Source organism: Sinohyriopsis cumingii, unplaced genomic scaffold (genome assembly GCF_028554795.1).
Source record: "Sinohyriopsis cumingii isolate HCF-2022 unplaced genomic scaffold, ASM2855479v2 utg000972l, whole genome shotgun sequence".
In the NCBI taxonomy this organism is placed as follows: domain Eukaryota; kingdom Metazoa; phylum Mollusca; class Bivalvia; order Unionida; family Unionidae; genus Sinohyriopsis; species Sinohyriopsis cumingii.
This window is the reverse complement of record NW_028315949.1, coordinates 299640-587997: the sequence shown is the minus strand read 5'-3', so window position 1 is coordinate 587997 and position 288358 is coordinate 299640. Positions and strand designations below refer to the sequence as shown.

The following is a 288358-nucleotide window of genomic DNA, read 5'->3' as shown; positions in this document are numbered from 1 at the left end:
TGAGGGGACATTTTCTGGTAACATAAACAAATTTCTGAAGTAAGAAGGTATCCCTCGAAGTGTTTGACGTCAAGAGATAAAAGACAAAATCAAATATCGATACTAATCTTTAAAAGGCACCACTTTGAAACAGGTTTAGAAGGATAAGGATCACTGCCCTGTATTTGTGAAGACATAACACTTGCTAGATGAAGATCAATGCTTTATACTAACCAACGATAAAGTGAACTAAAACACTTGGAAAGTGAACATGGGGTTTTGACGCATTACGAAGAACTTTGGAAATGTCATCATTGCAGCATACATGACAACCAATGCCTGTATAACAGTATACTCCATTTTGCAACTTCTAGGAGAACGTGTTCTATATTTTGACATCGCTAGTTACATCTAGCTTGATCGACATGGAGGATATCGCACATTAATAGAAATCGGCCGCTTAAGTACTCGAACCAACGAAATCTCAGTAGAGAATACTATGAGTTTTGCCAGTGGGAAACCTAATAATTATGGGTACCAGTAGGAAGACTAAACAGGCACACATCATACTAAATGTAGAGCGAAATTACTGACACTCGGTCAAGTGTTGAAGTTTCACGTGTTAAAACAGTGTTAAAGTCGGGTCACAAACAAGACTTTAGAGACAAAACGATGGATGGTCACACATGATACGTTTGTCAAATCATCAAATCGTTAGTCGAACATATGAAGAAAGGTCATCAAATCGACTACGACGAACGAGTACGACTTTCTGATTACAACTCATTATATTATGGTTACATCTACATTTCATATAAAGAAGGATCTAAGATATGAAAGAGCCCTTTCAATGTAAACGTTTATTGAGACAAATGAATCTTACATAGAAAGATGTATAGCTATTATCAAAAGATACATGAATTCGAACGTAATATAATGGCATGTGACCAGAGTGATACGGTTCCTTGTGAAATCTGAGATGCTGAAAGACCATGCCGCCTACCTATGGAAACCGATTCCGTTGGTAATCTACTTTATGGATAATATCATGCACACATGCAAACCACTTTGTCTCCCCCCATTTAAAGAGCATTACAAATCAAAGAATACTACACATTATTCCTTTTGACGTTGTCAGACTACTGACATCTTGAAAGTCATGTCCAAAGGTTCAAAGGGTATGGACAAAATATTTAGAAGGAAACAGTCCTAGATATTTACCCAGAGAAGAATTTACCCAAGTAGTTAATGTACAGTGCATGTTTTGGCTTGACACTTCACAACTAGTAGGATAAATTTACTGATCACCTTGAACATTCCAGACGGTATCCTTGCTGTACCTACCTTCTAGTTGGTCGGAAAATGATCCTTCATGTCGGATACTTTAGGAAAGGAAAGAATTCTCAGCTTACCTCCTGATCTGCGATAACACATTTATATAGAGTATATTAAGACTCAAGTGAAATGGTAATAACAGTTGCTTCCTCTATGAGATGGAAATTTGAGTTATTTGTATATGAATGACATACAAAGCGCATTGCTTTGAGGATCTTTAGCTGATCTGAGATTTATCAAATACCTGTTTCTTCTAAAGAGTTTGAACGTTGCGATATCTACCTACAATGTTGGAATTATGCTTAGAATTATATGGGACAACTTCTAGAGCAAGGTTAACATTTATCGCGTCAAGAAGAAATTGTTTTGACGACGTGTATTGTTTTGTGAGCTATTGACTGAATTTCTTCGATATCCTTTATCGCCAGATTCCCTTTGGCAAACGTGTCTACTTCACAAAAATGAAACGAAGTCCACTGAATGACTTGTTTAGTGGAGCAGATTTAGAACTATCTGTTGGAGCTACAATAGAGAATTTATCAAGATTCAAGTAAAACGCAAACTCAGACTCACTTATCGATTTTAAATTATTGCTATGTTTACAGTATTAGAGGACTGATTATTGGGAAAATAACAATGGCAAAACGCAAACACAAACGCCGGCAATATCAGGACATTTGCCATCCCTGCTACAGAACAATTCTTAGAAGGAAGTCAATGAGAGTATTCAAAACATAGTTGATTATCAATTAATGTTGCAAAAATTGGTTTCTCATGTCAACACGCGTCTTTTGAATTTACAGATTTCTCTCATGCATGTTTGTAGCTACATTTCTTGTATTTCTTTTACCTGAATATTCGTTGTGGTACATGTATTATCCGTACATGCAGCAAAGACAGGACCACCATATTTTATGTGCAAGAAAAGTTCGTTGTTGAGCACAAGTTGTTTAACTAGGTCTGAAAAATAAATCAGTAATACTTTCTTGAACCACTAACCCGGCAGTCAGTATATCTAACTTCCTTTGTCCTGACAGTTGAAAGGAGATAGTCAAAAAATAAAGAAACGACAGCTATCTGGCATTGTGACCATTACATATCTCCATATATCACTAGTCAATTTTTCAATAATGTAATTTACGCAGTTAAAAAGATACAAAATATCTATACACAATTATTCTTTATGGCATGCTTTTTCTTATTATTCTGATGACAACAAATAAAATGGAGGCAGCTTCCATTTTGTCGATAGGTGGAATTCTTTTACGTGTAAGTTTCATATGTGCTTTAATGCAAACAATAATAAATTCGTTCTTCATTATTTCCATTAATATATTTCTAAATATAAAGAAATATATATGTTTGTAACAATAAAAACTACAAAAGTCTAACTACACATGAAATATTTTATTGACAATTGAGCCTTGCAATTGCCCGTCATAAAAACTACGATTTCTGTCCCACCACACATGACAAACGTACAACGTGCATGTGTATCTATCAAGCTACTGATATTATGGTAAGATATTGATGATAATTTTTGTTTATTCTTTCTATTTGGATACAGTCGCAATTTCAATCCACACCTTACGTAAACAAGAGGCCTTTTAATTAAAAATCTACTCTAACATATCTGAGATTTGTACTGGATGAGAAAATTCTGCCCTCTCGACTAAATTTACCCTCTGCGAAACCGAGACAATTACTTCGACAAAAAATGCAATTGCATTAACCGCCTTGCAGTTATCGAATACTCCCGTTTATGACCATAAAGCCACAATCCTTGCTAGGAACTTACATTGAATTTGCCCGTGATTATGTAATCTATGTTAGGGTTTGGACCGAGACAAGGAACTCCCAGTCAAGGGGTTACGTTATTTGTCTCCCTACGAGGCTTGCCTCGTGGGGAGGCATATAAGTTAACCCCGCAACTATAATGTAACCCCGCAACTATAATTTCCTTGTCTCGGTCCAAATCACAGCGTAGATCATTTTCTCACCCAATATTTTCATTTAAAGTAAAATGAACGCTTCAATAGTGTAGTACAGTTCACGTGCAAATGTTTACATGTGGATCATTAATACAAATATGTTAATGAGGGATTGGTGTGACTGTTGCATCCGAAGTACACAGTTTATACGCGTGAGCAAAGAAAAAACCCATAAAACGTCGCATAATAATGAAGTATTTTCTTATTTAATATATTGATGTTCTATGAAATTGACAATAAATAATTAATATTTATTACAAGAAGCTGTTTCATTTTTATAAGCTCCAATTTTGAAAAGTTCTATTGTATATAATGAAACAATACTGTGTATTCAGCTCTACCCCAGTTAAACTTAGCACAAGCTGTAACGACGAGTACCATATTACATTTGCTTATTCATGGGTAATTAGGGATCTGTGACACTATCGTATATACGTCTCCTTTCTTTTCAGGAGGTGAAACTGTTTGTGACATACGTGTGTTGTCCTTAATATTGACTGTAACATTACCCCCGTGTATAAAAGACCCTCCAAATGCGGACCCTTGCAGATAACCATGTTCTAAACTTTCAAATTCACGGATTTTTTGAAAATGTATTTTTCTGTCTAGGAGGGGGGAGCCATGAGTGTCCGAGTGGTCTAAAGCGTTATTCATTACGGATTACTGCCATCTCACCTCTGTCTGTGTGGGTTCGAGTCTCGGATTCAGCCAATGTGGGTATGTGAGAAAGCTTGCCAGTAGCTTTTCGTATGTCGGTGGTTCTTTCAGTGGTTTTCCCGGGTTCTTCCTCCACTTTAATACTGGCCGCCATGCATAGCCTATGGTGTGCGTTCAACCCTACAACAACAACTGTCTAGGAAATATGGCAAGTGCTACAGCGAAATTTGCATATAGATTAATGTGTTGACGGATAAATGATTCCTTCTTCCTGGTAAGTGCATTATTTGTCATTAAATAGTGTAGGTATATGTTTTGTTCAACTCGGGCACAATGGATATGCTTAACAAAATTAGAATAAAGCATGTTTGACATTTATGGTTGTTACTAGTTTTCCGTAGTTGTTAAGAGAGTTGTTGTTGTTGTTGCTATTTGATTTTAGAAGAACTACGTCAGGCACAGTAGAAAACAGCAAAGGTTTTAAAAGTAGTTCTGAGTACGTGGACACCCTGACTGAGACGACGGGTCTAAGATGACTAGACAGAAATAAGAAAAGTAAGTTTAGCAGGACAGCCAGATGTCTCTGTCACATGGGTGTGAACTTGAAATTTCTGGCTTCCAGTACAGTGACAGACAAGGAGAACTTCGTACCACTTGAATCAAGATCGACACATATCATTACTCATTATAAATGATTTCATTGGCTTTTTAATTTGTTACAGCCTTAGCTGCGAATCGAGGCATTTGCGATTACCCCAGTTAAAGAATTTAGATGTTTTTCTGTACCTGATTTTTAATCGTTTGACAAAAATTTACATCAGGTATATTTAGATGACCTCACTCAATATCACTCATGTCTTCTTTAAAATCGCTATCGTGAACTTTGGCGAATACTACTCTAACGTGTTTTGCAGCATAGTCGCCTACCTTCTGCTTTCCTTGGACTGATATGGTGATTTCATTAGGTAGATTAAACCTGTTTGATTTGTCTAGTATACCATCTTCTCTCTCCATCACCAACACGTACGCGCGCTCACACGCACACAGAATACTCCCGTGTAGGATAAATTCCATCTGTGAAGATGGAAGATCCACAACAGATGAACCTTACGTGAGAGATTTACAAATAGTCATTGGAAAGTTCACTTTCAATAAGAATGCGGATTACTTCTCATGGGCCAAGGTATATGTTATACTTGTAAAAAGAACGGACAATAATACATGTTAGTTAAGTTAGTAGAATACGGACAGACGAATGGAACGAGTGAAGCCTTTAGGTCATGTAACCTATTTCAGTTATTCTGACCGAGGTTCATTTCTATTGAAATGGGTTTTCTTTGATATAATGAAAATATTGGAGAAACAGGAGGAAAATGTTTACAATCTTAAAGATGAACGACAAGGTGAAGAGCTCATTTCCTTAAAGTGGAGTCCGTTTAATGAAAATAATAGGCAAAGACTACCGAAATACGTTAAAAAATTGCACATTAATTTCAATCCACTGGTCAACAGAGAGTCGCAATGAGAAGGAGAACTCATTCGTGCAAATTAATTCAAAGCAAAATACACAGAATAAACGAGGGAATTAAATATGTGGGTGAAGAAATGGAAAAAGAAAAAATACAGTAAAAGAAATCAATAAAAGCTTTTATGGAGTGTTTTTGAAATTTCATTGTAATTTCATTTAAAGGTAATAGATACCAAAGAAACAAGAAAGTAATTGCATTAAATATCACTTAGGTGGGCTAAGATATTTCAACACACTCTATCCTTCCATCTCCGACACACACCGACATGTTAGGCTGCATGACTTGGATGTACTGTTAATGTGATCTATTTCAAATGTGAACAGAATCACTCAGCATTTTTAGAGACAACTAGAAAGTAGAAACACAACAAACCTTAAAAGTACATTCCTTAACTGGCAACATAAAACTCGGCCATATAACTTGCAACTCTGACAAAATAATTCTGATATTTTGGGCCTAATATTACTATAGTGTTACATTTTAAAACACAGGCTCATTCTGTGAAATCATGAATAACTCACTTTAGACATTACATATTGAAACTAATAACTTAGAAATCATTCCAATTTGATGCATGTCTTATGTAATTATTGAATTTCTATACCTTTCGTCCTCTGTCACTCTCTCCCTGTTTTCCAAATACCCACAGATAGACAGATATGAAAAAGATAAACACATATGCACTGTTTAATATCCTATTGAATGATTTAGATGTAAACCGTAATGGTATCTGTTCTGCTTGAAGATACATCTGTACCAAAATGTCTCTCTCATCATGCAATAATAATAATTATAATAATGACTCTTTCTCGATGTTTATAAAACCCACCCACACATGCATTCTTTTAGTTCTGCGATTTATAGAACACTAAACCGAAATTAACTTAGCACATTGCAAGTTTGCTAAAACACTGTGTTTAGATTAATTTCCAACTGTCACTAGTGGCAACAAAGAATCATTCAATGTATTTATCTCTCTATCTAAACATCTCGAGTAGTAGCTTTGTATCACATTTGATGATACTTCGACTTCAAAATACGCTAAACGAATTATAACATATCTAAGGTCCAGCACGTTCCTAGCTGCTGTTGTAAAATAGATTAGACTTGCTATGAACGGAACTATAACGAATATATTCACAAGAATGGGATTGTCGGTTTGTTTACTATATGATAGTAGATATGGTTAGGAACATAATAAAGTGAGGTAACATAGAAACGTTTTTGAAAAGCAAGATGTTTTTATATTCGATTTTTATGCGTATTGCATGTGGTAGTGGATAGTAGAGGGGGTTACCGTAGTTGTTTGTGTCTTTACCCCTTCTTTAAAATACTACCTCATCAGAACAGGACGGTAGATTAGAGTAAGTGATGGTAGGGACAATGTAAATGAAGGTATATAATTTTTTTTACTTAATAATAGGAATTACATTGTGGCAAGGGAGATAATAAAGATATTGTTGATAACGGATTTTTATAGTATTGTAAGTCGGCTAACTTTGTATTTAAATCGGTGTGGTCAGTAGGCTAGATGAGTGGGGTGGGTTTGGATATGCAAGGATTATGAGAATGATAGTTTTGTAAATAAAAAACAAGATATATGTTGGCTGGTGATATTATAAAAAGGGATATCTTCCAACAATGAAGTAATTATCATGGCAGACTTTAATATTGACCTCAACTCTAATGCAAACACTAAATGGAAACATATGATTCAACTGCACGACCTTACACAGGTAATATATGGTCCAACAAGAGTAACAGCCTGTACTTCTACTCTGATCAACCACATCTATACTACCCATCCAACCAATCTCTACGAGATAAACGTACCATGTTTCCCTATTAGTGATCACTATCCTATATGTGCAAATCGTAAGCAACAGAGCGCAAAGAAAAATAACTTACAATCCTACATGCAATACAGATGTTTCAAAACCTTTTCTGAAAATGAATTTCTCTCCGAACAATCACAAAACATTAACGCAATATATTTCCCTAACATAGACCCAGACTATGACTTGTCTAACTGGAATCACTGTTTTCTTACTATCCTAAATAAACATACCCCCATACGCATCAAGAGAATTAAACGATCAAAACAACCAGAATGGTATACTAATGAAATTGCAGAGGCACAACGCAAACGAAACTACTACCATAAACATAAAGACTTCACAAACTATCGTTTATGGCGAAACAAAGTCAAATCAATCATTGTAAAACACAAACGCTCCTTTTTCAAAGAAGCCATCACATCAAAGTCCGATAACAGATCCATCTGGAATCACTTACGAAATCTGACTTCAACGAAACCTGCGCCTCTAGCTCCATGTGAAATTACAGTCGATGGCACTAAATATACTAAAGAGCTCGATATTGCAAACCAGCTGAACCATTATTTTACTAATATCTCCCAAACGCTTGACAGGTCTAAGAATACAGAGCCTAATTTAGACAAACTTACTAAATTCGTGAATGAAAGGGTACCCGATCATGTTAGTTTCAACATTCCCTTAATAACAATAAATGACACTGTTGATATTATAAATAAACTTGACACGAACAAATCATCTGGTCTAGATGGAATTCACCCCAAAACTCTGAAAATGTCGGCTTCATCAATCTCAGAGTCGTTGAAAGAAATAATTAACTGTAGTATCACTTCCAATAAATTCCCGGAGTCATTGAAGTTAGCAAAAGTATTCGCAATTTATAAGGGAAATGAAAAGAATGACCCATCCAACTATCGACCCTTATCTGTTCTATCCGTACTTTCAAAAATTATGGAAAAACATGTCAGCAAGCATATGTTCAGATATCTTGACAAGTACCAACTCCTCCATAGATCACAATCAGGTTTTCGAAAGAATCATTCATGTCAGACTGCAATGACAAAACTTATAGACCAATGGCTACTAGCAGTAGAATCAGGTGAACTTACTGGTTCAATCTTCATTGATTTTAAAAAAGCATTCGATTTGGTTGACCATTCGGTGCTCATTAAAAAACTTTCAGCCTACAAGTTTTCTCCAAACTCAGTTGCCTGGTTCACGTCGTACCTTACAAACAGACACCAGGTTGTTTGCACGGGTAAACATATATCCGAACCAAGTCATATCTTAAGTGGTGTTCCTCAAGGATCTATATTAGGGCCTTTTCTTTTTCTACTATTTATCAACGACCTAGCCTTGTATCCAGTGCACGCTAACACAGATCTTTTCGCTGACGATTCGACATTGCATTTATCTGATAAATCTCTAGACTCCATTAAAAATAAACTTCAAACTGACCTCAACAATATGTCAGTTTGGTGTCATCAAAACAAAATGCATATTAACATCTCTAAAACGAAATGTATGACAATTGGAACAAGGCAGCGTCTATCCACTAACATGGATTTACTTCTAACTCAAAATGGCTTAGACGTATCTATTGTCAAGAATCAAAATCTTCTTGGTATCTACATTGATCAACACCTCAGCTGGAATGCGCATATCGATCACTTATGTGCAATGGTAGTCAAAAGAATAACTCTATTAAAATTGCTTTCAAAATTTCTACCTCCACAATCACTTGAAATCTATTTTTCGGGTTATATACTACCACTGATAGATTACGGCTGTACCATATTGGGAAACACATCAAATTATAATCTGTCCAGAATTGATAGACTCCAGAAAAGTGCAGCCCGAATAATACTGAAACTTCCTGTTATGACTCCCTCAAATGTTTTGTTTTCACATCTGAAATGGCTACCTATACAAAAACGTATTCTTTATTTTAAAGGAATCATGACATACAAGTCTTTAAACGGTCTTTCTCCAGATTATATCTCTAACATAATTGAACTAAGATCATCAAATACTGAGCGTAATCTCCGATCGACGACAAACAACGATCTCCAGATTCCTTGGTCGAAAACCAATCATTACAAAAACTCATTTTCTGTATCAGCACCTACTATATGGAATTCCTTAACACTGAAGATAAGTATTTCAACATCCCTTGCTTCTTTTAAATTATCATTAAAAAAATTCTTTCTAGACCAGCTGGAATGATATATTAAAAGCTCTGAATAGAAAACTTTAAAATCATATCCATAATTGATATATATTTGTATGTTTCCCAGTATAGTCACACATAGTCATTCATGTCAATTATGTTCAAATGAGTGTGCGACGATATATGGTTATGTGCATGAACTTCTATTTTTATTATTTTATTACAAAAACTGAGGACCACATGGCAGATGAGTCACTCATGACCAAATGTGTTATCCTCGTTAAAGATAGTTTATTATTATTATTATTATTATTATAGAGATTTCCACTTTTTAAAGGGTATCGTATGTGAGGAAGGGGGTTAAGAATTGTATGGATAGGAACAGATGTTTACTTTATATTATAAGAAGACTTGTAGGGAGTGTGGTAGGAGATGGGGGATGTTAGTTATTTTTATTTATACTGTTTTGTGTATGGGATGGTATCTTTGTTGTTATATAGGAGAGTACTTTAAGGTAGTTACTCTGTATACAGCGGTAGGGATTTTTACTTTATAACTGGAAGTATCGAGTATTAAGGAACTGCTTCTTTTACGTCTAAAGTGTGTGGGGTTAGTTTGATGGGATTTTTAACGAAGGGGTTGATATTTCAACTTATATAGGGATACTATGACAATAACAGGAGAAAGAGAAGGCATGCTTATTTAAAAGTAATATATCTGTTGTTATAAAATTTTGTTATATGCTTGTAATATTACATCCTACACTGTGTGAACGCGGTGTAAAAGTTTACTAAAATGTGCAACAGATGGAAATAGAGATATTTTACTTTGTTTATAAGAGGAATTATAAGAGATGGAAGTAGGTTGTTAGTTTCAGTTAGAAGAAATCTATATATGTTGTTGTATGTGGCGCAAGATTTACTCTATAGGGTTTTAGTGGAGATACTGATGAGAATATCAAACTAAACTAACATTTTTTCAAGAGGTTGACCTCGAAATCTATTCAACTTCCCACTGTGCTATGACGCTTGCAATTATTTTCTACATAAGGGTTTGTTGCAATATCTGTTACCACAAAACTGTTAGTGTATTATATCATATGCTATCAAATGATAATGAATATAAAATATGTTTGCAAATGATGAGGTTCCACAAGGTGCAATAAACCACTAAAACGTACCTCAATTTCAAAGTTCCCATTTTGCAAATCATAACATTTGGTTCAAGGTGATTTGATAATAAAATTTACAGTTCTTTTGTTCAATGTAACATTCTTGCAATGCTATAGTTACTATTAATGTTTTAAAAAGTCCCACCTAACTTTTAAGTCCTTAGGACTATGAAATATTTTACATCACATAATGATTGATAAGCTATATCATGACTAAATATCATGAAGGTTATTTCATCATATTTTGTATCTCCCCTACTTCAAATAGATTCCAGACTCTTAAATCTTTTTCGTCCATTCAAGAAACCAGTGCTATCATTTAATTCCATATACCTGTATCAATGAAACAAATTAGATCATTTTGAATAATTAGTTCTCAGTAATGAATGCGTGAAGTGTTGTGGAAGTGGTAGTCTGTGTATTCAGTTTTAAATATTTTCCAATTTTTTTTGTATTTTGCAAATTCATTATTCATGAAAAAAGGTTATAGAAAACGAATGCATATAAATAAATATTACCGATTTCATCTTGTTATGAATAGTTTTGAAAAGCTGACCGATCAGAATCAATCGGAACGCTTTCTATTCCATTGGGAAAGTGTCATTGTTGAGTTACTTAGTTCAGGCTGTTTGACAGGTCACATATAGTCAGTGTAAATAAGCACGAGTTGTTTGAGTACTAGCTGATATTGAAACAAGAATGAAGTTTGTCCTGCACAGATTGTACCTTTAAGCCGAATATGCTATTATCAGTATGGAAAAAAATAAGCCAAATAAATAAGTAAAATTCAGAGCAGGAAAGGTAACGATGGTTGGAAAAGGATGTAATTCAGGTACACATTTATCATATACAAGGCCTATAATAAAATTCGTCTGGAAAAGTAATTGAATTTTGCATTCATTCGTTTAGAAAACAATTCTTGGAAAAGTAATTTAATAGGCAAACATAGAACATTCTTTCCAAATATGGAAATAAAACAAATTCCATTCTGGATACCATTTTTTGTTGTTGGATAACTCAATGTTATTTGATGAAAATTACTGACAGAAACATCTATGAAAACGTTAAGAGTTGCATCAGATATTTAAATTCATACTCAACTTTTATGATAGTAATATCAAGATAAAGCAGAGTGAGTCACTAAAAAAATTAAGGCTTTTCATATGTGTACATCGATGTCTATATTTATGACTTTTACACCTATGTCATTAGTTAATAAATATGCATACATTCGTATCACATGCATACATTTTGTCTCGCCAACTACCGACTGACCCTTGTAAAGCTCATTCGCAGAATAGATTTATGCTAATCATGATTTCTTAAAGCGATGTTTACAATAAAGAATATCCAGATTTACATGTATTATTTATACTATATGATAAATGATCTCTGTATTCTATTTCAGTAAGTTTTGGTAAACATTCATTGAATGCACGTCGTTATGTAATTACGTTTTGAAATCAAGATAAAGCTTGTATACGGCCACAATTAAGGTTGTGCAATGTCTATGCTTTTGTGTTGATCAAGTACTGATTATGGCGTTTTAGGAAGATCGTGTCCTCAACAGATAAATGACATGCTAATGATCAATATTACATTCAAGTGAATCAGAGAAAACGTTGTCATATCCTATGAATACATTTCTGATAATGCAGACATCTCGACAGTTGGATGTTAGCATGCAATATGGTATTATTTTGATATAAAACTATGTATGAAATATTTACCAATCCAGAATACCCGTGATCATCTTAATTATGCTTTACCGCTCTACTCACTACGTCTGAAAACATAACCGAGTCATTAAGCGACACCTCGGTACACTGGATACATTACTTACGAGAGAGAATCGTTTAAACCGTGATGTTCCCTTTGGTGAATAGAATATTTTGTACTGGATCTCTTTTTATAGCAATGTTGACAGTCGAAATACGACTAGCTGACGTGTAAATAGTGAGGAGGTACAAAATTGCGGTGAACGTGATAGTGTTTCCAACTACATTGTTAGCGAACGTGGTAGAATCCACTTTGAAAGTAATGACACGCAGTAACGGTACGGAGATTTGTCCCACCACGTTGTACTCCACCACATCGGATTACACAAGGATGAGATTTAGTCATTGGTTCAGTTCTACCGGGGATACAAACGCCCTGTAAAAATCCATATTACTGTTAATGTTTGGGCTCAAATTCTGTGTTACCATTTGTGAATGTGCACCCAAGCTTTCAAACAAACTACCATTAAAAGTAATGCCCAACGTGTCGGTATCCTGAAATGTTATCAGCAGGCGACGAGCCACTATATGGTATTATTCTAAATGCTTTTTGTAGCTCTTTTCATGGCTTTGCCAAACGTTGTCTTGAACCTGTCAGCAATTGTGTCCACCAAATGTTGACCACTAAAATTATAGCCTGACGGAATTTTCACAGTGTAGATGGTGAATGATGGATTGATTTGCTGGTTTTGTGGGACCTGAAAACCCGATTTTGGTTCATTTCTTCTTGTAATTGGACGTTCAGAATTTCGACTTGGAAAGTTCATTGATTTTCAGTGATGTTATGTATTTGTGTAGGGTGAATGATTTCCAACAAAGGCACTTCCCAATGGACTTCGTGGTTTAATTGGATGGTCTGAGGTAATTTGTCCGTGTAACAACACAAAGTATTGTGGGGAAATACCTCCATGGAACTGTCACTGGGTAGCTTTAAGTAAAATTGATTGATGTTGTTCATAATTATAGTTTTGTTGCTGTACGAGAGGTCAGCCAAGGCAAAGCAGTGTCTCCGCCCAAAATGTTGCTGTTGTTGTTGTTTTTTGGGTGGTGACTGACATTGAGGACAAGAATCCCGTTGTTACCGTTCGAGGAGTATTTTATGGAAGGATTGGGAAGAAGGTAAGCGATAAATCCGCTCATTAAAATAGTCCATAATTGTTCGTTTCGTTGTTGCAAACTCAAACTGGCAATGGCTGCACCGATAACAGAATTCACCAAAACGATTTGACAGAAAAAGACGATTTGCGTTTTATGCACACGTTCTCCACTATACAACAAGGGTTGCTTTTGTAGATCTTGCAAATAAGAACTCTGTGAAGGAGCGGTCACTGCAGCAGTGGTAGCAGTAGCTGAGGCTCTGTGGAAGGGCATCATGATCACTTCTTTTTATAGTCGTTGAGTTGCGAAGCGTCGATCCATGAATCAAAACTGGGATGATATCCTTTTCAACGCACTTGACTTATTTGGCACGTAGTTTTCCCACTGTACGGGTTCTTCGTTCGAAAATGCTGTCGACGTCGTACACTTCTTCTTCTTTTTCGTTGACGCGTTTTAACTCGGGCAAGTAAAACATTACTTTTATCACTTTCCCGTTCATGTCTTCCAATTTATAGACCGTAGGATAACGGCCATGCACTTGTTCAGTGACACGCAACAATTCTATGGTCCAGTTGGGTAAGTAACCTTTGTCGAAAGTGCGTTTGGTTTCGCCAATGCGCACCCAAACTTCTACTGCCATCACTCCACTTTTGTTGGGGACAGCCACCGTCGGGGATGTACCAAACAGGCTCTCGAAAACGGTCACTTCATCGTCGGGAGTCACTATGTGGGGGCACATCCGATGCCTTGATGGTAAGAATGGTGGTACACCTGAACGAGGTGCTGTAAGATGTCGATGTACTTGAGAGTGTGGTGATGCGTAAAATATTTCCACATGCGCTCTTTCAAGGTGAGTTGAAGACGTTCCACGATGTTAGCTTTGGTTTCGGGATTCTCGGTGGTAAAAAAATGAATGTCACTGTTCTTTATTATTTTTTTTTGAAAGCTTGGTTCAGAATTCTTTGCCTTTATCGGTTTTCCATCGAAGAGGGTACCAACCATTATTTTCAACACCAGTTGGAGGGCTCGTACTAATTTACTGCTCGATTTGAAAGTCAATGGCACTACCCAGGCAAATTTGGAAAAGACGTCGATGACACAAAACTAATATTTGTAGCCACGATTGTATGCTGCCAAATAAGAGACATCGGCTAAATCAGCTTGCCATTGATGATCGATGCCCTCCACTCAGGTGCGACTTCTGGAAAATGTTCGGCGAATGGGTTTGTGTAATGTGTAGGTGGCTTGTTCTTGTAACCATCGTTACACTTGAGGTAAACGAAGACGTTTCAGATGGGTTTATGCAACACGATACAATTTCTGAGCTCCTCCGTAACCTGCAGAATAGGATGGATCGTAGTATATGCTGGATAACACCTTCTCCATTTTTTAATAATTCACCGCTTTTCGCTGAAGCTACTTTGGATGGGGCAAGATGGTGGTTTGGAAACCGCTTTACGTGCCGAATGTGATACGGGAGTAGAAGTTGAACGTAGTAGTGGTGGTGGAGGTGGTAATGGAATGGCTTTGTTCTTTTTTATTTTTTCACTTCTTGTTTCACTTCTTTCTTTGTCACTTCTGTCGAACGAGGAGTGGACATCATCTGTTTAACCCAAGCGTTCGGTTCTTCTCGTGGGTGTGTAGGGAAAGGGGTCATCAAGGACGCTGCAATCTTACTAGGAATAGTAACCGCTGACAGTGTCTGTAAGACTTTTCGTGCCTCCTCTTCCTCAGGCATTCGTGGGGCTGCGTCTGTCTTGACCAATAGGGGTGGTAGTGGTAGTGATGAACTTTTCATCAAGGTCTTAAAATATTTCAGAGTAGGCAGAGCTGTTTCGTCTAAAGCTTTCTGGTGAAAGAGTTATAGTTGTTGCAAGACTTGACCGTACATTTGTGATCTTTCTGTTACGGACTAATCGTTTCGATCCATCAACGACTGCAATTTGTGTTGTAACTGGGACATCTCGGTCAAATTCGGATTGGGAGGCAAATTTAGGGTTCGTTGTTCTTGCCAACGATGGTATTACATTCATCGTTTGTAAGGTATAAAGCCAGTTTTCGTCCTTTCGTTCAATTTCATAGGTCACGTCTGAGATTTTTGGACTCTAGAAGTCACTTTATCTTCTTGATTCCTTTTTATTTTCCTCCCAGGAGTCCTCCCAGCATTGTTCCCAATACTCGTTTGAGCAAGGGTCCTAACAACAGAGTCAAATTTCCTCCGTGTTGTAAAATACCCATTCTTCTTTTGACGAATGGGTATTTTCTTTTGAACTATTCGGCGAAGAACGTGACTATGTTTGGCCCTAGCATTTGTTCTGGTGTTTAAACAAAGGTATCGTGCCTTTTAGGACGTTCAATCAACATTCGAACACGATATCGGTAACATCTTTGGACCCCCCGAAAAGGATACTAAATAATGAGAAAAGTGTTGGAAGAAGAAGTAAAGAAGATAAAAGACAGGTGGGCTAAATAAATAAAGGACAAAGAAAACAGAAAGAAAAAAGAGGAGTTTAAAGAACTGAATGAAAACTGGACGAAGATGCAGGAGAAATTTAGATTAATGGAACATCCTGACTGAATTCCAGAGACAGAAAAGAAGAAGAAGAAGAAAGGAATGATTGAGAAAGTGAGGAAATGGTGGAATAACTGGAGAAAATAGAAGAACTCATAGGCACTTTTCAGGGCCACCCATATGCCTCGAAAAGATTTGCTTTCTTGCCTAAAACATTTTTAGTCGGTTGTATAGTTGTTTTTGTTTGTATATTGTCTGTCGTATGTGTTAAATCTGTCTCTGTCACGCCCAAACCTTCTAGGTTTTCCCCCCGTTCTTTGTTAGATATTGAGATCAGTACCTTGCTACACTGCTGCTAATCGTCAGTACCGTGGCGTCACCTTACATGTAATGTATTTTCCCATTATCACAAGACAGGACCAATATTTTTGACCCTATATAGACCCACCCATGTTCAAATTACTTATGTTAAACTCCCTAGACTGGCCCACAATGATAAATTTCCCATAGTCCCCAGAGTGCCGGGACTCTGTTTTTAATGGTAAGTCCTGTTGTCCCTAGAGTGCCACACTATACTACTTACACCACTGTAGATACAGTGGTGTCGCTATGTAAAGATACTGCTCGCGTCGCTGAGAATCTACTGCGGCCGTCCCAGTGTTTTCGCCAAAGTGGTGAACCAAGTGCTAGTTTTCTTTTCCCACCCTGATGCGACCTGGAAGGGCCTCTGGTTGCCGTTGGGAGCGTATGAGATCAAGGCCATCAATAAGGAGAGCATTGTCTCGGAGACTGACGGCATAAATGTGAGCATCCGGTATTTGGTATCTGTAAACTTACATATAGTATCTAATCTAATTTACAGTCACCTAAAACTTAAGGCCCCCATGCCATTGTTAATCATAAATTTCACCATTCTTGAAAAACAACTAAAGTTTAGCAGGATGACACTGATTTGTTAAAAAATTCTATCTGACATAATCATAATCCGATTGTATATAAACAATCAAGATGTAAAGTTTAAAAGACGTTTAAGTTATATTTTAGATTTAAGAAGTTAAACCCCTTAATTCAGTCAAATAAGCCCCTCGTAATTCCGTTTTTTTTTTCTTTCGGGAGTGCTCTAAGGTAGTGACGTGATACATGCGTCAAATTCTGTTCGTGACTAATTTAATAACAACAACATTCGCACATGGCTAATACACTTGTTTCGAGAAGAAATGAGCAGCGGCAAGCCGCGTTTTTAAAGCGGATCTCTCTCTCTGTCTCTCTCTCTCTCTCCCTCACTCTCTCTCTCTTTCTCAGTACATTTGTATAACTCTGACTGTAATTGCTATGTCAAAGTATTACAGGAGCGTATTAAACAAAAGTGATTATGGGTCATTCAAAGGTTAACTTAGTTTATTAACATTTTACAGGGCTAATGTATTCATATTAAAATTAATAATATAATTTCCAGGTGTCTTACTAAAATTCAAATTTATGACTCAAATACCCCAAAGTAAAGCTGACCGGTAACCTTTTGTAGATACGACACTCCTTGCCTAAGAACTGAACCTGTATTTCTTTCTTAATCTTTAGTTATTTATTTCTTCTAAATATTTTTATTTAATACAAAATTGTCATTTCCAAAATATTTAAAATGTTTAAAACTATTTGACTACCTACGAAAACAATAACAACACTTTGATGAAAAGAGAAGAATTAGTAAGCTATTTAACCAAAACAATTTTTCACTAATGTCTGTATATAAGAATAGGATATTCCCATGAGTTTTCTTGCGTATCATGTTGGCGACCAGGTTGAATAATTTTTTATTTTAATTCATGGCTATTCTCGTTCTTATTTTTAATTTCGTTTCTTCGTATTTCTTACATAAAACACTTACAGAACGGAAATAAAAATGAAAGAAAGATAGCAAAAGATGAAATATTAGATAATATAAATTAAAACACAGAGCCGAGCCGTTTTCAACAGCATCTCAGTTTGATATATTTAACTACGGTGACATTAATTAACGGTCCTGGCAATATTTACGTGAGACGATAATTGAATACGGCTCTGGCGTGTATTTGACGAATATGTTTAAAATATGAAGTTTAACATTATCGGTTGGGTGGGTTGATCTGCAATCACCCTTAAAATTCAATTAAATCAGTTAGCTCTACCTAGGTTATGTCAGTAAGATTCTGTCCTATATGCATATAATTAGTGAGTAAAATGTAGAGGATTTTTAAAAACGGACGATACCACCAAATAGATTAACAATGGGAACAGAAAAACAATTTGTTTTCTACTATCAAGCAGCATTTTCTTCTCTCTGATTATCACAATTTTTGTTTCAAAATCAGCAGTTAGGTTTGTCTTCAGTCCGATTTCGCCTTTCAAGGTATTCAAGTGCCCTAGCTGATCACCAGTATTCAACAGTCTTATTTTTATCTTTTCGTATGCGCTTGAAAAAATAGGCTTGCCTCTCTTCAATCCCCCTCGAATCAATTTGTCCGCCGCGTGCGAATGTAGTTGTTATTAAATTATCACTATCGGAATTCATGGAATGTATCTAGCCATTAATTTTGGAGCACCACCGAAAAAGAAGGGAATTCGAGAAAATTCGGGGACTTAATTAAGAAGATGCAATTCTTAATTCTAAACTGAACATCTGAACGTCGTTTAAATCTAACATCTTGATTATTCCAAAGAATGGTTATGTCAGATAAGTTATTTAACCAATCATTTCCTTCTTCCAAACATTAGTTTTATAGACAGAATTGTAAACTTTACATCAATAAATGTGATATTGGGGGCTTAAGAAAATTATATTCATTGAATTTCAGCGTTCATTTAGTGACTAATTACGCAAAGGCAAGTGAATGGCTTACACACTGTGTGAATACCGATGTCGTGACTAAACTATTCGCCTCTTAAAGATCAAGAAATTTAGCAAAGTGATCTAGCTGCTTGTGAAGGTGTTATTTCATAAAACTAAGCAGAATCGTCATTTATGTGGATTTACGAAATAATGCATATGTCAGTGGCATATCGAATTTCTTGAGCAATTTGCCATGAAAGTAAACGTTAACTGGACGTTGAGAGCATTTTCAGCACAAACTTCGTGTTAATATCAAGAAATAATAATTTAGACATTAACATTAAATACAGCGCATATAAATGAATGATAACTTGAAGGGAAATGTCTTGAGAGAAGATGTTCTAAATGCACCGTTTTATTTTACCTTATTATACGTTGTCTTTAGAGTTCATGAGGCTTAGTTTGAAGAACCTCTAGAGAGGTCAACTTTATTGCACCATCCATTCGTACATTGAAACTTTTGAAAGAATCTTTCTGACACGTACGACTCTAATATAAGAACATCTAAGTAATATGAGTCGGGATTGTACATGTTTATGAAAAAATCCAGAATAAAGGAAACATTTAGGGACGATGTCAAGACAAATCTTTTAGTTCATCATCTTTGCTCCGAAATGCAACTCATATTAGCATTTTAGGAGTCTGGCTACTATTGCATACGTATGTATGGAGTAATATTATAACCGTTTGGTTGGATTCAAACTGACACATCACTTGCATAGTATATATATATATATATATATATATATATATATATATATATATATATATATATATATATATATATATATATATATATATATAACGTTTATGTGTGCCGTGTTCCAAAGTATAAATCCCAATACTGATGCCTTGAACAGTACAGGCAACATTATTTTGTTTATTTACAACAGAAGTGCGAAGCTATGAAGAAACAATAAGTGCCTCGATAAATGCATGGTATGTAATTAGCTTTGTAGAAACTAAAGAAAATGGTATGCATAAACGTTATATTATAAGTGCTCGCTATTCCTGGTACACCAGTTTACCCAATATTTATCCGGTAGTAAGTACAACGGTACTTTTTCAATGCACCGGTACGTCACTAGCTTCCGTCAGTAACGATTGTACGGAAATTTTCGAGGACTCTTGTTATGACTTTAATTATATTGACAGCATATTTTCATTATTCATGTCAAAATAAATAAAAATGGTCATTTTTTACAAAAGGATTGTATCTATCACAAATTAACGGACACCAACATAATTTGCTTTATGATCTTTTAATCACATCTTTGGCACTTGTCATGTATGCCAACGCTGTAGCCAAATGAATTGTGAAACTTTAAAAAAAAAATAGGATGAAAGAACCGATCAGTAAAATCGCAAGCAAACACACATGTCTTGTTTTAGTTATTTACCAGCGTATGCGAATTTGTGTAGCAAAAAATATATATAATAATAATAATAAAGAATTAGTATAGCGCCTAATCCTTAGAAGCTCTAAGCGATTTACAACATTAGACAACACCTATAAGATAAAAACATATAATGATATGATTACAAAAACAAACACCATGCAATTAGAAAACATAAAAAACATGCTGAGAATATTTAAGGTAGGAAACATTATTAGGTCTTTAAATTTGTTCATGCAGTCGAAATAAGTGAGTTTTGAGAGCCCTCTTCAATGGAATCACTTTGTCTTTGTGTCTAAGTTCAGTGGACAATTCATTCCACGTTGCTGGGCCCTGGTATTCCAAAGAACGCTTTCCATATGACTTTGTTTTCATAGTGGGAATAATGAGTATACGATTGTCAGAAGAGGAGCGTAAGTATCTTGCTGGTGTGTACACATGGGTGAGGTCGGATAGGTATGTTGGACTAGAGTCCGACAGTGAAACGTAGCACAGAGGACAAATTTTGTCTTTGATTCTTGATCTAATGGATAGCCAGTGTAGGGTACAAAGCAGCGGGAAGGTGTTCTCTGATCGTTGTACTCTAAGTATGATCCGAGCATTTGTGTTTTGAACTTTTTGAAGTTTCTGGAGCAGATATTGAGATGAACAAGACATAATTGAGTTACAATAGTTTAGTCCTGAAAGAACTAATGAACACACAAGTATTTTAGTGACATCAGCTGAAAGATATTTGTGAATTGAGCTGATCAGTCTCAGCACAAAATATGCAGCCTTGCATTTGTTCATGATATGTTCGTGCAATGTGAGAGTAATGTCCAAAGTAAAACCTAGGTTTCGTACTGATTGTGTGAATTTAATGTTGGCGTTGCTGATATTTATTGCATGAGGTAAAGGATGTGAATGAGAAAGTCTTTGTGTTGTGATCAGAATGGCCTCAGTTTTATCATCATTCAACTGCAGCTTGTTACATGTCATCCATTATTTCACATCAGAAACGCACCTCTCTATACCTTGGATGGTAGCATCACCTTCAGTTGGGTGGCTAGATTTGTAGAATTGGGTGTCATCAGCGTACAATTGGTGAGACACTGAATGATGATCTATGACACTTGAGAGCGACTGAGTGTACATAATGAAGAGAACAGGTCCAAGAACAGAACCTTGTGGAACACCACAACATAGATCAACTGGGCTGGAGTGTATTCCATTTGCAGATACAATTTGTGTCCTGTTGTCCAAGTAGGACTTGAACCATAGTAAGGCTGTATCATGGATGCGAAATACATGCTGGATATGTGGAAATAATATATCATGGTCTATTATGTGAAATTCTGCAGACACATCAAGGAGGGTGAGGACTTTAATCTGCCCGTTATCCGACGCTGCGATAATATCATTATCTACGTTTAGAAGAGTAGTTTCAGTAATGTGGCAAGGGCGGTATGCAGATTGTACATTGCTAAAATGATTGTTTGAATTCAGATGAGATACAAGCTGGGATAGAACAACCTTTTCTAAGATTGTTTATATGAATGGGAGATTATAAACCGGGCGGTAGTTCTTTCAATCATTATGGTCTAGTGTTGGTTTCTTCAGCAGAGGCTTTACAATGGCAGTTTTGAAAAATGATGAGAATTGCCAGGTTGAGAGAGAGGTATTAATAATATCAGTTAATGAAGGCAATACTGGATCTGAGCACTCAAGCAGCAGTGATTTTTTATTTGGATCAAGTTCACATGACTTTGGTGCATTCGTCATCAGGATTGTACGTACGAAATGCTTAGAATCAGGTTCAAATGCTGATAATGGTTGCCACTAAAATTATGTATCCCAACTGTCTGGTGACGACGAGTCAATTGAAATTGTGGTGTGAAGCTTATATCTAATGGTATGTACTTTGTCATGGAAGAAATTTGCAAACATATCTGGCAGGTCGACTGGAGAGATGGTTGTTGGAAGAGGTGTAGATTTGTTACTTGACATTAGCTTATTAGTAATCTTGAAGAGCTCTTTGCAGCTGCAACTTTCCGTGATCTTAGAGGTGTAGTGGGCTGATTTCGCTGCATGGGCTATACTTGTGACATTCTTCTTAGCGGCTTCATATATTTGTTTATGAATAGTGAGTCTGGTGGAAAGCCAAAGCCTCTTAGCTTTACGGCGGTCTCATTTAGCAGTGCGAAGCTAGTCCCTAACACTGCTATACCATGGAGAACACTTTTGAATTGATACTCTGCACTTGGTAGCTGGGTCATATTTGTCGAGCAATGAACGCATGCAGTTATCGAGTTGTTCTGATGTAGGAGGTAAGCATGTTGATCGAGTTGATCTGATGTAGGAGGTAAGCATGTTGTTAGGTTTGCTTGGATGTCGTGCATTAGTTTGGTTCTATTTATCATACGGAGTTTTCCTTTAGTAACGATAAAGGCGGAGGGTTAGGGACAGATACTTCAAGATGGCATATAATGCAGAGGTTATCTGATGCAAGGTCATGGGATACCAGGGAGGACCGTACAATGTTCTCATCAGGTATATAAAGAATCCAGTCTAAAATGTGACCGTGTTTATGGGTGGGTTGGTTAACGGACTGTTTGAATTTGAAAACAATAATGGAATCTACGAGTTTTGATGTGTTTGGGTTTCCGGGACAATCAAAGTGAAAGTTGAAATCTCCAAGAATAAGCAGGTTGATACGTATCGAATTTCCATACTCCAGGAGATTCGGAAACCGCTCCAAAATGACAGAGTCAGCCAGCTTGTTTTTTTAACTAAGAGGAGGGCTGTATAGGCAGAAAAAATGGACTGACCTTTGCTCCAGTGTGAGTGTGGTTTGGACTAGGTCAAACGATGTGTGGTCGAAAATGAATGTTGTGATGTGGTTAAGACATTAGATCATGGAGTTCATTGTGATGCCAGCAATTCCACCTCCGCGAGAATTAAGGAGGAACGACTTGATGGAGTAACCAGTAGGTGTTAGATCCGCACACTTGGGCTCATCGCCTGATGTTTATAGCCATGTTTCTGTCTGGAAAAAGACGTCAATATTCTAGTCACTGATAAAATTAACTATTTCTGTGCGCTTTTCCGGTGGTCCTGCTGACTGGGCATTGAATAATGCAATACGCAGAGGTACCTTTCGGATAGTTGACACAAAGGTTGACAAATTAATAGCGATTTGAATTAATCTATCTAAATTCACGGTCAAAGTGTTTTTAACTTGTTGAGCCGAAATAAGGTAGATAACTGGAATTCTTCTTCCTGTTCTACGCCGGCCATCTTTAAAACAGCGTTTCTTTTTTCGCTTCTGTTTACATTTCGGTAATGATGAATGTAGTCCCAGTTCGTTTAGTCATGAGCACAATGAAGTGTGGAGAGCCAAGGAGTGATCGTTTAAAGCAATTAATGCGGGTCCATCTCATAGCATAAACGGGTTGACTGGCGAGTATCACGTGATGGTAGTTGGTTCAAAAACAGTAGAGTAAGACAGCTGAGAAAAAGTCTAATTGTTCTCATTTCCAAAATAAGAAGATGAAGAAACACATACTACTTGAACAGCCAATACATTATGAACACAATAATGTAGATGAAAATAGACAACAAGCACAAATATCATGAAAACGGCACTAAAAAACGAATATGTATGGGATATACGTATCGTAAGTACGCTGTATCAATGATGCGCCACGAAATGTATAGATTTTTCATTAACGAAACGAGGCTTGCCGAGTTTCCTTTTAATGAACATTTTATATAACGATTCGTATATCATTGATGCAGCGTACATACTATATTTATATTTTATTTATATCACATACAAATACAATATTTGCCGTTTGAACGGAGGTAAGATTGCCTACAAGGAATTGTGTACTGTCCTAGTGAATGAACTCCTGACATCCCCGCCGAGTGTGTCCGCTGCGAAATGCAGTTTTGTGCCTTTCGTGGCTATTCAGAATCACCTTTGCGTATTGATAATTGATTGTTATCTTTCTTGAGTTTCTATTTTTTATTGATATTGATTAAATCAAAATAAGATGGTTTTAATGAAGAAAGTAGAACACTACAAACATAAAACGCTCAGCCATTTACGTACCTGCGCATGGAAATAGGAGTGGCGTAGCAACTGTGCAAAATGACGAACCAACTACGATGGTCCTGTGAGAGAAAGAAAGAGAGACAGACAGACAGACAGAGGTGGGCGCCTTTGGACATGTTTTTATTTAATTAATAATGATCGATTTTTGATCAGTATAATAGGTTTGAAAACTACAATAAAGAAAAATCAATAATAAAGCATTAAATAAATTTTGTCGACAGGCTATTGCAAATTCGCATGTTTGATTATATAAGCACTGTAGATAAATATTAAGGAAAGTGTACACATAGCGTTACGGCGAACCATATTCAAGTTTCAATGTGTTCATCTATCTCAATTTCGTTTTCCCTCTCAATCCAGATCTCTGTGTGTTTTGTCCCTTGTGCATGAGATAGGAAGGTGTAACGGAAAACAGAAAGGATCCCGATGAAATTTGTGTACCATCTTAAATTCATTTAGCAAAAGTGAATTATTAATACATTTTATCGTTTCTTTCATACGTCAATAATGAATAATGGGTTAAAATTAATCACTGATCTATAATCAATAACACACAGTTGGAAGAATGTTTATATACGCGTATTATTGTGCCACGCGGATCACAATTTGATATACTGGCATATCAAATTGCTTCATACCAACACTTTAAAAGCCGTGTAGTTGTTAGTATATATATATATATATATATATATATATATATATATATATATATATATATATATGTTGTTGTCGTATGATGTAACGCCATTTCTCAGCACACGATAGGTTATGCATGGCGGGCAGTATTAATGGTGGAGGAAGAACCTGGAAAAACCCAGGAACCACCGACCCACGAGAAGCTACTGGCAAGCTTTCCCCCATACCCACATTGGCCGAATCCTAGACTCAAACCCACGCAGACAGAAGTGAGATGCCAGTGATCCGTAACGGAGAGCGCTTTAGACCACTCGGCCACTCGGGGCCCCGTATATATATATATATATATATATATATATATATATATATATATATATATATATATATATATATATATATATATACACTAATATGTAATACATTGACTCAGCCTTCGATCTTCAGGAGAGCATTTGTGTTGTCAGAACGATACGTAATGTGCAAAGTCCACTATATATTTCTTCCCTTTTTGAGCATGTTTAATGCTTACTGGCCCTCTCAGATACATATCTTGTCCGTGTTTTGGCATCCCATTCAAAGCATCAATTGTGTAGCTAAAAAATTGTAGGCTTCAGTATCAATTCTTCATATATTTGTCAACAGACCTTCTGATGTCAACAATGTCTTTCACCGTATCATCTATAGTGTAAGTTTAATCATTCCACTTCCTTAAGCATTTAGGAAGCAGCATATGCAACAATCAACAAACACATAGCACATTCATTAGATATAAGGTACTGATCATTGACTTATGGGGCGGGATGATTTTCTTTTCAGCTTTATTCTTTATCTGAAGATAATTATAATATCGTATCATTTTGCTATAAATCAGAGCAAGATATATTTTTGGTTATTGTCATACGGAATGAAACGAAATTGTATTTTGCTGGTACCATAGAATATTGAATTGTTAATCCCTTATATAATTGCGGAACGTATCGCGGCATGTTGAGAAATACCGCTGTATACCATTGCACAAAGTCATATGCGTGTGTGTCATTGTGTGTGTGTGCAAGTTAGGGAAACAATATTTGTTACAGAAAATATTGGTTATATATGAATGCAAATCTGATGAATTGATGAATTTGATGAATTGTAATATAGCTCACAAATTATTGTATATAAGTGATTTTAAGCATGTAAACGATGAGCTGATGTTCCGTTACAACGGCATCGCTATTCGTTAGTGTACAGTACAATGCCGCCAAAAGAAACCAATGGCAGTAAGGGGGCCAAGTGGGCCATCGCAAAGACTGCATCTTAGAAACGGTATGACTTCTTACACCCACTTTATTTAAACAGACTCTTACAGACACACAAAAAGCGCTCATACAATTTGTCTGCACAATGTATTTAAATTCTACCCCTTCTTCACTCAAGACTCGCCGTGGAAAGTTCAACAATGCTTAAAATATTTATTTCTCCTTGTAGTTACTTCTAGGTTATTTTCAATTAGTTTTCCTATTTTCATGTATTTAGGATCAAACAAAGACATAGTTATAAATTAAACTCAGTCTTTGTCTTTTTCAATACTAATTAGAAAATTGTTGTTAAATTCAATTTTTTTCGCAAACAGCAAATCTTTTCTTGTATTTAGGATCAAACAAAGACATAGTTATAAATTTGAAACGCTCAAATTGTTTCATATATGTGAAGTCTGTATTATTCACGAGATACTCGCTCTACTTTTTAATTTGTTTTAGTTCAAGAATTTCGGAAGATATTATGCTAAAATAAATTCATGTTTTGTCCTTTTCATTAAAAATAAAATAATTTACAAAATTTAAAATGTTTTATTTCATACAAGCTTTCTGATGTAATGTTGTTGTTGTATAATACATTAGCACTAATATATAGTCTGATGCATATAAATCGTGTATAAAGGTGTTAAATTCATGCAAATCTAATTTTATATAATGGAATAATTTTTTCGCATTCATTTAAAATCTGTACAAGTTTTCAAGGTTCTATACAGTTGGCCTTAAACATTCTACAAAGTATCTTTGAAACTACTTCAAAGTTAACATGTTATGCAGATTTCTCTAACTTTCATCTTTTTACAAATATAGTAACTATTTAGTCAAATTCTCACATAAAGAGATATAATACTTTTAGTATGGAAAAATAAACTCAAGCCAACCTAAAGAAACGTCACAACGTAGCTCGGAAGGGTCTGTCTAGCCGCAACTGTGAATATATATCACGTGAGTTTATGACATTTTGAGTTTAAAACAAAAATCAAAAAGGGAACCAAACTGTAAGAGTGCCTCCAGATGGAGGTGGCAAAAGATATGTGGGTAGGCTACTAGTGTCACACCATCCTCCAATGTTTGCATTCATAGATTTCTTCGTAGGGAAATTATTCTAAACTTTACATCCCAAAATAACTAAAAAGATATATACAATGATCACAATTAAATTTTTAAAAGATTTATTCGTCTAAATACTGAACGTACCATGGAAGTGGACTGTATACTTTTTATTTATCCCAAATAGGGGGAAAATGTGTTAAAAGAATGTGAAATCAAAGACTTAAAAATATCGGACCACAATGCGTTTACAGTAATCATAAAACATGAAGATAAGGAAAACGTTCATGGAAGATAAAGAATTCAGTTTTAAAAGTTAAATAATATCAAGTTTAGGTAAACAATTTACTAAATTTATAGACAAATGGCAACTTAACATAATAGACGAATGAGAACACTTACAAGTAACTATAAAGAAAAAAACCCCACAAAAATATCTTGCTGAGTGAAAATGGGTTCGAATCTAAAAGGAACAACAAACTAATAAAATTTATAAGTGAAGGGATCGATAGTGCAGAAATAACCTTGAAAGAAAAGATAGATTATATTACATTATAGGACGCAGATATACGGAGGGTCAGGTTAGGGGCACATACTTTTGGGGAATTATACGATAAAGCAAGAGGGATATATAGAAGGGAGGAACTAAGATGAGGACAGGACACCAATCTTTAAAAAATGTAAAAGTAGGGACTACGATTTATACAGAGAAAAATAAGCTATTCAAATCAGCACATTTATAAGGAATTTTACACCATCGAAAATATAAACAGGGAGAGAATATAGACATATATTAAAGAAACTCTTTTGCGAAATAGAACACAAGACCAACAAAATCCGATGCAAAGAATATATAAAGGGATCAGAAAATAATAGTACTATCAAGAAAGTTGCCAAAGGGAATTCGCCGGGATCCGATGGTTTAACCTCGAAATTATACCAAATCATTCAACAAGAATGAACTCCAATGCTAGAAACCCCAAATAGAAATTTACTTTTTTAAAGGGGAAACGACTAAGGTTATGACAGGACGGATTATAACTACTTTATTCAAACGGAAGGGCAAACATGACAAGCACTGGAGACTTATATCTCTCCTGAACGTAGGTGATAAAATTTTCAGTACGATTCCGGCACAGAGAGTATAAGAAGGAAGCTTTGGGAAAAAAGGAAAGGATATTCAGTACAACATCATAGCAATAAAGACTACATCTGAACACCTAACTTCAAGGAGAAAAAAGGAGCTACGCCATTACTTGATAAAATAACCCTACCCCCACCCCCACCCAAAAATTGATCTGTTAAAAAACAACTATATGGATGAAATACTAAAATATGCTGGTTTCTGAGAAATCCTCCGATGATGGACCAAAAGCATGTCATAAACAGAATAGAGATTATTTATGCACACAGAAAGAAGTGGGAGGGCCCAATATACAAATTTTAAAATGAAATGAAACGTATAATGTTACAGACAAAAGCAAATTTGACAGGGACACTATGTGCATAAAGTGCTTTGGATTTCACATTAAATTTAGGGTAGGCGTCTGCAGAAATAATAATTAATGAAATTTCTAGAACCACCTAGGAATTATAAATATGATACGGTTATTATTGTTCAATATAGGGAGCTGGGAGACATATGTGAATAAAAAGATAGTAAAATACACTCTATTATTAAAAAGGATTTGACACACAAAACATAAATTAAAGTACAGCTGAGGATTATACAAGTTATGTGACCAAAGGTATGGAAAATTAGGGCACAAATGAGATCAACCACGAAACAGAGTATCATGCAAAAATATCTTCATGATGCTTGATTAACGGGCAAAGTCGCCCAACATAGATACATTATAATAGTAATCCCAAACACCTTTTATACAAAAAGGGCTTATTTATGACACCAAAAGAAAACAGACATCATATACTGCAATGCACTGCAACCCAAAAAGACATGAATAAAATAAAGCAAACGATGCAGGAAATATGGATATATTATGGAAACCGACTATTATACACACATTAAATAAGCGATAAAACTATATACGCAGTGTTGACTAATTTCATAATTAAGATAATGATTAACAGTGTGCATGTCGCCCACAGGAAACGGACAATTAACAAATATAAGAAATGAAATAGAAAATAAGGTAGTACGCATAATTAACCATTCAGTATACTTTTGCTAAAGATGACCTAAACTTCAATAGAGAAAGTCCCACTTTAGGAAAAGGGAAGGAAATTACTAAACGCTCCGAAAAGGAAGACATATAAGACCACTGTAGGGGAATGAATACAGCGGGCTGGCCAATTAATGGTGCAGCAGCGCAACTGCGCACTGGAAATCCCATCCCTATATGTTCGAATCGACTCCATTCCAAATGTGCATGTATTATTTATGCATTATATAGAGCGATGTCACAACCCTTTGAGAAAATATTAGATTATATACTTATCTTTGGAGCGATACGCAGAATTTGCTCCGACGACGAAACATTCCAAAAAGGTCTAAAGAGTTTTCTAAGCATTTGACTTACCGAGGCTATGACACATAACTGATTGCGGAGGCAAACCAAAGGGTGAAACAAACAAACCGCAATGACCTAATAAAATATATAGAGAAGGAAAAGGCTAATAGGATACCATTTATCCTGACTTACATCCAGACAACCTCATAGTAGATAATACTCATCTGGAAACACTGGCCCATCGTGGAATCGTGTGACGCACTAAAGTTAATACTCCCGAACAAACCTGTAGTATCCTACCGGAGACCAAAAAACCTCAATGACATCCTGTCAGGGCGAAGCTAATGCCAATCACTAACCAAGACCACACTAGTCAATATGGCCCCTGTGGTGATTAAAGGTGCAAAACCTGCCAACATGTGATAGAAACCAGGACATTTTCTAGCACAGTGACTAGAGAAAAACAGAACATACATGGTCCAAACAAAACGTGCAAAACAGAGAATTTAATTTATCTCATCACATGTAAGATTTTTATCATCCAGTATGTCAGAGCAACTGAAAAAAACTACACAAAAGGATCAACCTTCATAGATCTAATTCGATGACAAGGAAGCCCTACAGAAGCCCAGTCGCAAAACGCTTCTCCTCCCGTGGCCACACTTTCAGATATATAACACTTACAGCAATTGCACACAACCCCAAATGGAGTTCCGAAACAAAGAAAGAAAAGGAATCTTACTGGATACGCCACCTTAAAACATTGAAACCAAGCGGTATAAATGAAGAAGATTAGCAAATTATCTTTCTGCAGCCAACATATTTTCTTTTCAATAAATTTGCTTATAAGTCACCCAATGGCCTATAATTACACATATAACAATGAAATATCCGGGATGTAACTTGCACCTAACTAAATTATCATAAAGTAACAGACTTCGTTATGGCTCAGCGATAGATGTTCGGTTCAACTGCATACATCAAGTTTTGTTACAAGTGTGTTAAATGTTACTTTATTTAAATTATAATTTGGACTGTCATGTTAAACTCTTGCATATAATGTCAACTGTGTTTTGCGTAGAGAACCGAATGCGTAAATCTTGTTCATAAGAAGGTCTCAGCAGCACAATCATTCATGAAATTGGAAAGATGCGAAAATAAAAAAAAACATTATGATATTTGGTATCAGTAAGTTTGTTGCATATAAAAACCGACGCATGTTAATCTCCATGATCTTAGTCTTGGATCAAGGCTGTATTTTCATAGAAGTTGTTGTGATCTGCATCTTTGTTAACGTAAATACCTAACATGAATGTAAGTCTTATAATTTTGCGACAGCTTGAAAAGCTCGATTATAATCATTTCAAAAGCCGCAGTTCCAGGAAATGCAAGAAAGAAATAAAAATGGTTAAACTTCGCATAAAGCCGGAAAGGCCAATTTAGTGATTGCTATAAACAATTATTTAGTTAATATCAATTACGTAAGTAGAGAACTGAAATAAATGAAGATGGCTGGATATAGCATAATTAATATCAAGTTAAATGAATAATGGGATAGAATTTTCCGCAATAAAGATATGTACCTTCCTACAGCTGTAAATAGTATTATCCCTGAGGAAGTAAATGCACAATATAGCATTTGTAGACAATGAATTCCAATGTTTGAGTTAAAATGTTGCAATCATCCGATATCATTGAATATATAAAATATTCTGTCATTTTCGTTCAATAAAAATGTTTTGATGCTTTTGTTGCTCATGATTTATGGTGAAATAATAATGAAAACAATAATTACGACTAGTAGAAAGAAAAAACTAGAAACAAGGGTTATGTTGACAATCAACTACACGCGTTACTAAAGGTGCTCCCAAAATGATTTAAGTCAACAAAGCCGGCCACGTTTATGATATAACAAATAAGCTTACTTTGAGATGTCGGATATTGACATTGCGTTTACTGGTATATTTCCCCATTCGCAAAAAAGAGATATAATGCGGTAATTAACTCTATGCACACTCATATCTGAGAGATATTTTTGATTTGTGATTTAGTGTTAGACTTAAGTAAGATCCAAGTTATGAAAGCAAGTAAAGAAACTATTTGTGACTTTTCCTTTAAATCATATATTGCCAAACTCTTTTCAACTTTCACAAAGAATAAAATTGTCATTATGGACTTCGATCAAATGTTTTATTCTCAAATATGAATCATGAGATCGTCATAATAGAATTAACAGCTTTGTATACCAATTTTAAAGGGTTATTTTATTTCACAAGCTACATGTTTCGTCACATCCTTTCAAGTCGCCGATATTGCCTAGAGCACTCATAGGGCTCACATATTTAATAAGTCGATCGTAATGCCCAGTTTTGAATTTTTATTATCCCCAAAACTTTGTTCAAAGGTATAAAATTTTTTTAAATATATTTCATTCTGCAAGATAAAGCAAAATAAAAGTGATCTCTTTTGTTTTAATGCTTCAGACTTAGAATAGCATTTTCTATGGACGCTGCTAATAAGTTTGAATTTATTTCCAAAACATTTACGAAATCATGATACCAAGAAAGGCTACAGGTAACGTCATGTACATGTCATTGTGATTATATCTATATGTCCTTTTGATTAGCTGGATCATTATAGTTTTAATTTGATCTTTATAGTGCGTATTGGTACGTATATGGACACAGACTTTATAACGATTTAATGAACCTAATGGATATTATAAAGAAAATACTTAATATATGTTTTGTTAGAGAAGAATGTACTTGTACACATTTACTAAGATTCAGGAAATTACATTACGTTCCTCACCGTCGTCATCTTCCATAATATATTCAAGAATGCTGTCATGTATGTAGACATATTTATCCTGAAAAGAAAATGTTTCCTTATAAGGTGCCTAAATAAAATATATGAATGTGTATCTTGTTGATTTATCATTAATTGGTTGAGACTGTTCACATGAAACATTCTGGCAGGTATATATTTAGAATGTTTATATGTTTATACATGAATATGGACTAGAAAAAAAAGGCATTGCTTGTCTAGAGCCAGAGCGTATGGTTATGTAGTATTCGGAAGCATTCTAAGACATTTTGAGTTTTACTCTTAAAAGCAAGTATTGTAAATCCTGGACACATACCCACCGTATAGACAACCGCACATATTTGCAAAGTTGAAATCTGGAAACTTTACATCTATTAGAGAAATGCTTATTTGTGTACTGTAATCAAATATGTTTCTCTATGAGATGCAACCCCATACACACCAGAGATTTTAGGAAGACCTCAGTCGATGAATAATAAATAAACGAGCTTTTACTTTTTTCTTCTTTGTTTTACTTTCATTGCAAACTTATCTCATCTATGTTGTTATGGGGGAATAAGGTAGTCTTACAAGGCACTAGAACAGTCAAACTTAGATACTTCGTCTTTGCTAATTAATTATTGCCTATTTACATTTACGGATGTGTTTATCGTCTGGTACCTCTGGTTGCACCATATTACAATTCTGGTTTATCATCTCGTACACCAAACTGAATATGTCCACTTCATCATAATCTCTCACTTGCTGCATCAATTGGTCTATAGTGATGAAGGTACCCGTGCGCCCAACGCCAGCACTGTATTATCAATGTTAGATTTACAAGTATTTGCTGATACAATCCATTTTAGTGTTTGAGTTGCAACTTTGGATCCAGTTTTTGTCAAGTAATTAGCTTTGTATCCGTTACTAACACTCCTTTCTGAATACTTGTATTGTAAACAGTGAGCACTAGAAAGAGTGCATTGAATATATATTTTGCTTACATTGTTTTATATGGTTTTCTTTTTCTTATGATGAATATTTGTTTTATCAGTAACATTTGCATTTACGTTTGAAGCACGTGCTTTTTGTTTTATTTACGCACTGTAATCTTATTACATCATACAACTCAAGATGGTTTTGCTCTCAAGCGTGATTGTTAAAAAATGTTTTACATTATTAATTTGTAGTTTCATTTTGTTTTACCATTGTCAATTACGACAACGATTATGAAACCTTTATTGACATTTTAAGTTGAAACTCAGTCCGTTTTCCTTGCTAAATCTATTTTAATGTACATATTCGTACCCCGGATAATAATTGCATTATCTTCTTCGAGTGAAGGGCCTTCAAACAATATTCCTACAATAATCTAAATAAAACTAGAATGATGATCATCAGTATTTACACTAAGATTTGTACCCAAGTCATGAAGTTCAAATTCAGAAAGGTAATGATCCCCCTGGATAGTTTAGTGAATTTTCGAAGCAATAATTGCCTCTAAAGATAAAACAACGAACATCATAGCAGTTACATAGATGTAGCTTTGATTTTCCTGGAAAATATAGTATGATTATATAATTTATTCCATATGCATTTAATTGTTGCATAAAGGGTTAAATATTGGATGGAATAACTGGCTACAATGCACAATGATGGGAGACTTCAAGTTAGGTTTCACATACGTTCTTACAGATGTAACAAAGTTCAAAAGAACTACTGGAGCCTTCGGACAACCCATGTCAGGCCAGTTCTAGAACGAAAAGTGGTAAACTTTCTTTGTCATCTGAGCCTATAATGAGCAATTTTATCCATTGATATAGTACAACAGAATATGAATATCAATGTGTTTTAGAATACTAAATATATAACGTAATGCATTGTATTATAAAAACTTATGTCATATAAGATAGAAATACCAATAAAGGGCAAATGAGAAAAAATGTGAAAACTTAGTGTAACTTAGGCTAGTTTTAAGTACACTTAAATTGTTGTGGTGTTGTCATTGGATAGTTCTTGAAAGCAAAGAACAAAACAAAAATTACCGTTTCGCACAGGTAAATACAAAATTGTGATTTCTGTCATACTACTACTGGTGCTACTACTACTATTGATTATAATAATTACTACTGCTGCTATTACTACTGCTACGAATTCTGATACTGCTAGTCCTTCTACTACCACGATTGATAATAAGGATACGAATATATAAATAATTTAATGACTTTGTCTTTCACGAAAAAATATTTTGATGAATGGTAACCTGTTATCATTAATCCTTTTTCAATATCAATGCAAAAAACGAATAAGAAGAAATCGAAAACATTACCTCCCTTTAGTAACAAGGCAAAAAGTACCACTGATGGCGGCCTTTCAACCTTTTTTTTATTACGGAAAAAATTGTATTAGCGTTAAGCACGATTCACATCACCTAACTATGAGACAGAATATATTGATCTTTAGGCATTGTGTTGCAGCTACTTTGATCGATGATATATATATATATATATATATATATATATATATATATATATATATATATATATATATATATATATATATATATATATATATATAATGTCTCGTCTATCATCTAAAGCTAGTTAACAAAAAAGAGTGAAAACCAGTTTTGTAAAATTCTGCAAATAATTTATTTCCCTAGAACAAGCATTACAAATTTAAAAAGAACTTACAGTATAGAGAAATGAATACAAGATGGTCCAAAAATTTATATCACCAGACCTAATAAATACAGCTCAATTAAATTCCAGTGGCATTCGAATTAATATGCAGCACTGAAGGCGCCGATGTTGCCCACAGACTTGAATGTACTAATGTAAAATTATCTTGAAGTGGGATGATGCATTATCAGTTGTCCTATTAATCACAATAACATAATCCAGAATGTCTTTTTTCCTAATTAACTATAATTCCTAAAGAATGTTTTTAAGACTATTATTTAAGAGCCCCTTTTCCAGTGAATAAATACTTTGAATAATCCAATAAATTAAAATCAAAATACTCAAAATAATACAAATGATTGCTTATCACGGCCTTACAAGAAGAATGACAAACAATATTGAAAAGCCTTCTTCTTGACTTAGGTCACAATTAACATTATTTTGGAAATATTACTGCTTCATGAAAATTTCCATTGTAGAACATTCTTTGTTCTGAAGTAGAAACATATGTTACCCAAATGATGAGAAGGGTGTGGAAAACATCAGTAAGTATATGCATCTCTATGGAGCCATTCCAATAACCATGACCTAGACTGTACAAAGTCTGCTTACTTCTAATGATTATATAGTCGCCGAGTGTAGATTCAGTTGCGACGTTTACTATCCGTTCTCCATGGTAAACTAGTTCGTTGACATCTGGCCAGTACTTGTCGCACTTCACCTGCATAATGACATACAATGCCGTACGGTGAATTGATATTTATTTTGCACGATAGCACCAAACTAAGTTACTTAAGAGAAAAATCATTTAAGAGAAAATGGAATTTTCGATAAATATAATTCTCTCAATTTTTGGTCGATGGTTGAGACATGTGCCGAAGTAGCAAATAACTAATAAAAGCTCGTCGAATCTGACAATGTATGACAGAGTGAACTCTCTTAAAGACATTCCATTTGATCAGGAATCCAATATTCAATATTTGGAATATGTATTCAGTATTTCATCAAAATAATGAAGAGATTTAAATCAATATATATTTTAGATAGACATACGAGCGGTCGCCTAAAGGATATATATATAGTGTCGCACAAATGTCAGACAACATTTTCTACTGTTTTTGTGAAAATAAAAGACATCTTACTAAGACCATTTCAGACACCCAACACGAGATAGAAAGTCTTCTTACTACCAACGATTTCAAACTGACAATATTTTTTAGAAAAACATCTTACGAAGAGCATTTCAAACAGCCAATACTAGATTGAAGAAGCATAGTACTAAAGGCATTTCAAACGCCAAAATGCTTGATAGAAAGACATCTTACTAAGAGCATTTCAAACAGCCAATACCAGACAGAAAGTCTTCTTACTACGGGCATTTCAAACAGAAAATACTACATCGAAAGACATCTTAATAAGACCATTTCAAACAGCCAATACTAGGTAGAATGACAACATTCTAACAGCATTTCAGATGGGAAACACTAAAACGAAATACATTTTACTTAGAGCAATTCGATCAGCCAATACGAGATAGAATCTCTTCATAATGCGAACAATGCAAACAGACAATAGACTATTGAAAGACATCTTACTAAAAGCATTTCAAACCGTGAATACTAAATCGAAAAACATCTTACTAAGAGCATTTCAAACATGTATTACTAGGTAGAACGTCTTTTTACTACGAGCATTTCAAACAGACGATACTAGTTCGAACGCCATGTTACCAAGAACATTTCAACCATCTAACACTAGATAGAAGAAGCATCTTACAAAACGCATGTCAGATGCCAGATGCTTAACATAAAGATATATTACTGCGAACATTTCAAACATACAATGCTAGCTAGATCGAAAGACATCTTACTAAGAGTATTTTCAACATCCAATACTAGATAGAAGACGCTTCAAACAAAAAGCATTTCAAACGGACAATGATTGATAGAATGACTTCTTACTAAGAGCATTTCACACAGCCAGTTATAGATATAATTACATCTTTGTAAGAACATATCAAATAGGGAATATTAAATAGAAAGCCATCTTACTAGAACAATTCAAACACCCAATACGAGATATAAAGTCTACTTACAACGAGCATTTCAAACGGACAATACTAGATAGAAAGGCATCTTACGGAGAGAATTTCAAACAGCTAACACTAGAATAGAAGACGCACCTTACTAAAAGCGTTTCAAATTCTAAATGCTTGATATAAAGAGACTTTACTAAGAGCATTTTAAACAGCCAATATTAGAGAGAATGACATCTTTCTAAGCACATATCAAACAGGTCTTACTAAATCGAAAGACATATTACTAAGAGCATTTCAAACAGCCAATACTAGATAGAAAGTCTTCTTCATACGAGCATAATAGAACGAAAGACATCTTACTAAGATCATTTCAAACGCACAATACTAGATCGAAAGACATCTTACTACGAGCACTTCAAACGCACAATACTAGATCGAAAGACATCTTACAAAGGTTATTGCAAACAGCGAATACTAGTCAGACGAAGCATCTTACTAAAATCATTACATAGGAAGACATCTTACTTTGATCATTTCGAACAGCCAATAATAGATAGAAGAAGCATCATACTAAGTGCATTTCCAACAGACAGAACTAGATAGAAGAAACATCTTACTAAATGCATTTCAAACAGCAATTGCTAGATAGAAATACAACTTACTACTATCATTTCAAACAGACAATACTATATCGAATGACATCTTAGTATGAGAATTTCAAATTGCGAATACTAAATAAACATAAATCTTACTAGGAGCACTTCAAGCAGCCAACACAAGATATAAATACATCTTATTAAGAGCATTTCAGACAGACAATATTAGACAGAAAGACACCTTACTATCAGTATTTGAAACATCCAGTACTTGATAGATAATCATCGTTCCAAGGGCATTTGAAACAGCCAATGCTAGTTTGATCTTGATAGAAGAAACATCTTCCTAAAATAATTGCAAGCAGCCAGTACTAGAAAGAAAGATATTTTACTAAGAGCATTTTAAACAACCAATACTAGAAAGATAATCACCTTGCTAAGAACATATCAAACAGTAAATTCTAGATAGATTAATGTCTTACTAAATGCATACCAAACAGCCATTACTATTTAGAACAAACATCTTACTAAAAGCATTTCGAACACCAAATGCTAGATTGAAATACGTCGTTCTAAGAACATTTCTAATAGCCAATAATAGATAGATAAAACCATTACCAGGAGAACCTCAAACACCCAATTCTAGATGTATAAATATCTTACCATATGCATTTCAAACATTCTGAACTAGATGGAATAAACATCCTACTAAATGCATCTTAAGCAACCAATATTAGATAGTAAGACATGCTAATAAGAGCATTTCAAACAGCCAATACTTTATTTAACGAGATCTTACAAAGAGCATTTCAAACAGAAAATAAAAGATATATATACATCGAAATAAGAGAATTTTCAACATCCAGTGCTAGATACAACGAGATCCTATTAAGAAGATTTCAATGAGGCACTACTATATAGAAAACCATATTGCTAAGAGCATTTCAAACAACCAATACTAGACAGAAAGACATATTACAAAGACAATTTCAAGCAGCCAATACTAGATAGAAAACATCTATTTAAGAGCATTTCAGTCAGTCAGTACCAGAGATATAGATATCTCACGAAGTGCATTTCAAAAGGCCAATGCTACATACACGAAACGTCTTCCTAAATGCATTTTAAACTTCCAATACTCGACAGAAATACATCTACTAAAAGCATTTCACACAGTAAATATAAGAAAGGACAACGTGTTACTAAGATCATTTCAAACAACAAGATAATAAAAACATAACTTACTAAGAATATTTCAAACAGCCTAGGCTAGAGAGATACATATCATACTATTTTTCCAGAAAGAATACATCAAACGCGAATGTTACATTCAATATGTAAAATTGCACGGGTTTGTACGATTTACCATTTATTAAGTACAATACATGTGGCTAAGTACAATACACATGGCTAATATACTGAATAAGTTGAATTGGTGTGCACCTGATCAGCGTGATATCATGACTATTACTGTTACTGTAATCTTTTTTTTTGGCTCTGTGCTATTTCTCATCTTTTGCCGGTAGACCTACCTGCACATAATTCTCCATTATTACCAACTGATGACAATGTCATAGTGAAACAGGAATAAGTGTTGGAAACTAATTTAAAAATTCAGAAAAAACAAAAGAAACTTTCGTTCAAGAAGAAGAGTAGAAAAGAATGCAGCAAGAGGAGAGGAGGTAATCTCTAACAAGTTAATATAAAGAAGAGAATGAAAACAAAACCATTTACGTTTCACAAGACGTTTTGACCGAGGTAAACACTTGAGAGAAATGTATGAATCTTCCCTAGCAAAATCTAAGAGAATAAGACCTTCATTGGCCAATATTTCTAAGCTCTCTCTGACTACATCGAAGTTCACATCATAGTCGACAGCAGCAACATCAATAAAACTTTGATGATGGCTAATGAATACTGTTTATAATATATAAATAGATTTAACACTGAAATGCTTCTTTTAAGTATTTAGCACGTACTACAGAAAAATTAATATTTGAATCAACATGAAACAATCACGCCCTGCCAAGGTTAAACTAGACACTGCCCGACAACGGTGGCCTGTGTCGCCTGATATAGTAAAATAAATGTTGGCAGGCGTTCACATTAGACTATATGAAAGATCTGATTAAATAGGGTCTAACTCTTCTAATAATAGAGCAAGAGATACAGTATCAAGCAAGAACAAATCCGCGCGCTTGCTCATGAAAATTAATTTGCATATAAATTATCCAGAAAGTGATTCTATAATATTTAGAACTACTGCTTAGATCTACACTTTCACATTACAAGAGCTCAAGTCTCAAGTCTCAGCAGGCTCAGGCGCTGTCTTCATTACAGGCTTATTGGACTCCATGTCAGAAGCAAATTAAATTTCAGTGTAAACCAAAGGATCAAGATAGTTTGTGACGGCCAATAGGTTGAAATCGCCGTTGGTGATTAAGGTTCGTACACTTGGAAAAATACCTTCCTTGAAAGTCATGGACAACGATAGAAGAACTACTTTTTCACATGAAACCTGCTTTTATACAAGAAGCAGGTGCGGAATACGCAAGTGCGTATCAGTGGATCAATATTTTGCAGTACCAAAAATAGCTTTTGTCTAGATTAACAACCCTATATATCAAATGGATTTAGTAAGTACAATTGTGGTGTCTAGTACTTATGCTAATAAAAGTAATATAGCTGAATGGAAACGGTCATGGAACATATTAGAATATCGGACAGACTGAGGCAACGAAAAGAATCAGGACTCCTCGTGGTGCAAGCAGACATAGCATACCTACAAACACTTCAAGACGTTCTGACCCCACGTTATTTATTGAATTCGTAACATTAAGTCTTTCATGGAAACTTTCGTGTTTCCAGATCAAAATTTTCTAGATTGAAAATACATTCACGTTTACAACACCATGCTCATCCTGATGTTATTACCACTATCACTCGATTTCTTGGATGAATGTACCATTGTAGCAAATATGAATGTGTAAGTACCAGTCTGGTGCAATGTATTCATCGTCGAAAAGAGATGCCTTCGATGATAAGATTCCAGTCTATGCATTCCCATTTGAACGGTTTGGTAAACTTGAAACACGAAGTGATAGACTATTTTGATTGGTGTAAGACTCCAGCAGACGAAGATATTTGAAAGAAGCGCACCTATCCTTAGGAGGCTTTGCATAGCAATACATCTAAGGATAATATTCAATACAACATTTTACGAAGTCATGCTGAATTGGATGTGGGGAATAATAGCTCTGCTTATCACAATCACAAGGCCATCGAGAAATACAAAGTTGAGTTTCATGTGACTTTCTTTAGCTATTACAAATATGAAGGTCGATTTGACATGCTCAGCGGGAAATGGTCCTTGTAACCAGTGCAGCATGTGTCTACTTAGGACAAAGGCACTAAGTACATTGTTTTCAGAGACAGCCGCTGACAGCTTTCATTGAATATTCCAGATTTTCTCCGCGCAACTGCTACATTCCTACTGTCAATTTAAATTATCAACCGCGTTTTCGATTAAAGACTACTTTTAAATGAACCTATTTCCTATGACGAAATAATTCCATTGAATGTTTGTTCGATGTGTCTTTGGCGTCTTAACCACAATAGCTTTTGCATTTTTTTCGAAGCATGTACAGTTTCTTTGCGAATAAAGTATTAACTGTACATGCAACGATGTGACTACCACAACAACAGTTGTGCACGGAAAGCACATTATGCTACAAGGGTTGCAAATAGTGATGAATAAGAGATATGGAGATGACATCCATCATGACTTATCTCCACTTCATTATTACAAAGACGTATGTATAGCTTGTTTGATATGGCCATAATGCTATTACAGAACTATGAGGATTTACTTGACTAGAAAAGTGATGTATTTTGAGGCCTGGAAAGCAGAGGTTGCACGTTGCGCCAAATACATGATGTGTGACTGATGCAATGAAAGAATAGCACGAACATAATTTATTTGACACGTCATATAATTTTGGCTTTTGTTTCATTCTGAAATATTAAATTACAAAATGCGAAATCAAGACTTGTGGCATTTAAGAATGACGGTGTTCAAAATGCAACTTGAAAGGTATGGTTCCATTCTCCGTTTTCAACATGAATGACGAAATATTAGACTGTCAGCCATGGGAAGGCACTGCAACTTCGCCATGCTTTTAATACCAGGCAAAACCGATGTTTCCAAACGTGTGATCAAACAAAATCCACTTTATTTGCATCATCATGTGGTTGGTGTACTGTCACATTCAGTGACACATTCAGTGACTGTTGGCTTAGACGTTTTGGAAGATCATCACATTTTATTCTATGAAATGTAAGGAGAAGGCGAAAAAGGAATAAACTTTGGTATATCTGATAAGGAGGTCAACTGACCATCACAATGCCAGTATTATTTACATAATTCAAAGATAATACAAGTGAAGCACATCTTATCATCAACATCAATGCACATTATCTTGTGCTTTTTTCTCAAGCAGCAGAGAGGGTGAACAGACCACATAATCCGAGCAAAAGGGTATTTAGACCAAAAAAAAAATCCGTGCTCATATAGGGTGAACAGACCACATAATCCGAGCAAAAGGGAATTTAGGTACAAAAAAATCCGTGCTTGTATATAGGTCATACCACGTCTACGTTTTGTTTGTCCCAAACAAGATTGTAGACAAACCCTCTCTGCTGCTATCTAAATATTTTATCAAGACCTACACGATACCTTGTTCTAGGATCGTGTAAATTTATTGTTATAAATCCATGCGGAATAACTTGCGCTCGTGAAAAGAAATTTCTGAATTTATTATAATCCATGTCACCACCACACCAAGTTTGATGAATATTTCGTAGCGTATGTGTATCTACGCCATTAAACACAACTAAAATATTACAGTCTCTGATCACTTTTGGTATTTGTGTTTATCGTTGAGTAACATAGATCACATCTGTATTTTTAATTCTGCCACGAGAAAATATTCTAGCTGGGTTTGCTTGCTTATCACATCATCATCCACAACTAAATTATTAATAAATCCGTCTAAAACATCAACGCTCAGTGCTTCATCAATATCGGTTATAAACTCTATTACATCATTATCTTTATCCAGTAATCTTGCGTTTTCATTGAAATCTTTAAGTACATCATAACACCTCTGATTATCAACGGATGGTGCTACCAAATATAATTTATCCCATTTCAACCATCTCATTATCAAATTAAGCAATAATTGCGTCTTACCCGATCCAGATGGTCCTATGATAATCATTCTGATGGAATTTGGTAACGCAGGGTGGTGTTTAACTGGCTCTCGCTGCCGAGTTGCTGAGAAATCAATTATATCCATATATTTTATAACATGAATTTATATTGTTTATGCTGTAGATCTAAAACTCCAACTACTGATTTAGCTACGGTTACAAAAAAAAATAAAAAAATAGCGTATGGTGGAAAATGTTCTGTATGTGGCAGAAAGAAATTTTCGTTTTTACCTAATAAGCGCGGTGGTGATAATGCTAAATTGATGTCAAAGTTTCCAGGTGCTCCATGGGCTAAATACCCAGGAGAAAAACATCTACCAGGATATAATTATTGCGGTCCTGGTACCAGACTTGATATCAGGCTTGATAATCAAGATCAACCAAAACCAGGTGAGTATCCTGTAAAGGCTATTGATCGAGCTTGTCACGCTCATGATGTAGCTTATAAAAGTGAAAATCTACAAGACAAGCATATTGCAGATGTGAAATTTATTCATGCATTAAATTCTATAAAAAATAAAAATGGCAAAGAAAAATTAGCTAATTCGTTAGTAAGATCCGCGATGAAAAGTAAATTAGCTCTAGGGGCTGGTAATATATAATGGAATCAATTTATTATAGTCCAAGAGGATATTGGAGAGGCAGAGCAGCAATTAGTAAACTTGCTGATGCAGCAGCGGTTAAACATTCTACTGCTGAAGCGTGGTTATCCAGGCAAGCGATATGGCAAATTCACCTACCACCACCGAAACGAATTCAGTACGCGTATTTCGATGTTAATGTTCCTAATGAAGTTCATCAAGCAGATATTTTATTTTTACCATATGATACTGTACGTAGAAAAACATACAAGTACGCGTTAACTGTTGTTGATGTTGCAAGTAGGTATAAAGAGGCAGAGCCGCTATCAACGAAAACATCATCTGAAGTATCTGATGCGTTTGAACGAATTTATCAACGAGGACCATTACGATGGCCACAATCATTACAGGTTGATCCTGGTAAGGAATCTCTTGGTCCAGTATCATCGTTGATGAAACGACATAATACCAAAATACTTCGAGGTCATACTGCAATTCACCGTGATCAGGCAATTGTTGAGCGATTTAATCGAACACTTGCTGAGCGGTTATTTGGATATCAATACGCGAAGGAATTTATTCAAGATAAAAGATCTCGCGAATGGGTTGCAAGATTACCAAGCGTGATAGCTGCGTTAAATAATGAGATTACGCGAACATGAAACCCATTAATGCAATTACAAAAAAATATACCAACACAACGAAAAAATATTGAAAAATAAAAAATACTGGGTGATGTTACAGTTAGATATTTATATGAACCTGGTGAACTTGAAGGTGGCAAAAAAAAGAGCGACTGATCCTATTTGGAGTGTTACCACCCACAAAATATCCACCGTGACAAGATCCTCAGGTAGACCTGCAATCTACAGATTAGATTCGGCTGTTCCTCAACGTGGATTTACACGTGAACAACTACAGATAATTCCTGAGGATACACAATTACCGCCGCGATCACTTAACTAGCTTCGCGACGTCGATTACACTCGAGACAGGTCAACATCACATTTGCTCGTGTATGACCGCGACTATTATCTTTTTTATCTACGGTAAATTGTCTTGGATCATTATTCGAATACCTCCACATCATTATACAATTGCAACTTGCACAATGATTATTCTGCTGCTGTTTTAACTCAATAATAAATTCAACTTCAAGATCAAAGTCGCGTTTATTTTTTTGTCAGATTGTTTGTATCCAATTAATTTTTTTCTTATTATATCATTATTTATTAACGATTTCAGGATTTATAATTCTCCTTAATTGAGATATTTTTCTAACCCTTGATACCGCTAAATAGACTAAATTTAACCACTGGATCCGATCGTCTACAATCCAAATTCGTGTATCAGAAATAGTTAATCCCTGATACGAGTGGATCGTCATACGTATCCCAACACCCATGGAGATTTGTCAGCGCGTAATGCATCTTCGACCACATTGATATCAACAGCGACAATATCATTTAATACGAGATTTTGTTTCTCAGCCTGCCCTGGAATAGTAACATTAATATTCTGTTTTCGTGTATCTGATGGTCTATAACATAACGGAACGGGCAATTCTGGGTGTTTTTCTTTGTGCAGCTGAAATAACTGCTGTTGTAAAGCGTCTCTGATTATTTTTCTGCTTGCTACTATCAAATCGTTGGGTCTCCATAAATTTAAAAAATCGTTCATTGAGGTCTCTGAGATCAAACCGCGTATTATTTCACACTGAATTTTGTTTGATTGTAATCTGATTAATTTTTTAAACTCCTTTAAATTTGCATCAAGAGCTCTATCATCATCATCTATTTCTTCGTAATAATCAACGAAATTGTGTATCCAATCATGTGGAGATGGCCCAACAAAAGGCGGCGGCTGACTATGATCGCCACACATTATTATAGCGGTATTTTTCGTCAACAACCAATCAAGAAACGTTTTTAATGTATTCAATGACACCGTACATATCTCGTCCCAAATAATTATTTTAGGTATATATTTTTTTCCCGTTGTTTCATCTCTCGTGCAAGTCTATGTGTGGGTGTCAGTACGATCATATCTGAATTTCTAAAAACATTAATTGCTCGAGTCGTCTTGCCGCATCCACCAGGTCCATTGAGATATATTGTCTTATATCTAGTTAATGGATGACTCACCGGCGGCGCTTTCGACATTTCTGATATTTTATTACCCTTACGATAAAAATTTCTCATCGGAACATCTGCTGATTCTTGTATAATTGTGCAATATTTCTTTTTTTTATTCTCCACGAACTCCATCGTTCATCACTACTTATAAATTCTATAACTGATTCTAAATATTTACTCGAAATATAAAACGAATCTGTTGCGACTCTGACTGCGGTCTCAGGAAATCTATTAATCATCGATAATAAATTTATAGAAACATAAGCCAACATAGAAGATCTTAGATGAGTATACTGTGGGGAGACATCATTTATGTAACTAACGATCGTACCCAATTTTGCTCCGTCCGATAAATAAACACTTTCTCGATTTACAAATATATTTCTCACTGTTGTATCAGCTATTATAAAATCGTATTCGGCATCATCTAGAATCAATCGTGTGTAATGTCTTTTATGATCATATACACCACCATGAGTAAATTTACCTATAATTCTTCTACCGAGATCTTTTGAGGTTTTTTCATTATTTTTAAGTTTCATCTCGAGAATTTTAGGAGCTTCTTTGATAATATCATCTTTGGAAAAACCCAGGACATTTTTCCTTAAATTCCTTAATAACTTCATCGAGACTGATAGAATCTGGTATGGTCAACCAAACTTCGGTCTGCGCGTGATATGATATAATTGCCTCACTAACCACCAACGATGTCAGTACCACATAATCTAGCATATATCGTAATAAAACTATAGGCGCCCAACGTTTTTCACAAAAATGTTTACCGAACCAAACATAACAAATCTTGTGAAGATTTTCGTTAAACTCGAATGATTCAACACAAGCGAATCCAGTCAGATCAAAATCAGGCAATGGTCCATTTATTGCCACTCGCGTCATCTCGTTTGTGCGGTGACCAAATCTTTTAAAGTACACAGAACAATCTCCGTATCCTAGAAAACTTCCAGGATAACATGCAACCATATCAACCGAAATAACATCATTGTAATTATACTTGGTATTCCACAATCCGCCGTATCCGTATTCGACGCAACTTGAACGTACGTCCTCGAGTAAATCAAATCGTGTTGGCTTCCATGAATTTTTTCTCTAGCGAAATGAGTCGCAACAGATGGAACGGTAAAACAATTAGTTAGTAATTTATCGGTGTTTTCCGTGGAGTGCTTGCACTCTAAAATCTTCTCCGCGAGATTTTTTATCTCGTCATGGAGAAATTCTGTTCGATATATTTCACCGTTTGGTCTAACAAACTGATCAAATCCACCTTCCTCATAACTTTTAAATAGCCATACCGATACAGGATCATTTTTACTTATTTCATCAATAAAATCAAACATGCTTCCCCCATATCTGAGGGGTAAAATCTAACAGTTCGATCACGTGGAAATACTGTTACTGCGCTGGTCCATGCATGTACATTATGATCAATAATATTTATTGGAGCTCCTTTCGATTTATATTTTGATTCGTACAGTACTTCTCCCTTTATCATTGATAATTTGATTGGAAATTTTAATATTTTTCCTAATTCAGCAACATCTTTTATTGTAGCAGCGGTATCCTTAACTGAATCAGCCCATGAGTTTATTTTTTCACGTCTTAAATCAGTTAATCCGTTTCCACGCATCGCGTTTGTAAAATGTTCTATTACTCGTTCGGCTACACAACTTAACCTTGAAAATTTCATGGGTGCCAGTTTATCAACGTTGTTTTTTTTTATTTATCACATAGATTCCATAAATAACTGATGTTACAGGGTACGCTCGCTCATAATACGGTTTATCAATACCAGTCAATAAACCCGGTCTGGAATTTTTACTTAATATGGCAATTTTATTATTACCAAGGACAGGATCATATTTGTCACAGATAATCCAACTATCTGTTTCTGTTAATACAAGAAATTTTACTCTGAAGAAATATTTTTGATTACCTCGTACTCAGCGATGTAGTTAATGATAGTTGCCGCTCGTTTGTCATTCATTGTAGCGTCCTTGACAGTATTGCGAACAATCTTAAACGTTGACCATACATGAGGTGCACCATCTGTGTAAAATTCTTTCTTGGCATCATGAATTTTCGAGATCAAACTTTTATTTTTCGGATCAACCAGATCTCGTACTGGTAAGTCAGGAGATAATCTGTCGAGATTAAATTTATATTTAGAAGGCCTAGTTTGGGATAATTCGTTCATATAATTAAAACAAATATTTAAATAAAGAATATTATATATACAATGTTTCAATGCAAATGGCTCATGATCGGTTCAGTAAATCGATGCATCAAATCCTGCAGAAAGGAATTTTGTTGGATGCACTTACAAGGTATACGGCGCGGAAGTCTGGGACCAATACCGTGTCTGCGATGTGGTGTTGAAGGGCGAGGAAACAAGGTTATGTGGAAAGTGCGGTGCAAAACGGTTCAGAAAACTTAAAAGATATTATGACAACAAAAAAGATAATAGTGAAAACGCCATAAAATCCGTGGAGGATTATCTACATAAGTTTTCAGACAAACAATGATTTAAACAAATAATATTATCATATAATGGAGCAAATTAAATTTGTTTCACATCCCACAGTAACAAACTACGAATCAAATATTAATGGTGTTATCAGAAATTGTCGATTAAAAAGACCAGTTGGTTATATTAATAATACTGGTTATCTAATGTTTACTGCAGGGAAGAACCCTTATCTCTGTCATCGTTTCATTTACGAGTGTCACAAAGGGTTGATCAAAGACGGTCTTGTAATCGATCATACTGACGGGGATCCTCAAAATAATAGTTTATCTAACCTTCGAGTTGTTACACAGAGCGAGAACTCTGCACGTGGTAATACTGGAAGATGTAAGACAGTTTCTAGTAGGGTGATCAAGGCTACAAGCACAGAAACTAGCGAAGAAATTATATTTCGATCGATAGGTGCTGCTGCGAAGTACTTTGATATTCATTCGTATTCGGTACAAAAAGTAGCAGGAAATATATATAAAACTGCTTTCTCAAAAAAATAGAAACAAAAAATCACCTTCCGATATCAATAATTATCATCTCTACCTCGAATTATATTTATTTAATTTATGTCGCAGTATCCCCATATACTACTTATTTTTTGACTCATACGAAAGGGAGATTACTTCTGTATTCGTAGATTTCTGATTTGTTTATGGTCATAATTAGTCAGTTTAACCATTTACGTCGTAATTAATTACTCGTAGAACTGTAGTAATGGTTTTTACATATATAAACGTATTTCCCATCATACAACATAGCGGAGTTATTTTTAGATCTGTTACGAGAAATTGAGGTAATTTACAATCTGCTTGACCGTTGGTATTGATCCGCAGGTAGTTGTATATAGGCAGAACATGCTGCATTTACAATCTGCTTAGAAACCGTTGTTATGGTACAAATCGATCTGTAGGTGGAATACCGCTTAGGACCGCTGTCATTGATATGTAGGTTTGTATTTACAGTCTGTTTAGGAACCGCTGTTTATATAGTTACAGGTTATTCAGAAACTGCTGTTATAATACATATATATTCAAAAACTGTTGTTTTAATGTAGAAATAGTTATTTATATGTATAAATTATTATTATTATTATTGAAAAACCGTTGTTTTAGTGCAAATATATGTACCGTAAGTATATAATAATTTCTAAAACATATACTGTTAATTGCTTCGATAGCTTAATCGGTATCGTACTCGACTGTGACGCTCGCGGTCCAGGATCAAATCCCCATGGCTGACAACTGGTCGGTGGTGCGCATAATTGCGATTTTATAATAATTGGGGGTACCGCAAAACCCCTCCGCTCAGCAGAACCCTCAACCACATATCAACTGGTGGTTGATACATGTTTTGTATCACCTACGGGCTGATTATTGGGGGGTTCTGCTGAACGTATGTGTTGTACTGTCCTTCATTCATTATATGTTTGTACTGTCCATCATTCATTATATGTTTGTGCCGTCCTTCATTCATTGTTTATATCCATTTCATTGTATATACCCATTTCATTGTACATACTCATTCATTGTATATACCCATTTCATTGTATATACTCATTCATTGTATATACCCATTTCATTGTATATATTCATTTCCTTAATTAAGTTATATGTTTTTACTGTCCTTAATTAAGTTCTATGTTTGTACTGTCCTGACCTCGCTAAAACACTCGATAGGGGCTCGTCATTCATTCATTACATGCATAATCTGAGCTTGCTAAAATACTCGATAGGGGCTCGTCATTCATTAAATGTTCTATGTGTCCTCTAAACTTAGTAGAATGCGATGGCAATCTGCGAGTTTAATGAGGATTGTCTTCACCAAACACACCCTCTTGGGCCTCTAGACCGTTGTTTGACAGGTTAGGGGCTCTCATAGGGGGAAGTGTTTCGTGTACCAATGCCGTCCTTGAAACATCCCGACGAACTCGCTAAACACTCGATAGGGGTTCTATAGGGAAATTCGTTTTATTTTAAATATTTATGTATTATATAATGAACCATGAAAATATCAAAGACATTATTTTTGCTATTAAAAAACTAGAAGAAAACGGAATTAATATATCTGATGAACTAAATCCTGAAAAAATGATATCTGATTTTGAAACATTAGAAGAACTTAAAAATGAAAATAAGTATGTTCTATCATCTCAGTATAAGTTCATAAAGCGAATTCAGGCAGTTATGTTTCAGTCACTGGCTATGGTGAACGATGATCAAGTAAATGAATTTATTCCTCTTTCTGTTGCAGTAGAAAAGGTCAGATCGGGATTATCCAACAAAAACGAAACGAAAAGAACAATCAGTACCCGCATAAGGTACTTAAGAAAAATTATGTCAGCAGGTAACGACCAAAGCAACCCTGTCTGAAATATTTTATTTCTGAAATATAAAATCTGATTGGCATAATTTTGAGTAATCACCCAAAATTATTTCAGAATAATAATAAAATACTTTTTTCTAGTATATTTTGGAAATCTGATTGATTGGCGTACCAATCACCCTATCAGAATTAATAAATTGATTGATTGGCGTACCAATCACCCTATCAGAATTAATAAATTGATTGATCGGTGTACCAATCACCCCCATCAGAATTAATTTACACGAATTTGAGTACTAATCACCCCATCAATAATATAAAAAAATATTTTAGAATAATAATGAAATATTTCAGAATAATAATAAAATATTTCAGAATGATAATAAAATATTTTTTGGAAAACTGATTGATTTATACGAATTTGAGTACCAGCCACCCCGCCAGAATTGATTTATACGAATTTGAGTACCAATCACCCCATCAGAATTAATACATTGATTGACTTGTATAAAAAAGTAAAATATTTCTGAATAAAAACATTTCAGAATAATAATAAGATATTTCTTTTGGAGTATTTTTTGCAAAGCTGAACAATTTGAGTTCCAAACTACAAATCAGAGACACAATCTGATCAATTTGCCCATCAGAGACACAAACTGATCGAATTCATAAAAATAAAATATTTCAGAATACAAATATTTTAAAATAATAATAAAACATTTCAGAATAATAATATTTCAGAATAATAATAAAATATTTCTTTTCTGAATAAATTGTTTCAGATTATAATGATTATTTACAAAACTGATTGATTTACACGATTTTAAGTACCAGTCACCCCATCAGAATCAATATTACACGATTTAAGTACCAAATCACCCTATCAGAATTGATTTACACGAATTTGAGTACCAATCACCCCATCAGACACACTTTGCATAATTTTAAGTACCAATAATAAAAAATATTATTTATTTATTCTGAAATATTATTGTTTTATTTAGAAATATTTTATTTATTCTGAAATATTTTTATGTATTTAGAAATATTATTTTTTATTTAGAAATATTTTATTTATTCTGAAATATTATTTATTTATTCTGAATATTATTATTTTATTTAGAAATATTTTATTTATTCTTAAATATTTTTATTTATTTAGAAATATTTTATTTATTCTGAAATATTTTTATTTATTTAGAAATATTTTATTTATTGTGAAATATTTTTATTTATTTTGAAATCTTTTTATTTATTCTTAAATATTATTTTTTATTTTGAAATATTTTATTTATTCTGAAATATTTTTGATTGAGAAATATTTTATTTTGAAATATTTTTATTTATTTAGAAATATTTTATTTATTCTGAAATATTATTTTTTATTTTGAAATATTTTATTTATTCTGAAATATTATTTTTTATTTAGAAATATTTTATTTATTCTGAAATGTTTTTATTTATTTTGAAATATTTTTTAAATTTAAAAATATTTTATTTATTCTGAAATATTTTATAAATTTAGAAATATTTTATTTATTCTGAAATATTATTTTTTTAAGTTGATAGAGTTTAATGTACAGGAATGTACATAATTTAGAATCTGATCTCTGTTACAAATGATCGCGACAATATGTTCTCTACGGAGCTCATCTAACTGTTCTTGTGTTAATAAGAAATCCTCACTTCCATATTCATCAATAACTAAATTAACGTTAAATTGCTCTGTGTTTGGAGGTTGTGAAAACACTGTTCTGATGGCGTTTTCAAGTACTTCTTTGTCATGTATAAAAACAATCACGTGCTGGTACATTATATAATATTTACTTGATTAATTAAGATTTCACATACAGATTTATTATAAACTCTTCTCCAATTATGTCAATTAAGCGATTAAGGTGGTCTGTGAGCTTAAAATTTATTCGTGTTAACATATTATTGTGACACCGCAGATACACAGGATTAGTTGGTTCTTGCACGATTAAACTTCCAGGAGAAACTTGTGATGTAAATGTATATAAAATATATCCTTGTTGAGCCTGATTTGATTTTCCGAGATCTATTTGATAGCTGCCATCGACTACGTCACAAACCAGATTGACCACGATCGTGCTGGTTATATTAACGATTCCTGGAGATACCTGCCGCCGCCATGTTTATCATTATTATGTCTGAGAATAGTTGGAGGTATGGCTAGTTTTCTCCATGCATCGAGTAATTTAGGATAAAACTCATTAATGATGTCATTGTCAGATTTTCTTAATCTATCTGGATTATAATCAGGAAACTTAAACGTTGCAATATCAGCTTCGGGTATTTTGTATTTGGTTGCAAAAAACCTTCTTTAATCACCCGATGATTCAAAAACCAGGTTTATGATTATATTATGAACATATTCAATAGTATCAGCAATATGATTTAAAATTTCTGCTCGTTTAATAATTTCTTCACGCGTAGATGTCAAATCGGACAAATAATCCCGAAAACTATCACGTAAATTAACCAATTGTTCTTCGTGATCTGAATTTATGATATTAATGACATTATTGATATTTATATCGAAAAATGAATTATACAGGTTATTACCGCCATCAGTGTTGTGTAAGAGCCAGTAGTACTCACCAGTTCGCTCAACACGAAATTGATCCCGTTTATCCCATACTCGTTTTTCTATGTTCCACCAGAAACTTGTATAATTCATTTTAATATTATGATGAAAACTTTTCTATGATGTAAAATCAGCTCGTTTTGGTTCAGGTGGTCCTTCATACACTGGGGGAACATCAGGCCAACCTAGTACGGATCTTATCGTGGATTGATAAATATTAACGGCATAATCAGGAGAATGTATTTCAATCGTCGAGGACAGCGTCGGCTCATGAACGTTAATTGATATTTTTGCTTCTTTTCCGGTTATTGATTTTATTCTACGTTGAAATTCCTCATTGATCTCTTCAATTTCATAACTACCAGTGGGTATGCCAACATCTATCCAGTCAGGAGTATCATCTGGTTTGTTCTTGTTAGCAAATACAAGCGAATTATTGCTGATGTACCATTAAATGATTTTGATCTGATATTTGGCCAGCTGTAATATACCCGTAATTGAGCCAGTGCTATTTCCTTTACTGGAATTGCAGTAGGAAAGATAATACTAAATTCAGGATTAGTTGAACTTACCGAGATGATCGTTATCTTTGGCAGAGTTGTATTAGTCACGATCTGCTGCAGTAATTCTGTCATTATTAGTACTTGTATCTTTAATACCGATACCTTCGTGATATATTTTAGTCATCATTGAAAACTCGAAATCAGATATAATTCCATCACTGAGACTCGCTGATAACAACGAAGATAATTTCGAGTATGCTACCGTCGTTGTGTGTAATTTTATTATGTAATCGGATAATTTTTCATTCGTGCAGGTACATATTTTTTGTGATGATATTAAGCACACCCGCAATCGTTGTTGCTGATGAAATACAAATAGTTACAGCTACTGGTGCCATCATTGTCACCGCTGATAATATAACACCTGTTCCAGCAACAACATCGGATACTGAATAAACAATCACATCAACGATAACTAATCGTCGTCGATATTTCTTTACTTTTACTGTTTACTGTTCGACTCGATCTTTTAATGCTGCCTGCCATTCACACGCTTGATTGTACCTGTATTGTGCACCATCCATAAATTTTTATGCAGTAAATAATTGAGGTGTTTCAGCTACAAATTCCAAACACCACCAGTAAGATGTTGCAGTTAATTTCTTATCAGCTGCTTCCAGAATAAAAATTTCTTCGCTTCCTCTATTTAATATAACAGATACAACCCCGGAAAACTTATCAGTTGAATGACACCATGGATACGTTGTAAATATTTCAAATTTTGCAGCACTAAACACAGAGAGCCTGTTCACGCCAGTGACTGTTGCGGTATATCTGATAGTTTTATTTTGCTGCGACCATGTTGCGAATCCAGATGACACAGTGTATACGATATTTGTAATATGCCCGGGAGTTATTCCGACTGGAATTTTAATCAAACTGGTTTTGTTAACGATATCAGGAATCCCCGCTACGATATCCTGCTGTGTTTGTTTGATCGTGTCTAGGTTAGTTTTGATATCAACGAGTTTCATGTTGATGACGGGAGGATTGGCGAAGAATTTATCCGTGGTATCATCGGTTTTTTGAAAGTTTTTTCGAAGTTTTGCAAATGCGCTTATGTGAACATCATACTCGGCCTGCAGCGTGGATAATTTACCATCTACGGTGTTGTAGTTGACGTCAACATACTTTTTTGTTGCTGCGTCTTCGTCGGATGTTGGATCTCTTAAAACTACTATTTTATTTCCGTTCATGCTGTTATCGCCGGTGTTTTTCACGCGATTAGCAAAATTTTTTGTAATTTCATCTCTTATGGTTGTAAACGATATACTTGAATCCCTGATTTTGCCGCTGTCAGTAAACACAGGAATATTATCCGCAACTGCACCGAGTACTCGTCGAATTATATCATTCCATCTGATGTTCCTCGTTCTTAGTTTACCATATCGATCCTGAAAAATAACAACCTCATATGGGTCAACTCCAGCCAGGTTCATGATATCAGCGAGTTCATCTTTAGTTGCGTACTTCGACAGATCAACGTCGGATTCATTTTTCTAACTGGTAGATGAAGATCTTCCGTAAATATCAAACATTATATTTTAAGATCTGTTTAAAACGAATCGGTTGCTTGCATAATCATGCACGACTTTATGTGGCGGTTTGGATGATTTTGATATAGCGTTAAGTACATTAATTACTTCACGACCACATATTGGCGGATCTGTCATTGTTTGTGTGGGTAGCGTTGAATACCAAACTTTGGAACCAGAGGTTCTTGCGTGAAGTGGTGCGACGTACTTGATAAATTCAACGGGTGGAGCTAACCCGTATGAATCAAAACAAACGATTCCACGTGGATCAACCGCGTATGATACCCAATAAGTACCGGGTCCTGAATTTGAGTCAAGATTAATAATATCTGTTTCGAGTTTGTTTGGTCAGTCCGGCAATTGATCTCGCTTAAAAACACCTCTAAAGGTTTCTATTTTTAATTTTTAGCAACATCAAGTAAATCAAAATTTGATGCTGGAACGTCTAACGTGGAAGCCTCAGACCTCTTCCCCAACGAGATCCCGGTAATCTTAGACCACGTCCCTTTTTTTGTATCCCTTTCCTGTTGCTTTCTTTCGAGCCATTCCAGCAGCTGTTCCAACAGCACCTAATGCGGCTGCTTTTGCTACGGCTGGAGCAGCAGCAGCTATTAACGCTGGAATAGCCACAAGAAGTGGAAATATACCTCCCTTATTAACCATTTCCTTGATGGCGCTCGGAGAAAGATGGAATTGAACTCCGGTTTTTGATTCTAGGGCTTTATTGAAATGTTTAATCTGATTATTTGTCAACGATAATTTGTTTGGACCACCACCAATCTGATCTCGTTTTAGTGATATTTTAGTTTCGCATTTGTTGGCGGTTTTTGATTGTAATTTTTTTTACCTGACCAGGAGTCAGAGCAACATTAACATGACCATACGACATTTTTATATAAATATATTTTTCTAAATCACATGATTAAATATTTTCCACTGGTGCATCAACGACCCTCATTCGACCATTACCACCTTCAAGTAACATGGCTTTATCGCTGAGTATGACCGCGATTGCTCTATAATCAATACCTCCTGTATTTAACGCTGCTTTAAGATGTATATCAACGACAGATTGTTTTGATAGATCAAGATGCTCGAATGAAAAATAATAAATCGGATACAAAGTTCTGAAATCATATTGTCATATTTGCAATCCAGTATCAACATTTTGATCACGTCCCATGAATGACATTAAACGATGATATACACGTCCTATACTATTTTGTTCATAATTTAGTTGTATATTCTCTGTTGGTTCTTGTTGTCCATTTATCCGTAAGGAAATATCTGTAATACCTAGTTTATCAAATATCATATGAGAGCGAGTTTGATCACCTAATCGATCATGGTTCTGAAAAGCAATAAAAATATGCCGTGGTGCAGAAACACCCTGTTGTGATGCTATATGCCATGTAAACTGACCTTTAACGTCAGTTTGTATACTATCCGTGCTTGTTGGTAACCATGACAACAAGGATTTACCACAAGTGTCCATGAAAGAAATCAACTTTTGTTCTTCTGCGATCGCTGGAGTCATTACCGGTATCCACAGTGAAAGTTTCGATAATACAACTTTACCAGCATCACCAATAGGTCTCCACAGAGCATCGTTATCATCACTCTTTCTTACAAGAACTAGCGTGTGTCGAACTCCAAAAATAACTTTTCTAACATTTCTACAAAATCCAAAAATATGCGATAGTGGAATTGTACATGAAAATCTTCTAATGTCTCCTAGCAACATTTTTCTACGCGCTGCAAATCCAAAGTTGAAATTTTCATTAGAACCATGAACCACCGGCCACACAGCAGCATCAGCGGTATCAGTATCGTTTCTCGGTCGTTTTATATCATACGGATTCCTTTCAGGGTGATCAGAATTATCTTTCACAAACATCATTGTGGGACCTGCTGATCATGTATAATCATCAGAATATCTTGCTAGACCAATTACTGTTGTAGCAACGTCGACGTCATTCTGAATTGATTCAATATTTTGTCCATCGATCACATATATGTGGCGCTATTAAATAATGCCATGATACCGTTGTTGACAAAACCAACTTTTACTGCATCTGCGTAATTAGTATTATCCGCTTTTACAATTGTACCTTCTACCTCAATAAACGCCTCAGCGGGTAAAAGTATCTACTTGTGTCATGAACTTGTAGTTCAATTCTTCCTCCACGTTGATCTGGTGTTCGCGCTTCATAAGAATAAAACTGATAATCACGCACAGACTCATCTTTAAGCACAGGTGCTTCCATGTCAAATGCTCTGTCTGATATACGCTTGAGCATTTATTATAATTATTTTCGTCTAACACGAAGATTACCGGGTTTGGAAACTCCGCTTCCTGATATCATGCTTGAAATATTACTCCCTGATTCACCGAGTTCTTGATCTGCTAACGCTACTAGTTTTTTATTTGCAGCCTGATTTATTATTTTACTGACACCTGCGGGCATAATTTCAGTACTTGGTAATTTTACCGGTTGTGATTTTGTCGCAATAATCGTGCTAGTCTTTCTTTGATTGCCGAGAAAGCCCTACCAGCAACATTAACAATTGCACCTGGAGCTTTTTCAGGAACAACATCAATAGCCTTCATCGATAATTGTTTTGCAACAGGCGCTACTTTGGGGGCTAACCGTCTAAACAGCCCTTGAATAACATCACCAAGCCCATCTCCGTAAATTGCTCTATAGGTTGGTAATCGCGAGTTTACCACTCTGACCGATACGGATTTACGATGATTATTGTGTACTATCATCTTATTTTATTTGTTATTTATTTAACAACTAGTCATCAATAAGTTCATCGATAAGTTCTCGGTAAACGCCGATATCCATGATACCACCTTAAAATAATCGCCGACAAATATCAGCTGCTTCATTAATTATTTCTGGTGAATTATTTGCAGCTCGTTTTCCTCCTATGAGAACTTCTAACCGTGATACGTCATTAATGATATTATCGGGACATAAACCAGAACCTTTTATAGGTTCATCTTGAGGTGTTTTAAATACTGGTGGTTGCATTACCGGAGAAAATGATTCAGTGATGACCGGGGGTGTGTCAGGTGAGTCACTTCGAAATTCATGTGGTGAATCTACCGGTGTAAATGTCATTACCAGTGCAGAAATTTTTTACCTTGTAAAGGTGGAGGAAGTTGATACTGGGAGAATTGTTCTTGTTCTAGCTGTTCCAGTCTCTCTCTATAAAGTCTTTTTACTTCTTCATCAAGATTTTTGTATTTTGGATCTCTAGCTTGCTTTTTGTTTCTATATATACGATATATCCATTTAATAAGATTATCATCACTTACTTTTTCATGACGGGGTTGTTAAATATCAGATTTATTAAATATATAAAATAATATTGTTTCGGGTAATTTTTCTGTTATAATATTTCTAATATCTTCGAAAAACCCTTTCCTAAATTTTGTGATCAATTCTACGTTTTCTTCTACTGGTTCGGGTTTAGATGCAAGTTTTTTCTCACGTCGGCGACTTCAGTACAAAGTTTTCCAATACCTTCAAGTATTTCTTCACCAACAGGAGGTTGAGCCGCAGCTATATCAGTTGGAAGATCTCGTAAAATCTTCTTTGTCTGTTTAGTTCTTTTTGCTATTTTTTCAGCTTGTTCTGCTGTTTGTTTTGATACCGGAAGAAAATCTTCTTTGATGACTGTTGTAACTTTCTCAGTAGCTGCAGTGACGGGTTTAAATAGTGTTTCAGTGTCTTCTTCGTACTGAACTTATGCTTCTTGTTGCTCTTGTACATTTTTTCTGAATGAATCTCTGACAGGAAGAAATTCTTTAATTGCTTCTAGTCTCTCTCGTGCTATTCTTGCAGTATGAGATTCCGGATGTACCATTATTTTGATATAACAATTTTTAAATTAATATAGCAGCAGAGAGGGTGCCTACCAATGTTGGTCGACAAAACATAAAAAAGAATAAATAAACACGTAGAATACTTTATTTTTCAGCTACCTTTTCGAACTAAGGTTTCATTGATGGGGTTGGTTTCAACAAAAATAGAAACCTCCCAGGAAGCTTTTATTTGTAAAAATCTGGACATTTCTGCGGATTAGATTTCCATGGAGGTTTTATTCTTTTGTCGGAATTCTTGGGTCTGTTCACCCTCTCTGCTGCCTCTCAGATATATCTCAGATATATCTCAAGTTATAGTGTTTGCCAAATGCATGCGAACACTTCAATTCAATCATGTTTAAGACGATGCCTCTGAATGGCCACATATCTATTTACTCACAGATTTAAAACCTTTCCACTCCCTGTTATTTGACAGTTAGCACAACTTTGCATCGCAGATGGTATCAAGAAGGAGATCATTTGTACACATCACCTTCCTCGCTTTCGCGTGTCTAAAAGTCCTCGAAAACATCATTGGCTTTTTCTTTCTGATAGTGTTCAACATAACTTGTGTATAATCGCATCACCCTTTTACATTGATTCGTAATATAAATGTCATCAGCGCAAAATAAATGTTAAGTTCGTTAGCATTTATTGGAACCTGGTATCAAAGAAGCGTGCAATATTTCAGCATTATGCATCAATCAGCGGATTTGTTCTTATTTTATATATCGTTTTAGTTAAATATATTAAAGAGTTTTCTCGTAACTTGCTGATCCACGAATTGATGCTGAATCATTGAAATGAATAAATCATCCTGATATGCTGTGTAAACGGATCTTTAGTATGTGTCTTTATACGTTCACTTTTATTTTCTAAATGCTGTGTTGAAGCTAAGAAGGCAAGCCTAAAAGACTTACGTTAAAGAGGGGATGAACAGAAAGTGCATAATCTAAGAAGAAGAAGAAGCAGATGTAAACAACAACAACTACAATAAACAAGACGAAGAAATCCAGAAAGAAAGCAACTCATTCAAGAAAGATAGGCACGCCACTATAATGTACATGAAAACCTCACGAACATTTATATATCCAACAAAGTCTCCTAAATCTGTGCCTTCTCCTCCCTTAATGATGGAAACAGGAAAACTTGAATTAAGACAAGTGTTAGTTTTTAATTTAATGAGCAAACTGACAACCTGTCTCTAATTATTTTTATACCTCTCTTTTGAAGTCTTCTTATGCTGATCTAGCTGTTGCTGTCCTAAACTAAAAAAATGGCATCTTCTAAGATAAAACTTCAGACAGAATAAGTGTTACGAGGTTTACTAATTTAAATTTTAAAACACTGGTCATATTTATTTCGTTGAAATCTTCAGTGGAACGTAAATCGACATAAAATAGTGGATAGCAGTTCCAGTTACAATATAATATGTAGAATATAATTCAATTCAGATTTCGTCCTGAACGAATATCTCACAAAGTGCACACCATCATCGTCGACAACGCTCCAACAGACCTTAGTATGCAGGAGAAAAGGTCGTTAGACTAATATCTTGTTCGGGAACACCTTGTAAAGTTTTTCAGCACTTACATAATCAAATGTTGCAATGCGAGAACAAGGTGGAATCTCACACCACGTATATAAATCATCGATACCGAGTGCAACTTTTGTAGGAACGTTTTGAACGGAACAGTTACCTTGTGAGAGCTATAGAAAAGGCCATTAGAACGATATATATACATTCTTCGACAATAGTGAATAAGAAAATGCCCATCACTGAAAAGAAAACGTACTTGTTTAGCGCGAATTCATAAGGAGGCTAATAGGCACTATGTTAAGAGTGGTTGCTTCTTTCTTCGGATCTATTTCTAGATCTATTTTAGGAGGATTGATGAGAACATGATAATGGCACCCTTTTCTGGATAAACATCACGCATCTACATCTACGGAAGGACAAATATTAACTTTAGAAAATATGAATGGAATCATATAGATTACTCAAACAGCGGATACCAGATTTACAATTAAAATTACCATCACAACGGTATAGACAGTTGTTGCCGCGTATTCAACTGTTTCACCAGAACGCTTTAGACGAAACAGCTAAACATACTATTATGACTTTAATTAATATCATGAAAACAATCAAAAGCAAAACATATGGAGACAGACACAACCAGAGGAATAGACGTAGGGAAAGCCACAAGAGCTATTTCAAACTCCGTCTGCTCAAACACTTACTTTGGCATCCTCCGTGCTGACAATTTCCCCTATTCCAAAACACATATAGTGAAAACCTGTCACAAAATGGTGATGTTGACAGCCTCTCGAGAAAACATAAAGAGTAAAGGGAAGAAAAAATTGAAAACTGAGCAAACGACTACTCCTACTGATATTGCTAAAGAAATATCAAACGGTGGTGACTTATTCAGCAACAGCATCAACAACATGTTTAAACTCTTAGTCAGCATTTACTACAATCCTGAAAATGCTGTTGGCTATGGAAGAATGTAAAACCTGTATCGTATAGCTATGGCCAAGCCTGAAAGTTTACGTCTGCAAGATATTCGACAAAGGTTACAAGAACAATGGACATACACGTTACGCAAAAGCCCTTTGATGAACATTTCCTGAAGACAAACTAATATGTTTAGATTTAATCATCAATGGCAAACATATTTAGCTGATATATCTCATTTAGTTTCGGATAATGGAGGGTACAGATATTTTGTCTAATGTTATCGATGTGTTTTCGAAATCAGTATAAGAAATTTCCTTTAACAAATCAAACCAGTTATGAATTGATGCAAGGTTTACAGCTTTTTGATGATCAACAGACAAAACTGAATTACTGAACCCATCGATGCATACTGTTTTAATGTAACACACCAATTTTAATCACCACAATCATAAAACGAAAGACAATGCCGCGGTGTGTTTTCGAAGAACTTTAAACGAAAGCATATAACAATATTTTACACATCAACATTCGCTCAAATGCACGTATAGTCCAAGCATAAAATCAGTAGTACCATGACAGCTTAACATTTGCTACTAAATCAATTTCAGCTCAAAATGTCAAAAACGTACGTAGCTAAGAACACGGAAAGCAGACTAACATCGACTTTAACAGGTCAAAGCTCGTTGGATAAAATATCCACCCTTTTTTTATTCCAAGCCTGCAGCTTTAAGTCATCGGCTATAAAAAGCATCAGTTTCCAACGTGCCATAAATACTACTGCACCTAATTTGCAGAGGATTATTTTTCTAACGAACTACAAAAGCAATCACTGTGTATATGGTATGAAGTACTAGCGTGTTCTTAACAATGAAATCGATTGGAAATTTAAGTTTGCTACCAGGACATAAAAGATAGGGCACTTTTCCAAAGTAATTGTTTTGATTATCTTCTTTCATTCCTTCAAAGAAATGTATAGCTGAAAGAGGAAAGTTAACTTTCGCAACGCAAGTCCAATCATTCATATCACTGCAGCAGCCGCCATCTTCTGTCATCTTCCTTGAAACATCATCCTTTGAAATCATATAAGTCCTAAGAGACAAAAACATCAAATTATGATTAATCAATTTATTTAACAGTACCTACAAACAAGTCTATGGATGATATAATTTCACGATACAAGAATTCGACTGAGTAGAATCTCATCCCGTGTCGTCCTTGAGAGCTTAATAGCTTAAATCGAGTTTGAAATTAAAGGGCAAACACAAGAATAACAAGGTCCAATAGACCAAAAATTAGAACATTATACGATGATCAAAAGCTAATTTACCATAGCCTTATCCTGACCAGACCTTCTTCAAAACATTAGTTGATATAAGGTTGTCATTCAGTTTAGCCATCGGGCCTAGTTACACAAGGTGGCAATGATTGAACCAAACAATAAAATACTAACTTAAAGTGCAAACGCAATGAACCTATATTAAGGGCATGACACGACACAGCTTAAAGGATAGACCATATATACTCTAACTCACTTACAAGATGGCAACTTTACAACCAACGATCCCTGGATGAAAAGGAAGTAATCTGAGACGATAGGGCATGGCCCTTTACAGCCCTTATTGTATATGGCCTCCTCCATAAATCAAACTGATTAGTATATGTACATAATTCAAGTTCCGGTGAGCGCTGTAAAGTTAACCACCGGTGAGAAGTTTAGTAGTACCCCGTGCGTATATAAAACAGTAGCACATGGCAGAATGGTCGAACGCGATTTTACTTCTAAACAAACTGATAGTCTTGCCAACCATCGTTGACTCGTTCACGAAGATACACATTGCATATCGGTAAAGTTAACAAAGTTCTATGCTTGCTTCATATTATGGTACATACCCTGGTTTGGGTGAAGAAATAGAGTCCAATAAACCTCACTTCCAGAGGAAAATGGTCACCTTCATAAGGGACTCTTAAAATGATGTCCGGATACAGATGTGGACAAGAAAAGCGGGGGAAAAGGAAAATGGAAATAGCGATACATGAGATCAAGTTCCAAAGCCTCAACCACCTTTGCAGCGGGAAGCGAAAGCGATTGAGAAAGATGAAAGAATATAAATGAAGATAGGAGTAATCGTAGCTAACACCAACGTTACTAGTAATTCCATCATTATATCCCATTTGTACGGTAAATCTATAAGACAGAAGGAGCAGTAACTTAATCCGCACTAGCAGCATCCATAGCAAAAGCAGCAGTAGCAGCATCAAGTGTTTTTCATCACGATGAATGGTGTTTGGGAAAGTGGGACTGACCATTATCACTCTTCCATCTCCATTTCTATCAAACCTCTGGATGGGAGTAAATGGAGTAATTGCTCTGGATGGGAGTAGATGGAGTAATTACTGTTCTACTTGCTGAGACGGGCCCTCGAATTCTAGTTGTCATGGACATATATGAACATCAGCTGTTCATGACAACGCCCAACGTCACTTTGTAATGTCACCCAAATATTTACTATTCAGTCATTGTCAATTTGTGTTTGTATTTTGTGTATGTATGTGTCTGTTCACAACCAACTAAACGTTTAAACACTTATTATTGATATATTGGTGAGTATGATGTTTATATGAAAACTCCTATCCTTCCTTGTCGGTGATTGTGTGTGCATATTTCTTCCCTCTTTGTTACATCAAGCCACTCTTGTGCGATACTATCTTTGTTTGTTTATATAATGTGTGCAAGAACTCAATCAGTCTCTTCAGTAAGCATATGGAATATATGCCAATTTCATGATGATAGTATATCAGAAATAGTTGAATAGAATGTCAGAAGATAGGCCCTGGATAGTACTCAACATCTGGGTGTTTGATAGAGTATCAAATAAAAGGTGTTGGATAGTACTAAAGTGTTTGTGTTTCATAGTACTCGAAAGGTGCGTGTCTGATAGCAATATAAATATGTGTTCGATACTAATCGAAACAAGTATGTTGGATAGTATTTATAAAGTGGTTGTTTTGATTCCATTCAAATAGTGGGTGCTATATAGTACACTCGAAGTGTGTTTGGGATAGTACTGAAAGAGAACCATAAAGCCCCATAATGAATATCTATGGCATAATGTTAATTGACGTGGAAACCAGATCATCTTGCCTTCTGTATTCATATACATTATTTCTTCACTTTCGTCTGTCAATAGCTTAATTTTGAACCTCTTTCAATTTGTTACAGGCAATTTGTTTCGTTCCCTTCTTCACCAGCTTCTGCAAAATCTCCTTTGTCCTTTTACATTTCCTTTTCTCTTCTGGTGTTCATTACATAGCAGTAGCTATTAGTCTCTCCTATCTCGCTATTTATAGATACCTCTGAAATAGTCACTTAATGTGTCTGCCATTTACAATACATGGTTATTACATAGGATGGATCGGTAAGAAAAAGTATTTTGTTTGCTGATTCTTGGTTGTTTATTGATTCTTGCATGAAATCTTACCTCAAGGAAAGAAGTAAGAATATAATATTAGCTAAAATGGAATACAACAGTGTTGATGTATTGCCAAAATTATTCCTCAAATTTTGGATAAATTTAAATACGGTGAAATTTAGTAACCGTTTTGTTGACATTTAAGTGCAACGGCATTTGGTAACGACTTTTGTATGCGTTTCACTAAATTATTAAGTATACTCTTTACTTGATGTTCCGCGATGAAATACCTTAGATTGTTTTATTGGAGACATTTAGAAAAATGTGATAACTTTGATGCATTTCATTATCAACGATTAAATAATAGCTGTAGCAATTTAGTGGGCTGACCTCTAGTCACACATTCAAATGAATTCCAATGAGATGGCTTGACTTAGGTTATGTCAGACAAATACAGCTTCAAGCCAAGAGAGAAAAAATTACAATGTGTATAATTAGAGATAAATTAAAACGGACGCTTATAAAAAAGACCCGAAAAATAGATGAACATATTGTTACGAATCTGTGCTCTATAAATAGGTAACAGGAAAGTGTAAAAACCAAAACGTGTTGTAAAATTAAAAATCGTATGTATATCACTAAAAACACAAAGTAAAATAATTAAAAATAACTTATTTTATGCTGAATGAAATGCTAAGTCCTTAATATTGTAACAATACCAATAAATGTATGCAGTGATTTAGTTTAAAGGTATTCCAAATTAGAGCCTGTGCTGTAATGATGTATGAATATAACAGAAGAATCACTGTCATATAATCCCAAATGTTTTTTTAAATGAATGCACGGCGCAGAAACACACATTTGTATCATGTACATGTGAACAAAATTTATATATTTCAAGTGGTGGTAGCTTTTGTTATCATGTAATATTTAATAATTGATACCTCAGAAATGGTGTGACGTTTTTTCTTTCTTTCTGCTTAGGCTTCCATTATCTCTAAGTCAAAGCATGATCGACGTTCGACAATCTTGTCAAGTTCCATAACAGATGTTAACGTTTGGGCTGCATGTATTTTTCGGAATCATGTTTTAGAATAAGAAAGAAATCGGATTAATGAGTAACTGTATATAACATAAATTATTACCACTCCACCACAACGTAGGTATTATTTGCATGATATGGCACCTAGCTTTTTGTATTCAAGCAAATTTGTAAAAAGCAGTAAAACATAATAAGGATTTAGATTTTATTTCCATGTCTTTTAATGCTTCTACTGATACAGAATGGAGAGAACAAAACATTCAAGTCTCTAAAAAGGACAGTCACTCATTACCAAGAATCACGTCATGGTCATAGCATGCCTAAAGTGCGGATATGTATGGTTCTTGTCCAGATAAACTTGGTTCATAAATTTATTAATTTAACTGAAACTTAATTGGTCACGAAAATTATTAAGTTAGTATGGAATTTTACTCTTAAGTATTTTAATAGTTTTCCACACTATGGGAATAATTATATCATGGTTTAAGGATTCGCCTCTTAAATTACAAGAAAATGAGGGAAAAGTAATTGGCTGCATGTGCAGGATATCATATTTGAGAACGTGGAGTCAAATGCATCACTGTGAGAATTTTTTGCACTAAAATCGTTTTACTATCATAACAAATAATTTAGTATTGAAAACCAAATAAAACTCAAGAAACAATGATTTCAAGAGTGGTGAATTATGATATGATGTTCTAAATGCACCGATTCCTTCTACCGCACTATGGCACCTTCCTTAACAAATTCATTTTGGGTTCTTTTCTCAAGACAGCTTTTCGTACTCTACAATATACACATCTTTCTCGATCTTTGTTTGATGGCTCGGGTGATAACATGATAGTATTAAATCATGGTAAGCATTAACGTTGGCTATTCGAGACTCCATAAAAAGCATATATAAACCACGAAAAAACGGGGACATGTTAGAATATTTTATATTCAAAATTTTTACCTAGCTAATGGGTTGTCATAGATATGAAAGAATCGTTTTACACAATATGTTGGCCTCACACCCATCGACTTAATCTCTACTAACACCTCTGTCATATATGACGCTAACATAACCAAGACTCACTTTTACAAGTCCAGTGTGCGCCTTGCGTGTTCATGATGTATGCCAGAATAAACTAAATATTCACAGACGTTCTGAAGGTGATTTTTTCATCTTTAGTTCACCATATCAGATCTCAAATACAACTCATATGATAATTTTAGGTGGTTAGATACTACTATATATGCGAGTATGGAGTTATATTCTGGAGTCTTTGGTGGCTGGAATGAAACCAACTATTTACATGCATATCATCATTGTGAAGTTAATGTATCCAAATCCAAAGTATTAAACCGTCGACATACAAATGAAATGTATATCCTGGTTTACTGAGAATTTCAATGTATACTGATGACGTAGAAACACGCTGTTTACAACTGTATGAATCTATCTATATATTCTATTCATTTCATACAATAGCGTATGTTTATATAGCATTTGCAATTAACTAATGACATAAAAGTCTCTTCCTCTATGACAAATCTGAAAGTAAAACTGATATAGTGTACCAGAATTTAATGCAAGATATTTAGACGTAAGAACATTATTTAATAGTTACAACTTAAACGTACAAATAAATATAGCTTTTTCATAATAACTATTTTTTGAACATGTGAAATGCAAAATATCATAAAATATTTGTCTTACATACACAAAATTATCAGTACACATGAAAGTTATTTTGCTCCACTGTTGCATGACATATTGTTTATTTACTACAGAAGTATGATACTATGAAAAGAAGCTTTGAGCATTACAATGTCTGTAATTACTTTTGAAGAAATATTACTAAATCTTTTATATACATATATATGGATGTTAGATAAATAGATACATACACAAATAGGTAGAGTAACAGAAAATGATACAGATCAACCTATTAGGTGTATATATTGCTTTAGACAATTGACAAAGATATAATAATAATAATAATAATAATAATAATAATAATAATGAGGACTTTGTATAGGGCCTAATCTTTAGCAGCTCTAAGTGCTTTACAACATTAGACAACACCTATAAGATAAAAAACATATAATAATATTATTACAAAAACGAACACCATGAAATTAGAAAAACATTTTTAAAAAATAAAAATATGCTGAGAATATTTAATATCACTATGTTTATGCTACCAGTAATAACGATGTATTTCTGGCAATTGAACACCCCCTTCTGCTTTCTTTATGCATTCTTCTTTTAAATGTTGTTGTATTCTGCTAAGTTTCAGGCAATAATATTTGATGAACTGGAATGGACCTTATACATTTCCACTGCGGAAATGATTTTCAGTATGCATTTGTCCTGTGCGTTGTGGGACCAGAACTTATAGCCTTGGAGCTATTATGTCAAGAGCAATAAAACAAAATATATTGGACTTGAATGTTTAATTATGGCGTCTTAATTTCTGATGTATTATTAAATGTATTTGTCAACTGAGAAATTGACAACTTCCTTCGACTCCAGCCAAGGACTTATTGAATACAAAATTTTCAGCAGAGACAGACAAATGGAGGAGAAATTGTTAAATCACATGGCTGATCGAAAGTGACACTAGCGGATGATGAAACTATCGAAAAGTCTGTTGTTGTTTTTTTTTTTTTTTGGCAGTATGGCATGATCTCAAGCTGTTGTCAGGCCAAACAAGTAGTGCATACTTGCTTATCTACGAACATAAATGTAGAACTTGTGTGAAATCTTAATTGTTGTATTACTGATAAAGGTTAGAATCATTTTCAACAGCTAGTCGAAGGATTAAGAAAACATAAAGTACTTATCTTATAAATTATTAATCTAATAGAAAATCATGCGATGTGGTTAAGACAACACTATAAATACAGTTAAAACCGTATAACAAGCAAATAACATGGATGCTGAATTTAGCATTGCAGGTTTTATTTCAAAATAGTGACATTACAGAGGGTATGGACGTTATGCTAAATTTGTCACAATGTTGTGAAAACAAGGAACTTAATTTATATTTGGATTATAAACATAGCTAGAATAATTTTTCTTGGCATTTTAATGCAAGTTGCTGGAACAACCCCAAAAGGGATATATTGGAAGATGTATGGTTATAAGACATATACTAGTTATTGTGGAAAATGTAGTATACTTTTTTAACTCCTGGATATGATGATAACTGGTTTAGAACCTCCAATGATCTTGAGCGCAATCAATTCGAAAGCAAATGATTGAAATGGTTCAAAAATGTGTCCCTGAAACATATGTATTTATGATGTAAGACAAACAAGTAAACGCAGAAATTAATTATTGTCATATTTTTTTGTATGAAAACTGTCGCATCATATCAAACTGAGTTCATACGATTTCCCGCCATGTTACTCTTTCACGAATGCTGTGTTTTCGTAAACGTTTTCGATATTCGTATATTTGTTCTCGTAAATAGCTGAAATGTAAAAGAAATGAAAGTCTTATATTTAACTAGAGTCTGAGAATATTCTAAATACTTAGTTCAAATATATTCACTCAACATTTCTCAAGCACAATGTAAGCTGCTCTGTCCTTTCTCGTCCTGTAAAAATGTTGTTATTGTTGAACGTTTTAAAAATATGTTTGATATTTATAGCTGTTATTTGACAGCATACCACACAATATTTAGAGCGAGAATATCAATAGAAATACAAAGAAGTAATTAACAGTCATGTTGACACATTGCTAAACGTATTCATTGTAGATGCTCCCAAAGCTCTCTAAACCAAACCTTGCTCCGCCAGATTTGTGATAAGATAACATTGACACTTTCTTTTTTATATTTTAAGCAGACCTGAGTTTCGTATAAAAATCCTTCCTGGCAGTGGTCTTTGTTCGTTTTAACTCTAACGAACCTGACAGTTTGCTGCTTATTTTTATTTTGTGTTTGTTTTGCAGGATAGACCATTTTAATTTAACAATCAACTTCACGTACATGGATCTGACGTCTTCCGGATGTTAGACGTAATCCAGGTCAAACATTTAGAAAGGAGGCAAGGTACATATATATTTTTCCAATTAACAAATTCTCTCTAACCTTCTTAAATTTATAAATAGAACCCGTTTATCTTTGGAAGTCTGTATACAGTTTGTTGTTCTCAAAATATTATCAGTGAGATATTTAAAATATAACGAACTACATTTAATTTGATTTTGATTCTTAATTTGCCAATCAGCACGCACGTTCCTTTACATCACTGAATGTCTAAAAGATGACAAATTATTCATGCAATAATTAAATAAAGAAATTAATACCTAGTTAATAATATCAATATTTTTCAACAACTTCACTATATGTAGGTTTGAATATTGTTATTTCCTTTTCAAATTAAAAGCAAAAGCAGAGTGTTCCATTTTCTTTGAAACCTTCAGACTATATATATTTTTTGTTACAGCAGTGTTATGTGATTTGTTTTTCTTCTTACTAATCATGATACAAGAAAGTGCCGACGTATATAAAGACATAACATTTTGACAATGTTTGCATGTTTTTAATGTAGTTGGTAAAAAACTGATTCTGGTAGCTTGTACGTATGAAGACCAACACGTTAGCAGTATTATTATTGACTATAATACATAAATTATATAATGTTTGTTTTTAAAACGAATACGGATTAATATAGATGAAGTGTCATGCCGTCCACGATATTACTTACGCTCTTCTTCTTCACCATCATCATCCTCTGTAATCCATTCAAGAATACTGTCATGTATGTAGATATACTGGTCCTAAATATGGAATGTTTCAATTTTTAGATACCCGATCAAATTCATATTAAAAGTTATTCAATATTATTTTTTTAAATATGCGCATTGGTTAATCAACTACTGGTTGAGAATATGCTTATTATATAAATTATGGTATGTCTATATTACTTACGAAGAAGAGGATAATTCAGCGACATACAAAATGTATGTCAATTACTTCAGTTTGGTATTCAATATTAATCTTTTACAAATTTTGATGACCGCTCCGGTGGTTTAGTGGTTAGAGCGTCCCCCTCGGATGCGGTACGTCGTAGGTTCGATCCCCGGCCGAGTTATATCAAAGACTTACAAAAATGGTACTAACAGCCACCTCGCGTGGCGCTCAGAATTAAGAGTTTAGTGTTAGGACTGGTCGGCCTGGTGTTAGGATCCTATGACTCGGTGGGATATCATGCTACATGTCTGCGACATTATGCCACAGTGCTAGACTTCACTTTCAACTCCCACACTGCATACATCGTAGCGATATGACTGAACAATTGTTAAAGCTACCTTAGAAATCCACAATATATACACACACACACACACACACGCACACACACACACACACACACGCACACACACACACACACACACGCACACACACACACATTTTGATCATTCTTCTTAAGAATAATGGACAAGAACAGGGACTACAAACACCCATATTATAACAATTGAAATCAATCAAATATACATGTACATTTAACTTGATTTCTAGACAATTGGGCATTTGTGCAAAGCTATCAAGTATATGTCTTAATCAGCGGTAACACATTGCTCATTGGAGATTTATACAATGTCTCAATTGTTACTTAAATACATTATTCAATGACTTTCTCATTTCTTTCCCTTTGACACTTTTACCCAAAGTAGTGGAATATATATTGCATCTGACAAAATTGTATTCTCACAAAGCTCTCAATCATATTCGGACACTTTTCGTCTTTACTTATTAATTATTGAAAACTCCGTTGCTAAAAATCTATATATAACATGTTACCTCTGTTTGTACCATATTGGAACGCTGGTTTCTCATCTCGTACACCATATTGAAGATGTCTATTTCATCATAATCTTTCACGTGCTGCATTAGATGGTCAATGGCAATGAAGGTACCAGTGCGCCCAACACCAGCACTGTTGTATAAAATGTTACATTTCGTAGAATTTGTTGAACGAATACCAAATAGAGTCTTTCAACTAAAATGATGGTTCCAGAATTAGTAAAAGGTAACCGATAAATTTCAATAAGTTACTATCATTCATTTTTAGAATATCGTTGCCATGTGAAAATCAAAGACTAAAGTAAATGAATTGTACGCATTTAGGTACATTTCCTTGAGTGTAAACATCATTTCTGCAGACGATTAGCTGTATCGTTACTGATTCAGCTGAAAATATGAGTCGGTTGTTTTAAGTAAAATCCATTCAAGATGATTTGTTTTCGAAACTTGTTCTCTATAACAATGGCTGAAATAATTATATTTATTATTGTTGTACTCGTTGTTTGATTTTTATAATTTTCAAAAACAATATTAGTTTTGTAATCTTTATAGACATTTTAGGTTGCTACTCGATCTTCGTGGTTTGTAAAAGCTATTTTATTGCCGTGAATTTTCCTAACAGGATAATATCTTCAAACACTTTATGATAGGGAAGGCAATCAGAACAGTGCTTCATTAGATAATTTGCATATAGTAGTGGATATCAAGTTCACAAATCAAATTGTGTAAGTATTAATTATCTTGAAAAGTAGAACAAATGATGACGAATGCGGAGGTTTTATGGATTTGTTATTGTTTTCATATAAAATGCAACTGAAAAAATACAATAGACTTGATATCAATGTAACTGGTCCGTACTTGATTAAATAATCAAACAATAATTTAAAAAATTTCATAATTAAATAATAAATTGAAAAATTGATTCTTATTAGCCATTCCATTGAATACTAATGGGTTAACATACAAAACGAATTGCACAAACATAAAGCAAACAATGGACGACATTGATCCCTGGCACGGATCACTTTGAAAATTAAATTCTAAGAATAGCGAAGGTCAAATGATATCTAAAAGACAATGTAGGGAGGTATAAAAACCTAGAACGAAGTTTAATAAAAACCAAAATTGATTAAACATTATACAAATAAAACATATGTTGGGATAAACTTTTTAACTTTTGGAATAGCATACCTGCAATGCACAATGATGGGAGACTGGAGATGGGGTTTTACATACGTTCTTACAGAGGTAACAAAGTTCAAAAGAGCTGCTGGGTCCTTCGGACAACCCATGTCAGGCCAGTTCAGGAAGGAAAAGTGGTAAACTTTCCTTGTTATCTGGTTCTAAAATAAACAAGCATTCTTACAGAGCAATACACAACATAGTATAAATGTGGCACTGCATGTACAAGGCAATGCATAATTTTATATCGAGCTATGTTAAATAGGGTTCAGGGTACAAATATGTTATATATATACATATATATATATATATATATATATATATATATATATATATATATATATATATATATATATATATATATATATATATATATAACTGTTTATCTCTATGTATTCATACATATATATATATATATATATATATATATATATATATATATATATATATATATATATATATATATATATGAATATATAGCACACAGTCTGTAACATTCACGTTTTACACGAAAAGAGTTCAAAGTTTTCCAAGACAAAAAACAAGACATAAAAGTATGTGTAGTTAAAATCTTAACTTCCGTTTATCTAATAGCTGCTGAAATGTGCCTTAAAAGCACAAAGTTTATACAATACAAACCATTCGCTCGAAAAAAAACCCAACTAAAATGGACAGATTATAATACCACCATTCTTTTAGTTAATATTGAATAAGATATTCTGAAAGGAGCTGGAAAGGACAGAAATGCGTTCCGTCACAATTACAAACGTTTAAATCGGTGAGCTTAGAAGAATGAATAATACATTATAAGTTTGCAATAGTATCCTCTTTTCATGACGATGAAGTGCATCTTTCTTGCAACTCAGAATCTAATAAGAATGTGGTTGTTATCGCATTTTATGGCCTAAATAACTCATTTGTATTGGCTTAATCTCATTGTATATTGTCTAAGGAGTACAAAACAAAATCAGTGAATCTAGTCTACCGGCATCAAGTGTACAGGCAAAATACTGCTAGACGATAACTGCATTAAACAAGCATCTGTAGACTTGAATTTATCATTCTTGTAATCAAAAAGGGAAGATTGTTTCAACAATGACAATGATTATATTAAAAATTTAAATATATTCTAACTATGAGCAACCATGCATTGATCCAGCAGACAACTTACCATACTGTATGAGACAGTGTGAGACAGTTTCAAAAGATACATTTGTAATTATGCAAAGTTGAGTGCATAACATTCTCCAGAAATTACGCTGCAAGAAACCCACAAACTGAAATATTTGGAAATGATATCATCCACAATATGTTTTACTGTCGTTTTAAACTAAGGAAGTCATTTAGCTGTAAATGTTGACGGTGTTATATTCAAGTCTGAGATAAACATATATATTATTCAAATCAGCGTTGCTTCCTCTTATTTAGAATGGAAATAATAATAATAATAATAATAATAATAATAATAATAATAATAATAATAATAATAATAATGAGGACTTTGTATAGGGCCTAATCTTTAGAAGCTCTAACCGCTTTACAACATTAGACAACACCTATAAGATAAGAAACATAATCATCTTTTTACAAAAACAAACAACACGAAATTAGAAATACATTAAAAATACAAATAAAAAACATGCTGCGAATCTTTCAGGTAGGAAACATTATTAGATCCTTAAGTTTGTTCTTGCAGTCGAAATAAGTGAGTTTTGAGAGCCCCCTTGAATGTGGTCACTGTGTCTTTGTGTCTAAGTTCAGTGGGCAATTCATTCCACGTTGATGGGCCCTGGCATGCAAAAGAACGCTGTCCGTATGACTTGGTTTCCATTGTGGGATTTATGAGTATACGATTGTCAGAAGAGGAGCGTAAGTATCTTGCTGGTGTTTACACATGGGTTAGGTTGGATAGATATGTTGGACTAGAGTCCGACAGTGAAACGTCGCATAGAACAAAGTTTATGTTTGATTCTGGATCGAATGGATAGCCAGTGTAGGGTACAGAGCAGCGGGAAGGGTGTGTTCTGATCGTGCACTCTAAGTATGATCCGAGCAGCAGTGTTTTGAACGTTTTGAAGTTTCAGGAGTAGATACTGAGATGAACCAGACAGAACTGAGTTACAATAGTCCAGTCTTGAAAGTACTAATGAACACGCAAGTGTTTTAGCGGCATCAACTGAAAAATATTTGTGAATGGAGCTGATGCGTCTCAGCTCAAGATATGCAGCCTTGCATATGTTCATGACATGTTGGTACAATGTGAGAGTACTGTCCAGAGTAACACCTAGGTTTCGTACTGATTGTGTTGGCATTGCTCATATTTATTGTTTGAGGTAAAAGACGTGAATGAGAAAGTCTTTGTGTTGTGATCAGAATGGCCTCAGTTTATCATCATTCATATGCAGCTTGTTACGAATCATCCATGATTTCACATTAGAAATGCACCTCTCTACACCTTGGATGGTAGATTTGTATATTTGGGTGTCATCAGCGTACCATTGGTGAGACAATGGATGATGATCTATGACAATTGAGAGCAAATGAGTGTACAGAATGAATAGAACAGGTCCAAACACAGGCCCCTGTGGAACATCACAAAATAGATCAACTGTGCTAGAGTGTATTCCATTTGCAGATACAAGTTGTGTCCTGTTGACCAAGTAGGACTTGAAGCACAGTAAGGCTGTATCATGAATGTCAAATACATGCTGGAGACGGTGAAGTAATATATCATGGTCTATTGTATCAAATGCTGTAGACAAATCAAGGAGGGTGAGGACTGTAATCTTTTCGCTATCCAACGCAGAGAGAATGTCATTAACTACTTTTAGAAGAGTTGTTTCAGTACTGTGGCAAGGGCGATATGCTGATTGTACATTGCTAAAAAGACTATTTGATTTAGATAAGATACAAGCTGGGATAGAACAACCTTTTCTAAAAATTTTAAATGAATGCGAGATTAGAAACTGGGCGGTAGTTTTTTAAATCGTTATGGTCTAGTGTTGGTTTCATCAGCAGAGACCTTACAATGGCAGTTTTGAAACATAATGAAAATTCCCCAGATGAAAGAGAGGTATTAATAACATCAGTTAGTGAAGGTAATACTAAATCTAAGCACTCAAGCAGCAGTGATGGTGGAATTGGATCAAGTTCACGTGACTTTGGTGCACTCTTCATCACGACTGTACGTACGAAATCCATAGAGACAGGTTTAAATGCTGATAATGGTTGCCGCTGAAATTCTGTATCCCAACTGTATGGTGACGAGGAGTCAATTGAAATTGTGGTATCAAGCTTATCTCAAATGGTTTGTAGTTTTTCACGGACGAAATTTGCAAACATGTCCGGAATGTCGACTGGAGAGAAGGTATTTGGAAGTGGTGTTGATTAGTTTTCCGACATTAGCTTGTTAGTAATCTCGAAGAACTCTTTGCAACTGGAACTTTCCATGATCTTAGTAGTGTAGTGGGCTGATTTCGCTGCATAGACTTTATTTGTGACATTCGTCGTAGCGATTTCATAGATTTGCTAATGAATAGTGAGTCTGGTGGAACGACAGAGCCTCTCAACTTTACGGCGGGCTCTTTTAGCAGTGCGAAGCTGGTCCCTAACACTGCTCTACCATGGAGAACACTTTTGAATTGATACTCTGCACTTGGTAGCTGGGGCATGTTTGTCAAGTAATGAACGCAGACAGTTATCGAGTTGTTCTGCAGTAGGAGGTAATCAAGTTGTTAGGTTAGCTCGGATGTCGTGTATTAGTTTGGTTCTATTTATCATACGGAGTTTTCGCTTCGTAGCAGATAAGGTGGAGGGTTAGGGACCGATAAGTCAAGATGGCAAAAAATGCAGAGGTTATCTGATGCAAGGTCAAGGGATACCAGGGAGGACCGTACAATATCATCATCAGGTCTATGAAGAATCCAGCCGAAAATGTGACCACGTTTATGGGTGGGTTGATTACCTGACTGTTTGAGGTTGAAAACATTAATGAAATCTATGAGTTTTGATGTATTTGAGTTTCCGGGACAGTCAAAGTGAACGTTGAAATCTCCAAGAATAATACCTGTCGAATTTCCATAGTCCGGGAGATTCGGAAACTGCTCCAAAAAGAGAGAGTCAGCCAGTTTGTTTTTTTTTATGCTAGGAGTAGGGCGGTATAGGCAGAAGAATTGGACTGACCTTTGCTCCAGTGTGAATATGGTTTGGACTAGTTCAAACGATGTGTGGTCGAAATTGAATGTTGTGGTACAGTTAAGACGTTTTATCATGGAGTTCTTTGTGATGATTACAATTCCACCTCCGCGAGATTCCACCTGGGGAACGAGTTGATTGAGTATCCAGTGGGTGTTAGATCCGCACACTTGGGTTCATCGCCTGATGTTTTAGCCATGTTTCTATCACACAAAACATATGTCAACATTTTGGTCGCTGATCAAATTAAATATTTCATTGCAGTTTTTCGGTTGTCCTACTGACTTGGTATTGAATAATACAATGCGCAGAGGTATTTCTTGGATAGTTGACACAAAGGTTGACGAATTAATTGGTATTTGAATTAGGTTATCTAAATTAACGGTTGCATTTATTTAAAATGGTTGTGCCGAAATAAGGGAGATAACTGGAATTCTTATTCTTGTTCTACGCCCGCCAACTTTGAAACGTTTCTTTTTTCGCTTCTGTTTACATTTAGGTAATGATGAATATAGTCCCAGTTCGTTTAGTCTAGAGCACAATGTAGTGTGGAGAGCCAAGGAGTGAACATTTAAAGCAATTAATGAGGGTCCGCTGTATCATAAACTGCTTGACCGGCGAGTATCACGTGATGGCGTTTTGTTCAAAAACATTTGAGCAAGACAGCTGAGAAAAAGTCTCATTATTCTCGTTTCCAAAACAAGGAGATGAATAAACACATACAAATTTAACAGCCAATACATAATGAACACAATAACGAATACGAAAACAGGCCACACGCACAAATATCATGAAAACGGCTGCTTTAAGCCGGTTAAGCGATAGCGGCCATCTTGTTCTTAAAGCAAATATTACATATTTTCTCGGCTATGCAAATGCAAAAGCGGCTTTTTGGACATTTTTAACATGGTAAATAATTAGCGCTGAGCAAGAATTTCATCACCTAACCACATGACTGAAAACCTGTAGGCACTTAGGAAATACATCGCAGCTACTTTGATCAACGGTAACTTTTATTGATTAGGACACAGCACAAACACATATGCTGAACAAATTACAGGATACCGTCATGTACGTTCAAAATAATAGATGAACCTGACTGAAGTGGTCATTTTGTCGCACAGATAATGTCCAAAGATGACTAAGAGTGATTTTCTTGTTATATTTCGCAGTGATACTCACTACATACTGTAAATGAACCAATGTTATTGCTATAATATCGTATGATATAAAATACAATTACAAAAATTATCACGTACACTACTTTTGCAAATTGTATTATTCCAAATTTACTTTAAACGTTATTAGAGAGGAATTTCGCAATGTCAAAATATAAACTCTATACATAGCGAATGCAATTATCACAAATACAGGCAAGAAAAACAGAAATGTTATTGATGCCTCTTCATAGTTAACATTCACGGGCTTGATAAAGACTGTTGTTATATTTCTATCGCAGTTCTTTGGAATGCGTCCTTTTGATTTGTTAGAAGATTTAAAAAGCAACTTCTTTAATGAATCGTATTTAACATTTCCATTTGAGCTTTTACATGACTGCTTTCAAGCCTCAGTTGTCATAATGCAACTGCGTCCAAACTTGTAGTGTTAGAAAGTGATTAGAAACGTGAATTTTATATTTGATGTTATGATCGGCAAAGCTTTCAAGAAACAATTTTAGTATATAAGCCCGTAAGAAGTCTTGTACAAGGGCATTTGCTACAAAGAGACGTTTAGCACCAAAAGAAAGCATAATTGGCAAAAACACAATATTTATGTATTACATACCTCTCCAGTGTTCTAAAGAAAGCCGAACATGCATTAATTGTGTATTTAACATACAACATCAAATACTGCAATGTTACTTGGTATTCTAAGATCTTTCGAAGTAATCTATTAGATAATGTTGAAATGCCATAAATCAGTAAGTCGCATACAAGTCTGAGTCAGTTAACGGAACTAGCTTATAAATTAAACCATCTAATGTGACTGCTTTGATTTGCCTAACTTCAAAACCTAAAGGAATATCAAACTAGGATTAAACCATGTGATTTCCTGGAGTAAAACCTGAATCCACGAAATACGTAGAGACGACTGTATAAATAGCAGTATTGTGATAGAAAACGACAATAAAAGTAACATGTATTAACAAGCTGCAGTGTATTAAATAATGGAACAGACGTCATATTTCTTAATATAAGTATTCAATTAACATGCATTTTATAGCTGTTGCATTTTCACTGCCTGCTATGCGCAAGTCTGAGAATGGAACAAGAGTCTGACTGACATGGATTCTCGTGCTTTTTGCATTTAAAATGAGTAAAGCAAAACGTTTTAGCACCTTTATTAAAATATAAATATATGATATTTATACAGTATGTATCTCAAAGTATAATATCTTATAAATAATGCGGTATTTTCAGTATTTTTGATAGATCCTAAGCATTGATAAATAATATAAAAATTAAATCTACCTAAATTATCAGATTTATATACGTTTCTTGCCTTTAGGAGTGCATTTAATTTGATTACTGCACAAACTCACCAGTTTTAACTCAATGACTCTGATGATATAATCACTAAGTATAGATTCGGAGGTAACGTTCACTATCAAGTCTCCATAGAAAACAGGCTCATTTACATCTGGCCAGTATTTGTCGCACTTCACCTGCATAAAAATACACAATGATGGATTATTTTATCCAGCTACAAAAACACTTCCAAATACAGAGTCTATGATTTATCGCTTAATATATCATGTATATTGAGGTTGTGATGTGTCTAACAGACATATGGCTATAAAGTAATGCGACAATGTAAATTTAGAAATACATGCGAATGAGAAAAAGCACTCAATAATTGGCCGAAGTATTTAGTAAATTTCAACAATTCAGCAAAAGAGGAAAGAGTGAATATAATGTTATTGCAGGACAAAACAATTTCAATTTCATAGCCGACAACATGATACGTCAATAATCATAAAACTTTTAAACTTATTTGCGGCATATGTCGCCAAAAAAGCAAAAAGAGAAGAAAGCCATCACAGGTAAAATTGTATGAAGAGGTTTCACAGAATGAAGTTCAGGACAGAAAGTGCTAGGTAAAAGAGATTCCTACACCTGCTACTATAGACTCACAAGATATATATGTCTAACAAATAGGATTTAAACAATTCTGGATCTGAGTTAGCCGTAATATAAATATGCATTAAACTGCTACTATTCTGGAATCATTTGTACTACGTGCTCAGATAGAACCATAAATAACGCATTTTATATATTTACTAGTAGTTATACTTCTTATATTAAGACGATGGTGTTAGGTTAATGGGTTACCAAATTCAAGCCTTTTTAATCACGTCCGACATATAACAGGGAACCCGACATATATATACAGTGCATATATACCAACCTCTTAATTCTCGTTTCATTTAGAAGGTGTTTTAATACTTAATTTGTGTGAGGTGAAAGTCAATAAATTGAGAAACCAATCGTCTTCTTTAAGCCTCGTGTAACAGTAAACTTGATATATTGTTTTCCTTAGGACCTTGAATGTTTTGTGCTTTTGCAATATGCATGCATTTCGTCGTTGATACACATGAGGAAAAGTTACTGATACTTTAGAAAGAAATTTCGGCATTTTATTATTACGCATACTTGAAAGTCAACATAAAACAAAACATCTTCTTCGAAGCAGAGAAATATTTTATTCAATTTCTGTACCAGATATTTTCAAAGTTGTCAGCACTTACCCTTCCTTTTTCCATACATTTAGTAAGCATGACGATGATTTCAGCACTTTGCTCCCATACCATTCTCCAAAAGTCATCCCTTGTTGCTGGCAAAGGACCCTGGGTAGCTATATATTCTCTCTTAGAGTTATAACCCTAGAAATGCAAAAAATATGATCTCTTTTAGAGTTTGCCCTTTATTTACCAATATAGTACGTGCAGGGCATATATATCTTTTATTGCAATATAACAAGCCTGATAGGCTGTTCACTCATTGTAAGCATATTGTTTCCAGAATACTGTATATCTTTTTAATACGTTTGAAATTAGGATTATATGAATAATAATGATTTATAATATTTTCTAGACAGTGGAATGATACGTATTTTGCTTACAGTAAAATAAAACATGGTACCTCATTGTAAATGGAAACATTTTCTATGTCCTTCATATGACCAAAATGGCTTTTGCCTTTTATATTCATACGCATTTATATTCCCGAAAACGTGTATAGGGACATCAATGTGAAAACTTTGAATCCGCACGTATCAATAACAGACCTGTATGTAATTTGCATTGATGTAGTCTGAACCTTCTTCATCCTCAATTGGCAGCAATTTAACTCTAGAATGATCATCTGAAACAAACATGTCATATCACTAACTGGTTTCATTTCATTTCAGGGAATATTTTGTGGGTGTTTTCTTTTAACTTCACACACACATACAGGTGCACAAACAGATATATATATATATATATATATATATATATATATATATATATATATATATATATATATATATATATATATATGCATAATATGTGTATCTCTAAAGGGGGTCAGGGAGTGCAGACAACATGGATATGAGAGAAAGCTTCTCACAACCTGCGACTCTTGTGTTACTTCTTGGGGTTTTCCCCGGTTCATCGTCAACCAAGTTTATCACAAACGGGATCTTTAAGCTTACTACAATCATCTACAGTGACAATGTTAAAATAACAAGACCCTGCCTCTAAATTGAATCGATCCAGTATAATTTGTAATGACAATACTGCCCATTTGCAATTGCCTTCCTTGATCCATTGTCATTGGAATCAGTATAGTTTCGGTTAAAAACTGATGGAGATGAAACGCATCTGATAGTCAAACCAAATAGTCTTTTCAAAAAGAATTGGAAAACATCCTTAATTTTATGGTAATATGGTGTTGATCAACTTTATAATGTTTAAGATGCACAAAAATATTTTGAATTCCGTATTTACATGCCAGCAATGATGTTTGTTTGATTTATAAGTTTAAAAGTATCCGGAGTTTTCCCGTCATGAATGAGAAATCATTGTACTCCTCAGATAAAATTGTTTAAAAAGAAATTAATGAGGTTAAAGAATTTGTAACAACACGTCATGGATACGTTGAATATTGGAACAAACCGTAAGCATAGTTCCTTCAGTAAATATTAAGAGCTCATACTTAGTAATCGTCAATATATCATACATGTATATTTTACAAAAATTATAATCACAGTGCGATATAAAGTTGTATTAGCAATATAAAAATCCTCAATTAAACAATGCGAAGTACTCACATGGCAGAATGTTGGTGTATCGATTCTTTGATCTACACGATTCAGACCCTGCGACGTCTGTTGTGTGCTTTGGCTCAATCTCTTTAATGAACTGGTTTACAGCAAATATAAAACGTTAATCCATCTTGCAAGGAACGTTTAGGATGACGAAAATGAGTATATGCTTAGTGTTAAATCGTATATGTGTTATCTTCTACTATCATTACATTTTCAATATAGAATACATATGTATATACAACTGTTTCAATGGCAGCATTTGTCATATCTCATTATATGGGGTACGCTTGAGAGAATATACCCAGTAACATCATATCCAGCAAGATATTTATTTGACCGAATTCTCATGGACGTTTTACAACTAAAAAGTCTGATATTTTATAAATGTTTTCATTCCTTTATTCTTTCGTACAAGTTGCCCACTACTGTAAGCAAGCAAACGTTGAATAAATAAAACTCAAAACTTATAGCAAAGCAGATAACATAAACTACCTAATACTTTGTTTGGTATAATCCAATTTTAGATTAAAAAATGACCGTATTTCCTGTCTACACTGGACTATCTGCAATTGTATTCATTTGATACGTATTGTGTTGGTCACCATTAAGTACAATTTTGGTGAATAAATAAACACTAAATAATAAAAGGTACAAAACAAAAGTGGAATCGAAACATACCTAAAAATAAAATAGTGGGATAGTAACATTAACTATTAAATCATCGTCAATAGTTATTTGTCTGCAATCGCTCATTTAGAATCTTTAGTTTCTGACATTTCTGTCTTTGAAAAGAGCAATTAAAGTGACACCATTTAATTACTCATCAAACTAACAAAATGCTCTTTCCCACTTGCCTTATATTCTGATGAGAAACCCATGTTGGAGTCCTTATGCATCTGTTCTACATGACTCCGAAGATGAGATAGTTGTATGGGTCTGTAAAAATAACAAAAAAGTTTGAGTGAATATGAATTTCAAAAGTAATTAAAATAATACATTAACAATATGTTTGAATAATATCAGTTAATCAGCGAAAAGCATTATAGACAATTTTTAGCACAATAACTTCAGGCGAATAAATGGCCTACCTACATCTTGTGGTCTCATATATTTCAACACTTTTTCCATAGTCAGTATAAGGAACAGTTGATGATAACAGCAATATTTTAAATTCCTAATAGCAACTTAATGCATCTAGCAGAAAACTTTAGTACTTCGTGATATATCCCTCTGACCCAAATGAACTTAATCTCCTACTCAAGAAGTGTGCTTCTCTCAAAGTCATGTTCTGAAGCTGAATAGTCTTTAAGAGCTGTGATAGTGTGCATTGTCGTTCTGAAATATTAAGAATCCACTAGAAACATTATAGTAGCAACAGCCCATCTGATGTTGTCTAATATTTCAGTAAACGTTCCTAAATTCATATTTTTCATCATAACAAAGAATGTTTACTATGTTCATACTTTACAACAAGTGTAGATAATTTAGTAAATGCAGTCATTTCAATAGTTTGTATCATGTTGTCCTTCACTTCTAGTGTGACTGCAATACTTGCATCAATCTATGATATGTGTATCGTTGGGCATTACATACTATGATGTATCAAATTATATTATGAATCTACGGTCTTAACATAAATAATACGTAACAGTGAGAAGCGACAAGCTAATATTCAAACAAATAACTTTTTCTCTAGAATACGAAGTTAAAATGAAAAATAAAGGTATGGCATTGTTAATTAAAAACCAAATAAACCTGGAATTTCTAACAAATATATTAATGATTAAAGTTCTAAATTAATTTTAGCGGAAATCCAATATAAATCCAAAGCTGGAAGTGTGTATGTCCATATGGTGACCTGCATCGTCGTGTTGAGACAAAAGTCTTTCGTTGAATCACCAAAAATACAATCCAAACATAAATTCAAGTCTCTGTTTCCAAGAATGTTAGTTTTGATGAGCACTTTGTATTTCCAGTGACTAAATAATTTGAATAAATAAAATGTCAGACGAAATGAACTACTGGACACAACAATCATACAAATGATTCTGCTCAAATCTTAAAGAACGAATAAAAATGTTTCTAGTAAGAAGATTACACGATCTTCTACTTGACTTGAGGCCACAATTAGCATTTTCGAAACAAAATTATTACCTTAAGGATATTTTCTTTTTAGAATGTACCAAATGTTTACTAGATAAAATAATTGTATTAAAGAACATGATAAACACAATGTCCGTGACTCAGGCAAAGAATAATCCTAATAGTTCACCCATACGCATAGAGAATAGTGTAGCTATGTATTAACTGTTTACAGAATGTGATAACGCAATGATTCAGGCCAGGTAGAAAATTAATTTGATTTCGGACAAGGTCAGGTTCAACATACAACGTTAAATTATCAATATCATACAGTCAAATAAAACAATTAGAAAACTAAAAAATATACATTATATATATATATATATATATATATATATATATATATATATATATATATATATATATATATATACAGAAACATTATCTGCTGTACAATTTCTTAGAAGTCGTCTGCTTCAAAGATAAAATCTGCTTTTTACAATGATTTTTATATGATATTATATAATATGACAATTAATACATCTGACTGGCTAATGTTTCAAGGATAACTAATTTTAGTGTTTTCGTCTACGTATATGTATATTTTGTAGATATATTAGTTTTAATTATGAATTGTACACCGAGATCTTTTCGTGTGTTTATAGATGCTTTGCATGATAATATTTCACCTGTGCTGTTGATGGAACACTTTTTGCAAAAACAGCAAAATGGTTATATCAATAAGATTGCTGTGAAACAAGTGTCAAGAATATATTAAGTATATATAAGTACATAGTTTACTTCTAATTCAGTGTCTACTCAGCGTTTCTTGGTTTGTGTCTTGAATTCATTAAATGGATCATTTCTTTTCATTGTTCAGCAATAGTCTACAGGCACTGTTTGCTTTGATAGCGTTTCTTCATTGTTGCAATGTCCTAGTGATATTGCTTGCCGTGTTTGTCGCTCGTTGTTTTTTAATGATATGTTCCAACCGATATGTTCACGAAGCTGAGGACCAACAAAGACACCATCCTTTACTTTTGCTTCACTTAAGCTTGAACATTTACATGGAGGTACTTGAAACCTTCTTGTGGTTTGTCCATGGCCTTGACAAAGCTTTTCTTCAGACCCAGCAAGATATGCAAGGGTAGTAACAAAATCTTCCTTGATTCAACAAGTGATGGATGCTGAACACTTGTCCTCTCAGAATCCAATGACTGTCGGAGTGGTCAATCTCTCTTGATGTAGTGGGAACCTCTCGCACGACTATCCCATTTGCAGAAAAACCTCAGTACTTTGTGTATGTAGTCTGCAGATCAAGCAAGAGAAAAAGAACCTTCAAATCGCCATAAAGCTGTCGCTCATGTTGGTCATAGTTTATGCGCCTCAACATTTGTTTTATGTTTTCACAGGTTACCTACATATGGACTGAATGAACAACTGGAAATGATGGCAAAACCCTGCCACTATGCAGCAAACAGATTTAAGACTCGTCTTTGATGAATATCTGAACAGTCTCCACCCATGTAGATGATGAACGAAATTGAGGGCTGCTATCACACCATCCATGTTGTTGAAGGCTACAAGATTACCTTCCGAGAAGAAGAACGGGACAAGATCCTGGACATGGAAACCCTAACATCATCTGCCAGAAGATTCCACTGATGTAGTCTGGAGCCCAAAACAGCTCTGCCTTAAAGAATTAGTTCCAAATCCCTGACAAGATCAATCCATTCACCTTGTGCTATGAGGTGTGGTTCAGAGGAGGAGGATGGCAGAAAAGATGGGTCATGTGAGACTGATGGTGCAGTACTAGAAATTTCATCCTCTCCCTCTTCCTCGTCTGACTCAAGCGAAAATGATTCTGGTGCATCAGCAGTCCGTAGTTATGAGTGCATCATCCATGACTTCTAGGAATAACGTGATGCAATTGATGTCATATATGACGCAATTCCAGCTTCAGATTGCATCATTCATTTGTTTTCTCAATGACCCATAATTATTTAAGTTTGACTACATTTATTTCGGAAGCATTGTGGCTGTAGACAAGCATTACATGACCCAGTTTTCATAAATTTCTGGAGGAAAGATGATAATTTGGAAGCCTGCAAAATTAGAGCTTTTGTTTTCTTGATGTGTTTATGTCATATAAGAGGTTCAGTGCGGTTTACATGATTCGGCACATTCAAAATATATGAATAAAGGGTTCTGCAACCACACGTAATACGTAGATGTGTAATGTCAGCTGATGGTAATTCATTTTAATGAAAGCAATAACATAAACAGTGCAAAAATATAATTCCTATGATATAAAATGGGCACTATGTGCCTATTGCTATTACATCGTTAAAATGGCAACATTAAAGTGTGTTATTTTAATAACAGACACTTCTTTTCAAACCTGGAAATATTGATAATAACAAGGATACAGGGAGATAAAATCATGTAGAAATGGATGCCCCACAAACAAAATAAAAATAGATTTTGGAGCATAAGTACAATCGTGTTGAGAAAGCATATGTTCAGGCGCTGGTACTGAGAGAAGTAGTTTTGGTCCAACGCACGTACCTAAGATGAATAACGTAATGATTTATAAGCTGGTATAACAATCTGCGTGCCGTGTACAACAAACAAAGGAGATAAACAGAACATTTCTTTCTTAGCTTGAACGTAACTATTCATTAAGGAAAGTAATAAATGCTACAATAGACACAAAAATACACGAAAAATAAGAGCATATATTGCACAAAAGATCATTTTTTCTTAGAGACAGGGTTTCTCACTGAGAATCTAATTTTCATCTCAAAAAAGCGAACTACGGGTACTATTATGAAGATCATGCATACGGTCTAGGGGAGATAACCTGTCATACATAATGTCTAGGGAAGATAACCTATCAAGTCCAACGAACACCTTGGCACAGATTGTCCTAAGTTAGATCGCAATTAAGCCATCCAGATAGCACCGATCAAAAACATATGATACATGTTAGATTATATGTGTCAAAAAGGTAATGCATCATCCATTTCATGTCAGATCTATTGTGAAGAGCGCATATATAAAAGATCGGGGATGAAATAAGATAAAAAGACTTTGTTATCCCATGATAGAATAATGTATTTATAAATTCAACGTGATGATGTATATAATAGAAAGGGAAATTTAGGAGTTGGAAATACACCGTTCCATTCTGCATCTCAGTACGGCTTCATTCTGGCAGAACATATTACTAAAAAGAACAAGATGAGTATTGTAATGTCCAATACTAACGTCTACAAACAATTTCATACATGTTACTAAGTTGTTAGCTGTGTCTACCGTTCAGTATAACTGTACAAAAGAACATTGATGATGAAAATCATGGTAAATATAGCATATATCAGAATTTAAACTTCAATCTGATATACATGTAAAATTGTGACAATAGATCCACGCTAGCTGTACCTAATGAGCATCTATAAAACTGTATCAGACTTTCGCTAATTTCTGCCTAAATTACTCCGAAATCCACTGTACTGTAATATGTCCTAAAACAGCTAAAGCTACTGAAAGGAAAAAATGCAAAGATGTATATTGTTGGCATGGTTACACACTTTACCTCATTCATTTTCCATAGTACGTAAAGGTAATATATTACATGACAAAGATAAGTTCATCATTGGATTCGCATACAAGCCAAACAAGTTTCAAATCATTGGAGTTTGGGAAATTTAGGAGTTGGAAAACACCGTTTAAAACACCGTGTAAAACTATGCATGGCGACACCTAGGACAGCACCTCACACCGATAGTCCATTTGATATGTTGTCAGTAGGAAATTAAAAACTAAATATAAGAATAACAATATTTCAGTCTTGAAAAACAGGTGCTGTGCCACATGTTTTTGAGGTTCTTGATGCTATGCATGGCGACACCTTGGACAGCACCTCACACCGATAGTCCATTTGATATGTTGTCAGTAGGAAATTAAACACTGAATATAAGAATAAAAATAAATATTGTATTGCCAACCATTGTACATAAATTGATGTTTACTCTGACCCTGATATTGTCATGTGTTGAAATTTATGACTTGTTAAAACGTTTCGTCATAACATATCGTCTGATATGCACACACACACACACCAAAACGCCGACCAAGATATTCAATACAATACATGAAAATCCGGATCTAACCCGTTGATATTCCAAGGGGTAATGTAAGAGCCAAATCAGCAAGTATATGCTGCTTCCATAATTCAAATATCATGAGCTTTAATAAGTGAAAGTGTAAAACAAAATATGTTGTACTAACCATATTAACATTTAAAGACTGAAATGAATACTAACGAAAACTGAAGGGCAATATCTATTTGGTCTGCAAATCATGATATATAATCTGTATAGGCTTTAATCCATTAATGATGTATACACAATATCATTCGTATCACTTACTCTAACTTTGCCTCTGGGACGATAACAAACAAGAAAATATTTAAACCAATTCATAAAGAATAAGCCCGTTTGAGACCAAAAACAAAGCGGGTAACAAAAAAATGTCATATCCACTAAATAATTCCCCAAAAGGTAACCAAGTCTTCTGTAGTTAGTAATATAATATTGAGTTTTACTTCGCCCAACGTTCTTCGAATCTATAGCTTGATTTTGCATTATTCTGTATCGTGCTTTAAAATCGCAATAGCCTCTATATGCGCAGTTTTAAAGGTAATATTATGTTTAAGTGCTTCGGAAGTAATCCTCTCAGGAGTTGACATGACAGCATCATTTATGTCAGTTCCAGATGGACCGAATCTGTTGCAGTTGTTAACGTGCTGCACTCGAAAAATAAGACAGGGAGTTTGAACCCTGCCTATGCTAGACCGGGTCGACCACAATGGCGTCCCTTTAGAGACACGTTCTGCTAATTCCCTCAGCATGATTTAACTTGACATGTAATAATATGCCGTCATAACCGACCAATCACCTAGTCAATTATATTCACAAATTAACAGATTACTGTCACGGAGCTGCAACCGAACAACCTACCTGTGTACTTTTATTTTGGTTCCTGGCATGCTCAAATCATAGTCATTCAGGACTAAATCTAGATCCACTGTTTGGTCAGCTTTGAAGCACCTATTTTAACATTTTTTAAAAGAAAATGAAAGTCAGTCAGACAGAGCTAATTAAATAATCTCACGTGTCATAACGTGTCATACTTAATATTTTTTTTTTCATCTGTCTACGTAATATTGTATCATTGAATAGTATCAACCAAATTATAACCGGATACCAACTGTTGTTTCCGCAGCGTCTAGCACCATTACAGGCACTTATATATGTACTATTATTTCCGCTCCGCTTCCTACTAATATTATTAAATGTATTACTGATACTCCTAATCCTTCTGAAACTACTAAAATGTAATGCCATTATTATTATTATTATTATTACTAGGCAGTATAGTTGCCCCACCACTGACTATTTTTTTGTGACTCATCTCGTGCAACACAACATATAAAAATTAAGACTGATTCTTTTCTCTCAAGAAAAACACAAGTGACGTTTGCGCTGATTTCTTTGGAATACTTATTTATTATTTTCCTGAAAAAAACATCCTGTTCGACAGAGACAAGGAAAGAAAGAAGTTTACATTTGTCAAACATTGTGTTACTGTTAATTTTGTGAACTCAAAATACTAAGTTGCAAGATTAGGTAACATAATCTTTCGATCTCAACAATACCACAATACTTAACTGCAAAAATAATATTAGTGTGCATTCTACACAGTTATTTAAATACATTCATGAAAAGGACTCTAGAATAATAAAGAATATTAGATCCATTTCATTCCATTTTTTAATTTTATCAAGTGATTACACCTCATAATATCTTCAATGCCTTCGGGACGTTACATAAGACAAGCTATACGAGTCAATTTTCATATATTCTATTGTGCTTGTATTGAACAAAATCAGTAATAGATGTCATGGTACAAAATAATACGTATATTTGTGTTTTTATAGTGCAATTGATGAGACGAATTTGAGAAATTACACTCTTTTTGACTCAAACACATGGAAGCTTGTTAAATATTAATTCGTTTTGTAATGTTCATTATAAATAAATACACAATGATCTAAGTATCGTGAAACGTCTTATAAAGATTACAAGAAATGACGATTCAAGACAGGGACAACCATGACTGCCATAACCTTTCAATGTGTTTAGTAAATTGTTAACACATAAATAACGACAACCCCACTTATTCTCTCGAAAGCCTGCGGTTTCGTTAGCGGCGGTAACAATCAACAAACCATAGCAACGGCCTTTGAAACATACAAAATATTGAAACGTAAAAGACGTGAGTGATGATGAGCAAACATAGTGATAGTTGAATTACGAAATATTTAATGTACCCGTGTTATTGTAAACTTACATCATTCTCCTAGTTCTGAGTACGATGATGACCACAATGCCTGAGACGAATAGCAATGATAAAACTACAGATAATGCGATGATCATGGCTGTATTATCGTTATCTGGAATAGAAACAGATACTGTAAAGATGTAATTATGATGAGCTATAAATGTATCATTCTGGCTTTAATAGGTAAGTGAGAAATGATCGTACACGGTCAAGATAATCAGGCTCTTCATCACAATAACTATTGGCTTAACGTGTACATTATTGACACAAAGGTAACAATATAGTATACATTCTTGACAACTTCACTGTATACTCGTGTTGTATTCAAATGTCGTGAAACATAAAAAGTCAAATATGCTGTTTAACAAAACTTCTGACTAAGGTTATGGACATTTCTATGTATCATGACGTGAGATTGACAATAAAATATTTTTCAAAATACTTTGTTACGATGTTACCTGTTTTAATGGGCGAGGACCACATACTTTCCGTACAACCTTCGGATGTGCAAACATAGACCCTAAAACTATTGAAACAAAACCTAATTAAATAAATCAACACAAATGTATGGGGTAAAAAGAAACAAATCGAATTGGTGTAAAAGTATCGGTAAATTAATTTCAACAAAGTATAATGGAACTGGCAATATTACTGATTTAAAATCATTTCTCGAAATGAATTCATATCAATATGTACAGAGAGAACACAGTATGCTACTGAAATAAAATACACAAGAAACTAAAATTCATCACTCGTTCAATTATGGTATTTAAGCAATAGAAATACCACACACAAGTGAATAACGCTGTTTATTAAGCTATCTCATGTAGAATGACAGACTTGAAATAAATCAATTTATTATCCAACAAGAACGGGAATATATTTAAACAGAATAGCATAGCACAGTTTTTTAAAACTGCCAAACATATTATGTGCAGACAGTAAATATGAAATCATATACTGATTAAACAGTACATTCATATATGAAAAATACACCTTGTTTCTATCTATCTATCTATCTATCTATCTATCTCTCTTCTCTCTCTCTCTCTCTCTCTCTCTCTCTCTCTCTCTCTCTCTCTCTCTCTCTCTCTCTCTCATATATATATATATATATATATATATATATATATATATATATATAAAAGAAGAAGAAGAGGGAGAGAGAGAACGAAAAATACGATTACCTGTATTCAGTGCTGGGTTTTAAGTACCCATTGCAAAAATGCTGACCAGTGCCTGCACAATCTGCATCTTGTCCTATTATAAAGCTCACTAAATCAGGACCATTTACAGTTTCGGTTGAACGTTTCCTTCTTGCCTGTAGTCCTGTCAAGGAAAAATGGTGTGATCATTATGAACACTAGAAAAATTGACTATTCTCATTTTAAGATTGTACGATCTTTTCAATTCTAAAATCATGTAATACTCAGTGTCCATATCCCTATTTGCCTGTTCCTAAAAGCCCTCTAGCCCTAGAGAATGGGGTGGAGTTCATAATAAAAGTATCTGGTATTTACAAATTTTTTATTTATTTTTAGCAAACAGAATCGGTTATTCAACGAGGTAATAATAATAATGGCGGGAATAAGTTTAGCTGGAAACAATATACAGTCAGAAGCATAAGATGGTTTCCATGTAAGGAGTAAGCAAATGAAACAAAAATTTACGAATGTACAACAGAATGAATAAATGAATACATTATAAGCGATTCATTGAATGAGTGGTGTATGTTATGAGTTACCCGTTTTATTATAGTAATGAATTCATTGAAAGATGCAATATCCTAGATATTCACTCTCTCAGGGTATACATTATTCCGAATTAATAGACTTGTGGAGAGAAACAATTATTCTGGAAGTCTCTTTTGAGTAGTAACGCTGTATCTATTTTTCTTGTTGACAAGTATGTACTGACCCAAAAAGTTATATCACCATTCTCTTTTTGATTTTGAAAAATATAGAGAGTGCTGAGATTTTTGACATCTCCATTTTCTTCCATGTAGTATATGGTACATTATATCATTGTCTGCTGTTCAGGATTGTTTTCTCTTTGTTTCGTAATCAGCTATTAAACTCACTAACGTTTTTAAAATTTTGTACATTTGTCTTTTCTTCTTGTTCTGGTTCAAAAATGTTTCTCAACTTTTAAGATAGTTATAGGTTACTGCATTTGTATGCGAAAATATGAAAGAGTTTTTTGGATGGAATACTGCACGACCAAGGGAGTGTAATATATTCATCCGAAAAAACGAGTTAATATTTTCCCATACAAATGCAGTAATCGTTTAATTATATGCTCATTTTTTTAAAATTCTACCTTAGGCCTAATTATATAAACAAAACACACTACAAGAAACAAGTTAAATGAATGTATGCCGTATTCCAAACTAAATACACAAGCGCATATTCATCATTACACACCAACAGCATTATTGCTGCGCATATAACTCCGCCCAGATAAATTTGAACTTAGTCGCACGCTGGACATAACTTTCGAAAGAAAATGGCGTGTCTAGTTAAAATTGGAATTTGGAGTCATATTGTGAATGAATGTGCACTGAAACAACTTTTCCATTTCATCTGGAATTAATAGATTTTAGTTTCTTTTCGATTGTACGAAATTTCGTGATTATGGACTGGATTTATATGTGACAATTCCACATGAAATACATGGGATTGAAGAAGCTACGGAGAAGCGTGTTGAGATCTGCAAATGTGTTTCTGTTTCTGTCACTGACTGTTTGAATTCATAATGTGGAACAATATGAAGTCTTTCAATTGCAATTGTCAAAACTACACTGTGGAATTTAATGCTTATTTCATGTTGAGTGCAGTAAGGAGAATGTTATTGGACTTATCATCGAAATTACACTACAATTTAGAAATGTGTAATCACGGATGAGAACCGATGACATGGCTCATGTAATTCAGATTTGCAGAACTAAGAAAGTACATTTTGAGGAAATTCAAGATGTAAAACTGTAAGTATATTTTTTGCCATTCTTATCACCAGCTAAAGAAGACAGTGTATGACTTGTCACTTGTATATTATTTGTAAGGACCTTGTCTTGCGTGTCACTTGTATGTTATTTGTAAGGACCTTGTCTTGCGTCTGTTGTATACTGTAGCTAATCCAAAACATAGTATCAACGCGGAATGTGCCAAATCAGCTGGTATGTGGCAGTCCACGAAACATGTTTGAGTTCATTCTGAAACAAATTTAAACAGCCACAAAGTAAAGCACCTATTACGCGAGCGTACATGATTTATTTACAGATCAAAAGTGCTGACGTCTGTGTCCATTTTTTGTTTACAATAGAAAGTAGTTCCTTTATGCACGTAAATGCTATATGTGTGTTGGCGTGCGGGTTCAGTATCGGGTAATACTGCACGATTCTGACAATGTAAAGTTAACAGGGAAAAATGAGCATATAATAGATATCATGGTCAGGTGTGAAATGGCAATTGTTTTCATATCTGTCATTGCTTTTGGTTTAAACCATATTACAATGACAAGATTATTTTCTTCCTATATTGTTAATAGTGTGCGCGTTTGTATTAGCTCATGTAGATGCGCCTTAAGTACCTGGCATTTCTGTTGGTGATGATCTGATAGATGTCTTATTTATTAGGATGGGAACTCACATTTAAAGAAAAAACTAGCTCAGTTTTCCTATCTAAATAAATTATTCACTGATGAATATGCTGAATACTGGACTGTAGGAAGTACTGCAAAGGAAAAGAAAGAGTTTGGGGATCCCATGACTAGTTTTCTCACTATGCGCGTCATCGCAATTCGCCAATCTTAACTGGAGTTTAAATAAGAGTCGAGATGTACTGTTGCCTGCGCCATGCGTTTTTCTAAAAGGTATAATAATTTATTATTTTCTTAAATTTGATATTTATCTGAAGTATTTCGCAAATAGATTTCGGATGATAATGGCTTTCAAAGCGAAAGACAAAAGTAAATGTGTAGGTCACTGTTCTCGAAATACGCACGTTGTATCCACTTGTATTGATGACTTGCTTTAAAAATATGTTGGCCAAAGTGGAGGATGTCATAATGCAGTTGTCACTGTTTTATTCTTTTCACCATGTATTCGTGATCTTATCGGATATTTCTCATCAGGTTACCAAATAAATTTACAAATTCACTAAATCGGATTGCTTAGTTTCCCATTTTGTTGTTGTTTTAAATGTCAGATCCGCGCTCACCTAGGCCATGTTCGTTATGTTGCAAAACGAATCACATCTAGCAAAGTAAAATATATACTGATCTATTTGATTTTCTATGTGACTGGTTTCTGTTCACATCTACAGTGTGGTAAATAATGTATTTCTTCCGTTATTTTGACATCGTAAATTCTGCATAAAACAATTAGTCAATTAAATTACTGGCCAATAAAACCATAATTACCTTGCAAAATGGCTTACTACTCAGAATTACATGCACTTTATTTTCATATAACTTAGCGGAATATTGCATTGCTTATCAGATGTACATGTTATCTACAAACTTTAACTACAGATGATAATAGGTACATGAGGATTATGAGTTACTGTAACGTAGATAAATGAAAGAACCAAAGCTTTGAATGATCTTGAATATACTCTTAAGTTTAGCGTGTGCGAGGATAACTAGGCGTACAGCTATCGTGTATGTTTTAACCTTGCAGTTGTCTATACTGAAATATTAGATGGCAACTGGTTTCGTTTTACTCTATCACCCAAGCCGATTTTATGCAGAGAGACATGGACAGAGAGCAAGATGGAGGACGTGCAGACAGGCAGACTGTGAGATCCAACTGTTATTAAAGCAATAAGTACCAGCAAGAGACTAAAGAAAAGAACAACCAAGGGTTACTATAAAGTGATTTGGGGAAAACAAAACGTTCTTTTGATGTAGACATTGACATAGAAAACTCGCTGAAGTCATATGAGGAAACTTATTGACATGTGAAAAAATGTGAAGCTTACCGTCAGACGTATATGAATGGTGCTACTAGCTGAAGTAGACACAATGCCCATCATAAAGCATTTCACAGCTAATATAGTTTTGAATTGTTATGTAATTGTAATGGCGAAATAAACAACTTACACTCAGCTTTTCTGTCCAAACTTGTATGTGACAGGGCCCATATATATATATATCTTAATGCGTTTGAAGAAGTTCCAGGCACACGCGACCGCCTTCACACACCGCCGTGATAGCAACAGTATCTGTCCACTATTGGAATTTTCCGTTATAAAAAACATTTATTGGAATGTAGGAGGACTCAATGATGCAAATGCTAATGTAATATTGAACACATGAAACAAATGTTTAGGATCAAAGTACGCACCACATGGCTCCACTGGTTTCCATTCATCATGGGTTGCTCGATATGGTGGAAAATTGTCTTCATTTCTTATCTCTCTCCAACTTCTGTATGACATAAGTTTTGCAAGAAAATCTGATGCATTTCCTCTAAATGGATCATCTAGGAAAAACAAACGTAGGAATTCTTGCATCAATTTTATTATCACTTTCATCACATATCAAATAATAAACATTTTCATTTAAATTTGATGAAATGTCTGATAATTGTCGAATTAAACAGCACATATGGTTAAAAAGCTTTTGGAAATTTTCCAAAGTAAATGACCTTGAAACGAAATAGGGAGCCCTATTATTATACGAATATTAAAAAAATAGAGGACGAAATTGATTATTCTTTGTAGTATAAAGTAACAGCAGCAGAAGGAAAATACCTATTGCAATACAAAAAAGCATGTGTTGATTTGAATTTTTCAATCAGCAATATGAAATGGAAACGGTATATTTGCACATAGTAAAGGAGAGGCAAATACCAGTTGTATATAGAAAGTTACTTTTGTAGCTTTCATACTTGAATTCCGTATTTCTTTCCCCCCCCCCCAACACACACACACACACACACACACACAAAGAAATAACCCTGCTTGAAAGCCCGTGGAAAATATTCCTGTTATTAAAATGTTAAACATACAATGTTTTGTTCGAATGTATTGATTCCATTCATTTAAGCTTAAATTTAGATTTTCACACAATGGATTAACTACTCACCGAAATTATGGTTTGTAGGTCCTATATTATTCGAACATATGCTGCATTATTAAATCATATACATTTAATTTTTTAAGTAACTGTAACCTGTAGCTTTAGAATATTGAGATACGACAACACCCCAACGTTCCGGTAATCCATATTCTATGTCACACAGGAAGCTAGACACTGGAAGATCAACCGCAATTTGTCGTTTTGGATCAGGCACTTGCGCTGTAGATTTTAACAGGGGTTTTGTGAAAGGGTCTGGTGCTACAAAAGAAAAGTGTCCATACTCCAATTTACAACCTTAAAAAGGATAACTGAATAGAGACCATATATATATATATATATATATATATATATATATATATATATATATATATATATATATATATATATATATATATATGTGTGTGTGTGTGTGTGTGTGTGTATGTCTGTTTGTTTGTCTGTCTCTGTATGTGTGTATAATATATATAATATTGTGACAAGGAATACATTAATATTAGCACAATATGGAATTTCACTTGGATAGGTATGGTTGTGAGTATCGCAATGTTCATAAAACTCGACATAAATGGAAAATACACGAATAATGAACAATGATCAAATTAAATCATACAGTAGCCAAGTGCTTGTCCCACAAATTTCTGCATTTCGTGATCGATTTTCTAAATGTGAATCAAAGCTGTATGCTGAGATGTAAAATTACTGCAGTTTCCAAGCAGACTATCAACGATGAAAAGAACCCAAAACAAATTACCTGGGCAGATATGTATGGTCTTTATAACTATTGCTTTCCAAACAAACAAATTATCTCAACCGAAACTGGTGTCATTTACAATCACGCATTGAATTTAGGCTTCAAAATGGTTCTAAGTCTTTAACAATTGTTTAATTTGACAGAAATATCCTGAAAAAAATTTCAGTTTCATATTACGTTTCTAGAATTAAAATCAGAATAGTTGGAGCATGATATGTTAATTTCATACAAGAGTTTTTCATTTCTATTGTAATTTTGTTGGCTTGACTTCGCTTGTGAAGATTTAGGAAGGGAGATGTCCATGTCTATTGCACGCGGACTTGTGGCTGACGAGCCCAATAAGTGACAGGCACGTTCCTCCACAGCGGATGCAGGGGGCAACATCTTGGTTGTGACAGGTACTGCCGATGGTTCCCGGTTTTTTCTTCTCGATTGTTTTTCCTCCAAGATGACCCGTATGTTTTGTTCAGAGGTGGCAATGGCTAGGTAAACTGTATGTTGCCAGCTTTCACGGTCAGCAGCGTGTGATGCCCATTGGCGGTGATCAATGCCACAGTTGTAAGAGCCTTTTTCAAAGAGTCATTATATCTATTTCGAGGTGCCCTTCTATCACGGTGACCAATGGACAGCTCACCATACAGTGCGATCTTTGGCAGGCAGTGATCCTCCATCCTGGACAGGTGCCCTGCCCATCGTTGGTGTAACTTCATAAGCGTGGCCTCAACGCTGGTGATCCCTGCTTGTTTGAGGACTTCAGTGTTTGTGACGAAGTCACTCTATTGGATGGCAGCGTTCAAGCAGGCGGAGGTGGCGGCAGTAGGTGAAACAGGATTCGGCGCCATATAAGTCAGTGGTGAGTACGACAGCTCTGTAGACGCTGATCTTTGTATCTCTCTTGAGAATGGCATTGTACCACACTTGTTTATAGAGTCTGCCGAAGGTGCTGTTTGCCTTGGCCATCTGTTGTCTATTTCTTTGTTGAGCTCGGCATCAGAGGATTCCACAGAGCCCAGATAGGTGAACTGGTGGACTAAGTTCAGCTCTGTCTGGGCAATGAAGATGCCTAGTGGCCGGTACTCTTCCTTATGATTAGTCTGGTAAAGTACCTAAGCTTTCTTTAGGCTGACATCAAGACCAATGAGTTTTGAAAAATTCTGCAAAGCAGGATGTTATGCACTGTAAGGCGGCTTCTGTGCGGGTAACAAGGGCGGCATCGTCTGCAAAGAGAATATCTCTAATCAGTTTTTCCAAGGTGTTGGTGTGGGCCTGAATTCGACTTAAGTTGAAGAGGATGCCATCAGTACGAAATCGGGTATAGATGCCATCTTCGACATCAAGGTTTTATGTTGCCTTTAGGATCATCATCCTGAAGAAGATTGAGAATGGTGTGGGGGCTACAACGCAACACTGTTTCACGCCAATATGACCAAAATGGTCTTTATGTAGTTGGGTGACCATGTTAATGAATTTTGGTGGATATCCGAGCTTTTCAAGGGTTTTCCACAGTCCAGTTCTGCACGCCGTGTCAAATGCCTTCATCAGTTACACAAATGTGAAGTACAGTCCATTGTTTTGTTTTTGGCATTTCTCCTGGATCTTTTTCAGGACGAACACTATGTCAGTTGTGCCCCTATTGGGTCGGAAGCCACATTGACTCTCTGGAGCATGTTCTCCTGCAATGGTGGGCATCAGTCTGTTCAGCAACACTCTATCAAGGATTTGTCCTGCAATGGAGAGCGGACTTACCTCGCGGTAGTTTGAGCAGTCAGACTTGTCCCTATTAATGTTATATAAGGTAATGATTACTGCATCTCGGAAGTCTTGTGGAAGTTTTCCTCGCTCCCAGCAGCAAACGAAGCTCGTAGAATTTGGTGTGCAATGCTGCGCCTCCTCTCTTTCATATCTCTGGAGAGGTACCATCGTTTCGTGTAGCCGCTCGTGTGTTCATCTGTTTTTGTTCATTTACAGTCTCTTGTGGGTGCTTCATCGAGTTCCATCTTTGGAGGCTGTTGTCGGATACCATCAGTAGCTGCCTCCTGGAATGTACAGCTAGTGATGAAGAGGGTTTGCAAGTACTATGACCAGCGTTTCAGGATAGATTCTTTGTCAGTGAGTAGCTCTTGGCCATCTGCACTCCATAGGGGGCTCTGTATTTGGTAGGAAGGACAATGCACTGCTTTCGACGCTTCATATAAACACTTGTAGCCAACAATGTCAGCGTACAGCTGGGATCGTTCTGGAACCTTTTTCCACGATTAATTTTGTATGTCTCGGAGACTGCACAGGTGTGAGCTGCAGATAAGGCGGAAGGCGACTTTCTTATGTGTACAGAATGGTTGAGCTAGGTGGGTTCGGTACGCTGCTCTCTTTCTGGAAAGCAGTTGTTGGATTTCTTGGTTGTTTTTATGAAATCAGTCTTTGGGTTTCTTAGTGGTGAATCCTGGGATTTCTTCTGATGTTTGCTAAATGGCAGCCTTGATATGATTCCACGTCTCTTCCGAAGGTAGATCTGGCGAAACGTTAGGTTCTTCAAGTCTAGACGGAAAGCTCTCTTGAAAATTCGCCTTAACGTCTTCAGACAACAGGCAGAAAAACCTGTATTGTAATCTTAACATAACTATAATACAAGTTTGTGCTGTGTGCAAACGTTAACTTGTATACGTTAAAGGGACAGCGGTCGGTTTTAACATATTGTCATTGAACGAATGGTGCTATCAAAACTTGATGATTTTTATAGAGAAGATTAATATGAAGTCTAGTTAGTTCAGACTAAATATAGTACAATTTTGAAATAAAGGGGGCAAATGCGTTTTGGAAAACTTGATTTCGCTACTCCTCCAGAACTGATTGTCTCATTGATATGGTAGTTTCATTAAAAGATTTATCTTGAAGCATATTTGCAACTAAATGATATACGTGCCCCTTAAACACCGTAAAAGGCCGCCAAGGTGACAATCTTGAAAATGTACTTATCACTACTTGTCTGGAGAGGATATTTATATGATTTGAAGTTTGTACTAAAAAGACGTCTTATGTAGCTAGCTTATCCGAAATTAAAATTGGTGAAAATTTGACATTCATGGCACCGATTTTGAAAATTATTCACTTTGCTGATCCTGAGTAGAGGGTCCTCTCATCCTGAAATTTTCACCATAACAGAACACTTCTTATGATGTCAAGCTGATTGCTAAACATAGAGTCAAATTTATATATACACAAATACAGTTTTTTTATTGTTTATGGTATATATATATATATATATATATATATATATATATATATATATATATATATATATATATATATATATATATATATAAATTTTGAGCGGGTGCGATTGATACTAATGCAAAGGTTTTGTGGAAGGTTGTTTATGATATGCTTCGAGTGACCGGTAGTATGCATGCTATATAACACAATGCAAAACTAGTTTTAATTAAACTTATCTCTCTCTCTCTCTCTCTCTCTCTCTCTCTCTCTCTCTCTCTCTCTCTCTCTGAGGCTTTACCGATAGACATTGCACAAGAAAAACAGATACGAAAATTAAAATAACAAAAGAAAGTGGTTAATTTACAAACTTTATATAAGTGTAGGTCTAATGGCTTAGTTGCTAACATTTTTAGATTTTTTGCTTTAACGGTGTAATCTCCAATGATACGTTGATAAAAAAAAATGCTTTCAAATTTGACATAATCTACTACCTATAGATTTTTTGCAACAATGGTAGAGAAATAATGACACTAACCGCCGCTTCTTATAGTTGCGTTTCTTTGCACAATTTCACCATATCCTTTGCTGGTATTAGCTGATATCTAAATTAAAGGAAAGATAGATGCTAATGTATGTTGTACATACATAATATCTGAAATACCACCATATATAAAAATATCTAGAAAGATTCGTAAACAAAATCCTTTACCTTTATACCCCTTTCTTGCTAATGAATGTGTTATGATTAATTACCAGTGATCTAAGAATCAACAACATTTTATTCCAAGTATGTCTTTTATTACTTCTATGATGATGTTTGCACAGAATTATTTAGCATTTTGTATTTTTTTATATAAATCGTAAGAAATATAAAGGATACCTTTACGTTTTAATACTTTGAAAAAACAGCTGTATTTGTTCCCGCTAAGAATGATTAACACCTTCAAGCTGAACACGTTTTCACTAGATATAATACTTACGTTGACAAAATAAATCTTTCCAGCAGTTAGGGTGTTAAGAAGTATCTGCGATTCAGTTGACGCAAGAGCAATTTCAACCTAAATGTGCATAAATATAAATGAGCATTAATCAGAAGAACTAGGCTGGATACATAATAAATAGCCTATCTAAGATTTTCTTTTCTAAATAGATGTGAAAGCATTGGAGACGGCATTTAAAGGTAACTATTGTCTTTAGCAAACGCTAAAACCTGATTACATCCCATTTGAAGTCAATACATTTTCCACCTTGTGTTGGTTTTTGTATGTTTTGTTTGTTTTGTTTGGACGTTTAGCATTGTCACAAATAAATAAAATTATTTAATCCACTTTTGCTAAATAGCATGAATTTTGAGGTAGTGGCTACCAAAGAATGACTGCACAGATATTCGAAAGTTTGCTTTTCAAAAGCACTTCCTTAGAAACTACAAGTGCTTCGAATATGTTCAATAATTACGTTTCAGAAGCATGCTGTTTAGTTGAATATTCTAGCAATAGTAATAGATAATAACAACTAGAGGTCAACTGACATGGTCAAAGTGTAGTTATTATATTAATATATATATTAGCGTAATTTCAGGTGTCATTTCATGGTAGGACCATTATTGGACCATAGGAAAGAAAACTGCACACTGAAAGGGTTATTATGTATTCTCCTGGTGTACTGTACAGTATGGTGAAAATGCGTCAATGTATTGATACAATGAATAATATTGTCCATATTAAATAAAATATCCAATACAGGTTTCATCTGATCATATGTGTGCATTAATACATGTACACGTACATGTATGTGGATGTTATATGCGTACGAATGTAAGACACTATTTTTAAACAACGTCAGATGCATGTGGCAGAGTTATAACATTAACGGACATAGAGGAATGATGTCAGATGGCAATAGCTACAAGACGATCAATCATTTTAAAAATGCATAACAGAGAATGGAAGAGAAATGAATCAAAATGCAATAAGCCTTTCTAGTAAATATATCTCTGCAAATGAGATACGTTTACTGAAGACCAGCCTTACATTTCCATCTACACTTAAACGAAATATAACAGAACGACGAACAAACATAAAAAGATAATCATAATTTGAGAATAAGTGTCAGATTTTATGCAAGCGTTGGTACAGAGGAAAAGAAAAACAAAACTGGTTTAGAAGTAAACGGGAAGAGATCCATTGAAATGTACTGTCTTGAAAGATGCCTCAAACCTTAAACGAATATTCAGCATAATGTAAATACAAATAAAGATCATCGTACACAAATGACAGACTAGCCTTCAAATCTTTATTAAATGACAAATCAATTATTTTGAAAGACGTTGTCCAGATGCTTTTATAATAATGGATAGTGAGATTTACATTACAAAATGCTAATCATTGACGATTAAAAGACTAATAGGCACGTCGTTGAAAACTTAAATAATGACCCTATTAGAGAAGAGATTTATTATCTAACAAATGTGGAACATTTTATAAGTCACTTTAAAGGCCTACAAACAAATCCACAAATTAAAACCATCAAAAGCAAACTCGGAACCTGTATCATTAAAAGGGCCCGAAGATTTAAAGCTCGACCTATTGTTTGAGGGCCTAATAGTCGCACAGAAATACTAGGCATTTTGCGTCATTATTTATCAAAGCAACCTTGCATGGAAGTTTTTAATTTTATAAGGATGCCGCTGAGTTTCTCAACCAATTATTATACATCATAAACGAAAGCTGAACACTTCCGTAAAAGCTACGATTATGCATGACCTTGGACTAGAAGCAGTGAAGCTTTGGCTAAGCAAGAAAAGTGAATTCATACATTCACGATTAAATCATGATTACATAAACGAGGATCATGAGCTAGTACCTGAATGCAAAGTATTTGGCTTTAATGCAAATTACTACCCCAGAACAGAGACTCTCAAGAGAACTGCAAATTCTTAACAGGCAACACTACAAAGTGGAAATTATCAATCAAGGAATCCTGAAAGCGAAAACTAATAGGCTGATTAACGTAGATAACCTGAACGCATTAACCCATCATCCTTTAGTTACAATCTCTACTTTTAATCTAAGGACCTCTAACATATGCCATGCTATTCCGACATGTGAACAATTTTTTAAGGTCACGATAAAATGAGAAATGTTAAGGAAAGAATGAAAATTATTAACAGTAAAAGATTAACCAGAAATGTAAACACATTCTTGCCATGTCTGAATTGATCTGCATTGACAGAGATATCTGATTAACCAAATGTGGTACGAGAAGCAGTAAATCATGTCCCAGTATAGAACCTTAACGTTTTTGAAAATGATCATTTATTTAAAGTTAAACAGTACAAAACAGCACATGGACTGCAATTTTAAACATGTGATTTATGCATTGATATGTGTGAAATGTAATATATATATATATATATATATATATATATATATATATATATATATATATATATATATATATATATATATATATATATATATATATATCCCAAATGGCTGTAATGCTAAGGCATTATTTAAAATTGCCTCTACATTGTGTTTTAATTGATTCGTTTTCATTAGAGACACGTGTACCTTTCTGACACCTTTATATATATGAGTTTGTTATGATAATGCACACCAGTTCTGTTGCTTTGCCAATATCGTAATTGATTATAAATGTATTGAAGTCATCCGTTTTTTCATACTCTTTTGTGCCTGAAATAAAACATGGAACGTCAAAATAGCATTTCGGATATATCGGCGTTTGGCTTGGTTTTTACTTCATCTCTCACTCTCTCTCTCTCTCTCTCTCTCTCTCTCTCTCTCTCTCTCTCTCTCTCTCTATATATATATATATATATATATATATATATATATATATATATATATATATATATATATATATATATATATATATATTACCACAGCTGATAAATTGTAATAGTAGGCTATTTTGTAGAAAAGTATCACTCCATTTTGTTCTCTTGGTCTTGGTGGTTTCCATCTTACGAGCATAGATCGAGATTTGTTCGGATTATGTTCTGGTGTCAGTTCCAAAGATTCAACTGGTCCTGGTGCTAGAATAAAATAGAATTTCAATTGATGATAATATATTTTATTCAAACTTTGTCTCATTTGCCTTTGATACAATTTAAATTTGCATTGTATCGTTTGGTTGAAAATAAGGATAATTGATATATTACTATCCAATAAAATTAGCATTGTCCAATAGCATTGTCTTTTGTCAAGGCTCTTAATATCAAAAGCATGCAATTAAACCAGAACTGTACATTTACCAAAGGTTCAAACAGTGATCGGTTATATCAAATTAAATAAAGTAAAACCTGTCAATAATTGGACGGTTTACAAATACTCATTAGCCTTTTCAATGCATTCTCACGACTCTTGACTTTTTTTCGCTTTCCGGCCGTCTTTATAACCATAGTTTAACCAGTGAAAAACATTTTTTTACTCTCCAGAATTAAATACATTGAATGACTAACATTTAATGAAATGTTCACATTTACCGAGATATAGTCACCTTTAGTACAAGTCACTCGAGTTAAACTTAACAGTTTAACGATTGAATCTCAATAACTTCTCCTAAGGCATGAACTATTCTTATGTTTTGTAATATTTTATCTTTATACGTATTCTTGTTGACGTCGTTTGCTTTCTTGTCTCCTAGCTTGAAGATATTCTTTTCAAAAGGTTTTGCAGTACAGAAACATTTTGTTGAACTCAGCTATATATATATATATATATATATATATATATATATATATATATATATATATATATATATATATATATATATATGTTCTACACAAGTAGGACAAATCTTTGAATCCATTGTTTTTAATTTTCCAAATGACCATGTTGAATGAAGACCATTTCCTGACACTGTTGTTATGGTGGAAAATACTTGTGATTTTCATTACGATTTGTCTCATTGTATTATTCGATAAACAAATCACTCTTCTGCATTAAATGCACTTATAAATTTCTTTTACATATCAAATTTCGTCCTTTCAACATAGGCTGGTATGGGAAATTGATAACAAAATGCTCCATTTCGGCAACTTGAAAATCGAAATAAGATCTCAACGCAGGATTCCTCCAAGAAGGGTTTCCACTGACTGCGCATTTCTTCTGAAAATTTCTTTTCTCATATCATCTTATGGGAGTACGGTCACGCTAGTCATTAAAACCTAAAACATTCTTGAATATTTCTATCTGGGTAGCGTAGTCGTATTTTTCCTAGATGCGTAGTAGCTGATTACATATCGTTAAGAGTGAATATAAAGAAAAGCATTTTCTGCACTGCGCTATTATATCTTCCATTAATATACTAAAATATTCCAGGAGAAAAACCATTCAGGTATTTTTGAAACAATATTATTCATTCATTTCTTTCTTTCTTAAGTCTTTAGAAATTGCCCTGGGAACGCTAGTTTTCGAAGAGACGCAAACGGGGCAGTTTGGAACCGAAATTAAACAAAGACTGAATGTAGTACACATTTCCTTGAATAGTGTTTTTACCTTGCCAATTTGCTATAAATTAAATAATTACCAACGTATATATATATATATATATATATATATATATATATATATATATATATACATACAGAGAGAGTTCATTTCTATCATTATTGTTCAGCGTTTGAATTGCTATGCGTACACTGTACTCGCTATTGTAGTGCATTTCTGTGCCTATAATCTATAGATTTAGCTGTCAATTTTCGGATGGAGAGAACAGTAACAACACGCAAATATTTCGTTAAGTTCTTTTAGCTCTGCCTTTTTTCATATTGTAACAATATTAATTCTTTAAAACTAGAGCAGGAACTGAGCAAACATCAAAGGATTGTTTGTAGTGTAAAAATATACTTAACAAGAAATGTGCTATGTGCATGATATAAAGTTTGCTGATTGTTGGTTGTCATAACTCTAATAATAGAGCGTTTATATGCCATATTGACACGCCAGGTTCAAATTCCCTCATTTTCCACGAACATTTTCTTTCTGAAATAAATATTCCTATAAGATCCCTACTATCATAAGTTTTCCGTTTACAAGTTTGACATTAAGTTTTATCAACTGCTCAGCGTTCAAAACCCACAGAAAATAATGTACAAGATTGCAAACAAAGTACAGTATAAATTCCTATGAGCGTCAACAACTGGCAAATCGTTTCGTATTTATGTCGTCTGGAATAAAGTTTGTATTGGTATAGTATTCGTCTTATAGGAAACTAGAAGTGGCTGGCGAAATATGTTTGCATCAGAAAATGATGATAATGGAAGCAGTATAATGAAGCGATCAAATATGTATATTTATATTAAATTTGTTGAGAATATGGAATCTTGAATTTTTATCTCATATCCCTGTGCACTCTCCACAATAAGAAATACCGGTCTCGAACCTATATGTACTTTTTTAATAATCTTACTAAATCAATGGTTTTTCTAGCCATTTATGAAAATAGAACTTTGTTTCCAAGCTGTAGGAACTGAACTAATGTATGCTTTTTTAATTGAAAATATTATTTACTATTCTTCTCTCAACAACCAGTAAAAAATAATCAATCTGTTTCTCTAAATACTCCATATGCATTGCAATGGCAGTTTTTTCTTAACATTTTTAATTCAAAGATATTTACCTCATAACTAAATACACTTGCTGATCAAGTACAATATGACAAAACCAGAATTGTAATGAGAGAACAATTATAGCTGAAAATCGTTTATTCAAAGAACACTATGTTTGAGTACGAATGCTACTACTACTACGATTATTATTATTATTATTATTATTATTATTATTATTATTATTATTATTATTATTATTATTACAGCAATATTAATAATAATAAAAGAAAGTCCACCTACATATTATTCCTTAGCGGAAACAAATCACTAACAATAAAACATATAAATCATAAATATATATTCAGGCCAAATTGATTCTGAAGTACAAAATGTTAGCATCCGTTACACGGCATATTGGATAAAAAAGAATGCATAATATAAAACAAAAGCATAATAATGTTTCTGGTGTTTCAGAAGGGCACAATCAGAAGCTAGAAGAACAATACTTACAGAGCACTAGAAAAGCAATCGTATGAATTATTGCAAAGGCCTATAACACAAAACGACGATGTTTGCTCCAGTTGCCTAGTAAATATTACAGAACACTATCAGTCCCAAGTTCACTCTGTTCCCAGCATGATCCCTATCTTCGGCTACCAAACACTTCAAATGCTATTGTAAAAAGGGCACAATCAATTCAACTTCAAAATCCATCGACGTCAAGATCTCATAGACGTTGTTTTGTATGTAAGTGACCACATGGGCATCGAAATCATTCTGTTAATGTCCCAATCCATGTTATAAACCAATATTTTGTAGAGTGTGTTATTTTTTTAAACTCACATAGCAGATGTTACAAATAACTGTTTGGAACGATACTGACAATTAATGAATCCCTACAATCTATTAATGAAACAATATCGCTTTAACACTCTGTAAGAGCAGATATTACCTCACTTTTACAAAATGTGCATCAGCTAATTAAATCAAAGTCATATCTTAACTTTGATGTTCCTTCTTCCCTATCTGATATCTGATATTTAAACTTTGCTGGCTTGAAAAGACTTCAGTTCCTGAAAATGTCGTATTTCTTGAATACATTGCTGAATATATCTGGTAGATCTCCACTAACATTCCTGGGTGTTTTTCTAACAGCGCTTCGGTTAGGACATCTAAACACACTTTCGTCCACAATTTTCCTTCTAACAACATCACAAGTGCAACACATAATTCAAACAATGTGAGAGAACCTTATGGTGTACTTTGTTGGGCAGCACCTGGGTTTTCAATACATCATACATGATCTATTCTCATCAGTGCACACCGATCAGACTGCAAAGGAGATATTTATTCCTCGTCACAACAAGGGAGTCCTTGTCATTGATGGCATATATAGTTCATGGTAAAGCAGTATTTATGAGTCCTAAATGGAAAGGATGACTACTTTTCATGCCTTTTTTCATAGTGTTTTGGCACCCTTTAACCATGAAAACTGACACTTGAACAAAAAACCGATATCAGAAATAAATGTTACCCATCTCATACATGTAGTATACATCATATACATACATTTGGAGAGGGGTAAAATGGCCCTTATTCAATATAGTCTTTTAAATTTCTTTATTATTTTAAACCCAAGTAATTACCACCCTGTCATCTTGCAATTACTTTTTGTTAGGATTCAGATTTATATTGATGCAGTATAAAAATTCCAATGTAAAATATGCGGAAGACAGCAGACACTATAATTAAAATAAAACAAGATAAGCAGCGGAAAAGGCTTCTCTACAAAACAGAAACCATCCAAGCAAAGTAGAACATAGAGGACAACTTGTACATCGTTTGCAGATATTAACAAAGCTAAATCTGAACGATCAAAGAGAGACAAAGAAGTGTCCAAAACCAAACCACTACGTGAAAAAAATGGATCAAATTTACATAGTTTAAATAACACGATCAATTGATAGGTGAGGCGAAGCTATTCAACATATTTCGCTCGTATTTAGCAATTCTTAAGCATAGTACATCGATACAGTCCAGGAGAATCAGTAAACCAAGTAACAAAAAGGGCAATACTTTGTTTACACGTAATATATTATCATTGATGCTTGAACATATTATGCTTATAAAAAATACGTTTTCGACTTATCAAATACATCATCAACACAATTTACTATGAAACATTACGCTCCGCTCCTACTGTTGCCCATAGCTTGCTTTTGCATAAACTATTATGTTTAGAATTGTTCACTCGTCTGGCATGGATAATGAAGACGTTATAAAATTCTAGTTTATTGTATTACACATAGGAATGAGTGAACCAGTCCCAAATGCACCATCGACGGCAGAAGAACAACAGCATATCTTACCTACTTACGGATAGTAATGGCCTTAATTGTAAGATCAACAAAAATATAATAAAAATAATAATAATAATGTAGACTAACGACATGATTACAAACACAAACGCCACGAAATAAAAAATATGCTGACAACAATTAAGGAAGTAAACATTAAGTTTTTAAGTCAATTGTTGTAGTTGAAATACACAATGCAACAAAGCATCAACGAGATTTAAATTGAATTTAATTTGAGAAAGAAGTACGAGGTATCATACACAGTTTGAATTAGGTGGATGCTGAAAGAGTTTATTTGAAACATACCAGCATAAGACATCCTCACACACAAAACACACACACACACGCACTATCAAAATGTTGCAATAAACTAGACATATTAAAGACGTAAGAGACTCGATGAAGGTGGATGGAAAGGAATTGAAAGAAACGTATTTCTAGAAAACTGGATGCAATAATTTTGCCTATGAAAATTAAAACTTTTATTGCAATTAATTTTCTGGTGGAGACTACTAACTAAATCTGAAAGAAACATATGTCAACATTGCAAGTGGCAGATAGAATAGTAAATTGTCCTTTCCATTGTAGAGAATATAATTTTTGTAGGTTACCACAATATATCCTATAACTAAAAAACAATACCTTCTATTATAGAAACGACAAGTACAGAATAAAGGTAGTTTTAATTCATAATATCTTTTACAACCTAGAGATGTTCTTGAATAAAGTAAAACAGGGAATCCCTGCAAATTGTAACAATGCAGAACGCGTAGATTTTGAATATCATAAGCACAAAACAAAGCGTAAAGTTATTTCATGGAACAACTACATGGTGTGTGTCACCAACAAAAATGTTAAATTGTTAGGATGCGATAGGAAGGTACTCTAGAATCTAATATGGTTTATAGGCTTTTAAACCTAAACAATTTTTACATTTACCTCAACTTGTCAAATAATACAAGACGCTATTGTAATGAAAACTATGTTAATTGTGTTATAGATTTTATTCCGTTCAAAATGTTTTTCATGCTGACATTTTCCAAGCAATACATATAGCCATTACGAGCAATTACATGGATGTGTAACTCAAGGACATAATTTGAGCGTAACAAAAAGGAGATCGACAAATAATACATATTAAAAGGTACGTTTTTTGAGAATTTTCGAAATATTGATCTTTTTAACGGTAGGATTGATAAAATAGACAATAACATAACACGTGTGAGAAATTATTCCTATAGTTTGTGTATAATAAAATGTATATCCGCTATATATAAATCAATATGTCGATAGTTTTTTTTAACTGTGTATACCGTTACCATTTGATACATTTTTATTGTCATCTCGACGATCTAGACATATTGATTTCTGTTCTCTCACTTTTGAACGCACAAAGCGCCGGTGATTGGACCAGGACAATATATTGTGCTCAGTGTTTTCGTAGCATTAGGTCCCATCCTGCTTCATTCCTTGCATACAATGGATACCAAATGCTATTAAACAACCATTATTAATTTGCCTTTTTCCTCTCCACATTTGTCATGTATAATGGTGAATAAACTACAAAGACATTGTCTCTATATAAAATTCGAAATTTTTCTCTCTCTAGTTGAGTCGGTGTTAGTACAATATAATTAACAGGATATGCAACAGTGCGGATTTGTCGGGGAGCTTAACGTCATCGTTGTGGAAACAATCCCTTTATTCTGTTTGTGCTATTTGGCTGTGCAGAGAGCGACTGGGTGTTTATACCCGTTAATCTTATAATGCCAAGCTTTACCCGAGCTGGTATTGGTACATTAGGGTGGTCGCAACTGTTGATTTCTATTTGGGTTTTATAAAGATTATATGTCATTGCATACGATGGTTTGTAAGCAACAGTCCGAAAAAAGTCAACCAAAATCACCATGGATGCTGCAACCACATTTCAGGCGATCCAGCACCCACTCTGCAAATTCTGCTAAAGATTATACCACATAAAGTTACAAAGCGTGATTATGAAAATACCTCTGTGATATGTTCATCGACGTATTCTTTTGTTGTAGCATCAGTATCCTCGATATAGTCTTTGATAAACTCAGTCGACATATCCGAGTTTCTGATTCCTCTCAACAACAAGTTCATCGAGTTGATTAGGTGTCTGTGCCCACGTAGCACGTTTTAAGTGTCCCGCTTTAATATTAAAAAATCACAAGTTCGCCATGATGATCTTCAATAATAGCAAGTTGAAAGTCCTCATGAGTCAAAATATAAAAGAGGTTGAGGCGTTATTATGTACCCAACCCATTTTTGTTGAATCCAGGTTAACACTCTCGGTTTCCTTTGTGTGTTGGATCATCAATGCGAGTTTGAAAATGCTAAGCTGACTTTACCTAAGGGAACAAATCACAACTTATTGATGGACGAGATCCGTCAACAACGTGAAGGACCTTTTCCGGTCCTACAGGGTATTCGAAACTTCTACCCGAGTCTATTCTACGAGCCGTTTCGGGTAATTGAAGGCAGTTTCATTTTGTATTTGTTCAGACCTCAAACCATGTATGATGCTGATCATTTTGTGTTTGGGTCAACCACACTGCATGTTTATACCTAAATGTACCAGATTTTTTTTTCATTTAACATCGCAATCATTTTGTATTGCGCTTCATATGTTTGCTAGCTAATTTGGGCTAAAGCCAAGATTAACTTCTTGACAGGGACATCATTATTTGTAAATGTGACATTTTCAATTACTAGTTTGATAAAAACTCTACTACTTGGCGTCAATGACCTTTATTCGGCCACCTACGCCTTCTATCAACAGCATCTTATTAGAGAATCACAGTAAAGCATCTGCAATTGTTGAAAACATATGATTTAGTAACACGTGTATGAACGTGCAAGTCTACTACAGACTGATTAAGCCGGCTGTGTTGTGATCCAGCTAACAGGTTTACATTTGATATGACTCAGATATGTGTCAACGTTTTGAGCCATGGATATGAATGATAACTGCATGTAACATGCACGTTGAACTTGATTTTAGTCAGTCTAGAATAATTTCTTCTCCATATTCCTGCTGATTTTTAACTGTAGAGACACTACAGAGACTCCTAAATTACATAATGTGTTTCAGTACGAGTTTGTCCCTGATGTTTCCTACGTACGTCTTGATATGCTCTGAATGTGTGTCTTGGTACGCTGATACCATGTTGAGTAGTTATGCTATGAAAACTGCGGAATAATGATTTATATCGAGCCTGTAGTGAGCTACGAAATTATAGTTGTGATGTGCCCCCAAAACTCATGAACAACGACAAATGTTTTCCAGTATCCATTGAAAGGATTATCAGAGGCGTCCAAAACATTATAATTTTGACAATATATCGCTGGGTATTCGATATCCTTTCACGGTGTGTTTGGCTCCCAAAATAGCCTTGTAAGCATCGCTCCAAAACCCGAAGCGATAAGGAGGGTTCATAACGTTGTCATCGAGGCAGGTTTATTTCAATGTTTTAATGTAGGTTTTACATAGCACAGCGGCGATTATGCCACCTGGTCGATCGGCAACACCGGTGGATTGACGTTTATAAAAATCACCCTGATCAGTTTGATACCGTAAATACTTGAAATGAGAGGCATTTTCGTTTCGGTTCACTGAGTATCATAGACTTGACAGCGGATATAAAGTAACCACCACTGTATGTAGCGAGTACGACAATTGTCATAACCATGTCAACATTATTCAACAATGCTTTGATTTCATTTTCATTGATGAAATAATGTAAACTGCTGAACAATACAGTGATGTTATTTTTATCAAATCCAGACTTCTCACAGCGGTCGTAATTGGTATTGGCGGCGATGTTTTATAAAAGGTTTCCCTCCATTTCAAAGAAACCTTTGCACGGTAAATAAATACCGAAACGTATCACCTGTCATTCTATGTCGCCTTTTTGATTAGGTTCCATAGTAATACCAAAATCTTACTTTTCATTTCTATCTATCTTCAAAAATACATCCATGTCACGCATGCACTCGTATACTTCTACAGCATTTGCCATTATTGAAATATTATTTGTTTTGTGCAATACGTCTGTTCCAATCGCGTCTGGGTTTATTCACAACTTTAACCAACCTTTCCATTGCAGCATTTGCAAGCATCAAATCAGCTGGACGTTGTTGCGTAGCTTCATGTATGATTTTACTGACTACACATGGCTTGCATTGTTGCAATAGATGGAAGTGAAATCGCCTTTTGGTCTAACGTACCGCTAGAGTGATTATTTCTCGTAGTCTATCTCGAATCGCTTGAACAGCTCAGAATTCAAAATTGTATTACCGATCCGCGACTACGTTTTTTATTCTCTCAACGAATCGCGTTGCAATGTGTTTACCGACCGGAAACAAGGCAGCGTTTATTTTCCATAAGACAGGAAGTATATCACAATTCATCATCGGTATTATAAACTTCATAGATATCTTCAATGCGTTCTTGCATTAGCTATTGCTGGTCACACGACCCACAAAGACCTTCTCCCACAGATAGTGTTTGCTATGTACGGGTTCAGGTTCGTTCGGATGAGTCAACTGTTACCTGGCTTTCCCTTTTTTCCTATCAACCTATGCTTTCGCCATACATTCTTTATATAATTTATCAGTAATCCCTCTGAATATCCACTAATATCATATGTTATTCATTCCGCAGTCACTTGGGTCCACTTATCTTTTCATTGCGATCTCTTTCCAGTTGCATGGTCTTTTCCAAAGGAATATATGGGATATTTTGCTATCACACCTATGCTGTCTCCAATTTAGCCGATGTTTCTTTGGTTCCATCAAATAATTTCCTGGAATTAGTTCATCTGCTCTGCCAAGAGTTCGAATTTTTTCTCTGGTTTCCCTCGTGACTATCTTGAAATCTGTGTCTCCTTTAGCTGTTTTAACAATATGACCAGGTTCTTATTTTCTTTACAAAATGACGACGCTGGTTTCTGCAACGTTCCTAAATTTGTTCCGTGGATTCCGCACTGTTCGCTAATTTTACTTTGCTGGTTTGATCATTGGTTTACATATGTGTTCTATGCCTTCGATGAGGTCTTTCTTTGTGTAGTATCGCGACTCTAATATATCTTTGGTACGTTTACGAGCATCCATTTATTCGAGCAGAAGTTCCATTTGATTGTGAGTGGTTTTGCAATGTTGCTGAACAACGTCTGCTATGGCATCATTGGAAGATTCCATCATTGTATATATTTATTGTATTTGCGCCAAACCCTCGATATCTGCTACCAAATGCCGATCATACTAGTCAAGTCGATAGTGCGGAAACTATAAATGTTCCGCGAGGCAAACGTATTTCGAACCTTTCCCACTCTGGTCGGCGGTACACCAAGCCCAATGAATTTTTGCGATACCATGTGCGTCAATGCACAAAATATCATTGACATCTTTCAGTTGTGTCTGATCGTTTTCAGTACGTGTGCATATCGTTGAATGACTTAGTTCACATCCGTGTTTTGGCAACTTCCTCGGTAATTCTCGCCTGGTTGCCATTATAGCAAGCTTTACAACATCGTAAAAGACAACATCATTCGCACAGGCATCAACATATACTGGTCAAAATCAGTGACCAGTTCCCATGGTTTTTGACAGAAACATATAGAGTGTCATTCCCGGGTGAGAAAGGTAGTACGCATGCTCAAACTTGTAAACACGCGCACGACTGTATCACGAAACGTTCGAAAGACATTCGAGAGAAGCAACACGTCGGTTGGTTGATACAGATCAAGATAGTAACCGAGATTCTGGAAACCAAAACGCAAACCGTAATTTTTAGCAAGCGCGTAGTCGTTGGGGTGATATTTTTGCTAGACAACGACAAATAAAATGCCTTGATAGGTGGTAACATATATTAAGAAAAATTGTACCAATCGCTCGTGTAAAATAGATAACCTTATGAGTAAGCGAAGTAATTTTTCATCATTAGTACCATCATTACCATTCGTTGCAAGGTTGCACAGTATTGTGTCTATGCTTACATAGGGAAGATACAGCAAATAAAAAACTGCAGCTGCTGCAGCCTAAATTTCATCTATTTGTGGGATGTCGCTTTTGGTTCTGATGCTACTGCTTGCATTAGTTAGTGACAATCATGGCTTGGAAGGTTATGAAACGCAACAGGAATTCGTATATTTTAATAACGTCCCAGCTGCAATATACACACACTGTGTCCATCTCCCTTTTACACACTAATGATGTGACAGCAGTCGTGCACCTTTCCATCGGCGGAGGTGAAAGCGCCATCGCAGATCCAGCATTGATTAGCCGTGATAATCTCAAGCGTGTCATAATTGGTTATAATGTCTCTGCGGACAAGGAGAGCCATTGACATATCCGTATTGCTGTAACATACAGCCACTTTGTACATACTTCTACCGTGTCCTTTCCGCGGTGGAGACTTGGTGGCTTAGTTGCTTGATCACGTCTAGACATGTTCAGCTTCTTGAACTGTATTTTTTTAAAACTTCAGGATCGTGCACTGGAACGTTAAGACATTCTACGTCAGCAAAAGCTATATGAGGGACTTTAACGTTTTGTTGCGCAGTGTTGAATTTCAAACTGACCCCGTCAGCCTCCAGAGTATTTGTACGCTGTGTTTTCGCGCTAATCCTGCATCAGCAAAAGTCATGGCCGTCCAGCAGCGGTTGCATGCAAAGTGCATGCAGGCATCATCGACATGGTAACTTTTCCCTTTCTGTTTCTTGTGTCGGTACACTACCCAGGAAATAAGTTTTTCAAGCGCAAAGATGCTTTCCCTCTGAGCAAACCATGTCGCTCAACGGATAACCATTTTGCCTAAATGCCTTTGTTCCAAGAACAAATGCTAACAGCCATATCATAGTTGAGTTCTTCAAACATTGTAAGCGTGGTGCTAAAAGCCTGTGGAGGGAATTGAATGATACCAAACACACTGTCGCCCAGGAATGGTTTTTAATTTCACGGTTGGTGAATATGCTCATCCGCAGGATGCATCACTGATAAGGTTGTCCATTCAAAACAACGTCGTTTATCACCTATCATCACTGACCGCTCTGTAACATACGTTGGGCTTGTTATATAATCTGATGTGTTTGTAACGTGAAATATGAAGTGAACTTCAAAGCATCAGGAAAGCATCCATCCGAAACCTTCTCCGGGATATTTTTCAAACTTCTCGAGGATCTTTGCAGAATGTTTTGAATTTAATTATTAATTGTCTCAATGTCTTTCTGGTTCGATATTACACAAGGATCACTATGATCCCATTACTGTGATGTTATAGACTGTGTAAAGTTATCATTGATTACATGGCCAGTCATGGCCAATTCCATACTGAGAACACTTTCAACCCTCAGTCGGAAACGAAGCGATGTCTCACCCACTTAATGTAAATATGATTCAATTACCATTCGCATATTTGATAAAAGTGTTAGAACGTCTCTGTTTGGCCTATATGCGTTTTGGAGAATCTGCCAGTAATCAGGAAAATCACAGAAGCTGTATAAACAATTTGAATTCTGGCGATTATGAATGCGATGTGTAAATGGCTTTGTTCAATCGTAGTAATGTATGCAATCTCCGCCCTCTTGGACCGCAGAGGAATATATATACTTATTCGTGCATATGATGCATAAAGCTGTCTCACGAGTCTTAATAACGCAAGTGTGTCGGCGTTTCTATCGCCTCTTGGTATGTTTTATTTCAAGATCTTGAGCTGATTGTTTCTATTGTTTTCCTGTTAATGTTGCCGTTGCGACCAACTGTTCTACATCCAGGTGAAGTTCTTGCACAACTGACCGTGATCCGTTTGCGAGTCCTAACAAGTATGCCAAGTTTTATGCATATTGCTAGGCATTCGTATCACACACTTTCGCCCGAGTTGGCTCAACTGATTGAAGGTAGTCGAACTGGTATATAAGGGGAAATAATTGTCTAATAGCAACTGCGTCAATGTTTCAAAACAAACTCTGTTACTTTATCAGGCTCAGAAAATGCAATTGCTTAAATCCTCCGTATTATATATTTGACATCTGTATCCTTTTCATCGACTTTTTTGAACGTTGTGTCTACAATCGTTGGTTCTACATTTGCTGCTTTAATGAATCTTCGCCACCTCGTACGATAATAATGTAACTTCACTCTGATGCCACATTTGAGACATAGTATAGCACAAACATCAACCCGTAACGCCAGCAAATGCGATATACAGTATTCAGATGACTTGCTCTGCTGTAAAGTTGATATCCTTAAAACATTCATCTTCGAATTGAGTAGCAATAAATATATTGAACGTTTTGTCTTTAACTGACATTTTAACTACTTCGATATGTCGCCATATTTTTACTTCTTACTTTGTACATTTTGGTACGGAAGAAAACATTTCATATTCTAGAGGATAGTAACCAATTAGACGGTCAGTTTTTGTACAAAACATTTTTTCCACCTGGAAAGGTAATGTTTTTTCTCACATCAAGCTCTGCTAAAGAGAGATTCATATTCCCTTTCTTGACCATAGAAGTTATGTCACAACTCATACAAAAATTATGTTTTTACCTGGAATCGGATTTATCTCTAATGTAGTATACAATCGCACAACAACTCACACACGACACCTTTTTGCGTTCATATCAAATGACCTCAAAATGTTGTGCCACTTCTATATAAAATCAGTGCAATCCATTCATTAGTTAAATATATACTTAGTAAATGTATGATTCAGAGCCAGCTATTCCATAATTGTTTTCATTAGTTCTAAAAGACGGTGAATTCGTAAGGCACTGTTATATTATAATGCTAAACTCATCTAACTAGTTAATATCTCTTTGATAATCTTCGCTACTGCTACACTATTTACTAATTGATTCAATATTACCATTAGGGCATTAATTACTTGTTTCATTATTTGCACAGGGTGGTCTAGTCAACATCAGCGACTTTATTAAATTCTTGCACAATATCTTTGAATGACTATTCAGGTTTTTACCCAGACACCTGTCCAGTGTGCATCGTTGCTGTTCCAAGATAATTCCTAAGTCGATTAATTTATCAGTACTCATCTAGTACGTATTTTAATAATCATACAATACATTTTGAGCCCCTTTAACAAAACTGCGATTTAATTTTGTGTGACGTTAAACAAACTTCGTTGTTCTTGTAATCTGATCTCATAATCGGAAATGCTCATATATATATATATATATATATATATATATATATATATATATATATATATATATATATATATATATATATATATATATATATATAATGATTTTATACTTTCTAATATTTGGCAATTTAGTGAGTACGTGTTCAATGGTAGGGTAAAATCAGCGGATAACAGCGTCATTCTTCTGCCCTTATAATTCCGACGTATCACATTGGTTTTGTGAGTGAGATCAGTGTCATCAAATTGGTTTGTATAAGTGTATCAACTAGTTCGTTTGCTGTGCGCTTATACAACTTGACAAGCACTGAAGTAACACCATTACGAAAAACGTCATTTGAATGATAGATAACCTATCGTGAAGCAATTTATTCGCAAATAATAAGTAATGACTGTTTTTCGTTATTTCCTCCAATTCAACTTTTAGCGCTATGATGTTGTGTTTATTTCACTTTAATTATGTTTTGTTTGTTTTCTGTGTCTCTACCTAAGTGTTTGTGCTTTGTTTGCCATCTTTAGGAGGCGCGGTTGGATCATGATATTTGATTGCAATTTGACTTTAAAACCTTAGCCTCAGATCAAATTATAATTGTATGCAAAGACAGGGACATAACCAAAGGTGGAAAGCATCTTCTGCAGACAATCATCCAGGCCAATCAGAAGTTACGATGCGTCTTTCTTTACTTGTAGTTTAAGAAGATATTCCATTTTACATACCTGACTCCAAGGTTGTTGCATTAACACTGCTGCTGATATTCGGTGAAAAACCTTCAACAGTGGCCTGAACGGATATATTGTATTGCCAGTATTCCTCTAAGCCAACAATGGCGCATTCTCTCAGCCCAAAATCTTCAAAAAAGTAAATTATTAACATATACATTTGGTGAGAAAAGAAATTCAAGAGACTACTGTCTTGAGAAATGTATTCTTACTGCAATGAATGAGCAATCGCTATCATTTGTATATTGGCATATTTGTAGACAATACAAAGTTGAAAAAGTTTATAACACGTGTTTGTATTCTTATTTAATAATAATCCAGGAAAGGTTCAGATATTTTCGTCCCAACTTCTAACTCGAATAAAACGTTAATATCCCAATGAAGATTTGAAAAACAAGATTTTGTACTTTTCGATTAACATTTCAAGTCCAAGTTCTTAATAATAATAATAATAATAATAATAATAATAATATGTTACTTTTACATATATAAAGGCGCATTAAAATCTTGCACCATGGATAAATGCTGCAGAAAATGTATCATTGCCTTCCTTTATTGAGGCATCACTTAATCTGCTGATAATTTGTAGTCAGCCTCTCTTTTATAAATTGATTATACATCCTAATGCATCAAACGAAGATAGGTACATCTTTGTTTTTTTAAATTGCACGCACTTTCTTCGCTTTATCACAATTAAAATTTGAGAATAATGTATGCATTCAACTGAGATCTATAACATTATGGTTTTTATTTCCATTTATGTGAATACAGAAGGAATAAAATATGCCCATATTTTAATCTTATAAGTATGTACTTAACATAAATACTTTAACGTAAATATACCTGTTAAAGCATTTTGAATTTATGACCTCACATATTCGATCTTAAAGATTGGAAAATAATGTCTACTGTAGCATTGTATGTTTCTATTCATTAGCTATTATTTAATATCTAATTCGTCTTTTATGAAATTGTTGGATACATTTGTTCAGTGTACTTGTCCCTTTCATATATATTGTTTAATATTGTTCATAACAGAGAATACGTTAAACAATGGTTTCCCTATATCCGAGGAATGTATGCTTTAACATAGAGGTAATATAATTTTAAGCATCGTACTTTTAACTAGATATTTCTTTCTATATTGTTATAATCATCTATCCCTTTTAATGTCAGAACATACTGTACAAACCCAGATTTTACAACATTAAATTTCATCTTGAATATCAAAGTCGACAGTGCAAATAAATAATCTTATTTAGTTATATGTTCTACTACTTAATCCATTTCAAGTGTTACGATAAATGCTTTTGATTTATTTATTTTTCATTATCAACTAGTTCATGTTCACCGTGATTCATAATACATAGGAACGATAGTGACCAAATAATGGCAAATATTTATTTCGATACATTCTTTACTTTAGAATAGTGCATTATTATTCAAACTATGTTTTTATTTTAATGATAGTTTAACAACAGAATCCGGATTTCTGACATCAGCTTATCTATGAAACGGAATAGAAACACATAGGTCATCACAAATGCGAGAAATCTTTAAATGGAGTATTTCCTGAAAGTTATTGTACGATCCCATTTCATAAATAAAGTAATCATTTGAGTGTTGAAGATTGTTGATTAAAATCTAGAATATTAATTATATGTTAGAACTATCAACATTTTACTCGATTCTTATATTTCAACGGTTTTGACTAATTGTTTGCAACGTCAAATCTGCATATGGCGTGGCATGTTCAATGGTTTAATAGAAAAATTACAAAAATGATCTTTGAGAGCCATACTACGTTTAGTGATCAACTTCAGACAGAAAATGAAACCTTTGCTTATACAAAAATAATCTAAACGCATAATCAAAACGTTTCGATCCACTTATGTGACGAAGCTAGCAATAATATATGCACAAGTGCAGGTGTTCCATGTTGTCCCCGTTTGATCTCATTAAAATAGGATATCTGAAAAACCCCGTTTATTCAAACGTTCTATAGTCTGACGAATCCGTTCATACACTGCATAGGTAACAACTTCATGCATACGCTCAATAAAGTTGCTTATTTAAAATGTTTACCTTTCCTCCAATCACCGCAGTTGGCAATGATTGTCCCCATGTTACTGACACCATCAGTATAAATGACAGAATATGATGTAATTCCCGTGCAAAGATCTGGACTATTCCATGTTACTGTGATGTTTTGGGGTGAAATAGCTGTTGCATTGATGTTAGATGGCTGATGTGGACCTGTATGGGTCAATAAAAATTTATTCATGGTAGATGTCTCTCTTTTTATACGTGGAAGCTGGATTATATATTTAAAAGTAATATCTTGAAAAGCTATAACTCTGATTCGGTATAAGTGAAATGATGTTGACAATTGTAATAGGGATACTAAAGTTAGGATATCACTGAGTGCATAGTGTTGAAAGAAAACAAATAATCGTCTGTACATCAATTAATTATGATAATCAATTGCATTATAGAGTTAAGCAAGCGTGAATACAACATTTTAAAAATAATTTATACTCTGATTTCAACATTATATTTGATTGCTCGAAAATCAAAGTGAACTATATGAAGACGCCTAGTTTCAACTATAAATTAAAAATGGAAACGGTCTCCTGAAAAAGTAAGACAAAATATGAAAAATAGTTCCACTTAAATCCTGCCCAATTGGTGACAATATATGCTGAAAACAACTTGCACCGAGGATTTTAAATCATAATGATATTGCTTGAATCTCTGTGTAACATGGCACACGACGAATAAGATACTTTCAACGTTATTCCAAACACACTCTCCTTTACATTGGATGGAAGGTGACCCTTTTGGTACCATGAGTTTTTAATGACAACCGGTGAGAATAACATAGCGAACAATCCAGGACAATACTTCTGAATACTTTAGAATTGTTTAAGGACAAGCTCTAAAACATGCATATAATACACATAAAACTCCACTTCGAATGATTTACATTTGGAATAGAATCTCGTAAAAATAAACTAACCTTAACTTTCTGCTTTTGTATGTCTACCTTTGGTTGTTGTATACGTTTACCTGTTGATAATGTTGTAGCATGCATGGTCACTTTATCTCCTGAGCATGATGTATATGCCCTCAACGAAATGCTATAATTGACATGCGGCTTCAACTTTTCCAGTAGAAACGGACCCGTGCTTGAGATAGTATCATTCAAGTGACACTCCTTCATCTCTATCGATTGCTCTATATCCTGTACAGAAAATATTTTTGTAAGTAAAAAAACATGTATCTAATAAACGTTTGCAAATCATTCTTTGAAGTTTTCAATTGCTACAAAACATTATTTATCTCCCGAGAATACCTAAGACTATTTTATTTTTTACAAAAAATATATTTTGCGTAAACTATTGAATAATGTGCGCACATATGACAGTAATGGTTTCAGATGTGTACAAGTATGCATTGTTACTTCATTGATTAGGCTAACATTAAAATTAGGTTACCCAGTCATTTTTGTTTCTTAAAATGATACAGAAAGGAAGAATAACATACCTGACAAGTGTAATTCTCAAGCTTTGAATGGATGTTAAAATCATAATATTGTACACATGATTGCTTTTTTACACAGTATCCTTCATTTTCTATCACAGTCAAAAGGTATCCTCTTATCAGTCCATTTCGCTTGGATGGAGGTGTCCAACTTATTCTTATGGATGTGGAAGTAATATTGAATATATTAATGTTCTCGACGTTACCGGGAGCTAAAATCAAACGATGAGAAACATTGCTTTAAACGTCATCAAAAAGATGTGCTCAAATTAGTTATTTCACTTTTGATTTAATATTTGATCCAAATATATTATTTCATTATTGAAAATGGAATATAGTAGTTCTAATGTTTCACACTATGATACAAAAGTACGTTATTGCTTATTCCGCCTATCGAAGATCAATAACCTATGACCAATTGCAATTATGTCTTGTTAATAAGAAGTCATACTATTTCAGCGGCATATTCTCCATTTGCCATATAGACTAGTTCTTAATTGGTTGTTCACTCAAATCCTATAGATACCTGTACCGGTCAGGTGCTCTGTTGTGCTCTGCGAAAGAATGTTTACCTCTCACTGCCTCAACATTATCTGTGTTGATGTGCCGTTAAGCATAAATAAAAACAAACCACTATATGGCTTTCGTTTTAGTTCATTAGGGAATATGTGGTGTCAGTGTGCTGCGTGGTAATGAATTCACAATACCTCATGAGTAACAATAGGCTTAATATAGATGTGAAGTACATTAACCAGTCAAATGTAGTTGCGATATTTCTAAGCATCGACAGTTTTCATATTAACTACCTGGAAGACTAACAATTATATTGTTAAACCAATGCAATAAGCTCAGTTACAAATATGCCACAGTTATTATTTAAGCCGTATAATATCTTTTTGAAAATTATTGGCACTATTGTCATTCTGACTGACAACAGATTGTCTTAAAAGGCTACGTTGTTTTAATCAAGAGAAATCGTGATCGTTTCTTAATTAGAAGAAACAATAAAATGACTCAAGCGAATATTCATTCTAATCATTCTCACAGAAACATTAAGAATCTTAAAGCTCTTCATTTTAGTAGTTGAAGACATTGCATATTGTGAAACTCTGTCATTAACTCATTAATTCATCGTACAATATATACTTGATTAGCAGCATCGACCCAAAATATAACTTTCTTACCAGTTTCAGGTATGCTTAAATTGCAAACAAGTGGAAGGCTGAGTGTTTCCGTTTCTCTGACCACTGCATAAATGTTTAGCTCACAAAATGTCCCTGGATCCAGAGAGATAGATTTGTAAATATTGTCTTCGGACGAAAGATCCGTGTAATTTGTGAGCGTTTCATTCGGTGTATCCGGGCTTAAACAACTGTAATTCACTCTGTGAAAGTCCTTGTCGCCTGTACCGCTTTTCCATGTTATAGTGAAATTATGAGTTGTCCTCTCGAGAACATCACAATCTATGGGATTCGAAGGTACTGCAAAATGATATTCAGGACAGTCAAAAACTAATTATCCAAACATTGTTACGCTATATGGCACATGTCTAGGAAATAACACTAGCCTAAGCTAGTTTAATACCTTTTTAAAGGTTTATAGTAATGAAGATGTCTTATAATTACTGCGTTGTATGTGAAACACTTTTTAGATACGCGCGTTGAATCAGTTGAAATACTATGCCAAACAGAAGTTTCTTCGGTAAAATATTTGTTCACACCTCTCACCTAGGACGGATTATTTTATTCTGCACCCTCCGTCAAATTGCTTCCTTAGAAGGAAAAGTAAATATAGTCAAATTACTTAACTGTATATCATATAAAGAGATGTTACACATTTTATATATAGTATAATAACTGAGAATGAAGACTGCTTATATAGCATGAAAATAGTATCATAACTTAAAATATATTACGATGTAACTTGAAGCCCAAAGTACAGAGACAGACATGACGTTTGCATCACCTTGGATGAAGGCAAGTATACCCAAATCAGGATTTGCAAAACATTGTAAGCTGCCATGATTAGTAATATTCGTGATATTTATTTATGTAAGTCTCTGAATTACGATTTTTTTTCATAGAATTTTACCAGGCACAAGAAATGAAACCACTGAATTTATTCACTTAATATATTTCAACCTTACCACAGGCACAATCACCTATACATAAATGCATTCATGCGTGAATATATATATATATATATATATATATATATATAATTTGAATTTCATATATAAAACTTCATATCCAATTCTTCCTTTATAATTTTTAGACTATGATTAAAGCAGATGTGAATAATTTATCTGTCAAAACAATATCCAGTATATGAAGAAAACGTCATAATGTATAGCTAGGAGAAATGTATGATATTCATTCAAGTCTATTCGCTTCACTTTATATTGAAACCTTGGAAACAAACCCCTACTAAAATAATGGTTAAGTTTCTTCATAGCTATGGTTTCTTGGACCACGCACGTCCATACGAGGCAAATAATTTAGACGTCAATGAGAGAATAGTCTATTTCAAAATATGATAACTAAATTTATGAGAATGGACATTTATCCCTATAAGTGCTATCTCCGATGGGAAAATTGTATCCGTCACAGTTCAGGACAACAATATCTGATGACAACTACTAATACACAAAAAGTTTAATGTACTACTTTAATACTCAAACTGTCGGTGATCTACACAAATACTGAAGAAACACAAATGTTATTTGAAATTTGTGAATAATTTCGGATATCCGTGTGGGGTAGAGCACCTGGAACATCTCACAATGTGAATTCAAAGATATCGGATGTAGAGCTTTAACATATGAATGATTATAACATGTTTCTGAAATCTATAAATGAAATTCGTGGCGGAATGAGTATGAGATTGCAAAGAATGTTAAAGCCAAACTAGAACTAAATGCATATGATTAAGGCAAAATATGATATGGGAATAGTGAGCAATTTTGAATTCACCCCGCCTTCTAAGTATTCCAACCCTACAATAATATAGAGATGAAAATAGAGCATAACGTATCTGAAAATAACCTGAGTAAAGTGACCGGGTTAAGATACATATACTCTGATAATGAGCACAATTGGTACTCTATTTAATAGCATTACACAAATGATGAAACTGAAGCTGCTGCCATAATTTTAGGTCATATATTGCATCCAGTGGTAAATCAAAATTGGAAATGATTTTTAGAATTTAGAAGATTCACAATGGAATAAATATTTATCAAAATTTGGTTCCTAAGGTGATTACCGTAAGATCTACTAAGTTTCACAGCGGTCCCTAACAAAAACGTCTAAAAGGCTGAGGTCACAACATCATATTATGTCTTACAATCCATTCGACTGCAAGGCATAACGGACAATGGCTCTATTGTGAATTTAAAATTATTTTACTATATGTGCATCTTCAAAGAATGATGAAAGCATGGGCAAAGTATTATGACAGTCCATTGAAAACGGATACGAGTTGCGTTCCGAAGATCGTGTCGCAAACTACATAAGGCTACATGTCTAATTGTGCATCATGATATAATATTTGGCACCGGCTGTTCTATCCAAACTCGTATCTCATCTGCGTTCAAACAGTCTTTTTAACAATGTACAGTCTGCATGTCGCACTTGCCATGGTACTGAAACTGCCCTTCCGCCAGCAGTTAACGACATTTACTCTGCGTTATATAGTGGAAAGATTACAGTCTGCACCCTTCTTGACTTGTCTGCGGCATTTGACACAATAGACCATGAAATATTACTTCAACATCTCCAGCATATATTTGGTATTTGTTATGCAAGCTTGCTATGATTGAAGTCCTACATAGTAAACAGGCCCGAATCTGTGTCACTAAATAAAAAAATTCAAGCCCAGTTATCGAGGGTTTGGTGTTCTACAAGGCTCTGTTCTCGACTCAGTTCTATTCATTCTCTATTCTCAGCCGATATCAAGTGTCATAGCTCGACATTTGTTTTTTCATCAATGGTACGCTGATTCATAATACACATCTTAGATTTATCCAAATAATTTCAAAGATTCCAAAATTAACTACTCATGTTTTGAATTTTAGGTCGCTTTAATTCTAGATTTTAATTCAGCAAAATGCTCCTTACATGCTAATTACGTTAATACGATATTTGAGATTCCAGATCTAAAACGTACACAAAAATTGTATTGATATAGCACAACTTATTCCCAGTAGAATAACTAAGTGCATTAGTTAGGCCCGCACTAAAACCTATATTATCATGCTAAATCATTTTAGTACGTAAATCATAAAAAAGACATAGAGAATCGGAACAAGACATCAAATGACATGGGACAACTTCTAAAACTCAATTTCTCATACTTGTGGAACATTTAAAACGAAAACGCGTTTGTTTTTATGTACTTTTATTAACATCTATGCAGCTTTTTAAAATTGATCACCTATGTGCAATTGTCTTGAAAAATAATTATTATAGGAAAACTGCCGTCTAAATGTATACGTCCTTAATTATTTACAAGTTTATTTTTTCTGGATATCTATTTCCATTGATAATGTCAAATGCATAAACATAACAAATTAAAATCTGCCAACATCTGACAAAATCCAGAAAAAAAAGGCAGTTCGAACTCAACTGAAAATTCCTAGTTTAAATTCCTGTGACGTCTTGTTCTCACACCCACAACGGCTACAATGCAAGAACGTATTTAAGTTCACAGGAACCATGACATGTAAACCTCTAAACAACCTTTCTCCACAGTACATAACCAATCTAACTGAAATAAAATCGCGAAATGCTGAGTCAAAATGTAGATCTACTACCATCCTCATATTTGAAGGTCAACTTATACTTAGAAAGATTCTTCCTCTATTTAAATCTACCCCCATTATAATGTAATTCAAATTTCATTACTTCATTGCAATCCTCATTCAATAATTTAATAACTGACAAGTTCATCTGTTATAATAATATCTTGAAATTATCAAAGTCGGAAGTAAAATAATAACCAAATATAATACTGGAGTGTGTTGTAGTCTTATGACCAGAATACATTGGTGCTTGTTGACTTTTTATACGTATGTATCTCCATTGGAAAGTACCTATGCATTTTTATTCTAGGCTTTACTGCATGATTCTTGAAAACTGTATAATTTTGCATTGTTTAAATTTATATATGAACCTGATGGTCACGTTTGTTCAGTCGTGACTTTTCCATAACAATTTGTCATAGAAATAATCACGTCAACTGAAACAGTATAAAAAGGTGAAATATTTAAAATATTGGCGGAGAAATAACCCACAAAATAACGAAATCACTGCAAAATAGAACTGTCAAAAACATTATGGTACTGCTAAGGAATCATTTGTATTCCTTTAGTGACAGACGATTTTCGAACTTACAAAAATAAATTTAGGAATATTTCAGCAAAATATTTGAATCATTCTCGACTCAATAATGATCGCAATGATAGAGTGACGTAATACATTATGTTGTTGAAAAGCAAGGTACATATTTAAGTAAAGACGACTACTACATTGTTTCGACTCCACTTGTATTAAAAAATTTCAAAAGTCAATTTTTGTAATGTTTATATTAATGTATATTTGTGTAGAAATACGAATGTCAGAGATATTTATTTCCAACATAACCTAATAATTATATTCCAGAAATCTATTAATTTTGAAAACCATGGAGCCACGTATATGCGTGTCTACGTTTAAATCCACAAATTACGAATAAGATAGCTATGTTTATTCGACATTATTTAAACAATTTCGGTAACAGTATAGAAATGTCAGCTGAAAGTTAAAGTTTTCTTCGATGAAAATTATAAATGTATTTCATTTTCCGCCATTTGCTAAATGTGAATTCCGAGTATCAGTTGAAATATATCAGCGTCAGCTTTTCACCCTTGTATCTGAATATTTTTGAAAACGTACTGACTGTCCACATTGTCTGTGTTCGAGGTGCGAGGTCGCGGTTAGGCATAATCATTTTTTTTTCAGGTTGTAAAACCATTTATACACCGTGAAAGAAGGGACACCTCAAGTTGACACCTACCATGCGGGAAACGTAAGCATTGTCTGTATAAAATTTACAGTTACAGTGACAGTGAACATGAAAAACTGACTTACTTGTATTTCCACTAAAAGAACAGGACAGGATATTCTCTATACCGTAAGATAGAGCGTAGATGCTCATGTTGTATTTCTTGCCTGGAGTTAGGTCCGTGATAATATGACTACACCCTTGTAAAGGATAAAGGCATGTCTCATTTTTTGAAATCTTGATAGATGTATTGAGTATATCTACATGAATTCGGAATTCTGTTGCATTTCCTCCATCATGCCAGTATGCTGCTATTGATGAGACATTTACAGCTTTCAATCTGGAACACAGCGGTGGACTTGGCACTTTAAAGTAAATAACAAACATTAAAAAGGATTACACACATACAAATAATGCATATGTGATCCTAATCTTGAATAAAGTTACCCTGAATACCCCGAATAATGACAAAACAAATCCTAAACAAAATTTGCAATGATTGGTTATCAGCTTAATGTTAGACAAAAACAAAACAATAATAAAGCCTAAAGTTGGACTCACTTTCATCTCCACTCATTTCATAGACCGGTTTAGTTTCCGCACCATATCGACTGGGAACGATCTAGATGCTGTTATTGTTGTTGTTGGTCCAAGGGGTTCATAAATGACAATGTTATCACTGACCGGTTTTATATATATGAGTGTGTGAATGGATGATAAGGCCAATTTGGGCTCTGAACTGTCTGGCAAACTTGATATGAGATGTCGCTTTTGTTTCCTTTATCAACGGCGGGTGTGCTGTTTTTCTGAGATTTACACTAATCACGTTTATGTGCTGCCTTTGTAGTTGAATATATGTAGCTCCTGTATGGAAGAGACTACGCCATGTTGACTGATCCTGTGCGATATCTTTCCAAGACTCAGAGTGAATATTGTTTCAAGGATGACTTAGGGAATCTTTGAAGTTTTTCTTCTGACCAGCATGAGATCGCATGCCATCATATAATTGCCGAACCATTTCAGTGAATTTGTCTGGGAAACCACATTTCACGATGATCTTCCATCTGCCTTCACGGCTGAAGGTGTTAAAGGCTTTTGTATGGTCAATGAATAACGTATCCAGTTTGGAATTCTGTTCCTGGCATTTTTCCTAGAGATGTATTTAGTACATGGATGATAATATGCCTACAGGTTATCGATATGGTACAGAAAACGGTATTGTTTTGTCAGTAAAAAGTTTTGTCTTAGGCACGAGCTTAAATTGCATTGCACCTACTGCCCCTTGCCCGCACATGTGCAGTAATCAATAACTTAGAGCTAGCATATATGGCTGATAGTGTGATTTTCAAAGGAATTGCAAAACAAAATTAAATCACACATTTTTCTAATGGCATTGTTTACACTTCTAATTAGAATTTTTTAGTGGCAGAATAATCAGAAAGGCACTATAACCAAAATACTAACGTGCGATTTGATACCTTTTTGTAATCCAAGGATCAGTTTGTTATTAAAACCAAGCCATATAGAAGTCATGGACAAAACACATGCTTATATCTCGTGATCTTATCAACCGTGATACTTGATTTATCTGACTTTATATGGGCAATTTCATTTGATGCAATATATATAGACTAAAAATAGAATTAACCCAGATGAGAAATATAAATTATAGAGACCAACAGGCAGAGAGGCCGGCAGACAGACAGACAAAATATATCTATATTATGTATGTTGTATCATTCATATCCGACGAGAAATATAAATGTTTACATAAAGTGATCTAGGCTTTCCGAGTTTCTTTTAATACAACATTTATACGAGTGGTATGTGAGAGATACGGCGTACACATTATACTTATATTTTATTTGTGTCAAACACATTTACATATACATGTATTTCCAACTCAGTTAATATTGACTAGAAGCAATTGTATAGACAGAATGAACGAATTCAGCACAGCCCGGTCCAGTGTATCCGCCATAAAAGTTAGTTCCTTACCTTTGAGAGTAATAGCATTCTTTTAAGTTAATAAAAACTGTTTGAACTTCTATTTTTATTCATATTTGTTAAATAAACATAACGCTCACGATTTAAAATTAAAAAAGACATAAAATATGATTTAAATGACGAACTTATGTAGAAACTAGAGCCTTATTAACACAGTGTAGTAAATTAGTTAAACATTGAACACGTGGCCATTTATATACACACAAACATACTGACATGAGGGGTAATATAAACCAGGCAAAGAGAAGAACCAGTAAGAGATAATTCAAATATATAACTGAATTTGCAGTTCATATGAGTCATTGTTACGATTTAGTTAACAAAAGCCACCGATGATACAATTGTTTCTATCTTCCTTATCTAACTTTCCCCGTTTCGTTGGTTCGTGTGATTACATTTTGCCATTAGTCAACTAGAGCTCAAAAGTGAGATTATATATCTACGCTCAATGAATCAAACATGTGATTACCTATACGATATGTACGATATGTAACGCAAATATAGTATTCAATGTTTGAATGATAATATTCTAACATCATAGAGATACTTAATAGCACAATGTATTGGTTTTAAATAAATGTCAACTCTCGTCATCTACATCAGTTCGCCGATCCATTGCCAATAATCTCTATTATTTGTAATCTTGTATTGACTGGGCATTTAGACATATCAACCTTGGGGAATTGACATCTTTAACAGGAATAGGAAACCATTGTATTCGCGTAACGAATGATATTGGCCATATCACCAGGTGCTTAACTGATCACAGAATGACCAACAATACATATTTCTGTAGGGATTCTCCATCACAATATTATTTTCCGAGTGATCGACAAAATGTTTTATTTATTTTATCTGTGTTTGCGGTTATCGTAAAGCATACTCAATGTTATCATCGTATTGTAAACACATCTAAAATCAAGGAAGATAAGAAAACTTGAAGTTCATCCCTATGAGCTGGGAATGGTATCCATCGTCTGTGTAACCTATTCTACAAACAGAGCGACAATGAACATGAAAGATGGACTTACTTGTATTTCCAAGTAAAGAACATGATTGGGCATTCTCTATGCCATATGATATGGCAAAGATGTTGATGTTGTACTTTGTGCCTGAAGTCAGTGTCGTGATGGTGTGACTGCATTCCTGTGAGACGTTCTGGCACGTGGCATATTTGGAAATGTTGATATCCCTGTTTTCTTCATCAACATGAATTCGGAAATCTGTTGCATTTCCTCCATCTAACCATGATGCTTTCAGTGATGTGTTACTTACGGCAATCATATTGGAACACAGTGGTGAACTTGGCACTTTGAAATAAATTTTGAAAAAATTGAAATGTAATACGAACACATGTCAACGATGCTTTTATGGTCCTAATCTTTAATAAAGACCCTACGACTAACAACAGACATAAACATGAATAAATCAGATGGTATCTACCACACGAAATAATTAGAAAAAAAGAAATGAAACTAGAGCTCAAAAGTGAGATTATATCTTTCCGCACAATGAACAGAACATCTGATTACCTATACCATATGGAACGGAAAAGCTTATATAGTATTCAATGATTGAATGATAATATTCCAACATCCTACTGATACTTAATAGCACAATGTATTGGTTTTAAATAAATATCTGCTCTCGTCTTCTACATGAGTTCGCCGATCCATTGCAACTTATCTGTCCTCTCTGTATTATTGTACTGATGGGTCATTTAAACCGTGGGGTATTGCCATCTCTGACAGGGATAGGAAACCATATTACTCGCGCAACGAATGACTTTCGCAAAATCACCAGGTGCTTAGTTGATGACAGAATGACCAACTATACACATTGCTGTAGGGTTTCTCATGCACAGTATTATTTTCCGAGTGGCGGACGAAACATTTTAATTCTTGTATCGATGTGTGCGGTTTTCTTAATACATTCTCATCGTTGTCTTCCTTTTCTAAACCGATCTATACTCAAGGAAGATAAGAACACATCAAGTTCATCCCTATCAGCGGGGGATGGTATCCATTGTCTGTGTAACCTATTCTACAAAGATAGTGACATCGATTATGAAATACGGACTTACTTGCGTTTCCACGTAAGAAACAGGATAGGGCATTCTCTATACCATATGAAATGGCAAAGATTTTGATGCTATAGTTTGTGCCTGGAGTCAGTGTCGTGATGATGTGACTGCATTCCTGTGAGGCGCTCTGACATGTGGCATTTTTGGAAATGTTGATATCCCTGTTTTGTTCGTCAACATGAATTCGGAAATCTGTTGCATTTCCTCCATCTAGCCATAATGCTTTCAGTGATGTGTTACTTACGGCAATCACATTCGAACACAGCGGTGAACTTGGCACTTTGAAATAAATTTCAAAAAATTGAAATGTAGTACGAGCACATGCCAACAATTCCTTTATGATCATAGATTTTAATCACGTCACAAAGACTAATAACAGACAGAAACATGAATAAATCAGATGTTATCTACTACACGCATTAATTAGGAAATATGAAGTGAAACTAGAGCTCAAAAGTGAGATTAGACATATTTCCGCTCAATGAACAGAACATCTGATTACCTATACCGTACGTAGCGGTTAAGCTTATGTACTATTCAACGTTTGAATGATATTATTCCAACATGCTACTGATACTTAATAGCACAATCCCTTGGTTACAAATAAATTTCTGCTCTCGTCTTCTACATAAGTTCTGTGATCCATTGCCATTAATATCTTCTCCCTCTATTCTTGTATTGATGGTGCGTTTTAACATATCAACCTTGGGGTATTGACATCTTTGACAGGAATAGAAAACCGTATTACTCGGGCAACGAATGACATTGACCATATCACCAGGTGCTTAATGGATGACAGAATGATCAACAATACATATTTCTGTAGGGATTCTCCATCACAGTATTATTTCTCGAGTGATGGACGAAATATTTTATTCATTTTATCTGTGTTTGCGGTTATCGTAACGCATACTCAACGTTGTCATCGTATTCTAAACCCATCTATAATCAAGGAAGATAAGAAAACTTGAAGTTCATCCCTATGAACTGGGGATGGTATCCATCGTCTGTGTAACCTATTCTACAAACAGAGTGACAATTAACATGAAATAAAGACTTACTTGTATTTCCAAGTAAAGAACACGATTGGGCGTTCTCTATGCCATATGATATGGCAAAGATGTTGATGCTGTACTCTGTGCCTGGAGTCAGTGTCGTGATGATGAGACTGCATTCCTGTGAGACGTTCTGACATGTGGCAGTTTTGGAAATGTTGAAATCCCTGTTTTGTTCGTCAACATGAATTCGGAAATCTGTTGCGTTTCCTCCATCTAACCATGATGCTTTCAGTGATGTGTTACTTACGGCAATCACATTGGAACACAGTGGTGAACTTGGCACTTTGAAATAAATTTTCAAAAAATTGAAATGTGATACGAGCCCATACCAACAATAACTTTACAATCAAAACTTTAATAAAGTCCCTATCATTAATAACAGACAGAAACATCAATAAATCAGATGTTATCTACCACAATCATTAATTAGGAAATAAGAAGTGAAATTAGAGCTCAAAATTGAGATTAGACATATTTCCGCTCAATGAAGAGAACATCTGGTTACCTATACCATATGTAACGGTAAAGCTTATGTAGCATCCAGTGTTTGAATGATAATATTATAACATGCTACTGATACTTAATAGCACAATCTATTGGTTTCAAGTAAATATCTGCTATCGTCTTCTACATGAGTTCTGTGATCCATTGCCACTGATATCTTCTCTCTGTATTCTTGTATTGATGGGGATATTTGACATATCAACCTTGGGGTATAGACATCTTTGACAGGAATAGGAAACCATATTACTCGGGCAACGAATGACATTGGCGATAGTATCAGGTGCTTAACTGATGACAGAATGACCAACTATACATATTGTTGTATGGTTTCTCCTGCACATTACTATTTTCCGAGTGACGGACGAAATATTTTATTTATTTTATCAATGTGTGCGGTTTTCGTAATACATTCTCACCGTTGTCTTCGTTTTGAAAACAAATTTATACTCAAGGAAGAAAACAAAACTTGAAGTTCATCCCTATCAGCTGGGGATGGTATCCATTGTCTGTGTAACCTATTCTACAAAACAGAGTGCCAATGAACATGAAAGACGGACTTACTTGTATTTCCACGTAAAGAACAGGATTGGGCGTTCTCTATACCATATGATATGGCAAAGATTTTGATGCTGTAATTTGTGCCTGGAGTCAGTGCCGTGATGATGTGACTGCATTCCGCTGAGACGTTCTGACATGTGGCATATTTGGAAATGTTGATATCCATGTTTTCTTTGTCTACATGAATTCGGAAATCTGTTGCATTTCCTCCATCTAGCCATGATGCTTTCAGTGATGTGTTACTTACGGCAATCACATTGGAACACAGTGGTGAACTTGGCACTTTGATATAAATTTTAAAAAATTTAAATGTATTACCAGCCCATACCTACAAAAACTTTATGGTCATCAACTTTAATAAAGTTCCTGTCATTAATAACAGACAGAAACATGAATACATCAGATGTTATCTACCACAGGCATTAATTAGGAAATATTAAGTGAAACTAGAACTCAAAAGTGAGATTAAATATATTTCAGCTCAATGAATAGAACATATGATTACCTATAAAATGTGTAACGGTAAAGCATATGTAGTATTCAATGTTTGAATGATAATATTCCAACATGTTACTGATACTTAATAGCACAATGTATTGGTTTTAATTATATATCTGCTCTCGTCTTCTAAATGAGTTCGCCGATCCATTACCACTGATCTCTCCTCTCTGTATTCTTGTACTGATGGAGCGTTTAGAAATATCAACCTTGGGGTAATGAGATCTGCGACAGGAATAGGAAACCATATTAGTCGAGCAACTAAACGCATTGGCTATATTACCAGCTGCTTAATTGATGACCGAATGACCAACTATACACAATGATGTAGGGTTTCTCCTGCACAGTATTGTTTTCCGAGTGACGGACGAAATATTGTATTTATTTTGTCTTTGTGTGCGGTTCTCTTAATGCATTCTCACCGTTGTTTTCCTTTTGAAAACCTATCTATACTCAAGAAACGTAAGAACACTTGAAATTAATCCCTATGAGCTGGGGATGGTATCCATCGTCTGTGTAACCTATTCTACAAACATAGTGACAATGATTATGAAATTCGGACTTACTTGAATTTCCACGTAAGAAACAGGATTGGGCATTCTCTATGCCATATGCAATGGCAAAGATTTTGATGCTGTAGTTTGTGCCTGGCGTCAGTATCGTGATGATGTGACTGCATTCCTGTGAGACGTTCTGACATGTCGCATATTTGGAAATGTTGATATCGATGTTTTGTTCGTCAACGTGAATTCGGAAATCTGTTGCATTTCCTCCATCGAGCCATGATGCTTTCAGTGAGGTGTTACTTACGGCAATCACATTGGAACACAGCGGTGAACTTGGCACTTTGAAATAAATTTCAAAAAATTGAAATGTAGAACGAGCACATACCAACAATGCATTAATGGTCATAGACTTTAATAAAGTCCCTATCATTAATAACAGACAGAAACATCAATAAATCAGATGTTATCTACCACACTCATTAATTAGGAAATAAGAAGTGAAACTAGAGCTCAAAAGGGAGATTAGGTATATTTCCGCTCAATGAACAGAACATCTGATTACCTATACCATACCTAACGGCAAAGCTCCTGTAGCTTACAATATTTGAATGATATTATTCCAACATGGTACTGATACGTAATAGCACAATCTATTGGTTTCAAATAAATATCTGCCTTCGTCTTCTACAGGAGTTCTGTGATCCATTGCCACCGATATCTCCTCTCTGTATTTTTGTATTGATAGGGATATTTGACTTATCAACCTTGGGGTATTGACATCTATGACAGGGACAGAAAGACCAATTATACACCTTGTTGTATGGTTTTTCCTGTGTAACCTATTCTACAAACAGAGTGAAAATGAACATGAAAGACGGACTTACTTGTATTTCCACGTAAAGAACAGGATTGGACATTCTCTATATTATATGATATGGCAAAGATTTTGATGCTGTAATTTGTGCCTGGAGTCAGTGCCGTGATGATGTGACTGCATTCCGCTGAGACGTTTTGACATTTGGCATTTTTGGAAATGTTGATATCCCTGTTTTCTTCGTCAACATGAATTCGGAAATCTGTTGCATTTCCTCCATCTAGCCATGATGCTTTCAGTGATGTGTTACTTACGGCAATCACATTGGAACACAGTGGTGAACTTGACACTTTGATATAAATTTTAAAAAATTGAAATGCAATACAATCCATACCAACAATAACTTTATGGTCATCAACTTTAATAAAGTCCCTATGATTAATAACAGACAGAAACACGAATAAATCATATGTTATCAACTACACGCATTAATTAGGAAGTAAGAAGTGAGACTAGAGGTGAAAAGTGACATTAAATATATTTCCGCTCAATGAAGAGAACATCTGATTATATATACCATATGTAACGGTAAAGCATATGTAGTATTCATTGTTTGAATGATAATATTCCAACATGCTACTGATACTTAATAGCACAATCCATTGGTTTCAAGTAAATTTCTGCTCTCGTCTTCTACATGAGTTCTGTGATCCATTGCCACTGATATCTCCTCTCTGTATTCTTGTATCGATGGGGCTTTTTGACATATCATCTTTGGGGTATAGACATCTTTGACAGGAATAGAAAACCATATTACTCGCACAACGAATGCCAATGACAATATCACCAGGTGCTTAATGGATGACAGAATGATCAACAATACATATTTCTGGAGGGATACTCAATCACAGTATTATTTTCCGAGTGATGGACAAAATATTTTATTTATTTTGTCTGTGTTTGCGGTTATCGTAACGCATAATCAACGTTGTCATCTTATTGTGAACCCATCTATAATCAAGGAAGATAAGAAAACTTGAAGTTCATCCCTATGATATGGGGTTGGTATCCATCGTCTGTGTAACCTATTCAACAAACAGAGTAGCAATAAACATGAAAGAAAGACTTACTTGTATTTCCACGTAAAGAACAGGATTGGGCGTTCTCTATGCCATATGATATGGCAAAGATGTTGATGCTGTACTTTGTGCCTGGAGTCAGTGTCGTGATGATGAGACTGCATTCCTGTGAGACGTTCTGACATGTGGCATTTTTGGAAATGTTGAAATCCCTGTTGTCTTCGTCAACATGAATTCGGAAATTTGTTGCATTTCCTCCATCTAACCATGATGCTTTTAGTGATGTGTTACTTACGGCAATCACATTGGAACACAGTGGTGAACTTGGCACTTTGAAATAAATTTTAAAAAATCGAAAAGTAATAAGAGCCCATACCAACAATAACTTTACGGTCGTAAATTTTAATAAAGTTCCTATCATTAATAACAGACAGAAACATGAATAAATCAGATGTTACCTACCACACTTATTAATTAGGAAATATGAAGTGAAACTAGAGCTGACAAGTGAGGTTAAAAATATTCCGCTCAATGAACAGAACATCTGATTACCTATACCATATGTAACGGTAAAGCTTATGTAGTATTCAATGTTTGAATGATAATATTCCAACATCCTACTGACACTTGATAGCACAATCTAGTGGTTTAAAATAAATATCTGCTCACGTCTTCTACATGAGTTCTGTGATCCATTGCCACTGATATCTCCTCTCTGTATTCTTGTATTGATGGGGATATTTGACATATCAACCTTGGGGTATTGAAATCTATGACAGGAATAGGAAACCATATTACTCACGCAACGACTGACATTGGCCATATTACCAGGTGCTTCACTGACGACATAATGACCAACTATGCACATTGTTGTATGGTATCTCCTGCACATAATTATTTTCCGAGTGACGGACGAAATAGTTTATTTATTTTATCAATGTGTGCGGTTTTCGTAATACATTCTGACCGTTGTCTTCGTTTTCAAAATCCATCAATAATCAAGGAAGATAAGAAATATTTAAGTTCATCCCTATGAGATGGGGTTGGTATCCATCGTCTGTGTAACCTCTTCTACAAACAGAGTGGCAATAAACATGAAAGAAAGACTTACTTGTATTTCCACGTAAAGAACAGGATTGGACATTCTCTATGCCATATGATATGGCAAAAATGTTGATGCTGTACTTTGTGCCTGGAGTCAGTGTCGTGATGATCTGACTGCATTCCTGTGAGACGTTCTGACATGTGGCATTTTTGGAAATGTTGAAATCCCTGTTTTGTTCGTCAACATGAATTCGGAAATCTGTTGCGTTTCCTCCATCTAACCATGATGCTTTCAGTGATGTGTTACTTACGGCAATCACATTGGAACACAGTGGTGAACTTGGCACTTTGAAATAAATTTTAAAAAATCCAAATGTAATACGACCACATACAAACAACAACTTTACGGTCATAAACTTTAATAAAGTCCCTATCATTAATAACAGACAGAAACATCAATAAATCAAATTTTATCTACCACACTCATTAATAAGGAATTAAGAAGTGAAACTAGAGCTCAAAGGTGAGATTAAATATATATCCGCTCAATGATCAGAACATCTGATTACCTATACCATATATAACGGCAAAGCTTATGTAGTATTCAGTGTTTGGTTGATAATATTCCAACATGCTACTGATACTTAATAGCACAATCTATTGGATTCAAATAAATATCTGCTCTCGTCTTCTACATGAGTTCTGTGATCCATTGCCACTGATATCTCCTATCTGTATTCTTGTATTGATGGGGATATTTGACATATCAACCTTGGGGTATTGACATCTTTGACAGGAATAGGAAACCATATTACCCGCGCAACCAATGGCATTGGCCATATCATCACGTGCTTAATTGATGACAGAATGACCAACTATACACATTGTTGTATGGTTTCTACTGCACAATATTATTTTCCGAGTGACGGACGAAATTGTTTATTTGTTTCATCAATATGTGCGGTTTTCGTAATACTTTCTCACCGTTGTCTTCGTTTTGAAGATCCATCTATACTCAAGGAAGAAAAGAAAACTTGAAGTTCACCCCTATCAGCTGGGGATGGTATCCATTGTCTGTGTAACCTATCATGCAAACATAGTGACAATGATTATGAAAGACGGACTTACTTGTATTTCCACGTAAAGAACAGGATTGGACATTCTCTATACCATATGATATGGCAAAGATTTTGATGCTGTAATTTGTGCCTGGAGTCAGTGCCGTGATGATGTGACTGCATTCCTGTGAGACGTTCTGACATGTGGCATTTTTGGAAATGTTGAAATCCCTGTTGTCTTCGTCAACATGAATTCGGAAATTTGTTGCATTTCCTCCATCTAACCATGATGCTTTTAGTGATGTGTTACTTACGGCAATCACATTGGAACACAGTGGTGAACTTGGCACTTTGAAATAAATTTTAAAAAATCGAAAAGTAATAAGAGCCCATACCAACAATAACTTTACGGTCGTAAATTTTAATAAAGTTCCTATCATTAATAACAGACAGAAACATGAATAAATCAGATGTTACCTACCACACTTATTAATTAGGAAATATGAAGTGAAACTAGAGCTGACAAGTGAGGTTAAATATATTCCGCTCAATGAACAGAACATCTGATTACCTATACCATATGTAACGGTAAAGCTTATGTAGTATTCAATGTTTGAATGATAATATTCCAACATCCTACTGACACTTGATAGCACAATCTAGTGGTTTAAAATAAATATCTGCTCACGTCTTCTACATGAGTTCTGTGATCCATTGCCACTGATATCTCCTCTCTGTATTCTTGTATTGATGGGGATATTTGACATATCAACCTTGGGGTATTGAAATCTATGACAGGAATAGGAAACCATATTACTCACGCAACGACTGACATTGGCCATATTACCAGGTGCTTCACTGACGACATAATGACCAACTATGCACATTGTTGTATGGTATCTCCTGCACATAATTATTTTCCGAGTGACGGACGAAATAGTTTATTTATTTTATCAATGTGTGCGGTTTTCGTAATACATTCTGACCGTTGTCTTCGTTTTCAAAATCCATCAATAATCAAGGAAGATAAGAAATATTTAAGTTCATCCCTATGAGATGGGGTTGGTATCCATCGTCTGTGTAACCTCTTCTACAAACAGAGTGGCAATAAACATGAAAGAAAGACTTACTTGTATTTCCACGTAAAGAACAGGATTGGACATTCTCTATGCCATATGATATGGCAAAAATGTTGATGCTGTACTTTGTGCCTGGAGTCAGTGTCGTGATGATCTGACTGCATTCCTGTGAGAAATTCTGACATGTGGCATTTTTGGAAATGTTGAAATCCCTGTTTTGTTCGTCAACATGAATTCGGAAATCTGTTGCGTTTCCTCCATCTAACCATGATGCTTTCAGTGATGTGTTACTTACGGCAATCACATTGGAACACAGTGGTGAACTTGGCACTTTGAAATAAATTTTAAAAAATCCAAATGTAATACGACCACATACAAACAACAACTTTACGGTCATAAACTTTAATAAAGTCCCTATCATTAATAACAGACAGAAACATCAATAAATCAAATTTTATCTACCACACTCATTAATAAGGAATTAAGAAGTGAAACTAGAGCTCAAAGGTGAGATTAAATATATATCCGCTCAATGATCAGAACATCTGATTACCTATACCATATATAACGGCAAAGCTTATGTAGTATTCAGTGTTTGGTTGATAATATTCCAACATGCTACTGATACTTAATAGCACAATCTATTGGATTCAAATAAATATCTGCTCTCGTCTTCTACATGAGTTCTGTGATCCATTGCCACTGATATCTCCTATCTGTATTCTTGTATTGATGGGGATATTTGACATATCAACCTTGGGGTATTGACATCTTTGACAGGAATAGGAAACCATATTACCCGCGCAACCAATGGCATTGGCCATATCATCACGTGCTTAATTGATGACAGAATGACCAACTATACACATTGTTGTATGGTTTCTCCTGCACAATATTATTTTCCGAGTGACGGACGAAATTGTTTATTTGTTTCATCAATATGTGCGGTTTTCGTAATACTTTCTCACCGTTGTCTTCGTTTTGAAGATCCATCTATACTCAAGGAAGAAAAGAAAACTTGAAGTTCACCCCTATCAGCTGGGGATGGTATCCATTGTCTGTGTAACCTATCATGCAAACATAGTGACAATGATTATGAAAGACGGACTTACTTGTATTTCCACGTAAAGAACAGGATTGGACATTCTCTATACCATATGATATGGCAAAGATTTTGATGCTGTAATTTGTGCCTGGAGTTAGTGCCGTGATGATGTGACTGCATTCCTGTGAGACGTTCTGACATGTGGCATTTTTGGAAATGTTGAAATCCCTGTTGTCTTCGTCAACATGAATTCGGAAATTTGTTGCATTTCCTCCATCTAACCATGATGCTTTTAGTGATGTGTTACTTACGGCAATCACATTGGAACACAGTGGTGAACTTGGCACTTTGAAATAAATTTTAAAAAATCGAAAAGTAATAAGAGCCCATACCAACAATAACTTTACGGTCGTAAATTTTAATAAAGTTCCTATCATTAATAACAGACAGAAACATGAATAAATCAGATGTTACCTACCACACTTATTAATTAGGAAATATGAAGTGAAACTAGAGCTGACAAGTGAGGTTAAATATATTCCGCTCAATGAACAGAACATCTGATTACCTATACCATATGTAACGGTAAAGCTTATGTAGTATTCAATGTTTGAATGATAATATTCCAACATCCTACTGACACTTGATAGCACAATCTAGTGGTTTAAAATAAATATCTGCTCACGTCTTCTACATGAGTTCTGTGATCCATTGCCACTGATATCTCCTCTCTGTATTCTTGTATTGATGGGGATATTTGACATATCAACCTTGGGGTATTGAAATCTATGACAGGAATAGGAAACCATATTACTCACGCAACGACTGACATTGGCCATATTACCAGGTGCTTCACTGACGACATAATGACCAACTATGCACATTGTTGTATGGTATCTCCTGCACATAATTATTTTCCGAGTGACGGACGAAATAGTTTATTTATTTTATCAATGTGTGCGGTTTTCGTAATACATTCTGACCGTTGTCTTCGTTTTCAAAATCCATCAATAATCAAGGAAGATAAGAAATATTTAAGTTCATCCCTATGAGATGGGGTTGGTATCCATCGTCTGTGTAACCTCTTCTACAAACAGAGTGGCAATAAACATGAAAGAAAGACTTACTTGTATTTCCACGTAAAGAACAGGATTGGACATTCTCTATGCCATATGATATGGCAAAAATGTTGATGCTGTACTTTGTGCCTGGAGTCAGTGTCGTGATGATCTGACTGCATTCCTGTGAGACGTTCTGACATGTGGCATTTTTGGAAATGTTGAAATCCCTGTTTTGTTCGTCAACATGAATTCGGAAATCTGTTGCGTTGCCTCCATCTAACCATGATGCTTTCAGTGATGCGTTACTTACGGCAATCACATTGGAACACAGTGGTGAACTTGGCACTTTGAAATAAATTTTAAAAAATCCAAATGTAATACGACCACATACAAACAACAACTTTACGGTCATAAACTTTAATAAAGTCCCTATCATTAATAACAGACAGAAACATCAATAAATCAAATTTTATCTACCACACTCATTAATAAGGAATTAAGAAGTGAAACTAGAGCTCAAAGGTGAGATTAAATATATATCCGCTCAATGATCAGAACATCTGATTACCTATACCATATATAACGGCAAAGCTTATGTAGTATTCAGTGTTTGGTTGATAATATTCCAACATGCTACTGATACTTAATAGCACAATCTATTGGATTCAAATAAATATCTGCTCTCGTCTTCTACATGAGTTCTGTGATCCATTGCCACTGATATCTCCTATCTGTATTCTTGTATTGATGGGGATATTTGACATATCAACCTTGGGGTATTGACATCTTTGACAGGAATAGGAAATCATATTACCCGCGCAACCAATGGCATTGGCCATATCATCACGTGCTTAATTGATGACAGAATGACCAACTATACACATTGTTGTATGGTTTCTCCTGCACAATATTATTTTCCGAGTGACGGACGAAATTGTTTATTTGTTTCATCAATATGTGCGGTTTTCGTAATACATTCTCACCGTTGTCTTCGTTTTGAAGATCCATCTATACTCAAGGAAGAAAAGAAAACTTGAAGTTCACCCCTATCAGCTGGGGATGGTATCCATTGTCTGTGTAACCTATCATGCAAACATAGTGACAATGATTATGAAAGACGGACTTACTTGTATTTCCACGTAAAGAACAGGATTGGACATTCTCTATACCATATGATATGGCAAAGATTTTGATGCTGTAATTTGTGCCTGGAGTCAGTGCCGTGATGATGTGACTGCATTCCTGTGAGACGTTCTGACATGTGGCATTTTTGGAAATGTTGATATCCCTGTTTTCTTCGTCAACATGAATTCGGAAATCTGTTGCATTTCCTCCATCTAGCCATGATGCTTTCAGTGATGTGTTACTTACGGCAATCACATTGGAACACAGTGGTGAACTTGACACTTTGATATAAATTTTAAAAAATTGAAATGCAGTACAATCCATACCAACAATAACTTTATGGTCATCAACTTTAATAAAGTCCCTATCATTAATAACAGACAGAAACACGAATAAATCAGATGTTATCTGCTACACGCATTAATTAGGAAATAAGAAGTGAGACTAGAGGTGAAAAGTGACATTAAATATATATTCCGCTCAATGAAGAGAACATCTGATTATATATACCATATGTAACAGTAAAGCTTATGTAGTATTCAATGTTTGAATGATAATATTCCAACATGCTACTGATACTTAATAGGACAATCCATTGGTTTCAAGTAAATTTCTGCTCTCGTCTTCTACATGAGTTCTGTGAACCATTGCCACTGATATCTCCTCTCTGTATTCTTGTATCGATGGGGCTTTTTGACATATCATCTTTGGGGTATAGACATCTTTGACAGGAATAGAAAACCATATTACTCGCACAACGAATGCCATTGACAATATTACCAGGTGCTTAATGGATGACAGAATGATCAACAATACATATTTCTGGAGGGATACTCAATCACAGTATTATTTTCCGAGTGATGGATAAAATATTTTATTTATTTTGTCTGTGTTTGCGGTTATCGTAACGCATAATCAACGTTGTCATCTTATTGTGAACCCATCTATAATAAAGGAAGATAAGAAAACTTGAAGTTCATCCCTATGATATGGGGTTGGTATCCATCGTCTGTGTAACCTATTCAACAAACAGAGTAGCAATAAACATGAAAGAAAGACTTACTTGTATTTCCACGTAAAGAACAGGATTGGGCGTTCTCTATGCCATATGATATGGCAAAGATGTTGATGCTGTACTTTGTGCCTGGAGTCAGTGTCGTGATGATGAGACTGCATTCCTGTGAGACGTTTTGACATGTGGCATTTTTGGAAATGTTGATATCCCTGTTTTCTTCGTCAACATGAATTCGGAAATCTGTTGCATTTCCTCCATCTAACCATGATGCTTTCAGTGATGTGTTACCTACGGCAATCACATTGGAACACAGTGGTGAACTTGGCACTGTGAAATAAATTTTAAAAAATCAGAATGTAATACGAGCCCATACCAACAATTACTTTACGTTCGTAAACTTTAATACAGTCCTATCATTAATAACAGACCAAAAAATGAATAAATCAGATGTTATCTACCACACGCATTAATTAGGAAATATGAAGTGAATCTAGCGCTCAAAAGTGACAGCAAATATATTTCCGCTCAATGAACAGAACATCTGATTACCTATACCATATGTAACGGTAAAGCTGATGTAGTATTCAATGTTTGAATGATAATATTCCAACATGCTACTGATGCTTAATAGCACAATGTATTGGTTTCAAAAAATTATCTGCCCTCGTGTTCTACATGAGTTCTGTGATCCATTGCCACTGATATCTCCTCTCTGTATTCTTGTGACGGACGAAATAGTTTATTTATTTTATCAATGTGTGCGGTTTTCGTAATACATTCTGACCGTTGTCTTCGTTTTCAAAATCCATCAATAATCAAGGAAGATAAGAAATATTTAAGTTCATCCCTATGAGATGGGGTTGGTATCCATCGTCTGTGTAACCTCTTCTACAAACAGAGTGGCAATAAACATGAAAGAAAGACTTACTTGTATTTCCACGTAAAGAACAGGATTGGACATTCTCTATGCCATATGATATGGCAAAAATGTTGATGTTGTACTTTGTGCCTGGAGTCAGTGTCGTGATGATCTGACTGCATTCCTGTGAGACGTTCTGACATGTGGCATTTTTGGAAATGTTGATATCCCTGTTTTGTTCGTCAACATGAATTCGGAAATCTGTTGCGTTTCCTCCATCTAACCATGATACTTTCAGTGATGTGTTACTTACGGCAATCACATTCGAACACAGCGGTGAACTTGGCACTTTGAAATAAATTTCAAAAAATTGAAATGTAGTACGAGCACATGCCAACACTTCCTTTATGATCATAGATTTTAATCACGTCACAAAGACTAATAACAGACAGAAACATGAATAAATCAGATGTTATCTACTACACGCATTAATTAGGAAATATGAAGTGAAACTAGAGCTCAAAAGTGAGATTAGACATATTTCCGCTCAATGAACAGAACATCTGATTACCTATACCGTACGTAGCGGTTAAGCTTATGTACTATTCAACGTTTGAATGATATTATTCCAACATGCTACTGATACTTAATAGCACAATCCCTTGGTTACAAATAAATTTCTGCTCTCGTCTTCTGCATAAGTTCTGTGATCCATTGCCATTAATATCTTCTCCCTCTATTCTTGTATTGATGGTGCGTTTTGACATATCATACTTGGGGTATTGACATATTTGACAGGAACAGGAAACCATATTACTCGGGCAACGAATGACATTGACCATATCACCAGGTGCTTAATGGATGACAGAATGATCAACAATACATATTTCTGTAGGGATTCTCCATCACAGTATTATTTCTCGAGTGATGGACGAAATATTTTATTCATTTTATCTGTGTTTGCGGTTATCGTAACGCATACTCAACGTTGTCATCGTATTCTAAACCCATCTATAATCAAGGAAGATAAGAAAACTTGAAGTTCATCCCTATGAACTGGGGATGGTATCCATCGTCTGTGTAACCTATTCTACAAACAGAGTGACAATTAACATGAAATAAAGACTTACTTGTATTTCCACGTAAAGAACACGATTGGGCATTCTCTATGCCATATGATATGGCAAAGATGTTGATGCTGTACTCTGTGCCTGGAGTCAGTGTCGTGATGATGAGACTGCATTCCTGTGAGACGTTTTGACATTTGGCATTTTTGGAAATGTTGAAATCCCTGTTGTCTTCGTCAACATGAATTCGGAAATCTGTTGCGTTTCCTCCATCTAACCATGATGCTTTCAGTGATGTGTTACTTACGGCAATCACATTGGAACACAGTGGTGAACTTGGCACTTTGAAATAAATTTTCAAAAAATTGAAATGTGATACGAGCCCATACCAACAATAACTTTACAATCAAAACTTTAATAAAGTCCCTATCATTAATAACAGACAGAAACATCAATAAATCAGATGTTATCTACCACAATCATTAATTAGGAAATAAGAAGTGAAATTAGAGCTCAAAATTGATATTAGACATATTTCCGCTCAATGAAGAGAACATCTGATTACCTATACCATATGTAACGGTAAAGCTTATGTTTCATCCAGTGTTTGAATGATAATATTATAACATGCTACTGATACTTAATAGCACAATCTATTGGTTTCAAGTAAATATCTGCTATCGTCTTCTACATGAGTTCTGTGATCCATTGCCACTGATATCTTCTCTCTGTATTCTTGTATTGATGGGGATATTTGACATATCAACCTTGGGGTATAGACATCTTTGACAGGAATAGGAAACCATATTACTCGGGCAACGAATGACATTGGCGATAGTATCAGGTGCTTAACTGATGACAGAATGACCAACTATACATATTGTTGTATGGTTTCTCCTGCACATTACTATTTTCCGAGTGACGCACGAAATATTTTGTTTATTTATCAATGTGTGCGGTTTTTTTTATTGAATTCTCACCGCTGTCTTCATTTTGAAAATCCGTCTATATTCAAGGAAGAAAAGAAAACTTGACGTTCATCCCTAGCAGCTGGGGATCGTATCCATCGTCTGTGTAATCTATTCTACAAACAGAGTGACAATGAACATGAAGGACGGACTTACTCGTATTTCCACGTAAAGAACAGAATTGGGCGTTCTCTATACCATATGATATGGCAAAGATTTTGATGCTGTACTTTGTGCCTGGAGTCAGTGTCGTGATGATGTGACTGCATTCCTGTGAGACGTTCTGACATGTGGCATTTTTGGAAATGTTGATATCCCTGTTTTGTTCGTCAACATGAATTCGGAAATCTGTTGCATTTCCTCCATCTAGCCATGATACATTCAGTGATGTGTTACTTATGGCAATCACATTGGAACACAGTGGTGAACTTGGCACTTTGAAATAAATTTTTAAAAATTGAAATGTAATACGAGCCCATACCAACAATAATTTTATGTTCATCAACTTTAATAAAGTCCCTATGATTAATGACAGAGAGAAACATGAATACATCAGATGTTATCTACCACACGCATTAATTGGGAAATAAGAAGTGAAACTATAGCTCAAAAGTGAGATTAAATCTATTTCCTTTCAATGAATAGAACATTTGATTACCTATACCATATGTAACGGTAAAGCTTATGTAGTATTCAATGTTTAAATAAGAATATTCCAAAATGCTACTGATACTTAATAGCACAATCTATTTTTTCAAATAAATATTTCCTCTCTCTTCTACATGAGTTCTGTAATACATTGCCACTGTTATCTCCTCTCTGTATTATTGTATCGATGGGGCTTTTTGACATATCAGCCTTGGGATATTGACATCTTTGACAGGAACAGGAAACCATATTACTCGCACAACGAATGACATTGGCCATAGTATCAGGTGCTTAATTGATGACAGAATGACCAACTAAACACATTGTTGCATGGTTTCTCCTGCTCAATATTATTTTCCGAGTGACGGACGATATATTTCATTTATTTTATCAATGTTTGCGGTTTTCGTAATGCATTTTCACAGGTGTCTTCGTTTTGAAAACCCATCTATACTCAAGAAAGAAAAGAAAACTTAAAGTTCATCCCTATCAGCTGGGCATGGTAACCATTGTCTATGTAACCTCTTCTAGAAACAGAGTGACAATGAACATGAAAGGCGGACTTACTTGTATTTCCACGTAAAGAACAGGATTGGACATTCTCTATACCATATGATATGGCAAAGATTTTGATGCTGTAATTTGTGCCTGGAGTCAGTGCCGTGATGATGTGACTGCATTCCTGTGAGACGTTCTGACATGTGCCATTTTTGGAAATGTTGATATACCTGTTTTGATCATCAGCATCAATTCGGAAATCTGTTGCATTTCCTCCATCTAGCCATGATGCTTGCAGTGATGTGTTACTAACGGCAATCACATTGGAACACAGTGGTGAACTTGGCACTTTGAAATAAATTTTAAAAAATTGAAATGTAATACGAGCCCATACCAACAACAACTTTATGGTCATAAACTTTAATAAAGTCCCTATCATTAATAACAGACAGAAATATGAATAAATCAGAGGTTATCTGCCACACGCATTAATTAGGAAATAAGAAGCGAAACGAGAGCTCAAAAGTGACATTAAATATATTTCCGCTCAGTGAATAGAACGTATGATTACCTGTAACATGTATAAGGGTAAAGCATATGTAGTATTCAATGTTGGAATGATAATATTCCAACATCAAACTGATACTTAATAGCACAATATATTGGCTTTAAATAAATATCTGCTCTCGTCTTCTAAATGAGTTCGCCGATCCATTGCCACTGATCTCTCCTCTCTGTCTTATTGTACTGATGGACCATTTAGACATATCAATCTTGGGGTATTGAGATCTTTGACAGGAATAGGAAACCATATTACTCGCGCAACTAAAGGCATTGGCCATATTACCAGGTGATTAATTGATGACCGAATGACCAATTATACACATTGATTTGGGTTCTTCCGGCACAGTATTGTTTTCCGAGTGACGGAGGAATTATTTCATTTACTTTATCTTTGTGTGTGGTTATCTTAATGCATTCTCACCGTTGTCTTCGTTTTGTAAACCCGTCTATACTCAGGAAAGATAAGAACACTTGAAATTCATCCCTATGAGCTGGGGATGGTATCGATCGTCTGTGTAACCTATTCTACAGACATAGTGACAATAATTGTGAAAGACGGACTTACTTGTATTTCCAAGTAAGGAACAGGATTGGACATTCTCTATACCATATGCTATGGCAAAGATTTTGATGCTGTAGTTTGTGCCTGGAGTCAGTGTCGTGATGATGTGACTGCATTCCTGTGAGACGTTTTGACATTTCGCATTTTCGGAAATGTTGATATCCCTGTTTTCTTCGTCAACATGAATTCGGAAATCTGTTGCATTTCCTCCATCTAGCCATGATGCTTCCAGTGATATGTTACTTACGGCAATCACATTGGAACACAGTGGTGAACTTGGCACTTTGAAATAAATTTCAAAAAATTGAAATGTAGCACGAGCACATACCAACAATGCCTTTATGTTAATAGACTTTAATAAAGTCACAAAGACTAATAACAGACAGAAACATGCATAAATCAGATGTTATCTACCACACTCATTAGTTAGGAAATAAGAAGCGATACTAGAGCTCAAAAGTGAGGTTAAATATATTTCCGCTCAATGAACAGAACATCTGATTACCTATACCATATGGAACGGTAAAGCGAATGTAGTATTCAATGTTTGAATGATAATATTCCAACATGCTACTGATGCTTAATAACACAATCTCTTGGTTTCAAATAAATATCTGCTCTCGTCTTCTACATGAGTTCTGTGATCCATTGCCACTGATATCTCCTCTCTGTATTCTTGTATTGATGGGGCTTTTTGACATATCAACCTTGGGGTATTGACATTTTTGACAGGAATAGGAAACCATATAACTCGCGTAACGAATGGCATTAGTCATATCACCAGGTGCTTAATTGATGACAGAATGACCAACTATGCACATTGTTGTATGGTTTTCACTGCTCATTATTATTTTCAGAGTGACGGACGAAATATTTTATTTATTTTATCAATGTGTGCGGTTTTCGTAATGCATTCTCACTGGTGTCTTCGTTTTGAAAACCCATCTATACTCAAGGAAGAAAACAAAACTTGAAGTTCATCCCTATAAGCTGGGGATGGAATCCATTGTCTGTGTAACCTCTTCTAGAAACAGAGTGACAATGAACATGAAAGACACACTTACTTGTATTTCCACGTAAAGAACAGGATTCGTCATTCTCTATACCATATGATATGGCAAAGATTTTGATGCTGTAGTTTGTGCCTGGAGTCAGTGCCGTGATGATGTGACTGCATTCATGTGGGACGTTCTGACATGTGCCATTTTTGGAAATGTTGATATCCCTGTTTTGTTCGTCAACATGAATTCGGAAATCTGTTGCATTTCCTCCGTCTAACCATGATGCTTTCAGTGATGTGTTACTTACGGCAATCACATTGGAACACAGTGGTGAACTTGGCACTTTGATATAAATTTTAAAAAAATTGAAATGTGATACGAGCCCATACCAACAACAACTTTATGGTCATAAACTTTAATAAAGTCCCTATCATTAATAACAGACAGAAACATGAATAAATCAGATGTTATCTACCACACGCATTAATTAGGAAATAAGATGTGAACCTAGAGCTCAAACGTGACATTAAATATATTTTCGCTCATTGAATAGAACATATGATTTCCTATAACATGGGTAACGGTAAAGCATATGTAGTATTGAATGATAATATTCCAACATGCTACTGACACTTAACAGCATAATGTATTGGTTTTAAATTAATATCTGTTCTCGTCTTCTAAATGAGTTCGCCTATCCATTGCCACTGATATCTCCTCTCTGTATTCTTGTACTGATGGAGCATTTTGACATTTCAACCTTGGGGTATTGACATCTTTGACAGGAATAGGAAACCATATTACTCGCGCAACTAAAGGCATTGGCCATATTACCAGTTGCTTAATTGATGACCGAATGACCAACTATTTACATTAATGTAGGGTTTCTCCTGCACTTTATTTTTTTCTGAGTGACGGACGAAATATTTTATTTATTTTATCAATATGTGCGTTTATCCTAATGCATTCTCACCGTTGTCTTCGTTTTGTAAACCCATTTATACTCAAGAAAGATAAGAACACTTGAAGATCATCCCTATGAGCTGGGGATGGTATCCATCGTCTGTGTAACCTATTCTACAAACATAGTGGCAATGAACTTGAAATACGGACTTACTGGCATTTCTACGTAAGGAGTATCATAAGCCATTTGCATTTATTCTTTGTTTGAATCATTATATATATATATATATATATATATATATATATATATATATATATATATATATATATATATATATATATTTATATTTTAATTTAAATATATATTTGTCTTAATTATGATATGGAGTTTGAAAGATTATCTGCAATAGAACCTTCTAAATCTAGGATTGATCTCGATAGTAGGAACTCTATCCAAGACGAGCTTTATCTAGTGCAGCAAATAATAATTTAATTAAAATTATTTCTGATGCTAAGAAAGAATTTCTCATGTGTGGTAAACATTTAGAATTGTTGACAATAACGAAGTCGTCGATGCTACAATGAACAACCAGCGAGCGGCGACGATTATTAATTATCTCGACAATCAAAGAGTAAAATTTATTAAGGAAGTAGACAATATTTGGATAAACAGTGACAAAAGTGACCCTGTTCGTTTACAACACGGCGTTGGAGATACTGTAAAATTAAATAAAAATTCCATGCCAGGAATGTTGACTGGTATTAACAAACCATATTAGCTAGCCGGCGTAGAACAGGAAGAAGAATTCCAGTTATCTCCCTTATTTCGGCTCAACAATTTAAAAAAAAAAATCGACCGTTAATGTAGATAACCTAATTTAAACCCTATTAATTCGTCTACCTTTGTGTCAACAATCCAAGAGATACCTCTGCGTATTGCATTATTCAATGCCCAGTCAGTAGGACCACCGGAAAAGCGCACAGCAATAGATAATTTTATTAACCACCAGAATATTGACCTACTTTTCCTGACACAAATATGACTAAAAACATCAGGCGATGAGCCCAAGTGTGCGGATCTAACACCCACTGGTTACTCCATCAAGTCGTTCCCCCGTAATTCTCGCGGAGGTGGAATTGCTGTCATCACAAAGAACACCATAGTAAAACGTCTTAACCACACCACAACATTCAATTTCGATCACACATCGTTTGAACTAGTCCAAACCACACTCACACTGGAGTAAAGGTCAGTCCATTTTTCTGCCTATACCGCCCTCCTCCTATTAGAAAAAACAAACTGGCTGACTCTCTCTTTTTGGAGCAGTTTCCGAATTTCCCGGACTATGAAAATTCGATAGGTGGCAACCTGATTATTTTTGCAGATTTCAGCTTTCACTTTGACTGTCCCGGAAACCCAAATACATCAAAACTCATAGATTCCATTAATTTTTTCAACCTGAAACAGTAAGTTAACTAACTCACCCATAAACACGGTCACATTTTAGACAGGATTCTTCATAGACCTGATGATAACATTATACGGTCATCCCTTGTATCCCATGACCTTGCGTCAAACCACCTCTGCATTATATGCCATCTTGACGTATCAGTCCCTAGCCCTCCACCATTATCTACTACTAAGAGAAACCTCCGTATGATAAGTAGAACCAAATTAATGCACAACATTCAAGCTAACTTAACAACTTGCCTACCTCCTACCGCAGAACAACTCGATAACTGCCTGCGTTCATTGCTTGACAAACATGTACCAGCTACCAAGTGCAGAGTATCAATTCAAAAGTGTTCTCCATGGTATAGAAGTGTTATGGACCAGCTTCGCACTGCTAAAATAGACCCCCGTAAAGCTGAGAGGCTTTGGCTTTTCATCAGATTCATATTCATAAGCAAATTATGAAGCCTCTAAGAAGAATGTCACAAATATAGTCCATGCAGCGAAATCAGCCCACTACACTACTAAGATCATGGACAGTTCCAGCTGCAAAGAGCTCTTCGAGATTACTAACAAGCTAATGTCAAGGAACAAATCTACACCACTTCCAACTACTTTCTCTCCAGTCGACCTTCCGGACATGTTTGCAAATTTCTTCCGTGCCAAAGTACAAACCATTAGAGATAAGCTTGACACCACAATTTAAATTGACTCGTCGTCAACATACAGTTGCGATATAGAATTTGAGCGGCAACTATTAGCAGCATTTGAACCTGTCTCAATAGATTCGTACGTACAATCGTGATGAAGAGTGTACCAAAGTCATGTGAACTTGATCCAATTCCAACTTAACTGCTGCTTGAGAGCTTAGATCCAGTATTGCCTTCAAAAACTGATGTTATTAATACCTCTCTCACTCATCCGGGGAATTCCCATTATTTTTTCATTTTTCAAAACTGCCATTGTAAAGCTTCTGCGGAAGAAACCAACACTAGACCATAGCGATATAAAGAACTACCGCCCAGTTTCTAATCTTCCATTCATAAACAAAATGTTAGAAAAGGTTGTTCTAACCCAGCTTGTATCTCATCTAAATTAAAACAGTCCTTTTAGCAATATACAATCTGCATATTGCCCTTGCCACAGTACTGAAACTACTCTTCTAAAAGTATTTAATGGCATTCTCTCTGCGTTGGATAGCGGAAAGATTACAGTCCTCACCCTCCTTAATTTGTCTGTAGTATTTGACACAATAGACCATGATATATTACTTCACCGTCTCCAAAATGTATTTGGCATTCATGATACAGCCTTACTGACATAATGTGGTTCAAGTCCTACTTGGTCAACAGGACACAAATTGTATCTGCAAATGGAATACACTCCAGCCCAGTTGATCTATGTTTTGGTGTTCCACAGGGTTCTGTTATTGGACCTGTTCTCTTCATTACGTACACTCATTCGCTCTCAAGTGTCATATATCATCATTCAGTGTCTGAACAATTGTACGCTGATGACACCCAAATATACAAATCTAGTTAACCAAATGAAGTTGATGCTACCATCCAAGATGTAGAGAGGTGTATTTCTGATGTGAAATCATGGATGACATGGAACATGCTGCAGATTAATGATGATAAAACTGAGGCCATTCTGATCACAACACAAAGACTTTCTCATTCACATCCTTTACCTCAAACAATAAATATCAGCAGCACCAACATTAAATTCACACAATCAGTACGAAACCTAGGTGTTACTCTGGACAGTACTCTCACATTGCACCAACATGTCATGAACATATGAAAGGCTGCATATCTTGAGCTGAGACGCATCAGCTTAATTCGCAAATATCTTTCAGTTGATGCCACTAAAACAGGTGTGTGTTCATTAGTACTTTCAAGACTAGAATATTGTAACTCAGTTATGTCTGGTTCATCTCAATATCTGCTACAGAAACTTCAACAAGTTCTAAACGCAGCTGCTCGGATCATGCTTAGAGTACCACGATCAGAACACACCTCCCCGCTGCTCTGTACCCTACACTGGCTATCCATTCGATCCAGAATCAAACACAAAATGTGTTCTCTGTGCTACGTTTCACTGTCGGACTCCAGTCCAACATACCTATCCGGTCTCACCCATGGGTACACACCAGCACGATACTTATGCTCCTCTTCTGACAATCATATACTCATTACTCCCACTATGAAAACAAAGTCATATGGACAGTGTTTTTTTGCATTCCAGGGCCCAGCAACGTGGAATGAATTGCCCACTGAACTTAGACACATAGACACAGTGATCACATTCAAGAGGGCTCTCAAAACTCACTTATTTCGACTGCAAGAACAAACTTAAAAACCCAATAATGTTTCCTACCTTAAATATTCTCAGCATGTGTTTTTAATGTTTTCTAATTTCATCGTGTTTGTTTTCGTAATCATACCATTATATGTTTTTTATTTTGCAGGTGTTGTCTAATGTTGTAAATCGCTTAGAGCTTCTAAAGAGTAGGCGCTTTACAAAGTCCTCATTATTATTATTATTATGTAAGAGCGTATCCTGTGACCGTAGTTATTTACGCAACAAATCCGCTGAATGATAAAGTCGGCGCTCATGATCTAAAACCAAAGACATTTTCAAAAATAAATTGTGTAGCCGATCGAGTAATGGAACATTTTACAAGCGCGATACATGGAAATAAACTTACAGATCTACGACGTGAAAAAACAAACCAAATGGGCTGAATCAGTCAAGGATAAAAGAGCTACAATAAACGATACGTCTGAATTAGGAAAGAAATCAAAATTCCCAATAATAGTTAAAACAATAACGGGTGAGATTTTGTACGAATCGAGATATAAATCCAAAGGAGCTCCAATAAATATTATTGATAATAATGTGCATGCGTGGACATTGCCTATAACAATATTTCCACGAGGTCAAACTGTTAAATTTTACCACGGAGATATGTTTAATTTTACTAACGAAATAAGTAAAAGTGATCCTGTATCTATATGGTTATTTCAGAGTTCTGAAGAATAATACATCGAATTAATAAAACCTGATGGACATATCTGCATCGAAAAAACTAAGTTTGATCAGTTTGTAAGACCTAATGGTGAGATTTATCGAACAGAATCTCTCCACGAAGAAATGAAAAATCGTGCGCTGAAGTATAACCATGGCGATGTCATCCATGAAAAGTTGCTCAGTAAGTGCTTAACGATTCTATCAATCTCTGGTCATTTTGCTAGAGAGAAAAATTACTGGAAACCTACCAGGTTTGATTTTCTCGATGATACAATATCAAGTTGTGTTGAATTCAGACACGGTGGATTATGGAATACCAGAAAAGATTATAAAGATGTTATCTGGGTTAATATGGTTGCATGTTATCCCGGAATTTTTCTTGGAATGGGATAGTGTTCCAAATATTTTGAGCGATCTGGACATCCAACACAGGAGATGACCAGAGAATCGATAAACGGACCATTAACAGATTTTGACCTGACTGGATTCACTTGTATTGATTTATTTAAGTTTGCCGAAATCTTCATCCAATTTGTTTTGTCTGATTTGGCAACCATTTTTCAGAAAAAATGTGGACACCAACAGTACGTATTCTTAAGGTATATGCTTGATGTAAAAATACTGTTATTGTTATCAGTAAGTGAAGTAATTATATCACATCGTCTGCAGAAACAAGTTTGGTTACAACAGCTAAAGAAATATTCTAATGATGAGAATCCTGATATAACTGATTTTAAAAATATAATCGCAAAAGATCTTGGCAGAAAAATAATTAGTAAATATATCCAATGAGGATCATATGATCAAAGACGACATTGTACAAGATTGATTATAGACGATGCTGAACAACTAGATTTTATAATTAGTGATTCAACGAAGAGAAACATTGTTCTTGCCAAAAGGAACTAAATTATATACAGTTGTGAGTTATATTGATGGTGCGTCAACGCAGTTTACTGATATAAGATTTTCAATGCTTGCGTATGTGTCGATAAATTTATTATCGATGATAAACAGATTTTCTCACATTGCGGTTAGAATCGCTACGGATTCATTTTATATCAATAAGAACATGCAGGATTGTTAAAACAATTACATACAGGCGCTTATGCCTCATGGGGCGAATGAAGACTAAAATAAGAAAAGATACGTAGTGATTCTGAATCTGCCGACATTGAAATCAAAAATATTTATTACATAAATAATCAAATACCAAAATTATCATCAGCAGCACCATCGGTATACGATCCTGTAGCTAGACAGGAGATTGTTTATCTTAATGGGTCGGTCGGTTATGATAAAAAAAACACGTGTGATTGAGTTATTTTGAATGAGTTCTTCAAATCATGTTGATATGATTGTTTTAACACCCACACACAGACTCGCCAGAGAAACGAACGAACGAGGAGTTAAATCTCATACTTATCATAGCTTCTTTCAGTGGAAGGGTGATACATTGACTAGTTGATCATGGTCAACCACCACCTTTTGTTGGATTGTCTCCACACGAATAGTTAAATAATTTTGTTGATTATTATGAGGAAATAAATGATGATCAAAGATCACTTGATCCAGAATTAAGAGAGTTTAAGAAATTAATCAGACTAAAACAAAAAAAAAAACAAACGTCAGTGCGAAATAATGCGTGAAATAATTTCAGAAATCCTATTAACAATTAATGGAATTTATGGAGACCAGATGATTTGATTGTTGCAAGTACAAAGATAGTTACACTTCAACAACAATTATTTATGTTACATAAAAAATAAATTCAAATCCACCCATACCGTTATGTTATCGACCAGCAGATACAGGCGAGAGAATATTGAAGCTGATGTACCAGGATCACCAGAGAAACAATATCTTGTACTAAATGATATTGTTTTAGTTCCTGTCAGTGTTGCTGATAGGTGTTAACGCCTGACAGAGTCAGGGACAAAGCTCTGTGGACTCTAGGATATGCTATAATGAGTCATTCATCTCAGGGATTAACTATCTCTGATACTAATATTTTGATTGTTGGTGATCGTATCGAATGGTCAAATTTAGATAATCTTGCAACATCTGGAGTCAGAAGAATATCTCAGCCGCTTAAGGTTATTAACAACTTTACAGAACTGCTGGCAACATCAAAAGTGTTGGTGATAATGTTATTGATAATGATGTAGTAAAAAAGTATTAGTTTGGTATAAACCATGTAACAGAAAAAAAAAATAAGCGCGACTTTGATCTCGACGTTGAATTTATCATGACATTAAAACAACGACAGAATAATCGTCGTGCGAGCTGTAGCACAGCAATGTCGTGGCATTATTCAAATAATAATCCAAGACAATTTATCGTAGACAGAATTAATACGAATTTTGGTCATACACGTGAAAATGTGATGCTGACCTGTCTTGAGTGTAATCGAAGTCGAGGCGCTAGATTGCAAAAGTGAATGCGGTGGTAATTGTGTGTCTTCATGAATTACTTGTCATTGTTCACGTACAAATCCACGCTGAGGAGCACTTGAATCTAGTCTGTAGATCGCGGGTCTACCCGTGGATCTTACCACGCTGGACATTTTATGTGTCGTAATACTCTAAATAGGATCAATCGCTTTTTTTACCACATTCAAGTTCACCAGGTTCATATAATATCTGAGTCACATTACCTAGTACTAGTTGTTTTGAGAACGAGTTATGTCCTTGTATTTGTATATGATTGTTGTAATTGCATTAATGGGTTTCAGAGTAATCGCACGAGTAATTTCATTATTTAACGCAACTATCACACTTGGTAATCTTGCAACCCTACCGCGAGATCTCGTATCTTTCTGAATTATTTCTTTTGCGTATTGATATCCAAACAAGCTCTCAGCAAGTGTTCGATTAAATCGTTCAGCATTTGCCTGATCAAGATCAATTGCAGTATGTTCTCGTCCAATTTTGACATTATGTTTTTTCATCAGAGATGATTCTGCACCAATGCATTTCTTGCCAGGATCAAACTGTAGTAACTGTGACCATCGCAAGCGTCCTCGTTGATAAATTCGTGTAAAAGCAGATACAACTTCAGCTGTTGTTTGAGTTGATAGTTCTGCTTCTTTATACCTACTTGCAACGTCAACGACAGTTAACGCGTATTTGTATGTACGTGATTGACGTCTAGCATTTATAATTATATCGTGTGGTAAAAACAAAATATCTGCTTCATGAACTTCATTAGGAGTGCTGACATCAAAATGTGCATGCTGAATTGTTTTAGGTATAGGTGGTGGTATATACATTTGACATACTGCCTGTCATGCTAACCAATTTGCATCAACAGAACGTGTACTATTTGCTGCATCAGCAAGTTTACTAATCGCTGCTCTACCCTTCCAAGAGAAAACTAAGCACTAAAGAAAGAATATAGCTACTTAAGCACAAATAACAGAACATATTCTTATCTATACCATATGGAACGGAAACCTGATGTATTATTCAATGCGTGGAACACGGCGGTAAGCTTTTCGCTTTCAAATACATTTTAATCATTGATATGTAGTACGATCACATATCAACAATGCCTTTATGATCTTTATCATTAGTAAAGTCCCTACGACTAGCAACTGAAAAAAAACTTGAATTAATCAGATGTCATCAACTACTTCCATTAATAAGAAAATAAGAAGTAAAACCTAAGCTCAAAAGTGAGATATATCTATTTCCGCTCAAAAAAGAGAACATATGATAACCTACCATATGTAACGGTAAAGCTGATTGAGTATTCAATGCCTGAATGATTATATATCTGCATCCTATTAATTCTTTATAGCACAATGGTTTGGTTTATAAATAAATATATGGACTCTTCTTCAACCTGAATTCAAAGATCCATTGCCACAAATTTGCCCTCCCAGTATTTTTGTACAGATGGTCTATTGAGAGTTATCAAATTCAGTGTATTAGGAGCTCTTATAAGAATGGGATATTAAAATCAGATTTCACACGTAACGAATGACATAGCCCTAATCTTGATATTGTTTTACTGATGGCAGAATGATCAACTGGACCTGCAGATGCAAACATTCTCCAACACGTTATTTTTGCGAGTGATTGATGAATCAATTTATTTATTTCTTCAATGTCTCAGGTTATTGTCGTGAATATTCACTCATTTCTATAATTTTGTAAAACAATATAAGAACACAAGATAGGAACGTTGATGTTCACTTCTATAAAATGGGGAAGATAGCCTTTGTCTTGTTTGTATAGCCTATCCTACAATCAGAATCACAACGAACATGAAAGACGGACTTACTTGCATTTGTGTGTAAAGAACAGGACTGGTTGTTCTCTTTGCCATATGATATAGCAAAGATTTTGACGGTGTAGTTTGTGCCTGGAGACAGTTCCTTGATGACATAATTACACTCTTGCGAAATGTTTTGACATGTGGCATTTTTTGAAATGTTGACATCTCTATTTTGTTCGTCTACATGAATTCGGAAATCTGTGGCATTTCCTCCATCTTGCCAGGTTGCATTTAGTGATGTGTTACTTACAGCACTCAAATTGAAACACACCGGTGAACTTGGCACTTTGAAATAAATTTTAAAAAATTGACATTTAGTGCGAGCACATACCAACAATGCTTTATGATGCTAATCTAGCATTAGGTCCCTATGACTAATAACAGAAAAAGACTGAACAAATCATATATCTACGACACGCAATAACAAGTAAATAAGAAGAGAATAAGCAATCAACTGATATTATAGCTATTTCCGCCCAAAAATCAGAACATATTATTATCTTTACCATATGGAACGAAAAACTTATGTAGTATTCAATGCCTGGAACATATCGGTGAACTTAGCACTTTAAAGTAAATTTTAAAGCATTGAAATGTAGTACGAGCACATACCAACAAAACCTTTATGATCGCGAATCTTTAAAAATTATTGGTACTTTTGAGAGGAATGGGAAAGCACAACCAGATTACGACAATGTGCATATCTTACAATGATTTAATTGATGGCAGAATGATCCTAAGATCATAGCGGCTTAGGTATTAACTCACAAATTGTTATATTTTGAGTGTGGCATGAATCGTTATAGTTTTCAGTCGATGAAACCACCATCAGCACAATTAGAAGCAATTTAGAAGTGAAAAACACGTGAACCTTCCATTACATCAAGATTTTATGAGTTTTAATGTCATGTGTTTGATAGAGAAATTCACTAAATTGTCAAAAGATAAATCGACGAGTATAGGTCTCTCCGCTTTCACATTATATTACATTTTGATCTCCGTGATAGCTAATACATAGATATTAACTCTTCACGTTTGTGGTATCATTGACAGCATATGAATGATGAGGTTTGAAATTTTGTGTGGTAGAAAAAAGGTCCGAGTGATGGACAATGCGATTTATTTGCTAATGATGAAACCACATACAACGAATATCGAAGTCGTGTATACATTGGTCTGCATATACATCTAGATAATAAGAATCCAGAAAGGACTTGAGTAAATTGCCAGAAATGTCAACGGAATAGTTTTGTTCCATGAGATGCATTCTTAGGTACATATATTTCAATCATGCAATAACTAGTGCAGAAATGACATTACTTTTCATGGTAATTGTATCGTTGGAAATATGAAAGGTAAGGTTTTTATTCTAGCGTCATAGCATAGGAAAATAATCGAAAGCTAGTAAAGTTATATTCTTGTTGAATAATAGTCGACATCTTTCTTTTCTCAGTTGAATCAATTTTGTGTTGTGTTTACTTCACCATTGTGGAAATAATCCCGGTGTGCTTTTGCGCCTGGCGCTGCAGTCAACGCTTCGACGTTTCCACGTGATAATGCTATAAAAACTAGCTCGCTTAGAGTTGTCATTGGTACATCAGGGTGGTTACTGCTACCAATTTATTTATGGTTCTTAAGATCATTATATTTTAGTGTATACGAGAGTATGGTAACACCACTCTGAGGTAGCTATTCGACGACAAGTGGAATAAAATATATCATCTATTTTAGCATCTGCTGATAATTGGTCTAAAACAAAATCGATAAATTCCTCAGTCATACACCGCGGTCATGTTCCATCACGTATATTCAATGATAAATTCTAATCTTAAACGGAAACGCCAAATACGGTTAAGTAACCGAATGGATAGATGTACATTGTCTCAAACCGGATCTCATCATTAGTTTACCAACGCTGTTGCTGTCGTATATATAAAGGATTTTGCAAGATCGGCACCGGGTTCGTTACATATTACTTGTGGACCGGGCTGCCGATTTACAACTATTGTTATTGGACTAAATCCGATGTAATAACCATAAAAAAATAAACAAATACAGTTCAGATTAGAGTGCTGTTAAGATGTTGGATTTGGGTTTATCAAAAGCCATTTAAATTCTCAACTACACGATACATCCCAGTTAATATTTATACAGACAGTTTCAGTCTGGCCCGAAAGTTATGTCTGATTGTGTGTTAAATATTTCCTAGCTGATTTTGAGTAAGATATACCGTTACTTCGTAATTGAACATTATTATTCATATACGTAGCACGTTCAATTGAATTTTCCACCGGTGTATCGATCACGCCCTTTTCGGTCACCTGTACCTTCCATCAACATTGTCTTGTCGTAAAGTATCACATCATAGCATAGCATAGCCACCACCGGCCTTAACGACACGTGCATTAAAATACATGTCGATGACTAACTATCGGCACAACTCCAGATGTAACAGCGAAAGGTAATAAATCGGTTACAACGTTCGAAAGTCTTTATGGGACATTTGCAGGCCCGATGCTGCTCTGTACGACCACAGATTATGATATGCCTATGCAGTATGAGGAGTGGCGTCTTCACAGCAAAGCTGAAATTCCTCAAAGGTTTCTTGATGGTCTTTTAACCTCATAGAGACCTCAGTCACTTCAAAGTTGTCAAATATCATTTTTAAAAATATTATTTTACTCTGTTTGTGGTCATTTTGTCTCGCGCCGTAAGATGAAATGCAAAACACGTGTTTGGGTGCAATAAGGCCATACTGGGCACCTCTTTTCCAGGTGAAATGTCGCACAAAATGTGTGGGTTGGTGTGCCAAAAACGCCAACGTTGACGTGGTTATCAACTGTATACACAAAAACAAGGGCGACTGCACTCAGTGAAGGGTATAAAACAGTCATCCACAATAATGTATCAAATACACATTTACCGGTAGAAGCAACCGCAACACGACAAATTACATCATTGGAGTTGTTCTTACAAAACAAAGTGACCATGTGTTTAGGTCCAAACATTACCTTGCGAACACTTCTGCAAAACCCAAAGATGTGACTGAGGGAATTGCACACAAAAACCTCAATGAATCACCAATGAGTTGAGGTCGGATGTGTGCAAAGCCGAGGTTGAAATTTGGGTTTAAAACACACACCAATGGAGCAGATCTTGGATCCATACCAACAGGTGGTCGGTCCACCAAATAATCCCGCACATGTTGCTGAAATTTATGATCTGAGTGGTAAGTTACATCCTTAACAAACATCATGGCTAGACCAGCGGTTCTCGTTTAATCATCACTGGATTGGGCAAGTACGTGGCCGCGTCAACACTGAACAGGATGGATTCGATTTCCGTTTCCTCGATGGAATAACGTACACTGTTAATCAACACCATGATGCCATTGTTAACAAATCCCCTGTTATATTGGCATCACAATTGGCATTGTTCTCGAGCACCAGTTTTCCACTACTTCCAAACATACCTCAAAACTAAGGAAAACAAAGCAGTCTTGCACTTACAATTATATTTTAATGATTTAGGTCTCTGGCTGGATATGAATAATGCTGACAATGTCGTTTTCTTCGATTTACTAACACAGGCGCTCCCATGCCAATGCTGGATCAAATACTTCTTCGAACTCAAACATAGTTTATTGATTTTCTTCAATACTGTGCAAATCCATTCACCGTTACCAGATTTGCAATCTCAGAATATGACAATCGCTGTTGAGCGACCTTCTTAATGAATTTACTCACTGCTTGTTGTTTTGGACCTCGAAGCGTCTAAGCTGCCTGCGACCCCAGTTGCTTCAATCTATCAATGTCTGTACAATCCAGAAATCGCAAAGCTACTTTCTTAATGATTGGTGCAGCTCGTGATAATAAAGGTGCGAGTCATTTTGGTGCAGTCGAAAAAAATCCATCAGCAACGTCACCGAACCATATGTTGCATACCAAGGCCTTCTGTTTTCTTTTCTTGTTTTGATATATATTCTTCGTAGTCATTTTTCAATTTTCGCAACTCTTGTAAGCATGTGCAATACATTAAATCTCTTTCTTCCTCTTTGCGTGTAGGTGTGGGTGGAGGTGATACTTATTGCTGCCACCTTTGTCTATCATCTGGCTTGGTAAGACCGTTTTTTTTTCGGGTTTTACTAACAGCTATTCAGTATGTTGACTATATTTAAAGCTCCTATAGTTGGTGCTCCGTCTGATGCTGTTCGCTTATGTACTGTTTGTGTTCTTTCTTTGATCGAAATCGAGGGATATTTTGTTTCATTAACTACTTGTTAAATTGCTCTACTTTAGGTGCACATGCAGAGGCTTGTTCCTGTTTTAGATTTTCTTCGTCTGGCGGTTCAGGAATTAGTCGATTTATTCGGAAGACAGAACTTCGTCTTGGCAGTCCTTGTGGTGGTCGTATTTGTAGAAATTCTCTCCATAACGATTCACCTTCTTCAGTTCTTCCTTCTATAAATGCACAATTTCAATTGCGCAAACTGATCCCACCAAACACCAGTAGCATGTTTCATGTAAGCTCCCTGAATACATTTTAGGCCATTCCCTGTTCCTGTATTTATGTATGTATAACTGACTTTCTTGTCATTTTATCATGTACTCTTTCCAGTTGGGAGGTCTGTTAAGAGCAGTACGCATAGGATTTTCCAACAACTGTCTGGCGATCTCCCTCGACAAAATCTTTAGCCCATGTTGACAACTCTGACTAGTACTAGGGTGGCACGTTTGGTAATTTGACAAGTGTCACACTCACATCATCGTTAAGTACCTGGGTACCATTGTCAAGTACATCCTGTGCCTCGCCAAGTTCTTCAGCATATTCTTTGACTTTCTCAATCACCTCTGGCAAACGCGCCATCGTCTGTGTACTCGCTCTTGTAGCTTTTTGATATCCTTCGTGAGTTTAGCTATTTTACGAACGGGACCAAGGGGTTTAATCAGAGGCTGAAATGTTTGTTAAAACCACGAATTCTGTTGAGACAGAAACATATTTTAGCATTTTTGCGGCCTTTGATTACTTTTTGAATCAATTTTTGTTTTTCTTGGGCGATTCCACTTTTGCGTTTTTCATACGATTCTAAGGTATTGCTGCAGAAAACGTTTTATATTTATAGGAATGTTTTAAATTGATGCAGCTGTGTGAAACACATTCGCATTCAAACCGGCGTGATACTTGCGTGACTCACTATTAGTCAAATTATTCTTGAGAAAACTATACAGGTTAGACGTAATCCGCGCCAAGATGTCACTAAATTCATCCCATGTGTGGTCGGCAGCACACATGGTCCAATAAACGTTTCTCAGACCATTTTCGTCAATGCCACGAAATATCATCAGCATCTTAGTTGTCACGAATCACTTAGGACACATGGGCGTATCATTTAGTCGCATAAATCAATTCCGTTAGTTTATACCAGGCTCGTAAAATACTTGTGTGGGATTGATTTCATTCTCAAGCATAACCATGTCGTAGAACACTAGATTAGTTTTGTCATCATCCAAGTCGTCAATGTCAAGGACGTTGATAACGGTTTAAATGAAATAAATGGAAGCAGAGATCCCCGTAGTGACAAAGTCGTCTTAGCATTAATGCCTCTTCTTAACGCTTTTTGAACATATTTGAGCACACCATAACACAGTTGATCATTGGCCGACAGTGCAGTCAAGTAACAACCGATCCGAGGTGAACCACCAAAAACCATATTCAGCAACAGTCAAGTTGTACCAGAGTTTGGAAGCACGATTCCAACACCATGCTTGGCTACTTTAGGCGTTGCTTGTACAGAGATATCGATGGCGTTGAAAGGGGAACTCTTTTACATTCAAAAGTATCTGCGAAATTTCTTTTGCGGGATTTCATTGACTAATTGTCTCCTACTATAATACCATCATGTCTTCATGTTGCGTGCGATGTCATGCCAAAACACGTAACCGATATCAATCTCGAGTTCAGACACGTAATCGATGGGCAGCTGTTACGGGGATTTGTGTCCGATGTGGAGCAAAGAAGTTCACGTTTATTATAAAAGCTGCAATCGATTTAAAACGTCTTGGTGATATCGCGGCTGCATTAATGAAGTTACCAGGGATATCATGGATTAAATATCCAGGCGACAAGCATCTCGCTAGATACAATTATTGTGCACCTGGTACGCGGTTTCATCTACAACTCAATTCTGAAAACCCGCCAAAGTCAGGCAAAGCACCAATCAATTGCATTCATGCTGCTTGTTGTCGACATGATCTTGCTTATAAAGCATAATATCCGTGGACGTAACCGTGATGACGTGGATTTCATCCATGACTTGAATGCGATTAATCCAACTTTGTGAGAACAAATCGCACGATGGTTAGACAAATGAGGCATGAAAACCAAGATTAAATTGAGAGACGGTATACAAAAAGTGCGTTCATTAAAAGTAAATCTTTTCCCAGTATAAACAATGGACACAATGAACAATAAACTATCCACAATATACAGCAATCTACTACAAGTAAGCCAGTGCATCAGGTAGATTTGTTTCTTTCACACGATCTTGTCCGTGATCGACAGGGTGAGTTCCGCACATAACATTCGCGCTTAGTATTGTCGATTTAGCTAGCCAATACAAGGAAGTGGAGCCATTGACGTCCAGAGAGTCTGCCAGATGCACTCAAACGTATTGATGCACGCGGAGCGCTTACATGGTCAGGATTTGAATGAGTGAATCCTGAAAAAGAATTTCTCGGATCTGTGACTGTGATGCTAGCCAAACACAATCTGCAAGTCCGTGTGGTAAATGTCAGTGTACATCGTAGCTAAGCTATTGTACGATGATTTAATCCAACACTTGCGGAACAGTTATTCAGCTATGAGTACGCGGAAATTATCAAGAGACAAGAACTGTATCATGGATAGGTAAACCGACTTCCATTTGTCATCGCAGTATTGCACATTGAAGTCACACGCAAGATTAAAACTAGCCAATGCCCTTCGATACAGATTTGTCACGGCTACTCAGAAAATGATTTCGAAGACAGCACCGTTACAACCGCTCGGAGCCAAGAGTGCTTGAGTGTTTGGTAACTGCGTGCACCTGGGAATTTGGAAAGCAGGTATCAACGTCCCGCTACTGACCCAGTATAGTCCGTATTACCATTTTGGAGACTGACGAACACTCCAAGGCAACCAACCCTTTACCGATTCAGGCCATTGTCACCTGGTTTGCCTCGTCCAACCAGCCATGTATTTGTGCGAGAAGAATTGCAAGTTGTTCTAACAGACACGGAACTGCCACCAAGATTTGTATTGACACGTTACTAACCAGTACTGGTTGCAATAGCATGATGACCAAACTCATTAGGTAATATCCATCGTTAAGTATCCAGGGGGGACAAACTCGCCTTGGTTCATCCATATATGCCCATGCGATGGTTCTTGTCGCGAATAGATTCCAGACACAGTTTGTGTATGTGACCTTTTTGCACAATCACCCATAGAATACCTTAGGCCTTTTTAATGTTGTTGTGTTCAAGCATAATCGAGTACATTTTGGGTCGCAGCCCCACTTACTCTTCAATCGGTTTACTCGAGTATACATATTTGAATTTACCAATCGCCTTTCTGTTGGCGTTACTAAACAACGAATGTTCCTTCAGATACTATCTAATATCAAATTTGTTGGCCAAACTTGGTTCTGCCATGTCCGCGTATACGTCCCCTGTTGTGATATGCATCAGCAATGAGTCAATTTCGACGCACAACATCCTGACCTGATCCTGGGAAAACAACAAATTCTTGTCATAGTAAAGCTCGTACATGAGCAGCTTCGACATATTAAGCATGGACGATCCCACACAGATTGATTTCGTCAGTTTGAGTTTTGATTTTTGAAAGAAGTTTCTGTACTCGAAGGTTTGGTCTGCAATGAGCCTTCGAATTTTTCCTGCCCAACACTTTCACGGACAAGATCAACACGAATTCTTTCCGCAGATTTTTCATGGTTTTCACAAACTCGAAATTATTTATGAGCTTTAAAAAGTCCTTTTTAAAGACATTGGTTGCCCTTGTGTCTAGGTCTGAATCAGGTCTGAATGTATGGAGCAATACATGTTTGCTGGCAAAATTTGAGCACTTAATGGATCTTGGTGAAACAATTAAACAGTCGCAAATTGTGTTTGTTCCGACGATTGGGGACAAGATTGATGCATTCGGCGTATTTGCAGCTTTGCGGCTAAGCTCATCAACGGTCGAGCATTGATACAGGATAACTATGGACCAGGCTACTACAGAGCTTCTAAAGCAAGCGGACACTGGTTGTGTGCCTCGTGTGAGTGCTCAGGATCTTCCTGGTCGACTTGAAAGAAGTATCCGTGATGGATGTTGTGATCGTGCACGTCTCTTTGGCGATCAGTGTGATCGGGATCGATCTATTGAAATCATCCCAATGGCAACGGTTGCATCATAGATGATTCATACAAATTATTGGTACCGAGATAGATGATGTAACTCTTGGATTGATGCCACGGATATATCTGTCACTGGATCTATCCCACAAAGCGATCGCTCGATAAGCAGATGCTGATCAATGTCCTTGAGCAATTGCAGCTCAATTTGTGTATTGGCAGCATCGCAGCCCATACTCAGTGACAAAAGTAATGTACGAGATCGAACATTAACGTTTGCATGCCGATGTCACGAAATGCCTCAAAATGAGGAGAGAAAAACTTCGCGCGACAACGATGAATAAAACGCTTCAATCAGTGACACCTGATTTTCAGCCACTTTTGCTCCAGTCGTTCATGTACTCTTATGGATACAGTCCCTTCCTCATGATCAGATCCATATTGGAGGGACAGTATCGACGAGTGACTGAGAAGTTATCCGCCGTTATATTGCACGCTAACTTATCCAGGGATGAGTTCATAACCTTATCGAATCGACGAAATGCAATTGTCCCAGTTAAAACAATGTGTAGTTTCTCATTTTGTTGGGGAACGCACTAACCGGTGAGTCGGAAGTCATGGCTACTGCTTGCATGATCAAGTCGCCATTGTATCCACACAGGTTATGAAATACAAAATAGCTTTTGGTTTTGTTATGGTAAATTCACAACTGAAATTACACGAGTTATGTGCAGCACCTCTGTATGCCCAGTGAGGTGGCAATGATCATAAACTATGGCATTGATGGAAGTGAACGCGTTTTCACAAATTTAGCAGTGTGTAGCTGCTGATAAATCAAGAACGTTATCCTCCGTCATAATTGCATTCGCTACCGAATTCATTTCGCTGTGACTTCGATCACTCTGAAAAACACATCCACTTTGTCCAGAGCATTAACACTCTGATAACGATAAAGGACTGGTGGCTCTGATTTGACATCACATCAAACCACATCATAGCAATGGCCGCATGGAATTTGTTCTGTTATTTGCATTGTCTGGATGATATTAGGCGCATTCGTGTGTTTGTCAGCAGATGCTGTCGCATTTGCGTCTGCCACTGCAACATTCAGACGTTCAAAATCTGCCTTGATGATGTTTTGGACTTTAATCTTTCGTTGCACTGCAGTAAATTTGACAGTTTTTTCAAGCTCGGGCATGTTTGTCCGTTGTGGTTTTACACTGATACCAGCGCCGTAAATGTCATGACTGGTGAGCAGTCCTTGAGTGTTAAATACATGCATGCAATGTTTGCACGGCTATTTTGTGTGCGCTCGCTTACTGTGTCGGTTAAGTAGTCGACTAAGCATTTTATCCATAAGTAGTGCGATAAAGATTTTTATTATTTTATTTCACTTAGCAGCAAAAATTTAATTTGGGTTCGGCCGTTCCTCCGATGTGGAGATAGTAGTGCAAGCGAAAAAGAAAACCTTAGTCATAAGCCATGAATTAAGGGGGATACATGGTTTAATTGTTTAAAATTTCTTCATTGTGGCCTTAGACACTTGCAAGAAAGTTTGACATTACCAAAAGTTGCCGTTTTTTTCGAAGCATGTTTTGATTGTCACTGACCAGGTATGGCGTAGACAAAATTGCCCATTCGAAACAACGATTGCCAAGGTTTTTCATGTCGATCACTCATCTTGTAGAGACCAATTTCGGTGTTGCTGTATAACTAGATCCACGAAACGAGTGATACGGCGAGACATGGACCGCAACGTGGCCACATCTTTCGAGAGTCCATCTCGATACTGTATTGGTGCATTTATCCAGCCTTTCGAGCATCTTTTCACTGCCTCCACCAATTTCATTGCCAATAGCGCTGCTGTCTTTGCGGTTCAGGATTACGCGGGCAACACCGTGAATCCACGGAGTAGTAGTGTTGAATCAGTCCTTGTCACGACTTATCGGCGTAGCCAAATGAGCGCTGGAGATAATGTCTGCTTTAACCTTAGCGTGAGCAAAGTTTCGTACCACTGCTACGATTCCAGGAATTATATTTGGCAACAGTTGTCGAGCGTCTTTGCCTAGTGTGTAGGCGGACGGGAAAATGATCACATGATTTTTCAACTCGCTAGTACTTTTCTGAAATTTGAATTCGGGCACGTGATTGTCGTGATTTTGCACGAATATACTCGGTCGCTTCAGAAGCGATAACAGAGGCGAGACGTTTTTGTTCTTCCACAAAACGAAGAAGGTCTTGTTCATACGAGTCTTCTATCGCAAGAATGCCGACTTTTCTTGCGCATCTGGGTATTACGAAATAGTCATCGTGAGCAAATTGTCTTAGTTGTTTTATTGTTGTTGTTTAAGATGTTTCTGAAGTTGCAGTGAAAAACGGTGCCGGTTAGTGGTAATAGATGCGGATTCATCGCAAACATGGGTCTCAATAATTTAAGTATACGACTTGTTATGCGAATGCCATGCTGATGTGCAAGCTGTCGTATCATGGCACTGGATGCATGTTTATAACTGATTTATTTTTGGTATTTTGTCAGGATCAGACACTGCGATAACTTCAGTCCTGGTGATTATTTCATCAATTTCTTTTATTGTGTTTTCTTATTGTGTTTGCTCTTAAACAGCCACACGTGTACTCACGAGCAGATCCACGAGGCTGACAATGTTGGTTATGTGATTTGTCTCGATGCCATTTTTCAGGCAAGGTCGTGCACATAGGCCTTTATGTAATATCTGCGTGTATCTTCTACAACACTCATTATGGCATGACCTGCCAAAGAGTTCGTATTTTCCAAGGCATGTTGTTTTGCATTTCTTGCCTATCAATACTTGTGGCTACTGAGTTCCAATGCCATTGAGCTTTATATTTACATACGTGAGAGCGTTTATCTAATTAACAAAACATTGCTACATTTCTGTTAGTACCCACCCTTATTCTCCATGAAAAAAACACGAAGCTGTAAATCAGTCCTTGCCAAGTAATTGAGTACCATATCGGGCTCCGTCAGCGGTGCTAAGTGAAACACTTTTACTAATGGAATCAGACTCAATAAGCGCAATGTGTGATCATCGAGTATGAGAGGAACGGCATTTTCGACAGGCGACTGCAGCATACCCAGTAATATTGAACCTCCCATCGTAAATTTCATCAACTTTGGGCCTGAGGAGAGCGTCAAAATATTTGATCATATATTTTTGAGCTGACTCTCTCTCTCTCTCTTTTAGCGCGGTAGCGTGCTCTGTAAAACAAGTTGCATTGGAAAGCCATTCCTTTACCATATCAAAAACGTCACTCACTTTAGGCGCAGCGGGCGAGTTATGTTTCTCATGAGGATTTGGTCTGCTAAATTTACAAACTTATGTATGTGCTCTGAACTACCAACTCCTGCGTATATGCACACCTGAGTGGAATCGGAAAGCAAAAATAGATTACAAATGCACGAATGACACTGACGATATATCCGACTGATTTAAATTGTCTGAATGATGAAAAGGCCATGCCAACTTATGAATGTTCCTACAAATTAGTATGAATCTAAATATCATGTGTCTTACATATTATTTAAAAACTTTAAGTAAATTTCCATAAATATCAATGGTAGATTTGAGTTCTCTCAGATGAAACATATTATTAATATTCTTCAATTTCAACGATATCCGGTGGATATATTCCATTCCCTGCAGTCTAAATGTATCATTGGAAACATGATAGCTAGCTTTGAATTATCGTATCGTTAGAAAATAGTTTGAAAATCGTACAAATATACGATCAATGTTATTATTCTCCTACCTATTGCAAAGAAATTATTACTCCGCATATGTGTGCGGAGGGTAACATTTGATGCTATAATGCTATGTTATGAAGTAGGATAGAGTTCTGTGATGATGTGGCTATAAGTCAGAAGAGAAGAAAGTTCATTAACATTCCTCGTGAATTCGTTTAAAGGATATGATTTGTTAATGTGTATACCTCATACTGGTTCAAAGATTGTATGGTGTATTCATGGAATAGAATGAATATTTTGATGATATTGTTTCATGATACTGAGAGGCTGTAACCGGCGTGCTCTCTCTCTCTCTCATAATATATATATATATATATATATATATATATATATATATATATATATATATATATATATATATATATATATATATATATATATATATATGTGTGTGTGTGTGTGTGTGTGTCTGTGTGTCTGTGTGTGTTGTTTATTATATTTAATATTGCATACTCTTGGATTACCTTGATTATTCATTCCTAGGGTTGAAAATCTTTGGAAACAAATGAATGCACATAGGTATGAGCTGAGTATTGTGGTAATCCGTGGACGCGTGCAAGGCTTAGTGCAGAGTTATATGGAAAAAGGAATTGAAGAAACTGTATACTTTAGGTTTTTCACACATGTAGCATATGGAAGGATACAGTATTTACCTTTACGGTTATGTTTGTTGTATTTACTTTATTCGTGGCTTCTATTGTGCTTTGAGAGTACATGATCGTTCCAACAAATTTCTGTGTATGTTTCAGCATTCAAAACCACATTTGTGCTTGTTTGTTTTATTTATTTTTGTTGTTTGTTTGATTGGGGGGGGGGGTGTCTTCACTTGTCTGCATGACTGATGATACGTGTATACCTGTGTACTACGTATAGTTATCATGTTTAACGCGTTTGTTAGGTCATTGTTTTGCTACCAAAATCTATCTCGGAAATACTTCGATCAAATGTTAAAGGGGAAAATCTGCGGCAAATTAGAGGGAGGTCATTCAAAAGCTAATGTGGTTTTATTACGTAGAACCACATCAAAAAGTAGTCAATGCAAAATGCAAGAGGAGTGTTTTAAAACTTCAATACGAAGTTCTGAAATAGATTTGTGTTGCCAGTATATCAGAAATCTACAATGCATCACATGAAGCATTAATATGATCTATTGCGTCCGTTGTAACTCTCTTCTATGAACACTGCAATAAAATAAGCACCGTTCAAAAGAAATTGTGTTAAACTGACTGTAAACTGGAAAACGTAACATATAATTTCTTTACCACATTACTGATTTTCTCTCAGACTAGCTGCCTTCTGAAAGAATGTAGAACGTTTATTTTAATCTATCACCTAGCAGACTTTAAATAGAAAACAGTTTCAGCCAACACTATTACTTTGCTGTTTCTTTCAGCTCAAAGCTAGGATGTCAAACATTGATTACATGTTTAAACTTTGCAAGAAAAACAGCTATTTTTAAGGTTCATAAAATCTATGTTATGAACTTAATTGTTCTCCCACATTACAATTAGGACGCGTTTTCAAGAGGCAAAAGCACTGGTGTTGTGTTCAGATCCAAGGCTGGGTATTGTGATGTCATGCTGGTCGTAATTGGAAAAGGTGGAATCTGTGATAGCATTTGTTTTATTAAAGGTACTTCTTTGTATGGATACGGAAATATGTTCTACCTCCAGCGTTATCATTATGCCAGAATACGCTCATAGAGCGATTAAATTTTGCTTCCACGCGGACGCATGTAGGTGCGTTTTTTTGTTGGTACTTTAGATTGGAAAGGCGATAAAATGAACAACATTTTATGCACAGATGATCAGAACGAATCATACTATATTTGTTTCCTTTGGTGTTTGTAGGATAGCTTTCAACTTGTTATATCCCTTGGCATGAAATATTTATTAATTTTGTTTATATGATGAAATCTACACATTTAATGCTATTATAAAAGCGTCATATCTCAGAAACAGCGAGCAGCGCTTACAGATGCAAATACATCGACCTAGAATGCATGTAAATTTTATCTCTGTTTTTTGGCATTCATTTTTTATTTTGAATTAGTTTTGTAAGCTGTTTTTGTTTTGGTATTTTGGTTACGGTTAATGTACTTTGAAAAAATTCAGGACCGCCGGAGATCAGGCCGAAAATCAGACTTATATAATTAAATGTTTCTTAGGTCAAAGTGAGTAATGTAATGTAGTCCTGCATACAACACAATTCAGTTCAAAAAGTATATACATAATCATTCACAGATGAACAATAATTTCAATTTATACTAGTCTAGTATAAATTATATTCCCTTTAATTGCCACTTACACTAAACGTGTCTTGTTTACTTCATTTATTGTTCTGGTCTAAAGATTTATATTGTTTATAAGTCTGCTGATATATCTCTATTTCATTCACTCTCATATTATCATATTTGACTTGATTCTGTTTCCAAAGTATCCAATTAAAGAAATGTTTTTATAAAACAGGATAGTTCTTCCGACTTGTTAAATAAACCTTACCAATTTTATAGTTTATAAGTTTTACGGGTTTGTTTAGTTTGGTTTTGTTTCGTTTTGATTTTATGTTTTTGTTTTTATTGTTTGGGTTTTATTGGGGGTTTTCTTATTGTTTGTAATCGTTAAAGAGGATTTTTTAATACTTTGGGGTTTTGTTGTTTGCTTTTAACTCATACTCAAAACTAAAATATTTCTTCATTCCAGACTGCATATTTGCTATCTCCTTTCACACAATCATACATAACTGGTACATCTGAAGGATCCATTAAATTAAATTATTCACTCCATAAACGATATTTCAAAAGCATTTCCAGGGACAACGTTTAACGTTTCTATTATAACTTCATTTTCTATGTATTTTCTGAATGATTTCCCAGGTTAACTTCTGTCGACATAAATTGCCCATTTTATGTTCGATCTGTGAATAAAGAGATTAATGTAACATTTTTCTCAGGAAAGTCCTGGTTTTAATATATAATTAAGGTATCTGATTCGTTCCCTTCTTAAAACTCTATTTATTACGTGTTTTCTTACGCATATGTATCTTTTTCACTAGTTATTGTTTGTTTCCAAATTTAGGAAAACATTTTCTATTTGGGATTTCTTTAATCAGCAAGTATTAAATACTTCTTGAGACACTTATAAATATCCTCCAGAAATGCCTTGATATATGTCAAAGTTACTACAATTACATTTACTTAAATTTTCATACAGACGCTGTTTCTTTATGTATTTGTTAACTTTGTTTCCAAAAAGGTTAACCTAGAATTTATATTTTTCATAGAGTAGATTATAACTAAACCCATTAATCTATGAATGAATGAGTAGTATCATTATGGGCTTTTGGATTTCGGTTACTAACATAGCATAAAGCCTTCTATACTCATTGACTTTACCTTAAGTCACATGATTGTAATTTACACATTTATAAGGATGCCTTACAACCGCGGGATCTGAGGCCGCTAACAAGGCTTGAATAGCTGCAAGGAATGAAATACTCCATCAGTCTTTAGCAGCTGCATTATCTCAGACTTGAATAACTTAAAATAATATTACTGAGGTATTACTTTGTTGGGTTGCATTATGCGGATTAAGTTGTGTTTGAATTAGTCCAAGGGAGTCACTACCAGTTAACTTGGTCGGAGAAAGTCTCAATGTGACACCGAAATAGTTTTGGATGGTGCTACTATCGTAAACTGCTTGGACTATGGCCAACATATACTTCGTGGTAAGACATTTAATAGTTCAGTGTTGTTTATTTCTGAGTTTATCGTGGTATCCTTTGCCAAATCACAAAGTCAGAAACTGATACTTTATTATACGATAAACGCCAACAAAACAATACTAAACTTTTATAATTGCAATTGGCTATAATTTTCTTAATTTTATATTTTGTATTTCTACAAATATTTCTTAGACGTTTTAGAGCCTTACTTCAACGTATGAATTATTATTGTTGGGGGTTTCTGTTGAATAGCTATGCATTGAACAATGGATTATCTATCAAGTAATTCCATCAATGGTAGGTGATATAAGGTTTTAATCACTCCACGGCATAATAATAATATTTTATCTAAATTGTCATAAGTGTTCTATGCAGAAGCGAATGATGCATTGTTTTGTTGGACATACAAATGACTCTTCGTTTCGATGCTTGAATGGACGAGTTCATCTTGACTTAACCGAATTATTATTATCAGACTCGTAAGTAACCGATTTTCATTTATTTCAACCTATTTTTGTTTACATTGTCAGGTGAGACTACCTCGATGGACCTCTTAAAAATGAAATTAATACTATCGGTAAACGTTTATGGTGATGGGGACCTGTAGTCATACAAAGTGTGATAGCAACCCTGACAGTTACGATGGGGGATGGGATCTATCTCCCACCAATCCCTACTCCCGTAATTATCAGGGTCAGCATGTTAAATTGAAGGACTATAGGTCCAAATTTTATAATGTTAGTCTCATGATCCCTCCGCAACCCAATATCCATTTACTTACAATTTTTAATTTCATTCGTAACGAGCCTCAGTAAAAGTGATGTAGTCCCAGTGTTCTCCATGGTAGATTTTGAGTTTCCAAGCTCTGAGATAGGGGTCTCCAAAAGAGATCTTACTCGTCTAGAGATTTAAATCGTTTTTGTTTCTCGTAATTCTTACTCTTTGAGAAATTTAAATCATTTTAATTTCGGTATCCTACTGTTCAATTGGGAAGCGACTGGCGTTTATATGGTTTATTCGAAATGCTTGATAATTCAGCTTGTAAACATCATCCATTTCAGTACAATTTCTCTACAGGTTGGTCAATAACTCTCATTCGGCCACTCAAGGACTGCAAGAACAAATTTTTGTCAGAGATAATTACAACAATACATTTTAACATTTTAACCTTCGTCACTATGGCCTATACATGCTTTAAAGTACATATCCAGTACGGACCATGTCTAGATGCTCGAGATTTTAGTACAAAGTCTAGTACAATGTACGAAGTCGTTTTGTGAACTCTGCAAGCCTGTGTCGACATTTTGGTGTCGGTCCAGGTATTTTAATAGTATTTCAATAGTCTATGATATGTTCCATGGAGTTGATGGTTACCATAGCCGACCAACTGCTTTCCGTGGGTTCTTGGTGACCATTTAATTTTAGAGAAGCCTCAATCACTCCCAATGGAAAATATTGGACTTTGCAGTTGAGTACTGAGACTTTCTTCCATTTGAAATGTTATAATAACGTGGCGCGGTGCGCTAATACCTTGCGAAGTACTTAATTCTCATCGAGCCTTGCTTTGGAGTGAGTCTGTAGCCGCCGCGATAAATGAACTTATAGACGTTCCGCCAAACACGACTGATGGACACATTGATGGAATCCAAAATGTAAATTTGGATAACACAACTTTACCTACACATGGAATGACGACAATATCAAGGTGAACTGCATCTTTATAGCTGTCCTGTCTGCTTATCGCGACTGTGTATTTAGCCCCGAAATAAAACACCCTGACCGCGTAAAACTGGGCTGGACACTGTGGAGATCCACCGTTGAACTCAAGATTTATATTAATGAGTACGTTTCTACATCTACGGCAGCATTGTCTGCCTGAGTTTGGCGTTGTCTACGCGCATACTATACATGGTCAGTATGCTCACTAGTGTCTTATAACTGACAGCCTCCATATCATCGCGGTAACGAGCCAAATAAATATTATAGCAAAGTCTACTTTGTCAAGCATTGCTTCGATTTCCCTTCCGTAGATTGAATTACGCGCGCTGTCGGTCAACGCCATTATGACGTCGTTAACAAATTCGACTGTGTCGTTGGCACCTATGCAGCAGTGTTGGCTTGCACAGGCGTTACTAAGTCTTCCAAGAATACTTCGCACTGAAAATATATCGGGATGTGTCCTGAGCCCGATATTCATCCGGCCTTAACTTGGTTGAAACCTTAGCTTCGTACGAGTAATGTTGCTAATTTTGCTTGCTTCGATCTCGAAACACAGATGTGTCCATTTAGAACGTGAGATCATATTCATCTTTAGATTGAGTCATCGCTTATACCTTATGCTTTAGTTTAATACCTTTTGCGAGATAACCTTAATCCTTTCCCTATTGCCAGATTTGCAATCATTGAACCAGACAAATGTTATTGACTGACTTCAATGATTATTTTAGCAGTATTGCTTTCAATATAAGTGTAATCGCCTTTGGTTGTTGAATCACTAATCGTCTATGGAAATGTAAAGTCATTCCTTTACACAGCAATAAGTATCAATACGTCCTTTACCGGGCTCTGGCATTCTTGTCCGCTCTGGTTTCTTACTAATTTTGTCATAGTTAAAGTCATGATTGTCAAGCAACTGTTGTGTGCTAAACGCATCCATGCAGCGTATGCATGGAACTTTTTACCCGTTTGCTTGTTGTGCTGATAAACTATTCGAGAAAAATCCGTTATTCATACAAAATGATATCGCGCCTCTGAACCATTCATTTAGCTTAATAATAACAAATCGATATTATAAAGCGCGTGTTTCACCCTAGATAATCGTTCTGACTGCATGCCTTTATTACATATAAAAACATTGACGGCGATGTCAATATTGGGTCGTTCAAATTCAGGATATCAGTAACAGTACTGCAAATTCAATCTTAACAAAGTATCGTTCGCCCAGATATTGTTTGTGTTTTCGAAACTGATATGTATTATCACTCTCGAGATGGAACGGAGACAGACTTTTGCAATGTCGCAGCCAGGTGCTATAACGTTGATATGATTGCAAGACGCATCGTTGATAAAAGTTTTACAACGCCTCTGCTTGGCTCTATAAGCTTGGGATAATCTCCCGGTAAACTGAAGATCCCTAGAGCTCGTATCCAACTTAAATTATGACATATTTTGATGATCAACATACTCAGTTGCCTCGGTAGCAATAACGGCTGCGATGCGACTACGGTTTTTGTCATCTTCGACTATACTTAAAATTTCTGCTCGTTTGTCCCGTGTATGAATTTTTAAATTTAATCAAGCTGCAGTTTCAAAGAAGCTGCCTAACAGTCTGAAACGGTACACCTGTAGAAACCTTAGTATGCCAGCTTTTCTTCCGCCTTCTGGTATTTGTGCATTACTTTCATGGATTGTATCGTTTGTTGTATTATTAACGTTGTCATTATTAACGACCACCAGTGATCCGAGGGAAGTGACGTTTGTTCATTTGCGAGCCATAATAATTCAAGTAAGCTAGCTGTTCGCATGTCACATGGTAATCGTGTCCCACGATATCGAGCGAGTTATTTGATAGCGCTATAATGTCATTAAACGTTTTTATGTATTTAAATGAACTGTATCTAATTGATTGCTTTTTTCCACTTGCAGCCGTTTGGCCTGCCCCGATGCATACGGTGGTAAATAGATAAGGTCATAATCGAAATGATAAATTCAAATTTCGTCCATCAAGCTATATGACATATTTTTGAGTCATATATATATATATATATATATATATATATATATATATATATATATATATATATATATTCAGGTTCACGTTTCAATTCTGACGTTAAAAACCCACACCTTAAGTAGTGCTTTTATAGCATTACAGCACATACTTAATGGGCATTCACCCAACCTAGAAATTAAAACATAAATAGTGACATGGAAACCGGAATAAAATTTTAAGATAATTTTATGGAATAACAAGACTTCATTTGAATGCGTCTTCATATTGAGCAGTTGTGAACCACAAAAATTGGTCTAATATCTCATACATATCGATATAAAATTGATCGATAACAAATGCACATGAAAGAAAACACACACACACACACACACACACACATATATATATATATATATATATATATATATATATAAAGTCCGATGTTACAAATCCACACTTTAGATAGTGATTTGATAGAATGACAGCACAGTAGGAATGGGTATTAAAACAACGTATACACCGAATCTTAAATAGTGACACCGAAACCGGAATAAGATAACTTACCGTAGTTTCAAACGGAAAGGTTGATATCATATTTCACAAACGAGACAAAGAAATATGGAGGTAAATGCATTCGAATAAAGTGGTAAATGAATTGTCACAAGATCATTGAAGCAAATCTCACGTTGACCTGGTGGAAGAAGAAGGGGAGCTACACGTTTCTCCTATATTAACGACGGTTGTTTTACGTAAATTTTACCTCGTGGAACTCTGTGATTAAATATAGAATCCAGAGGGTTTTAAATAATAAGTATGCTTTCTCTCAGTTTAAACATAACAATTATAAACAGTTTGATGAAAAAATGTTCCCATAGCTCCTACAAATATTAGGATGCTAATGACGTTATACGCTATCAAAGTTTGATTTTGGTCCCATATTAGAGGACGTAACTACGTTTCTATGCTTAAGTTTCCCAACATTTATATTGAAAAGTTTGGAATATACTGCTTTCGTACTTTATAGCCTAATTTTCCACTTAAATGCTAATCTACCTGGAGCTGTAGTTGTTGTGGATGTGGACGTTGCAGTCGTTCTTGTAGTTTCTGTTGATTCTGTGGTTAACATTGTTAGTGTTGTCTTTGTCTGGCTGGACACGAGTGACGTCGATGTTAATGCTGATATTGTCGTTGATGATGATGGTTCAGTACTAATCTCAGAGGTTGTTGTTGAAAAGCACATTGGTGGTTCAATTAGCACCATCTGAAATATTTAAAGACAATGCAACCCTTTCATAAAGATAGGTGTCTATCTGCACGACTAAATGTTTAATAATAGATATTAATAGTTTCACAAAGTATTGACAGCGTTATAACACAATGACTTACTTAATAATAGTTCCCATTTAGTCTATATTATGATGATAAATAGAACCTTTAATGAATGATGCATTTAAAACGTTAATTTCTCTGCTGTAAGACATGCAATTTAAGTATATATATATATATATATATATATATATATATATATATATATATATATATATATATTGTCTGTACTGTAAAAATGTGTTATCAATGTGTCTGTACATCACAATGACTGAACAAACCTTCTAATTTAGAACAAAAATACAGTACTATATCCCCAGAAGGTTTCATATAAATAGAATTATTCAATATTGACTCTATCTAACTGGCAGTACTTTCAGATTTCAATGTAACTGATATTACAACTTATTTGATAATTCACCATTAGTGTTCGCTTTAAAATTTAATGCCTTTGATTTGCATTACTAGAATGCAGATTAGATGGCAATAGAATCAACAATATGCTGCTTTGGTTATTCAAGATACAGAAAATAACCATGATGCATTCGACAACTGTAAGCGAATAATTCTGTGTGATGTGATGTGATTTGGATTTTTAACGTAGCTTTAACAATTTTTCAGTCATATCGCTACGATGTCTGCAGTGTGGCAGCTTATAGTGATGTTTAGCACTGGGGCATCATGCCGCTGACATGTAGCATGATGTCCCACCCAGTCACATTATACTGACACCGGGCCGACCAGTCCTAACACTAATCTCTTAATGCTGAGCGCCAAGCGAGGCAGCTGTTAGTGCCGTTTTTGTAAGTCTTTGGTATGACTTGGCCGGGGATCGAACCCACGACCTCCCGCATCCGAGGCGGACGCTCTAACCACTAGGCCACCGGAGCGGTCCGAATAATTCTGTTCATATTACTGTTAGTATACATGTAAAATAGTTAACATATAACTTAATGGTTTGAGAGATCGTATTTTGCAACGTCCTTCAGAGAAAATTTAAATGGTATTTATTTTATTGATTATTAAACCAAATCAAATAAAGCAAAGTTGAATAGTTAACTCATGGATATCTGTAAGCGTTATATAGATATCGATAATTGTTCAATTTACCGGGAAACTTTGATAGAAACATTGCCAGTGTTAGATGAGGAAATATAATTGTAATAAATGTGTAATTAAGGACAAATCCCATTACAAAATGAAAGTATCAGTCAGATAATCATTTTGGAAAGAACTATTTTGATGAAAATTTTAAATATCTTCAAGAAAAACAAAACTGTTACTTTCTGCTAAAAGTGTTTATCATGTACGATTTTGTCAATATGACAATAATTTGCATGAAAAAACAAATAATTTTCAAATGTGAACACAAATCATATTATTTGAGGCTGATATGAAACTAATTTCTTGAATCAAGAAACAATTTTGAAGAACTAAAAAACCAAAACACAGAAGATGGTATTATAAAAGCGCTAAAACGTTTCACAACTTTGAAACTACGTGGAATTGTTTATCTTTTGAACGAGTGTTTCATAAAGGGAGTGGACTTGCTTAGATTCGGTAGTGGACATAACTTTACACATGGGTGGGTGGGTCCGGGGAACTCACACCTATTATTACGTTTAGTAATCCACATATATAACGTTATAAATTGGTTTACAAAAGGTATATACCAATAATTGAAACGAAGATGGTTTATATTGCGTGAACGAAAGGTATAGTATACAAATACAACGTTTTTAAAACATGTAATACATTTCTTTCGCAATAGGGTACTTGTAGTGCCTGTATAAGTGTGCAGTAGGCTTGATTTGTTTTGTCACCAATATTATTTATGTTTGTATTGAAAATGTGGAAATATCATTATAATCTACAAAGATATATTTGTACTGCAAGACGAGTTGTCTTCAGTTCTGGTACTGTTGCTGAAGATTTATTTTAATTTGAGAAAATCAAAAAGTTCAGAAAAGTTTATGGATATTTTGCATATTTAGTTTAAGTAGAATCTGAATATTAATCTTAATAAAACTAACGGTATGGCACTTACATAAAGTGGCTAACTGAAACACAACGAAGCTTGGAATGAATACGTAAGTAATACTGATGTGATTGAAAACATTAATTGCATTGGTCTTGCTTTCTTCATCAATGTAAACATGTCTAAAATTAGTGAAAGATTGGCTGATAGAGTTTTAGAAGCAATGAATATGCCTATTTTAAATTTGAGAAACAAATTGTTGCTAAAATTATTATGAATGTCTGAAACATTTTCGTATATATGTTGTTCTGATTGAATTATGCAGCAGAGCTGTGGGATTTTCATTAGTCCGACGCCATTCAAAATGTGCAACGAAGGTTTTCAACATATTCAAGTGTAACTGGAAGAATTCTCTCTAAATACTTCAGGAGAGTTAAGTTAGTTAAGAATTTGTTTAGAATTTAAAAAATCCGAAAATAGTATATTGTCTTCTGTACAAAGATACTTATTTATTCAAAATGAATAAAATACAAGTATTAATTTGGTTACACACCTAAAACATATGCTAAACAGTTTTGAGTTTGGAAAAGCTTGGATATTTCCTAATTCTTTTGGTTATCTTAATTTTAACAACGCTGAGAGATTCTCTTCTATAAGACTGGAATAATAAATTACAACATTGCGATAAATCATCTTTATCAAAACATTATAATGCACATAGCTCTGAGTATCTTCTCATAAATTGAGAATATAAACTTGGTAATCTCTATGAACATATATGTACTTAAATAATAAACTAATGAATCAAATAACCGAATGTTTTTTTTACTTTATTTGAGATTTTCTTTATAAACACTGCTTTTGGATATTGATTTCTCCCAACTGGTGTGTTACTTTGTTTATATTTCTAAGTACATACATACATACATAAATACATACATACATACACATACATACATACATACATACGCACGCGCGCGCGCACACGCACGCACGCACTCACTCACGCACGCACACACACACGCACAGAGACATACATACATACATACATACATACATGCATACATACATAAGTATCTCCGACATGAGTCCAGCGAGGTTTCCTTGTCATCAGCAATGGAACCTCGTATTGTGCAAATTGTGAAGGTTGGTCCAATGGTCAAATTGTCAGCCTCCATTTGAACCACGTAAGCATTGTAATGGGAGCCCAAGAAGGCGATCTAGCACTTGGACGTCCTCTGCCACATTAAGAAAACCCAGCAGGCAATGGAATTATCTGTAGATGGATTGATCAATATAAGCAAGGGATCCATCATTGTACTAATTCAATTCTTGCTTTTGAAGGCGACATACTCAGTTACTTGAATATTGAGTTCCATACCTAGATGATGAAAATCTTGCAATGGTACAAGGTTCCAGATGTTCTTGCTTACAAGATGACGGAGAATAAGAAAGATAGGAACAAGTAAAGTCTTGCTCCAAGAAACAATTTGCCTGATGTTTTGTAGCATATAATTATTGTACACGAATCACACGGACTTCCTGGAATCCGAGTGAGGGGGTGCGTGGGTCATGCCTTCAACGTCCACACCGATGCGTAGTATCCCCAATGAACGGCATATAGAACCCGTTGTTGCAACATACCGAGTGTGTGTGTGTGTGTGTGTGTGTGTGTGTGTGTGTGTGTGTGTGTGTGTGTGTGACTTGTAGAATCGCTGACTACAACTTGTGGAAAGCCGTCCGAAAGACAATTCGTCCGTAGATGCTTGCTAGGGTTAAGGTTAGGATTATGGTTATTGACGATTTAAGCAGCCCATCATGTCAATAACTGTCAGATTGTGGAAGCAACTGAAAAACGATTGTTCCCTGGTCAATGATCACCTGATGTCAGAACTGTAAACAAGGCAGGTGCTGTAGAGGAATGACGAGGAAAGAACTCCGATGGGAGTGGGCGGAAATCATTTTGAGTTCAGCTTTGTAATGCTAACTCTTTCCGCCTCATAGTAAGATCTTAGAACGATGAGGGAACGTAAGGGTCCGTTTCTATCGTTGCTGAACAACATTAGTGAAGCATATCTGTCTTGTGCTATCTGCGAAGTAGTTGGAGAGGAATAATGAGGATGGCGACTCACTATACGTGCAGCACGTCATGAATTATATCCTGTTAATTTCAATATGTCTCTGAGTATAGGCTCTCTTTGGGTGGCATTGCTTGAAGATGGGTGACCGGTGAAGAAACATCACTTGTAAATCGAGGCATCGAGCTGTATATTGTATGGCGTATGGGTCAAGAGGCACAATGAGGGTTAGATTGTTTCATGCGAGTGACTGTATCAAATGGAGGTCGCCCACATGATGAGCTTAACAATGCTACGCATGCTAGATTGTTCTATAACTGGGTTCATGAAGTGGATTCTTGAGTACTGAGGCGCTAAATTGAGCATTGTACGCAGGAAGTCGTGTAACTGAGCAAAGCTCGTTTTTCGGATGCTGTATAGTGGATTGTAGTTGTAGTCCATTGTGATCAAAGGTAATTGGCCAAATCCGATCGGGAAGGAACAGGGCTGTCTTGGCTGGCACACATTTGTCCAGTTATAGAGATTGGGGAGGGATATGGGGTATAGATCCAAGTAGCCGCTTTATAATTCTGATATGCGAGATGGTAACTGAGACTGTTGTTGATTTCTATTAATACCCAGTAAGAGAAACAGTTTCGAATCGTTGCATACAAGCTGATGATGAGCTCGTCCCTCAATGTATGCTTCTGTGCCTTCCCTTGAGCATACATATATAACAGTATGATATGTATTCATAAAATGCAAACGGAGTAATCTACATATGTAGAGTGGATGTTAGACTGGTCTCGCCCATGATCTAAATATATGAGACAAAAATAGAGCAGATAACATGCATAGGTGTAGTGAGGTATGCCTTTTGCTTTGTGAACTTGGCAGAAATCCGTGCGAAGCTACACGCAATGACAATTATTTGTAAAATGTCGCACGTGGACTGTACGGGTAGAGCATCAAAGCGTCTATATTAATACTAGTGGACGCTAAGTTATCGATTCTAATGACAAGTTACCTCTATCAAGGCCCGTTTTGGACTACATTTAAAGGTAAAAGCACTGCATCGTCATGTATAGTAACTATGAAGTGGACGCTATGAGTAAATCATATATAGAACACTTACCTGTACTTATCCGACCACGGTGGACACTATACATTAACATAAATGGGTTTTCTATATAGCACACCCCTACCTGCACATAAAAAGGCACTGAAACTTAATTATTTATACTTACGAGTGGAAGCTACAATAGCGATTGAAAGACAAAATTAAATTTAGGAAAAGCCCAATGACGTTCTTTACAGGTAAAGTCAGGTAAACTATAAAGTGGACGCTAAGACTAGATATGTCGAAAACATACCTGTATATTCCAGGAAGTAGCTTATATTATACGGCCATATTAAATTAGTTTTCTGTATCACGCTCAATTTTGATACGGTTATAGCAATATTAGAGGGCAAATTCGCGGCTAGTGCAGGGAAGGTGAAGGCGGCAAAGTGATAACACTGAAACGTCAGAAATATTGTCGTCGACAAATGAACAGAAAATAGAAATTTAATAATGAAAAATACTATGAAAAGGAATTTCGTTCCACGTGATTAATTTTGCATTTTACCCACGATACCACATTTCCATTCATCACTCTTGTCCGCATTCTACCAGTTGCCAATACCAACATTCTGCATTCCGCAGTTCTGCTTTTTATCCATAACTCCATATTTCGCCCGAAGTTTACAATGGTTTCCCTCACAGACAAATATCAAATCAAGCTTTTAATGATTTTAGTGATGGCTTGCACAGATACGCAAATACTTTTATATTTAGGTCGTACGTTTATAACATCGATAAAATGAACTGCTAGCAAGATTTTTTCTGGATAAGATACAATTTGATTTATCGATGCAAATATGGTTACAAGTATTATATATATATATATATATATATATATATATATATATATATATATATATATATATATATATATATATATAAACTGTACCGAAACTTACGATTTAGAAAATTGTTTCAACGACTTTTCTCAGTCAAAAGTTTCTAGACAAATTAACATGGAAAAGTTAATTGGAACAGTAATATAGACATTCGGTAAGTAAAACGATGAAATGAATATCAAAACCCCTTTGTAGATTAGGCTGACTGTTAAAATTGCATCCAGCAGTAAAAATGCACCACTTATGGAACCTCTCTCAGTTTAGAACTAACAGAAAAAATGTTGTTTGTGACAATACATCGTACTGGAAGAATGAAGAAATAAAGATCTGGACTGCGTCCAATATGTGGAAAAACAAGTGATAATCGTATATTACACATTTTCAATCAGTTGTTCCTTAGCCTTGGTCGACAGAAATCATATGATGTAGAATTTATTTTCATATATGTTTCCAGACGTTTTCTGTGATTTCTGCTATCGGTTATACGATAATACACTTGTTATGCTACTTAGTGGTTTAAACAATATTTCATAATAATTGCAACTGAGTCATGGATAAATGTGTTAAAACTATCTACCAAGTACAGTAGGTACTCGCTAATAAGACTAGTCCAACTGCAAACTGGCCAGACCTTGATCTGCCGATCCACATTTAGTTGTTTGCAGTTTAGACGCGACTTATACGCGAGGATATATGGTATTACATTAAGCTAAGGGATATTATAGATTCGTTTGATTATAGACCTTTCACAGAATCATTGTACATAACTGTTATTGTTGCTGTGAAGTACTTCACACAGAAGCTAAGTAATTTTAAAAATTAGCGAGTCTGGAGCTACATGTAGATAAAAATGAACAATAGACATTATTTCGGTTGATAGAAGCGCAAGTGTCTGTAATAAATGCTTACACAACACATATACTTCAAGTGTGATATTTAAAAGTTTTGGGTTCATTTATTTACATTTTGCCTAATTTTTATTTGTAACCAATTCATAGGGCGTCTTACTTTTTAATTGCTTTTTTCATGTCATAATGTATTGCATTGTATTTATTAAAATTATTTTAAGGAATGAAAGAATCTCTCTCTCCCTCTCTCTCTCTCTCAGGACAAATGCTTTTTAATTGCTTTTTTCATGTCATAATGTATTGCATTGCATTTATTAAAATTATTTTAAGGAATGAAAGAATCTCTCTCTCTCTCTCTCTCTCAGGACAAATGCTTTTCTTCGACTCACTGATAATTCTTAGGCTAGTCCGAGTTGTCTATTGTTTTAAGCAACATAACATCCTAACTGAGATGAATTTGCCTCGTTGGGATATGAATTTGCCCCTTACTTCATTAGGAGAAGAAAACTATATTTTACTCGCTTATCAGAGGCTCATTAATGGTTGAATGCTACAAGATCTTGAAGATCATGACCATTTGGATACAAACAGAAGATGCATTAACAAAAATTGTACACCCTCATCTCCTCCCGGTCAGTTTTGAAGTCCTCCAACATATACTTAATGCCGAAAAGTGGAATAGGAAAAGGTCTATAAATAGGGTAACATAAAAGCAAATTCTTAGACTTAAATGAATTGGGTGATTTGAGTTACCTATTTTGAGGGAAATACTGCCGAGACAGTTTTAACGTTTCTAAATGTTAGGCACGGGATATTTTTGGCTTACTTAGAATTTTCTTTCCTGCATTATTATTTCTTTTCAAGAAACATTATCACGTTTGCCAGTATTTCTCTCGTTATCATTTCTGTGTTACTTTGAAATTTACTTTTTTCTATTATCTTTCCTGTTTTTTCCTCTGGCTTTGCTCTTTTCATCACTTTTTCTTCACCATCTTTTATATGTCTTTCTTTCTGTTCTCATTTTCACCAGCAAATTGATACACTGTCTTTTATTTTTGTCTGTCTTTTTCCATGTTCATATCGGGTCCCATAGTATCCAAGTGGTCCAAGGCGCTCATTTTTACAGATCACTAATATATCTCTCCTCTGTTTACTTGAGTTCAAGTCTCCGATCAGCCAACGTCGTGGGCATGTGAGAAAGCTTGCAAGTCGTTCTACGGGGTTTTCCCCGGTTCTTCCTATACTAATATAATGGCCTCTGTGTATAGCCTAACTTGTACTGAAAAACAGCATTAATCCACACCAAACCAAGCCAAGCCCATATTCCCTGTAATTTTCAATTTCCTCTTTACCTTAAGTTCGTACGCTCCACTCACGGTGAAGGTATTATATATGTATGGCGAAAACTAAGATATACAACAAAGTAGAAAAGATAGTAATACTAAATATTACATAGAGTAACATTTGTGATTAGGATACTACATCAGGATGTATTTACCAAAGCATAACAGTTTCACAGAACTAAACAATATGGTTTAAAACAAAATGTGGTAAATCGAAAAGTTGCTTCTGTACTGGTCAAAACGTTCTCTATCCTCGTTTAGGCATAACGTATCCATTTACTAAAGAATGTGTCAAATTCCCCTCATAATGTATTCAAGGAAGTTAATTTCTCTTTTTACAAGTTTCTTTGGAGAGGGGCAAAACAAAAATTAAAAACATGGTGGTTATTAGATATTATCATGAGGATGGCCTTTCCATAGTTGATATGAATGAGTTTATGGATTGTTTTATGACAGCGTGGATAAGAAGATGAATTAATTGTGACCCGGAAAGAAGAAAAGGATATCTTACTTATTCTTCTCCAAAACACACAAAAAATTCCTATTAAGAATAATTTTTCTTCAAAGAGTCAAAAACTTCTAATACGTTTGTAATAGATTTTCAGTATATATACATTTTTATAATAAATCTACATTTAGAAACAAAAGAAGAATCCCTTCAGACTAAAATATAGATAAATTTGAATACCATTATAGGACATTCGTGTGATAATCTACAAAACCTGGATTGAGAAGAAAAAAAATGAATTTTCAATAAAGTGACTTTGTAAATAAAGACGGTTAGAGGATCAATCTGATAAATTTTAAAATAAATTTGTATTCCATATAAATTTTCTAGACATTCAGTAGCTTGTAATGCCATAACAATCTACAATAGTAAATTTAACGTCAGTATCGATTCTGCTATATAATAAACATGTATGCACCTATCTATTTCACTTATAACAATGGATAAATAGGACTGTACAATAATTTTCGAAACACACATTTGTAATAATCAGAAGGCAGCCTTAAATACACAATGGAATAATGAATTTGAAACTTTAAATGCAAATTAACGGCGGAATAGGCGTTTTTCTTTGCCATACACGGTAATTATCAGATTACCAGATGTCCTAACTTAAAAAACTAGGAATTTACATACAATTTGTTGCCAGCATAATAACTTTCGTATAAAACTTGGAAGAAACTCTAATCAGGTGTACTCTCTTCGCAAAGGCATTTTAGAAAATTACATCTATTTATCGAAGTAAAATTAAATAAAGTTGCCGGCTTATAGAGGGATAAAGAGTGAGTGTATTCATGACTGCAACTTGTATGTATCAAATAGAGAATTTATGCTAGGTACAAAAGGTTCAAATTATGATAATGTGTCTTATTTACTTGCTTCCAATTCTATAATAACAAAATACCAAATACGACCAATTTTAAGAAGAAAGAAAGTTGCATCTTTTGTCTGAAAAGTATTTTGCATAACCAACAACAAATGGGAAAATTTTGATATAAAGTGGAACCCTTTCAAAAACTTGTTTTCATAATCAGTCTTAATTTATCTCTATTTACCATTCTGTCCATAGTAAGAAATGTGTTGATATGCTTTAATGAAATACCATGTTATGGATCCATGTGTGTGTGTGTGTGTATATATATATATATATATATATATATATATATATATATATATATATATATATATATAATGGTTCCATGTGTGTATATATATATATATATATATATATATATATATATATATATATATATATATATATATATATATATAACTTTTTTCTCTTTCTCTGAGTAGCTGCTTCGCGTAATATTTCTGCCTCCTCCTCTGTCTCTTTCTCACAGTCATAAACTTACGAAACAAATTTATGCTAGCAATACGCTAACCTGGTCAACGATAGCTAGTGGTCTTTATAATTCTTTATAATGTTTCGAGAACACCATGCGACAGTGTTTTCTAAAGTTGACGAGAAATCTACTGCCTTGTGGTCTTCATAATTTATGATAAACAACTCTACGACCGGTGTCTTCAAAATGTATGATAAACAACTCACAGCCATTGGCCTTAAAATTGAATGAAAAACCATCCTGACATTACATGTTTAGTAAAAAAAAACATAGAAAGTTAAAACCAGGAGCGTATAATGGACAAAAAAAGGGTATGAACAGTATTCAGTTCTTGCATGTTCCTATGTTGTTTCATACGATGTTAACGGCCACTGGCCACTGGCCCATGTTTTGCATAACAATTTGCGACCAGATTGTTTCCTTTACGAACAAATGACCACCACTATCCAATGTTTTTCTCGTAATAATTAGACGACCACTGGTCCAGGTTTTTCATACAATGTTTGCATCCAGTGGCTCTATTTTTCCATAAAATGTTGATGACCAATGGCCTAAGTTTTTTCGCAAAGTTTTGAATTCCAGGTCTTTCTCCTGGGATTCTGAAGACACATTTTTCTCATCGTTTGAAAACCACTGACACAAATTGGTTCTCCTTTTGTAGATTAGTTATATCTTAAATTAAGAACTGGTAAAAAGAGAAAACGGTATGACCTTCCAGTGTCGTTTTCGAATTCAATAATCTAATTTTTTAAATATCAGCCTGTACTGTTTAAAATACCACAGACAGTACGTATGGTATGAGCCAAGGTGTGTAAGTACCTCGGATTGAAAACTCAAAACTGTTACGTAATGATTGTTGCCACCCTAACCTAATTCAATCATCTTGGCGTGAAAAGAGATAAGACAAGCCCGAGCAAACCGAAAAAGTAACCTTTTGTTATAATTTATTTCTAGATACTCTGGTTCAAAAAGATATGACATACATTATCAAATACAAATATATGTACAACCTCTAAAATCCGCACCTCCGCCATCCATTGTTTCCAACAATATATGTAAAATAATATTAAGTAAATCATTTTATTAGATAAATTGATATTACATGCAAATCTGAATGAGCAAAATTTTAAATAAAAGGACAAATATACTTACAGAAAAAACAAACAAGGTAAGGCGAACATTAAACATTTTCCCCTGTTGCCTTTTGTTCACTATAATACGGAGTTTGGAGATGTTCAGATCTCAATGCAATTAGACTCGAAGATATTGAAAGTCGTCATACTTCCATAGTAAAACCTGCAAATTTTAAAACAATATCAGATGAATAATGCATGCTAACATAAAACTTTCATTTCAAAGGTGTTTCTGGTAAACATAGAAAATGTATCATCTGTAATGATATTGAGCAACGATCGCATGTTTTGGTTTGTCTTTCGTCGGTATGTATGTATGTATGCAAAATACGTATGCATTCTAAACTTGTGTAAATGGTTTTACGCGTAATCATTATATATCAACAAGAAAGGAGCACCTTGAATCTGTCGAAATTCGGAATGCAGTTAGAAATAGGCCTGGGTAGTTGAGTAGGTTTTGTTTGTGAGATTGTGGGGTTAGCGCCATTTATCGGCACATGACGGGGTTCAGGTGTAAATAAATGTCAATCTCTTCAATTATAGCTAGGTAATATAGAAACAATGAAATGGAATGTGTAATACTGTTTTCGAAATTTTGTTTCAGTGTTTTACACGTTGGTTTTTGCCTTTTAAACAAGCAATCCTTCCTTAAGAGGGAAATAATACTTCCATGTAAACCTCTATCAAACTTTACCAAGTATGATTTACTTAATTTTTCTACCTCCTTATCCGTCATCTATGAATATGATATGCAAAGTTCCTACTAATACAGTATAAGATGAACCTGCTGCACAAGGACCAGATTAGGTCAAATGTTGGGAAAGAGGGGTTTCAAATTTAAAAAGGGCCATGACCTACCTCGAAAGGACACCAAAGCAAACGTCTATGTCTCAATATACTGATAGTGCGCATCATACCCAATAAACGTGCGCAAGAATAAAACCATGGTCTATTTTCAAGTGACTAGTAATTGTATGTTTGTGGATGTATGTTTATTAGCGGGGGTTGGGGTGGGGGTGGCGGAAATCCCAGCATCTACCCTACCTAGATCCGGCCCTATGCACAGACATTCTTGATTAATTAACAAGAACCCTGACACATCAAATACCGAGTAGACAAGAGACCCACAAAATGTTCAGCCTTTGCCAAAACTAATAGTACTGTATGTATTAGTTATTATTACAAAACTCTCAGTCCTGGAGATTAATTGACTCAATTTTAATATTAAACGCCTGCACATGGCTTGGCATGTGCTTAATATTCCATGAATAACTTTGTAAAAGTGGAATAATACAAGAGAGAGAGAGAGAGAGGGGAGGTGGGTGGGAGAGAGATGTGTTGATATTACACCCACGATTGAAAGTTGAAACTTTGGTGTACTTTAAAGCGGAACTACATACAGTTTTGAAGTGTTAGAGACTGTACCCACTTCTTTTCAGGAGTTTCTTTTACACATTACACATATTTACAAATTAACAAATTACTCGATACTTCGTACTGTGAACAAAACCTACAAACCGAAACGAACTAGAAAAGAAAAAGAAATAAGATGAATGAATGACTGAATGAAGCAAACGAGGTATAACTTCCTAGGAAGAGGGAAGTATCGCCCATGTGTCCACACTACATAAATTGGAAAAATGACCTTACGTATGCTATAAGTGTATTATTGTATGTAAAAAATAAAAATAAAAATGTTCTAAGAATCTCTTTGAAATCAAAACTAACCGTGACCTAGTACACAATTGTCAATTGTGTACAAGTTGCTGTTTCTCGGTATTCACTCGTCAAATCCAACGGTGTTCAGGGTGGATGTACAAACCTGCAATTTGTCGTCCCGACCGAATTCACGAGCCGGAAATATGAACTATATACACTCACCAGGAAGATAAACAATATTATATTGAACTGCACACATCGTCGTGAGACGCTCTCAGTTTTGCAGTGGTGGCCATAAATGGGACCATCAAAATGGTATACTATTGAAACATCGCTCTCCCTCCAAGAAAAAAGCCCTACGCGTCTCATAAATTTGTTGGTGGCGGGGCTGATTGAATAATTTGTAACACTTTTAGTATAGGCTAAATATTAATAGACTTAAAAGTTCTTTGTGTCGATAGCCTCCCCACCCCAGCCCAAATATAATCTCCGCCCCTTGCTCATACCACTCCTACTACACAACACCCAGACAGAAGTGGGTGGGGACGAGATATTTCAAAGCTCATCACATGAGTTATTTTTTAGTTTGCTTCTCTTTTTGTTCTGTGTCTTCTAAACTTGTTTTGTATGTCTGCAGAAGTAAATTTCCGTATCTTTGTAGTTTTTAATATTGAATACTATGCGTGTAAAATAATAAGATAAGAACAGACGGGTTGTCAAGACTGAAAAGCCCAGGAAGTTGCAGATCCCATTAAAAATTTAAGATTTTATACGATTAAGTAAAAAAAAAGAGACAATTGCACACTTGACACGAGGTATAAGAATATAAAGAAAAAACGCGGATTATCAATCACAGTACATTACAGGCCAAAATTATCGAACAATGGAGACTACATTATCGTTGCAACGAGAAAAATATGGTCATTTACAGAAAGTTCATGTTGTACATAGTCTTTCTCAAAATATTAGATAAATTACGCGAGTAAACATATTTAACTAAATAAAATACGCCATGTACATGGACTGCAGTCAAATAAAAATAAAAAAGATTTTGATTCGCATTGTGATGAGGCATTGAAAGATAGTCTAATTCAGAAGCATATAGGAATGCATCTTAAAATGTATTTTACATATGCATGTCAATTCTCTCATTAACCTTAGGGTTTCATTTGTAATTTGGATTCTGCCTATGCATGTATGAAAAACACTCTTGTTTTATCACCGTTTCATAGTCCTTTTATTCTCCACTATAAAACCTCATCTAAACGGCAATAGTGTATGTGTTTAATAGTAAATTTAATTAGTTACTAACAAATTAATTACTATATGATACATATTTTATAGATTATAATCATTTCTTGAGGTAAATCACTCTTCTTCCATTGACATCTTATTGATTATATGATCTAGTTGTAACTATTTCAATCACTTATCTTTATTTTATAATAAATAATATGGTGTCCGCGTTTATAATATATTTCGTGTTAAGTTTGGTTTTTGTTTTCATTTCATTTATTATTTCCACAAAACCTCTCCAACTCTATTCCCGTCCCATTTTTTTACAGATTGTTCTGGATCGATTATTATTATTATTATTATTATTATTAGCAATTGTAGTAGTAGTATTAGTAGTAGTAGTAGTAGTAGTAGTAGTAGTGCTGCTGCTGCTACTACTACCACTACTACTAAAACATGGACCGGCCCTACACCAGATTGCGCCTCTCCCCGACTACTTCATTTGTTTAACTTTTGAATACATTATGTTTTATTGTTCGAGGCCCTCCAAGCTTCAAGCCTCAGGCGGTCACCTGTGTTGCTTGCTCTTAAATCCGTCTCTGACTACTTATTGCAAATAACTTTAAACATTTTGATTACAATTACAATTTTTACAATTTCTCCTTCAAGGTCCGAGTAATTGATTAAAGAAAGTTAAGTTTTAGAACATAATTAATAATTTTTCGATTATGTTCTCATATCTGTATAGCAAATCACAAATATGTTTCAGCCTCTATATTACACATTTCAAAACTCAAAACTGTATAATTATTAATGTTTTATATCATACAGTTATAGACAAGTCCAAATATTTCCGAAAAATACATCATTTTTAGGTGATGTATGCTTAGTCGAGAGGGAATATGGGCGCGTGTGTGCAGGCAATGCGATGGGTGTCGTTTACCCGCGGAACTGGGTTCGAATCTCCGTAGAGTACGAATTAAGAATTCTCTAACCAATATGGTAGTATTATTTGCATTTATTTTATATTATTGTAATCAATTAATAAATCAGAAACTAATCATGATAATATGATATTTGTATTTTAAAAAATAAATGGCTGACAAAAGTTATATTGTGATTACTTATCAGAAATCAATTATATGTGAGACAAAAGTGACGATTACAGTTACTCCATGTGTGATTATCATTCATTCCTTTTATGCACTCTCTTGCCGGGTTCGAATTTTTTTACAACAAATGGTACTTTGCAATCAAAACAACCATGCATCATGGTAGCTTTCTAATAAATATCTAAGTGGTTTAGGATATTGTCTCATACGCTGAACAAGGTACGTTTCTGCCCTTTCTTTACAGACAAGAGGATAAAACATTCTAGTTAAATAAGTACTTGCAACGTCTGCAAAGTTCGGCTGAAGTGCAAACTGCATGACTGCAATACTTCATGAAATTCATAAAACTACAACACTTAACCGCAATGGAACAACGAAGGTGGTCAATACACTTAATGCTGGCGGGTAAGTCAAAGACGAAGAAATAATATATTCGCTTGAGAAATGCATAGATGGCTACAAACAAAAACGACTCTTAATGGCTTTTAGCTAAAACAAAATATTAGAATAACATACAGAGTGGACAAAAATGTTTATACGTTTAAACAAAACTAATGCAGTGATAAATTGAAACAAGTTAAAAATAATTTAAATATTCCATTACAAATAATTTTCTGTGCACGATACCTATTGTGAATGGTAATCAAATGGTATTGTAAAATCTGCCTGCTGTAAGTACCTCTAGAACATCCAATGCATCTTTAATAGAGGGACGTAGTTTTCTCTTCCTCATTTAAATCTTTTTTCAACGGAAGCTGTAGAACTTTTCAATTTAAAATTAGGATAAATAGTGTCTTTTATGGAGTCTTTCTCACAAAGACCTATATATTTTATATTTAAATGCGGCCATAACAGGTATAAGAGAATTCATTTTTTATTATTACCTTACAGGGTTCAATGTCTTGTGTGTTCATTGAGATTGCAAATCTTCAGGGAAAAATCAGTGGCAACAGTTCACTCTACATATGTCTCCACTATATAAGCAACATTTTGATCAGGATGTCCTATCGGTATAGGTGACTTTAAACAGAGGTATACAATTTGACTATATATATCTTCCCAGAGGATGAATGTTTGCAATGTATACAGTTTATGACCCTTTAACTAATGAAAACGCTCTGATGTTTTGTTCCGACGCGTGATGTGTAGGAAATTGAAAAGTATCTTTCAAATCCTCGCATAAAAAGGTACACGAAAATGAACCGTGCTGATGATTATCTTTCCAAACTGAGAGAGATTGTTTGCTGTAGGGATTAAAAGGTTGTCGTTTCTACTGTAAGCTTTATATTGTTGACTGATTTACAAGTGTCATGCGATTATTTATTCCTCGACTAAAACTATTTCGAAATCATTGCCATTTACATCGTGTGTTAATTTCTGATCAGAATCGCTCCCCCCTGACGTTGCAATTAACAAACAAAAACAGGTTAAGAGAGAAGAAGGAACATAAATATTTAAAGTTAATGAACCGCTGATTGCGACAATGAGTTACAAGGAAGATGTGGTAGTTTTGAATTTACGTTTATCATCGGATTACGCCACTATTATACCGGAAAAAAATTATAAAATAAAAACAAACAAGACTTTAGACAGTTGCGATTGCCTTGCGTCTCTTTTCCTTTTCATGAATATTACACATTTCATGGTCTGAGCAGGCTAACAGATCTTTGTGTATTAATTTTTCTGTTTTTATTTTATAAATATATTTACACTGAATGAAATTCTTGCCTTACCTTCTCTACAAAGAGTTATCCAAGTAAAATTAGTGTCCTCGTTGTAAAGATATGGTCATAAACATACAAGTAACCCAAAGTAGTATTTGAATCTACTTGATATGAACAGATGTTGTTTGTGACGATTTGTACACTCGGGATCTTTTTACACAAGAGTCAACTCAGCTATTAGAGGAAATTGTCGAGTTTTAATTGGATTTCCTGTTACCACTACGAGTACCACACTGCCTTAATAATCGAAGCAAACAGCAGTGGTCCACAGGTAATAGCTCTAGAGTTATGTGCTCCTACGTCAGCTATGACCTTCTGCATTGGGTGCAGAGGTTTTCCAATCATCACAACAAGCGGGATAATATTATTCGCTACAATAATTAGTTTGCTTGTCTTGCAAAAATAGTCACAAGAAAACAGCAAAATTGTATGGCATGTGTAAATATTATCAGTCGGATGAAAATGGTCTAGGTAAACATTCATCAACCGTGAGAAACCTGTAAAAGTATAAGTCACAACTAGTTTTGTTACTTGCAGTTTCTGCAAATGTTTTGAGATAATTTGCAAAGAAATATTTTCATTTTACCAGACTTTAAATAATAAACACACTTGTTCTTACATTATTCCCATACGAAATAACTATTAATTTAAATATTTAAAGTTCACTGATTCCCATATTTGTAATTACAGTATATTAATAGATAGAAGGAGAGCTCGGAAAAGCCTACCAGTCAAAGCGACACCAAGACAATCGTCATCTAATATATGACATCGCTTATGGTAACCATGAAATCCGGTGAGTCCTTATCATTTGTATGGTTTAGTAAGGAAATCCGGTATTTGTCTTTTTAAATAGTCGTAGCAAGTAAATCCAGACAATTATTTTAATAAGCAAGAGCTTTGTTTGAGATAACTGGTCTTAAAAATACCTAGCTGTAAAAGTGAATATGACGGTCACATTATACTTACAATGGATGTGATTGGTTGTATGTGCTTTAACGCCAATTTTCAGCACGTGATAGGTTATACATGCCAGTATATTCGGGCTGTTGTGAGATGTGCTAGTGGTCTGTAAAGACGGACAGGCCCAGCCCTAGAGCAAGGCAAACGAGGCAACCGCCTTGGGCCCCGCACTTTAAGGCAATGCATTTTGTGTGCTTGGGGCCCCACGCTCATCGCTTGCTGCCTTGGGCTCCGCAGATCCTAGGGCAGGGCCTGAAGACGTACGCTTTAGACCAATCGTTTCTGTTTCTTTACCAAATACACTGGTCAACAGTGAAATCATTACTGACTTGAAAAGGCCCTAATCTGTAGTATTTTGGTGTGCCGAACACGAATATAACCGTGAAAAATTTGTATTGGCTCTCGTTTTGAAGATATTCATATACCTCATTTTCTATGTTTCACTGTGTAAATTTCTCCAGTAGGACTGCAGCAACATCCGGAATAATGATGTAACATTGCATAATACCATCATGCTCACATCATCCACAGTTGATTGCATCATTTTCTGATGCAATGCAATACTAATGCCATGCGGCTGCTGAAGTAAGTTGACGTCAGCAGTGTACTATACATGTGTAGGCCTATTATACTAATGCCAGGCGGCTGCTGAAGCTGACGTAAGCAGTGTACTATATAAAGCCCAATCAGATAGGTTCAGCATTTAAAATATTTTAGACGTTGTGCGAGACAGTTCAAGCTACTGTTACATAAAACTTATTATTTTATCCATTTACGTACAATAAAGAACAGTAATGCCTCGAAAGTGTGTTAATACCGCGGACAATTTTTGCTATATTTGTGGGGAAGTGACATTTGCCAACCAGAAGAAAAGTATCAATTCTCAAGTGAAGAAGGCATATCATCTTTACTTCGGATGCAAGGTTGGTGACCAAGACAAGCCTTGGGCTCCGCATATATGCTGTGCTACATGTACAACACAGCTTTCACAGTGGTTGAATTGCAAAAGGTCATCAATGCCGTTTGCAGTCCCAATGGTGTGGAGAGAGCCAAGCAACCACCTAAATGACTGTTACTTCTGCTTGGTTCCTCCTCTTTCCGGCGGAATAACGAAGCGAAAGAAGTCGAGAATAGTCTACCCAAACATTCCGTCTGCATTGAGACCAGTTCCACATGGTGAGGGACTTTCTATTCCAGAACCTCCAGCAGAATATTCTCTTGATTCATCTGATGAAGACAAAGGTGAGTCGACCTGTTCTTCTCCTGGTCCATCAGCATGCAGTGATCCAGATTTTCACTGTGGTGCATCATCAACCCCACACAGAATAACACAGGAAGAACTAAATGACCTGATTCGTGATTTGGACTTATCAAAGAACAAGGCAGAATTGCTAGGATCAAGACTCCAACAATGGAATCTTCTAGAAGAAGATGTCACAATTACTGCATATCGAAAGCGCCACCAGCAATTGGAGCCTTTCTTCAGAAAGGAAAGTAATCTGATATTCTGTTCCGATATTGAGGGCCTCATGAATGCTTTAAAAATCACTCATGACCCACAAGAATGGAGACTATTTGTGGACTCTTCGAAACTGAGTCTCAAGGCTGTGCTTTTGCACAATGGAAACATTCTTCCATCTATTCCAGTAGCGTATGCTGTCCACATGAAAGAGACATACGATAACTTAAGGCAGCTACTGAATTCCATTGAGTATAACAAGTACAGCTGGCACCTCTGTGGTGATTTGAAGGTAGTTGCCCTTTTAATGGGACTGCAGCAAGGATATACAAAATACATGTGTTTCTTATGTGAGTGGGATAGCCGAGCAAGGGAAATGCACTACATGAGGAAGGAATGGACTCACAGGCAGAATGTAGCCATTGGAGAGAAGAATATCCAACACCCAGCTCTGGTTGAGGCTCAGAAAATCTTGCTACCACCCCTTCACATCAAACTAGGTTTGATGAAGAACTTCGTGAAAGCCATTGACCGGACTTTGCCAGCATTCCGATACCTGCATGAAAAATTCCCTCGACTCAGCGAAGCAAAGATTAAAGAGGGAGTTTTTGTGGGTCCTCAGATTCGAGAGCTTTTCAAAGATGACCGGTTCAACAACTTGCTGGAAGGTGACGCGAAACAAGCATGGAATGCTTTTCGCCTAGTTTCTACAAACTTCCTCGGAAATGTTAGGGCAGAAAACTATAAGGAACTAGTAGAAGACATGTTGAAGAAGTATAAGAAACTTGGCTGCAATATGTCTCTAAAGATTCACTTCCTTCATTCCCATTTGGATTTCTTTCCTAGCAACTGTGGTATTGTTAGTGATGAACACGGCGAACGTTTTCATCAAGATATCGCAACAATGGAACAAAGATACCAGGGAAAATGGTCCACTACAATGCTGGCTGACTACTGCTGGACACTCCTCAGAGATGCTCCCGAACAGCTGTATAAGAGACAGGCGAAGAAATCTAAGATGTAGTCAATGACTTGATTTTTTATAGGTAGGCTATTACAGTTGACCTTTTACTATTGGAATGCATTTCGTTATGTAAACATTAATTTTTTGCAGATTACAAAAAAACTAGAGCCAATTTTGCAATTTGACTGTCATATTCGTGTTCAGCACATAAAAATTGATAAGAATTGACTAATTTTATTTCAGTAACATGACTTTTGTAAAAATTTGTTGTCCAGTGATACCAGTGCTGTGTAAATATATCAACGCTCACCCCTCTGCATGTCCCAAGACGCGACAAATGGAGATAGGTGCTGGGTACCATTGTATACTGCAATCATAGTAGGCATCAGCAATTTATTGTTTTGGGACAGGGGTGGGACATATTTTTAAAAAACAAATTTCCATCTATCTGAAAAAATATCTTGCTCTGATTTATAGCACAATAACACCATATTATATACTTTACATTATTTTTAACTAATTATCTTTATATAAAAGAAAAGGAAATATCTCAGCTCGACAAAAATTTCCAGACCTTCCCCCTTTGATAATTAAATGGTCGATTCCTTGGAGTAGGTCACGTTTGTATGTGTATGTTAACTGCTTTATAAGCTGTAATCTAAAACCGGTAACTACTGTTGGATGAATAATCTTACAATGTAGCTGACACACTGTGAAAGACATTGTGTTGACGTTAAAGTACTTGTTGATCAGAATGTAGGAAGTATTGACACTGAAGCCTACAATGTACCAGCTACAATAATAATAACATAGGCAGGGAAACTTTGTGGGATACCAACTCCAGGGTAAACTATTTATCAGAGATGGAGAGTAAACATAAAACACACTTACTCAGCAGACGAGAACTTATACGTGGACTATAGGAATTAAGAAAAATTTGAACAGAAAATAAATATTGTCCTGAAATTTTAACAGAATTCGCAGACTTACAAGAGAATACGTGTACTTAATATATTGACATATGCAAGCAAATAACTAAAACCTTTACATGATATATATATATATATATATATATATATATATATATATATATATATATATATATATATATATATATATATATATATATATATATGGTACAATCAGAAACTATTCCTCAAGTTTTATTTGACCTAAATGTCTTAATATCGTTCGCAACATCCCATTTGACCATCAAGTTGGGATACATGACACCTGTCAAACAAATGATGAACTGATCATAAATATTGTTATAATATTTTTAAAAAATAATTTGTGACAAATACAACTGTTTTGTAAAAAAGACAAAAATATTTTTATTTTTATTTTGTCATGATAAATTAAAATATACTGTTAATATAATTTAATTCCTTCAAAGCTTTAATCAGGAATTTCCTACACTACTTACTGACGGAAACTGCTGAAGTACCGGTACAGTGAAAAAGTACCGTGGTTAATGTTACCGAAAAAAATACTGCGGTAAACCGGTGTACTGGTAATACCGTTCACCTCTAGTGGTTAGCTCACATAATTCGTTACCCAGAGGGTATGTGTTCAAACTGAATCAGTCCTGGTCCGTTGCCGTGGTATGTTCTCGTCCGAGACACCTGATTCCAATTGCCAAGGTACTAAACGATTTATATATGTAACTGTAAGTAGTTAAGTGGGCCACTTTACGGTCAAGGGGAATTAGCATTACAAGACCCCTTGGGCAACTCTAGGGACAATGGAAATTTAACATGGAGAAAAATCGTGGGTCAGATTAGCGTCAAGGGAAATTTAACATGGAGAAAAATCGTGGGTCACTCTAGCGACAAGGGGAATTTAACATGGAACTATAGTGTGGGTCTGTCTAGCGACAAGGGGAAATTAACATGGGAATATAGTTTGGGTTTGTCTAGGGACAAGGGGAATTGAATATGGGATTTTTTTTTTTAAATTTAAATTTAAATTTAAAAAAAGGGGTAGGCAATGGAAAGGCTATCTCTTTTCGAGAAATATGGCTGGCCCTGAAAAGGGCCTTTGGGTTTATGTTAATATTAATATTAACATAGATGGCATCTGTCACATCTTCTTCTTCTTCTTCTTAAACTCCTTCTAACTGCCGGTCCATACACAAGTACCCTCTTGAGACATCCTTGTCTTTCTATGTAAACTCTCCTCATCCATTGACTAGTATCTGTCCTATCAACAACAGTCCACTTGGACCTGACATACATGAGCATGTCCGTCCTAAACATCATGGAAGACACAAGGGTGGATGACTCAATGAGCGGGTACAAACACAAACACAAACACACAAACACATAAGCTAAGAAACAATAAACAAACCCATAATCTACTATCCACACAATCGTACGTGAGCGGGCACAAACACAAACACACAAACACAAACACACAAACACATACGCTAAGAAACAATAAACAAATCCATAATCTACTATCCACACAATCGTACGTGAGCGCTTACAAAACCCAAACTATACTCTCCACATACGCTAAGAAACAATAAACAAATCCATAATCTACTATCCACACAATCGTACGTGAGCGCTTACAAAACCCAAACTATACTCTCCACATACGCTAAGAAACAATAAACAAATTCATAATCTACTATCCACACAATCATACGTGAGCGGGTACAAACACAAACACACAAACACAAACACACAAACACATAAGCTAAGAAACAATAAACAAACCCATAATCTACTATCCACACAATCGTACGTGAGCGGGCACAAACACAAACACACAAACACAAACACACAAACACATACGCTAAGAAACAATAAACAAATCCATAATCTACTATCCACACAATCGTACGTGAGCGCTTACAAAACCCAAACTATACTCTCCACATACGCTAAGAAACAATAAACAAATCCATAATCTACTATCCACACAATCGTACGTGAGCGCTTACAAAACCCAAACTATACTCTCCACATACGCTAAGAAACAATAAACAAATTCATAATCTACTATCCACACAATCATACGTGAGCGGGTACAAACACAAACACACAAACACAAACACACAAACACATACGCTAAGAAATAATAAACAAATCCATAATCTACTATCCACACAATCGTACGTGAGCGCTTACAAAACCCAAACTATACTCTCCACATACGCTAAGAAACAATAAACAAATCCATAATCTACTATCCACACAATCGTACGTGAGCGCTTACAAAACCCAAACTATACTCTCCACATACGCTAAGAAACAATAAACAAATCCATAATCTACTATCCACACAATCGTACGTGAGCGCTTACAAAACCCAAACTATACTCTCCACATACGCTAAGAAACAATAAACAAATTCATAATCTACTATCCACACAATCGTACGTGAGCGGGTACAAACACAAACACACAAACACAAACACACAAACACATATGCTAAGAAACAATAAACAAATCCATAATCTACTATCCACACAATCGTACGTGAGCGGGTACAAACACAAACACACAAACACAAACACACAAACACATACGCTAAGAAACAATAAACAAATCCATAATCTACTATCCACACAATCGTACGTGAGCGCTTACAAAACCCAAACTATACTCTCCACATACGCTAAGAAACAATAAACAAATTCATAATCTACTATCCACACAATCGTACGTGAGCGCTTACAAAACCCAAACTATACTCTCCACATACGCTAAGAAACAATAAACAAATTCATAATCTACTATACACACAATCGTACGTGAGCGCTTACAAAACCCAAACTATACTCTCCACATACGCTAAGAAACAATAAACAAATCCATAATCTACTATCCACACAATCGTACGTGAGCGCTTACAAAACCCAAACTATACTCTCCACATACGCTAAGAAACAATAAACAAATCCATAATCTACTATCCACACAATCGTACGTGAGCGCTTACAAAACCCAAACTATACTCTCCACATACGCTAAGAAACAATAAACAAATTCATAATCTACTATCCACACAATCGTACGTGAGCGGGTACAAACACAAACACACAAACACAAACACACAAACACATACGCTAAGAAACAATAAACAAATCCATAATCTACTATCCACACAATCGTACGTGAGCGGGTACAAACACAAACACACAAACACAAACACACAAACACATATGCTAAGAAACAATAAACAAATCCATAATCTACTATCCACACAATCGTACGTGAGCGGTTACAAAACCCAAACTATACTCTCCACATACGCTAAGAAACAATAAACAAACCCATAATCTACTATCCACACAATCGTACGTGAGCGGTTACAAAACCCAAACTATACTCTCCACATACGCTAAGAAACAATAAACAAACCCATAATCTACTATCCACACAATCGTACGTGAGCGGTTACAAAACTCAAACTATACTCTCCACATACGCTAAGAAACAATAAACAAACCCATAATCTACTATCCACACAATCGTACGTGAGCGGGTACAAACACAAACACACAAACACAAACACACAAACACATACGCTAAGAAACAATAAACAAAATCCATAATCTAATATCCACACAATCGTACGTGAGCGCTTACAAAACCCTAACTATACTCTTCACCTACGCTAAGAAACAATAAAGAAACCCATAATCTACTATTCACACAAACATACCTTAGCTCTTACAAGCACCAACACACAAACACATACCCTCACATTTTTTTAAAAAAGAGTTAGTGTTTATTTTCACACTACTCTACCTACACACATTGGCAAATCGATGGTTATTTCTTTTCTAGAGTATTGGGTAGCCCTGAAAAGGGCTGTTTTTTTTGTTTGCTATGGCATTCTTTTTTAGTTTCTAAGAATGCGATGTCCTCTGAGGATAGACTTTCTGGTGATAGGTCTGCTTCTTCGAAAAGAAAAGAAGAACTCTTTGGTGTCGATACGGCAATCGACAAAGCCTCTGTCAGGTTCAGGTTGCTGCTACTGCTGCTGCTCTTGTTCTTGTTGTTGTTGCTGCTGTCTCTGAAGTCTGAACTTCTCTGTCCATTCTTCTTTTTCCCTGTTCATTTCTTCTCTGAAGAGCTCTTCTATCAGGTCTTCAGTGATTTTTAACATTCTCACATTCTCTATTTCTTCTGGCTTCGGTATCAGACTGTGTCTGACCCTACGCAAATTCACGTAGGCTTCGTTGAGTTTAGCTAGTTTGGAGCACATCTTCTTAGGAGGATGAGTCGACAATGGATGGTTAGACTGGAAACAACCCGGTTCTTAAAGTCAAAGCGCGGACGTGAAGGAAAACATCCCCCACACGGTTTTTGAGTCGCAACGTTTAGTGAGTGTCATGAGAGGGATAGTAAGAAATGAAAGAGCATCAATCCAACATTCTTATAGCTAAACAAAAGACAAAGGCATTTTTTTCAAAACACAACATTTTTTATTCAAAAATCACTTAGTACTAAACAACAACTCTAACATTTTTAACAATAATCCAACAATATAACATCAAACAATTTTTTTCAAAACACAACATTTTTTATTCAAAAATCACTTAACACTAAACAGCAAGAACTCTAACATTTTTTAACAATAATCCAACACTAAAAGTTTCTCCACTAGGTAAAGAGGGATAACAGTCTTCCAAGGTTTTTAGTAATCTAGGATGACTTCTCTCAAACTGTTGATTTCTATGGTATTATCGAATTCTGCATACAGGATGACGTTCACCGTTTCATCAGGGTCTCGGTCTTTAAACTGAATTTCCACACGAATCTGGCCGGATTTTATAGGGTGGAAATGTCCCTCGTCGCTGCCTTGGTCTGGAGTGAAATCAAAAGCCCACAAAGCGTAGCCTCCTGCATAATCCTCGTACGTAATACCGTGACTGGTATTGGTTCCTAACTGTCCGGTGGCTTCGTACAGGGACAAGTACGATCTCAAGTAATTCTTCTTGGTAAAGTCAGGTTCGAAAGGTCGGGTACACAAGGTCTTGCCATCGCGACTGACTTCGATTTTGGACACGCCAAAGTGTTGAAAGTAGAAAGGATTTTTTTCGGCAGCTCCATTGAAGGCTGTATTCTCGACGATACCAACGATCAAACGTTTGGGTAACTGTCCTTGGAACAGATGATCTTCGATCATGGATCGCTGTCCCTTGGGAATGGTGAAGGTTTTCACTTCCACGCGTCGTATGGGATACTTGGCGGTCGTTCTACTCAACGTCTGACTGATGTTGTTTCCCACTTTAGGTAACACTTCCACACGGCGTACGTAGAGTCTGGCTTCTGGGATTTTGGTTTTGTAACCGTCACTATCAGCCATCAAATGGAAAGCGGCACTGCTACGATTCAGTCTCAGGCGGACATCCACCCCGTTCAGCAAATACTTTTCTTGCAACCACATGTCCAAATGCAAACGATCCATCAGTTCTAAACTTGTGTCGGCTCCCGTGATTCTCTTTCTTCGTTCTACAAATCCATCATTGTTGTCTTTCTTTTCATCAGTTTCCAATATTTCAAACTTGGTAGGTTCGTCAGCTTCCCATACCACACAGGCATTGAGATGAGTGTTCTTGGCATCTATTCCGTACGTCAAGAGATTTTCCAGGTAGGCACGATAAGGGTAAGTATCCATGCTGCTACTGACCAGTTTGTTATTCAAGTACAAGTCCACTCCACTGAACAAGGAATGCATGAAATTGTTGACGGGAGCTACTGCTTCATCGTCTATAGCACCTCCAGTCTTATCTAGAATTTTGACTTTCAGGTACAAGTAACTGCTATTCAGATCGATGTAATCTTCGGGCTGTCCTTTGATTTCAAACTCGATGGGAGCGGAATCGGTCAGTGAGGAGACGGGGTGAAATTCCACCCACTGGGATTCTTGCATGGTCATCATGGTAGGGGGCATGGCAAACAGATCCAGTTCCGTCTTGGAACAAGCGCAAGATTCTCGGTGCATCATTTTTTTGTCTCTTTTCTCAATAATCGAAAACGTCTAAGTCTCGAACGGTTCTTCTTTTCTTGGCCTTTCTCGCTTGAAGTCTGGTGAAAGGGTGTTTTCTTCGTCGTCTCTTTCTGCCTTGTCCTTGCTGAATGCCTGACTCGGTAGCGTGCAGGGCATTTATAGGTGTTTCTCGTTGGCCTAAAATGTCTTTACCCGTTTGCAGCAAGACATTTTTGCCTGCCCTCATGAAGGCTTCTTTAGGGTTTTGTTTGTCGATGATGACATTTTGGAGAAATTCTTTGCCTTGCGTCAGTGCCGCATCTTTCAAGGCGTGCAATCCGCGTGTCACCATCGGTTTCAACACCGGGGCCACCGAACGAAAGGCCGATTTTAACATGTCTCCTAAACCGTGTCCTCGCTGTCGAGCAACCCCTCGGTACACTGGATGTAAACGATGGGTAATTCGTTTTTCTTGAGCATGGCCTTTCTCATGTCCATGTCTCCGCCCAACATGTCAAACAATTCAGGACAAAATAAAATGGACACGATTTTACTTCGTTCAAATTTCATCAAGAAGCGACGAGCTGCTTTGTGGTACTCCATGGTGACATTTTTGTTGACATGCTCCAAAGCTTTCAGAAACACGACATTAAACCTGGAGGTTATGGTGCTGACCAAATGTTGACCACTAAAATAATAGCCTGGGGGAATGAACAAGTGATAGGTGGTGTACTTTTGTGTACGGGTTTTCTTGTCATATTTGACATTGCTATCCATCCACTGTTGCATTTGCTCGTCATGAACTTCCACATCAAAAAAATTTTGATTGGGAAGGACATTGAGGACTTGGGTCGGGTGAATCGTTTCTACTAAAGCCACTTCCCAATGGGCTTCGTGATCTAACTGGATGGCCTGAGGTAATTTGGCCGTGTAACAGCACAACGTGTTCTTGGGAAACACCTCCATGGAACTGTCACTGGGTAAAGTTAAGTAAAATTGGTTTTGGTGACTCATAATTCCAGAGTTCTGTGGCTGTCCGAGGGGTTACTGGACGTCAGAGGCTTGTCTCCGTCTAAAATGGGGTTCTGGTTGTGATTGAAGTGGTGACTGGCACTGGCACTGGACACAAGGTTCCCGGGGTTCCCGTTCGAGGTGAATTTCAGGGAGGGATTAGGAAGCAGGTAACTGATGCAACTGCTCAATAAAATGGTCCACAATTGTTTGTCTCCTTGTTGCAAACTCAAATTGGCGATGGCTGCCCCGATGACACAATACACCACGAAGATTTGGCAGAAAAAGACGATTTGCGTTTTAGGCACACGTTCTCCACACCACACCCACAAGGGATGTTTTTGTAAATCTTGCACAGAAGAACTAGGGGAAGGAGGAGTGGTCGACGTAGCTGCGTCTGCTGTGTGAAAGGGCATGATGGTCACTTCTTTTTATAGTCGATGACTTGCGAAGCGTCGATCCAAGAATCGAAACTGGGTGGATATCCTTTCCAACGTACTTTGACTTCTTTGACACGTTGTTTGCCCACTTTACGGGTTCTGCGTTCGAGAATGCTTTCGATGTCATACACGTCGTCTTCTTTTTTGGTGACACGTTGTAACTCGGGCAAATAAAACGTTCCTTTGAGCACTTCTCCGTTCATGTCTTCCAATTTATAGACGGCAGGATGACGGCCATGCACTCGTCCAGTGACGCGAAACAATTCGGTCGTCCAGTTAGGTAAGTAACCTTTGTCGAAAGTGCGTTTGGTTTTGCCAATGCGCACCCAATCTCCTACGGCCAACATTCCACTTTTCTCGGGGACAGCCCTCGTCGGGGACGTACCAAACAGACGCTCAAACACCAACACTTCGTTGTCGGGAGTCACGTCTTGCGGGGCACGTCCGATGCTTCGATGGTAAGATTGGTTGTACGCTTGCACCAGGTGCTGTAAGATGTCGATGTACTTCAGAGTGTGGTGATACGTAAAATATTTCCACATGCGTTCTTTCAAAGTGCGTTGAAAACGTTCCACGATGCTGGCTTTGGTTTCGGGATTCTCGGTGGTAAAAAAATGAATGTCACGTTTCTTTAATTCTTTTTGGAAAGCTTGGTTCAGAAATTCGGTGCCTTTGTCCGTTTGCCATCGAAGAGGGTGACGACCGCTTTGTTTCAACACCCGTTGCAGGGCTCGCACTAACTCGCTGCTCGATTTGGAAGTCAAGGGCACGACCAAGGCAAATTTGGAAAAGACGTCGATGACACAAAACAAATATTTGTAGCCACGATTGTAGCTGGCCAAATGAGAGACATCGGCTAAATCTGCTTGCCATTGATGATCGATGCCTTCCACTCGGGTGCGACTTCTGGCAAACTTGCGTCGAATGGGTTTGTGTAAAGTGTAGGTAGCTTGTTCTTGTAACCATCGTTGCACTTGAGGTAAACGGAGACTTTTGAGTCGCATTTTGGCAGCACGATACAATTTTTGAACTCCTGCGTAACCTGCAGGATGGGAGGGATCGTAGTAAATGCTGGCTAAGACTTTTTCCATTTTTTTGTGTTGGTTGGTGTGTTAATAAGACACCCACTCTTGGAGGATGCTACTCTTTTTCTCTTGGGGTATTTTCTTGGATTGCAATGCTTTGCGTGTGCGGCCAGCAATAGGTGTCGAAGAGGAGAAGGATGTCTGAGTGGGGGATATCGGTTCTTGTTTCACTTCTGTCTTCACTTCTGTCTTCACTTTCTTTTTCTCTTGTGATGAAGAAGGGGTGGCCATCATCTTTTTAATCCATCCAATTCTGGAGGTAGGTGGTGTTGTTAACTTGCGTACTTTTTCTGGTGGAGTTTGAAACCCTTCCTCTTCTTCTCCTTTTTCTGTCTTGGTCACGGGTACTGGTGGTACTGGTACTGGTACTGGTACTGGTGATGGTGCTGGACTTTTCATCAAGGTCTTAAAATCTTTCAGAGTGGGTAGAGCTGTTTCGTCTAAAGCTTTCTGGTGAAAGAGTTGCAGTCGTTGCAAGAGTTGACCATACTTTTGCGATTTTTCTGTTTCGGACAAATCTTGGCGATCCATCAAGGACTGCAATTCGTGTTGTAACTGGGACATCTCGCTCAACTGGGGATTGGGAGGCAAATGCGGGGTGTGTTGTTCTTGCCACCGATGGTATTCCATCCATCGTTTGTAAGGTACTAAAGCTAGTTTTCGTCCTTCCATGGGGTTGTCAGGGGTCGATTCTGAGATCTTGGAACTTCCGAGGCCTTTTTATCTTGCTCCCACCAGTCCTCCCAACATGGTTCCCAAGACTCCTTTCAGTATGGGGCCTAACAAGAGAGGTAAAATACCTCCACGTTGCACTAACATCTTCTTTTTTTTGACGAATGGGAATTTTCTTTTGAACCATTTGGCAAAGAACGTGACGATGTTTGCCTAAGCATTGTTTCTGGTGTTTGGACAAAGGGATCGTGCCTTTCAAAACGTTCAAACAACATTCGCACACGGTATCGATGACCTCTTTGGAGGCTGTTTGAATGAGTTTTTTTCGTAGGGGTGGAGAAGCTTTGGACAGGACAGATAACATGTCCCCATGTTTGGCTAAACGTGGTGGCAGTCCTTTCCTTTTCTTTCCTTGGGGTTTTCTGGACGGTGACATCTTTGAGTCTTCAGGAGCACCAAAAAAACACTGATACCCGACTTGGTCACAGGCCTTTTTTATACTAGAACGCGTCGCCACTGATTGTCTTTACGTCGTATTAGTTTGAGGACAGGCATGACACGTCGTGCAGGGGTACGTTACGGACTAAATCGAGCCAGTTCTTGCTTGGACAAATCCAGCAAACTTTGTAACATGCCCGATCTTTCTTGAACTTTGATTTTGGGAAAAGGTACTTTGTGAGCAGCAGCCACTGCCACTAAATTGGAAGGTCCTGCCACTGGGGAAGTTCTTTTGGGGGTCATCAACGGAGAAGTTCTTGGTGTGATCAACGTCTCCAAGTACTCTTCAGTTCTGGGTGTCATTAACGGAGAAGTGGACAAACGTGAAGCTGCCGGAGACGCAGTCACCGCCGTGGCAGGTCGTGGTTTGCGAGTGCAAGGTTGCGTCCTGGCCGAAGTGCCTCTCTTGCGACTAGTTTTATGTGGACTTTTCTTTTTCTGGGGGCTTCTTTTCTTTTTCCGCGGTGGTGGTGGTGTCTGGTCAGAGGAGGGTCCTGCCACTGGAGAAGTTCTCCTTGGGGACATGGTCTTTTTCTTCTTGGGGCTTCGTTGGACTTTTGTCTTGGGGATAACTTTGGAGGCATTAGGATCCCATCTTAAGAGTGAGCGAATGATGACCCCTCCTAGAGTACCGCTCCCTCCAGGTTTCAAAATGATTTGTTTTTTGGTTTGAGTGTCGATGCGGGGATCGGCCAGTTGGACCAAAGCGACTTTGTTTCGATCGAAAAAGCGTTTGGTTTGATGAGGAATCTGAATGATTCCTTGGAGTAATTGACGTGCCGTCACCGTGAACCATCGTAAGACTTCTTTGAGACTAGCTTCTAAGACACGAGCTCGTGTTTGTGGATCTTTTTCTCGACTGATGCCATACAAGGCACGAATCAATTTGACGGGAAGATGCGACTGAAGGGACGTCATGTTCGCACTGAGAGTGAGACAAACGAAAAAGGGTCTGAGGTTTTTATAGATTTTTTTATGGGGAGTGAAATGAAGTCGAGGACGGAGACGTGTACAGGACAGGCCCTCCGTCTTGGCACCAGTGGTGAAACAAGTGGGTACGAAATCGCAAATCCTCGGGAGTCGTAGGTTTCAAATCGACGAGTAAATAGGCGTGTGGCGTTTGAGTGGCATCGTCGTACGCCTGAGTTAGCCAAGGCGTTCCTAACTGTTTGGCTAAGACTTGCACTTGCGATTTATCTCGAGGGCTTTTAAACAAGACCACGTAATGCGCATTGAGACTGATGGTGCGATGGGATTTACTTTGTTGAAACAAATTTTGGGTGATGTAAACGACACTGGCATTACGGTGATGCCCTTTGCGCGTGAACCACAGTTTAATTTCTTCTTCGTCTTCTCCTAACATGTCGTCGAAAATGACCAAATGGGTTAGACGGGAGTCAGAGACGATGCCATCGTCTTCTTTAGGAATGCCTTCCACAAACACGATGGAATCGCTTGACTTTCTCGCAAGAGGCTGTACGCCGATTGCCACTCTTTGTAACACCACACGATTCGTTGAGGGGGTCGATCGATCAAATGATGTTTATGTTCGATCAAACGTTTGACGAATTCGGTTTTGCCTGAACCGCTAGGTCCAGCAATGAGCATGTTAAAGGGATGGCGAAGATACAAAGCCTCCCAACTGGCACGATCTAAGTGTTCGTCGATGATTTTGACAGTAGAGGAAGAGGGAGCAGAGACAGCAGAGGTAGCCATGGTGTGAGAAATGTCACTTGTGACACGAAAAACAAACAAGACAAGAGTTTATATACTTTTTCAGAACACGTTAACTGAATGTTTCAAACATGAATACGAAAGACAAAAATACATAAAAGCCAAAGGCTTAAGTACAAGAATAAAAGGCACATGATAACCATGAACGTGGAATAAACACAAGTGTCTGTACAACATGTTTTGGGTAAAGTCTTAACCAGTTCTATAGTAGGGGTAAGGTCACACAAGTGTCCTCCCGAAAGGGTCTTTCAGGCCTGTCCACGACAGTCCTGTCCTGGGTGACGGGTTCTTCTGGCACCGTCACTAACACAGGTTGAAAAGTAACTTTTTTCCTTGAATAACTCTCGTGCATACTGGGCCACCTCTTGTGTCCAAGCCTCAAAACCCTGGTCTCGGTGATGTCCAACATTTGACTCCTAACCAATCTGGTTTCTTCTTCGTCAACGACATGGTAAGTTACTTCAATGAACAATGATCTATCGATCTTACCTAGGGTTCCTTTTCATATACAGACCAATACCAACGTGACCGTACGGTAAGGTGAAGTGATTGGGAAGTCGCACTCGCTTCTGGTATACAATTTGATAGACTTTTTCCAAGGGTCGACTGACGATGTGGTGAGTGGGTAAACGTACAATCTTGTTCGGTTGATAGGTGGTCACTTTAAAGTTTCCATCCTCTCCCGATTGCAAGGCTTCTTTCAATACCCCAAAGTTGACCACTCGACTGGTACGATGATTCAGAGTCCGTCCTTTCACTTTGCACGTCGTGTGCACTTCTCCTTGTTTGTCCCGGTATTCGTAGCCGTAATTTTTGGGACCACCACTGACGAAACTTAGAATCTTGTCGTCGGGATGCTCGTCTGTCCAGGCTCCTAAACGGTCTCCTTCGATGTCAGGGTGCTGTTGAATCGGGTGATGGATGTAAATGCAACTGTCCGTGTCAAAGTACAGGACGCGTTCTTCTAACAGTTCTAAAGCTTCGTACAATTTTAAGCGAGCATGAGCTGTCACGTAAGACGCAATGATGACATTTCCAAAAGGGTCGTCTTGTACAAAGTCCAGATCTTCTTCGTAATTGACCAAGATCAAATCCTCTCGAACGACGTCCACGTGTTTCATGTCTTTGGTTTTGTCGTGAATCATCTGGAAGTAGCGGGAAGGTTCTGTCGAATATTCCGTCTTGGGTAAACACGGTCGTTGTGCCATTTTACCCCACAAGCAATTTAACATCACTTTGGCAAACGATCGCCTGCCTTCGTTTTTTTCGATGTGGTCTAAAGAGATGCCTTCTTGTGCGTAGTATTTCTCTTTGAATTGTATTTGGTCTTCGGGAGTGTGACACCAGGAAGGATAGCCGCTGGCTTCTTGTTTCAGTTTCAAAAAGGCATCCACGTAGTCGGCGAAAATGCCTTTCTGAGTAGGGTCACCCTTGTGGTACTGTTGTGTCTTGGGAAAGTGGCAAATTTCGTACACTTCTAACAGTTGGTATCCCATGTCCAGAGCTTTGAACAATTCCACGCTGACCCAGGTTCCCGTCAAGGCACGTTCTTCCTGGCTGTGATGGCAAGGTTGGTCCTGGTTGCACGTTTCGGCACAAGTACGGCACAATGGAAACATCAGTTTGCCTTGACAATGGTGAGGTAAGACGGGATGGTATAGGTTCGTGGGAGGCAAAACTTTACACTTGATCAAGCCTTCGTATTGTCGAATGTTTTTCAGGTCGATGTGTTCCGTGAACAATTGCGGGTGCCCTACAGGAAAGCGACAATATTTGCACACGTAGGGATACAGCGAACACACGTCCAAGTATTTGATTTCTTCTCCTTTCTCTTCGTCGGCTTGGTACAGCAAACAGGTGGCACTGGTCCTTCCTCCGTACAAACTATCCCTCGGGTTCAGCGGGTCCATGAACTGGTAACTTTCCACGAGGCGTTTAAACTCGGGATCGGTTTTCAAACGGTGATCGTACTCGTGTTCCCACATTTCCACCACTTGGTATCCTTGCTGTTCTAACTTTAGGCGTCGCTGACAAGTGTCCTGGTACAAGTCTTCCATGGTTCGTTGCAAAAACTGATTTTTAGTGTCACGGTCAGGGTAACAGACGGGACATCCGTGAAATAAGCAACCGTTAAACTCGTACACGATCTTGGGGTTTTCTAAGTCCCAGCCATCTACCGAATACGTTCCGATGGTCTTTTCGCCTCCTCCTTTGCGGGCATGCTGAATCCATTTGTCTTCCTTGTCGCACAAGTAATGTAACCAACGTAGGGCTTTGACCGAGTATTGACGCTTGACATAGTGGGTCGTTTGAGGACTGATGACAGCCACGGTGTTTTCAGGCATGAATCGTTGGCGGTACACTAAGGAACACGCTTTGGCAATGGTGCAAGCTTCTTTCAAAGGATCGACCCCTCCGTGTTCCATGAACAATTCTCGAAATTTTCCACAGCAACGCCGTAAAATGTCCATGTCGGAACGACAATACTTTAACATTTCTTCCTGAAAGTCGAAAGGGTCCGAGGCGTGAGCTTGGTGCCAAGCGTAGAAAGCTTCTCGTTGTTCGGTACGCATGTTGTCGGGGTCGTAATAGTGAGCCTCAGGCAAATGGGGTAGAACAGCATGTTGATTGGCTTCCGTATTGAAAAAGTGTGGAAAGTACCCTTTAGCCATTTCTGTCATTCCAAACGTTTTAGGCATTCGGCTCAAAGGCATGGCCAAGTAACTCATCGAATCTTTAAACTGTACTTGTCCCACTTGCATGAAAATGATTTTGGCTCCGTTCAAAATCACTTTAGGACGTTCGGTGCCATGTTCCGTATAGTACCTCAAAAGAAACTGTCCATCGTATCCGGAGAAATTGTGAGCCATCACCGTGGCATGACGATGACAATCTCCGTAACGTTCGATGTCCTCTTGGCTCCACGTCTTGTCGATGGGGTCTAAGACCCATTGGGCAAAATCGGCTAACGTGTTTGGTCCCCGAAAGATTTTTTCACGTCCTCCAGGAATCTTGCTGCAGTGAGGGCAATGACTGAAGATAGGTTCTTGAATGCACTTCTCGCACGCTCGATGAGCCACGCAGAAATTAGGAATGTGAATGCCAGTCTCTTGCATGCATTCGAAATCGAAAGAGATGAAATTGCCTTTCTTCTTGTGACCGTCCTCTTTCTCTGGTGGGGGTTGGTATTTTTGCACGTAGCATTGGTGTTCCAAGTCCACGATGTGGTGACAAATGTGACATTTTTTCTTTCCTCGACATACGTGTGCCTTGGCATTGTTGGTACGTATGCCCTGTCTACACGTAGGGCACAATCTCAGCAGTTGACAAGCACATTTCTTCTGTGAACCTTGTGTTTTCAAATGTTGTTGGTAACAGGTAGGGCTGACAAACGTGCTCAGACAAGTCGAAGAAGGCACTGGTTCTTCGCTCAGATAGGGTGGAGAGGCCAAACATCCTGGGCATTTCCATCCACAATGCTTGTGTTGCTCTCGATTATTATAGCCATAGTCACATTTCTCACAGTAATATATGTATCCCAGGAGTCCGGTGATACTGGTAATGGTATCGAAATGGTCATCGTGATGATAAACATGAATGTATTTTCCGTCCTTAAAGTCTTGGCCTCGAAACAACAGAGACCCGGGCATTTCTTGAGCGTGCACTTTCAAGGTGTAGCGTGGAGCTAGGGCATCTTGCAATTTTTGCATCTCAGGAATGCCACAGGGTGTGTCTTTGGACAGGCCAGCTTGTTGCAACAGGAGTTCTGCTTCGTTTCGTTGTTTGGCTCGATAGGAAAGTTGAATAGTGTTCCAGGTTCTTTTCCATTCTACCGAGTCGTTCTTGTTGGCATAGGTTCGTCACACCACGATGGCACGGTCTAAACACATCTGGTCATGAGTGTTGTTAATTCGGACGAGACTCGTTTTGGTGCTGCGAAGATCGTCCACCAATAACATCCTTTTGCGTCCAGTCCCTTGAGGAGGAGAGACGTGGGCCATTTTCAGTGTGGCTTTACCATCGGTGATGTCAAACTGATCATTAGATTGTTGTACGTGTTGTATCTTGTCCATGACTTTGGAAGGGGTCAGTTCTGCGGCCCTTATCAGACCGTGCCTTTTGAAAAGAATTTGCAGTATTGTAAATTAAATCCCAAATAATCCTAAATGTTCTATTACAAGCCCAAAAGTATTGATTATTCCGAATGAATCCCTGTGGTGCTGATATGCCAATAGCCTGGAATAGTGTTAGTGTGCTTAATGTCTTGATGTATCAAAATGAGATAATCCAAAATGTCTGTAAAATAATTTATCATCATCTCAAAATAGTGGTATTGTCATAAAGTCAATACTTTAAATAAATAAATAAATAAATAAATAAATAAATCCTCTCAAATAAGACTGATGTTAAGATAGGAATGCATATTTATGTTTATCGATAACTTTATATAAAAAGCAAGACACAATAACAGAACCAGGAGTAACTTTATGATCAAATTCATTTCCAGAACACTCTAGGTTGTAAACAAGGTTTAGGTCTCTTACTATAAATTTAGTAAATAACTTGTAACACATCACGTAGACCTGGTTTGTCACAAGGGGAACACCAGTGTCCTGAACTCAGATCCAAGAAAACATGTTTGCCTATAAATAATAACAATCTTAATATATAATCAACAATCATAAACAAATATTAGTTGTGTAATGTGTTGTTTATATCTTAAAAAAAGACATTAGTGAAGTAAGTCCAAACTCCTGCTCTCAATTACGGACAAATGTCAATCATACAATACAAAATAAATATACACAACACATACACTTTACTGCTGTGTGTAATTAGTGATTGAGATTATATCATAATTCAAGATACTTTGTATGAAAGAAACGAAAAGACTTTATATTTACAAGCACACATAGGACCTAAGAAAGAAATGTCCTCCTTGACAAATGCAGGAAATAGAACACGTTGAATTATTTACATATCAAGATGGTTTAACACAAGGGAAAGAAACCAGAAAACAGAAGTCCGAAAAAAAACTCCATTGCTATAAAGTCCTTTTTTATTACATAAAAGTGAAAAAGACATAATTCCTGCAACACGATATCTGACGCACTAAATAGATACATAATGAATACAAACATACGAAAACACCCCATCCTTACTATTGTATAAAACACACACACACACACACACACACACACGCACACATCATCATCATCATCATCATCATCTTCATCATCAGTCTAATCTTCAGACTATTATCCGTGGAGAATTTAATGATTAATATTGTATTCGAAATGTCGATTCATTTCTCTCAAGTTATCTACGATGAAAGAGTGATCATTCATGAGACAACGGTATAATTTGTTCAGATCAATTGATGGAAATAAACAATTAGGTACTGAAAAATTTGGCACATGCGCGATGATAACGAATGTAAATCGTTGGACAAGAATAGTTTCAGACCGTTATGCATACTAATTATCTTATCGCCGATACAGAGATAACCATGGATACCCAACATCATAACACACCATACAAAGTCAAATACATTTTCATTTGACAATTACACCAGCATGAACCAGTATAACGCTAAGTATGTATTGAAAAAGATATTGATTGTAACATAATGGTGTTAAGTACATTTGCATTTTTACTTATTATATTGTGTCACTTAGATAGGTGACAGACATTATCCCAGCTTATCATTATACCTGTGATAAAACCGTGCCTTTCGTCTAATACATTTTTTATGTAGTACTGGTCAGCGGCACATGGGGAGGGGCACGTTTTTGGACCTGAGTGATAATATGCCCTATATTAATTAGAGGCTATTTTTGTAATCACTCGATAGGGGTTAACTTTCAGTAAAAGGAATATCGAAGCAGCCACTATATACATTTAACTGGATGCATTTATTTGCTGTTTATTCCTTGTTATCCCTGAATCTTCATATCATTAGATAATTAAACATGATTGTCTAAAATAACAAGGCCAGCAGCAGGGAAGTTCTACAGACCAGACCCCCAGACCAAATAAAGCCTCCTACGAGAACTTTCTCCGTAGAAGCCTCAGATTTCAAAAATAAGCCTTCCTGCGAGAATTAATTTGCGTAAATTCGTCACCGATTGCAAGTTTTGTGTGCAAAAATCATTGATTTTGGACAGCAATTTTAGGGGGGGGGGGGTAGGAGAAATTTATTCCATCGATGAAGTTTGCAAAGTTTAGCTGCTGATCCTAATTTTACCTCGCATTAAAACAATATAGTTGAAAATAATATGAGTCCGAAAGCTAGTACAGTTGGAGAGCCTCATTCTGCCAGATTAGCGCGAGAGCAATTAGCGGCATTAAAGAAGCTTATCCCGACAAAACAATTATTTAAGAGAAATGTTCGTGGTTACGAAGATGTGCAACATGGAATCTCCGAGGTATCATCGAAATGGTTGAAGCCAGTTACCGGAACAATCGAGCAAGTTGTATTTGGTGACGAAAAAGATCCAGATACCAGGAAAAAGGGAATTTTTCCTATGTTGAAGGGTATTGAGGAACAATCACGAACATTACCCGAGCGATTAGCAATAGCAGCAGCACAACAGGGGCAACAACTTGCAATTGATTCTGGAGCAGATAAGGGAAAACCTGTAAGAGGAAAACCTGTAATGATAAAAGGGAAGTTTAATATCGAGAATTTAAGAGAAAATTTCACCGATGAGGGATGGGATATGATATCACGACCGCTCTCGTCACTGTATACCATAGATCAAATTGGCGATTTTGTAGAAAATTATTTTAGAGATCGAAATGAATATTTGACTGCAATAGGAAAAAAAAGATACGGAACTCGTGATAATTGGTACAATATGGTATATAAAGTTTACTCGGGAAAAACACATGTGAGTATGGTAACGGATCCGCGTTACAGGAGATTTTTAGAAGCAGCAAGAGACACACAAAGATATAATAAGCAAGTAGCAGAAGAAAGAAAACAACTGGAGAAGGAAGAAAAGAAGAAAGCGAAAGAAAGAAGACAACAGGAGAAGGAAGAAAAAGCTAAAACACGGAGAAGAAAAGTAATACCACAGGAAGAGGATATTCAACCACAGGAAGAAGTTTTTCAACCACAGGAATTAGGAGCTAGACCAAAAGAAAAAATTACACCTCAGAAAAAAGAGAGAAAATCAAAAAAGAAAAAAGATCAGAGTGATCAAGAACCAGTAACTCAACCAAGTGAATATAAACCATCTGTGTACAATGGCTCATTAATAATTGATCCTAAATTACCCGCAGATAATTATTTGAACAAGGAACATATGAATTTAATCGATGACGATATTAAAAAAATAGTAGTTGCTGCGAATGATTCTCGGGAAATTAAAAATTTAATTTTGAGAAAAGATATTGCTGATAAAGTCGGAGAAATTGATTGGCAGGCGATAATTTATTTTGGTAGTTTAGGAAAACCGATAGTTTACAATGATGAAAATTTTGCAAAATTTTTATTGAAGGTTGATCAATACAAATCAACAAAAGTGGCAGCGGCAAAAAGTCCACCATCTACTAGAGAAATATCGACAGCGACAAAAAGTCCACCATCTACTAGAGATGTTTCTACATTAGTCAGACCCTACATCCCCCCCCGAACCATTACCCCCCTTCGACCCCGAACTGACAAACTGGAAGGGTCCCGTACTTTCCCCCAAATTAAGATGGGGTATTCATCCAGAGGGTAAGGTATGGAGGGGTTCCCCTTCACCTCCACAAATTTATTCACCAATGTCGTCTGATTCGCCAGTGGAATCGTCAGATGAATCAGAACCAAAAACAGGAAGCGGATATACCATTTGCCCTGACAGTGTTGTCAACGATGTATCTCGCCTCGAGGTATTAATCGGAGGAAAACGAGCAGGAAATAACTCTCGCGAAGTAATTAACGAAGCCTCAGATATTTGTCAGCGGTTATTCCGCGGTGGCATCATTAATTCTCACATTTACAAAAAACTTGTCGATGAGCTCATCGATTAAAACAACACAATTGAAATAACATGATTGTTCACAAACATCAGCGCAGACCCAAACAGGTCCGCATAGTAAACTCTAGATTGCCCGTGTACAAATATATCCACGGCAATGGATTCGGTGATATCATTGGAAGTCTCGTTACGCGAATAATACCTAAAATCGGACCCGTGGTCAAACAGCTCGGATTAAAAGCAATAGGAAAAATTGGCGAGACTGCCATTTCTGGTATCGGTAATTTGGCCAGCAAGGGTTTCAATGCTGTCAAAAGTAAAATATTAAATTTAGTGCGCAAAAAACAACCCGTCAAATTACCCAGCACCAGAGAAATGCCACCCGAGATCAGTAAAGTCATAAACGACGCGGCAAATAAAAAAATAAACGATCTAGCGCAGGAAGTTGCTAAGACAAATCTAGTAAAGGAAGTTGCTAAGACAAATCTAGCAAAGGAAGTTGCAAATACAAATCTCGCAAATGAAGTTGCAAATACAAGCTTCATTTCAGGTAGTGGTCTTCGTTTTAGATGATATTCTTAATAATAAATGTTCGCACAAGTGTCAAATGAAGTGTTCGACATGGACGAGCCTGTAGGCAGAGACACATCCGTGCGGGATTTCCAGTATTTCTCGTACGATGCAGTTGACCCAAATACACCTAATCGCTTGGAAATTCAAGTTCACGATACAACAAGATATTTTCTTCCATCTGAGGCATATATCGAAGTTGTTGGGAAAATTAAGAAAAACGATAATACCGACTATGGAGCAGATTTTAAAGTCGGATTTGTCAATAACGGCATTATGGCATTATTCAAGAGTGTCACTTACATGATCGATGGAAGAGAAATCGAATCAATCACGGACAACGTTGATATAGCAACAACGATAATAGGACTAGCGAGATACTCGGATGATTTTACCAGATCAGCCGGCCCTAGTATGATGTTCGCCAAAGATAATACTGATCACGCTGATCATATCCAGTATACCACCGGTGTACCGCAATCTCCCGCTGGCGCTGCCGCCACAAACGTTGATGTAATGCTCGGCATCAATAATAATTATAACCTTGGATTTGCCACGCGGAGAGCTATGCTAAAGGGAGATGAACGAAGATTCTCATGTGCAATTCCGTTATCTCACATTTTTGGATTTTGCAGACATTTCAGAAAAGTTATTTACGGAGCAAAACACACGATAACTTTCATTCGAGACGCTGCTGGCAGTAACAAAGCCATCTGGAGAGACGCTGTTGTTGTTGATCAAGGTAAAGTACTACTAACTAAATTTACCTTGTGGATGCCAGCGATAGTTCCATCGATGATCGAGGAAGAAAAATTATTATCATTCATGAATCAAGGCGGAAAATCCGTCATGTCCTGGTTGACAACGATGACAGACTCCTGTGATGTTAATATCAATGGAATATTTACCTGGCGAATTGCGTCACAACAGGGTGCTTCGGCACCTAGGCATATCTTCGTTGCTCTTCAAGCCGCAAACAGATACGATCAACTTCACAGTCATATGATATTCGACAAATTTGCAGCAACAAACGTTTCACTGAGAATAAACGGTCAGCAAGAACCATCGGAGGAAATAGCCATCGATTTTGAAAATTTTTCGACTGCTCGCGCGTATCATCGATTGCTAAGTTTCATGGGCCGCGATCAAAATATCGATACAGGATTGCAAATATCACAGTTGGATTTTAATACTCGCTATCCTATCTATTACTTTTCCCTGGAGCATCTCGATTTGGTAAAACAATCTGTTGTCGATATTCATTTCAAAGCCAGAATTAACACAGCCGGAGCAGCAAGAGCCATCGCGGTGATTCTCGGTGATAGAACAATGATCTTGGAAGGCATCAGCGGCAGAATGAGAATTATTGACGCTCCTGTCGAGAACATGTGACAAATTCCAAATTTAGATTAAGCGGTTATTAATATGCCATACGAACACGTCAGTGTAACTCTGACCCCAGGTCAGATGAAAAAACTCCAAACAGCGATATCAAAGCGATGCGGTATGAAATTAACACTGAAAAACGATCAGATTCACGGTGAGCCTAACAAACTGTCGCTAACTAGAGGTCAACGTGAACGATTTACCAAGGCCAAATCAGCAAATTCCGGTGTTCATGTGAGCCTTTCTATAGGCGCCATCAGAGACATGGTCAAAACGGGCGGAATTTTTCCTTTTCTTCCTCTGATAAAAATGGCCCTTCCGATGATTGGAAAGACATTAGGATTAGGCGCGCTCTCGGGTATAGGTTCCAAATTAGGAGAGAAGGTGGTGGGAGGGAGATACAGTAAAAAAAAGGGAGGGCAATTTCCCTTCTACTCTCTCCTGTTGCAAAAACAACGAAAAGGATCCGGCCTTTATCTAAGACGGCCCCCATACGGATCCGGCCTAAGTCGAGCCTACCAGCCTCAAATTTAGATCTAATCAACGAAGTAAAGAAAAAAAAAAAAAAATTTTTCAGAGGCGTATTTATGCGAGATCAACTACCAGAAAAACCAAACCCTACCGAGACGGGAATAATTAATCTCGATAAAAATACCGGCCCTGGCACGCACTGGGTTGCCTACGCGATTAATCCTCGCGAAGTTATTTATTTTGATTCGTACGGATTAGCACCGCCAAATGAATTTATCAACTATGTGTCTTCGCTGAAACTTCCGGTTTGGTATTCGACACTTCCAACGCAGACATTAGCGGATCCACCGATATGCGGCCCTGAATCAATTAACGTCCTCCATGCAATTTCAAAATCATCCGGTCCGTATCACAAAATTGTATTTGAATACGCCGTAGATAAATATCATGGTTGATATTTACGGTAGATTTATCTACAGGAAGGAAAAGGCAGAAGTGACTGACGTCGATCTATCAAAGTTCGCAACCAAGAGCGATATTAACAATCTTCTATCGCTGTCAGAGGTGGACCCTGGTGAAGTTGCTGTTTTTCAAAATACCGAAGGAAGATTACAAACCAGCAACGTGAAAATAACTGATATAATCAAGCGAGACGAATACCGCGATCATATTAGTCAGTTTACTCGTCAATCGGAGATGGTATTAAAATCTATTGCTGATATCGCCGATATTATAGCGAAGTTACCACTAAAGGCTAATATCGCGGATGTAGAAAAATCCGACAAAGAGCTATCAGCGGCGATGCTTCTAAAGGCCGATAAAGCATTACACGACGATCTTCAGGACAGAATGATAAAAAGATTTACCAAGCTAACTAACGATCTTAAAAAACTAGACGATACATCAAAAAATCTCAATAAAAAACTCGATGAGGATATAAAAAAATTCATCGAAACCTCCTCAACTACACACAGCGATCTCATCGAGAAAACAAAGAAAATAAACGAAGATATCGCCCAAATCAACAAAGATATTGAATCGGCACGCGCATTAATTTTTCAAAAAGCCGATAGAACATCACACAGCGATCTCATCGAGAAAACAAAGAAAATAAACGAAGATATTACCAAAATAAATACCGCGATGGGTCAGAAAATCGATAAAACATCAATCGACGACCTCATCGAGAAAACAAAGAAAATCAACGAAGATATCGCCCAAATCAACAAAGATATTGAATCGGCACGCGCATTAATATTTCAAAAAACCGATAGAATATCACATAACGACCTCAGTGAGAAAACAAGAAAAATCGACGAGGATATTACTAAAATTAACGATGAAATTAAAGTGGTACGCGCATTAGTAAATGATAAGGTCGACGGATTCATTTACCTCGGTGAAGTATCAAAATTGAGCGGGGATCTTATCAATGCGACTAAAAAAATTAACGATATTAACACAAAAATATCATCGTTGGATATCCCAAGATTGGAGAAATTATATGTGACAAATAAATTGATAGACAGAATTTTGCGATACAATCTAACATTTGTGTTAACCATAAATGATTTTATCTGGACACCCGAGAATAACACATTTAGCTTTACCGCGCCAATTGCTGGCACATATCGAGTACATATTATCTCCGATATAAAATTTAAGGTACAACCGGATCAGAATAATAAAATTTATGAACTCTGCCCTGGATTTTTTATTATTATTTCGTTAAGTGAATATAGCAAAACAACATTCACGCTAGAACCGCCAGACAGAACCACCATGAGATCAGTGTATTATTCCGTAATTTTCGAATTTTTATACGAACATACGCCATATTATCCGTAATTGTTATCGTAGATTAATAAATGACCGCATCTGACTACCGTTACAATCAGGCGAGGTCATGGCAGGATTCGCTAAAAAAACTCCTAGACGAGTATCAGATAAAAATAAAAAAATACCAGCGTAGATTAGTTATCATTGACGTCGCTGTGTACGCGGTATCTGCGGTAGTCGCTGGTGCTGGAATAATTTTATCCGCGGTAACAACAATAGCGCCAATCGTTGCAACGATAATAATCTCGTCGACAACAACAATCGCTGGTGTTCTCAATATCATCGCAAAAAAGATATCTTCATGCACGAGTGAAAAGTTATCATTGTACAAGAATAAATTATCCCAGGTCAACGACGCGTATTCGAGATTATCATCGCTGCTTTCGGAGAGTCTCAATGATGGCGTTATCTCCGATCCAGAATTTTCGGCAATGATAAGTATTTACTCGGAGATTGAACAAATGAATATTAATAATGTCCGAACTAGCTCAGATCGTGACAAACACGACACCGCCGACAACAACACTAATATCGTTAAGCTCAACCAAACCTGAATTTAGCATTAATTTTCCAACACCAATCAGCGTCAAAGAAATTGCGTTAACACAATTGCGTGTCTACAACAGTTGGCCTAATGTTAGATCGACGTCATTCGGTAAATTATTGTCAAATAATTCACTTGTTTTTGCCAACAAAAACAAATCCGATGGAACACCTGATTGGATACATGTTGGTATACCAACAGGCAGTTACGAAATTGATCAGCTGGATAAGGAATTTACTACCAGAATATCAAATATAACCGGCGATGCTACTCCGGGAATAAAGATATCTGCGCACGAACCAACGCTATCATCGATGATAGAAGTGAAATCACCATATATGGTAGATATTTACCAATCATCGATTAGGACCATATTAGGTTGGCCTGAAATTCCACTCCTGGAAACATCCCCCGATACAACTCCAGGATTTACCTCGAAGGATTCATCAAGGCAACCCGAACCAAAAAAATCCGACTTTACCACGGACGAGGTATCGTATGAAGTTCTCTCATATCACTTGGATCGAGTCAGTGCAGCTATTGATTTCATTAATCAACATAAATCCGGCAAAATAATAATCGCCTTTACTTCCGTTGATGAGGAATCGATAACATTTATGTCCGTCCCCTCCACACCCTCGGATACACAAATCGTCTATATCGGTGCAAATAAGCACCCGACCATAATATACGGCGATTATATAAAAAAAACTATCGACGAATTTAACGCGGAACATAAAATGTATCTATCTCACATGAGAACATTATTCAACGAATGTATCTCAGATAAATCAATTTCATGTGAATTAATTTCCAAATATGTGAAATATTTAAATGGACTCGCGAACGATCTTGAATATTATCACGGTATGTTCATTAGGGCTATCATCGACGATATATCAGCTGGGTTTAATTTCTACGGCCACACATTGATCAAAAACTCAGGTAATAAGAAAAAATTTGTGACATTACATAAATTAACCACGGAGACATTACCAAATTTCAAATTTCCCGGTTATGATGTTGATAAACTAAGAAAATCAGTCACTGATACCATCGATGAGTTATTTCCGAAATTACACGCCGCATGGGAAGAGAAAAAACAATTGGCGCTGTTTCTCAGACACGATAATGATCCGACCAAGGGCGGGCGGCATATCTCGCCAGGTATCGTTAATATAACGGAAGTTATCGCGATTTATCTTCACGCGGATGTTGTCGAGGGCAGCTACAATGTTGATTCGTCAGAGTCAAATCAGGCGCAACAGGGATTTATCTTGTATTCGTTTTCACCTAGCGCCTCTCCGGGTTATTTGATAATAAAAGAGCCGGTGAATCCGTTTTACCTAAAATGTCATAATCGATTGTTGTCAAGGATAAATTTCAAACTGACGGACCAGAAAGGAAATTTGCTTGATATACGCGGGGAAACTGTTAGTATCAATCTGCTGGTGAAATCGTAAATCCGTCCTCCAGGGAAAAACAGGCCAAAAAAATAAATAAAAACCGGGGAAATTTTCAAAATTAGTAAAAAATTTTAATTTTTGTTTTTTTTTGTGGAATTTCTTCAGGAAGATATTTCCTTGGCCTTGCTCTCATCGACAAGCTTTTTCAACTGTCTGATGCGTGAACTTGTAATTTTTTTTGATTCGTATGCTTCTGATAAAATCAATCTAGCTTTTTCTACCAGCGTAGATAATTTAACAAAATCCTCAATTTGATCATCGCTGACTGTTGCAAGCGATTGATACATCGCGATTTGGATCTTTTTTATTAATTTGTATTCGGATGGTAGCGTGTATTTGTATTCGAGTTTTCCTTGAATGATTGTTTCGAATTCGGATCGGATTTTACTCGTGTCCAACTCTGATGGAAGATTTATTTTTTTCTTCAGGTCATCGATGGCTTCGATGATGTTATTTATATTTTCTTCGTCCATTATATAATTCTGTAATATTCAATTATTCTTCGTCGCTTTCCGAATCGAATATTATTGGTATATAAGAAAATTCGATCCACTCGTCAAATTTGTAGGAAAATGCTGCGCTAGTTATTCCCTTTGCCACTCGTTGCACCGATGCTGGATTAATATTATAATATTTTGCAGCGGCGCTCATTGATTCGAATATCATCTCCTCGCACGTTTCCTGATTTATCGATTTGACGGCCTTGGCATATTTCGGATGTTTGCCGGTATTGCCATATATACAGTTTTCACTCGGAGTTATCGCTCGAAGGTTAGATAATTTGTTATTAAGTTTATCTCCGTCGATATGGTCAATGACCAAATTATTCTTGATGAGTCCATGGAAACACTCGAATATAAATCTGTGAGAAAGATAATTTATACCTCTTCTCCCACTATTACTGAAGTTACATATCAAATAACCAGAATTGCAAATATTACCAACATTTTTCTTTGTTTTGATGTTTCTGACAATACCATCTGATGATGACTCGTATCCCTTGATCGTAGGACGAGATCTAAACTCGTGTGTGATTTTCATTGCAGGAATCGTTGATTTCATTTCCATTATATAATAATTATCTGTCTAAATCATAATTTGCCTTGAATCGATTAATGTAATCCTCTTCGCATGTTATCACCAAGGAAGATTTCTTTTTGTAATATCTGAGCAATTCCCGATAATTCTTTCCTCCGCAGGATAAACACAATCGAGTCTTTCCTCGAGTGCCAACTTGACAAACTAAGCACCGCTGTGGTCCTTTACTGCCTCGTCGAATCGCATATATGTGAGCGCCACAATAATCGCCTCTGCAGGATTTGTCGCATGATTTTGTTGATCCGATTGGTATCCATTTGCACTGCATATTATAATTTAAATATTTGTCTAAAATATAATAATGGATGCATTTGATCTTGATGAGGCAGAATATATCATTCCTGAGGTTGATCGTGCCAAAAAAGAATTTTTCGATGATGGGGGGATTCATGTTTGGTCGACATGGAAAACTAACGCTGTTGATGCTACGATGAATCTGGAACGGGCCAAGAAGATAATCGAGCATATAAAAAACTCGCATTCCGAGGAGCGATTTATCTTTGGAATAAAATTCATCGCACAAATGCCTGACGACACTTGGATTATTCGCGATAAACGAGATCCAGTGCGTGGCGGTAAGAAAAATGTTGTTCTTGATAAAAATTCGAAGCCAGGATTATTATTGGGAATTGACGGTCCTTATTATGCTAGGGCATATCCATCTAGTGCAGTTGTTTATGGAATTTATCGGCTAAATAATAATCCTGACATGAAAAATCTACCTGCGATGAAAGAATCACCGATGATAAATTGCGTGGCTGAGCGTATTATCGAGCACATGAAAAACGCTCGTCGTGGATCTGGATTGACTCAGTTGAGGTTGGATAAAATTAACGCGTGGGCGAAGACAGTTGTTGATGGCGCATCGATTGATGATGTTGCTGTGTTGAGTAAGAAACTTAAATTTCCTATTACCGTGAAAACGCTATCGGGAGAAATATTATATTCGTCGCCGTATAGATCTCGAGGAGTACCAATCGAAATTGTTGATCATAATTCACATGCGTGGTCGCAGTCGGTAATGATATTCCCGCGAGATCGCGCTGTTAAATTTTATCCCGTGGAAGGCGCAAAGGATAATTCTGATGCTATGTTCCGATATATCAAAATATTAATCGCATCTGATCCGATATCGGTTTGGTTATTCTCGAGCGAAGAAAAATATGATCAGTTTATATTGCCGCGAGGAGATATTTACCGTGATGAAAAATTACATGAATCTATGAAAAATATCGCGGTGAAATATTCGTCAAATCCTGATCAGTTACTGACAAATTGTTTTACGGTTCCGTCTGTTGCTGCTCACGCTGCCAGAGAAAGAAATTCGTGGAAACCTACAAGGAACGAATTTCTCACTGATATTCAACTTAGCTGTATCGAATACGGCCATGGCGGATTGTGGAATACCAAGTATTATTTCGAAGACATGATATCCGTTGACATGAGCGCGTGCTATCCTGGAAGTTTCCTCGGATACGGCGATTGTGCGGATTATTTTGCTAAATTTGGCCATCCCACCAGCGAGATGACAAGGGTAGCAATTAACGGACCGTTGCCTGATTTTGTCATGACCGGATTCGCTTATGTAACTTCATTTGAGTTTGCTGAAAATTTACATAAAATTTGTTATATTTGGTTTGGTCGGCATTTATCTCAACGCAGATGGGTCCCTATTGTGTTGTTGAGGTATATGCTGGATTCGTCAATGTTAATATCATTGACGGTGAGTGAGGCGATTATATCATACAGGATACAAACTGAAGTGTGGTTGCCGACGGATTGTGAAAACGCGAAAGATATCGGAAGAAAAATAATTGGCAAATTTACTCAAGGAGGATCCGTTGATCATAAACACCGACACGCTAGATTGTTTATCAACGATGCCGAGATGGACTTTATTATAGCCGATACAGTGTCGCGAGGAATATTCTGCAACAGAGAGAATATTATTATTGACGGAGAAAAATTAGGTACCGTAATTAGCTATCTCGACGGAGAATCAGCGCAGTATACGCATTTGAGATCATCGATGCTCGCTTATGTGAGTATAAATTTACTGTCGATGATAAATAAATTTTCTGATATCGCGGTAAGGGTCGCAACGGACTCGTTTTATATCGATAAGAAATATCAGTATAGGCTGGAGAATTTAATCTCCGATGGCTCTTGGGGCACTTGGAGGATAAAAAACGAGGATATCCTAGATTACTGTGAGGACGCCGATGTCGAAGATTGCGATAAATTTCATCGAGATAAATTTGAGGAAATATCGACGGCTGCATCCGCATTCGACCCGATTTCACGTAGTAAATTCGTTTACCTAAATGGTCCTGGTGGTAGCGGTAAAACAACGCGAGCGATAAATTTATTTGCGAAATCTGATATGATCGTGTTGACTCCAACTCACAGATTAACGCGAGAAATAAGGCAACGCGGCGTTGATTCTGGTACGTATCATAGTTATTTCAAATACAGCGGTGGATTATGGGATTCGGCTCGTATGGGAAATAAATATATCAACAAGATCATAATATTTGATGAAATTTGCACAGTAAATTTAGTTGTATTAAAATCGTTCCTAACCTGGCTGGAGGAGAAAAATACAGCCGTGATAATGTGCGGAGATCATGGCCAACCTGATCCGATTGATGGTGAATCTCCTCACGAATGGCTCAGGAACTTTGTTGACTATTATGAGGAAATCAACGCCGATTATAGATCCGATGATATTTTACTGACTGAATTTAAGAAATTAATTCGATTACAACCGAATAAAATTCAATGCGATGTGATGAGAAAAATAATCGACGAGACTCCGATGGATATTTTTCTTAATTTGTGGCGTCCCGATCATTTGATCGTTGCTAGTAGGAAAATTGTTCGCGATGTTATTCAGGAAATGTTATTCAAGCTTCATTGTGAGAAATTTCCAACATTGCAGGTGCCGTTGTGTTACAGGCCCGCTGATACCAGAAAACAAAATATCAGTGTTACTTTACCCTGCGGAGAGGAAAAGATCTTGGTACTGAACGATATTATTCTTGTTGATATTAATCTTGTTAATGACGCGATAAATGCAGAAAGATCGCCATGGAAATTAGGATATGCAACAACGATACACTCGTCACAGGGATTAACCGTAGATGGCCAAGTTTGGATTGTCGATGATAGAATTTCCTGGTCAAATTTAGTGTATTTAGCCGTGTCTCGAGTAAGAAAATTATCTCAGTTAGGTAGAATTCGGTTTCACATTAATGACGCCGGCGGTAGTTGAGTATCTTTCGGTATTATTTGTAATTCCTCCTTGGTAAATCCGCGTTGTGGCGCTAGCGAATCTAGGAAATAAATTGCTGGTCTTCCCGATGATCTTGTTACGGCTGATATTTTATGTGTTGTTACGCTCCAGGTTGGATCGGTTGCTCTTTTTCTTCCTCCTTCAGCCTCGCCTTCTTTATATAAATACCTGACCGTGACGCTACCTAGCACAGGCGGAATTGTGGAATCTCGCTTTAGGGGCATATTTGGTTTTGTAATTGCAATTGCAGGTTTCATTGCTATTGTTCTCGTTGTCTCGTTATTTAGTGCGTTAATCACGTGAGGTAATCTTGTTACCCAATCATGAGATCGATTATCTTGAATAAATTCACGCGCGTACTGGTATCCGAATAATCTTTCCGCGAGAGTTTTATTGAATCTTTCGACGATAGCCTGATTGTGATGAACACCTACAATACCGCGACGGATTTTAACATTATTCTTTTTCATCAATGAAGTAACCGCGCCGAGAAATTCTCGACCTGGATCAACCTGGAGAAGCTTCGGCCATGTTAATGGAGATCGTGAATAAATTTCGCTAAACGCCTTAGCAATCTCTGTTGCTGTTTTATTCGATAACGGTTCCGCTTCCTTGTATCTGCTAGCAATATCAACAACCGTCAACACATACTTGTATGTGACTCCGTCGACGGTATCGTGAGGAAGAAACATTAAATCAGCCTGATGAACTTCATTAGGGACGCTGACAGAGAAACTCGCGTACGGTATTTTCTTAGGCGGAGGAAGATATATTTGCCAGACTGCCTGTTTCGATAGCCACGATTTAGCAACGGATTGTTTTACTTTAGCGGCCTTGGCGAGTTTGGCTATTGCTGATTTTCCTCGCCAAAAACCTCGCGGAGAATAATATATTTGCTCCATTATTATTTACCAGCACCGAATACTAATTTACCTTTCATTGCGCCTTTTATCAACCAAGTTGCCAATTTTTCTTTGAAACTTTTGTCAGGAATCGCGTCTATTGCATGAATTAACCTGACATCAGCGAGATGCCGTTGTTGTAAATCCCCACTGCGATACGCAAGATCGTGATAGTAACACGCGTTATCGATGGCGTTTACTGGATCTTCGCCGGGATTTGGTTGATTATTATCGTTGAGTCTTATATCGAGCCTCGTGCCGGGTCCGCAGTAATTGTATCCTGGCAGATGCTTTTCTCCGGGATATTTCGCCCAAGGTAGTCCAGGTAGATTTTTCAAGGAGGCGGCAATATCTCCTCCGGTTCTTCTATTTTTTTTTTTACAAATTTAAACTTGCGTGTCTTACAAACTTCGCATTCTCCTGCAATTGCATTCCTGTTATTGCGTGTGACGATTTCGGTTGGATTTATCGTAGCTGTGTGAGTGCGACACTTAACACAATATAGATCCATGTATTCTAGTAACATGAATGTAATTGATTTTTCAGCCACGAAGCGACGCGAGCAGGTGAAACACAACGCGGTGTTACCGAATTCGATAAGGATGATAATTATTGGCCCGTCTGGTTCTGGAAAGACGCAATTGTTGCTAAATTTGATAATGCGATGGCTAAAATGGGATAAGTTGTATTTGGTTGCGCCATCCGTTGATGATCAGCGATGTTATCAAGTGCTAAAGGAATTTAGCGACAATACCGACGAAGGCACAATCGAATTCATCACAGACATCAATGAAACTCCATCCGTGGAAAATTTAGATGGCGATGTTAATAATCTTGTTGTTTTCGATGATGTTATGCTGGATAAGCAAACTAATCCGGCTAGGATATTCTCGCGTGGCCGACACAAGAACACCGATGTGATTTACGTGACGCAGCGATATACGCAAATTCCAAAAGTAATTAGGGACAATTGTAACATCTTATCGGTTTTCAATGTCGTCGATACTCACACGTTGAGAAATATTCATCAGACCTGGTGCAACGGCGATATGGACATAAACAAATTTAAAAATTTCTTCAGCCGCGCTCAGGCAATACCGCATGGTTTCATTACGATTAATCTTCATGATCCGCGTAGTAGATATCGAATCGGTCTTGATCAAATTTATTCATGAGACTCGCAGCCAAACTTTGCAAACTTCATCGATGGAATAAATTTCTCCTACCCCCCCCCCCCTAAAATTGCTGTCCAAAATCAATGATTTTTGCACACAAAAATTGCAATCGGTGACGAATTTACGCAAATTAATTCTCGCAGGAAGGCTTATTTTTGAAATCTGAGGCTTCTACGGAGAAAGTTCTCGTAGGAGGCTTTATTTGGTCTGGGGGTCTGGTCTGTAGAACTTCCCTGCTGCTCAAGGCCTGTAGCTATTGGATGCATTTTCTTGTTGTTTATTCTATGTAATGAACTTTCAGAAAATGTTTCTTCATTATCCGTTTCACATAGAAGATCGAAAATGATCCGACAGTAAGTTCTTGTCTATAAATATTGAATATGTTGAATATAGTTCACGTTTGGAGAAGCATGGTAGATTAGTTTGACTGGAACAGAGACTGTCTGTATCAGCAAAAGCGAGAAATCTTAGCATAAAGTATCTGTTTGTTTCTTGATCCCTTTCAAAGCGTCCATTTCCTTAAGTGGTAAATAGAATTTGCATGAAGTATTTATTTTATTATTAATGGATCGGATATTAAAAAATGCGAAGCACAACTTACAACAAAAAAAATATGAGAAAATTATGAAGAAAGAAAGTACTAAACATTTAGCTGATGAGACGCATGGAAAGGTACGCCAATCTTTGTTTAACAATATTTCATACGTTTTAACTACTGATATAAAATTATTTACAAACGAAAAAATAGATTTTTAACAATGTGTAAAGGTAAATTTTATATCATGCAGTGGTAGACTGCTTGTGACGATATTAATCAGACCAGACTCATGACGTAAATGGAATGCTTCTACGAAAAATGGAGCCTGTTGTGTGATAAAGCTGACCCAGCCATCAGATAATGGGTAAGGACACTAACATACAAAGAATGCGATGTTCGCGATGCCAGTCTTTATAATCGCCAGAGTTCATCCTAATCTCTACTGACGATTTGTTTTAGTACAAATTTCGCTATCGCAATTTTACAGGATTATGATACTGATATTAATAAACAGATAATAACAGCACAACATTTTACCGTATCGGTTAGTATCTTTATCGTTTACAAAACTGCTCACATAAATATGAGACTCGAACCGGCGCAGATGTAAATGAGATAGCAGTGATTGGTAAAGGCAAGCTATTTAGACTGCTCATCCGTCCGGGGCACTTAATAGTTTCTAATAACAGAATAAAAAAAAAAGTATTTATGAAAAAAGAAATCTTGGCACATCCTAAATATCATACTCTGCTACTCTTCAATTAAGGGAGAGAGAGTAAACATTGAACGTGTACATATGACATTGACTCAAAATAAACAAAGCAACAACACGCAAGGTGTGCAGTATTTCTTATCATTTTGAATGACCTAAGTCCTCTATACTTAAATGAAAACTTTCATGGAACATTTTAAGAGTTCTGGGGACCTTGACGTCTCCAAATATGATGTACGATACCAATAAATTTCCACAAATTTGTCGGTAATGCTAGATCATGTGTGTGTAATGTCAACAAAAAGATTTAGACAGCCTCAGTGGGAAGTGCTAGGAAGCCAAAGTAGCTTTTCTGACAGAAATCAAACCCTGATCACAATAGCAGTTACTATCTATATTTTTAGAGAAGAAAAAAATCTTGCACACACGCTCGTGCAAATAAAAAAGACATACAGAAAGAGTTGAGTGAATGGCTGAATTAGCATTTTGTTAACAATTCGCGCATCTCAATATACATTTGGTAGAATGTTGTCACGTTATAAGTAAGGAAAAATAGTCAGATTGCAACATGTATATGCTAGACCCTGAGGCTAATTATTTGCTTCGTAAATGTTGCGAGTGCAAGCCGACATCAAAAAGACGGGTAGGAAGCCAGTTGTATATAACACGACCATAGGAACTTATTACTGATGCCTTATTTGGCTGCGTGCGATTCACATGCAAGTGGCATCAATTGCCGGTGTTGGGCTCAAAGGAACAGCAAGTGGGGGTCGTAAATCCACCCTTGACAAACTGCCGGGATGGGGCAATGTCTGCTAATTATGTAGACCATGAGTGAATCAACATCCACTCGGAACTGAGCAAGGCGTGGCTACCATTGGAATCGCAAGTTTAAATCTAGTGTCTTGAAACTAAACGTCAGTAGTCGCTAAACCATCTTGCTGAAATTATATAATGTAGTTATAAGCTACTCCGACGTCTTTCGAAATTGTCGGGAAACATTGTTATTCTGGGAATTACAAAGGAGCTTCAAAAAGGTCACTAACTTATTTGCTCGATTGTTATAATCTATTATGGCAAGATCATTGTACTTTAATTATATGCAGTATGTATACTTAATGACTAGAATCGTTAGTACGTAGAATTACCATTTGTAGGGTTTGATTCATTTGTAGTGTTTGATCTACATTCCAAATTTATAGATATGAGAAATGTTTATGTAAAGAATTAATATTGCAATGTGCTATTTGGTTAATTTGTAGTAACCTCGTGCATTTATTCATGTGATATTCTAGATTTGCAAATGTTGAATTGCGTTATAACTTCGTGTAATGGTTGCAGTGTGCAACATTAGCTAATAGGGGTATTTGACTACTTGTGTATACTTTGTACAAGTGTAATGTACAGAAATGCGCCTGATTGTGTGATATTGCTCTGTAGAATAAGATTGAGAATCTATATATACCGATGTGATGAAAACTACTAATATATGCATGATAAACAGTAGATACCGTGCATATCATGCCAGGAAGTATGGGTATTAATGTCCTTGTGTGTGTTCAGACAGGAAGTATTTTAGGGACCGGAGAAGCTGTAGGAGACAGAAAAGGGAAATACCCTAGTACAGTTGGTCGCGAATCTCTGGGAGACAAGAAAAGGAGAGAACAGACGTGGAGGGGTGGAGGTGTGGAGGAAGTGGAAGGGTGAAGGACGTGTTTGTTGGACTGAAGGGATACTGGGTACCATTCAAGAAATACCACAGATGAGTAGAAACACAGGACAGAAGGAAAATCTATCACACTAACTCAGATGATGAAATAGGCCGTCACTTGGCAGAGTGAAAGACGAGTGATAGGGTTTTGAATGTTGAATTTCATTTGAGGAAGGACTATATGTAATTGAATGACATTAAATTTGTTGCTTATTTGAATTTCACCTTTTGTGTATTCAGTAATTTAACTGTCGGCATCGGTGATTGGGGGCTAGAGCTTTGCATCTCTATCACTACTTCAATTTCTAAAAAAACGAGCCAGGGTGGGTCTTCTGTAATAATTAAAAATAATACTGGGAGCACCCCACCCCAAGCTAAGGCAGTCTACGAGACCTTTACAAATGTCAACTGGGAATCTAAAGCGTTTAAAGATGTATACGTTTGAAAAAGCCTGGCAGATGAGAATATACACTGGTGGTGTATCACTTTTAGTGTTAAAATCCCTCTGTTTTTCTTTGACAACCTCGGCAAGCTGTACAATGTATATATATATATATATATATATATATATATATATATATATATATATATATATATATATATATATATATTACCAGTGGGTAATTTGAGACAAATTATGTTCATATAGTTATATTTCCTCTTATACAGTCATCTAACAGATACCAATTCACGATAATAGGAAAACAAAAATGGATCTAAATAAGTCAAAATATCAGATAATCGGCGTAGATTAACAATATTGTGCACACTGTCCAATATTTTATGTTTCGAATAATGGTCACATCTCTGTTAACCCAATTTGTTGTGTCTTTCAGTGTTTTTGTACAACTAAATATTTTACTGCACTGTTAGATTGACATGCGTAACTTGTATAAACCTGTAAATAACAACCGCTTTCTATGACTTTTAATCTGTCTCTTTATCCAACAATAGCACCTTGTCACTTACACTGAATCAGTAAGCATTTGAGAGAGTACATTTTATAAGGAGAAATGGGGTCAATTAGTATACATGCAGTTAACCGAGCATATGAAAACACCACGTATATTACCTTTTAGAGAGATCTAAAGCTGAGATGGGTATGTATAACCTGACCTTGCATGAAATATAGACTTGTGCATGTATGTATGGGGAGAAAAAAATAGCATGATGAATATCTCTCTCTCCAATTTTTAACTAGTTCTCGCAACAATATTTAATGACGTTTGACAATTTCAGTTACATTTTGTTTCAGACATGATCTGTCGTTATGTTTACCTTCTCTCTCTCTCTCTCTCTCTCTCTCTCTCAGTTACTGAGAAGGGGAACTTTTATTTTATGTGCAACCAAAGACTAATAGATCAAATGTTCACAATAGCAGTTATGGATAAGAATGTCTCTGCAATTTATAGAAGTAATTTACTCAAGACAAAGAAGTAATGTACTCAAGACAAAGAAGTAATGTACTCAAGACAAAGATGTAATGTACTCAAGACAAAGAAGTAATGTACTCAAGACAAAGAAGTAATGTACTCAAGACAAAGATGTAATGTACTCAAGACAAAGAAGTAATGTACTCAAGACAAAGAAGTAATGTACTCAAGACAAAGATGTAATGTACTCAAGACAAAGAAGTAATGTACTCAAGACAAAGATGTAATGTACTCAAGACAAAGATGAAGATTGTTTTTTAACAGAGACAGTGGATGAATTACTGAGAATTGACAATATGAATTGCCAGGGCTTGGGAGACCCAATCAAAAGAAGGGATGCTTTGAATTACCTAAAAAATAAGGAAAACCCAAGATATCTGTTGCAAGATACACATTTTATAAAATGATGGGAGACATATATTTGATCATCTTGGGGTTATGAATGATTCTTCAATACGTTTGCATCCAATTCAAAGGGAATAGCTACTGTATTGAACACTAAGTTTCAGTTTACCATATATAGAGCAAAGGTAGATGTAAATGGCAACAAGATAGCTTTATTTAGTTCAACTCAAAATTACAGGTACATCTTATAAACATTTATGGTCCTAATGTTGATATACCAAATGTTTACAATGAAGTTAGGAAGAAGACAGAGGACGTAAACCAATCAGCATATAGGTATTGGAGAGAACTTCGATATAGTTATGAATCAAGTTCTCAATACATATAATTAAAATTAACTAAATAACCGTAAAGCAAGAGATGCAGTAATTGGTAATTTTGCTGAATATAATTTCAATGAAATCTGGCGAGAAAGAAATATGGATTGAAAACAATACACTTGGAGAAAGGCTAACCCTATAAAGAAGGCAAGGTTAGATTTCTCTTTAGTTTTCAGAAACTCCTTTTACAATGGCAAATGATTCCTCTATAGAACCAGGATATATAACAAACCATTCTCTAATCCAGATAAACCTTTCTATTCGAAACACAAAAGCACAGAACATTCTGGAAATCAAACAATTCTTTTTTGAAAGATATAGAACACATAACACTTGTCAAGCACTCAATTCAAGAGGGCCATACCAAATATATGTCTCCTACAACAAATTATGACTTGAAACCAGCTACAGATCCTGAGATTAGATTCTCCATTAATAACCAATTATATTTGTAAATGCTTTTATTCAAAATAAGAAGGAAAATATGTATTATACTTCATATAAGAAAAGATAACCAACACAACAGGAAGATCACATTACAAATGAGACTACTATTTTAGAAGAGGAAAGCTATCAATAATCTACATGAATCAGAAAGGAAAAAGAGCCAGTTAGTGGAAATTCGTGTTGAAGTGTGGAAGGGTTTAGAGTAATATCTAGGCCAAGATGGATTAAAGATGGGGAAAGGTTTTAAAATATTTATGTAAGTCTGGAAAAAAAAACCTAGCAAGATGATGCCAAATGTAGCTAACCAAGATGGAAGTATTACACAAACCGAGCTAGAAATTGTAACTGAAAATAAATCATACCACAAAAACTATATTCTTATCACAATGTAGACTTAGTTGATCTTGAAGCACCACTGAAGTTTACAGACATCCCTAACTTAGATAGTACACAAAGTAAATCAATTAATGGACCAATTACACTATTAGAAGCAACAACAATTCTTAAAATAAAAAAACAAGCCAGATAATAAAAAACCAGGATAAGGTGAAGTTACAATCGAGGTCGTTCACGTGTTTTTGAGAAATATTGGTCAGTATTTGGTAAGAGCAATCCATTTCCCTATGATAACGGTGATCTATCATTAACTCAGAAAGACAGTGTTATAATATGTCTCCCTGGAGGGGATAAGCCAAAACAATTTGTAAGAAACTGGAGACTCATTTCCTTACTTAATGTAGCATGCAAACTGGCATCAGAATGTACTGTAAATAGACTTAAATATGTACTTCCATTAATTATAAGCAGTGATCAAACTGGCTTTATTAAAGACAGATACACACGAGAAAATATCCGTACTGTCTATGACCTTATGTTTTACTCGAAAAAATGCAAGCTACCTGGACTTCTTCCTTGGGTGGTATTTATTGATAAAGTTCCAAACTGTCTAACTTTTAGCAAGGATTATCCATCTTTTCTATACAATATAAAGTCTTGCAAATGGACAATGTTCACCAAAAGAAGACGCAAACAAGGTGACCCCGTGACCCCGTATCCCCATACATGTTTCTTTTATGTGCAGAGATATGAGTCCATTTGATTCGAAATTTCCAAATATCAAAGGAATTAAATATATATATATATAGTTGTCACAGTATGCAGATGTCACTGCTCTCACCGTGGATGGCTCAGCGAAATTTCTTATGTCAGTTCTAAATCTTATCCCCAAAATATTATATATGTTCAGGGCTCGGTATAAATACTGAAAACAACTAAATGTGTATTAATATAAAGTTCATGTTGTTGTTGTTATTGTTGTAGGATTTAACGCCATTTTTCAGCACACGATAGCTATACATGGCAGCCATTATAAATGGTGGAGGAAGAACCATGAAAACCCCGGAAAGAACCACCAACCCACGAGAAGCTACTGGCAATCTTTCTCACATACCCACATTGGCTGAATCCGAGACTCTAACCCACGCAGGCAGAGGTGAGATGGCAGTGATCCGTAACGGAGAGAGCTTTAGACCACTCGGCCACTCGGGGCCCTTTGCTGTTGTTGTTGTTATAGGATTTAACGCCATTTTTCAGTACAAGATACTCTATACATGGCGGTCAGTATAAATGGTGGAGGAAGAACCCGGGAAAACCCCGGAAAGAACCACCGACCCACGAGAAGCTACTGGCAAGCTTTCTCACGTACCAACATTGGCCGAGCCCGAGACTCGAACCCACGCAGACAGAGGTAAGATGGCAGATTTAAAGTCTCTAATTTTACTGTCATAATTTTGCTTGACCATATCACTTGGCCACTGGGGGCTCCGGATAGAAACTACAACTGGTAATACAAAAAGGTACTGCCAAGAATATCATTTAGATTGGAATACATCGTATTTCACGTATCTAGGTATTACATTCTCAACACAGATGATATGGTCAAGCAAACGTATGACAGTAAAATTAGAGACTTTAAATCTTTACTTCAACAGTGGTCAGAAAGATTACTTACCCAACTTGGAAAATTGTAGTTGTGAAAAGCTTGGCCCTAACTAAGATTACTCAGTTATTTCTAAGTTTATCAAACCCACCTAAAGTCAGTCTTCAAGAGTTAAATGTACTTTGCCATACGTTTTTATAGAGTGGTGGACAAGATAAAATGAGAAGGAAAGTCATATGTAAAGAGTCTTTTGAAGGAGGTTTGAAAATAATAAATATCAACATGTTTGTAAATTCATTGACACTCACTTGGATGAGATGACGCGTCTCCTCTGAACCTAAACGGAAAGAGATTTATGCCAAATATAGACATGTTTTTCATTTTTGATATAGATTTTATGACAAAAATGAAAAATACTTTAATGCATTCTGGAATGATGCATTTGTAGCATATATTGAATAACATAATAAATTTACTGTAGAGAACTCTGATTTGGATGAATCCTACTATTAAAGTTTTAAATTCTAGCATTATGTACATGTACTGGTTGAAAAAGGGAAGTATGTATGTATGTATGTATCTATGGATGGATGGATGGATGGATGGATATGTGTGTGTGTGTAAGTGTGTGTGTGTGTGTGGATGGATAGATGAATGGATGTGTGTGTGTGTGTGGATGGATGGATGAATGTTGGATGTGTGTGTATGTGTGTGTGTGTACGTGAGTCCGTGCTTGGCTTCATATGTATAGGTATGTGTGTATATTTGTATGTGTATAAAGGTGTACATGTAGAAAATAGTTACAATACATACTTCCTCTTTCCGTCAGTTTGTCTATCTGTCTGTCTCTCTGGAGAGTAGCCAATATTACATTATATATTGGGTTTAAAATTAGAATACTATCTACTAGCGTTAACCATTAATCCCTGTAAAGTAATGTGCAGTTATACTTAGTTGTGCGGTAGTCAGTGGGATGGTTCACCGACTTTCTTCTACTTATATATGGAGAATACTAAACATGGGGGGAACAAATATTGCATGCGGTAAAATAATATGTCAACTATAAATATTGTGTTGCAATGAAAGTTGATGTGTTAAAAATACGTCTGTAAACACGGGTAAAACGCATGGCTATCTCTGTGTGGGCAACGTGTCATGGAATGTCGTTGTTGCTTAAGAGATAACATAAAACCAAGCGCTAACTAAAGTCCATGCAGATGTTCATTTCGTCATTGAAGGTGCTAGTTCTTCGCAACGATAAATTAGAGCAGGACATAACGAACACAATAATTTAATGCAAAGTATTCTACTGTGTGTCCCAAGCAAGTTATTATTATTTTAGAAAATGTACAATTTCTCAATGACGACATGTGTATTCTTTGCAATGATTTTGCTGCATCCACTGTTTCCGCAAATAATAAAATAATTTACTGAATGAAGAACAGTTTTAAACCGAATGTGTTCATTTTAATGAAATGTAATATTTTCTTCATGTTTAATTTAGTTTTTGGTGAAGAAGATACAGTTACACGTCTTCTTAAGAGAGGTACAGCGCAGATTTTTATATACATATCCGAAGAAATTGTTGTGAAGAAAATTTTAACAGTTTGAGAATCTAAAGTCTGAAATAGGTAGCAATGAAGCTGTCTTGTTGAATCTACAATGTCGCGTTCATTTACCTTTTTGGCGCTACTAGGGTTCTATCCTAAAGAACCCGTGCCCACACGTTTATCTTCACCACCATCCCACTCCCAAAAGAAACAAAACGATATCTTTGTGTAGGCCTCTGCCAAGAACAACCTTAATAACGAGACCCGGCTGGCCGAGTGGTCTAAGACGCTCACCTTTACAGATAACGCACTCGCCTCACCTCTGTAAGAGTGAGTTTGACTCTCGGCTCAAACAACATGGATATGAGAGAGAACTTGCCAGTAGCTTTCCATGGGTCAGTGGTTGTTCCCGAGGTCTTCCCGGAGGTTTCTTCTACTAAGTATACTGCCGCCATGTCGCCATGTATAGCCTATCATGTGCTGGGAAATAGCGTTAAACCCAACAAAACGCATCAAGAATCCCACAATAACCGCAGTAAACACTCAACTTTAGACTTTCTACCTCTACATGTGTCACGACAGCCATTTCACTGTAAGAGTTCGGTAAAAGCTTAACTAAACTTCCTGCATGCTAGCTATAGAAGGCAATGTAAATTGATGACAGTGTTCAGTTATGTTGTAACATTTAATCATTAAGGCGTAATCTACGATAGAAGTAAGTAGATACAAATAATATGTTATTAAAACAAAATTGGTTATTTACACTACGATTTATGGTTATATGATACATGCAGTATCGAAGGCAGAGGTCAATTAAAATTACGAGACTTACCCTCATCGATTATACTCCTCCTGTGTGAGACAACTTCCCGTTCCACTTAGGTTACTGTGGATAAATGTATACGCATACTCTGCGTGTCAGAAATCCGACCGGACACCTAAGAGAGAGAGAGAGAGAGAGAGAGAGAGAGAGAGAGAACATCCTCACATTTTCTATTAAAATAACGAGTGCAATCTACATAACACTAATTGTGTCCCTGCCCTGTTTGTGACTCTTCCTCAATATATATATATATATATATATATATATATATATATATATATATATATATATATATATGTATATGTATATACAGAAAGACAAGCATAGAGCCAGGTGAAGGTGAATAAAACGGTCAATGGTCATGCTAGTCAAAGTATTATATAAGTACGTCCATTGATCTATATGTGTGTCCGAGTCATTCACTCATCTTTGTATCTGTTTCTCTGTCTCCCTCGGTATGTCTGTCTGTCTGTCTGTTTCTCTTCTCTCTCTCACTATATATATATATATATATATATATATATATATATATGGAGAGAGAGAGAGAGAGAGAGAGAGACGTGCAGATTGATAGAGAGAAGTGAATGAGTGAGAATTACCGACATTCCTCATCACCGTGATAGGTTATGCAATCCACCTCCCACTAATGTATGTCTGTCCGTCTGTCTCTGTCCATATATATATATATATATATATATATATATATATATATATATATATATATATATATATTGTATTGTATTGTATTTTCTTAATGATTGTATGTTATGTACGCTTGTATATTGTACTTGATCTAGTTCAAAATCAGGCTCATAGAGTATCGGACAAGTGACATTTATTTTGTAAATATCAGAATACATACCTTAAATTTTCTCTGTGAGTGTGGATAAAATATTCAGATCATTGTTAATGTAAACATATTTTCATGAATCGGAGTTAAAAGCTATAACCTTAACACCGACTTTCGAATCTTCTAGAATGGAAATTTCCGATTTGTGATAGAGTATTTAGAGAAAATTGTACTTTCAGTGTAGATCAAATAGAGGGATATATAATGTTGTTTATCTAACAGTTACCCATTCTGGATACTGCTGGAGAAAATAGGTTACCTAGATTGTATCTCTGTTTCTGTGAAGAGCCAAAACATACTGAAACCAGTCATAAATCATAAACGACATCAAACCTTAAAATGTTGTGTATCATTATTCAGTCACTCAACTTCTATTTCATCCATAGAAGAGTTCAGTTTACAAATATGAAAGGGACAGAACAGGAAGAAAGAAATGAAATTACTTTAAATGATGATTGCCTTTAATCTTTAAGAAATGCAATGCTACATATGAAACTAATACTAATGAAACGTTTGGAATATTAACAATTAGAAAGTGCACGCAAACATACCGAGTGACGCATACACGCGTGCATAATTCTCATTGAAGTTTATAATCATACCTGTGTCCCATTAATGAAAAAAGCTATGGTACCAAGTGATCTGGGAGGTGGTTTTGCTTTTGACAAAAATGTAAGTCGTGAGGCTAAGTAATACTCTCATAGTATAAGGACGAGAAACTGAATTGGAAATAATGTATTTTTTTTTTTTTTTTTTTTTTTTTTTTTTTTTTTTTTTTTTTTTTTTTTTTATAGCCAGTTTAATTTTGAGGTAAGTTCACTAAACGTTTCAGGAAATGTGACTCGCCGTTTTTTGGGTGTGGATGTGTTATGTGTAGCATAGATTAAAACTTGTCAAACACGTACATGTAAAAGTCATTGGCAGTCGGGTTTATTACTCGACATTGTGTGACTACATGCTGAGGCGATGTCGCATACTACTAGTCACATTTGTGACAACGAGAAACATCAGGACCAAGGATGCTATAACTTGTTTAATTAACTTTAGATTTTAAGTAACGATAACAAATTCGTCAGGACTTTATTTGTGGATGTACTCTATCCCCTAGAGATAAAATATTAAAGAAGGGTCTATATCAAAACTCTAAAGAGGTGGACGTAATGGACCAACTGTACAATGGTATATGTTGTACTCGACCTCGTTTCTCCCGCAGCGAAATTTCTCGAAATCAGCTCGGCGAATTTTCTTCAAACTTTTACTGCTGTTAGAATGGGGCCCTATTTAGATACTTTATGAGATTCGTTGAAATCTGAATCCTCTAAGTAAGTGGTCAATTAGCAAAATTCATTGATAAAATCTATTAACAACTGAGTGTTTTTCATACCCGCTACCCATCTGGCGTCTCTTATTTCCCTCTTTCCTCTCGACGAAATTCGTCATGACTTCTTTCGTGGATGGACTCAATCCTCCTATAGATAAAATGTCAAGAATGGTCTATGTCAAACTCTATAAAGAAGGGACTCAATGGCCCAAATATGTACGTAAAATACATTTTTCATACGGAATGTGTTGTACCAGTAGTAAATGGGGGCCCCCTAGCGTCAAGGGGAATTAGCATTACAAGACCCCTTGGGCAACTCTAGCGTCAAGGGAAAATTAACATGGAGAAAAATCGTGGGTCAGATTAGCGTCAAGGGAAATTAACATGGAGAAAAATCGTGGGTCACTCTAGCGACAAGGGGAATTTAACATGGAACTATAGTGTGGGTCTGTCTAGCGACAAGGGGAAATTAACATGGGAATAGAGTTTGGGTTTGTCTAGGGACAAGGGGAATTGAATATGGGATTTTTTTTTTTAAATTTAAATTTAAATTTAAAAAAGGGGTAGGCAATGGAAAGGCTATCTCTTTTCGAGAAATATGGCTGGCCCTGAAAAGGGCCTTTGGGTTTTCTTCTTCTTCTGCTTCTAATTTCTTCTTTTTCTCTACCAAGTTCTTATTTTATCTCCAACACTCTTTCTCTTCTTCTCTTTCTTTTTCTCCTGCTCTTCTTTCTTCTTCTCTTCCTCCTCTTCTTTCTTCCTCTTCTCATTTTCTTCTTCTTTTTCAATCTTTTCGTTCCATTTGCTTATTCTTATTCTTTCCTCTTCATCCTCCTTCTCCTCCTTTATCTCTTTCATGACACCACTAATCTTGTCCTTTACCTTTTTTAAGTTATTAATTTCCATCTTTACACGATGGGGACTATAGGAATAATGGTCTTCAACCAGTCTTATTAACATCTGCTCCATCATTCCTAAGTTGTCTAAAACGTCTTGTAATGTTTGTATTTTGTCCATTTGGTTAGAGGCCATCTTCTTTTTTTATTCTTTGCAGAATGGTTTGAACGACGAATACTATGGGTTCTTATACTTAAAGCGCGTACGTGAAGGAAAACATCCCCCTAAAACGTAAAATTGATCTTACCTAGATCATGACCAAACAACGCGCGAACGTGAAGGAAAACATCCCCCTACTTTTTCATTTCATATAATAAAACCCAAACTATACTTTCTCATTTCATATAATAAAAACCCAAACTATACTCTCCACATACGCTAAGAAACAATAAACAAAATCCATAATCTACTATCCACACAATCTTACGTGAGCGCTTACAAAACCCAAGCTATACTCTTCACATACGCTAAGAACAATAAACAAATCCATAATCTACTATTCACACAATCGTACGTGAGCGGGTACAAACACAAACACAAACACACAAACACAAACACACAAACACATACGCTAAGAACAATAAACAAATCCATAATCTACTATTCACACAATCGTACGTGAGCGGGTACAAACACAAACACAAACACACAAACACAAACACACAAACACATACGCTAAGAACAATAAATTAATCCATAATCTACTATCCACACAATCGTACGTGAGCGCTTACAGAACCCTAACTATACTCTTCACCTACGCTAAGAAACAATAAAGAAACCCATAATCTACTATTCCCACAAACATACCTGAGCTCTTACAAGCACCAACACACAAACACATACCCTCACACTATCTTAAAAAAGAGTTAGTGTTTATAATCACACTACTCTAGCTACGCACATTGGCAAATCGATCGTTATTTCTTTTCTAGAGTATTGGGTAGCCCTGAAAAGGGCTGTTTTTTTTTTTTTTTTTTTTTTTTTTTGAACTTCATGGACACCTGGTTAATGGTGGCACCTTCCAGGCCTAGCGCCACATACACATCTTGTCCCCCAGTTACTTTTTACCTTTTTGGGGGAGAGAGCAGAGGCAGGATATGTCGCTTCAGAATCCCAATTTTCGCTCTCTGGGATTCTGAAATTTCTTCTTCTTCTCTCCTTTTCCTCCTCCTCCTCTTCTTTGTATCTTCTCTCCTCCTCTTTGTATCTTCTTTCCTCTTCTTCTTTATATCTTCTCTCCTCCTCTTCTTTGTTTCTTCTTTCCTCCCCCTCTCTTATCCTTCCCTCCTCCACAATGGCTTCCGCGGCCAGTTCATTTAATATGCGCCTGGCATATTCCAGATGCACATGAAGTTCCAACAGTTTCTCCAGTCTCGTGTTCATTTTTGGTGTTGATCAATCAACAAGGGTAGCTGGACTGCCGAACGAGTTTCAATTTATAGTGAAAGCGCGGACGTGAACGAAAACATCCCCTAAAAACATAAAATTGATCTTACCTAGATCATGACCATAAAACAACGCGCCGACCTAAAAGAAACACTCACTCGCTTTTTTATGCTACCCATCACTATTTTAAAATTTTTTATAAATCATTTCAATAGACTATCCACATACGCAAAGCAATCCAATCTAACCCCAAATTTACACCTCAAACACCAAAAAAAAGACATCATTTTAATCTACTATCCATACCAACTTACTTAACCACTTACAAACACAAACACACAAACACATACCCTCAAATTTTTTTTAAAAAAGAGTTAGTGTTTATTTTCACACTACTCTACCTACACACATTGGCAAATCGATTGTTATTTCTTTTCTAGAGTATTGGGTAGCCCTGAAAAGGGCTGGGTTTTTTTTGTTTGCTATGGCATTCTTTTTTAGTTTCTAAGAATGCGATGTCCTCTGAGGATAGACTTTCTGGCGATAGGTCTGCTTCTTCGGAAAGAGAAGAAGAACTCTTTGGTGTCGATACGACAATCGACAAAGCCTCTGTCAGCTTCAGGCTGCTGCTGCTGCTCTTGTTGTTGTTGTTGCTGCTGTCTCTGAAGTCTGTACTTCTCTGTCCATTCTTCTTTTTCCCTGTTCATTTCTTCTCTGAAGAGCTCTTCTATCAGGTCTTCAGTGATTTTTAACATTCTCACATTCTCTATTTCTTCTGGCTTCGGTATCAGACTGTGTCTGACCCTATGCAAATTCACGTAGGCTTCGTTGAGTTTAGCTAGTTTGGAGCACATCTTCTTAGGAGGATGAGTCGACAATGGATGGTTAGACTGGAAACAACCCGGTTCTTAAAGTCAAAGCGCGGACGTGAAGGAAAACACCCCCCACACGGTTTTTTTAGTCGCAACGTTTAGTGAGTGTCATGAGAGGGATAGTAAGAAATGAAAGAGCATCAATCCAACATTCTTATAGCTAAACAAAAGACAAAGGCATTTTTTTCAAAACACAACATTTTTTATTCAAAAATCACTTAACACTAAACAACAACTCTAACATTTTTAACAATAATCCAACAATATAACATCAAACAATTTTTTCAAAACACAACATTTTTTATTCAAAAATCACTTAACACTAAACAACAACTCTAACATTTTTTAACAACAATGCAACACTAAAAGTTTCTCCACTAGGTAAAGAGGGATAACAGTCTTCCATGGTTTCTAGTAATCTAGGATGACTTCTCTCAAACTCTTGATTTCTATGGTATTATCGAATTCTGCATACAGGATGACGTTCACCGTTTCATCAGGGTCTCGGTCTTTAAACTGAATTTCCACACGAATCTGGCCGGATTTTATGGGGTGGAAATGTCCCTCGTCGCTGCCTTGGTCTGGAGTGAAATCGAAAGCCCACAAAGCGTAGCCTCCTGCATAATCCTCGTACGTAATACCGTGACTGGTATTGGTTCCTAACTGTCCGGTGGCTTCGTACAGGGACAAGTACGATCTCAAGTAATTCTTCTTGGTAAAGTCAGGTTCGAAAGGTCGGGTACACAAGGTCTTGCCATCGCGACTGACTTCGATTTTGGACACGCCAAAGTGTTGAAAGTAGAAAGGATTTTTTTCGGCAGCTCCGTTGAAGGCTGTATTCTCGACGATACCAACGATCAAACGTTTGGGTAACTGTCCTTGGAACAGATGATCTTCGATCATGGATCGCTGTCCCTTGGGAATGGTGAAGGTTTTCACTTCCACGCGTCGTATGGGATACTTGGCGGTCGTTCTGCTCAACGTCTGACTGATGTCGTTTCCCACTTTAGGTAACACTTCCACACGGCGTACGTAGAGTCTGGCTTCTAGGATTTTGGTTTTGTAACCGTCACTATCAGCCATCAAATGGAAAGCGGCACTGCTACGATTCAGTCTCAGGCGGACATCCACCCCGTTCAGAAAATACTTTTCTTGCAACCACATGTCCAAATGCAAACGATCCATCAGTTCTAAACTTGTGTCGGCTCCCGTGATTCTCTTTCTTCGTTCTACAAATCCATCATTGTTGTCTTTCTTTTCATCAGTTTCCAATATTTCAAACTTGGTAGGTTCGTCAGCTTCCCATACCACACAGGCATTGAGATGAGTGTTCTTGGCATCTATTCCGTACGTCAAGAGATTTTCCAGGTAGGCACGATAAGGGTAAGTATCCATGCTGCTACTGACCAGTTTGTTATTCAAATACAAGTCCACTCCACTGAACAAGGAATGCATGAAATTGTTGACGGGAGCTACTGCTTCATCGTCTATAGCACCTCCAGTCTTATCTAGAATTTTGACTTTCAGGTACAAGTAACTGCTATTCAGATCGATGTAATCTTCGGGCTGTCCTTTGTTTTCAAACTCGATGGGAGCGGAATCGGTCAGTGAGGAGACGGGGTGAAATTCCACCCACTGGGATTCTTGCATCGTCATCATCGTGGGGGGCATGGCAAACAGATCCAGTTCCGTCTTGGAACAAGCGCAAGATTCTCGGTGCATCATTTTTTTGTCTCTTTTCTCAATAATCGAAAACGTCTAAGTCTCGAACGGTTCTTCTTTTCTTGGCCTTTCTCGCTTGAAGTCTGGTGAAAGGGTGTTTTCTTCGTCGTCTCTTTCTGCCTTGTCCTTGCTGAATGCCTGACTCGGTAGCGTGCAGGGCATTTATAGGTGTTTCTCGTTGGCCTAAAATGTCTTTGCCCGTTTGCAGCAAGACATTTTTGCCTGCCCTCATGAAGGCTTCTTTAGGGTTTTGTTTGTCGATGATGACATTTTGGAGAAATTCTTTGCCTTGCGTCAGTGCCGCATCTTTCAAGGCGTGCAATCCGCGTGTCACCATCGGTTTCAACACCGGGGCCACCGAATGAAAGGCCAATTTTAACATATCTCCTAAACCGTGTCCTCGCTGTTGAGCAACCCCTCGGTACACTGGATACATGACTTAAGAGTCGTGAGAGAACCGTTTTCGAAAATGGAGTTTCACCGTGACTTTTCCATTGGTGAATGGAATATTTTGTCCCAGATCTCCTTTTATAGCAATGTTGACCGTGTCCAAATACGACTTACTGACAGGCAAATAGTGAGGATGGACAAATTCGCGGTGGACGTGGTAAGTGTTTCCACCTTCCTCGTCAGTGTTCGTGGCAGAATCCACTTTGAAAGGAATGACACGCAGTAACGGTACGGAGGTGTGTCCCACCACGTTGTACTCCACCACATCGGAATACACGAACATCAAATTCAGTCCTTGGTTCAGTTCTACCGGGGCACGAAATAACTTGCTAAAAGACTCGTTGTCGTAAACGATGGGTAATTCGTTTTTCTTGATCATGGTCTTTCTCATGTCCATGTCTCCGCCCAACATGTCATACAATTCAGGACAAAATAAAATGGACAGGATTTTACTCCGTTCAAATTTCATCAAGAAGCGACGAGCTGCTTTGTGGTACTCCATGGTGACATTTTTGTTGACATGCTCCAAAGCTTTCAGAAACACGACATTAAACCTGGAGGTTATGGTGCTGACCAAATGTTGACCACTAAAATAATAGCCTGGGGGAATGAACAAGTGATAGGTGGTGTACTTTTGTGTACGGGTTTTCTTGTCATATTTGACATTGCTATCCATCCACTGTTGCATTTGCTCGTCATGAACTTCCACATCAAAAAAATTTTGATTGGGAAGGACATTGAGGACTTGGGTCGGGTGAATCATTTCTACTAAAGCCACTTCCCAATGGGCTTCGTGATCTAACTGGATGGCCTGAGGTAATTTGGCCGTGTAACAGCACAACGTGTTCTTGGGAAACACCTCCATGGAACTGTCACTGGGTAAAGTTAAGTAAAATTGGTTTTGGTGACTCATAATTCCAGAGTTCTGTGGCTGTCCGAGGGGTTACTGGACGTCAGAGGCGTGTCTCCGTCTAAAATGGGGTTCTGGTTGTGATTGAAGTGGTGACTGGCACTGGCACTGGCACTGGACACAAGGTTCCCGGGGTTCCCGTTCGAGGTGAATTTCAGGGAGGGATTAGGAAGCAGGTAACCGATGCAACTGCTCAATAAAATGGTCCACAATTGTTTGTCTCCTTGTTCCAAACTCAAATTGGCGATGGCTGCCCCGATGACACAATACACCACGAAGATTTGGCAGAAAAAGACGATTTGCGTTTTAGGCACACGTTCTCCACACCACACCCACAAGGGTTGTTTTTGTAAATCTTGCACAGAAGAACTAGGTGAAGGAGGAGTGGTCGACGTAACTGCGTCTGCTGTGTGAAAGGGCATGATGGCCACTTCTTTTTATAGTCGATGACTTGCGAAGCGTCGATCCAAGAATCAAAACTGGGTGGATATCCTTTCCAACGTACTTTGACTTCTTTGACACGTCGTTTGCCCACTTTACGGGTTCTGCGTTCGAGAATGCTTTCGATGTCGTACACGTCGTCTTCTTTTTTGGTGACACGTTGTAACTCGGGCAAATAAAACGTTCCTTTGAGCACTTCTCCGTTCATGTCTTCCAATTTATAGACGGCAGGATGACGGCCATGCACTCGTCCAGTGACGCGAAACAATTCGGTCGTCCAGTTAGGTAAGTAACCTTTGTCGAAAGTGCGTTTGGTTTTGCCAATGCGCACCCAATCTCCTACGGCCAACTCTCCACTTTTCTTGGGGACAGCCCTCGTCGGGGACGTACCAAACAGGCGCTCAAACATCAACACTTCGTTGTCGGGAGTCACGTCTTGCGGGGCACGTCCGATGCTTCGATGGTAAGATTGGTTGTACGCTTGCACCAGGTGCGGTAAGATGTCGATGTACTTCAGAGTGTGGTGATGCGTAAAATATTTCCACATGCGTTCTTTCAAAGTGCGTTGAAAACGTTCCACGATGCTGGCTTTGGTTTCGAGATTCTCGGTGGTAAAAAAATGAATGTCACGTTTCTTTAATTCTTTTTGGAAAGCTTGGTTCAGAAATTCGGTGCCTTTGTCCGTTTGCCATTGAAGAGGGTGACGACCACTTTGTTTCAACACTCGTTGCAGGGCTCGCACTAACTCGCTGCTCGATTTGGAAGTCAATGGTACGACCAAGGCAAATTTGGAAAAGACGTCGATGACACAAAACAAATATTTGTAGCCACGATTGTAGCTGGCCAAATGAGAGACATCGGCTAAATCGGCTTGCCATTGATGATCGATGCCTTCCACTCGGGTGCGACTTCTGGAAAACTTTCGTCGAATGGGTTTGTGTAAAGTGTAGGTAGTTTGTTCTTGTAACCATCGTTGCACTTGAGGTAAACGGAGACTTTTGAGTCGCATTTTGGCAGCACGATACAATTTTTGAACTCCTGCGTAACCTGTAGGATGCGAGGGATCGTAGTAAATTCTGGCTAACACTTTTTCCATTTTGTGTTTGTGTGTTAATAAGGCACCCACTCTTGGAAGATGCTACTCTTTTTCTCTTGGGGTATTTTCTTGGATTGCATGCTTTGCGTGTGCGGCTAGCAATAGGTGTCGAAGAGGAGAAGGATGTCTGAGCGGGGGATATCGGTTATTGTTTCACTTCTGTCTTCACTTCTGTCTTCACTTTCTTTTTCTCTTGTGAGGAAGAAGGGGTGGCCATCATCTTTTTAATCCATCCAATTCTGGAGGTAGGTGGTGTTGTTAACTTGCGTACTTTTTCTGGTGGAGTTTGAAACCCTTCCTCTTCTTCTCCTTTTTCTGTCTTGGTCACGGGTACTGGTGGTACTGGTACTGGTACTGGTGATGGTGCTGGACTTTTCATCAAGGTCTTAAAATCTTTCAGAGTGGGTAGAGCTGTTTCGTCTAAAGCTTTCTGGTGAAAGAGTTGCAGTCGTTGCACGAGTTGACCGTACTTTTGCGATTTTTCTGTTTCGGACAAATCTTGGCGATCCATCAAGGACTGCAATTCGTGTTGTAACTGGGACATCTCGCTCAAATGGGGATTGGGAGGTAAATGCGGGGTGTGTTGTTCTTGCCACCGATGGTATTCCATCCATCGTTTGTAAGGCACTAAAGCTAGTTTTCGTCCTTCCATGGGGTTGTCAGGGGTCGATTCTGAGATCTTGGAACTCCGGAGGCCTTTTTATCTTGCTCCCACCAGTCCTCCCAACATGGTTCCCAAGACTCCTTTCAGTATGGGGCCTAACAAGAGAGGTAAAATACCTCCACGTTGCACTAACATCTTCTTTTTTTGACGAATGGGAATTTTCTTTCGAACCATTTGGCGAAGAACGTGACGATGCTTGCTTAAGCATTGTTTCTGGTGTTTGGACAAAGGGATCGTGCCTTTCAAAACGTTCAAACAACATTCGCACACGGTATCGATGACCTCTTTGGAGGCTGTTTGAATGAGTTTTTTTCGTAGGGGTGGAGAAGCTTTGGACAGGACAGATAACATGTCCCCATGTTTGGCTAAACGTGGTGGCAGTCCTTTCCTTTTCTTTCCTTGGGGTTTTCTGGAGGGTGACATCTTTGAGTCTTCAGGAGCACCAAAAAACACTGATACCCGACTTGGTCACAGGCCTTTTTTATACTGGAACGCGTCGCCACTGATTGTCTTTACGTCGTATTAGTTTGAGGACAGGCATGACACGTCGTGCAGGGGTACGTAACGGACTAAATCGAGCCAGTTCTTGCTTGGACAAATCCAGTAAACTTTGTAACATGCCCGATCTTTCTTGAACTTTGATTTTGGGAGAAGGTACTTTGTGAGCAGCAGCCACTGCCACTAAATTGGAAGGTCCTGCCACTGGGGAAGTTCTTTTGGGGGTCATCAACGGAGAAGTTCTTGGTGTGATCAACGTCTCCAAGTACTCTTCAGTTCTGGGTGTCATTAACGGAGAAGTGGACAAACGTGAAGCTGCCGGAGACGCAGTCACCGCCGTGGCAGGTCGTGGTTTGCGAGTGTAAGGTTGCGTCCTGGCCGAAGTGCCTCTCTTGCGACTAGTTTTCTGTGGACTTTTCTTTTTCTGGGGGCTTCTTTTCTTTTTCCGGGGTGGTGGTGGTGTCTGGTCAGAGGAGGGTCCTGCCACTAGAGAAGTTCTCCTTGGGGACCTGGTCTTTTTCTTCTTGGGGCTTCGTTGGACTTTTGTCTTGGGTATAACTTTGGGGGCATTAGGATCCATCTTAAGAGTGAGCTAATGATGACCCCTCCTAGAGTACTGCTCCCTCCAGGTTTCAAAATGATTTGTTTTTTGGTTTGAGTGTCGATGCGGGGATCGGCCAGTTGGACCAAAGCGACTTTGTTTCGATCGAAAAAGCATTTGGTTTGATGAGGAATCTGAATGATTCCTTGGAGTAATTGACGTGCCGTCACCGTGAACCATCGTAAGACTTCTTTGAGACTAGCTTCTAAGACACGAGCTCGTGTTTGTGGATCTTTTTCTCGACTGATGCCATACAAGGCACGAATCAATTTGACGGGAAGATGCGACTGAAGGGACGTCATGTTCGCACTGTGTGAGACAGACGTAAAAGGGTCTGAGGTTTTTATAGATTTTTTTATGGGGAGTGAAATGAAGTCGAGGACGGAGACGTATACAGGACAGGCCCTCCGTCTTGGCACCAGTGGTGAAACAAGTGGGTACGAAATCGCAAATCCTCGGGAGTCGTAGGTTTCAAATCGACGAGTAAATAGGCGTGTGGCTTTTGAGTGGCATCGTCGTACGCCTGAGTCAGCCAAGGCGTTCCTAACTGTTTGGCTAAGACTTGCACTTGCGATTTATCTCGAGGGCTTTTAAACAAGACCACGTAATGCGCATTGAGACTGATGGTGCGATGGGCTTTACTTTGTTGAAACTTTTTCAGAACACGTTTATTGAATGTTTTTTTCAAACATGAATACGAAAGACAAAAATACATAAAAGCCAAAGGCTTAAGTACAAGAATAAAAGGCACATGAACGTGGAATAAAAAACAAGTGTCTGTACAACAACCACATGTTTTGGGTAAAGTTCTAACCAGTTCTATAGTAGGGGGTAAGGTCACACAAGTGTCCTCCCGAAAGGGTCTTTCAGGCCTGTCCACGACAGTCCTGTCCTGGGTGACGGGTTCTTCTGGCACCGTCATTAACACGGGTTGAAAAGTAACTTTTTTCCTTGAATAACTCTCGTGCATACTGGGCCACCTCTTGTGTCCAAGCCTCAAAACCCTGGTCTCGGTGATGTCCAACATTTGACTCCTAACCAATCTGGTTTCTTCTTCGTCAACGACATGGTAAGTTACTTCAATGAACAATGAACTATTGGTCTTGGACGTTGTCCCTTTTTATATGCTGACCAATATCGATGTGACCGTACGGCAACGTAAAGTGATTGGGAAGTCTCACTCGCTTCTGGTACACGATTTGATAGATTTTTTCCAGGGGCCGACTGACGATGTGGTGAGTGGGTAAACGTACAATCTTGTTCAGTTGATAAGTGGTCACTTTAAAGTTTCCATCCTCTCCCGATTGCAAGGCTTCTTTCAATACCCCAAAGTTGACCACTCGACTGGTACGATGATTCAGAGTCAGTCCTTTCACTTTGCACGTCGTGTGCACTTATCCTTGTTTGTCCCGGTATTCGTAGCCGTAATTTTTGGGACCACCACTGACGAAACTTAGAATCTTGTCGTCGGGATGCTCGTCTGTCCAGGCTCCTAAACGGTCTCCTTCGATGTCAGGGTGCTGTTGAATCGGGTGATGGATGTAAATGCAACTGTCCGTGTCAAAGTACAGGACGCGTTCTTCTAACAGTTCTAAAGCTTCGTACAATTTTAAGCGAGCATGAGCTGTCACGTAAGACGCAATGATGACATTTCCAAAAGGGTCGTCTTGTACAAAAGTCCAGATCTTCTTCGTAATTGACCAAGATCAAATCCTCTCGAACGACGTCCACGTGTTTCATGTATTTGGTTTTGTCGTGAATCATCTGGAAGTAGCGGGAAGGTTCTGTCAAATATTCCGTCTTGGGTAAACACGGTCGTTGTGCCATTTTACACCACAAGCAATTTAACATCACTTTGGCAAACGATCGCCTGCCTTCGTTTTTTTCGATGTGGTCTAAAGAGATGCCTTCTTGTGCGTAGTATTTCTCTTTGAATTGTATTTGGTCTTCGGGAATGTGACACCAGGAAGGATAGCCGCTGGCTTCTTGTTTCAGTTTCAAAAAGGCATCCACGTAGTCGGCGAAAATGCCTTTCTGAGTAGGGTCACCCTTGTGGTACTGTTGTGTCTTGGGAAAGTGGCAAATTTCGTACACTTCTAACAGTTGGTATCCCATGTCCAGAGCTTTGAACAATTCCACGCTGACCCAGGTTCCCGTCAAGGCACGTTCTTCCTGGCTGTGATGGCAAGGTTGGTCCTGGTTGCACGTTTCGGCACAAGTACGGCACAAGGGAAACATCAGTTTGCCTTGACAATGGTGAGGTAAGACGGGATGGTATAGGTTCGTGGGAGGCAAAACGTTACACTTGATCAAGCCTTATTATTGTCGAAATATTTCAGGTCGATGTGTTCCGTGAACAATTGCGGGTGCCCTACAGGAAAGCGACAATATTTGCACACGTAGGGATACAGCGAACACACGTCCAAGTATTTGATTTCTTCTCCTTTCTCTTCGTCGGCTTGGTACAGCAAACAGGTGGCATTGGTCCTTCCTCCGTACAAACTATCCCTCGGGTTCAGCGGGTCCATGAACTGGTAACTTTCCACGAGGCGTTTAAACTCGGGATCGGTTTTCAAACGGTGATCGTACTCGTGTTCCCACATTTCCACCACTTGGTATCCTTGCTGTTCTAACTTTAGGCGTCGCTGACAAGTGTCCTGGTACAAGTCTTCCATGGTTCGTTGCAAAAACTGATTTTTAGTGTCACGGTCAGAGTAACAGATGGGACATCCGTGAAATAAGCAACCGTTAAACTCGTACACGATCTTGGGGTTTTCTAAGTCCCAGCCATCGACCGAATACGTTCCCATGGTCTTTTCGCCTCCTCCGTTGCGGGCATGCTGAATCCATTTGTCTTCCTTGTCGCACAAGTAATGTAACCAACGTAGGGCTTTGACCGAGTATTGACGCTTGACATAGTGGGTCGTTTGAGGACTGATGACAGCCACGGTGTTTTCAGGCATGAATCGTTGGCGGTACACTAAGGAACACGCTTTGGCAATGGTGCAAGCTTCTTTCAAAGGATCGACCCCTCCGTGTTCCATGAACAGTTCTCGAAATTTTCCACAGCAACGTCGTAAAATGTCCACGTCGGAACGACAATGCTTTAACATTTCTTCCTGAAAGTCGAAGGGGTCAGAGGCATGAGCCTGGTACCAAGCGTAGAAAGCTTCTCGTTGTTCGGTATGCATGTTGTCGGGGTCGTAATAGTGAGCCTCAGGTAAATGGGGTAGAACTGCATGTTGATTGGCTTCCGTATTGAAAAAGTGTGGAAAGTACCCTTTAGCCATTTCTGTCATTCCAAACTTTTTAGGCATTCGACTCAAAGGCATGGCCAAGTAACTCATCGAATCTTTAAACTGTACTTGTCCCACTTGCATGAAAATGATTTTGGCTCCGTTCAAAGTGACTTTAGGACGTTCGGTGCCTTGTTCCGTATAGTATCTGAGAAGAAACTGTCCATCGTATCCGGAGAAATTGTGAGCCATCACCGTGGCATGACGATGACAATCTCCGTAACGTTCGATGTCCTCTTTGCTCCATGTCTTGTCGATGGGGTCTAAGACCCATTGGGCAAAATCGGCTAACGTGTTTGGTCCTCGAAAGATTTTTTCACGTCCTCCAGGAATCTTGCTGCAGTGAGGGCAATGACTGAAGATAGGTTCTTGAATGCACTTCTCGCACGCTCGATGAGCCACGCAGAAATTAGGAATGTGAATGCCGGTCTCTTGCATGCATTCGAAATCGAAAAAGATGAAATTGCCTTTCTTCTTGTGACCGTCCTCTTCCTCTGGTGGGGGTTGGTATTTTTGCACGTAACATTCGTGTTCCAAGTCCACGATGTGGTGACAAATGTGACATTTTTTCTTTCCTCCACATACGTGTGCCTTGGTACTATTGGTACGTATGCCTTGTCCACACGTAGGGCACAATCTCAGGAGTTGACAAGCACATTTCTTCTGTGAACCTTGTGTTTTTAAATGTTGATGGTAACAGGTAGGGCTGACAAACGTGCGCAGACAAGTTGAACAAGGCACTGGTTCTTCGCTCAGACAGGGTGGAGAGGCCAAACATCCTGGGCATTTCCATCCACAAGACTTGTGTTGCTCTCGATTGTTATAACCATAATCACATTTCTCACAATAATAACTGTATCCCAGGAATCCAGTGATACTGGTAATGGTATCGAAATGTTCATCGTGATAATAGACATGAATGTATTTTCCGTCCTTAAAATCTTGGCCTCGAAACAACAGAGTTCCACGCATTTCTTGAGGGTGCACTTTCAAGGTGTAGCGTGGAGCTAGGGCATCTTGCAATTTTTGCATCTCAGGAATGCCACAGGGTGTGTCTTTGGACAGTCCGGCTTGTTGTAACAGTTCTGCTTCATTTCGTTGTTTGGCTCGATCGGATTGTTGAATAGTTTTCCAGGTTCTTTTCCATTCTACCGTGTCGTTCTTGTTGGCATAGGTTCGTCCCACCACGATGGCACGGGCTAAACACATCTGGTCTTGAGGGTTGTGAATTCGGACGAGACTTGTTTTCGTGTTGCGAAGGTTGTCCACCAATAGCATCTTTTTGCGTCCTGTCCCTTGAGGAAGAGAGACGTGGGCCATTTTCAGTGTGGCTTTACCATCGGTGATGTCAAACTGGTCATTAGATTGTTGTACGTGTTGAATCTTGTCCATGATTTTGGAAGGGGTTAGTTCTGCGGGTCTGCTAAACTCGATCCAAACAGGGGATTTCAAACCGTCGTGATCTATGGACAGTGTCAAGCGATCGTCTTCTTTGGGTTGACATTGTCGCTTGAGTGCGGTGAGCAAAGAATCCCACATCTCGGTGATAAACCCTTCTGCTTTCTCCAAGGGTACCTCGGCCTTGAAATCTTTAAACTTCACCGTGTAGGTGTAAGCCGTGGTTCTAAATTTTCTAGAGGAGCGCTTTTCCGTCTCTCGAATGGAATAGTACTTTTCAGGGTTGACTAAGGGTGGTGAACTTGGTTTAGAGGGTTCGGATTCTGGTTCACTCATGTCCTCTTCAAAATCACTGGCATGAATTTGTGCCAAGATTTCAGCCCTGGTACGAGGCGATAGATCACGTTTCTGCCTCTTACTTTCTTCTTCTTCTTTCTTCTCGAATGAATAGGATCGTTTCATCTTGAATGCAAAACGTCAAATGACTCAAGTTCAAACACCATAGACTAATTTATAGTCATGGCAAACCAGCGTATATAAAAAGGGTGTGTCTTGTCCTTTCACTATTCATTTCACTCTCAAACCGAGGAGAACAATGGAAGAGACTAGCCAAATCGAACGTTTCGTCAGAGCTTTGCGAGGGGTCATTAGAAAATTCTCTTCAGGCCAGCCGACAGACTACTCTCCTTCCATTCGAGATAAGAGTCAGGATACTTGCTATATCTGTCAGAAGAAAGGGCATTGGTCTTCAGAGTGTCCAGACCGTCAAAAAAGAAAAAAAAACAGGGGCTAAAAAAGACAAAAGTCAAGATACCTGTTATTATTGTAAAGAAAAAGGACATTGGTCTCCAGATTGCCCAAAAAAGAAACAAGAGGAGTCAGAAGAAAAGAAGGATTCTTCAGAAGAAGAGAGGGATTCTTCGAAAGAAGAGAGGGATTCTTCAGAGGAAGAAAGAAGACAATTCTATTTAAAAGAAGCAAAGAAACAGGAGAAGAAAAGAAGAAGGGAAGAAAATGAGGAAAAAACGGTGAAGAAATTCAAAAACAGAGAGACTAAACAAGGAGAAAGAAGAAGTCAATGAACTTTTAATTAAAGTGTTGTGCTGTGAATTGGATTGTAAAAAATGGATAAAAGAATACATGAATGATATAAGGTAAGTGTCTTTGAGTTTTGATTTTAAAATAAGAAGCTACACTCACGCACTCATACACAGACACGTACTATAAGGGTAAAATGGGTGGGGTTTATTTTTGAGTTATTGGCAAATTGAAATTGTATTTCTTTTCGAGAAATGTGGGTGGCCCTGAAAAGGGCCTTTTTATTTTGGTGTAGGGGTGAGTTTAACCAATCAACTTTAACTGCCTTAAGCCTTTGCCACGGCCAAGGCCTCCTTCTAATGATTGGGTTGAAATCACTAAGGGTGGTACTATAGGCTTAGTCACAGGGTTGGCGTGTTTAGCTCGGGAAGGTCGTATTCTCTTCGGTCGTGATAAAGAAGTCTGATACATTTGTTTCAGATTTCTTAACTCCGCTAAAATGTCCAACAGTACCGTAGCCGTTTGATTTTCACCCTCTTGTTTCTTTGCTGCTACTTCTTCTTGCTGTTGTTGCTGTTGTTTTTTTCTTACCTCTTCTTGTTGCTGTTGCTGTTGCTGTAGGAGAAAAGCTTGTTCCGCTTCCTTTTGTCGTTGCATAAATTTCTCCAATTCTTCTTTCTGTCTCTGTCTAAAATTCTCCACTTGCGGTAATGAAGAAGGTAACGAAGGTTCCGGAACAAATTCTTGCGAGGTAAGAAAATCCACAAAATCCCAATGTACCTCTTCTGAAAGTAAGTCCGGGTTCCCTTGGGCAGTCTCCCCTGCTGGTGCACCCCAATGGATCGTTTTCTGAGTTTCCGTCATGTTGAATCACTGTCGCATAGATTGACTGCACACAAGAGCTAACGAATCTATATAGACCACGTGACGTCACAGACTGCTCTCTTCGGATTGGATGCGAGCTGACTGAATTTTGTAACGCGTGTTCGGATTGGTGAATGAATTCAATCCGTTTCAATCCTTCCTGTACCTATAAATAAGCGCAGTTCACTGCATTGATTCACCTATTCTCGTCGCTTCAAGATGTGGACCACAGTTGAGTCATCCACCCTTGTGTCTTCCATGATGTTTAGGACGGACATGCTCATGTATGTCTGGTCCAAGTGGACTGTTGTTGATAGGACAGATACTAGTCAATGGATGAGGAGAGTTTACATAGAAAGACAAGGATGTCTCAAGAGGGTACTTGTGTATGGACCGGCAGTTAGAAGGAGTTTAAGAAGAAGAAGAAGAAGATGTGACAGATGCCATCTATGTTAATATTAATATTAACATAAACCCAAAGGCCCTTTTCAGGGCCAGCCATATTTCTCGAAAAGAGATAGCCTTTCCATTGCCTACCCCTTTTTTTAAATTTAAATTTAAATTTAAAAAAAAAAATCCCATATTCAATTCCCCTTGTCCCTAGACAAACCCAAACTCTATTCCCATGTTAATTTCCCCTTGTCGCTAGACAGACCCACACTATAGTTCCATGTTAAATTCCCCTTGTCGCTAGAGTGACCCACGATTTTTCTCCATGTTAATTTCCCTTGACGCTAATCTGACCCACGATTTTTCTCCATGTTAATTTTCCCTTGACGCTAGAGTTGCCCAAGGGGTCTTGTAATGCTAATTCCCCTTGACGCTAGGGGGCCCCCATTTACTACTTGTACCCGACCTCCTTTATGTGGTCGCGACTTTAAAGAAATCGACTCAACGTATTTATTTATTTTATTTATTTATTTTTTACATTTTAGCACGGGTGCCTAACCTGGTGCTGTCCAACAGGCGTTGAAATCAAAATCCTCTAATTAGAAGTTCAGTTAGTACAAACTCTTGATTCAGCCTATTAATATATGTGTGTTTCGCATATCTGGTACCATTCGGACGCCCCTTATATCGCGGTTTGCTATCGACGAAATTCGTCAGGACTTCGTTCGACAGTTGACTCTGTCATATAGAGATACAGTATCAAAGATGGTTCCATGTCAAAACTGGATAGAGTTATAATATCCTTACGGCATGTATCTTACTCGACCTTCATCTAGCAGTAGATTTCTCTAAATCGCGTCTACGATTTTTTATTTTTTTTTTAATCTACTGTTAGAACGTGTATCTAGTTAGATAATATGCAGGAGACGTTGAAATCAAAATCTTCTTAGCAGGTGTTTAATTAGTACAAACTATTGATACAGTATATTAATGTTTGCGTGTTGTTGTTTTTGTTGGATTTTTTGGGGGGTGGGGGTGAGGTAATACCAGGTACAAATAGGGCATACATTTTATGCAATTTCCTCTCGACGAAATTCGTCAGGACATTTTTCGTGGATGGACCTCTATCACCTAAAGATAAAATGTCAAAGAAGGATCTATGATATAATCTTACGGTATGTGTCGTACTAGACATCCGTCATGTAGCTGATTTCTCGAAATCGGTTCAACGATATTTCTCATGACGTTTTTGGTTACTACATTATCCTATAGAGATAACATTTCAAGAAGGGTCCTTGTCAAATCTCTTTAAAGATGATACTTAACGACCAAGCTGAATAAATAATATATAATCTTCTTTATCCGCCCTCCACTCCCCTTTATAACCCCAATTTCTGGAAATCAGTTACAAGTATGCTAAGTTCCTTAGTTCCAAGGACATCAAGACAATATTCAAGTCAACTGAAGGCTTATTAAACTCGTAAACACTGCACATAATTCTACTCTAAGGACATGACTAACACACAAGAGAAATCTCCAATTTCACACTTGTATGGTTTTTTTGTGGTTTCCTTTTACTTGAGTCATTAGTAAGCTTTTCGAACCCGAATACTAATACTTAAAGCCATGCATCACAAGACACGACCCAAATGCCTAACACAACTAATTAATCCTATATCATATTACAAAACACATATTCCTATCAATATCCTAAATCATTCCTACATATAGTCCGTGATCTGTCTATATTCTGCTTTATATAGCACTCGTATTTCTCCAATCAGGTTACAATTACACCAATGCATGCCATAAAAAGCTTGCATCTGCATTAACTAAGTGGTATCCAATTACACACTGAATTGGGAATAATGAATATTAAAAAATCGATGTGAATAAGAAATAAGTATTCAAATGTATGTGAAAATATTTTAATTGGGAATAAGGAATAACTCACCAATTTGATTTCGTTCGATAACAACTAACATCGGATTATTATGAAAAACATGCATGTAGTAAATGAATGAGTACTGTCGTAACAAAGAAATATCAATCGATCAAATGTAACAGCGCGACACAACATCAATATAGCAACATTGTAAACGGTGTGCTAATGCAAAGAAATCAAGCTGTTATTGTCATACAAAAATACAAAAGACAGGGAAAACAATCAGCAACGAGTTCCTTGTGCGTATATAAAGAATCTGTAACAATGGGATTGAAGTACAATGATAAGAAAAGTACATTTCATACCGTTCCTGTATTGAAAACAGTGATTGATTCGAAAATAAAAAGGAAAAGGAAAACAAACGAATTAATCCTCTTTAATCATTCGTCAAAACTAGAAGAGAAATTAACAGAATGAACTAACACAATTTTGAGACAGTCATCATCAGAAATATTACGGATTAATTTAGAAATTCTGCAAGTCAGTATATATATGAAGATTTTTATATATTTTTCAATGATGCCAAATTGTACAAAAAGAAGATAAAATATAGGAAAATAATAGATTTCGGTCTTGTAAAGGTCCATATAACATTAGTAATTACATTCATAATGAGAACACAGAGAGTATTACATAACGAAGGCTTTAAACAGTGCAAAGAAATATAACGGGAAAGGTAATCAATAAGCCACTTGAAAATGCTGCACTCAAACTTTGTCAAGGAAATACAAAACGCAAATGGGACTTTCAGTAGAACAGATCATGGAATACTGCATGTAGATATATACCAGTCAACGAGAGTAAGTTCGTGCCTAGAATTACTAAAAGGGTGACCACTAGATTGCACGCATTGATACATCTACAGCAGGTGATGCGATCTCGTTATCGTATGCAGTTTGCTTCTTCCTACTCTAACAACTGTAGCCGACAATACTGAAATTGCAGTTCACTATATTCAAGAAAATACAAGCTGAAAACACAGAAAAGGTTTTGCAAAGATTTGCATTTTGATTAATCCGTTCTCGATGAAATATTCCCATCTTTGTAACATGACCATAGCAGGAAAATATGAAAAATATACATATGACATTAAAACAACGAGATATTACAAAATGAATTTCTAATATTCAGCGATTTTATTTGTAATTGGTCTGAATTTTATTTAACTCACTTTTGAGGTCAAATGCAATCTATTCAGATAAGAGTATACTTGAATCTACTCGGATAGGAGTACAGTCATAAAAAATATAACATATATTAATCTCTCTCTCTCTCGTACATGCACAGACACAAACACAAAGACAAACATCAAGGCCTTATGGCGCTTAGTTGTAAACAGGAAGTCACACGTGTCTATTACCATTGTATATCATTGTTGGTGTTTTTAATCAGCGCAGCTGTAACTGTTGACAGGACAAATTAAATATTGTGACAATTAGATCAAGTTTGCTAGAACAAGTTGCTTATATTGTGCTAGCATTACAATGTGTAAATTAAAGTCGCTGTAACTAAGACGAAGCAAATAAAACATAATACTTTAGCATTAACTGTACTGGTCCACAGCTGCTTTAAGAGAGTTGAACCCAACTATGGTCTGTTTTGCATTGAAATTATCACAGATTTACCCATACGTGTATATATTTCTTAACAAAAGCATACAATTGCGGTATTTTTGGTGATTCGACTAAGCTAGATTTATTAAATAAAAAATTGTTTAAAACAATAAAATTACTCTCTGAACATTTAAAGATCTTTCATTTAGCATTTAAGAAAATTTGGATCTTCTTGAAATGTCATTGTTTATCATGTTGTAGATTGTGTTTTGATTGTTTATCGTGTTGCAGATTGTGTTTTGATTGTTTATCGTGTTGCAGATTGTGTTTTGATTGTTTATCGTGTTGTATATTGTGTTTTGATTGTTTATCGTGTTGCAGATTGTTTTGATTGTTTATCATGTTGTAGATTGTGTTTTGATCATGTTTAACTCTTCAAGCACGCTGGCTGTGGTCTCGAAGACTTAACGATTATATTTCGAGGACAGTGATAATATGACAGCGACTGAACTTATCATGGACAATTATAATGACTAATGTTAAGAGTCAGCAAGTGGAGCTAGCTGTAGACTTCGCCGATCTTCTCAGTGCAATTCCGAATCATTTACCCTCAACTTACCTGACCTGAGCAGGTATGAGAAATAAGAATCCGAAGGGAATGGTTGCCAGTCTAGCATGACGTGAAACATGTACAGTAATCATCTAGTACTTTTGCGTATGTCTGTAATACTGATATTAAATCTGTTTTGTTGTACCTCTTTGTAATTTCTTGTAACAACCAGCAACATTTTATCCACCAAAGTCACCATGAAGAAGAAAAAAAAACATTTGTGCGAGGCAGTTATTCTAAAACAATCTTTAACAAAGGGCATTAGATTAATTGTTTGTTACTCATCGAGGGTGATTCATAAAAGTTTATACGCCAACTGTTTGTATATTTTAAACACGGAATCACCGACATGGATAATATACAGCATAATCGTACAAACTGTGCCCCATTCAGTAGATGTCTATATAGATATCTAAACACTGAATCCCAACCATTTGGTGTTATATTTGGTTATGTACACCGTGCAATTATTACTCGAATTGACGTGAGCTTTAAATCATGCTTTAAGCACTCAGTATAGATACCTTCTTCAATTTCGTTAATTCGTGTGTTCTTCAAGGTTATCGAAACCTTAAGGAATTAAAAAAGAACTTAATATCCGAGAGTCAAAGCCCTCTTCATTAATTTTTATCTTTTATTGTAAATGGTATATATTTTATTAGCTGTAAGATCCAATATATCTTTCCCTTTCAGTTGTTTCCTCTTTCCCTAATAATGGTCTTTTGATTTCTTAAGTATATTGGCTTTTTCCATTGTCTATTTTCGTCCCGACTGCATTCTTCTTTTCCTTTTATCTCTTGTACGCTAACTATAAAACTAAATTTAAATCTCTCGTTGTTGATTTCATTATTATTGCCAAAGTTGGCATATCATCAACACTCTTAAGCTTCATAATGGGAGACGTTTTGCACACGTTTTCAAACTTAGCTGTATATCATCTTGTCCTTGAAAGTTTTGTCGACAAGCCACAGAAACTTCTCACCAAAATTGCTCAAAGCCAGTGACGATAATTTTATAACTACTTCCACGAAGACTAAAACAGCAGCTGACGTATCCATCCCATCTGATCCGTTAAGCTGGCTAGCCTTTACCTAGTTCAGTTTTTTCCCCACCACCTCTGAAATGTGTGATCTCTTTGCAAGATCATTATTAATTTTGCTGATCGCTTACAACCTGAAATTACCACCATTGTCTCTTGTCACTTTAGGACACAAGATTATCTGGTATTTTCTTTCCCATTTATATGTAGGGATATACAGTTTAGATAGAAGATTTGAAGCAGATTTATAAGACTTATGGCGAATCAGAGGTGTACTTCTTGTTAATAATTTTCTTCGATTTGCTTTTCAACATTAAACTGAAATGATATTTTAAGCTCAGTAGGGCTCGCATTTTGGCTTGCACTATTTACTTACTAAATATTTTTGTCTGATAGCATCCCATGTGTTGTGATATAGTCAATTGAAAAGTGGCTACATTATATATGAATGATGAACTTTACGACTTCATTGGATTCCACGTTGGTCGGTTGATCTATAAACCTTTGGATTTATCCTTATCTATGTACTATCTAACCAACTGCAAGAGTTGAATTTATCTTTGCATGGTAAATAATACTAATTGCTTTGTTTTTCTCACTTGACGTTTTTGATGTAAAATTACACAGCATTTCTTTAACTGGGTTGTTTATTTGTTCTTTTAGTACTACTAATATTTAACTAGTTTTTACTGAGTTGTTCTATCTGGTAAAACAGGCTTGAAAAATGTAATAAAGTCTGTTCTTGGCATACATTAAAGACTAAATCTATTTCTCAATTCGTGTGCCAAGATCAACTTTATGTACATCTCTTCTCTTACAAAGTTACCTTCTCTAACGAATTTGAAATCTGCGGGGTTTCTTAAGTTATTGTTTTTCTCCGCCTTCATTTATTTTGTAAAGAAACTGAAATGCGAATATAAACAGGATTTTAAGATTACCTGCAACTTGACCTGAGCCATGTTCCAAGTAACAACATGAAACTCATTTTACAATGTAAAATGTAACAGCAGCAAAACTTTCATTGTAAAGGAAATAGTAACATATAAATTACGAATGCTACATGTTCGAAATGTTAAAAACAGAAATATATAACTGAATTTAATGGCACCTGTTGGTTTTTGTATATCCGTTGTAAGAGCACACAACAATTAGAGAGAACAAATTAAGAACTATTGTTTAAATCAGAGATACGTAATATATGAAAATGCATTAAATACGCTACATAAATTACAAGGTAGAAAAATGACAATGATGAATTTTTTAGGACACTTACAACTACAAGGTAAGACATTTACAGTAACTGAGATAGAAGATAATGGCAGGTACAACGGTGAAGATAGCACTGGCTTCCAAAGTAGAAATTTAAAAAAAAACAAAAAAACTTCAGGTGTTAGTGACGATGAGTTGGATATAACGTTTTCCGTATTATCTTTTGATCTATCCGACCCAGAACTGCTGGGACACTGTTTTCACTGCTCAGATACCAAGATACCAGATACGCTGCTGCTGTTGTATAGACTGAGGACGTATACAAAACGCGAATATATATATATATATATATATATATATATATATATATATATATATATATATATATAAATGTTTCTAGAGTTGAACACGAAAGTAGCTATGTCAGTATTAAGACTTATTTTCTGTTGGTTTACAATTCTGAAAACGGATAAAAGTGCTCAAGACTAGTTGTACTGAAAAATAGCATTTAACAGAATAACAATAGTAATTTGATGGTTTTAAATATAAGAAAAATATTCTAGGAAATATTTACAGGTAATATTTAATAGTGATAACATGGAAATAAACAATATAAGGCCAGTTAGCAGTTTGGTTTAAAACAAACCAGTGAGGTATGATGAAGTACTAACATTGTATATTTCATCTAGGCCAATACAAAAATTTGTATTTGTCTATATTCAGCACAGCTCGAATGTTTCGTACACATCAAAAGATCACTTTCTACCAATTTGACAAAAACAAAACTTTATGGAAAACATTGATAGATTATAATAACACACGATTATTCTGTATATGGCATTGGAGATAAATCGAAAGCTGTTGATTCGGTTAAAAAGGGTTGAAAAACGTTTCAAGTTGATAATAGAACCTCATGTCGTAGATGGATTTCTTGTTTGCCTCTTGGTAACACTAAAAGTAATTGATCAATTATAAAGTATTACCTGTATGTTTGTGATATTGTTTGATTTTAGGGGTTGTTGTTGTTCTGGTTTATTGTCTTTCTAAATGTTAAGTATATCTCTCTATCCAAACGAATCACAAGGAACAATGTTGTAAGACATTGTTAATATGATGCTGAAAGTCTATTTTCTCCAGCAAGTATTAATAAATTGCATGAACAAATTAACTGGAATGAAGGAAAGTATATTACCAAGAACTTAAGGAATGCTCAATCAATGGAATACAAATATAGTTGGCATGAAGGAATACGGAAACTATAACAATGTTTACAAATACATTTGACGGAAGGATATGTTTATAATAATCTTTGGTTGAGAATGTGAAAACATAAATATGACAAAAACAATGCTTTTAAAGCAATCATCAAATGAGAAAATAAGACAGTGTTCATAGGGGATAAGTTCTACAACAGGCAAATTAACATGCCCAGAAAAATGCCACGTGTTGAAGTGTAACAGAAGTTTCAAGGCTAGAATTGGAAGTATTTCGTATATCATGAAAGCAGATAAAGAGTTGACAATTCAATAAAGCTAGATGATTGTTATAACAACATTCATCATAGTTCAACAGACATGACCCGTTTAAAGTAAGCATAGGAAACATATGAATCAGTTACAAGACAGCCGATACATTTGGAACATCTAACTTTACGACAACTAAACCGTTCGAAATTGAAACGACAAAACATTTCTACCTGGTTACCTTCTTAAATATTTATAAGCAGGCACGTTATTTTAGACGAGTCAGTTCCAAACTCAATGGTTTAAAGGGACATGATACAGACAGCATGTTTTATGAAAAAAGTTGTCAATGTGCGACAAACAAGGTGACACATATAATGTTACAAATATTTAAAAAAACACATGCATGTATCGATGAAACGGAATGAAAGTGATGATTCGATGAACAGTTTGAAATCCGGTAGAAAATATCATACCATTAAAAAATATTTTGCTGAAAGTGCACCTCTTCTAAATCAAAGCTATGTCAAAGACACACCATCCTACAGTGGTGAAAACTCCTCCATGCTTGACTTAATACAACTACATAATTAGCAGAATCTATTTTTGGCAAATGTAAACGTTTCTTTAATAATAACGAGATTGTAAAATGTGACAATGTGGAGAAACCAGTTCAGTTGAAATTTATGTGGTTAAACCATGCATGGTCTACACATTTTTGTTGATTATAAAAGAGTAGGTAAAATAGATGGTCCTAAAAGTCATTGCTGGTAAATTAAAAAAAATATATGCACAAAAAACATCATAAGTCGACAACAGTGTGGAGTGTGTGTAATTTGGATTTTTAATGTAACTTTAACAATTTTTTAGTCGTCTAGCTACGATGTCTGCAGTGTGGCAGTTTATAATGTCTAGCACTGGGGCATCATACCGCAGACATGTAGCTTGATGTCCCACCCAGTCACATTAACCTGACACCAGGCCGACCAGTCCTAACACTAACCTCCTAATGCTGAACGCCAAGCGAGGCATCTGTTAGTACCATTTTTATAAATCTGACAACAGCATAGACAATGGGAGCGTAATCAATGGAGTTAAAGAAGAAGTGAACAGGGACATCATTAACAAATACAAAACAGTCTTAAACTGCATCTGAAAAAAAATATTTTAAAAATTGAAACGTAATGCAAAAGTGAGGAGACTTGTCAATGGAATTTTGATCATAATGAAATATCGCATATATATTGAGTCTATCATGGAAATATTTAAGCATCTCCATTCTCTTTTAAAGAAAGCATATGCATAATGTCAACCCAACTATCAACAATGCATTCCCAGACAGCAATGTCACCAATTTAGCACATTGACAAGATTTTAAGTTTCAAAGAACTGACATAATATTAACCAGAATCAGTTAATTAGGAGCAAATATCACACAGCATGGATGAGGGAGCTTCAGTATACCAATGAGATGGTGTAAATATACCGATTTTGACGCTGCAATATTCATCCAACTTTTATTTCATATTTTGGCACAATTCAAATTAAATTACTGAAATAAATTTTATACTCAATCTTTGAGACACACAAAATGCTACAAAGCCAGTAAACAATCGAGGAAATGAAAAGCGAAATAATAAGGCTAGTGAAGTAAAGTTACCGTTGATGACTTGGACATATGAGAGAACGTCAATTTCATACATGAATTGTATGGCAACATTGCTCAACATACTCAGTTTGTTGAATTGTGCTAAAGATGCACATGCACTGAACAATACAGTATTAGGTTTTCCTATCCAATTATTTATATCAAGCATGTTCTTAACAAAGCTAACACTTTGCCATAGAGAAATGAGCATCTAATTTGATGAAAAAACGTTGTTAGCTGCTTACAAAAGAAAATATATTAAGTATGCACCAGCTTTGTGAAGATGGAAACCATTGTAAATTGATAAATAAATTATGTGACAAAGATGAATCTATTAGCTGAATCTTCTTCTGCCTTCACACTCAAGTCATCAAAAATATGATATGGTCTCTTAATGTTGAAATTCTAAAGCAGATATCTTTAACACAGCATCATGAGCTAGTCTTGGTAAACTGTAATTTTAACAGCTATCCCTAAATTCCTCACAAATGTTACATATCATCAGTTTGTCCTTCTTGACACTGTAAATCCACAACTTTGAGGGTTAGAATATTCCAAAACAGTATGTACATACGAAAAGGAAAATTTATGTCTAGCATCTGTCAGAAATATGATAATCGCATCATGACATTTGACAGACGTCATTGTCAGAGATGTCAATTGCTTTCTAAAATTTAAAAAAAAAATATTTTAAAAATCCAATTGATCACTAACAAATCTCAAGCAGGATCATGTGTTAATAATTGCATGATTGCACACAAAAAAATGTTTTAATGTTTAATTCTGGTAGCAACATGGTTGACTGATGTTTGACACCAGGGTAGTTTTATATGCATAACATATACCAAGTCCGTGTTTTATAATTGCCCTATCTCTTATCCAATGTTTGGGGATTTTCACTATCAACTATGAATTGGTAAAATTTCTGGACAAGAAACTAAAAATTTTAGAAAACATTGTAAGCATGGTTATTTTATTTCTGAACATTTGTTAAATTAATTGATTTCAGTTGTATGAGGTTTTGGCCTTTTATTTTTATATATACATTAATGAAAATCAGTGCACTGATCAGACTACACAGAAGTTGAAAAATACAACAGTAAAAGAAATTCAAAACATTGAAGTGCTGAGGGAAAAATCCCATCTAATGGGGAAATGTTAAGTCAAAGTTATTCATAACCTTATGTGGGAAATCAGTCAATGAAACTATTTTCTTCTGTTCTCTTCACAACCTGCAAGAAAATTTTGCCTAAATTTCATACACTATGTTACTGAATTAGTGCTTTCCTATTTACCTTTTCCAAGGCCTAAAGTCAATCATATGTTTAATGACTGTTTCTATATGACAAGGAATGCACCAATATAACTTGCAAAAGACCTGACTAAACATCATTAAAACTCTTAATTAGCGATATTTTTACTAAACAACCTTGCAAAATCCTATGCTACACATTTAAGCATTGCATTATTGCTGTAATGCATTGAAACTTGAGCCATGGTGACGAGTACATGGCGAAGGTCTTCAATTACTGCAATTTGCTCAGCAGGGCTTAACATAAGAATGTTGTGGAATTAATTCTGGGTGTGTCTAACAATAATGGGAAATATTCTGGTATCAGACTCAGTCAAGAGATAAACGCATGAGGCTGCACAACAAGTTAGCATGAAATCAAGTGATTCATAGAAATGTTAGGTTGCAAAATAAAATATATTTTAAAAAAATCAAATAGGCAGGCTATCAGGTTCATCATTCCACTAAATGATCATATTCAATTCTGAAAACTAATCTCATCAAAGGCAGGCTGACAATCACACTCAGCTGAGATACCAGTGTAAAGCTACACACCAAAGCTATGACTGAAAAAAAAATCAAATCATTAATAGTTATGCCAAGGAAACTATAGTTCAGGGGGAAATGGCATTGGCAAACTATAGTTCAGGGGGAAATGGCAATCAGAGGCCATAACCCTGCTAAATGTTAACACAACACAGGAAATCTGACTTCTAGAAGATCTAATCAATACAAATTTTATATTAAATTTGTTTGAAATTCAAGACATTTACCAAAGTTATCCTTGGAAAAACAGTTTAGAAATGCAGAAACATGAGGCTATAAATCCCCTAAATGATGACGTGGATCATTGGAAATCAAGATCAAAAGAATCTGCATTAATATAAAGCTGCCGTCAAATTTCATTGAAATCGTGTGATATTTACTAACGTTCTATTGCAGATACAGAATTGTACATGGACAGACAGCTGTGGTCATCTCCAACAATGTCTAATATACACAGATTTGCTGAAATCCAATAAATGACAAGCCATCCATGCCATTTATGGGGGTTATATCTCACACTGAATAATATTTAAGTTTTAAATTTTGTTTAACATGGTATATATCATTTAATACCTTAGTATTGAATAATATATCACAATATTTAAGCACATTTAGCCATCTGTATCAATATCACTATTATTGCTGTATTGCAATTTGAAAATCACATCAGTGTTGCCATCTGTTCTGGAGAAGTAGCCGCATACAGATATTCAGGATGACGACTAAGGCAGCCATGTTGAATTTCCTATCAACATGGTTTTAATACAGGAATGACCATATACTGCATCTAATACTACTGTAGTTTAAAAGAAATGCCAGCAAGACCAACAAGTTCTACTCATCTGATAGTGCCACTAAACACAGCTGCATAGCAATCTTTAAAAAAAATTAAGTACAATCAATCCTGGTAAAGTCATCTTGTGTAAACTAAATTGTTATGGATGGACAAACATATTACTATATACTTGCTTATAAGTAAAGTTGAACTGCAAACAACAAAGATCCTGATCTGCTGTAAAATGCGCTGAAGATCAGGGTCTTTTTGTTTGTTCTTCTGATAAATCCTAACAAACCGCACAGACTCAGATCTGCCGGCACATTATTCGACAGCAAATCTGGGTCTGTGCCGTTTGCAGTTGAAGTCATCTTATAAGCAAGTATACATCAATTCATCAAGTGGGACTCTATCAACCAATATTATACCAAGGCAAAGCAATTTTTATTATAGGGTCATATGTATCTATATCTACTTCCTGTTTCAAATAGATCTGACCATGCATAAAGCCCTATATAATGTGTTTTGGCAAGGTAAGGTATGTGCTGTTTTTTTGAAATACAACACTTAGATAATGACTAGGCTGCCTCACTGTTTGACTTCCTAACAATAGTCCAGAAATTCCTTTATATGTGAAATAATATCTTACTTTATCCGAATGGGCTGAACATGATCAGTCAACTAGCCAATTAATACATGTATTTTACGTATAAACTGAATTTACTTAAAACCTTGATGTAAATGAGGTACAACAATAAATGCACAAATGCTAATGGTCAGATTACTATACACACAGTATACGGCCATTAAGTCTAAGCATGCTTATTATCCTGACTTTGCAATTATATTATCAAGGTAAAATCACTAGTGAGGCCCTGAGTGGCCAAGTGGTCTGAAGCGCTCACTGTTACGGATCATTGCCATTTACCTCTGTCTGTGGGTTTGAGTCTCAAGTTCGGCTAATGTGGGTATGTGAGAAAGCTTGCTAGTAGCTTCTTGTGGGTCGGTGGTTCTTTCTGGGGTTTCCCTGGGTTCTTCCTCCACCATTTATACCAGCCACCATGTATAGCCTATCTTGTGCTGCAAAATGGCGCTAAACCCTACAACAACAATAAAATCACTAGTAAAACTTGGACCATAAAACACATGTAATATTGATCATCCAAGATTGAAAACTAACACAAACAAATAAAAACAAGAGTCCCTAGAAGGGACTGATGCTCTAGTGGCTGAAAAGAATTTTTTTTAAAAAATTCAAAATGTTATCATTTGTTCCATTTAACTAGAGAGTGTTGAAACCATCTCTGATATTTTTTGGCAATAAAATGATTTTGAAATTATCTGCAGTTGTAGACATACTGGATGCCAGAATGGCCCCATTTTCATTTAGGATCAACAAAACATAAATTCTTTCAGTGAAACCCCCATGTTGATATAATTTTCAGTGTTGGAGGAGAAATCATAGGAAGAATTTCAAGATGGGTATCATAATGGACATACTGGATAACAGACAGGCACTATTTCCATTTAGTATCAACTACTGACCTGCCATCCCTAAAAAGACCATCTCAATAAGGCAGTTGATTTCTTTCCATAAGTTTGACCAGTTTTAAGTATTGTGTAACAAAATATAATGTACTACTATTGTTAAGTTGGAAAACTTAATTTAACATGTTCAGCAATTGAAACTGTTGTGGCGATGGTAAACATTATGTTCAATTGAAAAAGGTGTAAAGTACACATAGACCTTATTTACCTCAAGCACATTTGCACAAACTTTAGTTCCAAACCCTTTACAGCTCAATGGCTTGTTACTATTTCTCAACTAGATGTAATTTTTGGAATTTATTTTCGTTTTCACATGATGGGAATCATCTCTCCCACCACGAGACACTGAAACCAACAATTGATTTCCAAAAATGTAATTGTGTGCCTTTCTGCTTTTATAAACAAGAATATGAATAGTCCTTCTCTTCTGATTATTAACAGTTTCTGATTATTAACAGTTATTTGAGAGGCTTATTTTTCCTTTTCTTTCTAACATATATTGCTTGTGGATGCCATTTGCTAAAATGCTAATGATCAACAGTTTGATCATGAAGATGCTTTGCATGGAAAATGCGTGCAGTTTAAAACATCTGAGGTACTAAAGTTACCTGATTAACTCCACTAAATATAATATGAAACCTGGATTCATATCAAACACAGATGAGCCAATTATCCAGATTTCATCACAACAATCTTATTTCTTTAGTTTTTGCTTTTGTTCTCTAAATGTGTAATTTTAAGCATCATTTTCGTAAGACTTATGGCTCAACTGTAAGGGTTGACAGGTCTGCAACTAGACATAACAATAAATCTTCTGATGAAAGCACAATGTTGATATGACAACCATAATGATTAAAAACATTTTCAAGTGGCCATCATGGCAGCCATATTAGAAGCTGGATTGGCACCATTTTCATTTATAACCAGCTTGACATCATACGAGGTCTTTCATTGGAAACCCTATACTGAAATGACCATACACTCAGAAGAAACAGGTAAAGCAAGATTTTCAATATGACCACTGTGGCAGGCATACTGATGAATATCTGAATGGAGTAGCGATAATGTATTCATGATGGCCACTGATATAGTTATAGTGGACATCAGATAGGCACAATTTTCATTTAGAACCAACTAGACATCATAAGGAGTCTTCTGGTCAAAACTCTATGGCAATGCTACTTTTCATTCAGGAGAAGTAGCTGTAAACAAGATTTTTTAAGATGGCCATTGTGTTGGTCATACTGGCTGTCAGATTAATATAATTATATTTTAGGACCAACTAGACAGCATTAATAGTCACCTGGTCAAAATCCCATGGTAATATTACCTTTCACTCAGAAGGAGAAGCAGTAACAAGATGATCATTGTGTTAGTCATACTGGCTCTCAGTTTGACATTATTATTTGGGACCAACTAGCCACAGACATCATTAGAAGTCTTTTAGCGATAATCCATTCATGAGAGCTAGTGATAGGAAGATTTTCAAGATGGCCAACATGGTGGCCGTACTGAACATCAGGTCAACACCATTTTCCATTTAAGATGAACTAGACATAATAAGAAATCTTCAGATGATATCCTCGTGTGAATATGACTTTCTATTCAAGAAAAGCACCAGTAACAAGATTTTCAAGATGGCTGCTGTGGTGGCCATATAGAATGCAAGAACAGCACCATTTTTATTTAAGACCAGCTAGAAAGAAAAAGCTATTGGATATAACATCTGTTCAGAAGGAGCAGTGATAACATGATTTTCAATATTGCCATTGTGGTGACCATACTAAGCATCAAATCAGCACCATTCTCACTTTGAACCAACTAAACCAAAAAAGGCTTCTGGTGAAAACACCATGTCAGTATGACTTACCAGTCAAAAAGAGTAGCCTTTACAAGATTTTGAGGATGGACTCTGTGATGGCCATATTGGACATCTGATAGGAACAATTTTCACTACTTAGGATCAGCTAGATTGCATAAGAAGTCTTCTGGTGAAAACACATGTTAATATGGCTTTCCATTTCGAAGTACATGTAGTGACAAAATATTTTAAAAATGGACACTATGGTGGCCATATTGGGCATCAGATTTACACCAGTTTGATTTAGGACCAAGCAGACAGCATAAAGAGTCTTTCAGTGAAAAGGATAACATCATGTTAATATGACCATCTATTCAGGAGCCAGAAATAGCATTAACATGATTTTCAAGATGGCCACTGTAGTAGCTATACTAGATATCTGAGCAGCATCATTTTCATTTAGGACCAAATAGACCATGGGATGAATGAGTGTGTAAGGTGTTATGGCAATACTCCAAGACTGGTAATTTAGGAGGAGTAATGAAAACAAACTTGTGCTGACGGACTGACAATAAATCAGCACAGGCTCTTCTGGTCTAAGACTATGTGATAATCTTAGAATTCACTGTCAAAAATATTTCTATATAGTCATATATAAAATATACTGGATTGAAGAATCTAGTATACAAGAGCTGAGGGATATACTGATATCCAGAGCACTATAAGCAATACCCTCCACCTACTTTCATCCTGGTGCCTAATGTTGTGTTTGTGTGTGTGTGTGTGTGTGTGTGTGATTTGGATTTTTAACATAGCTTTAACAATGTTTCAGCCACATCGCTACAACGTCTGCATTGTGACAGTTTTTAGTGATGTCTAACACTGGGGCATCATGCCGCTGACATGTAGCATGATGTCCCACCAAGTCACATAATTCTGACACCAGGCTGACCCGACCTAACACTAACCTCTTAATGCTGAGCGCCAAGCGAGGCAGCTGTTAGTGCCATTTTTGTAAGTCTTTGGTATGACTCGGCTGGGGATCGAACCCATGACCTCCCACATCCGAGGCGGACACTCTAACCACTAGGCCACTGGTGCGGTGTGAGAGAGAGAGAGAGAGAGAGATTACTATATTACATTACAATGAGGTATAATGAATTATGCATTGTCATGAGCCATTCATTATAATAACACATGTTTAAGAAGTTTCAAGAAATGCAAGAAATTTTAAACAAAACTTGTCACGGGTTCCCACAAATAGAGACAAGAAGCTGAGGAGTGGACTCCCCACCCCCACCCCATGCCACTGGATTTCACCATGTTTTAGCCTACATGTGTAAAACTAAATAGTTGACCACTACGTTTGCCCCTAAGCAATAATTCTGTGGGCAACCCTGAAACTTGTCTTCCTGCAATAAATAAAACAAGTCATCACTAAAGAATAGCCAATCAAAAGGAGTTGTTACATATATACATTATGAAATTTTAAAGTTTCATGACTTTGGTGTTTTAAACTTACAATGTAGAACTTGCACTTGGTGGTGCAATAACTGACCTTGACACTAATGTAAAAGCCAGTAAGGTGCAGTTTCAACAGAAAATGCCATCTAAACTAGACTTTCAATGAATAAGAATATTGTGAAATGCTGTAATTTGTCTTTTACACTTTGACATAATACAATAACATTGAATAGTCAATAGGACAAGAATAGTAGGTCCCTGCAACCTTAACAGTAGGTCTTTGAGGTGAGTAATATCCCTAATATAAAAACAACATACATCCATCAAATCCCACAACTGTACACACAGCATTGTCTACAGAACCAAACAAACTGCAAACACGAAGCACAGAAAGTAGGCCACTGTGAACTTGTTTTGCCTATGAATAGTACCTTCTAAGATGAATATGCCAAGTTTCATGGCTATACATAAAATAGTACCCGAGAACTTGAGTTCAATGCAAAAGTTTAATGCACTCATGGAGTATGAAAGCAGGTCACTATTACAAACCTTTGCCAATGGTGAGTAATGTCCTAGATGAATAAACCCATCAAATTTCATGACTGTCAATCAACAGTGTCAGGGAAAGTTTCATGACTGTCAATCAAGTGTCAGGGAAAGTTTCATGACTGTCAATCAACAGTGTCAGTGAAAGCAACAAACAATGCAATTGCTGGAGATTGAACTTCCCATGATGAGTAGCACCCTCTAAGATGAGATACATCAATTATGTTTGATGACTACACACAACAGTGTAAGAGAAACTGAGTTAAATACAAAAACATAACATTAAGGCTTATGGTAAGAGCTATGACAATGACAACACTATCTGAAAAGTGATGAGTCATCTATACTTCACTGTCTTGACATAAACTGAAAAAGAAAACTTGACAATTGTGCAACAACAAATATCTTTGGAGTTCAAAATAACTTTAAACGTAACTTTTTGATCCATAAATAAATAAGTCAATACAGGTGCCCTTCTATCCTTGGGTAGTCAGTTTAATGAGGTTTAAACTAAAGTAACTGCTGCAATTTCATGTTATTGTTTAGAAACCATCAAGTATATTGATGAAACAACAGGCTAACACAGCTATCTCTTGGCCATTTTGTGATTATGAAGTGACTACTGACACATCCACAAAATCTTATTTTGAGGTAAAACAAAAGTTTTTTCTATCAAAGATATTTACAATGTCAGTTAAATGATTCTATGGAAATATATAACTTTTGCACTTTAATTGTTCTGCTGCACACAGGGAAATAATTTTAGACTTGAAAAGCATTTGGATAGACAATTTGTATGGTGTGTCTCAGATGAAACCTATATTCACTGTGAAGAACATGTGCCAATTACTAAAATATTTTCATTACATCACCCAACCTGTTAATAGGGTTCAATCTTAATTATGTAAATTTTCCGTAATAGAAACAAAAGGTCACAAAAGAATTATGCAGAATGACATGTTTCACCTATTTAAATGAACATAATCCAACACCCTGCAAATTCTCAAGAGTGAAAATCAGATCACAGTAACCTACTTTTGGTGTGTTGAGTAGCACCCACCAAGATGAATATACTAATCGCACCCACCAAGATGAATATACTAATCGCACCCACCAAGATGAATATACTAAGCAAGTTTCAGGATTACAAATAAAAGTGTCAGTGTGAGTCAAATGTAAATGTTAATGTAATCCATAGAGCATGTAAAATGGACCACAGTCATTTAATTCTGCCTCTGGTCAGTAGAAACCTGCAAAGTGAATCAATTTGATCAAAACCAAGATCTATAACATAACGGAAAACCGACAGATACCAGTACAGAGGTTATGTTCTGTTGAATTCTAGATTCACCAATGAAATTACAGCTTTCACATTAATGAAATTTTAAACCATCATTTAGGACATTTAATTTACAAAGACGACTCTTGCATAAAATGCAAAGATTTATCTGATAGGTTAATAAAAATAAGTGGTGGGGACATAAATAAGTTAATAAAAATAAGTGGTGGGCTAAAAGTGAACCTTTATTATTGCCTGTTTGATCAACTTATCATAAGTAGATCTCAATTTTAATCAGATTTGAAAATACAGTAATAAAATATGACTGGTCAAACAAATGTCCAAGAAATTGTACTAAAAGAAAACATTTAATGTAATAATTATAACATGAAAAACAGATCATTGTGACATACTTTCACACTTGGTGAATAGAACCTTCAAAAAGGAATATACATTCAAGATTCACAACTATATATATATATATATATATATATATATATATATATATATATATATAATGGAACCAAAGAAACAGCAAACATGAGTAAAAAGGAAAAATGGAAACAAGTAACATGGAAAGGAGGTCACTGTAGTCTACAACCTTCTATTGCCCATGGTATGAAGCTTCATGACTGCATATATAGCACTAATGCCCTAGCGAACAATAACAAGCAATGGTGGCAAAGTGATTCCAATGCCTTGCCTATGCATTACAAAAAATGACCTCAGCATATTAAGATACAAACAGAAGAACATATTCCCCATCTAGAAAGGAAAACAAAATCTTTCACAGGACAAATTCTTTGGGTTTACTGATTGCACTTGGTATGGAATAGAAAAAAAAATTGAAAAAGCAAGTTTTATACCAAATATATTGCAAGAAATTAGAACAAGGGCACGTTCCTCAACCTGGACATTAAACCTTTTCCAAATCAGTAAAGTTCCTTGTCTTCTACAGTGTGACACACCTGCAAAGTTTGGTAAAGTTATGTGAAGCAATCTTAATTTTTACCCTTTTTCACCATGAAATCAATACAGTTCTTAGTCTTTTTGAGGGCAAGATATGTCAAAATCTTGTGATGTTATGTGAAGCAGAACCCAAAATACTGCAAGAGAAGAAAACCAAAATATATTAATGGACAGATGGATGGCTTGACAGATGGGCATACTAACATACTCATAACATACATTTCAACTGTGTAATAGATGATAGGACACTGATTGTGATATTGCACATACTTTCTAGCTATGATGTCAAAAAGTAAAAGGTTTTACACTGTCATTTCAAACAGCATCTGAGAAATTGAGTGGAAAGGAACATTCAAAGATACTGACCAATAATGCTGACCATGATGGTATGATCTCCAAAGTGCCAATGCAACACACCCTGTTGTAAAGATGTTAAAAGTATAACGAGCTTCATCATACTGTGTTAAAGTTTTGTATTAAAAAGAAAAATGTAAAAAAAAATTCCACTTTCAAGATGAATATGACTTTAAGCTTCATCAGAGAGGTTTATATTATACATCACACACTCTTCTAATCACATATGAATACAGCAAGAGTAATCCAAGTAGGACAAAAGCTTAAGGAGTGAAAGGTAAACTGACCTTAGTCTTGAAAATTGGACCCTAACCGTGGTATGTAACACATTTTGTGACCTTGTGAAAATTGGACCCTAATTGTGGTATGTGACACATTCACAGTTGTGAACAAGTGATGCATACATGTAAGTTTTAAGTTTCATTCTTGTCTCAAATCATTTTTTATGAGATCAGCATGCGAAATTGCATTCAATAACTCCAGTTGAAAATTGCTTTACATCTTTGTGATGATTGATGATACATCCTACTTCTGATTCCCAAAGTGAACATGTAGGTTACTGGATGCCTCAAAGCCTCCAAAGGCTATAAACCAAACAGCCAAATAAAACATGTAGGTTACTGGATGCCTCAAATCCACCAAAGGCTATAAACCAAACAACCAAATAAAACAGAACTATTCAAAAGAAATATGACAGTATCAGACAAAAGTGATGTTTACAAAATAGTTGGGTCAGAGAATTCTCAGAGAAACAGGATGCATGTTAAGGTCATGACAATACTGTTCATTCGTGATCTGCTGATGTGGATGCATTTGATCCAGTTCTAGCAATCCATCGCTGGAAATAATCTTTCAGCAGACCTAATATTTTGGACAGCTGCACTTTGTCTCGTCTTAACATTATTCAGACTATGATTCAGACTGATCATCAATAGCAGCAATAGATTCAGATGCCACTAGACAATTTGTCTAGTAGCATCTGAATCTATTGCTGCTATTGATGATCAGTCTGAATCATAGTCTGAATAATGTTTAGACCTGGACAGTAAGCACCATTGCCACTAGACAAATCATGTTTAGACCTGGACAGTAAGCACCATTGTTTTGGTCAGTAAACAGGAGCAACTTAATCATAATTTAATCAATTTAATAAATTGGACGATGTGATAAAAATATCTTCTTTAGTGAATTTCCTTATTTTCCCTGCTTCATTACAAAATCATTATGCTACAGGCTGACATACATATTTAGCTGCATTTACCACTGAATCACTGACTACATTTTGTCTTCTTGTATGATGACATCAATTTCTTTTGTACATTTGGATTCATAGTTATGAAAGTCTGAAATTTTTCTACATGTTAACTTCTGAAATTGGTCAAGTCGTCAGAACATAAAGCCAGTTGGTTATGGACAGGACCAGTAACATTTTGAGGTTACTGGTCCCGTGGGCTTGCAGGATTCTTTAGCAAGTTTCACACTAAATAAGATGATTAGATGCAGTATAAAGAGCTGGAAAATTGAAAAAATGTTGACCACTGCCGAGACCTTGCTGATATGATGTCTACTACTATGGTATGCAATATCATTGACACAACATTATACTAAGTATATTCTTTCTGTCTCAACTGACTTGAAATGTACAGAGCAAACAAAAAAGTATGAAAGAAAGACACACAGAGTATGAGTTTCTAGTCCATCCCACCCTTTTCTGTGCAACAAGAAAAAGATAGCAGATAATTAACAGTAACAATTCATTCTCAAACTTCGGTGTTTAGAACTTCATGAATTTGAATCCTTGTCATCAATTACCTTTAAGTAAGATGTTATGCTATACTATAGTTCTGAACAACCTGGAGCTCCTGTTGATAAATCTATGGAACAAAATGCTATATACATCCATAACATATAAACATGCAGACAAAAAAACTCTGCCAGTCACGAAAACTTATGTTTTTATAAGTTTTAAAGTAAAAACCTCTACAACAAAAGGTGCTGATACTAAATTAATGACCCCCCAAATCATAGATAACCACTAATACTTGTTAGCCATAAAATCAATTTTTTTAGTACATTTGGATTCATAATTATGAAAGTCTGAGATTTGTGAGCCTGTTAACTTCTGAAACTGATCAAGCTGTCATACCTTAGAAGAAGCATGTTGCTTCTAAATCTGAGAAAATTAGAATTCAAGATATTATTGCATAATAAATCACTCCACCCCAGCTTGAGAATATGCAGCAGGTTTATTAGAGCTTAAAATAAACATCTACTCAATAACGGCAAGTGGTAGATATACTATATATGACTGCATAAAAGTCGAGTAGAAAATACAAACAATATAGATCCAGATCTGCCATAGCATAATGTGCCTGCCAATCATGGCCTATACTGTTTGTTCTACTGATTAACCCTAATAAACAGCACAGACCCAGAACTGATGGCACATTATGCGATGTCATATCTGGGTCTGTGCAGTTTGCTGTTGGACTTGTTTTATAAGTGAGTATATACAGCATGCAGCTTGGAGGTTCACCAATTTTAGTATTGAAAGATTCAAGATAATTCATGGAACATCTATTGGACTTGAACTAACAACCGAATTCAATAAAATGTTGCACAACTATCTCATTTGCTCTATTCCTGCATAACAAGCTAGTGAAATCATGAGCAAAATGCTCAGCATAAATATAATCTCCTGCCCCCCATGCATTCCATGCCCAATATTGCTACAATGAGCTGAAAATCTAATCAGGTCTCTGTATATGAATAAAAACATGACAAATTTCGTCTGTCTACATCAAATGGTTGTTCCTTTTAGCAAAGCTTGCATAATAAAAGTAATAAAAAGGTTTATAAATGTGTAACTAAAAGGAAAGAAAAATAAATTGCTGTAATGGCCTGAAACATGTAAATAAAAATATATAAAATTTCATTTGTTTATCTCAAGCGATTTTTTAACTAATCCTGCCATTAAACATTTTTGTTGCAAAGTACTAAAATCTGTATGAAAAAAAACTGAAAATTGTATTAATGGCTGAAAATCAAATCAGGTTATCAACACATGCATACAAATATAGTACCCAACTTTTATTTATCAACACTGAGTTGTATTTGCAAAATCTTGCTAACAAGCTTCTCAGGGTGGACATCAGGATGGATAGCACAGATCACCGGACAGGCTCTATCAAATTAAGATGCCCCATCTGCAAGCAGTGGGGGCATAAAAATCACAAAAGCACAGGGTTTAAATAAAATGT

General features: G+C 36.2%; 1 protein-coding gene across 1 annotated transcript; it reads right to left on the bottom strand.

The window, feature by feature from the left end:
- Positions 1–66521: 66521 nt before the first annotated feature.
- On the bottom strand, positions 66522–196123 carry LOC149772925 (receptor-type tyrosine-protein phosphatase beta-like). The gene is made up of 48 exons (XM_089947101.1): positions 195988–196123; positions 194279–194422; positions 182812–183019; positions 162153–162431; positions 152537–152815; positions 151476–151754; positions 150416–150694; positions 149357–149635; positions 148296–148574; positions 147235–147513; positions 146355–146633; positions 145294–145572; positions 144233–144511; positions 143173–143451; positions 142112–142390; positions 141052–141330; positions 139991–140269; positions 138931–139209; positions 137871–138149; positions 137047–137325; positions 135986–136264; positions 134924–135202; positions 133863–134141; positions 132811–133089; positions 129859–130137; positions 124915–125211; positions 123734–123942; positions 123257–123431; positions 122273–122443; positions 120185–120316; positions 105252–105406; positions 102330–102407; positions 101885–101951; positions 97482–97646; positions 96652–96789; positions 92495–92636; positions 91766–91833; positions 91317–91419; positions 89924–90013; positions 83672–83753; positions 82821–82911; positions 81795–81871; positions 81256–81390; positions 80050–80172; positions 73323–73474; positions 72129–72264; positions 71035–71107; positions 66522–69794 (listed from the first exon to the last, which is right to left on the bottom strand). The coding sequence occupies exons 2-48, from the start codon at positions 194312–194314 to the stop codon at positions 69727–69729; spliced, it is 9309 nt and encodes a 3102-aa protein (XP_089803227.1). The 5' UTR covers positions 194315–194422; positions 195988–196123; the 3' UTR covers positions 66522–69726.
- Positions 196124–288358: the final 92235 nt, after the last annotated feature.

What these genes read in the sequence shown, in the direction of transcription:
- LOC149772925 (XM_089947101.1), bottom strand. Translation starts at nt 194,314, where the DNA reads ATGTTTAATGTTCGCCTTACCTTGTTTGTTTTTTCT. An exon ending in TTCTTTACGTGGAAATACAA is followed by an intron (nt 145,573 to 146,354) that starts GTAAGTCTTTCT and finishes TTTATATCAAAG; the next exon opens with TGTCAAGTTCACCACTGTGT. An exon ending in AAACCCAGCACTGAATACAG is followed by an intron (nt 91,834 to 92,494) that starts GTAATCGTATTT and finishes TTGTTTCAATAG; the next exon opens with TTTTAGGGTCTATGTTTGCA.